Below are 288358 nucleotides of genomic sequence, written 5' to 3'. Positions count from 1 at the left end.
AATGGAAAACACCTTAGACCGTTGTTTTATTGAACATACCTCACCTAAATTGTTCTGTTAGGAATGGATGTGAGACAATAATATTGTGTCAATACTTCTTGCAATTACATCTACATCTACATCCATACCGCACAAACCTCTGTGATGTGTCTGGCAGAGGGTACTTCCCATTGTACCAGTTGTTATGGCCTCTTCCAATTCCATTCACATTTGAAGTGTGGGAAGAATGACTGTGTAAATGCCTCTGTGTGTGTCATAATTACTCTAATCTTGTCTCTCAATCTCAATGACACCAATACATAGGGTGTATAGTATATTTCTAGGGTCATCATTTAAAGCGCTGTCTTGAAAGTTTGAAAGTAGGCTTTCCCAGGTTAGCTTGCATTTATCTTCCAGCATTTGACAGTTTAATGTCTGCAGCATCTCTGTGACACTCTCCAATGGATCAAAAAAATGTGTGACAATTCATGGTGCCCTTCTCAGTATACACTCAATACCCCTGTTAGTCCTATTTGGTATATGTTATACACATTTGAGCAGTATTCTAGAATGGGTCACATGTTTTGTAGTTTGATTTCATTTCCCCAGTATTCTACCAGCAAACCAAAGTCTGCTATCTCCTTTACTCTCACCTGAGCCTATGTGGTCATTCAATTTCATGTCCCTAAAAAGTGTTACACTCAGGTATTTGTATGTGTTGACTGATTACAACTGGGACTAATTGATACTGAAGCCATATGATTTTTCATTTAGTAAAGTGCTCAAATTTGCATTTTTGAACATTGAAACCAAGTAGCCAGTCTCTGCATTACTTTGAAATCTTATAAATAACTGACTGAAAATGTGTGAAGCTTTTCTCAAATAATATTTCATTATAGATAACTGCATCAACAGCGAAACATCTGAGGTTATTATCAATATCGTCAGCAAGATCATTTGTATATAACATGAAAGTAAGGGTTCGAAACACACTCCTCTGGGGACTTCTGAAGTTACTTCTACATCTGTAAATGATTCTCCATCCAAGATAACATTCTGCATCCTCCCTACCAAAATATCTTTGATCCAGTCAAGAAGTTTGGTTGACATCCCATATGATCATATTTTTGGTATTAACCATAAATGTCATACTGAATCAAATGCTTTCTTGAAATCAAGAAATACTGTATCTACTTTACTGCACTGATCCATGGCTTTCAGGATGTTATGTGAATGAGGTAGGTTTCACATAATAGATATTTTTGGAATCCATGCTGGTTGACGTGGAAGGGGTCATTCTGTTCAAGACACCTCATTATGTTTGAGGTCAGTATATGTTATAAGACATTGCAACATAAAAGTAACCAACCTCCATGACTAAATTTAAAATACTTAACTTGTTGATCTTGCCAATCTTAAGAGAGGCACGTAATTCAGCTTTGTTGCATTTATTCCTCCTGGAATGTCTGAACCCACTTAACATTAGGTCAGGTAGTTTGTGTCAAGTTAATCAAGTAAATGACGTGCACAAAACAGTCAGAATACTTTTAAAACTTGCTTATTGTGTCACAAACTGCCGAAGACTGACAAGGGTTTTGTGCCCAAAACATGACATAGGATTGACGGTCCCATGGCTATTGCGACTGCTCTTTATACAGGATGAACATTAATAAAACTGACAAACCTCAGGGACAAATTCCTGACTGAAATAGAGAAATAAAGGTCCTATGGACATGTGTATGGAAACTGACAACATGTCAGTTTCACAGTAGACGATGCTGATGAATGACATTCCCTCTGACCACATGCCAAATATTCCTCATGTGTTGCAGGCCACGTGACTGATGCAGTGTACTGTAAGCAGCATAATGGTCCCACATTCATGTTGGGAATAAGCCAAGACAGTGTTTGAGTATGGCCAAGCAGATGGAAACTGTCGAGAGGCACCATGGCTATACCAAAATAAATACCCTCACAGACACCAACCATATCAAACAACATTTCAAACCCTTTTTGGGCATTTGTGTGATCATGGGTCCTTTCAGACAGATGAACATGCAGGGAGGTGGCAGACAGTGCATACACCAGATTTGAAGGACCGAGTTCTACAGGATATTGAAATAAATCCTGACACAAGCTCCAGCCAAGTGGCCCACCAACATGGTATAAGCCAAAGTACAATTATGTGTATCCTGCATGACAATTACTACTATCCCTATATCTGGAGGCCCCTTTGAACATGTGTCGTGACACTGATGTGACGCAGCTCTGTACTGTGTTCTGGGATAACTTGCATGCACACCATCCATTTCTGGACACACGTTCATGGTACCTTTTTCCTCCATTTCCAGTCAGGAATCCGTCCCTGCAGTTTGTCAGTTTTATTATTGTTTGCCCTGTATAGCTTCCAACAATAAAAAAACTGTACTATACATTGTTTTATTCACACTTATTTGAGTTTAAAATTAATATTTCATGGGTTTTACCAAACTGGTTATGGAATCTTGGGTTTTACAAAACTGGTTGTGAAATCAATCTTCACAAACCATTGCTATGTTTTCAAATTAGTTAGCATATTAAAATATTACAATGTTCCTGACAAAATTATGTGAAATATATGTTCCTATAAATACGTTGATCATTTTCATTGATAGTTTTATAAATACAGATTGGTTTTTGTTTGTAACATAATTCCTGTGTCTTTACAATTAGCTGTATCATAATTACTATCACCGTTCTATGTATGAATTTTGTGAGTGACAAATTGGAATTCTGTTTACATTGACTTTGGTTTCCAGTTAAAGTGGTTTACTGACTTTATACATGAAATAAAAATCATTGCAGATGGCCTCAAAACACCTCAAGTTGACTTAATTTCATCAATACTCTAATTCAACAATATTACAATACAATCTCTTTCACTTAGTTAACTTCATGTAAACTTCACAACCTAGTATTGGATACTTCTTTATCGACAGAATCATAGTTTTCATTAATTTTTGTCCCATACAAACACATCCATGTCAAGAAATTGGATGGTAATTTTTTGTATCATATCTACACCCAAATGCCCTGTATTTTCTTTTTAGTACTGGGCAGAGGTTTATGTTTGAGACATCTACAACTGATTATAAATAAAAGTGCATGTAACTCAATCTCACATTCAGTATACAATCTGATAGAGATTACACCAGTTTCTCAACATCACTGATGCTAACATCTATATCATTCATTTTTTCTGTGGTGTGAGAATTACACTAATGCAATATCCCTGGATTTCATTTATAAAGGAATGTTTAAAAACTGAGTTCATTTCTGCTTTACCTTCTCTCAATTTCATTGCCTGTCTCAACCATGAGTATCTGAATGTTTGACACCTCTAACAGCCTCTACATACAGGGTGCAGCAGAACTGACTAAGCAGTTTTAATGATCAATAAAAAGTAAATCTGAGTGTATAGAGAAAAAATGTTTTTATTTTCTAAATTAGTACAATATACGTCTACATCTACATATATACTCTGCTAGACAACAAGCAGTGTATGGCGGAGGGCACAATTCGCGCCAAGTCAATTCCCCCCCCCCCCCACTCTGTTCCACTCGCGGATCGCAGGAGGGAAAATTGACTGTCTGAGTGCCTCAGTATGAGCTCTTATTTCCCTAATCTTTGAATGATGATCATTACACGATTTGAAAGTTGGTGGTAATAATATATGCTCTACATCCTCAGTCAAGATTGGATTTCGGAATTTAGTGAGCAGCCCCTTCTGTTTAGCACATCGTATATATGCAAGTGTGTCCCACTTCTAACTTTCTATGAGATTTGTAATGCTCTTGCGATGGCTAAATGTACCAGTTACAAATCTTTCTGCTCTTCTTTGGACCTTCTCAATTTCTTCAATCAGACCCAACTGGTAAGGGTCCCATACAAATGAACAGTACTCTAAGACTGGATGAACTAACGTATTGTAAGCTATTTCCTTCTTTGAAGGACTGGATTTTACATTCATTTAGTTTTGATAATAATGTCCTCAATATGGCAGCCGTTAGCATCAACACATTGTTGTAGACAATCCGTGAAGTTTTGAGCAGCTCTTGCATACATATTGCGGGGTACGGCATTCACTTTATCAATAATCCACTCTTATAATTCTGGTAGGGTGTGAAGGTGGCTTTTGAAAACCTTTTCCTTGAGATATTCCCAAAGAAAGTAGTCACAAATGCTGAAATCTGGTGACAGCTCAGGTCACCCGACATCACCCCTCAAGGAGACGAGGCGTCCTGAAAACATTTCTTTGAAAGCATCAAGTGAAATTCGAGCTGTTGGATCCACAAGTACCCCAGTCCATGTTCTTCAACAATCCCATCCATTCAGGGTTGCAGAAAAGTTTGCGGCATTGAAACATAATGTGTGGAAGTCACTGTCATGGTCACTCCTTCCTCCTCAAAAAAGTAAGGGCCTACCAGGTCGAATTGTGATATGGCACACTGCACTGTCACTTCAGGAGAATGTTGTGGTCTCTCATGAATAATTCAGGGGATATTTTCCGCCCAGCAGCAAAAGATTTGCTTATTCAAGCACCCACTAAGTTGAAAATGTGCCTCGTTACTAATGAAGAAAGCTGCATTTGGAGGGATCTGAGCAAGCATTTGCTCAGATTTCGATGGTTGGCGTAGTCTTCTGGGTGTAATTCCTGAGCAATCATTATTTTGAAAGGATGGAACTTCAAATCGCATTGCAGAATCCTTCTCAAACTGCAGTCTGAAATCCCCAACGCAACAGCATGTCGTTGAGCAGAACGTTGCGGCAATTGTTGAACTGCTGTTCTCACCCATTGCACATTTTCTGGCATTCTGATGGATCTGCGTTGACCATGTGTATCTATTCTTAGTGTGCTACCAGTTTCCTCCAACTGCCAAACCCCGGGCCAAAATGTGTTTGCATTAGGAGCAGCACTGTTGCATGGAAAGTTGAACTGTCGCCGAAAAACTCGTTGTGTAGTGATCAGAGATCTATTGTTTTCATAATAATTGTGTATGGCAAAACCACGATGTACACTGGTCCAGACCATGTTGCCTGCTGAAATGGGATCAATGACTGAACAAAGGCAGACCACGTGCAACTGCCTACTCCTACCACAGCCCCAGCAGTAATCGATAGAAAATGCTTAGTCGGTTCTGCCGCACCCTGTACAATCAGAATTTCTTTAGGTTTTCTCAGAGATTCTTCAATAATATTCTGCTATGGTAGTCAGGAAGGCTTCATGCATTGCTGTCTCACCAATCAAATGCTTTTCATTCAACATCTTCCTATCCCTAACATTCAACATCTTCCTATCCCTACATTTATTAATGTGGTAATCTCTGTTCCCTTAGAAGTTTCTTTATAATGAGAGTAAACCACGATAAGTTCCTTCTATCATGGACAGTTCTACTGGGTACATATCTATCAAGTGCTTGGTCAACTACTGTTCTACACCTGAGCTACAGTTCTCCAACATTCTCATCTCCAGAGCTAAATGCTTTGAGTTCCTTACTGTGATATAACACTGTGTCCTTAAAATATGAATAACTTCTCAGGGGCTACAATGTAATCTTTGATACAAACATTGGCTTTTAGTTATTGGCACTGTTCACCCAAAGTGTATAGACTGATTGTGCACACACAGTACTTACACTTTGCTGTGAGCTGATAGGTGTCTCGGGGGCTACAATGTAATCTTTGACACAAACATTGGCTCTCAGTTATTGGCACTGTTCACCCAAAGTGTATAAACTGGTTGTGCACACACTGTACTTACTCTTTGCTATGAGATGATAGGTGTGATACTGTTGAGAATTAATTGTGTTAGAGCTTTGATTAGCTAAAATTAAAAAGACTATATGTGACTTCAAAATTGTCATATGTTAATGCAAGCACAGATAAGAATCCCAATAAAAAGATAAAATACTGATGACCAATTTCATTTCTTTTTAATGAAGTGCATATGTGTAACAAATGAGACACAAGTTGGTCAGTGCTCCAACATGACATTAGCCCAGTTCTAAAAATTAATTAAATGAATTGTTGATTGAAAATATAGCTGTAACATTCTTAAGCCAACATACTAGTAAATAATTTTTCATAACTCGTTTTACCTTACACAATGAAAAAAGTAGCTGCAGACACAGCACATTCCATCACAAAATAAAAGCCTAAAGTCTGAATGCAGTAGCTATGAAACCTAGAATAGTGACTGACATAAAAAAAGCTTGTGAATGCTGAGCCATTGAAGAAAACTGAACCTTGTTGATAATCTATTGAGAACTTATTCGACCTCATGAGAATGTCTTGTCCAGATGTCAGTTTTACAGTTAATTACTTTTGCAGGTTTAGTAACAACCTAGTTGCTGAGTTGATTGCAAATGACGAAACACATTTTCAGCATCTAAAAGGAACTGTTGTGTTGTAGTCTTTAGTCCAGAGACTGGTTTGCTGCAGCCCTCCATGCTTCTCTATCCTGTCCAAGCCTCTTCATCTCCAAATAACTACAGCAACCTACATCCTTCTGAATCTGCTTAGCGGTATTCATTTATTGGTCTCCCTCTACGATTTTTACTGTCCATGGTTCCCTCCAGTACTAAATAGGTGATCCCATGATGCCTCAGAATGTGTCCTACCAACTGATCCCTTCTTCTAGTCAAGTTGTGCCACAAATTCCTCTTCTCCCCAATTCTATTTGGTACCTCCTCATTAGTTACGTAATCTACCCGTCTAATCTTCAGCATTCTTCTATAGCACCACATTCTGAAAGTGTCTATTCTCTTCTTGTCTAAACTGTTTATCATCTGTGTTTTACTTCCATACATGAATACACTTCATACAAATACTTTTAGAAAAGACTTCCTGACACTTAAGTCTACACTCCATGTCAACAAATTTGTCTTCTTCAGAAATGCTTTCCTTGCCATTACCAGTCTACATTTTATATCCTCTCTACTCCAACCATAATCAGTTATTTTGTTCCCCAAATAAAAATCTCATTTACTGCTTTAAGTGACTAATTTCCTTAAAAAAAAAAAGATTCAACAATGCTTGTCTATTATGATTCTGACTATGGGAGTAACAACTAGATGTTCCAACAGTGGGGTTCTCATCACACAAGGAGGGCCCATTGTGTGGTACAACCTAACAAAAAGACTTATGTCAACTAAGACAGGAGAATACTGAGCCACCAACTCTTAATTGAAAATATATATTGGATGTAAGGTGGTGGAGATGAACTTGGAATTTCAGGTTTAAATCAAATAACAGAAGTATTCATTGATAACCTAGCTGTCGTACTTAATGTTGTAGCACTGTAATGGTGAGTTCTTTGGTCTGACCATCTGTCAATCACAGTCATTTTTTACTCCAAGTAAAAGTGAAAAATATGGTCTGTAAATACTGTTCAACAATAATTTATCTTAAAAGCATCAGATACTCACTCTAACATCATGACTTGCCAATGCTTCTACCCTAAAAACAGTTCCATAAATTAGCAAAATCTTTAACAACATGGATTTGGTAAAGGTCTATAGAGCAACAAGATGTCTGATGCTTGCCAAATGCATCAGAAGCACAAATGGGCATTACAAGACTGGAATAAAGCATTGTCTAATATACAAGATACTATCAGTGAGAGAGAGAGAGAGAGAGAGAGAGAGCAGGCAGCATTTAGATGCTGCAAACAATCTTCTGAGTTGCAGAAAAAAAGGGATAATCAGTGAAAGAAAGATACAATGAACTAGGATATTGGTTCTATGGACTAATAAAGAATTATACATTATAGTGATAACTATGGCTGCTTGTTATTCAACTAAAGACTATAAATATAGGTGCTATAGTAAAGCTAAATGCAATGTACATCCAAATGTTATTTGTGAGAGAGCTAGCAGCATTACGTTTATTTGAGAACATCTGGAAGTATTTGCATTGGTCTTACAAAGTTCGCTGAACAGATCAGTGCGTGCTCTATCTCTGTGATTCATCACAAAACTCTTTTTCCTCTTTGCTTTTAAATGACTCCCTTCCAATTTTTACTTGACCTAGCTTTCACTTTCTTATATGAACCATGATGAACCATACAGGTTGCTGAGGTGTGGCGGCTTGTATTCTTCAACAATACAGTCATACCATATGTGCAATGCCAATGGAGGTGCATCTTCTGTGGAGACTGGCAGTAGTCTTTTTAGCACTTTTTTTTGTAGGGACCAAACTGCTGAGGTCATCAGTCCCTACACTTAGACACTACTCAATCTAACTTAAACTATCTCACGCTATGGGCAACACACACACTCATGCCCGATGGAGGACTCGAACTTCCGATGGTGTGAGCTGCACAAACTGTGGCAAAGCATCTCAGACTGCACGGCTACCCCATGCGGGCTTTTAGCAATTGCAGGGGCATCAGTCTGGATGAGTGATCTGGCCCTGTAACATGGCCTTGCTGTAGTTGCACTGTGAATAATTGAAAACAAGGGGAAACTACAGCTCCCCAAGGGCAAGCAGCTCTACTATGTGCCTCAATGATGATGGCCTTCTTTGCTAAAATATACTGGAGCTAAAATAGCCCCCCCCCCCCCCCAAGACAGATCTCAATGAAGAGAATACTCAGCAGGATATTGTTATCAGGAACAAAATAAAACAGGCATTCTACAAGACAGATCCCTCAATCAGGTAGGTATGTTAGAGAATTTAAAAAGAGGAGTGGATAATTGAAGTTAGATATATAAGGGCAGTGGTAAGAAGAATACATCTTTTGGTCAGTTCAGTACAGTATTACCAACACAAAACCAGATAGTGGTAATGTAGGAGTAGGTCTAAAATGCATAAGAAAACAGTCATACAATTAAGCTACTATGAACAGCATAGTGAACACATTATTCTAGCCAAAATAGATACAAAGCCAACACCCACCACAGTAATACAAGTTGATATACCAAATAGCTTCTCAAACAATGGAGAGATTGAAAGTGTGTTTGATGAGATAAAGGAAATGTTACAGATAGTTAAAGAAGATAAAAATTTAATTGTGATGCTGTCTGGAATTCAATAGTATGAAAACTAAGAGAAGAAGAAAAATAATAGGAGAATGTGAACTGCAGAAATAAAATGAAAGAGGTAGCTGTTGAGTAGAATTTTCCTCAAAGCATAATTTAATCATCACTAACACTTGGTTTAAGAATCAAGAAAGAAGATTGTACAAATGGAAGTGATCTGAGGACATTGGAAGGTGTCAGATTGAAACTATTATAACAACACAGAGACTTAAAAATCAGATTAAACTGTAAGATGTTTCCAGGGGCAGATGCGAACGCGTTTCTCTTTACTTTTCTCCAGAAGTTTTCTGTTTCATGAAACTCAGCCACCATTTTTCTAATCCCACAGTGGGCTAAGCTCTTATGTAAATAGTCAATCAATTTGTCTATATGTTATTCATAGAAACACAGTTTCCAGTCTAACTTATCTAATGATTTGTGAGTAATGTAACAATGTATTTCTCCTTGGTATTCATCTGAATTATATTGCTGTTTGATTATTTCAGTTTTGTATCTCCATTTTGCTCTCTTTGCATATACTTACAAATGACACTAATTAATTTCTCATCGTGCAGTCCTTCTAAATAAAGCCACTTGATCGCCACTGTACCTTGACCATCAACATTCCCTTTTCCCACTGGCATTCTAAAAAGATTATCAGGCATAATGCTGTCTTTATTTTTTTGTTTATAGTACCTGGCATCTTATGGTGTACAATGTACAAAGATATAGAACACATTTTACAGTAACTGTATGGTGATTGTCTGTAGCTCGTGGTCTCGTGGTTGCGTTCTTGCTTCCTGAGCATGGAATCCTGGGTTTGATTCCCGGCAGGGTCAGGGATTTTCACCTACCTTGAGACTGGTTGTTTGTGGTATCCTCATCACTTCATCATCATCATTCATGAAAGTGGCAAGACTGGACTAAGCAAATGTTGGGATTTTGTACGGGCGCTGATAACTGCCCAGTTGAGCACCCCTCCAACCAAACTTCACCATCATCATCTGTATGGTGATTGTTTCATTTTTTATGAAAAATAATACAAACAGTATTAAAGTTAAATACTTTCAAATGCATAAGCTTACATTTATGAGGGCATTAAAAATTGGCAATAATACAAACAGAATTAAAGTTAAATAATTTCAAATGTGTAAGCTTACATGTATGATGGCATTAAAATTTGCCAAAAGGCTAAAACACACATAGAAGCACTTGACATGTATGACTGAATTAATTTTTTTTATCTATGTCTACATCCATCGTCTGCAACCACCATGAGGTGCAAAGCAAAGGGTATGTCCCATTGTACCAGTTATTAGGGTTTCTTCCTGTTCCATTCAGGTATGGAGTATGGCAAGAATGACTATTAGAATACCTCTGTGCATGTAGTAATTATTCTAATCTTATCCTCCCAATCCCTATGTGAGCAATATGTAAGAGGTTGTAGTATATCCCTAGAGTAATCATTTGAAGCCCATGCTTGGAACCTTAGAATTTCTCAGGACAGTTTACATTTGTCTTCAAGGGTCTGCCACTTCAGTACCTTCAGTAGCTCTGTGACAGTCTTCCAGGGATTAGACTAACCTGTGACTATTCACGCCATAATTCTCTGAATGTAATCAAACAATGGAAAATCCAGGATGGAATGTAACAATACTAGAGAAGGAAAGTTGCTACTCACCTTATAGCAGACATGCTGAGTCGCGATATGCACAACAAAAATATTCACACAATTGTAGCTTTTGGCCATAAAGGCCTTTGTCAGCAGTAGACACACACACCACACACACACACACACACACACACACACACACACACACTCACACGCAAACACAACTTGCACACATGTCTGCAGTCTCAGAGAGCTGAAACCACACTCAGTTCTCTGAGACTGCAGACGTGTGTGCAAGTTGCATTTGCATGTGTGTGTGTGTGTGTGTGTGTGTGTGTGTGTGTGTGTGTGTGTGTGTGTGTGAGTGTGTGTGTGTGTGTCTACTGCTGACAAAGGCCTTTATGGCCGAAAGCTACAATTGTGTGAATCTTTTTGTTGTGCATATCGCGACTCAGCATATCTGCTATATGGCGAGTAGCAACTTTCCTTCTCCAATATCCCTGTTAGTAGTATCTGGTACAAGTCCCACACACTTGAGCAATATTCTAGAATCAGTTGCACAAGTGATTTGTAAGCAATCTCCTTTGTGGACTGATTGCACTTCCCCAATATTCTACCAATAAACCAAAGTCTACCACCCACTTTACCCATGACTGAACCTATGTGATCATTCCATTTTATATCCCTGCCAAGTCTTACACCCAGCTATTTGTATGGATTGCCCAATTCCAACAGTGACTCACTTTTTCGTTTTGCGAAGTGCAAAATTTTACATATCTGAGCATTTAGAGCAAGTTTCCAATCTCTACACCACATTGAAATCTTATCAAGAACTGACTGACTATTTATGCAGCTTCCTTCAGATAGTACTTCATTAAAGATAACTGCATCATCTGCAAAAAGCCTGATTTTACTATTAATATTGTCTCCAAGGTCATTACCATATAACATGAACAGCAAGGGTCCCAACACACTTCCTTTGGACACCCCCAAAGTTATTTCTACATCTGATGATGACTCTCCATCCAAGATAACATGCTGTGTTCACCCCACCAAAAAGTCCTCAATCAGTCACAAATATCACTTGATATCTCGTATGATCGCACTCTTGACAATAAGCACTGGTGTGGCACTGAGTCGGATGTTTTTCAGAAATCAAGAAACACTGCATCTACCAGGTTGTCTTGATAGCTTTTATCATGTAATGTGAGAAAAATGTGAGTTGGGTTTCACATGATCAATGTTTTCAAAATCTATACTGATCAGCATTGAGGAGGTTATTATGTTCCAGATACCTCACTATGTTTGAGATGAGAATATATTCTAAGATTCTACAACAAACTGATATCAAATATATTGGACTTTGTTGTTTGTGAATCACTTCTACTACCCTTCTTGTACACGTGTGTACCATGTGCCTTTTTCCAAGAGTTGGACATAGTTTTTGTTTGAGGGATCTATGATAGACTATAGTTACCAGTGGGGCTAACTCAGTCACAAATTCAGTACAAAATCTGACAGGGATTCCATCGCGCCATGAAACATTTTTCAATTTTAATGATTTCTGCTGTTTCTCAACACCACTGACACTTATATTTATTTCATTCATCTCTTCAGCGGTATGAGGGTTTGATTGGGGCAATTCTCTTAGGTTTTCCTTTGTAAAGGAACATTTGAAAACAGAGTTAAGCATTTCAGTTTTTGCTTTGGTATTCTCAATTTCAGTTCCTGTCTAATTCTCTAGGGAGTGGACACTAACTTTGGTGCCACTAATGGCCTTTATATATGACCAAAATTTTTTTGGGCTCTGTGAAATATCACTCGACAATATTCTACTATGGTAGTCATTCAAGGCATTGCGCATTGCTCTCTTGACAGCCAAATGTATTTCATTCAGCATCTCTCTATCTGTAACCTTATGCTTTGTTTTACACCTATCATGCAGTATCTTTGGTTACTTGAGAAATTTCTTTACAGTGACTGTATACCATTGATGTTCCCTCCCATTATGAGCTGTTTTACTGGGTACATATCTGTCCAGAGTGTGTGCTCAACTATTATTTTAAACCTGAGCCAGAGTTCCGCTTAATGCCCCTGACCTGCGCTGAAAATTTCAAGTTCCTCACTGAGAAATGACACTACTGATTTTTCACCTAGTTTACTGAAAAAATATTTTCTGCTTGTTTTAGTTGTTCTTGTATTGTATTGTATTGTATGTTAACCAGGGACCTAGAAATGATGGAGAGGCTCCGTCCCCACCGCAACTGCACTGGTCCACAGCCCCACGACGACTACCGCAGTCCACTTCACACCTCCGCCACCCCACACCGAACCCAGGGTTATTGTGCGGTTCGGCCCCCGGTGGACCCCCCAGGGAACGTCTCACACCAGACGAGTGTAACCCCTATGTTTGCATGGTAGAGTAATGGTGGTGTACGCGTATGTGGAGAACTTGTTTGCACAGCAATCGCTGACATAGTGTAATTGAGGCGGAGTAAGGGGAACCACCCCGCATTCGCCAAGGCTGATGGAAAACCGCCTAAAAACCATCCACAGACTGGCCAGTTCAGGACCTCGACACTAATCTGCAGGGCGGATTCGTGCTGGGGACCAGGCACTCCTTCCCACCCAGAAAGCCGTGCGTTAGAGCATACGGCCAACCGGGCGGGCTTAGTCACCCTTTGTACTTTGGTAATCATTGTTACCAAAACTGTGTCATGGCCACTGATAGGTTCAATGTGGGCATCCTCAAAGACATCAGGTCTATTTGTTGCCAATATATTTCCATCATGAGTGGAATTCCTATCTGTTCTAAGTAGTTTTCAGAGAAGGCATTTAGTAATGTTTCACATGATATCTTATCACACCCACCACTAACAAAACCCTAATTTTCCCAATTAACTGTTGACTGATTAAAGTCTCCACTGGTGATTATAGCATGGTTTGGGAACTTATGTACAAGTGAACTGGGGTTTTCTCTAAAGTTTTCAATTACATCGGAGATGAATCTGTTGGGCGATAGAAGGATCCAGTTATCATTTTATACCCACCCCTGATACTGAGTCTTGCCCAAACAGTCTAACTTGCAGCTTCAATTTCTATCTCAGTGGATTTGAGTTTCTTGTCTACTGCAACAAATACCATCTCTATTTCGTATTTGCCTATCCTTTTGATATATACTTAAATTTTGCCCAAAATTCTCAATGTTATCAATGTCAGGTTTCAACCAGCGTTCTGTGCCTAGCATTATGTAAGGTTCACTGCTTTTCACAACCACTTCAAATTCCAACACTTCACTGCAAATTCTTCGGCAGTTTACAATTTGGATTTTAATACTCTCACTTGTAGGAGGCATTGCTTCCAATTTTATACTGATATTCCTGGGTTTTCTACAGCTATCATTATCTGGATTGGCTGGAGAGTCACCTAATCTAAAAAAACTCTTGTATGCACCCCACACACAGTCAGCTACCTGAGTAGAAGCCTCTGATGTGTAGTGCACCCCTGTCCTATTTAGGAAGACCCTATAGTTCTCAGCTCTATGGTGCAAGACCAGGAAGCCAATGCCTAGCTTGTCACAGAACCTTCCAAGTTTCTGGTTCAGTGCTTCCACTTAACTCAGAACCAATGAACCACAAACAGTTCTTGAGACAATGCTGCAAATTATGAGCTTTATTGAAACTCAGCACCCAAGGCTGGTCTCCTCAACCTCCTCTGCCAGTCACTGGAATGGCCCAAGTATGACCTCTGATCCCAGACAGCAGGCATCATTTGTAATGTGCGCCACAATCTGCACTTGGTTGCAACCTGTTCCGTCAGTGGCTGCTGGAATAGCCTCAACATGTTGAAGGCAGACACACTGAGTGCACCTGATGTCCTTTCCTCATCCTTGCTGCCATTTCCCTAAGAGGTACAGTACCACCATTTGCTGTACATTTGAACTGCCAACAATTCATAGACCCCTACCCTTTATCGTTTGCCTCCTTCTGATACTGTGCAAAACAAAGGTGAAATGAGTCCCACTGGCTCAGTTTCAGTTTCGAAAGACAGCACCTCAAACTTGTTGGTTAGAGGGATCGGTACACCACCCTGAGTCCTCCCTGATCCCCATCCACCCTCTGCAGGATGCCTAGATCTGCCATTGACACGCCATTTGCAGTCAAGTGGACAGGTAATCACAGTCTGCAAAGGAGACAGGATGCACAAGAGAGGATAGTACTTGAGGTACCTTTGGTATAGGTATCACAAATACATGACTCTTGGAAGCTGTTCCAACACACTGATTCACAACAGCTGCCAATCATTTGCAGTATTCAGGGAGATCTCCAGCTGCTTGCAAATGTCAACCAATTCAACCTGTGTCTGAGAACAGCATTCGCAATGAGGCTGCATTGTGACTGGTGCAGCATATTACAAGGCAGTGAAGAAATAAATTAAAATTAAAGCTGCTGATTATCTTTTAATCTGTTGAGCTAAGAAGTTGCTAATTTCCCGTACGAATTGAAGCAGATACACAAAACGAGATTTCTCTTAAGGCAAAACAAAAATCTGTGGTAATCATTTTCAGTTTTCTAAAACATTTTGACGTTGAATATAGCTGTTAGCAAACTCACAAACACATTTCATTTATGATAAATGCATATAATATATGAGGCCTCTCCTCTTTAAGGGAAAACTGGATGTAACACAATGTTAGTTAGAAAATCTGCTACAATAACGAAATCACAAATGCCTAATCTGTTACAGATTGCTCATAGATAATGCAAAGGACAATGGTACCTTCCTAAAATTCACTGATATAGAATGAAATTCAGGGGTGATGTATTAAATGCGCAAAGAAAGTTGACACTCGGCGCACTAGCTGATGAGAGCAGTTGTAAATGGGGAAATACTCTGGCTGAACTGTGAACCACGAATGTTGATTTTCTACGAATTAAATTACGAATCCAAAACACTCATACCGCTAACTTACGAAAATATAGTTTTGTAAATGTCCAAAAATTCTCAAACTTATTTCTCACATTATTGGGCAAGAAACTGGGGAAACATTGTTTTGAACGTGGATAGACCTACTGTCCTCAAAAATTAAAAAAACACATACACACTCAATTTAGTTTAAGCCTACAATTGGCGATATCAGTACTAGTTTATCGTGGCTCTCACGAATATTCTGAATAACTGAACGTAAGTATTGAACAGATTTTTCACTTAACTGATTCTGGGCACAATTCTACACTGATTTGTGTTGAGGAAGAATACTGCAGCATAAGTTTACCTCGATCAAAATCGCTAATATGTGCAGCACCAACAAAACACCATCTTCTGCCTGTTGCAGCTAACAATACAAATTTATAAAACGTAATAATAACAGTATTAAAGTTAAAAATTTTCAAAAGCATAAACTGACACGTATGATGGCATTAAAACTTGTCAAAAATATAACACCCATAGGGAACAGTTTACATATACGACACACAGCTAAATGCACATAGGTGGCAACTTACATTTGTATGGGAATGTATAATAGAACATGAAGAAACACTATTTTATGTGGGCTTACAATTCATGATGGATATTAAGAAATCAGAATAAGTACAAACATATGGGCTTATTTCTCTACAGCGTCATTTATTTCAGTATATGAAACAAGATTAAGAACAGATAAAAATAAATTTAGTGTGTTATTTGATGATTAGAGAGCTCGTGTGCTTACTTTTTTGGCAAGGAATTTTGGAGAGCTAGTGTAAATGTAAATTTTAAGTATTCATAGCAGAGTAAAAGGAGTCTATGACAAGTAGTTCTTTTACTTTTTTCTTGACTGATAGCCCTTCACTATTTCTTATGGTCATAGGAAGTTTATTTTACAGCTGAGAATATGTATTACTGACACCAGCTTGACACCTAAACAGTCTCTGATACAACAGATGAATGTTCAGATTTGTTCATGTATTGCAACCAAGTATATCCCTATTTATTGAAGAGGTGCATGTTTTCTTTTTTTTTTTTTAACATATATGACTGTTTCATTATATAAATACAAGGTACTGGCAAAATTTTCAGGTCTTTTAAAACTGGTTTTGCTGATGACATAGGATGTTCTTGTTTCATTATCTTTAACAGCATTTTCTGCATTATTAAGATTTTTTGTGATGCCCCCAGAGGGGATGCCAATTCAATTCAGTTCAATTTATCATCCATTTTATCATATACATGACATAGGAATTGTGATATGGAATGAGAGAGAGCACAATTTATATTTTTAACAATTAAGGGGAATAACATTTTCTTAATTTACGTACACTTTACATATTTTGTCTTCTTTTCACACACAAGACGAAAAAAAACAAAGGATTACACAACAAAGTCAAAAAAAGAGCCCTCTAAGTTAAAGTGTGCAGGGCGGATTTCTTCCACATAGGGTGATGACTGGAAGAGGCATGCAGGTACCTGTCAATACTTGTTGGCTTCCTATATACTCTATGGCTCAGTTTACCATCAGGCTTCCTGCAAACATCCGCGTCGAGGAAAGGCAGCACCCCATTCTTTTCTATCTCCATAGTGAATTGGATTCTGCTGTGCAGCTGGTTGAGGTGTTGGTGAAAATTTCGTAGCTTTTTCTCTCCATGCAGCCAGATAACAAAAGTGTCATCAACATATCGGAGCCAACATTCTGGACATAATGGTGCAGACTGGAGCGCTGTTTCTTCAAATGCTTCCATAAATATGTCTGCCGCAAGAGACGAGAGGAGGGAGCCCATAGGCCATGCGGTTCTAGGTGCTTCAGTCTGGAACCGAACGAGCGCTACGGTCGCAGGTTCAAATCCTGCCTTGGGCATGGATGTGTATGCTGTCCTTAGGTTAGTTAGGTTTAAGTAGTTCTAAGTTCTAGGGGACTGATGACCTCAGATGTTCAGTCCCATAGTGCTCAGAGCCATTTGAGGGAGTCCATAGCTAAACCATCTGTCTGCTCATTAAATTCCCCTTTCCATCTGAAGTAGGTGGCTCACCAGATATAGGAGCTTTGGAGCCAGTTCTTTTGCCAGGTTGTATGTCAGTGAATTAATGGTACTCACAATCAGTCATAAAGGAAAGGCCTCTTTATGGACCTTCAGTACACCATATATTCTTGATGGCTGTGGAACTTGTTGGATGAGACTTCTGGCGGTGTCGGAATTCATTCTAGTTCACTTTAGCAGTGCATGTGTCGATTTGATTATCTTGGCCGTCGGATTGCCCTTAAGTATCATAAATCTCAGAAGATCCTCCATTCGTTTGTTATAATCTTCAGTGTCCAGTGCAACAGTTGCATTTCCCTTGCCTGCTCATGTTATTTACTAAATGAGAGCTGTTCTTCAGTTCTGTGAGAGCATGATTTTTCTCCTTGCTGATATTTTGTTTCAGAGGCTTTGCATGGGTCAGTACCCATACTGTTTCTTGTTTAATCTTCTCTTCCTCAGTTTGTGGTAACTGACAAGTCAAAACCTCAACAGATTTGATGATTTTTTCTTTTGGGACTCGTTATGGTGCGACAGCAAAATTCATCCCTTTAGCCAGAATTTATGTGGCTGCATTGCTTAAGATGTGGATGGAAAGGTTATCCACCATCTGTCAAGTGTCCAGCATCAGTCGTTCCTTGGTGGTTTTCTGCTGCAGTTTCTCAAACTTCCTCATCTGTTGGATGGCAGTACTATCGCTTGAGGTTGTGGCCTGTTGAAAGGTTAACATGTTGATCATCTCCCAGTCATCCTTGCCCAGCTTTCCAGTAAGGAAAAGGTGCAGTTGATAAAGTTTCCTGTTGTTTGTGTCGAAACTTACTCTAATGTGGCGGATCCTTTCCTGTAACAAAGATTTGCTGGCTTGTACACAGATATTCTTTGCCACGTTCCATTTTATATGGGACGTCAGCCGTAAGAATGGCAAGACCATTCAGCAGTTTTCCTCTTCTTAGCCGCAGTGCTTCCAACTGCCTGATGTTCCCATAGACTTCCTACCCATACAGGTTAATTAAATATAAATGTAGACTTCCGCAGCCATTGTCACTTTCAATAAAATTTTGTGGGTTTGTGACCGCATTGTCAATATATATAAAACTACTGACGTTTCAGTTCCTTGTTTCAACATGTTTTGCCATCTTCATTATTGTTCAGCCATACACATAAAATTTTTGTAAAATAAGTTTGTTCTGTTAGACATTTCCCAATCTCTACTCTTATGTTATTTTTTATTTTGTTCCTCATGTACCTAAAATTCTTCCAAGTGGTTGTTTTTTTTTTTCATTTATAATTAAGTAATTGTTGTTGAACCATTCAGCTGCCTCATTCATTGTTGCAGTTACTTTTTCTTTGTTATCAGCTTCACTAACTCCCTTGACAAAAAGGCTCATATCATCTGCAAAAAGTACTGGTTCTGCTCTTGTTAGATGGTTAGGGAAATCATTAATAAAAACTAAGAAAAGCAGAGGGCATAGTAGAGAACCCTGGGATACACCACATATGACTTTCTGGTATGTTGAGTAATGTTTTGTGCCATTATGTATTATTTCAACACTTTGATATCTGTTGATAAGATCGAAACCTGCTGTCCAAGGAGTCCATAGCAGTACAGTTTCTCTAGCAAAATATCATGGTTCATGAGGTCAAATGCCTTGGATAGATTTAAAAAATATTCCACAGTTTAAGTCCTCATTATCCATTGCAGTTAAAACATGTTCCAAGAAGTGATATACAGATGCTTCTGTAGACCTGTTTTTCCTGAACCGATTCTGTGCACTGGTTAGAATTTTGCATTTGTTTAGGAAACTCAACAGTCTCTTGTACATAATCCGCTCAATAACTTTAGCAAAATCTGATAGCTGTGACAATGTTCTATAATTTTGTATGGTATATGGACCATCTTTTTTATATAGCGGCTTTATTATTTATTTTTTAATTGTAGAAGGGAATTCACCAGTTTTCAATGGTATAATCAAATCTCCACTATATGGTGAGTAGCAATCTATCCTTTTCATATTATTGACAGTATAACATGAGTTATTTTCAGGAACAGTTCAGCACTATTGTGAAGAGGCATGGGGAAACTGTAGAAAATTTTGTTGATAGGATGTGGAAATGTAGTGAACACATGTGCAAGATAGGGCATAGAGATTCAGTAAACTCAGTCTTGTTGCAAGAAACTGAGCAAAGGGTTCTCAATACTTTTCTGAATGGATTGCTGTTAGGCATGTCAAGGAGGATATGTAAAGGTGCACCAAAGTATCTGTATTCTGCTGTTAAGTTAGCAGTGGAATGCAAAGAAATTGACATTTTCTGTGAATGTCAAGTGTCACAGATGTGGCCAGAAAGAGCATTTACAGAGACAGTATCACCAGCCACATGGTAGTAGAGGAAGTGGAAGACATCAGCAGCAGAATTTTGGTAATGGAAACAGGGGTGGGTGAGGGGATGGTAATCACCCATTAATCTCAAGAGGGACACCAAAGTTCACCTAAAGATGTTCCTCTTAAAATTAGATGGAACAAATATGTATGCAGAGGTGGAGCATACTGTAAGAGATGACGTAGGTGGTAAAGAGTGTAAGTTTTTGTTGGACACACGGATACTTGCATCAGTGCCAATATAGACTTAGTGGGTCAAAGGCAATAGACCCCACCATGCTATAAGTTACGTGGGGTCAGTGATAATGATATGAGACCATGGGGTTGGTGGAAGCAGATTTTCATATTTGGGCTGTTCGATTTAAGCATGTGAGAGGTACTGCTGCTTCTGAGTAAGAACTGTGGTATGATTTTGGGGTTACACATTGTGTATCAAAATTGTGGTACAATTAAGCTCTGGCAAAGTACAGTAGCACTTAGTGGAAAGACATTCCTGCTAGGGCAAACAGTTGCCATTGTAGAATTGGAGGGGTATCTAGTGTATTGGACTAACCAGCTGAACTGCATACAATTGGACTAAGGCTTGATTCGCATGGCTGCTTGCTATGTGGCACCAGGAAGTTGCTTTGGGTGAATGTGGATCCAGATTCACCTGTGAGTGTGTTATGTGCTGTGAAGCCTCTGAAGGAAGATGATTTACTGGATCCAGTAAGTTGTTTTATTAAGAGAAGTTTTGTACCCATGCAAAAGAGGTATGGTGGAAGAGTGGTAAATATAGATTAATTTTAGCATCACGGTAGTGAAGTTAAGGAAGATGATGTTAATAGTGAGTTTAGACATTGTGGATGAGGGTGAGTGGTACACAAGGAGTGTAAACCACAAGCAATTGCAAGCCACTATTAAGACTGCATTATGTAGGAAAGTGGGGCATCTAAAGGGAACAGAGAGAGAGAGCAGATGAAGAATTAGTACTCAAATTTGTGGATTTATTTTTTCCACAGGGTCTGTTGCTGGCAACACCCGTGATCCAACACTGAATACCCACAGGGAACAAAGCGCTAGTTTATTGGAAACTATACTACATTCCTAGGTATTTAAAGGCAACTACGGGAGATTTTATTAACCAGCAGTTTGATGATGGAATAATAGAAGAGAGTAATAGTCCATGGGTACAGGAACTGTGGTCATACCAAAGAACTCTATGTAGGATGTACACAATATAGACTGTGCTGTGATTACCATCACCTGAACAGCAAGACTGTAACAGATGGATACCCCATCTCACACATTACTGAGACCATAGATGATTGGGGCAATGATGATATTTCGTTAGTTGAAGAGGATGATATATTGATTAAAAATGCATCTGTAATGTTTCAGAGGTTATTGGAAGGTATGTTGAGAGTTTTGAAACTGCATCAGTATCTAGTTTACTTAGATGATATTGTGTATTCAGAAGATAAGAGCAACATAGACAACATCTGAAGGATGTGTTTAAAAAGTTGAGGGCTGCACACCTGATGCTGAGCTCAGAGAAGTGCCATTTTGCATTAGAAGAGGAAGGGTAGTTAGTCAAAGTAATTAGAAAACATTGAGCCAGGACAGACGTGGGGCCAGTAAAAGTTGTACAGGCATTCCCAGTACCTAAGTTGATTAAGCAAGTGCAATCTTTTTTGAGGACCTCAAATTACTATAGAAAATTCGTGAAAGAGTTTGCTGACATAGCACAACTGTTCATGCAGTTGCTAAGGATAGGTGATTGATTCATATGGACAGAGGAGTGCCAGGGCACATTTGAAGAAATGAAAAGAGTTTTGACATCCAGCCCAGTTCTAGTATTTTCAGAGGAAGTTTATTCTTTCATGTGACTCATCTAATCATGGTTAGGGATGAGTTTTTTGCCAAGATATTAATGGTGAAGAGTAACATAACACATTCAGACAGCTGAATGCAGTAGAGAAGAACTATTCAGTGACAGAGAAGGAGATGTTGAACCTCATTTATGGTGTCACGTACCTAAGGTACGTTGTGTCAGTATGTAATTTAAAAGTACACATATGAGGTTGTGTATGGCAAAGAAACATAAAACTGGAGAGTCTGTCTGTGAGTTTTCAAAAACAGTATGAAGCGAGCATCATACCAGGCCATGAGAGCCTAAGGGATGTCTACCAGCCATCCTGCATCATGTGGTTGCAGTATGGAGGCACATATGGCCATCACACTGATCTTCGAGCCATTTTGCACATTTTCCAGACTGTGGAGCCATTCTATCCAGTCAAGTAGCTGCTCAGTCAGCATCATGAAGCTGACCTGTACCAGTCCCCCCACCAAGAAAAAAATCCTTTTCAGTACCAGGGATTGGACTCAGGTCCTTCATGTGGCAGCCATCTACAGTGACCACTCAGCTACAGAGGTGGGAGAGAACTGTGTGAGAGATATGGAAATGAGTAGTGGGGTGAATACAAAGGTGTTATAGAAGCAAGAGGAACCAGGAATGTGGCAAATTTATCGCAGTATGAGGTAGGATGATGGGTGATGTTATCCAGTTGTTAGATGCCAACAGCAAAGATGAAGAAGTTCATCACAAGGTATCAAGGACCTTATCAGGTGATGGAGACTACTTCACCAGTTAATGTGGAGCTCCAATTACCAACAAGAACAATAGTGCATGTTAGATGTCTATGACCCCTTTGAGGTAGTCAGAGATGATTCCAAGAGTGTCAAGGGCAAGTGCTCTATCATCTGAATGAAAGGGAAAGGTCCCAAGTTTGAGTCTCGGTCTGGCACACAATTTTAATCTGCCAGGAAAGGTTTCAAAACAGCGCACACTCCGCTGCAGAGTGAAAATCTTATTCTGGAAACAACCCCCAGGCTGTGGCTAAGCCATGTCTCCGCAATATCCTTTCTTCCAACAGTGCTAGATCTGCTAGGTTTGCAGAAGAGCTTTTGTGAAGTTTGGAAAGTAGGAGATGGCACACAGTTTTAATCTGCCAGGAAAGTTTCATAACAGCACACACTCCACTGCAGAGTGAAAATCTCATTCTGGAAACATCCCCCAGGCTGTGGCTAAGCCATGCCTCCACAATATCCTTTCTTCCAGGAGTGCTAGTTCTGCTAGGTTCACAGAAGAGGTTTTGTGAAATTTGGAAAGTGGGAGGGGGGGGGGGGAGTGAAGCTGTGAGGACAGGGCATGAGTTGTGCTTGAGTAGCTCAGATGGTAGTGCAGTTGCCCGAGAAACGCAAAGGTCCTGAGTTCGAGTCTCGGTCTGGCACACAGTTTTAATCTGCCAGGAAAGTTTCATAAAGCGCACACTCCGCTGCAGAATGACAGAATGAAAATTTCATTCAGGAGTCACATGTGATCACATCTGGAGAATATGGCGCCCATCGAGACCTGTGTCGATGGTCTCTGGGTACCCCAGAGTCAGAACGCAGTCCCTAGACTGCTCCTTCAGTACATAAAACACCCTCCTGCTTCAGTGGGGTCAAGACCCATCATGCAAGAACCACATATTGTTGAAATTGAGGTCACTTTGGATAATGGGGATAAAATCAACTTGCAAAACCTTTACATACTGTTTGGTAGTCACTGTGCCATTAAAGAATATTGCACCAATTGTTCCATGCCTAGACATTGCACACCACACAGTCACCTGTTGAGGGTGAATAGTTTTCTTGATCATGAAATGTGAATTCTCAGTCCCCCAAATGTGCCAATTTTGCTTATTGATGAACTCGTCCAAATGAAAGTGGGCTTCATTGCAAACCAAATTGTACTAATTCTCATCATGCCCTGCAGCCAACCATACAGTGCGAACAACCTAACGTGAACTGTTCAGAATTTATGACAATTTTATTTCATATAGTTCTGTAACTGTCACCCTGTTGACCAGCCATGTACTTTTACCCTACAATCAATTGTGTACCTTGAGATGTAATTCATCATTTTAGAGAATTGGTGGGTTGCGGTCACTGTCTTCGTATACAACAAAAGATGATTGTGGTGTTTAATAACTTCTGTTTATTACTTAAGATTTGGACAGCATATTGTGGGTAAAATGGCATATTAATATGTGCAGGTTATATGAGGTACATGAGGACAGCATATCTACAAGACGGGATGACAAGTTTAGCATCTCCAATGGCTGTGCACTGCTTGTTCCTAGACCTTGCAGTTTGGAGATGTGTTTAAGCCATGGAAAAATGGTGCTCACAATAGTAGTAGTCACATCATAGAAGCAAAACCAAAAGAAATTTTTTAACTGTCATTCTGACATTACTCATTCTTTGGTGTTTCGCTTTGTCAAACAGTATTCACATTATACTGTCTAATGAGACAAGACATTTGCAATTCAGCAGCTGTGATACAGTTGTAATCTGGCAGGAAAGTTTCATAACAGTGCACACTCCGCTGCAGATTGAAAATCTCATTCAGGAGTCACATGTGTTCACATCTGGAGAATATGGTGCCCATCGAGGCCCATGTCAGTGGTCTCTGGATACCCCAGAGTCAGAATGCAGTCCCTAGACTGCTCCTACAGAACATAAAACACCCTCCTGCTTCAATGGTGTCACATTTATAAAATACATTTCTACAATACATATGGCTGTTGGTAAATATTGCATCAAGAAATATTGCATCGCGTAGTACAGTTGTGTTATACATATCTTATGGATGTTATATGTCTATGTAAAAAGAAGCATTAATTTGTTGATAATTGAAAGAAGAAATTTTCTTAGTCAGTACAAAGATTTGACAAGGTTTCCAGCTTTCTTTCAGCCTTTACCACTGAATACACCACAGAGGAAAAGGAGACTGTTAAGAAGATCAGAAGCATGGTTATTTGGTTCTGATCAGCAGGTCTGAATCATAGCAGAGGTGTCCACAGAAACTATTTTATGTACCATCTATTGATCAGCTAAGTAGGCAGGTTAAAATACACTTCAATACACACACACACACACACATTTTTGTATGTTGTTATATGTGTTATTGTTTATATTCCTATTAAATTCTACTGTTAATTTCCATATTATGCTGTTCAAGTATTTACAGGTGAATTACTTTTTGTTAACATTTGAGTTTTGAGTTTTGATTATATTTGGCATTCACTTGCAGGTTCATACACGTACACATACTGGGGAGCGACCATACCAGTGTCCTCGCTGTGGACGACGATTTACACAAAAGGGCGATATGCTTAAGCATGCGAGATCCCATGATCGCCCAGGGGGAGGACGTGCACCAGCTGCTCCTGCTGCAACATGTGGCACGTGTGGGCAGACTTTTGCTCAGCGGAAGCATCTCAAAGCACATCGTTGCCTTCTTGCCACAAAACCCACTGATTCACCTGCAGATATCATTGCCATTGATACTGATGATATTATCACATTTCCAGAAATAACAGTCGTTACTAATGACACTCAAGACTTTGATGTGGGGTATGTGTCATGACCTCCATTGACAGTACACCTTATGATGTGAAAAGTGCATAATTCCTGGTGATTCCACCAAAGGGGTCTGTGTATACTCCTCTAACGGAAATATGTAGGAAATACTACTTCCCACCATTAATTGTGGCCTTGTGAAAAGCAGTGAAAATTACTATTATTTTTAATGTTGTTGAACAATTCTTATTAAGCACCATGAAATGATACAAAAGACTTATGTAATGCACTGCTACATTGTGACTTAAAGGACGTGTAGCCAGTTTCCGGTATATATTAAGAAAGACTTTACATGAAGTGATCCACTATGCTTGACATTTGTTAACAATATTTGTAATTTCCTTACAAAGTATTATAAACTGGATTTCATCAGGCACTTTCCATGTCTTACTTCATGAAGCAAGATGAGCCTCTTGAGTGCATGATGGATGTTGCAGAAACTGAAATCATCATTAAAAAGAATTCTGCTGCAAAACATAATACAACTTCTGTCTTTCATTTGAATGTGTTAATCCACAGAAGCAGAAGCAGATTATTTGTAATATTGCCCTTCTGTTATTCTTAATCTTAAGAAATAACTCCTCTTTGACAGTCACAGTAATTGAAAAAATAAACAAATTTTTTTTAAATATTTTTCAAATACTCAAAAGTGAACAAATACAGTGACCTGCAAGTGAATGGTGGGTGGCACTCAGGCACACTGAAAGACTGTATAACCTCATTAGCTTTCATGCTTCTGTTTTAGTTTTAGTACAAACACACTCACACATGTACTTGTAGATGAAAGATGATGCACTAAGGTACAATGAAAGATAGTATAAAGTAATGAGCTTTTGACCTTCTATACTTGGTGTAGCCACACACACACACACACACACACACACACACACACCTCTACAGCCACAAAGATGAGCACACTTACTGAGAGTGGAAGAATAATGATGGCTTGAACACTAATGAGTTCATGCAATCCTTACATGTACAACCCATCATTCTTCTGCAGATGAGTGGTTGTAAAAATTTATTTTCATATATCATTTAAATTCTGGAATTCCATTGTTATAAATTTTGAAGACATATTATTAGCATAGAGATGACCTAATCTTAGCTGATTCTGTCCGACTTCTTCTCGGCAGGATGTCCCAGAAATGTGACAAACTTCAAGGGACTCTAGAGGGTGTCTTGAGGAACAAATTGAGGAGAGGAACCCCTGTACAGAAATGTTGCCCAATGTTGCTACGGAGTGTCAGAGTTATAGATGCTTCAACAGTAAATTTGGCTTTGTACACCAACAGACTGTAGGTGGAACATCCCACATTATTGTTTAACAATGAAAACAATCAATTATTGACAAAATTAGGTCACAGTGAGGCTGACATGCTAAAATTCCATATTCCTAGAATCTCTTAATACCTTCTCCCAATTAAATTTCACATGGTACTATTCCGAATCCCATGCCACTTTCCTCAATGTTGATCTCGTTCTCACCAAAGGCCAGCTACACACTTCTGTTCACATTAATCCCACCAACAAACACCAGTACTTACACTTTGACAGCTGGTTTCCTTTCCATGTCAAACATTCCCTCCCATACAGCCTTGGCATACAAGGCAAATGTATTTGTTCAGATGCAGTCTTTACAGCAGTACATCACCATTCTCGCCTCAGCCCTCACTGCACATAATTACTCCACCAGCATAGTTAAAAATCAAATTTCCCATGCCATCACATCCAATCCTGGTACTGCTGATCCCTCCCAAAAACAAATTTGGGACACACCACTGCTCACTCAATATTATCCTGCTCTGGAATGTGTTACTCAGCTACTTCAACAGGGCCATGACTTACTAAAATCATGCCCTGAAATGAGTTCCATTCTGTCAGAAATTGTGCCCACCTCACCTAGAACAACTTTCCATCACCCTCCCAATCTCCATAATATTCATGTCAGTTCCTGTGATCCTTCTGCACTCATCTCTCTACCCTATGGCTCCCACCCCAGTGACATCCCCATTGCAAGACTTCTCCTACATGCCCTCCTAACACCACCGACAATAGCGGTGGTCTAGTGGTTCTAGGCGCTCAGTCCGGAGCCGTGCGAGTGCTACGGTCGCAGGTTCGAATCCTGCCTCGGGCATGGATGTGTGTGATGTCCTTAGGTTAGTTAGGTTTAAGTAGTTCTAACTTCTAGGGGACTGATGACCATAGATGTTAAGTCCCATAGTGCTCAGAGCCATTTGAACCATTTGAACCAAGCTGCTGGATAGGACTGCCCACCAGTTGCAGTGGTGGGAATTCTTTCTTAGTAACTATTTTTGTGTCATTTCTTACCACTCCTCCACACAGCATGGAAATGATGATGCACTATTGCAGCTGCTAGTGTTCCAGAGATGCCTGGTCCAGAGATCAGTCACCAGGAGGCCATTGTGCTCACATTGGATGATGCCTTGTAGTAAATCTTGTCAGACTTCCCATTAATCACACATGAAGTCACGACCGCATTGGCCACTGGCCTGCTTTTCTGGAATATTGACGGTCCAGTTGGGTTGTCCAGAGCACAATTCTTTGGTTGTGAATCAGGTGTTGCATAAATTTTTCTCCTATGTGATTGGCTCATTGTTGTCCAGGGGATTTTCATGCTTGCCATAGAGGAACAATACTGTGATTCGGTCATTTATCCAGCCTTGTGTCCTCACATACTCCAGTTGCTGCATGTGCCGCACTGAGGTATGACTCATATCCAGGCATTGGCACCACATCATGTCTACTAGCCAACTATCTATCACGACACTGAACATCTGGTGTGTTCTCATGGGGCTTATGCACAGAACCATGCTCATTCCGTGCCAGTTCTCCCAATGGCCAGTCCCTTAGCACCCTTGGGACAGGGTATATGTCAATTTTGCCAGCCCTTTTTTGGACAACATGTGGTTGTTGGTGGTTCATGCATTGTTCAGTTTCCTGTACATAGCCAACTGTCCTCTACATTGTCAACTGCCATGGTTCGTGCATTGTCAATTATCTTTGCATTGAGGATCACCAGTGATCCAGGTATCCGACAACATTCAGCAATTTGTGTTATGGGAGTTTGAGGACCTTTGCATTCATAACAGTATCCAGCATATGACTACCATGCCATTACACCCAGCTTCTGATTTGGAGGTGGAGCACTTTGTGTGTACATTTATGACCCAAATGAAGAAGTCTGTATCTGCTGCTTCCCATGACGATGTGTAGTCAAGCTTTCTGGCTGTATATTAAGTGACGCCAGTCAGCAGGTGCAGTCCAGCAGAACATTTGCACATGTGTGAGCTGTAGGACCTCTTGGATTTGCTGCACACTGTGTTGCATGTCACAGACCCCCATGGACAATTGTGTTTTAATCCTGGGGCTGGCATTTGGGCTCAGCACTTCAGCCAGTGACAGGGGAAGCTGCCACGTGTTACGATAGGCCAGAAATGTTGGCAGTTGTTTGTGGTGCATGTTGGTAGGGAGCAACTGACCTCCATTCAAATAAGTTACACCCACACCCTGTTGGGACTTCCCTACCACAGTCTTCTGGTTGCCATGCGGTAGTTTGGATCATGATGTTGTTCTAGATGAGGGCTTCCACTTGCAGCAGTGTGCTTTCCCATTGCCACTCCCACTGTGTACTCTGCTTTCCTCCTGACACCTGCAGCAGTGACCCCCAGTGAAGCCCACACCTGCACGTACCAATGTGAACTTACTTGCTTACTTACGCACTGGTCATACCAGACTCGAGAGTCCATTACCGCAGCAACGTATTTTCGCCATCTGTCCCTGTCTTGGGCTATTTCCTTCCATTCACCTTCAATACCTAGGCTCCTCAAATCAGTCTTCATATTGTCCTCCCGTCTATGCCTCAGTCTCCCCACAGGACGTTTTCCCTCTAGGTGCCCTACCAGTACTCTGTGCGCTGCCCTGCCCTCATCCATTCGAGCTGATTCTTGATGAATAGATTTGATAGTAAGAGAAGAAGAAACAGGGATGGTTCATCACGCCATCGCCTGCTCCCCACTGGCTGTCCGTGACTGCCCATGAAAATTGATCTACCCTCCTAGTCCTCCGCTTCTTCCTTCCTTCATCAATGGAGATGGTGTCACCTCCATTACTGCCAGCAGACCACCCATTGCTGCTACCTTTGATCTTCCACCCTTGTGGCAGAGCCAGCAGTATCAATGTTGCCCCCTCCAGTTCTGATCTGGAGGTCACAGCCATAGCCTGGTCATTTTTGGGCCTATGTAGCATTTTCAGTGAGGAACAATTTAATATCCTCACCAGTGGACCTCACAATGGAGGCAGATGAGCTGGCATGGCTAGTGCAGCAGGATACTATGAAGGTCTGCCATAGAGCACCAACACAACACACAGTATGTGCAGACCCACTGACAGAAGTATTTACCTGCAGGCAGCAGTAGGCTGGGTGAGCCAGTGCTGACTCGCAGTGTCAGTGCAGACTTCACCTAGTGTATCACACTGTGTGTTGTGCTGAGTGCATAGCCATTAACCATCCATGCCAGTCATATTCTAAGTTCTTCCTGTGCTAATCTGCACCTGGGTTCAGACTCTCTGCTTTCTGTAGATTGACTTGCATGGTCAGTTCATTTCTCTCTCACGGTGTTCCATTCTCTGCCTATTAATTGAGTCACTGTCTGTCTGTCTGTGAAGTATCTGTAGTAAGCATGTACTGGAGTGGCATTGTCACATATATGTAGTTACCAAAATGTTATTTGTCATGATTTATGTACTGAAAAGAAGACATGGAATAAGTTACAAAAACTGAGTTTAAATTATGAACTGAGAATAACATATTGTGATGACAAAAGGGTTGAAACAGCACCGATGTCAAAAATGAAGGTTAACAATGTCAATGGTGCAAACAAGCTTAATCTGAAGCAGAGACATTAAAAATGCCTCATTAGGAAAGGATGAAGATGTAAAATGCTTTTTGTTTGGAGAAGCAGACCCCTTATCACAACAGTGTAAAACAGTATTGGTTTGTTATATATGTAAGAAATAGGGCCATTGATCAAATGAATGTATTAGCATGGACAAAAGAGAAGACTGTGCCATGTTTTTAGCCAGTGTACCATCAGTGATAAATTTAAGACGTTGAAGTCACAGATGCTTCAGATACTGAGAAAAAGTTTTAATGGTGAGCTGCAGCAATTTTTTTTTTTTTTTTTTTTTTTTTGATGTAAATACACTGGGCTGTGATAAGTGGCACAGGGACAATGTTGCGACACACATAACAGATCAGCGTGATTGGTACACTATGTATGAACCATTTGGAACTCCAAGGGAGGTGGATGATGTCAAGAATGGTGTGCAAATTGAAGCATTTGATGCAGGTTAAATTGATGTATAGGTATTCAATGGACAGAGCAATATTTTGAAGATCTTTGGTTTTGCACTGACAGATACTGTAACTTATTTTCTGTTAAGAAACCTGCACAAAAAGGAATAAACCAAATAATTGAAAATGGTGGCAAATCATGGGTCTTTTTCAAAAACAATATTGCAATTGCCTTTGCTACATCCAGTAATGAGAAATGAGTTTTATCATTTAGATCTGCATCTACATGGATACTCTGCAAATCACAGTTAAGTTCCTCACAGAGGGTTTATTAAACCATCTTCACTGTAATTCTCTATTATTCCACTCTTGAATAGTATGCATAAAAAATTAACACCTATATCTTTCCGTGTGAGCTCTGATGTCCTTTATTTTATTATGAACATCATTTCTCCCTATATAGGACAGCATCAACAAAACATTTTTGCATTCGGAGGGGAAAGTTGGTTATTGAAGTTTTGTTAGAAGATCCTGTTGCAGTGAGAAACACCTCAGTTTTAATGAAGTCCACCCCAACTTCTGTATCATGTTCATGGCACTCTCTCTCCTATTTCTTGATAACACAAAATGCGCTGTTCTTCTATGAACTTTCTTGATGTGCTCCATTAATCCTATCTGGTAAGGATCCCACACCATGCAGCAGTTTTCGATAAGAGGACAGAGAAGCACAGTGTAGGCAGTCTCTTTAGTAGATCTGTTGCATCTTCTAAACGTTCTGCCAATAAATTGCAGCCTTTGGTTTGCCTTCCCCACAACATTCTCTTCTTTCCAATTTACATTGTTTGTAATTATAATTCCTAGGTATTTAGGTGAATTTACAGCCTTTAGATTTGACTGATTTATCATATAACCAAAGTTTAACGGATTCCTTTTAGCACTTATGTGGATGCCTTCACACTTATCATCATTTAGCTTTGAAGATTGTTCGTCAAGAAAAGTCTTGTGTTATTGCTGAAACTGATGATATTTTACAGAGATGGCCTGAAAAATTGGACATCAAAATAAACATTATGTGCAGCAGTTTTTGAAGGATCATAGTAAAGAGACAGAGATTGATTCTAGGTTTTGTGAGGGATGTGTCAATGGTATTTGCTGAAAGAGTACTGAAACCCACTAAACCTGGAGGATTAGTTTATGCAGATGTTTGAGGATCAATGGAAGAAAAGTGTTTGCAGGATCATCAATACTTTGTTGTTTTTGAGGATGATTTTTCCAGTTTTAAAGTAACTACATTTTGCAATTTTGATGAAGTCAAAGAAAATTACCACTGTTTATTAAAATGACAAAGACTCAAGCTGATGTTACTGTGAAAGAATTATGTGTAGATGGTGGAAAGGTGTTCCATAATAAACATTCAATTTCTGCACCATAAATTCCTCAGCGGAATAGAGTTGCTAAACAGTAAAATAGAATCCCTTGTGTGATGGCACATTATTGGCTCTGCTTTGCTGAATACCTGCTAAAAGCATTGTGGGTTGAGGTGGTTTTAGCTACCACACACATGTTTCATTAGTCTCATCCTCCAAAAATTGAAGATGAAACTCCAACTGAAATATTTTTGAAGAAAAAAGGTCATTTTAATAATTTGGTGGTATTTGGAGTGGAATGCTTTGCTTCAATTTCTACACAAAACCAGCAGAAGTTTGATGCTAAATCTGCAAAAAGACATGTTGGTTATGATGACAAACTGAACATGAAACAGTTGCAAACAGTCTTGTCCTCCATGCTCTGCCCTCGCTGGTGATACACCGTGTCTTGTACTCGTCCACCACGGCTCTCAGGGTCACCGCACAGTGTGTAAGTGTTCTGGTGTTTATTATATATTTCTTTACTCAGATAGTCATTCGTAGTATTTCCTAGTGTCACTTTGCCATTGACTTTGGTTTTACAGTACCTAGCCCAACCATTGGTTTACTTCTTTTCTACTTTTTTATGTGTACTACTGAATTCAAAAACTGTTATTAGCTCCAGTCTCTTGTTTATTTTCAGTATAACATCTGATGATGGGCATATAATAGCCAAAAATCAGTCACATTTCAAATGTAAAGGATCATATAACTGAAGTATTTTAAACCTCTGATGAAGCAGTTGAGTCTGAAAAGGATAGTCAATGGAATTGATTGTATGAACCAATTTCTAGCAATAAGTGACAAAAGGGCTAGCAGTCATTTATATGACACTGAGGAACAATTTGACAGCAACTTGGCAACGTGATATGAAGACAAAGGAGACCACAATTTACATAAATAGTGAAATTTGAAGAAATTTTTATGTTACTGTGAAGATTCAGCCCATCAACCAGGAATGATGTTACTTTGCAGGACACTAAGGCACTATAAAGAAGCAGTGCAGTCAGGAAGTTCTGAAGAATGCAAGAAAGCAATAGAGGAAGGAATGAATGCTCTGGAAAAAAATAAAATGTGGAAGCTAGTTTACAAAATGAAAACAAATGAGTAATTGAAAGTTGATGGGTCTTTTGGTTTTTGTCTTTTGTATCTTCCATGCACATAGTGGAATTTGTGCATAGTTCCCTGTGCGTTCTTTTTAATTGCAAGCTTGGAATGATTGTACAAGCCATATATTTACCACCGTCTCCAGTGGCTGCGGTCAATAAGCTGCTGTTAATTGTTAGAAGGAGTGTTTGTTTAGTCTGGTTCCATCATATTAATTACATGCAGGTTCTAATGGTCAAATGACAATCTGCACAACTTGTACTGACAAAATGGTGACTCTGAAGTGATTTAACTGCATAGTATAATTGAATTAATGAGCACTCACAGAAGAGATTTGCAAGTGACTGGCATAAATCCCATTGTGTCATGACTGCCTGTATGACTACCACCTTTCTGTCCACACAATCCAGCTTTGTGGTTTGTGCAGATGGAGATCAGTTTTTTCTATTCTGGAATTTCAGTGGATACTACCAAGCATGCACTTGTAGGAGTAATTTTGCTACATAAAGGAAAATGCTTGTGTTGATTTTATACTGTGAGTGACCACTTTTATTGTACTGCACAAACACAATACATACACACGTTAACGTGGGAAATGAACACTGGTTGTTTCCTCCAAAGAACCTCACTCACCAAGAGAATGTTTCAGTGTCCTGTCAACTATCGACTTGTCACTCGCACACAGCCCCCCCCCCCCCCTTCCCCCCTGAAGTGCGGAGCACCCGGTATGATGGGGTACTTAAACTTCACCTCTCGGCCTGCCCGAGTGCAGATAGTGCGGGTGTGGGTGCTGCTTGATGATTCCGCTGCTGCATTAGATCCCCTGTCTGGCTCTGCGGAAGGTGTGGGTTCATTGCGAGTTGTGTCTGAAGTTGTCTGTGAGACTGCAGTCGGTGCTGTCATTGTCCAAGCGGATTTTACCTGCTCAATGGAAACCTTGGTCGACTTTCCCTGGAGGAGGATATCCATTGTGTGTGTGTCCTGTCCTAGCACTTAGTATGATCCACTGTACGGTAGCTGTAACGAATGATGTACCAGGTCTGTGCGGAACATGATGTGTGAACAAGTATCGAGGGACTTGTGTATTAACACTGGATGCGTGCCATGTTGAGATGTCGGGGGTGCATGCAGCATCTCTGCCTGCTTCCTCATTTGTTGCAAGAGCTGTTGTAGTAGTGTGTCATCTGGGAGAGGAACTGGTGCAAGGAATTCTGCTGGAACTCTGCTGAGGAACAACTGATGTCTGTTTTTACTGCAGTCCGTAACCCCAGCAAAACCAATGGCAACGCTTGAGTCCATGAGTCCTCGTGGCACATCAGGGCAGCCTTTAAAGTCCGGTGCCGCCTTTCCACCAAACCATTGCTGGCCGGGTGGTAGCTAGTTGTCCAGTTTCGTTGGAAGCCGCAGAGTTTCTACAGTTGTTGGAACAGTGCAGTAGTCTCTGCAGAAATGTCCCTGATTGGTGTAGCCTCTGCCCACCGCGTGCAACGATCCACTGCCATAAACAAGTACCTGTAACCTTCTGAAGGGAGGAGAGGTCCAACCAAGTCAATGTGTACATGCTCAAAGCGTGCTGTTAGGGTTGGGAATTGTCCTACTGGAGCGTGAACATGGCGTCCCACTTTGCTACGTTGACACTGATAGCAGCTGCGGGCCCACTCTCGTGTATCTTTCTTGATTTAAGGCCACACAAAACGGTCTGTCACTAACTTCACTGAGGCATTGGTTCCCAGATGTGCCAGGTTGTGAATGCTGTCAAATACCTTTTGTCGGAACTGGGGGGGGGGGGGGGGGGGGGTGATTTATGGGCATGGTCTAACCATGGAGGTGTCGCACCATACCTTAAATGTGCTGCAGGCAGCGTCCCACAAGTTGTTAACATAGGCCGGTGGGCGGGTCCACCAACAAGGACTGCAGCTGTGCGTCTGAAGCCTGTGCCCTTGCCAATTCAGAATAATCCAACATTGGACTTATCCCATTAATATGTGAGAAATAATCTGCCACAATGTTGTTGGCACCATGGATGTGATGCACGTCTGTCGAAAACTGGCATATAAACTCTATATGGCGGGCCTGGCGGGGGAACATGAATCACTGATTTTGTAGAGAGGTTTATGGTCGGTGTATATGGTGAATTGCCTGCCCTCAACAAAAGGGCGGAAGTGCCTGACACTTTCATACATTGCGAGGAGTTCCCTGTCGTATGCACTCCAACGAGTTTGACTCATCTGTAGCTTTTGTGAGAAAAACTTAGTGGCTGCCAATGACCCTTCACACTCTGGTGCAGTGCTGCACCAATTGCAGCTTGGCTTGCGTCCATTACTAGGGCTAGCTGAGCTGCTGGTGCAGGGTGTGCAAGTCCCACTACGTTGTGAAGGCTGTTTTGCAGTGCCTTGGAAGCAGAGTCCATCTCAGGCGTCCATGGGAGTGCGCGCTTGCCAATTTTGTTGTGTCCAGCCAAGGCATTGTTCAGTGGCGTCTGGATTGCTGCTGTTCTGGGGAGGTGGCGATGATAGAAATTTATCATCCCTAGTAATCGTCGGAGATCTTGGTAGTTTTGAGGCCGTGGTAGGGTACGCAACAACTCCAGCTTCTCTGGCAGTGGGAAAATGCCCTGAGCTGACACTTTATAACCCAGGAAGGTTACCACGGGTTCCCCAAACATGCACTTGTCCTTGTTGTGTTATTCCATGAGCACTAAGCCTGCTTTGCACCTCATTTACGTGTTTCTGATGGTCAGAAACGTTCCCCGAAAACACCTGAATATCGTCTAAATAGGCGAAACAATATGGAAACCCTCTTAGCACGCTGTCTAGAAACTGTTGCCATGTTTGGGCAGCATTTTTCAGCCCGAATTGCATCACCAAAAATTCAAATAGCCCGAATGGGGTTGTCACTGCAGTCTTTGGTATGTCCTGCTCTGCCATTGGGATCTGATTATAAGCCTTACGGCAATCCAAAACACTGAATATGGTTGCCCCGGCCAGTGAATGGGTGAAATACTGTATATGTGGCACAGGGTATCTGTCTGGAACAGTTCGGGCATTCAAAGCTCGATAATCGCCGCACAGGCGCCATGACTCATTCCTTTTACAGGCGAGGTGCAGAGGAGAGGACCACAGACTGTTGGATGGCTGTATAGTTCCTACTTCCTTCCTGTAGCATCTCGTTGGTTTCCCGCAAGCGATCAGGTGCAAGCCTGCGAACGAGTGAGGAGACTGGTGGGCCTGGAGTTGTATGGATGTGGTGCACCATCTCATGCTTTGCCATGCTCTTTCTTGTTCCATGTTGTGGCTTGGGTGTTGCCTTTGCGGTTGAAACAGCAGGAGCCTGTTGTTGTGTCGTTAACTGTTTTGATGTCGTTTGAGCCATCTGCACATCAGATTCCTTTGTCGCTATGGTGTCCTCCCAGGTGGGTGCACTGAGGTTATCTACCCTTTGGCATGCATGAGAGGTTGGTCGTCCTTGTATTCCCGGAATAACCCATCCATTGGCAGAATGGACGAGCTGTGACTTGCATAAATCTACAGACAATGCATGTTTTGCCAGGAAATCAGCACCTAGTATAGGTTGGTCGATATCAGTCATAACGAAGGTCCAGTTGCATTTTTCTGGTAGCCCAATGTCCACTGCCAGTGTTTTCTGTCCATATGTGTGGATGACTGAATCGTTGACTGCTTTCAAAGTAGTCTCTTCAGCACATTTGTCTGACGGGAAGAAATTTACAGGCAGAGTGCTGACATCTGAGCTGGTGTCAACCAAGAACATCCATCCTGTAGAGTGATCAGGAATGAAAAGTCTTTGTGAACCTGCGTACCTTACAGCTGTGGGAGAAGTCGATCCACATAACATAGGCTCATGCTGAAATGGGGGTGTTCTCCTTCCATGCATCTGTGAGTTTAGGCGCAGTTGCTTGTTGTCACGATCGGCTGTGCCTAAAGCAGGCCATGGGATGCATTTGGGTGCTAGCACGGTGCCTTACACTTTGTAGCTTGTGTGCCAAAATGTTGGTGGAACCAGCAATAACCGGTGCTGTTGTTTGTGTGATGTGGCAGGCGTGTTGGCTGGCAATGATGCGTGTGTGTGTCAGCCGCCGCAATGTCGCATGGCTCTAGCCGCTGCAGCTGGGCGGTCAGCTGATCGGTGGCAGCGCGGAGAGATCGGAAATCTTCGATCGCGTCTGGCACTCGTTGTGTGGTCGTGGCAGGACACGCTGGAGGCGCCGCGTCAATCGGCTCCAGGTGTGCTCGGCTGGTGTCATTGGCAGAGGTGGTTGCAGCGGCGGCCACTGTGGTGCGCGAGTCGAGCAGGGAGTGCGCTCTATCGGCCACTTGCAGCAACTCGCTTAATGGCCGGCCCTCGTAAGCAATTAAGGTTAAGCACATCTGTGGAGGTAACTGCTGTTGCCGTATGTGCACAAGTAATGTGTCTGAGAACACAGAATGGTCCACCATAGCATGTAATTGCCAGTAAAAGTCTGAAGGCGACCTATCACCTCATTTCTTGTGGTACAGGAGCTGTGTTATCCACTGGTCCACAGGTTTTGTACAACGTGAAATTAAAGTCATCTTGAGGGTGGTGTAGGCTTGTTGTGGTGGGGGTTGCATAATTATATCCGATACCACTGACGACGCACGTTGGTCCAGGTTGCACATCACTAGCGTGAACTGTTCAAAATCATTGACTATTTGTTGCTGCATGAAAATGTTCTCCATAATAGTGAACCAAATTTCCAGACATTTGGGAACAAAAGGTGGGGGCCGAATTTGTAACCACAACGTGGGTGGGTCATGATAACCGGCGAACGGAAAGTGTGAAACTCGTGGGAGCGGCACCGATGCAGGTGATGAAAACACGAGCACATTTGAGCTGACACCGGCGTGTTCTGCGGGCTGGTTGTGCAAGGCAATATCCTGTGGTGGCGCACAGGACCCGCCAGCACACTCGGCGTGGTTGGAAACGTAACGTCGTGGACAAAGTTAGTTTGAGATGTAGGAATCCGTGGCACTGTGAACTGAGGGGTTTGCTGCATTGTGTCAAACTCCTTCTTGATATTCTGGATGACGCCGTCGATGTCACGGAAGAGGTTCTGTGCAGATGACATGTCAATACGAGACATCGCAGAAAATATCTAAAGAAACTTGTCTAGTGTCACACTGCTTAGTTACGGGGTCACCACTTATGTAGGAGTAATTTCACTACATAAAGGAAAATGCTTGTGTGGATTTTATACTGTGAACGACCACTTTTATTGTACTGTGCAAACACAATACATACATACGTTAACATGGCAAACGAACACTGGTTGTTTCCTCCAAAGAATCTCGCTCGCCAAGAGAATGTTTCAGTGTCCTGTCGACTATCAACTTGTCTTTCCCACACACTAATAGTGAGCCAGTTGGATCACCAATATGCCATGGAAGTGCAAGATATAATTACCTCACCACCAGAGGCTAACCTAGTAGTAATTTCTTCATTAGTTGGTAATATATTTACCTGTAAAACATCTACTTCTTTACGGTTGCTTCATTTTGTACCTATATATTTTTCTAATTATTAGACTTGTTACTGAGCCCTAACACACATGACCAGCTTAAAGCAGAACTGATCTGGAGAACATCGGCATCACAGGAACAGCAGATCTGTCGAGTTGTCACTCAGGATGATATTGGAGATGGAAGGCTTTGCAGTACTTTTAGCACCTAAAAAGCAAAGTATATGTGAGGACCTTTCCAGACAGCTTACTGTACACAATATGGAGCAGTCAATTGCCACTGCCTGTCAAAGCAATTATAGCCTCACATTCTGACATACCCTTGGACGTAGTACAAATAGTAGAGTTTGCAGATAAAATCCAGCACGCGATGATGTAGCAGTTCGGTGAACTGTTACTTCAATGCGAGCCGAGCAATGACAGATGTGGCAATTGATATCACCAATACTCGTGCAGCAGATCATTGAAGACCTGTTCTATAACTGAGCCTGAGTGGCAAGGTATCTGCTCGTATCACCAGAAATTCAGGGAGCAAGTGTGCAGATGCACAACCTCATGCACTTAACCAAATGGATGCACTTAACCAAATGGCTATAGTGACTGGAAGTAGGTGCCATCTCTGATTCTTGATAAGTGTCCCTGAGCCTGTTTGTTAGTGATCAGTGGTCCAGCTCGAGATATTTAATGGAATCTCATTTGTCCATTTACCCACAGACTATGATGCACAGGAAGCGACTACCCAGATTATTCTGTCTGACAGCTGCAAACAACTCAGTACGAGGGGGGACCCAAAAGTAACCGGAATCGTAATGCTGCAAATCGTGTACTTGTAGTAGCAGGTTGTGACAGCAGAGGGTTGTAGTAGGAGCTCTGCTTGAGTCATTCTGCCATGCAGCGTCCCCCGACTGTAAGAAGTGTGTTTTCTTTGGCAGTTCTTTGAGTGTGCGTACAGTGCAGACATGACACGAGGAACTGGCTAGTTCTTACAAACAATGTGCGGCAGTGAAGTTTTGTTTCTTGCTTGGCAAGAATGCAGCAGAAACTGTTGCGATGATTCAGACAGCCTACAAAGTCCATGCTCTTAGTACAACGCAAGTGTACAAATGGTTTTCTCAGTTTAAAAAGGGAGAAATTGTGGTTGAAGATCAGTACTGTTCCGGTCAACCTTTAACTGCTTGAAGTGAAGACAACATCGACAAAATCCATGATCTCATCAGTGAAGATTGACGTAGGACTATCGAGCAACTCAATACCTTGTCTGGATTGTCCTGGAGCTCAATTCATCGCATCTTGACCATCGATTTGGGGATGCGATGAGTGGCAGCAAAATTCATGCTGAAGCTTCTTACCGGAGATCAAAGTGATCGTCACGTTTAAGCCTGTCTCGAAATGAAAGACGCGTTCAAAGATGATCCACATTTTTTCAACAAAATCATTACAGGTGATGAGTCATGGCGCTATGGGTACGATCCAGAAAGTAAACAACAGTCATCACAATGGAGGTCACCTTGCTCACCTCGTCCAAGAAAAGCTCAACAAGTGAAATCGAATGTGAAAACGATGTTGATCTGTTTTTTTGACATCAAAGGGATCGTACACTCTGAATTTGTCCCTGAAAACCAGACAGTAAACCAACAATTCTATTTGGAGGTTGTGAAACAGCTTCGTAGAAGTTTGTCGCGAAAACATCCCGCTTTGTGGGATTCTGGCATGTAGTTCCTGCATCACAACAATGCTCCTGCGCACACGGCTCTCAGCGTTCACCAGTTTTTGGCCTCAACGAAGATGACTGCCTTGACCCACGTACCCTATTTGCCAGATTTAGCACCCTCGGGCTCCTTCCTGTTCCTGAGGATGAAAAGAGACTTGAGAGGGAAACGTTTTTCAGATGTGGAAGACGTAAAACGCAATGTCATGAAAGTGCTAACAGGTATCAAAGAGGATGAATTTAAATGGTGCTTCAAACACTGGAATGAATGTTTGGAGCAGGAGATTAAGGTTGTATTTGAAAACAATAAAGTATATGCTTTCTAGAAAGAAATTCCGGTTATTTTTGGGTCCCCCCTCGTACAGTGCTGCGCACTTGAAACTAGACCTGGGTTTACGATGAGGCTTCACATGGGATTTTACTGTTGCAGACATCACCAAACATATCACTGGAGCAGACTTCCTTGCTCATTTCAATCTACTGCTAGACATGATGTACTCAGATCTTGTTGACAACATCACAGGCTTAACAGAATCCAAATTTCAATGGGATGCTGGCATTCATACTACCAAAATAATACAGATGGCAGACAATGAATATGCGGAGCTGCTGCATGGATTTCTGGCTAAAAGACCCCCTGGAGCCCCTAAGGAGGTAAGGCACACTGACCCCTACATACAGGGTGTTACAAAAGTGTATGGCCAAACTTTCAGGAAAGATTCCTCACACACAAAGAAAGAAAATATGTTATGTGGACATGTGTCCGGAAATGCTTACTTTCCATGTTAGAGCTCATTTTATTACTTCTCTTCAAATCACATTAATCATGGAATGGAAACACACAGCAACAGAACGTACCAGCGTGACTTCAAACACTTTGTTACAGGAAATGTTCAAAATGTCCTCCATTAGCGAGGATACATGCATCCACCCTCCGTCGCATGGAATCCCTGATGCGCTGATGCAGCCCTGCAGAATGGCGTATTGTACCACAGCCGTTGTAACGGAACATATTAAAGGCTTTACTTTACCGAAGTATGCGATACCCTCCAAATTCAACCAGTTTAAAGAGTATTTATGATTATAGAAAAGTTATTGTGTATGTTAACAATGATTGCATAACATGTCTCCATAAACAGTCAACCCATTAAATTATACTGAATAACTGACCCATACAAAAGTTAATATCACTTGATCACTGATACAGCAAATGTCATCATGTAAAAACACTAAGTTCATCTTAAATAATTAATATGAAGTATGAAAAATAGTGGCCAACTTAGGTATTTTGGATCTCCTTAAATAAAAATCACCCAGTGAAACCTATTTGTTCACTAGGAGCGTTTTCACTCAGTATTCATGTAATCAATCCTATTTTAGACGAAAACCAATGTAATTCTTAATAATTCATGTTATTTACTTATTTATGCAAATTAGAGAAGTCAATTGACAAACTTCTAAAAAACGGCCTTTTTGTAACAAAGAATTATTCTGTCAAGTCAACAAATCTGTCTGTCATTTTAATAACATGTTAAATTATGTCACTCGACGCAAATTAATAACTTTTCTGCACAAATTATGATAACAGATGTACATGTGACTTATAAACTATATCTCTTTTTAGTAGTTCTTTGACAATGTTATAAATACCAGCAGCAAGAAGGGACGGGGGCGCAGTCGGAATGTCACTTTGGTAAAATGTGTTTGTGTGTTATTGTTTGAGGTGGATAAACAATGCAAAGAACATGTAAAGGAAGTACTACTTTGTGTTGTGTCATGGTCTTTGGTGGACAGTGGAATTAAGATGGCCACCAAAGTAATAAATATTTGAAGTTTACATATTTGTTGGTTTCACTCGTTCTTTATCATCAAAAACACATAAAAAACATGGGACCTCATGTTTTTAACCATAGACAACCAGATTTAGAGCCAGCATCAGCATCGAGACACAGCAGCAACCCAGCAAGCAGCAGCGATTACCACAATGCATTTTAATGGTGCCAACCTAACATCAAGCGCTAACAAGCTCTGTAAATGGGAGTGAAATAGTGCGATTATAGCAATTAGGAATATCTATGACTAGGCGACCATTACACCGTCCACAATACGAGCACGAAGAGTCTCTACATTTGCTACCGGGGTTGCGTAGACAAGAGCTTTCAAATGCCCCCATAAATGAAAGTCAAGAGGGTTGAGGTCAGGAGAGCGTGGAGGCCATGGAATTGGTCCACCTCTACCAATCCATCGGTCACCGAATCTGTTGTTGAGAAGCGTAAGAACACTTCGACTGAAATGTGCAGGAGCTCCATCGTGCATGAACCACATGTTGTGTCATACTTGTAAAGGCACATGTTCTAGCAGCACAGGTAGAGTATCCCGTATGAAATCATGATAACGTGCTCCATTGAGCATAGGTGGAAGAACATGGGGCCCAATCAAGACATCACCAACAATATCTGCTCAAACTTTCACAGAAAATCTGTGTTGATGACGTGATTCCACAATTGCATGCAGATTCTCGTCAGCCCACACATGTTGATAGTGGAAATTTACAATTTGATCATGTTGGAATGAAGCCTCATCCGTAAAGAGAACATTCGCACTGAAATGAGGATTGACACATTGTTGGATGAACCATTCACAGAAGTGTACCTGTGGAGGCCAATCAGCTGCTGATAGTGCCTGCACATGCTGTACATGGTACGGAAACAACTGGTTCTCCTGTAGCACTCTCCATACAGTACCGTGGTCAACGTTACCTTGTACAGCAGCAACTTCTCTGACGCTGACATAAGAGTTATCGTCAACTGCACGAAGAATTGCCTTGTCCATTGCAGGTGTCCTCGTTGTTCTAGGTCTTCCCCAGTTGCGAGCCATAGGCTGGAATGTTCCGTGCTCCCTAAGACGCCGATCAATTGCTTTGAACGTCTTCCTGTCGGGACACCTTCGTTCTGGAAATCTGTCTCGATATGGACATACCGTGCCACGGCTATTGCCCCGTGCTAATCCATACATCAAATGGGCATCTGCCAACTCCGCATTTGTAAACATTGCACTGACTGCAAAACCACGTTCGTGATGAACACTAACCTGTTGATGCTACATACTGATGTGCTTGATGCTAGTACTGTAGAGCAATGAGTCACATGTCAACACAAGCACCGAAGTCAACATTACCTTCCTTCAATTGGGCCAACTGGCGGTGAATCGAGGAAGTACAGTACATACTGACGAAACTAAAATGAGCTCTAAAGTGTTTCCGGACACATGTCCACATAACATCTTTTCTTTATTTGTGAGTGAGGAATGTTTCCTGAAAGTTTGGCCGTACCTTTTTGTAGCACCCTGTAGAGACGAACAACGGTCCTCTCACATCTTCCAGACCATGACGTTTTGTTCCAGATCATCTTAATATTATGAAAGCAGGGTTTAACAGTATGATTCATGATGGTGTAATGCAGCTCCCAACAGTTTGTGGTCCTCACCGCTTCATTTGGCCCAAGGAAAAGGTGGTACATGACAGCCTCAAATGCTAACACAATTGCTACTACTGCCAGGGAAAGTGAGAGCCATCTTATGGATTTTGCCCCCAAATGCAGTCAAGAACTTGTGTCAATTCCTTGGTATGTTAAATTTTTATTGCCTTCACTTGCCACTCTCTGCCGAGTTATAGGAGCCATTAATTGCAGTGCTCACCAGCCTAAAGAACAAGGGTATCTTGCCTATAACATGGACTGATAGCATGTGTGTGGCATTTGAAGTGTCCAAAGAAAGCATCGCAAATCCTGCACTACAGCCATACCATGAGGCTACTGCACCTATGGTGCTAATAGTTGACACTATCCAGAAGGCAACCTGCACAGTGTTGCAACAATGATGTAGTGACACATGGCAACCATACACGTTTTTCTCGCATAAACTAGCAGTCTCTCTAAAGCTGTGGAGCGACTGTAACAGAGAACTGCTGGCTGGTTATGAGTCTGTCAAATACTTCAGGCCTCGCCTGGAAGCTAGAGACTTTATTATCTATGCCAACCACAAACCACTAAGTTACATCTTTTGCCAGAAAAATATGAACTGTTTTCCTAGGCAACACAGTCAGCTAACGTTCATCTCGCAGTTCAGCCTGGACGTCCGCCACATCTTCGGCATCATCAATGTGGTGGTAGATTCTTTGTCTTGGGTTGAAAGCATTACTAGTGTGATCATTTTTGCCAAACCTGCTGCCATGCAACAATCAGGTAAAGAACTTCAGGGATTTTTATTAGCAGGAACATTGGCATTGGATCTCCAGGTTATCCATATTCCTGGAGGTGACATCAAGCTGTATTGTGGCATGATCACGTCAAAACCACAACTGTTCCTACCTATTACTTTCAGAAGGGATGTCTTCAATTTGCTACATTACTTGTGTCACCCCAGTGTTTGATTGACAACCCACACAGTGACAAATCGTTACATGTGGACAGGAATACAGAAAGATTGCATGAATGGGTGAAGTATTGTCTTAAATGCCAATGCAGGAAGGTGCAAGCCACATGCAAGCACCAATAGGGGCTTTCCAGTCAAGATGGCCCATTTCAATTACATCCACAATGATGTCATTGGTCCATTGCCAGCATCCGATAGCCAGCATCGCAATCTTACGATGATAGATAATAGCAGCTGCTGGCCATAACCTGCATTAGTGGTCAATGTTACAGCAGAAACTATGGCTTTTGCTTTTGTGTCATATTAGGTGTCATGAACATCATGCTTTGGCTGTCTGTTACACATTACAACAGACAGAGGATGACAATTTGAATCTGACCTGTTCAGATAACTCACGAAGTTTTGTGGCACAGCTTACCACAAAACAATGAGCTATCAAATGGGCAGTAATGGGATGATCGAGAAATGACACCACTCAATTAAGGCAGCACTAATGGTCCAAGACACTGAGTGGACCAAGATCCTTCCCATGATACTAATCAGCCTCAGAAACACTTTCAAACCAGATTTATATGCTTGTTTGGCAGATCTGGTGTATGAAAAGATTTTGGGTCTTGGAAGAGAATTAGTGGAAACAAATGCCCTGTCACAACCAAGGGATAATCAACCAGAATTCCTATGCCAACTGTGAGAGCACATGGCACGAACAGACAGAGTATAGCTACCACCTTCTTGCATCAAGACAAGTAAAGTTGTTCAACCAGAATTCCTATGCCAACTGTGAGAGCACATGGCACAAATCCACCCACATAAGCCTCACAGACAGAGTATAGCTACCACCTTCTTGCATCAAGACAAGTAAAGCTGTTCACACATCATGTTACACATGCTACAAGGGGAGACAAGACAATTGACACAGTTAATGGAAAGGCAACCCCTGTTTAAAAACTGCTTATGTCTTCCAAGAAGCAATGGTGTTAGATATTCCAACACTATGGCCTCACCAACAATCACCTCATTACTGCCTTCACAGCCACTGGTGCAGATTAGAACATCTGTGTACCTGCCAACACATACGTCAAGATCTGGTCACGGTGTCCATTTTCCAGCCTGCTATTTGGTATAAAGCTCTGCTTCCACCATGGGGGCTGATGTGACAACATCACACAGTTATATAGTGTTGTATCGTGCATGTCATATGCATGTGTTTACAAGCACCACGCTGTCAAACACTTTGTGCCAGACACCAGAAACACAGTGTTTTATATGCATGTGTTTTGGTTTCATTATTCTTTGATTATAATTTCCATATTTTGTATCTTCCATGTGTATATTAGAATCCGTGCATAGTTACAAGATAACTCTGATGTTTGTTCCCAGCATGTTAAGTTATTTTTAATTGCAAGCTCAGAATGATCGAGCAAGACATGTATTTATTACTATCTCCTATGGCTGTGATCAAAAAGCTAATGTTACTTGTTTGAGGAAGTGTCTGTCTGTGTAGTCTAGTTCCATCATATGAAGTACACGCAGATTCTAATAGTCAAACGACAGTCTGCACAGCTTGTACTGACAGTTGTTGCAAAAATGTAATGGAATTAAAGACGTAAGCAGCTTGTATCTTACCAGTAGTCTAGTTACCAGTAACTTTTACTGCACACAGTCCACAAAAAATACACAGCATTCTCATTTAATGGAAAGAGCTACCAGTTTGTACAGATTCTATTCATCTGAAATGTGCCTTCAGCAGTTCTATAAGAGCCCTAAATCAAGTGATGGGCCCTGAATTGCTTAAATTTGTCACTGTCTACATGAACGACATATTAATTGTGCCAAACCTTGGGAGAAGCACCTAGATATATTGTGGCACATGCTAAATGCATAGTACTAAATAAAACTTAATTTTCTAAGGACAAATCAAGTTCATTTGACATCTGATGATACCAAGAAGTATAGAACCCAACAAAGCCTAGCTGAAAACTACTGAAAAGTTTTTGGTTCTGACTTGAAGGAAGCAACTTAAGGCCTGTCTAAGGTTTGCTGGGTTTTCCTGATGGCTCTTTAATGAGCATAGTCTATCATCACCATATTTACTGAAATTAATGAAGAAAGATTCTTTCTAGACATAGGGAGATGAACGGCAACAAGCATTTCACAAGATCTGCTTGAGTTATTAGTGGAACTAATTCTACATACGACATAAACCAAAGTGTTATATCTTGGGATGGGCACCAGCAACATATGCTAATGATCTTGAAGCTGTTTCAGATTTGGCAAACTGATGGCCAAACAGAACATTATACCATCACCATTACCAGTAAAGCTCTGGCCATATGGGAGAGAAAATACATGCAGATAGAAACAGAGGTATTAGCTATCATTTTGGACTTTAACAAGATTTTTTTCTTTCTGTTTATTGACAGACCCACTGCCATATGAGCAGATCACAAAATTTGTGGAGTTCCTTATAAAATGCAAACTGACAATAAATTAATCTCATAACATGATGGGTGCTAGTGCTTCGACAACGTCATTCTGGAAGCATTGTCACATCTATTGGAAAATATTTCCAGCAGTAACATTGCATAGCCTGTCGTTAAAGAAGAACATCTTTAATTACATGAAAGGAGTAGGAGGAGAGATGGGAATAAAGTTAGAAGAGAATATGGACACCTGCTCAGCTAACCCTACATGTTAAAGTATCTCTTCTGGATGTGTGGTGCACTGGATCTAGACTGAATCAGCCCAGAAGATCAATGACAAGGGTTGGTGAGCTGGGCAGCCTGGATGTGGTTCTTAACTGGTTTCACACATTCCGATAGGTGAGTACCAGACAAGTTCTGCATCAGTTGCATTATTTGCAAAAATTTGGAAAATTTTTGTTCACTTTCAAATTAATAACACTATGTGTAGATAGATGGGGTACACATGTACCATTCTGGGAGAGACAGTGAGGGATGGAGATAGGAAACTAACCATGCCAAATCTGTTCATAACCATGTTAATCCTGTATCTATGCAGGATAAAGGCACAAGAAAAGTAAGAAGAAGAGCAGCAGCAGTTTCAGATGTATGGATACAATGTTATGGTGATTAAAGAAAAACACAAAGCTCCATCAACAGTGAAAGTAAAAAAATTCCATTGCAAATATCAAGGTGTTTTGTATCAAAGAACTGACATAAACTCCCACCACTGGAAATTGTGGATACCAGGGCATGCAATTGACAAACTGATTAAGTATATCCACCTTAACTATGTGCATTTTGGACCTAAAAAGTGTATTCTAAAATTGCAGTAACATGTTATGTTTGATAATATGGCAAGAAGAGTGCATGTGACTTTTGCCAGAAAACTAAAAACGCTGTTATGCAGCATAAAAGGCTTCATGTGTCAGTTATGCCAGTTAAAGCAGGTCAATTAGTACCTCAGGAGCTTCTGGACCCATTATCAAGGCCAAAAGGTAATTTTTCTCAAGTACCAGTTGTGCTGGAGGGTTTCTCAAAGTGTGTTAGATTCTACCCTTTGCGGAAGCACTATGAAAATTATCATCAAGCAACTACAAGACAATCATCTTGTGAACATAGTGAAGTCCATCAGTATCATGTCAGATAATGGATCTCAGTTTAAGTGACCAGTGCCGCTCTATTTTGTCATTTCTGTTTAATGGTGTAAAAAAGGAACTTTGTGTCACTTCTTTCAGATGATCATCCAACAATTAATTGGGAAAATTGAAGTTTTGTTAGTGGTGGGTGTGATAAAGACATCCTGTGAAACTTTACTAAATTCCTTCTCTGGAACTACCTAGAAGAGGTTGTCAGGAACCCCACTCATGATGGAAATACAGTATATTGGATCTAATGGCAACAAACAGACCTGACGTCTTTGTGGATGTCCACATCAAAACTGGTATCAGTGACCATGACGTGGTTGTGGCAACAATGATTACCTAAGCATAAAAGACAGCTAAAACAAGCAGAAAGATATATATGTTCAGTAAAGTAGACAAAAAATCTGTAGTTCATTATGTTAGTGAACCTCCATGGTATACAGTCACTGTAAAGGAACTTCTAAAGAAACACAGAGATTACTGAATAATATGTGTAAAACAAAGCATAGGGCTATAGATAGAGAGATGCTGAATGAAACACATTTAGCTGTTAAGACAGCTATGCATCATGCCTTCAATGACTGCTGTAGCAGAATATTTTCAAATGATATTTCACAAAATACAAAGACCGTTAGTGACACCAAAGTTAGTGTTCAGTCCCTAGTGAATAAGACAGGCACTGAAATTGAGGATACCAAATCAAAAGCTGAAATGCTTAACTCTGTTTCCAAATTTTCCTTTACAAAGGAAAACCCAGGAGAGTTGCCACAATTTAATCCTTGTACCACTGAAAAGATGAATGAAATAATATTAGTATCACTGAAGTCGAGAAGTTATCCACAAAACTACCACCAACATTCTTGACATTAATTTGTTGTCGAATCTTAGAACACAGTCTGAGCTCAAACATAATGATGTATCCTGAACAGAATGAACTCTTGATTACCAAACAGCATGGATTTCATAAACATCGATCACGTAAAACCCAACTCACATTTTCTCACATGACATACTGGAAGTTTTGGACCAGGCAACCAGCCAGATGGAGTGTTTCCTGATTTGACTCAGTTCCGCACCTATGCTAATTGTCAAAAGTACAGCCATATGGGATATCAAGTGAAATTTTTGACTGTATTGAGGACTTTTTGGTGGGGAGGTCACAGCATTTTAGCTTGGATGGAGAGTCATTGTCAGATGTAGAAGTAACTTCAGGTGTGTCCCAGGTAAGTGTGTTGGTACCCGTGCTGTTCATGTATACTAATTACCTTGCAGACAATATTAATTGTAAACATCAGGGGTGTTTTTTTTCTGATGATGCAGTTATCTATAATGAAGTACATTCTGAGAGAAAATGCATAAATATTCTGTCAGATCTAGATAAGATTTCAACATGTTGCAGAGATTGGCAGCTTGCTCTAAATGTTCAGAAATGTAAAATTTTGCACTTCACAAAATGGAAGAACATAGCGTCCTATGACTATAATATCAATGAGTCACTGTCGGAATCGGCCAAATCATACAAATATCAGGATGTAACACTTTGCAGGGATATGAAATATAATGACAACATAGGTTCCATCATGGGTAATGCAGGTGGTAGACTTTGGTTTATTGGTAGAATACTGAGAAACTACAATCAGTTCACAAAAGAGATTGCTTGCAAATCACTTGTGCAATCCATCCTACAATACTGTTCAAGTGTGTGGGACCCTACCAAATAGGATTTTCACAGGAGGTATTGAATGTATACAGAGAATTATGGCATGAATGTCACAGGTTAGTCTAATCCATGGGAGAGTGTCTCAGGTATACTGAAGGAACTGAACTGGCAGACCCTTGAAGACAGATGTTAACTGTCCTGAGAAAGTCTATTAACAAGGTTTCAAGAACCAGCTTTAAATAATAATAATTACAGGGGTATAATACAACCCCTATGTATCGCTCACATAGGGATTGCAAGGATAAAATTAGAATAGTTAGTACATGCACAGAGGCATGTCATCATTCTTCCCACGGTCAATATGTGAATGGTATGTACCCTCTGGCATGCATCTCACAATGGTTGCAGAGTATAGATGTAAATTTAGATGTAGAATGCATCTGCTAAGATAGGTAGGGTTTTGTAGAAATATGATATCAGATGTGTGTTCGATCGGCCAGCTAAGATTAGAGCACTTCTTGACTCTGTTAAGATTGATTTAGGTTTGAGGAAGCCTGGCATTTACAAAATACCATGTGAGTGCAGTCAATGACAGATGTGTTGAACATCATTGCCATATACAGTAGAGTGTCGATTATCCAAAGTAATTGGGGGACATGGGTGTTCGGAAAACTGGTTTGTTTGTATAATCGAACTGTCCATGTTTATTTGCCAAAAAGAAGTACTGTGCAGTAAATTTATTCATAAAAACAGGCATCTCTTTTAGTATTACAAAGTAACATACAAAGGTAACTGCAGTAGGAATATGTAGTATGTGGCACAGTTTATTAAACAAAAATATATACATATTACATACGCACTTTGCATGAACAATACACACAGTATATAAAATTAACGTTTAAAAAAGTCCTTTATTTTGGTCTGTCTAAGCAAGCCTACACACTTACGAGCAGATAAGTCACGTACTTTTCTCGTTACAGATATCTGAAACTGGTCACTTTCAGAAGGTGACTGTTTGCACCATGAGAAGCTCTTCTTGGGGCTACACAATCCTTCAAACAGTGCGGAGCAGCACGCCTCAACTCTAAGTTGGCGCAGCTATTGCTGTGAACAGCTTTGATACTGCCGCTACTTCTGCTGCCAGTGCCAAGCCAACAGAAGTGTGCTGATTGTTGAAACACAGCGACTGGCGGCTTGGCCTGTCAGCAGTGCCTTGTGAAGGCCCCATTGGAAGCAATGTTCTGCCAGCGGTGGCCCAGTGCGATGACTACTGGGGGAAACTTGGTTTGGGAGTGAGGGGAATGATGGACGGTAGGGTGGGAGAGTAACAGGTGCGAGCAAGTACACAGTTTGGTTAAGCAGTCGTTCAGTTGACTGACGTTCGGATAATCGACACTCTACTGTACAATAATTACAACCTGACAAATCTGCAGTGACTGAGCACTGTCTTACAGAGGGATATAAGATGCTATACAACGAGACACAAGTGGCTGCAAATCCCTCGCATTACTGGGACTGTGTTTTAAAAGAATCTGTTGAAATCAGACTAATAGATAATATCATTAACCATTATAATGGATACCCAATAAGTAAAACTTAGAATTCTGTTTTATCGGATATGATGAAGAAACAATGGCATCCGAACCAGCTGACTATGAGCATTAATTTTTAATGGTATATCATTTTATGGCAGTATTCATCACTGTAACTCTTCTTGCGCCAGTGGCAGCAGCAATTTTGAGTGCTTGTGCATTACCTCAGTGGATGCACTTTTGTATTTTCACTGTGTATAAGGGTTCCGTTGTTCACAATTTGAATCAGTTATTGGCGAGAGTGGCTTAGCTTTCCTCACCTGCTGATGGAGGACAGGTGGACCATGGAAATATTGTACGTAGAAGACAGTTTGATCCAGCTGAAAACCCAACTAGAATTTAATCATTTACTACTTTGGTTGCCAACAACAAAAATATATTTCAACTCAGCTGTGATTTGTGCAAAGTCTTTTTGAGGATCTTACAATTCTTACACTTCTGCAGACAGTTACTACTATCCTTGCCAACAACAAAAATCTGTTTCAATTCAACTGTAATTTATGGAATCAATACCAGAAATGAAAAATAATTTTTGTGTAGATTTTCCCTACTTGTCTAAATTCCAGGTAGTTATGTGCACCCCATGTCATATATCCATCTAACACAAAGCTAGAAATTTGAAACTCCTATCAATTCAAAAGAAATTAAAAACATATCTCATTAAATTCTCTTGTTACAAATTATCTGAATATCTACAGTCAAGGATTGAAATGTTGTTTTAGCTACGTGGTGAGTAGCTGTACTCATCTCTTCGTATCATCACATGTCAAATGAACTTGATTTGTCATTGGAAAATTAAGTTTTATTTAGTACTATGCATTTAGCACTTGATACAACATATCTAGTTGCTTCTCCCAATTTTTGGCTCAATTAATATGATGTTCATGTACACAATGACAAATTTAAGCAGTTCAGAACCCAATACTTGATTTAAGGCTCTTATAGAACTGCTGAAGGTGCATTTCAGATTAATAGAATCTGTACAAACTGGTAGCTCTTTCCATTATATGAGAATGCTGTGTGTTTTCTGTGAACTGCGTGCAGGGAAAGTTACTAGTAACTAGACTACTGGTAAAGTCCAAGCTGCTTACATCTTTAATTTCATTATATCTTTGCAACAACTGTCGGTACAAGCTGTGCAGACTGTCGTTTGACTATTAGAATCTCCATGTACTTCATACAATGGAACTAGGCTACACAGACACTTCCTCAAACAAGTAACATTATCCATAGGAGATAGTAATAAAAACATGGCATGCTCGATCGTTCCGAGCTTGCAATTCAAAATAACTTAACATGCAGGGCACAAACATCAGAGTTATCTCGTAACTATGCACGAACTCTACTGTACATGTGGAAGATACGAAATATAGAAAGCATAATCAAAGAATAATGAAACCAAAAAGCATGTATATAAAACACAGTGTGGCCTGAAATGTTTGACAGCGTGGTGTTCATAAACACACCATATGGCATGTTTGATACAACATTACGTAACTGTGTGATGTCATCACATCAGCCCCATTGTGGAAGCAGAGCTTTATACCAAATAGTAGGTGGAAAATGGGCAGAGTGACCGGATCTTGAGGTATGTGTTTGCAGGTCCACTGGGGTTGTAATCTGCACTAATGGCTGTGAAGCGGTGATGAGGTGCTTGTGGGTGAGGCCATAGTCTTGGAAGCTGTAGCATTGTTGCTTCTTGGATGAAATAAGCCAGTTTTTAAACAGTGGTTGCCTTTCCATTAATTTAAATACCAATTGTCTCCCCTTGCAACAACATGGTAGGGTCCTAAATATGGCGGCTGCAACAACAAGTTGATGCCTTCCATGTGAACAGGTTTTCGTGTCTTGATGCACTTTGTCTGTGAGGCTGATGCGGGTGGATTTGTGCCATGTACTCTCACAGTTGGCATAGGAATTCTGGTTAATTATCCCTTGGCTGTAACAGGGCATTTGTTTCCACTAATTCTCTTCCAAGATTCAAAATCTTTCCATACACCAGATCTGCCATACAAGCATATAAATCTGATTTGAAAGTGTTTCTGAGGCTGATTAGTATCATGGGAAGGGTCTTGGTCCACTCAGTGGCTTGAACCATTAGTGCTGCCTTCATTGAGCAGTGCCACCTCTCGATCATCCCATTACTGCCCATGTGATAGCTCGTTGTTTTCTGGTAAGCTGTGCCGCAAAAGTTGTCTGAACACGTTGCCTTCTGGCTATTGTCAACTATTAGTGCCAGAGGTGCAGTAGGCTCAGGGTATGCCTGTAGTGCAGGATTAGCAATGCTATTTTTTGGCTGCTTCAAGTGCCACACATATGGTATCAGTCCATGCTATAGGCGAGATACCCTTGTTCTTTGGGCTGTTGAACACTGCAATTAACAGCTCCTGTAACTCAGCAGAGAATGCCAAGTGATGGCAATAAAAATTAAACATACTGAGGAAGTGACACAATTCGTTGGCTGTATTTGGGCGCAAAATCCGTGAGATAGCTTTCACCTTCTCTGGCAGTAGTAGCGTTCCATCTGCTGTTATCCTTTGTCCTAGGAAATCCACTTGGCCCTGACCAAAGACACCTTTAGTGGTGTTTAGGATGACGCTGTGGTGTTCTAGCCACTTGGAACACTTCCATTAAATGCTGCCAGTGTTGCTCTGCTGGTAGCCCGAAGACTGAAATTTTGTCCAGATAAGCAAAAGAAAAAGTTAGGCCCTGCAGCTCTAAGTCATGAAGCGTTGTTCCTGAGTCCAATAGTCATAAATTTGCTTTCAAAGAGCCCCAAAGGAGTGATGATCTCTGTCTTGGGAATGACTCACTCAGCTAGATGGATCTGTGTGTACGCTTTTGTGCAGTCCAGGATGCTAAAAATGACTGCACTGCTCAACGTATAATTATAGTCACGTAACTACAGCAGTGGATTTCTGTCAGGCATTGTTCCAGCATTCAAGACTCTGTAGTCACCATGAGGCTGTCATGTACCGCCCTTTCTTGGGACCAAATGCAGTGCATTACACCTTCATTAATCATACTGTTAAACCCTGCTTTGGTAGTTTTAAGATGATGTGGAGCGAAATGTCATGGTCTGGAAGACAGTGAGAGGACCATTTGTTGTCTCTATGTAGTGGGCAGTATCATGCCTCACCTCCTTAGCTGCCCCAGGGGATTGTCTCAGAGCCAGAAACCCATGTAGCAATGCTTGCATCTCGCTGAAATTTGGACACTGTTAAGCCTTTGATGTCAACAAGACCTGAGTACATCATGTCCAGTAGTAGATTGAAATTAGCGAGGGAGTCTGCTCCAATGATGGGTTTGATGACATCTGCAACTGCAAAATCCCACACAAAGACTCGTCATAAATCCAGGTCAAGTTCCAAGGGCAGAGTGCTGTACATTGTTATTACTAAGTTTTTTGCAGCTATCAGACATAATAATGTGGGTGGTCGTTCCCTGTGCAACATAGTCTGTGGGTAAATGGACAAATCATATTCAGTGTCTATTAGATATCTCCAGTTCGACCACTGATCACTAACAAATGCACACAGGGACACTGATCAGGAATCGGTGGAGGCACCTACTTTCAACCACTATTGCTATTTGGGTAGGTGCATGGGGTTGTGCATCTGCACGCTTTCTCCCTGAATTTCTGGTGATACCAGCAGATACCTTGTTAATCAGAGCTCTTCAATGATCTGCTGCACGAGTATTGGTGGTATCAATTCCCACTTGTCATTGCTCGGGTCACGTTGAGGTAACAGTTCACCGAACTACTACGTCAATAGATCCACCTCGGCCATGAAGACATAATAATCTGCATGCAAAACAGCTGGCATCACACTAGCACACTGTGCAGTGATAGCGCTGACAGGAGCTGATGTCATCATGTCCTGGGATTTATCTACCTACTGTACTACTATGTCCAAGGGTATGTCAGACTGTGATGCTATACTTGCTTTGACAGGCAGTGGCAATTGACTGCTCCATATTGTATGCAGTAAGCTGTCTGGAATGGTTCTCACATATACTTTGCTTCTTAGATGCTACAAGTACCGCAAAGCCTTCCATCTCCAATATCTTCCCAAGTGAGAACTTGATAAATTTGCTCTTCCTGCGATGCCAATACTCTCCGGATCAATTCTGCTTTAAGCCAGTCGTATGTGTTAGCCTCTGGTGGTGAGGTAATTATATCTTGCACTTCCATGGCACATTGGTTGAAATGTTGAAATGTGTGTGAAATATTATGGGACTTAACTGCTAAGGTCATCAGTTCCTAAGCTTACACACTACTTAACCTAAATTATCCTAAGGACAAATACACACACCCATGCCCGAGGGAGGACTCGAACCTCCACCGGGGGCAGCCACACGGTCCATGACTGCAGCACCTCAGACCGCCGGCTAATCCCACGCGGCGGCACAGTGGTGGTCCAGTTTGCTTACTATCAGTGCATGCTTTCTAGTATCCACCAAAATTCCAGAATAGATGAAACTGATCTCCGTCTGCACAAACGACAAAGTTGGATTGTAAGGATACAAAGGTTGTAGCCTTACAGGCAGTCATGATACAATGGGATTTACATCAGTCAGTTTGAAAATCTCTTCTGTGAGCACTAATTAATTCGATGATACTATGCACGTAATTCACATAAGGGTCAGCATTTTGTCATACAAGTTGCGCAGACTGTCATTTGACCATTAGAACCTGAGTGTACTTAATATGATGGAACCAGACAACATAAACACTACCTCAAACAATTAATGGTAGCTTATTGGTTGTAGCCACAAGAGACAGTGGTAAAAAGACAACTTGTTCAATCGTTTCAAGCTTGCAATTCAAAATAACTTAAAACGCAGGGAACAAACATCACTATTCAAAATTCTACTTTATGCATGGAAGATACAAAATATGCAAAGCATAAAAAAAGAACAACAAAACCAAAACACTTATAAGTAAAACACAGTGAAATGTCAAATGTGTTTTATTCATCTCATAACATACACAATTTCCAAACACATGTCTGATGTACAGGAGACATATCAAGGTTACAATTTGCTTATTTAAAATTTTGTCACACTTACAATAATACTTTGTGGAGAGTTTACTTACTTGCAATTTGTCAAACTTACAGTATTTACATCTACTAGAACTATCATACATTTTATTCCATTTTTAGGGATCCAGCTCAAAGTATCACTTCGTCCTTCAAGAAATCTGCCACAGAGTAGGAGCATCTGTTGCTTCTGGTGTCTGGCGTGCCACACCACACATTAACATATGGTAGATTAACATGTTTATCTATGTGAATGTGAGGATTTTCAGGAGGCCAGTACATGCATTTATGGTGGTTTACAGTATAGTTCAGTTTGAATTGTGCCTCGTCAGACCACATACCCATCCCTACAAAACATTTATCCTTGCAAAGCATGTCTTCAAACCAATCGCAGTACTCCATCCTTCGATCCAGGTCATCCATGTTCACAGCATGCAGTGATCTTAGAATGTACACTTTCCACTTTGCAGCCTTCAGAATCTGTTGTGCCCTACATCACCTTACCCTGCTTTCACGCACACACTGCTTCATAGATTTTTGAGGTGACCTAGTAAAATGTTTCAAAACAGAAGTGCTGGAAGCTGGACTTCTTGATGTTTTGGCTTAGCCAGAACATTCTTCGTGCAGGTCCTAAACAGTACTGTTGATTTCAAAATGATCCAAAATACAATAAATTGCTGTATATGTTGGTGACTGAGTTCCATATACATTATGCCATCGCTGTTGTACATTCATCATGTTTTTGTACCTCCAGTACAACTTCAATATGACCTTGCATTGCTCAAATGACAATCTTACTTTGTTTATTGCTGCACTGGCATCTGCTGGAAAACACGAACCAATATCTGTTGAGAAAACAATGGACTACACTACCACCAAAATTGCAACACTATGTCATTGTGTTCCAAAGATATTAACTGTCAAAGAGTGTCTGCTTTTTTCTGGGCCCCTCTGTAGATGCACTTCCCATCACCAGCTATTATTTCACCACCTACTGCTATTCTGATTCCAAAATTTATTTGGAAAAGCCATCTAAAACTCTTAACAAGTTTCAATATTGTCAGCTACTATAATGCCCCAAGTATATACACTCTCCTTCAGGTAGCTAACACACATAATGATTATCTGCTTATTAGGGTGCAATGGTGAAAATCTATGCTTAACTGTCACATGAATGTAGCTGGATGCCCTCCCTGGTCTGGCTTGAACTTATGAAATTTTCTCACACCACTGCTATGTTGGCATGGAGGCTGAACAGCCTCCATGCCAACATAACATTTACCATGGAAGTAGAAAAGGACAAGAAACTGCCATTTCTAGATGTGCTGGTCACAAGGGATGCGAAAACCTGGGACACAGCGTGTATCGAAAACCGACACACACGGACCGATACCTGCACAAACTGTCAAACCACCACCCGAGCCAGAAAAGAGGCATGATTAGTACGCTCGTAACGAGAGCAGGACGAATATGTGAGCCTCAACACCTCAAACGAGAAATGCAACACCTGGAAACTGTTCTGAGGAGCAATGGGTACTCCACAAATTACATTAGAAGTGTAACAGAGCCAAACACTCGGCGAAGTAAGGAACCAGAAAAAGAAATGTCGGGTACGGCCTTTCTGCCATACATTCCCAGAGTGACGGACAGAATCGGCCATATATTGCGCAAACACGGCGTAAAGACGATTTTCAAACCGACAAGGAAGATCAAAGAGTGTCTTAGATTGGCGAAGGAGAAAAGAGACCCACTTGCAATGTCGGGAATATACCGTATACCTTGCACATGCGGAAAAGTTTATGTCGGAATGACTGGACGATCCATTAACACCAGGATCAAAGAGCATAAGCGACATTGCAGGTTGGGGCAGGTGGAGAAATCGGCCGTGGCAGAGCACGCACTGAATGAGACCGACCATGTAATAAAATTCGCCGACACGGAAGTTCTGTCTGTACAGAAGCACTATCACACGCACTTGTTCAGAGAAGCTGTAGAAATCCAAAAACACGCGAACAGTTTCAACAAGAAAGAGGAAAGCCTTAAGGTAAACGGATCCTGGCTTCCCGTACTGCAGCGAATGACCGTCGCAGGTAGCAAGAGGAGAAATGCACCGGAAATGACCGCAGAGAAGCCCTCGGACGTTGGCGCGCCAGGTACATATAGCCTGCGGCCGCGAGGTCGCCTCCAGTTCACCACCGGCAATATATATATATCATCATCAAATTTTAATCCTCTTTAGTAATTGCAACTCCCATCAATAACAGATAATTCCTTGGTTTTAGGTGGAGGTCACCTAAAACCAAGGAATTATCTGTTATTGATGGGAGTTGCAATTACTAAAGAGGATTAAAATTTGATGATTTTGATAGTTATAATGAAACCCAAGAAAGACATGCAGGAAAAAAATTTGATGTAAATGTTTTTTCTAATAAAACACTACATGAAGAAATGCATTTTCATTTATTATTTAAGTGCATAAAAAGAGGTATGTACAATAAATCTCTATCTACTTGTAAAGAGTAGATTTATTATATGTATAGTACAACATTTATACAACTAACAACAAAAAGCCTACACATCCTCTGCAATTTGTAAACTTTTGCAACCATTTCATTCATACTTTTAGAAACATTCTACACAAATGGGATAAGATTCTATTAAGTTCAAGTAACAATAGAGAGTTCTCACATTTTGGTCAGATAGCGACTGTGATAACAAACTACGCATATAAAAATAACTTAAAACTACAGATAACAACAGATATATTCATGTTAAAATATGTTACAAAATTTTTGTTGCCATTACGCACTGACATCCTTAACACAACTGTTAAATACTGCGACATACAATGTTCAATAGCTATATGATGTTTTTACACCACTGACATTTATAAACATATTATACAATAAAATTTTGAAAACTTAATGCCTCATATAATTACTTAAAAGTTATTACATTGTATTGTTAAATACAATAAAAGTAAGGCCAACTGTAACAATCAATCATGTTTCATTCACATGCATGTTAGCTCAGCCTAATAAATATTTCATTAAAATAAAATAAAGCAGAAGTCCTAACACGTGAAGTTATAATTTACCAACACAGTATTTTTGTGCCTATTGGAAAAGAGCTCCATGTTTCTCATTTGTGGATTAAAGTCTCTGCCATGAAGGGAGCAGTTTTTAAGCAGGTACATGTCTGGACAAAGGAAGACATCATGTCATGGTGCAAAGCAGTTTGCTGATAGAAGCAATACATTATGGGCGAGTGACAGAAGGGAGTAAAAAAAAAGAAAAAGAGAGATACTCATCTTTTACCACCAATTTGCCCAAGACACGTTTGCTCCTCTCACACCATGTCACACCAACACAAGGAAGACAAATATTCAAATAAATATGTCAAGTATTTTATATTACTGAAAACAGCTTTCAGAAATGTCATGCTAAGACTGACTAAGATTCTCACTTAAATGTTCCTGGTAGGAACAGTGTTAAATGCTACCCTTGTAAAACTGTGTGATCATAGTATGAGCCCTAAATGCAATTTTATCAAAAAGCACTATTACAGTACACAGCTTCAAATTCACATATGATATCATCAGTTATCTAGGTACTGACATCTTTGTGCTGCTTTTGTTACTGAATAAGATAATGTTTCAGATGAATATACTGCATTCAATGTATTAGAAATCTGTTGAGTTATATTGCATATAGAAGTGGAACAGTGGAATACGTAGGTCACATTCAATATAAAAAAAGAGGAAGAAAGGAGGATTAAGAGTTCAACGTTCTGTCACCACTGATGTCATTAGAGATGAAGCACTACCTTGGACAAGGAAGAAACTTATCTGTATCCTTATCAAATGATATATCCTGAGATTTGCCTTAAATATTTTATGAAAACTGTGGAAAACCTAAATCCAGAAGGCTGGTTATGGACTGAACGGCCTTCCTACCAAACGCAAGTCCAGTGTCTGTCTTACTCAACAGCAAGGAAGAGAGCAAAATTAATGGGGTGGGGTTTGTTGAAAGAAGAGAAAAGCTGTAGCAAGGAAGAAACAATCCAACACTGAATTATTATGAATAAAAAGAAAAGTTAATCTTTGTTTACAATAGTACTGATCAGTGTCACATACCTTCAGTCAGGAGATACTCAATGAAGCTCTGAGCGATTCAAGTTTGTTAGCAGATGTTTTAGGGACAATTTTCAAGCAGCTAAACATTACCATATTGTTGCTGTATAATCTTAAGCTGCAGCAAAATGTGTAGAGTACAGAGAGACTAAGTTATGGCACTGACCCATGTGAGGGGAAACAACCTGACACAGTTAGCATCTCTTATCCAGGTATTTTCAGAACGTGACTAACAACAATGACAAAGATAGAATTGACATAAAAAGGATTTGGCAACAAAACAACAGGAATCTCAGCAGGAGGTGATACCACTTGTACCATAAATGGTAAGAAAAGACAGCTGACAGATAGGGCTGTATTCAGCTTTCAACTGCAAAATGCAAAAGGTTGTCACAAATATTACTGAAAACCGTAGCTGCAAAGAACTGTGACAACACTGCGGAATTGCCATGAAAATGTACACAAAATAAGTTGATTTATTATGCCAAACATAGGAAGTGACTGGACTGCATCCTATTTGTTGTCACAGATTTTTTATGGCAGAACTACAGTTAAGAAATATTTTTAAACACAAGTGAGTGTGAAGAAATATTTAACTAATTAGATTTTTATAACATCTATACTCATTTTCAAATTAATGACAATAAGGCAAATTATTCTACATGAAAACTACAGGACTAACAATCAGGACTAAGCTGCTAAATGATTGTCTTTATTTTTTCCCAAAAATAAAGACTGGAAACAAAGACAGTACAAATGTTCAACAAAAGTCAAAAGACAACGAGGGCATTAAAGTTCATGTTCTGCAACAGCAACTTCTTTGCAAAGGATACAGGAAAAGGCAAAGCAGAAGTCAATTGGGAGAATAGGCCACTACAACCATAACTTCAAAGCAGATTGGAGATAAGGATTTTAAGCTGATTATGTATGAATGAGTCAAAATGGGGCAACTAAAAACAGTCAAGGATTTAGTATCCCAATGGCAGCAAGATCATTAGTTGTAAAGCATAACTTTGTGGTCTGACGCAAAATTCTTTCATGACTTCATTCTTTTAAAACTGCTTATTCAATCGACAAAATCACATACTCATTACACTGTATTACGAAATCTAGTTGATAGAGCAATCATCCTCATATCGTTTTACAGCACAGCAGGCTAGAAATTATTGTTAATTTAAATACAAATGAGATCACAACAAACAGTTCAGTGTATTTCCAAGGAAAAAAGTGGAACTTGTCATGCTTTGTGGCAATAAGTCACTCTACCAACAGCATTTTAGAACGAAGAAAAGCAATATATTTCATAAATAAGAATTCAGAATTCTTTACTTGAGACTATTTTATTGGCTTCCTGCTGCCATCTAGGACACTGGAAATCCATTTCACAATGTATTGACTGATGATATGGGTTCTCCTAATCCAGATGACTTCAAGAATATGAGTGAAGTCCCTCCCCCTTTCAATTCTTCTTGGAATCTGCCGTACACAGTTTTTATTCATTTATTGAGCAGATAACCATAATTCTACAGAAGTTTTTTGTGTCATCTATAAAATTTAGTTCTTGTAGCATGACATGTCTCAAAACTAATCAAGTTACTTACATTTAAAAAATTTATATTCCTCCACCCCCCCAAACACAAATTTCTGGGGCCACCCATGTTTGCTATACAGGAACTGTTGAATATAAGACACACTACTCGTGATATACCCCCGCATGGGACATGGAAAACTGGACTTTATTTCACTTTTTCATTAAAACAGCTCAGAAATTCCTCCAGGAATTGACATAAGTCATTCTTTGGGATTCTTTGTGTGACACTTGGTGCATATTGATACAATGCTGCAGAACATGAGAACTAATGGTGAGAGCTTTTTGAATGAAAATGATAAGTCATCAGCCTTAATAAATACAAGAGCGAACGTCTGTGAGTAACACACAAGCACTATCACTGTACAAATTGTTAATCATTATATACAAAACACATTTGCATGTCTATGAATATACATAACTCCATGTGGCAAGAATGAAGCTTCCACTTGTGTGATCAGTTCCCACTACAAGTAGCTTATGACTAAAATAGTCCCCAAAATTAACTTTACAATAAATACACCAAGACTAACAGCTTTGCCTTGACTAGTACAGTAAACTAGGATTATCTCATAATAAGAAAGCCTCTTATCCTCTACAAATTTTTAAAAGAACTACATTTATTCGAATAAACTTTTAATACAAAAAACAAAGAGTACTGGAACAAACTATTTACACAATGTACCAACACTTTTAAAACAATTAACTACAACCTCCCAATCAGTTTCCAACCGTGAATTTATTGCAACTGTTATTCAGTTTTTTAAAGTTGGAATATCACCTACCTACTAAGGATGAAAACATTACAATGATTTGTGTCAACTGTCCAATGGTTTCAACTAACATCATTAAGTTTTTCTTTACTCAAGAGTTCATAGATATAATAGTATCTGGCATAAAAAATCTTACCCTCAAGCTTAAATATCATCCACTGTTTGATGAAAGTGAGGCTGTGATTGTAATCTAACAATTTAAGAGAGTAATTTGGCTCAACCATCAACGTTGTTGAGTAAAATTTTCTCTTGAACGTGTTCAAGCTTTTGAGCTTTGTCTAATGGAACATAGTTGAACAATAATTACTGGACCACTCAATTTTGCCATATCACTGCTTTGGTGGTAATGCATAAGTAATTTATCACTTTCAAACAAAATTTAGTCTATCAAATAGTCACATTCAGTAATGATGGAGTTAGTTATACCATAGTATGAATCAAAAACTGACAGGGTACCTCATAAAGAGGAAGACTATGTAAATGGTGGTGCGTCCATGTGACTGAACAGCCCCATATAAATAAATAACAAAAAAATTGTAATAGGCATGCTTTTTTACAAATTTTAACTGTAGATCTCTTCCACCATGAAATAGAGCAAAAGGAAATTAGAAAGGACTTCCAGGAAGGCAAACCCAAAAGATTTTTTTTTCTTTTTTTACGCCTCCCATTTTAGGAACGGTCTAGATATACTAAGGAGAACAAAGATAAAGCGAAGAAAATGCCAGAAGAAACTTGATTATCAATTGTACAATGACCTCTCAAGCACTTTTGTTTGGCAGTCGTTATTCCATGTCTGAGGTATTGTTTGCACTATATTGCTATAATTTTTATGGTACAAACAATATTATTAAGGACATATGCCAAAAATACTGAATGATGACATCTAGGTAATTTTAGTATCATCTACTAACACATACAGAAAATGTTTCTCACATTTTTTTCAACCATTTTCCACTTTCAGTTACCCTCTGGACACACAAAATTTTGTTAATCTTTTTGTTTGGAAACACGAACATCAATTGACACTTTTAGACAAAGGCTTCATACTTTTTATAACCTTCAGAAATAGGTATACCAGTAAATCTATTTCTTTATTATCAACACATAGTTCGTTCTACCACAGCAAATAAAGGCCCTTATACTGCATATACAGTGTCATTTTACTTTAAATATATGCAGTTTCCTGAATCATTAATAAACAAACTACTGAATGCATAAATGCTTCAGTTTGTGTTGGAATGAACATCAATTATAGAGTTACTGGCACACCAAAATAAAAAGAATTATTTTCATTTGGACCTGTAACTCACACAAGATGACATCTCTACTGAACAACAGTATTCTGTACACGGTGAAATAGAAAGTAAAATACATCACAGCATACTTTCAGTAAGGCCTAGTTTTGTAAAAAAAAATTATCTCACAACTAAGTACAATTAGTCAATGGATCAAGTTTACTATTTATCTTTAGGATACAAAAAACAGTGACTTTCTTTTGGAAGATACTACAAAAAATATGGGCTCATATTTTACAAAAATCTGCAAATGGTTATCCTTGATTTCCTCCTCTTATTTCTTGTTCTATTCTTTAAAAAAATAGAAAAAATAATATTAAGGTCTGAAGAAAACATTTTTAAAAGAAGTCAAGGTGATCGATAATTGCAACAATATGTTTCATTCAATTTAATTATATTGGAACTGAACATTATTTAGTCATATATGGTACATTGCTAAAAGCACATTTCAAAAAGAAGTCACATGTAAAAAGTAAACTAGAAGTACAATTTAAAAAAGAAAGCACACTGTGGTATACACTTGAAGACCTCATAGAACTGACATATTTACTATTATATCAGTTGTGGACAGTTGGATGTGAATATAACGTCAATGATTTAATAAAGGTTATTGACTCTACTTTGTTGGTATTGGGCACTGGAAGTGAGAAAGTGATGCATATCCATTAGCAGGTGAGGACACTTTGCGGTAACAGCAGACTTGATTCCTCCAAATTTATTGGTGTCAAGAGTAAAAGTTGTTCATTGTGACTGAACTCATTTCCGTTGAATGCATATTCCAATTACACCAAATTTCATTTTATCAGTTAACATAAAACAGGCTTGTACCATGACTCACAAAATAACTGAAGGGCAGAAAGTGAGTTACGGTACAACTATCATCTTACCATTGAAGAAATAAAAGGGTAGATCAGAAGCTCCATTAAATATGAATCAAAGTAACTCTACCACAAATGATAATGAATTTTGTGGTTACCAAAGGAACAATAGCTTGTTGTTATTGTCAAAAGATCAGAGGATGTGGTTTCTTAAAGTGTAGAATCCATTAAATCAGCAAGCACAGCTGAAACATACAGTTTCATGAGAGTGTGCCTGCTGACAAACTGACACTTAAACTCTTCTGGTATTGTAACAGTTGAATACTGGGCATATACAATAATTTGTAACTGAGTGTAAATTGTAATGACTTATGATTTGCTTCAGAAATAAAGTGAAACTTCATTAAATTCAAACTAGAAAAATTTGCATGTGTATTTTGCAGTCATATATTGGAAATTCTTGGTGCCTAATTGTTTTGAGTCACTTTGGATAAGAGTTGGGAGTTATTACAAAAGTGTTGAAGGGATCTGACACAACAGACAGCCAGACGACCACCAATCCACTGACAGCCTCTCCTGAGCAAGCAAAGTGGGCTGTTGTTTGTACATTACAAGCACCACATACCGATTAATCTCCTCCTGAGAGAAATGTCTGTATGTGGGCATGTTGATAAACTTTTGCTTTAACTCTGGATGAAATGAGGTATGATGCAGCTGGATGGTTGGCTAGCTTCAGCTTGTTTTCCTTCACCTGTCTCCCATCTGACACAACTCTATTCTCGTCCAGAAAGTCAGTACATGCAATGGGAAAGGAGGCACAGTGCACACATCATAAGGATTCTGTTGGTGCATCTACCAAATCACCGATCTGATATTGAGTAATAGTTAGGCATTTAAGCAAGACTGACAAAACAGCTGAGCTTTTGGATGAATCCTCCTTCACAGCTAAGCTCTGCAGTGTGTGTATTTCCGTTCTGTTAGCTCTTCAAGAAGATTTGTCCAAAAGCTCAGCAACATTCTCAATCTTGTTTATGTGTTTAATGATAACTCAATGCCTCGACTACACATTCCACTGACTTTCCATTGTCAAATAATTTTCTAGTGTGACACTGTCAAAGAAATGTGAGCAATACATGGGTGTTCTAAAGAATGTAAGTTCAAAAAGTGAACTTCAATATTTAATATCTAATTTACAGGGCTCTATGTTCCTAACCACTTGCTCTGTATAGTGAGTGAGAAATACTAACTACGAATATGTGTGTAATGTACAACAAGAAGTGAGCAATTTAAACTAGCTCTTTGTAGATACAACTGCCATATCTTTTAAAACAACTGCTGATTTATGTACATGTTACTGCTATTTTGAGTTTAGTTCACTTGACACAGCGACAGATTGAAAAGTAATTTGAGCTTACGAGAGGGGGGGGGTGGGGGTGGAGGAGAGACAAGAATTATAGGAACCAAACTTGTGTTATTGTGATTTCAAAATATTATGACTCAACAATTAATATGACAATTAGCTTCTGATAATACTGTTCTCTTCAAGCATCATATTACAAGAGCTTTCATTTGTTTATTTTGAAAAAATAATAATAATAATACTGTAGTATGAGTCCAAAGCAATATCAGCACTGGACATCCTCTCAATGATAGGTTTGATGGAGACTGAGATAAGCTCTGATTAGACAACAAATAGGCAGGAAAACAATGAATGGGCAGGATATTACGTAGGGGCTTTTCAAGGGCACCATTATAAGACAAAAATACATCCCATTAACATCAGATCTTAAATACTTACAGGTCTACATAACACCAAATGGTCACCCAAAGAAGAACATCAAACTACAAGACAGGAGACAACTCAGAGAACTCGTCATAAGGAGAGTGAGAGGAAGCAGAACCATCACTACCCCCCTTCCCCCAATAATCAGATTTTTAAATAAGTCGTTTAGTTATTGGTAAAACAACTGAAAGCATTACTTGTTTCCAAAATACAACACGGAGAATACATTAGCATTAGAGGAATTTTGATATGATGGAGTGACACAATTTATCCATGCTTCCATAAAACTAAAGATTATTGCCAATGGCAGTAATTTCTCCTACTAGAGAATAGTTTCAGAAAATTGCAGAGAGATAGTGGGTCTCTCTAGTCTGACAGAGCCACAAATTACTTAGTTTGACTTAAAAGCATAACTGTGATAAGAGTGGTGCTGTAATCTTTGTCAATTAAATGCCATGAAGAACATGTGATGACCCAACAACATAACTGTTTGTGCAAGTAGGAGACACCATAGTTTCACTTGCTCAGAAAAACACCAAATGTCCACTCACTCAAATATATACACAGCACAAATACAAAGTGTTTCAGATAGTTCTGAAAAATGATGATGCATTGGTTATTAAATATTGTAATTCATACTGACAGTACACATATGAATTACTTTCTAAATTTATCTAGGCAGGAGGATTTTGATTCAAGAATAAACAATATCTGTCCTGTGTAACTGATTTTGATTCAAGTATAAACAATATCTGTCCTGTGTAACAATTTTGTTAGCACTTGTAACCCTGCTGTGAGGCAAATAAACCAATTTCTGGCAAAACCTATCTGAATTTTGATTTGCTCTTTTACTTGTCCTCGTGATATTTTTTCCCTTTCATAGATAAGCACACTGTCTTCTATCTGAGTGATTCGGTATTTCTTTGTTACAACCATAACTTTGTTGTTATGCTTCCATTCCAGACTATTTCCTGTCTAATTATATTCTTTTATTATTTTATTCATTTGGTTTCTTCCTTCACTGAAATTAGCTTATCTTTCGGTCAGTCTAGAGTCTTTCACTCTCTTCATGTACTTTATGTATTGTATATTTTATTCATCAATACTTCATATACTTTCTTCATTCTGCACTCTCTGAACAAACATAATACGCTCATCTTTCACTCTCCATTCTGACACTGAAAATTTGAGATTAGCATTAAATGCAAAAAGGCTCATTAAATTGAACATACAACTAGTGATAAGTCAATACAGGCAGCAGACTACTCAAATATATGAGAGTCTTCATTGCAAGTGACTTCCTGTGGGCTGGCCTCAAATATAATGATTGCTAGAGATGATACACTGAGTGTCATTAGAATATTCTTAGAAATTAAAACCCATCTACAAATGAGGTTATGTATGTGTATAAGACTTTGACTTAATCAAATCTTGAATATTAATAGTCAGTCTCTGATAATAACAAAACAGCAGCACAAGACTGCAAGTACAATGAACGCACTTACATACACTTAACAATCACAATGAAACTGTTACAGGTACATTACAAGAAATAGTTGAAAATAACTGAAACCTACATGTTGGCAATATCTATGCATTTTCCATACAAGTCTATCAACTGATTAAGTTTTTTTCTTAAACAAAAGGCTTTTTCTATTGTATTATCTGACATTTAGTCTACATTTCTGGACATCATTTCAGACAAAAAGCATTATAACTATAATTTTCTGTAAAGAATATGAAGAATACTACATTGTTAGAGAATAATGTACTGGTGAACTAACCTAAATGTGGTTTAGCTTTAAAAGATCTCTTTTTCCAGGATAAAGTAATATTACTTTTGTACAATCTGTTACATATAATACTGTGAGCAGTCAGAGTTCTCTTTATGCTACTTTCCTTCATGTTATAAAGAACAGTCTGCACTGCTGCACACATATGTACTACAGTGCTACACAGGACATCTAAAATCATGTAAAATTTGGATGCTGCAAATAAAGAAACAGCTCTGTCACGAAAAGTGAATGAGTGATGGATTATACATTCCCTTTTACGTTAGACATGAGCATATGTTGTGATTAAAATCAGTACCAGTTCCAGGCACACATCACCTGTCCAAAAGCCGTCTCTAATGACCTCATTGTTGATGGGACGTTAAACACTAATCTCCTTCTCCTCCTCACCTGTCCAAAAAGTTCTGAGATTGATTTTATTCTTGGCATTATAGTGACATCAGCAAGTACCTATGACAGTAGCTTGAACTGACAACTGTAAATAACAGATGTGATTTGTCCTGTCAGTTGTTAGTCGACAGTCTTAACTGGAAAAATTACAGTTTTGTTAGCAGTGGGCTCAACAAAGACCTCCTGTGAAACGTTACTAAATGCATTCTTTGAAAACTATCTATAACAGATAATTCAGAACCCCATATAATGGAAATATATTGGATCTAAAGCCAATAAAAAGACCTGACATCTTTAAGGATGTTCACATCAAAACTGGTATCAGTGATCATGGCACGGTTGTGGCAACAATCACTACCAAAGTACAACTCAACAAGTAGAAAGACATATACGTTCAGTAAACTAGATACAAAAATCAGTAGTGTCATATCTCAATGAGGAACTAGAAACTTGCAGCAGAGGGCAAGGGCATGTTGAGGAACTATGGCTCAAGTTCAAAAGGGTAGTCGACCATGGACTGGATAGATATGTAATCAGTGGAACAGTTCATAAAGGGTGGGACCCTCGATGGTATACAATCACAGTAAAGAAACTCCTAAAGAAACAGAGACTAATACATAACAGGTGTAAAAGACAGCTTAGGACTGTAGATAGTGAGGTGCTGAATAAAACATGTTTGGCTGTCAAGATAGCAATGCATGATGCCATCAATGACTACCATAGCAGAATAATGTCAAATGATCTTTCACGAAATCCAAAGAAATTCTGCTCGTATGTAAAGGCTGTTAGTGGCACCCAAGATAGTGTCCAATCCCTAGCGTATTAGATAGTAACTGACACTGAGAATATTAAAGCAAAAGCTGAAATGCTTAACACTGTTTCAAATGTTCCTTCCAAAGGAAAACCCGAGAGAATTCCCCAGTTTAATCCTCATACCACTGAAGAGATGAGTGACATCAGTATTATTGTCAGTGGTGTAGAGAAACAGCTGAAATCAAAACCATTGAAAAGTGTATGAAATATGTATTAGTGTCAGTGGTGTTGAGAAATAGCTGAAATCATTAATACTGAACAAAGCTCCAGGGCCCAATGCAATCCCTATGAGATTGAATACTGAATTTTTGGGTTAGTTAGCCCCTCTTCTAACTAAAGTCTATCATGGATTGCTTGAACAAAAAAAGTGCACACTAGTTTGAAGAAAGCACATGTAACACCAGTCTACAAGGAGGATAAGAGAAGTGATCCAGGAAACTACCATCCAATATTCTTGATATTGATTTCTTGTAGAATCTTAGAACACATTTGGAGACCAAACGTAATGGGATATCTTGAACAGAATGAGCTCCTCCATGCCAACCAGAATGGATTCAGAAAACATCGATCATGTGAAACCCAACTCACAATTTTCTCACAGCATACTGAAAGCTTTGGATAAAGGCAGTCAGGTAGGTGCAGTATTTCTTGATTTCTAAAAAGTGTTTGACTCAGTACCACAACTATGCTTATTGTCAAAAGTTCAATCATATAGGGTATCAAGCGAAATTTGTGACTTCATTCAGGACTTTTTGGTAGGGAGGATGCATCATGTTATCTTGGGAATAATCATTAGACGTAGAGGTAACTTCAGGTGTCCCCCATGGAAGTGTGTCGGGACCCGTGCTGTTCATGATGTGTATTGGTGACCTTGCAGAAAACATTAATAGTAACCTCAGTCTTTTTGCAGATGAAGCAGTTACCTATAATGAAGTACAGTCTGAAAGAAGCTAGATAAATATTCAGCTAGATCTTGATAAGATCTTAAAGTGGTACTAAGATTGGCAACTTGCTGCAAATGTTCAAAAATGTAAAATTTTGCACTTCACAAAACAAAACAAAACAAAATTTTTCATACGACTATAATATCAGTGAGTAACAGTTGGAATTAGCCTATTCATACAAGTATCTGGGTGTAACACTTTGTAGGGATATGAAATGGAACAATCACAAAGGCTCGGTTGTGGATAAATCAGGTCTAGGACTAGGGAAGTGCAATCAGTCTACAAATCTCTCGTGAGACCCATTCTAGAATATTGCTCAAGTGTGTCGGATCTGTATCAAAGAGGACTAACAAGGCATACTGAAAGTATACACAGAACGACAATGTGAATGGTGATAGGTTTGTTTGATCCATAGGAGAGTGTTACAGTGAGGCTGAAGAAACTGAACTGCCAGACTCTTGAAGTTACACATAAACTATCCCGAGAAAGTCTATTAACAAAGTTTCAAGAACCAGCTTTAAATTATGACTCATGGAATATACTACAATCCTCTAAGTATCACTCACATAGAGATCATGAGGACAAGATTAGAATAAATACACCATGCACAAAGGCATACAAACAATCATTCTCCCCATACTCCATTTGTGAATCAAACAGCAAGAAATCCTAAACTGGTACATTGGGACACAGAGTTTGCAATGCACATCACAGTGGTTTGCAGAGTATGGGTGTAGGTTAGATGTAGGAGTAATGGACATGAGGCTGTAGTTTGTCAATGCTGTTGTGTCACAAATTGCAATGGAGCAACATCACTAAATCAAGTGTTCAACATGTTCTTCAGAACACTCTGAACAAGAGAAAGTTGTGTGCAAAGTTGTCCCACACACTTTTACCCCTGAACAAAAACACTGATGTGTGGACACCTGCCATGACTCTTGACTGAATGCAAAAGACAGACAATCCCCCCCCCCCCAAAAAAAAAAAAAAAAAAAAAAAAAAAAAAAAAAAAAAAAAAAAAAACAGCACTGGCGACAAAACATGATTTACCATTACAAACTTACAATAAAATTACAAAGTGCAGAAATTCATGTGAAGAGTCAATGTTCTGACGACATAACTGATATTCAAGCCAATGCATCAACAAAAATCATCAATTTTTGAAAATACAATAAACTGTATTAACAAAAAAAAATCTACTCACCAAATGATAGCAGGAGAGAAAACATATAAAAGTTATGGAAATGTGCAAGCTTTTGGAACCAGTGCCGCCTCCTTCTGGCAGAAGGTTTCAAGGGGAAGAAAGAGGAATGAAGGAAAAGGACTGGCATGGTTTAGGACATGGGGAGAGTTGCAAAAAAGTAACGCAGAGCCCCAAAGGCAGGGGAGACTTTCTGAACAGGACGAGAAGAAAAGACTAAATGGGACCACACCAGATGAGATTTGAAAGCCTCAATCTCAAATCTCGTACAGTGCAGTCCACAATAAACAGTTTTTCCTTCTCATTCTGTATGGTGAGTCTCCTCCGAGCCGGTGTTCTGGGCAACTTTTTCGTAGCTCTCCTCATTCCTAAACCACCCCAATCATTTTCCTTCAACTCTCTTCCTTCTGCTTTAATGCTTCTGCCAGAAGGATGAGTCACTAGTTTCAAAACTTGCATGTTTCCTCGACATTCATATGTGTTTTCTCATGCTATGGCTTCATGAGTAGTTTTTTTTTTATCCATACAATTACTCAAGCCAAGCCAATGTGATGCACAAGTAGAACAACATCCCACAGAAGGACTTCCTTGACAGTTTTACATGGTTGTATCAATGTTGGGGAGGGGGAGGGTGTGGGGGACTATTCAGAACATCTGAATCATTACAACCAACATCTTAACTTTTCTCTAGTTTTTATTAGTCTAGCCTGAAAACATTTTGGACGGACAGGATATGTTGGTAACCTTCAGAATATGGATTCTGAAGACGGCCAATGTATGGATGAAACTGGTCAAGACTGTAACCACATTTCATGAATGCGTTTAAAATTAAATGAGTTGTATATTACCAACGGTTCATATAAATTCAGAATTTCCAAAAGGATAGTACTACTTACCTAATTATTGATGTATCAGTGAAATCAATGTAATCATTCAGGTTTTTGTAAGATATTAAATGCCAGTAAATCAAAATAATAGCTCATTTCTCTGTGCAGGATAAGCAACCCATGACTTTTCTCTTATGAAAATAAAAATCATTCATGAAGAAAGGTCAACTCATAAGGCATAAATAAAAAAAAATATATAATATGGTTTCAAAAACAAAATACATATCACAATGGTCATGGACAAAATGTCTTTAAAAGTATTTTAACCTGTCAAACATAAACAATTTTTTTGTTTGTTTGTTCATAAGAAAGCTTGTGTGTTTCACTATAAAAAATCAAAATCCCTCCCACTGCAGAGTTAATATGTAACTGCTCAATATGCAGCATTTTTTGTGTGAAACATGGAATGAATTTAAATTCCACAATAATTTTTTTAACATAAAAATGGTTCCTGAAACCAAGCATTCAAACTGAAAAGAAATGACAATGCTAAAATAACATACAATCAAGAAATGAAAAACATTTAAAATGTCGATGAAGTAACAAACTTTTTGATGTACTGATTAAATCCCACATATCCACAAGCTTATCTTTTACATTTTGTTAAAGATGTATATTCACAAGTATCAGAAATATCTACACTTTATGAGAGAGAACCTATCCCATTTTATAAATTTAATCAAAACTATGCACACTTTGTACATTTGTATATCAGTATCAAACAATGTTTATGCTTAAAGATAGTACTTTTTCTTCATAACTGGTCTTACAATAGCAACAACTGCACATACACACAAATTTAGTACATTTATAGTCACTGAACTGAGATTCTTGACCACCTAGTTAAACAAAATAGCACTCAGGCGAGTCATTGGAAATAATGGCATTTCTTCAATGACAATATTAGGTAGGAGTCATAAAATAAGTTAAAACCAGTCAAGAGACTTCTCTGAAATTCATATCCCTGGAGAACAGCTCGACTGACGATCAGCAATGGCCATCCTATTTACATGTTAGGTAACACCTGTAACAAAAATAGAAGTAAATTAGTTAAATAATATGTGTGTCAGCTTCACTTTGAGTTTAATTTTCATTCACTGTTATCAGTTCCAAAAGCATGTTAGTGAACAAGTACACCGTACATCTAGATTCCTTCTTCCTGTGCATCCCCCACCCCCCACCTCCCTATATCACTACTTTCAGGGACTGATGGACAGAAGTGAAATAAGTGTTTAGATAGATTGGAATATTTCATTTGAGCAGTGTTTTGATAACTGATGCACTGTTGACGATATGGTTTTGATACTCATACTCCCATTTCTTTGATGAACAGACAATTACTTTGCATAGTGTTTTATTTTGTTGGCTCTCCCTTTGAAGGCCTGTAGTCAGTTTGACAAAAAATGCTGATATGATGCAAGACACTTTCAATTCAGATTTATAAGATACTTTGTTGTGGGGTAACAGATTAACGTTTTACCTTGGCTTAAAGTTACAGTACCAGTATGACAAATATGGCATTTAAAAAAAAAAAAAAAAAAAAAAGCAAACAACCCTCACACTGTGATAAATAAACAGGAAAAATAAATCTGAACTATGATCAAGTAAAGATAAACAATATTATTACATAGTGGATGTACCTATTTTTGTCTACTGTTGCATGAAAGTAACAGCTTTATCTGTTTGATTTCAGTTTCATTTTGGAGATACTGTTCTTTAAAATAATGCATATAAACAACACATGTTTTTCTGAAATTAAAATATGATTTTCATTTTGAAATTGACATAAATACCTTTACAATGCCGAAGTGTAAAATTCTCAATACAGCAATGGAATGCACAATCAACGGTGCCTAATGTCTTTCATATATTTTCTGATTTCAGGTGGAAAGCTCCAAGCCTCTAGTCTGTTGTTTGCTTTACTTGATGCTATGACCTGAAATTATGTTTATAACATTTTAGTTTCTCATAGTTAACTGTTAGGTAAATATTCACACATCAGATTTTCTTTCAAATTTTTCCTATGTGCATCTACCCAGATGCAAGAGGACTGGTCTAACATTATGATATAGTAGTTAAATGAACATTTTTTTACATTGTATAAATCTGTCCATATGGTTAACATGAGCACCTAATACATACTGCATGAGAGTGCAGGTAAAACAGTGAATTTATTTCACACACACACACACACACACACACACACACACACACACGTCACCTGTAACACAACATTAATTATACCAACTAAACAATTTTACAGTAGTGCAACAGAGGATTATGAAATGTGCACAATGTGAATCTACATACTGCATGAGAGTGCAAGTAAAACAGTGAATTTACACTCCTGGAAATGGAAAAAAGAACACATTGACACCGGTGTGTCAGACCCACCATACTTGCTCCGGACACTGCGAGAGGGCTGTACAAGCAATGATCACACGCACGGCACAGCGGACACACCAGGAACCGCGGTGTTGGCCGTCGAATGGCGCTAGCTGCGCAGCATTTGTGCACCGCCGCCGTCAGTGTCAGCCAGTTTGCCGTGGCATACGGAGCTCCATCGCAGTCTTTAACACTGGTAGCATGCCGCGACAGCGTGGACGTGAACCGTATGTGCAGATGACGGACTTTGAGCGAGGGCGTATAGTGGGCATGCGGGAGGCCGGGTGGACGTACCGCCGAATTGCTCAACACGTGGGGCGTGAGGTCTCCATAGTACATCGATGTTGTCGCCAGTGGTCGGCGGAAGGTGCACGTGCCCGTCGACCTGGGACCGGACCGCAGCGACGCACGGATGCACGCCAAGACCGTAGGATCCTACGCAGTGCCGTAGGGGACCGCACCGCCACTTCCCAGCAAATTAGGGACACTGTTGCTCCTGGGGTATCGGCGAGGACCATTCGCAACCGTCTCCATGAAGCTGGGCTACGGTCCCGCACACCGTTAGGCCGTCTTCCGCTCACGCCCCAACATCGTGCAGCCCGTGTCCAGTGGTGTCGCGACAGGCGTGAATGGAGGGACGAATGGAGACGTGTCGTCTTCAGCGATGAGAGTCGCTTCTGCCTTGGTGCCAATGATGGTCGTATGCGTGTTTGGCGCCGTGCAGGTGAGCGCCACAATCAGGACTGCATACGACCGAGGCACACAGGGCCAACACCCGGCATCATGGTGTGGGGAGCGATCTCCTACACTGGCCGTACACCACTGGTGATCGTCGAGGGGACACTGAATAGTGCACGGTACATCCAAACCGTCATCGAACCCATCGTTCTACCATTCCTAGACCGGCAAGGGAACTTGCTGTTCCAACAGGACAATGCACGTCCGCATGTATCCCGTGCCACCCAACGTGCTCTAGAAGGTGTAAGTCAACTACCCTGGCCAGCAAGATCTCCGGATCTGTCCCCCATTGAGCATGTTTGGGACGGGATGAAGCGTCGTCTCATGCGGTCTGCACGTCCAGCACGAATGCTGGTCCAACTGAGGCGCCAGGTGGAAATGGCATGGCAAGCCGTTCCACAGGACTACATCCAGCATCTCTACGATCGTCTCCATGGGAGAATAGCAGCCTGCATTGCTGCGAAAGGTGGATATACACTGTACTAGTGCCGACATTGTGCATGCTCTGTTGCCTGTGTCTATGTGCCTGTGGTTCTGTCAGTGTGATCATGTGATGTATCTGACCCCAGGAATGTGTCAATAAAGTTTCCCCTTCCTGGGACAATGAATTCACGGTGTTCTTATTTCAATTTCCAGGAGTGTATTTCACACACACACACACACACATTCACATACACGTCACCTGTAACACAACATTAATTATACCAACTAAACAATTTTACAGTAGTGTAACAGAGGATTATGAAATGTAAACTATGCAAATCCTATGAGAGAGTGGACCAAAAGTTGTAAAACAATAACGAGACCTATGTGACCAGTTAGGTCAGTGCTGCTGAGAGACTTTAAACGCTAAGCATATAAAAAATATAAATACTATTTGAAATACTGTGTTGAGACAAAATTGGATTCTTCATTCTTACTAGTCTCATTTTGTATAGACTTTTGTCTAAGTACAAATATGAATACGTTAATATCTTCTTCTGTGAGTTTTTGTGAGGACTGTTGTTGACCACCACCATTCAGCTTTCTAAGTCACATAACAACACAATTCTCTATCAGCTTCCTTCACCATCATATATTTGAGGAATATCCACAAATATAGAATTATCTGTTCTTTGTACCCAAAGTTAATTGTGGCTGCTCATTTTCTATTACCTGTACGTAACTCAATCATCTTTACTCAGTGGCAGATAAAAAATACAGTTTAATAAAATTTTCTCGGGCTTCCAGCCACGTCAGGTGGTTAAATCCCTTGAGCTTCGACCGAGCTCTCCTCAGACATTGTCAAGTGGTAAGAATGACTGCTGTGTTGTCGTTGCCGCGTCGTTATATAGTCGCACTGCTGGCTGTGACATTACTGTGGTGTTCACAATGGGATGAAGAGGAAGAGGAGAATCCATTGGGCACCCACTTACAGATTGGCAAAACACCTGGCCAGCCTCCTTGCGCTGCATGTGTGTCATCGTGTGCATCGCATCAAGAACACCGACGACTTTATCAACAGAATTAAACAACTGCATCATAGTCAAGGAGATATAATGGTTAGTTTGGATGAGGTCTCTCTGTTTACACGTGTTCCAGTCAAAGACTGCATAGATCTTCTCTCCCAATTATTTGATGCACAATTGTGGGGCTGTTTAAGCACACATTGACATTGTCGTATTTCCTACATAGTATTTCGACCAGTTGGACGGCATGGCTATGGGAAGCCCATTAGCTCCATCCATGGCCAGCCTTTTTACGAAAAGATTTGAAGACCTCACCTCGGACACGGCTCCAGCTAAGCCAAGTTGCTTTTATCGTTACGTCGATGACACTTTTATCATCTGGCCCAATGGTCGTGAAAAACTGGGAGAATTCTTAGAACAATTGAACAGTATTCACTGCAACATCAAGTTAACGATAAAAGTCGAAGCAGATGGTGCATTGCCCTTCCTTGACGTCCTTGCTCGATGGCAAACCAATCAATCGGCACCTCAGCCAAGGTGTCTAAAGGAAACCGACACACACAGATCGGTATCTGCACGCTCCCATTTGGCACAAAAACTTGGCGTTCTAAATACCCTCGTCCATCATGCTAAAGCCATCTCAGACACTGAAAGTCTGCCACTAGAACTGAGCCACCTCCGAAAAGTCTTCCAGGAAAATGGGTACAGCCACGGACAGGTGTCACAGGCTACATCTGGTGTGACACGCAAGAAACACACCAACAGAGTAGAGAACACCACTGAAGAAGCAAGCAAGGAACTTGTGTTTTTGCCATTCTGTGGTACAGTGTTGGGTAAAGTTAGCCAGCTCCCGAAGAGAGATAACATTTCATCCGTGTTCAGGCCCCCAGCAAAAACTCGACAGCTGATGAGGCTTGTGAAGGACGATCTAGGGCTTAGAACGCCTGGAGTGTACAAGATACCATGTCAGTGTGTCAGTGTGGCTGTTACTACGTCGACCAAACAGTACGCACTGTGGAGCAACATGGGAAGGAACACGAGAGGTGCTTATGCCTACGCTATCCAGAAAAATCAGCCGTGGCAGAACACCCCTTAGAAAACGGACATCGAATTCTATTCGACAAAACATCTGTCGTTATGAGGATGAAGGGATTTTCGGATAGTGTCGTAAAAGAAGCTACTGAAATAAAAAAAAACCTCTGAAAACACCATCAACAAGGACAGCGGTTTGCAGCTCAGCACAGCCTGGGACCTGGTCATTGCGAGGTTAAAGACAGGCGCGACGGACGCGGGACGAAAACATATACGGCGAGGAAGAGAGCACTAGTGAAGTCACAGCCAGCAGTGCGGCTATATAACGACACGGCCATGGCAACACAGCAGTCATTCTTACCACTTGACAATGAATAAGGAGAGCTTGGTCGAAAGCTCGTGGAATTTTAACCACCTGATGCGGCTGGAAGCCTGAGAAAGAAAAAATTTTAATAATTCATATTGCCGCAAAACCATGCATTCATACAAAAAATATGGTGTAAATTCCCTTATCATCCTTAAAATTTAATAGAGTATAATTTCTTGTGTGAAAATCAATTCCACAGATGTATATCCCATTGCATAACTTTACATGAACTATAAATACATGTCAAAGTATTAGAAGTCTGTATGAGGCACTTGGGGCTATCACCAGTTGATGGCAGTATTATTCTTGTGATAATTAATGACATTCAAGAACAGACAACCAATATTTACATAAGCGAAACAGCAGCTGCAATATAACTGCCTCTCCACGTAGGTTTACAGCCCTGGAGTATGGCACTGTTGCACAATTTTTGTTTGCTAATGGGATTGGAATCTAATGAATTTTTATGAAGAAATACTCCTCATCTATAGTGAAATGGGTCACTCACATTTACATGCTTACAATAACTGTTAATTCTTCAGTGAACTTGTGTGCTTGATTAATGGACACAAATTCGCTGAAGGCTGGATGTTTGTGATTGATATATTTGGGATTAAGCACGGAAACGACTTTAATACAAAAGTGAATGTGTAATGACTGAAGACTACAGATATTACCCTTCTATTAATTGGCCATTCATGAAGCATAACACAAAGCACCACTAATTATGTTATTCCAAAATCTACACGTAGTGGATGCAATGAACATGGATTCCGTAACACAAAAAGCAAAATATGCTAACATAACAGCACCACTAATTATGTTACTCCAAAATCTACACGTAGTGGATGCAACGAACACGGATTCCATAACACAAAAAGCAAAATATGCTAACATAACAGCCCTGTCTACAACGAGGTCATGAGACGTGGAAAACGAGTTCAGAATGGGGGACAGATATGGAGCAAAACTGACCATGTCCTTTCTGTTTGTCTTAAATGATTTAGTGGGGGAAAAAAAGAGAATGGGTGGATGGGAATTTGAAATGCCATTGTCCTGAATGCAAGTGCAATGTGATACTCACTGCACCACCTTTGCAGCTCACATTAAACTAATTAAAAAATGTTTAAACACAGGGGATTAACTGAAATCTTACTAACAAAAAGTATTTAGAGAAATATATACACGTCACATTAAAATTTACCCTGTTCTTCACAACTTCCATGCAGAAGATCATCCTCCCTGGTCCAGGAATTCTTGACAGAAGTGCCTTGTCCTGGAAAACCAAGGGGAAGCATTATAATCAAGAATTTTTGTTACAAGCATTCAGCTGAAAAATTGAATTATTGTAATTTACAACAAAACAAATGGATGAATCAATTTTTCTATGCAAATACCATATGCTGCACCAAGATAAATTAATTGTGTTTAATACATACAGGAAGGACATAAACAGAGATTAGGAATAAAGCCATTTTCACACTGTGTTCCAAATATGGTTTCTAACTGTGTTTCATATCATGATTTCCGCTACTACTTAGCGGCTAATGTTTGCAACATGTTTTGAAACACGGAAACAGCTAACAATAGCAGCGTCAATGCACATCAAAGGAAACAATGTTACTAGCCACCTACCGAACACCACCGCTGCATGGCACAAGCATATATTTATATTTTGTGGTGTGTTTTCATGTGCAACTATTGAGTTCGTTTTGCAAATAATGGAGTGGAGAAGACAACAGACACTGGAGTTGGTATTGCTGTACCACGCACAAGAGTGCCCGTGGAATGTTCAATGTAAGAGGTATAAGAACAGTAATAAAAAATATCTCTCTACAGAAAACTGCTACTGTTCTTGACAACAGCTTCAAGAAGAAAATCCAATCACTTTTCATGCAATACTCATGGGAGGGCATAAAAGTAGAAAATACTGTAGCAAAAAAATTGGCCAATGGCACAGACACTGTATACAAATCTAAATGATTCAGTTATCTCCTACTGCAGTTTCTCAATGATGTTCAAAGGGTAAAAATACAGACACCATCGACAAAGAGATATAAAAAATTATGATTGCTTATCTTCAATTTGTATTTTATACACTACGGTATCATCCATCCACAGTTATTTTGCCATGGTACACTTCCTTATAGACTTAAAAATTAATCTGTAAACTAGTCAGAGATTTGTTTATATGAGTTAAAAGTTTTGAGTATTATGTTTTGGAGTGCAGGAAAAACCAATACAGTATCATCTCATCTCTGTGTGCCTGGGATCATATCATCTTTCCTTAAATCATATGAATAATAGCTTCCTTGTGAAGTATGTTGGTTCCTCACTGCAGCATTTTTCCTTAAGAAATTATAGACACACACATAGCTGTAAGGGTGAAAATTTGTGCCTTCTCAGGTTGCAACAACATAGGTTTTTGGAAGATGCAGAAACTGAAACCATAATACCAAATGTGTTCTCTCCAACTGTTCTAGCCCTAGACAATCAGAAATTAACAGTTCTTTCTTTTGAACCTTGAACATGCCTCCCAAGATAAGGTTTCATAATGTTTTCCTGTAATGGAAAATGTTGTCACAGCTGTCAATGACAGCAAGTAGCACAATGATAAATGACCCCTTGTAACTGTAGAACTCATTCTCATAAGGCAACAGGGCACTGTGACAATATGTGTTTTCCATCAACTGCTCTCACACAACGGGAAAGTGAAGTACCTATGAGAATACACACACTTTTTCATGCCAGTTGTTTTCAGTCACCGGCATCTGAAAGAAATTAATTTTATTACAAGTTTTGGAAGACTTGATATTGAGAGTAGGTGCTGGCTCTTCTGTAACATCATTATCTCCACAGAAAAAATTAAAATGAATGGTTAGAAAGCAAGGCGGCTGCAATGCCCCTTCTCAATCGCTTACCAAATTATTCAAATGCAGGACAATAAAGATAATGATGAAGCCTATGCCAGTGATCAGCATGTGACATGCATGCTGAAGAAACTGTCATAAATACAGGAGGCACTGGTGAAACAATATGTGAATGTGCTCTTGCTTCAAAAACTTGTGTCGATTTCCCTGTCACATTCATAAGCAACATAGATACCAAGGAACACAGTCATGTATTTTGGGAATATAAATTCAGTTTTTAAAAGAAAATTTGATAAAATACATATTTAACAATGTAAGGAAAGACAGATAGCTATTTACCATAAAGGTGACATGTTAAGTTGCAGACAGACACAATTAAAAGATATTTATAGATTAGGTTTCAGTCGCTGTCTTGTTCATAAAAAGAAACACATACATGTTCATTCAACCAAGCAAGCAAGCACAACTCACACACATGAATGTCATCTCTGGCAGTTCAGACCAGAGTTTCCATTGTTTGATATTTAACAATGTTTTTCATTTAACTGTCATTACATAACGCCTCAGAACTTCCATCAGGTATCCACAAGCTATTTCAGATACAACTGGCTTTGAAATAAGAAACAAATAAACAAGACTCTGAAATGAATCTCTCATTGTCAAAAACACAAAGTAGAAAAACAAATTCTCTGGTTGACTGGAATAGTTGTTTTCAAATCTTGTGTGTGTGTGTGTGTGTGTGTGTGTGTGTGTGTGTGTGTGTCGGCACGCGTGCAAGAGAGAGAGAGAGAGAGAGAGAGAGAGAGAGAGAGAGAGAGATTATTTATATTTATTACAAATGATGTTACCTTATTTGCCACGATTTCAGAATCAGTGGACAACACTGAAGTTAAGTTTCAGAACACAGAGCCATCTCCATGTTCAGCTCCAGTACCAAGCCATTCTGCCAGCTTTTCTATAGATTGTTTTTGTCCACCATTGACAACATCGCCTTTCTTTTCGTTTGTTTGAATAGTTGAGTGTTAATAGTGCGCCACTACATACCAAATCAGTTTCCTCATCACTAGACATAATGTAGCACATAATACAAATAACAATGGAAAATGGCATTGCAGATGATGTGAATACACTATGAGAAATGTTTGCTACCAATGTGAAAAGTGACCTTAACAAGAAACAAAGTTGCGAATATGTTGCAAATCGGTGTAGGAAACATGTTTCCAACAGAAAATTGTTTCCTGTGACAGTATGTATGCAGCTTAATATGCCTATAGAACAACTCTTCTTCCTTGACTGTTGCTGCAATTCTTTGCAAGTTTGTGGGCCATATAAAACAATGGATTATATACTACACATTAAAAGACACCTATATTAAGAATCTCAATGAAAAGTATTATTTTATTATTATTATTATTATTGTTGTTGTTGTTGTTGTTGTTGTTGTTATAATTATTATTAAAGAAGAAATTTTTTTTTTGAATACATTATGGGAGTGACAGTGATAAATATGTTACAAATATTTACTACTAAAAACAGTCTTGATCACAATTTATTTAGTACGGTGACCGGTTTCGACCACTACTGTGGTCATCTTCAGAGTGATTCTCTAGCAGAAGGAGGTTCTTACTCATTGGTCTGAAGATGACCACAGTAGTGGTCGAAACCAGTCACCGTACTAAATAAATTGTGATCAAGACTGTTTTTAATAGTAAAGAAGAAATTGCCTTTTTTATATGTATACATGAATGGAAAACTTGGTGTGTGTATTCTCTCTTTCTCCAACTCAGTGCCTCTTCTAAATGGTGAATGGTGATTTATAATCATATATGTTTATACACAAATGTTTTAAAAATTCAGATCATATAAAAAGTCAAATTTTAACAAGCTTTTTTTACACAAAATTAAAAAAAAACTACAGATTCTGATTATACACTCCACAGTAAAATATATCACAAACCTGTAAATTATATATATAGATGAAACCATCATAACAGCCAGCAAAGAGCAGGTTCCTAAAGAGTCGTAAACAGACTACTACGCCAACACCTGCAGTCAATCGATAAACTTCTGCGCCACTCTGCAAACACAGAAACATTAGACATTCATAGTCCGAATGTGTGTGTGTGTGTGTGTGATAACAACAAGTAGAACTATAAAATGCAAAAATGAAAATAACAGTAGCAATTAATCAGTACATGTTATGTGATTACCAGTCTAGTGTATGCCTTTCAATGTGACATCACTTTGGCAGCTTGCTTATTTATTGAAGCAGATTTTTTTACTTGGCAATGGGGAGCTATGAGACCATTGCCCACAAAAGTAAAGATTCTGGGTTCGAGTCCTAATGTATAACATAGTTTTAATCTACCATTAAGTTTTAAAAAAAGTGCACATTCCATAGCAGAATGAAAGGTTCACTCTGGAAACAATCCCCCACACCATTTGTTCCCAGTACCTTTTCTTCCGGGAGCACTAATCCAACAAGATGTGAATGAGATCTTCTTCAAATTCTGAAAAGTAATGGAGAAGTTGTGGCAGAAATAAAGCTGGGATGCCAGGTCATGAGTTATGCTGGGTATCCCAGTCAGTAAGAGTACTGCCTGGGCAATGCCAGATTTGCGGTTTGAGTTTTAATCTGCTACAAGGTTTCAAAACAATGTTAACTCCATTGCGGAGTGGGAAAGATTCATTCTGGAAGTAGTTTATGGTGGTGTCTTAACATGAATACTGCTACTATGTTGTCAATGTGCACTGCGATGCTAGTGAAATTAATGTCACGTATGCTTCTGATGATTTGATTTTGCATTAAAATATTTTTTATGCCTGAACTAAATATTAACACATATGGGGTTGAAGATAATAATTACACAAAATAAAAAGTTCAGTGTACAGTCAGTCCCGGTTATTGAGAATTTTCCAAACAAAAGTAGTAGCCTTCAATTTCTGCAAGACGGAGTGAATATGCATCTTTTGTGACAGCTTACCCCCTGTCCTTAATATCAGATGTATAGTGTTTTCTGCTTTGCTCACAGTGTTACCACTCCAGAAAAACAGTGCAAACAGAACTGTGATATGGGCACTTTATGAGAATGAATTTTCCGACGATGTTACTCAATCTTCAGAATGTGGGAAACTTCTTGTTATTAAAGTTACACTAACGCAATATGTGAATGAAATCTTAAGAATACATCAAGTTTTCATGTACTTCAAACCAGAAGTCTGTCACAGTTTTTCTAACACAAGATATTTCCGTTAAAATATGACACACTATGGTCTGCTTGCGCATCAAGTACCAAGCAGTCACTTGTATGGTTTTGTTATGGGAACTGGGTTGCTAGGTTTATCATTAACCCGTTATGAATTTTTCTTATCTGCCTATTTATTTCTAACATGACAAAATATAAGATTTGTGTGTGTTCATTGCAGCGAGAAAACGTATATTATATACGTGAGGTAGCATTAAGAAATAGAGAAAAGGCAATACAAACAATATTATTTCAGTAATACAGTAATTATACTGTAAATACACTTAGTAATTATTTTGTGTGATACAGACTAAATTCCTGCAGTGAAATTCATTTGAAGTGTGTTGCTGATAAGGTCTCCTGCTGCAGTAAAAAGAAGAAGAAGAAGAAGAAGAAGAAGACATCAAACAAAACCACACAGTGCAAGCACGAAGTGTTGTGGCGGTGGCACCAAGGTCTGCAAACTTTGAGTGTCTGCTGCACTTACAGGTATTGTGGGATTGGAGGAATGCGGTCCGTACCTCCTACATGGGCTGCAACTGCCCACTCCCCCTGCCCCCCCTCCCCCTCCCCCCCAATACTTCCTACCGTAGCTGTCAAACCAAAAGTAATTTTGAACAGACTATAGTATGAGACCTAGGAGGAGTGTAAGTTCAGTTCTTGTTAGACTATTGTGTGATATTATTTTATATTTAAATATCAATTAACATGACAATGCTTTACAATTAATTCCAAATGTTGTTTTATTTATTTGTTTGAGTAGCCCTTTTGGAGGGTGTGATAAATCAACTTTGGTTTTGCATCTTCGTATTTAATTTTTGTTGCTCCCGGACTTATTTTATTCTTTGAGAGTGTCATTCATTTTCTTGCTGGGTCCACTTTCTTCCTTTTGCAGGCATCCTTCTTTCCTGAAATCCTGCCTTTTGTGTTGTTTCTCTGAAAAGTATTCTGTTATCAATTATGCCCATTCTAATTCCTGTGTTTTTCATATCTTTTTAAATTTCAATTAACCATGTGGGTTTGGATTTGTAGCTCTTTAGTATATAGAAGAAACTGTAATCTTCTTTCCCTCAGTACATCGGTTAGCTTTCTTACAGAACTCTCTGTTTGAGCTTAACTTGTATTTCAATTTAGTATTACTTTTAATTCCATTTGCTTTAATCTATATGTAGGTCTACACAATCAAATGCCTGTGTTAACTGACACACAAGACACATCTAATGGCCTCATTTTTTTAATTGCAATTCTGCCATTTAAACAGTCAATACTCTACCAGTCATAAACAGCATATTCAGCGGAAAAGTTGTCTCAAAATTTCAAGCTATGAATGACTCAGAACATTGTATTTTCGGACGTGTGTCCTCTGTACAAAGGCCATACTCTTACGCTCCTTAATGTACTTCTTAACATCCAATATCATTTTTTGTAATGAGCCACTGGAGATGGATTTTGATTATGCTGTAAGATCTGATGTCTGCCGCCATAGTTGAGTGATCAGTGTAGACGGCTGCCATGCGGAGTGCCCACACTCAATTCCTAATACTGGGAGGACTAGTACCGGCTGCATTTAGCCTCACAATGCTAACTGGGGAGCTACTTGGCTGAGTAGCAGCACTTCCAAGATCTGGAAAGTCTGTAAAATGGCCAGGAGAGCAGTGTGCTGACCACATACACCTCCATAGAGCCTCTGTATGACGCCTCAAGGCAGAGGATGATATGGTGGCTGGTAAACATCCCTTGGGCCTTTACGGCCTGGATGGGGAGCTCATTTTCGTAAGATCTGAAGTAATTTCCACATCCAATTACTTGAGATTCTTTCGTTACCTATACTGACAAACTGTTACTACTGTGTTTACATTATATTTATCAACCTTACCATGTATACACCTTCTTTCATTAATAGCCCTCTAAGAAATAACTAAATGATTCTACAACGTGTGATTAATGCTTTTATATTTCATGCATACCTATCTACTATGTTATCTCTTTCTTAAAACCTACAAAAATTAAGATCAGTAATGCGTTTTCTAATAACCTATTACTAAGCACTTAAATGGTTATAAACACAAAGTCAGCAGGAGTAGGTTTAATAATGAATAAAAAAAAATAGGACTGCAGATAAGCTATAGGTTCACGGATAAGCTACTATGAACAGCATAGTGAATGCATTACTGTAGCCAATATAGACACAAAGCCCACACTTACCACAGTAGTACAAGCTTATATGCAAAATAGCTTCGCATATGATGAAGAGACTGAGGAAATATAACATAAGATAAAACAAATTATTCAGATAGTTAAGGGAGATGAAAATTTAATAGTCCTGCGGGATTGGAATTCAATAGCAGGAAAAGGAAGAGAAGGAAAAGTAGTAGGTGAATATGGACTGGGAGTAAGGAATGAAAGAGAAAGCTGCCTGGTATAATTTTGCACACAGCATAACTTAATTACAGATAACACTTGGTTTAAGAATCATGAAAAGGGGTTGTATACATGGAAGAGCCCTGGAGACACAAGAAGGTTCCAGTTTGAGTATATAATGGTAAGGCAGAGATTTAGGAACCAGGTTTTAAATTGTCAGACATTTCCAGGGGCAGATGAGGACTCTGACCACAATTTACTGGTCATGAACTGTAGATAAAAACTGAAGAAACTGCAAAAAGGTAGGAATTTTAGGAGATGTGACCTTGATAAAGTGAAGGAACCAGAGGTTGTAGATAGTTTCAGAGGAAGCATTATGGAACGACTGACAATAACACGGGAAAGAAATACAGTGGAAGAAGAATGGGTAGCATTAAGAGATGAAAGAGTGAAGGCAGCAGAGGATCAAGTAGGTAAAAAGACGAGAACTAGTAGACAAGAGGTATTTGACTTAACTGATGAAAGGAGAATATATAAAAATGCAGTAAATGAAGCCAGGCAAAAAGGAATACAAATGTCTCAAAAATGAGATTGACAGGAAGTGGAAAATGGATATGAGGGTATGGCTAGGGCACAAATGTATGGATGTAGAGGACAAATGCATGGATGTAGAAGCATTTGTCATTAGGGATAAGACAGATGCCACATACAGAAAAATTAAAGAGACCTTTGGAGAAAAGAGAACCACGGGTATTAATATCAAGAGCTCACATGGAAAACCAGTCCCAAGCAAAGAAGGGAAAGCAGAAAGATGGAAGGATTATATAGAGGGTCTATATAAGGGTGATGTACTTGAGGGCAATACTATGGAAATTTAAGAGGACGTAGATGTAGATGAGATGGGAGATATGACACTGTGCAAAGAATTTGACAGAGCACTGAAAGACTTAAGTCAAAACAAGGCCCCAGGAGTAGACAACATTCTGTTAGAACTACTGGTAGCCTTGGGAGAGGCAGCTGTGACAATTCTTCCATTTGGTGAGCAACATGTATGAGACAGGCAAAATACCCTCAGACTTCATGAAAAACCTATACTAATTCCAATTCCAAAGAAAGCAGGTGCTGACAGATGTGAAAATTACCAAACTATCAGTTTAATAAGTCACAGTTGCAAAATACTAACACAAATTCTTTACAGGCGAATGGAAAAACTGGGAGAAGCTGACCTCAGGGAAGATCTGTTTGGATTCTGTAGAAATGTAGGAACACGTGAGGCAATACTGCTGTAGAACTTATCTTAGAAGACGGGTTAAGAAAAGGCAAACCTACATGTATAGCATTAGTAGACTTAGACAAAGACTTTGACAATGTTGACTGGAATACTCTCTTTCAGATTCTGAAGGTGGCAGGGGTCAAATATAGGGAGCAAAAGGGTATTTACAATTTGTACAGAAGCCAGATGGCACCTATAAGAGTATGGACTTGAAAGGGAAGCAGTGGTTGGGAAGGGAATGAGATAGGGTTGTAGCCTGTCCCCGATGTTATTCAATCTGTATACTGAGCAAGGAGTAAAGGAAACAAAAGTAAAATCTGGAACAGGAATTAAAATCCAGGGAGAAAAAATAAAAACCTTGATGCTTTGTCAGAAACAGTGAAGGTATTGGAAGAACAGTTGAACGGAATGTACAGTGTCTAGAAAGGAGGTTATAAGATGAACATCAATAAAAGCAATACAAGGATAATGGAATGTAGGTGAATTAAATCAAGTGATGTTGAGGTAATCAGGAAGTGGGAAACTTAAAGTAGTAGATGAGTTTTGCTATTTGAGCAGCAAAATAACTGATGAGGGTCGAAATAGAGAGGATATTAAATATAGACTAGCGATGACAAGAAAAGTGTTTCTGAAGAAGAGAAATTTATTAATATCAAGTATAGATCTAAGTGTCGGGAAGTCTTTTCTGAAAGTATTTGTATGGTGTGTAGCCATGTACGGAAGTGAAACATGGGGCGATACATAGTTTAGACAAGAAGAGAATAGAAGCTTTTGAAATGTGGTGCTACAGAAGAATGCTGAATATCAGATGGGTAGATCAAGTAACTAATGAAGAGGTACTGAACAGAATTGGGGAGAAGAGGAATGTGTGGCACATCTTGAATAGAAGAAGGAATCGGTTGGTAGGGCACATTCTGGGGCAACAAGAGATCATCAATTCAGTACTGGAGGAAAGCGTGGGGGGTAAAAATCGTAGATGGATACCAAGAGATGAATACACTACTCAGAAGGACTTAGGTTACACCAGTTACCCGGAGATGATGAGGCTCGCACAGGAGAGAGTAGCCTGGAAAGCTGCATCAAACCAGTCTTTGGACTAAAGACCACCACCACAACAACAAGCGCTTACCAATGAATACATTAAGCTGCAGTTTCTTGTATCCTTTCTGTGAAAAGATGTGTGTTGCTGAGAATATGTGCCACTAATCTTTAATAATTGAAATAATTTGAAACGATTTCTGTGAAATACATAAAATCAAATAAGACACTTAAAACACTAGAAAAAAAAGTCAATCACTTTTTTTTCTGGATTCCATCCCATACTGATAGTGGTTTCCTTTTTTTTTTTTGTTATCCTATTTCTTCTGGTCAGCTCCTGATAACAGGCAAACGAAACTCTGATTGAAAAACAATAGTGTTTATATCCAAATATGTTCATTTCCAGGATGAGAATCTTCATATTGTTTGAGTGTTGTAACATTGCTTTTACACTACTGTTGTGTAAATTGCAACACACAGAAGGAATGACCTGAATCACTTCAAAATGGAGAATGTGTAAAACAGTGGACTGATAATAAGTGATTAACACTGCATAGAGATGACAAGCACGGAAGTCAACAGTGCCTTCTTTTGTGTGGCTGGATAGGTCAGTGCTATGCCACATTCAACCACTGTAGAGCATGCGTGGAACCACTAGATGGAAGACACTCACACAAAACAATGGGTGGATACCAGAATACTCTATTTGACCACAGTTCTGGATGACAGCCACCTTGCTTGCAAGGTTTATCTGACAGAACAGTGTCATCCACACCCTTAGCTCAACAATGGTGCACTGCAACTGGTGCAGATATATTTCCATTGACAATTTGGCAGCTGTATGCCCGAAGAGTGAACTGGTGGCTCGTATGCTAGCGTGTAGAATCCCATTAACCAGAAATCACCGACACCTCAGACTGCAATGAGCATGTGAACACTGTCACAGGTGTGCTGAGTAGAGAAACTTATTTTCTTCAGATGAGTCTCACATCAACTTGTCCTACAGTGGTGGCCGTGTGCATATAATCTTGCCTACTACATACTGTAGGCAGTCTGAGCAGCAACCATTACATCAAGGAGATATTACGAGCCAGAAACACTGCCCCTCTTGCAGGCAGTTCCACAAGCACAAGCACATTTCGGCAGTGCAATGCCCAGCCTCTTTATAACACTGTTCCAAATACTGGAAATGTTGGCAACTACCACAGTTTCGTCAAATTTCATACCATCTCCCTCATTTAAGCAGTGGTTGGCGGATAATTTAATTAACAGAGACAACAGATTTCCTCTTAGCAGGACGTGGAATCCTGTACCATCCCGCATCGAAATTGAACGTTCTTCGGCGCAGCCCTGAATGTGATATATCACTGCTGCCAGTGTTCTACTAAGGGCGGCACCACTTCCCAGTCCTGGAAGGCAACAACCGTGATGGGCGGCGCATGCGCCGTGTACTGAACGGTGACCTATATAGGACATCGATTTGCAGCCTGGCGTCAGTTCTCAGTGGGACTCATCAGCATCTCCTGAAGATAGCGACCAGTTGGATTGCCAAAATATCAAGTCAAGTTGATTTTAGGATCCGGCAGCAAACCCGAAGAGACTTTCAAGACTTATTACAGCAGGAAAGCCTACAAAGTAAAACAAAAAACTTGCCTTGTGATAAATATGTGCTCTACATTTGATCAAAGTGACAAAGAGATAAGCATATTTCTCTTTCTGTGGCCTAAATAATATGTACATAGTCTTAAGTTTTATAAGTTACGTAATTACAAAAAATTATTGGAACAAGTGACAAGAAAGAACAAAACTGACTGAATAGATCGATGTAGGAATGAGGAACAAAGGAGCTAGACTGAGATAGGAATGAGTCTGAATGAAGTGAACTGTGAATGTTCTGAGGAATGAGACTGACTCGCAACTGCGGTGAACTGTGAACAACAATTTCTGGGAACAAGATCAATCACGACCAAAGTGATTGGAGAACGACTGATTCTTACAAGTCGTTGCTCAGTTTTTTCATTCACTTGGTGAACCCTTCTTGTGGACACAATGGATCACCTCTAGAACTGCTACTGGAGTCAGGTGTGTTTATAGACTTAATATTGTCAACCTTAAAATATTATACACACCTATATATGACTACTGAAGGTGGCTTTCTTACATTTTCCAATGACCAGCGTCACAATGATTTGCTGTCTTATGGTGCTGCTTTTTATACAGTTGTCAAAATCACTTCTGTTATCCAACACAAGCTGGAGGAATTACTCAGCAGTTTTTAGCATTAGTGACAAGTTGGGCAGCGCACAACAATACACTACACAACTGTCCAATACGATTTGGCATTAAGAGTGGAATTCTTCTGTCAGCTAGAATTTCCACGACTTTACACCACTGCAAACACACAACACTAATTTTGGGTTGTTCATCACTATTTGTGCCTAACTGCTTTGCATAGAGGATCCCAGGTATCATAAATGTTCTTATTTCTCTAGAATGATACTGCTTACTGCAATCAAACCAGTGGTTTACTTGGTTTCCAAGTATTTGGTTTTGTGGGCATTTACATGAAAGCCACATTGCTGGAATCATTCATGTCAATTTTCAGTTCACTGTTGCAGGTGCTCATTGCTGTGGCAGCAAGCCTGACATCATTGTGCAGTATATCCCATGGGACTACTTCTGTAGACCGTGTGTGATAATATTCATAAAAAGAGTAACGGCAGGTGTGATAAGGCAGATCTCTGAGATACACCCTATATAATGGCATAGCTTTCTGATTATCATGATGGGCATTTCACTTGGTTGTTGATGTCTTTGTATAACATTTTCACTCCATCACAAAAATCTCTGTAGCCCCCATGATCATGGAGGGCTACCATTAACAGCTGGTAGTGAGTTACATAATTGCAGGATTTTTTACGTCTTCTCTTTTTTCTGGGTTTTACATGAGCTTGACTGGAGAAATTGCATCTGTGGTGCAATACCTGTTGATACAGCCACACTGATTGACAATTCAATGATGCCTCAGAGTAAGTGTTCAACAAAGCATTTGAAAACCTGCATCGTATAAAATAGCAGTACGGTAGGACTGGAATGTTCTGTTGGATCACCTCCATTTTTCAATATGAATACTGAGATACCGTATCGACCAGTTTGCTGAGATCTTAGTGGTATTTAAGTATTCTGTTTGCCACACGTCTACTTCCAGCTAAAGTTCTTTTACTATCCACATTACAATAGACAGTCCATCAAGCTGTGGTGCCTTTGACTTCTCCATGCTATTTATGACAGCACATTTTCAGTAGTGAAGCATGCCAACGGCCCAGAGCACACAGACAAAAAGCTGATCAGCACGAATCCTGGTGAGGCATGTTTCTCTATAGAATTGTTAGAAACACTCAGACATGTAACAATGCGGGCCTAGGCAAGAGGACTCGACATAGTAAAGAGGACCACTTGCAGCATTACAGTGGCAAAGCATTACGCCAAGTCATCCCTTGGGCACTGCCACCTGCTTGATGGTCAAGCCTGACTGATTACCAAAACCAGGGACATTTCAGCATGCGACATACATAAAATATGCATTAGCAACACTACAGCAAACCTGCTGCTTTAGTGCATATACATACTGGGTCCCAAGCTGGGCTGGTTAAGTGGCTGAATTGGCGAGCCACTGAGTCTGTGTCCGAAAGCGTCGGTTTCTGCTGTGAAGACACTCAGCTCCATCATCATCTTGACAGTACCAGTTGCCACCAACAAGCTGTCTCCCACTCAATGCGTTGTTTCATCCTGTTGCATCAACCCTGAAGTAGCTCCACCTCCAGCTGAGGATTCTGACTACACAAGGTCACGCCATGCTTGGGCCTTGCTGAGCATGCCAGCTGTCAATGATCAACAACGCTTTGACGCTTGGGTTGAGGTCCACCTTCCAGCCTCGCCAGATGTGGGCTGCAGCTTTTAATAGGAACTGCTAGAGTAGTAAAGGCATTGTACTGCTGCCGAACAACTTCTGACTCATCCCAAGCCACCATTCTACAGTCATTGGCAATGTAAGTAGCAACATGAGAATTATATAACCACTCATGGGGGCACTTGTATCTGTGTACGTCCTCTTTCTGCTACCATGTTTCATCATGTCTGGTATAATTTGCTTGTGGTACTTAGTTAGAACCTATGGGATGAACCAATGAAATAGTTGCATGTACACAATGTAATGTACTATGTCATGTGTCTCCATGTAACAAATCACATGACATGGTATGTTGTGTATGCCAGCAAAGATACAATTACAATGGACAGTGTAAGAACAACACTTGTTTAAGATTTAGAAGGTCATGAGTACCATGGATGTTTACGAGAATGTAGATAGTAGGCAACTGTCAGCATAATTTGTTGCAAATTGTGCTGTTATATGAATTAACGGTTTACTCAGTCCTCTAGGAATTCAGAGTAGTAGATATGTGGTTTGTTGAGAGTGTCTGACAAATGGGTCAATCCATACCAAGTGGTCCAAGAAAAAAATAACTGGTTGCTTGACCATCTCAGAAAAATTTTATATTTGATGGGTGAATTCCCCTATGTTTAGTAGTCACAAAAATATTTTTTTTAAAAATTTATTGTTTATTATTTTGAAATGGCAGCCATATTTGTACCAGGCTGCATGCGTTTTTTCGTATTTGTCAGCATCTACATTTTTTATAACTATTCAGTAGTGAATTGTCCTAAGCCTTTCAGATAAAATGCATTTAGTTCAACACACTCTAGGCTACAAATTAACATCATTATCACTTAGCTGAATGTATTCTTTAATATATTTTTAATAGTTCGAAGTTATCAGCCACAAATTAAAAAAACTCAATTTTTGAACAGTAGTTTTCCAAAAAAAAGATTAATTTCTTAGCTTTAATATTTTTTCTGCTATTACACTACTTTTTATAGAGTATCAATGGTAAGCAGCTTACACTTAAGAAAATACACTATTTAAAAAATGGATTGTTTTTAATTTTTCCATTTTGTGGCCTGCTATATCTTTGTTGGGGGACCAGATAAAAATCTGAAAATTTCACAGTTAATAGACCTTTATGATATCAAACTTGAGTATAAATTTCAACACTGAAATTCAATTGGAAGTTATGGAAAAAATATGACAAAGATGAGTCAAAAATATGTTTTTTAACATCTGCGATATTTGGGCTTAATGAATAAAATATATCAGTTACAGTATATAATTTAATCATATCTATGATTATTTACTTTTTTAATTGAAAATAATCCTATTAATTACATTATGTTGTTCTCTTGTTATTTGTTTTTAGTACGTCGCTCATTCAACATTTGAGAAATTTGTTCACTCAGTTTGGATGTTAGATTATAATTTCGCCCAGTCACAGTTGTAAATTCCATGGGAGACAGCTTCCTTAGTACATTTTTAAGTGGCATCCAAACTTGATGCCTCTCAATTTTTTTTCAAAAGATGTCCTCGGTCCTGGAGGGTGATAAAATACAACATGTACATCTTGGTTTCACCAATACACTACTGTTCATTGTAAACACAAACCATTATGTCTTTATTTTGAAGAACCAGTTGTGCAAGTTTTCCGGACTGATGAAGTTCACTATAAGGCGAAGTTGATGCGATCTTACACTTCAGTAAGTTGTGTGAACGAGGTACAAAATAATGAAAAGATCGAGTGCCTTTAATCTTCTGACAAGTGCTGTACCTTTCCTTCAAGACACTGTCATAGACTTCTTGTATTTCCTCACATTGTACAAAAACACAGGTAATCCCTTTGCTATGTTTTTTACAGAATTCAAACATTTTTTGAGGTTTTATGATTGTCATCGGTCTGCTGCAGACGTGCTTTTGTGACAGCTCGCTTTGTTGTACCCCCGACACCATCACAAGCATTCTTCCCATGGCATGAAGTGAAAATGTGCCATTCTACATCAAACCCAAAATCTTCTTTATGAAAGGAGATGTTAAGAAATTTTTTATATTGACTTGCTGCCCCATCCGAAAAGTAAATAAGTTTTTTTTATGAGGGGTGGTGCTGTTTAATGTAGTTTGTTAATTTTAGTTGAAAAATGTGCACTGTTGTAGTATTGTGTTCAAGGTAGTCACTTATGAGACAAAACCTGTGGCTCATTAGTTTATCTTCATCAGGGTGTATACGCGGACAAGGAAAAAAAATTCCCGGATTTTTCTCAAATATCCCAGTTAAAAATACACTTTCTCCCACGTGAAAACACACTTCTTCCATGTTAAGTGGCAGTATATTTTCCCTCGGAACTGCAAAACTTATCAATCCTTTGAATGGTTACGGTTTTATACAAGGGCGTAGAATTTCCCGGCACTTTAGAAAACAAAATTCAGGGAAAAAGACATGTTTTGGAAATATCTTTGATGTGCAGCAACATGTACTCCGCATATTTTCGTATCACGAAAGTATACATTGGAATTCCACCAAACACCACATGTTACTTTCCAAATAATTGAAATCAAGTTTGCGATGCACGTTTGTAAGCCAGTCATAGCTCATGTCACGTGATCTCGCAAGCTGATGACAGCCGATATTTAGAGCATAGGACATATAATGTCGTCAGCCAACAGCAACATCACTGTTAAGTAGCATGAACACACAAACAGGGAAAGTTAATAGTTTAAATTAATATACATAGTGTTGCTACAAGAAAAGAAAAGCTTTCACATACAACATTGGTCTCTAAGGTTAATAAGCGGCACGAGAAGCTAAGCTTTCGCATATAATGTTGATCTTTTTTGCGCATGTTACACTTTAAGATATATCACACAAATGTGCCAGTAAAATTTTTAATAATGACATAAATGTCTGATCTTCAGGGTTCGAAATGCTTCTAAATGGCTCATCATCAAAGAGTTGATTTTTAAATGAGAGTCATACGCTCTGTGATTTAAGAAATTCATCGTACATTCTCGTACATAGTTTAACTTATGTAAAAGGATATTTACTTTGAAAGTAACGCTTTTCAAACCACCATTCGCAATATTTTCCCGCTACCTGTTAGAAATAGGTTCGTTTCAGCAGTTGCCAGAGAGCGCAGATAAAAGGTGACACCGCGCTTGCGCAGCTACCATGACGTAGGAAGCCTGTATGTACATACGTATAAACATTGAAAGATCATACATTATGTCATAAAAGAAACAAGACATAGAGGATACTCCAAGAGTATCGGAATTTCGTGAACCATACTAAAAGTGCCTACTTGAAGTGCCCATTCATATGTCCAGATTCCCAATGAAGTAGACCTCGAACTGATATTAAGCTTTTCAATGTGGTTTTTGGGATGTAAATTTTCTTGGAGCACAGTACTGTATTATATCATGTTTGGTTCTTTAATACGCCGTAATGCCATACATGCTATAAGATGAAAACGTGCACTTGAAATGCAGCAAACAGTTGAAAGTAGCCTGTACTATGGAGTTAAACATTTCGTTTCAAATACATTGATTGCCTCTGCGGAAAAAGTTAATAAAAATCAAATTTCTTTAGCAAACAGACAAAAATAACTTCATTCGTCTGCAAGGTGATTAACGCTTGACTGTCAGAAATATGGAAATAAAATAAAATCTGAAACTAATAACATATTTTAGACTTCCGTAATTATGTGAATGTATTTTAATTCACTTGATAGCTCCTGGTCACAGATATCCATTTTGTTATCATTTGACGTAAGAGTAAACGAAGAGGAAACAGCAAAATCACTAAATGTAAACACAGGTCACGCGGAGACTACCCACTATAACGCAGACCTCTCTGCGCATCAGCCCCAGATCTATGATGTCTTCTAACCGGGTCAATATTAAAAAAATATGTTCATCTTGTAGCGCACATCTTTCTGAAAAGTCTGAAACCTAAAACATATGTGTTCGAGGAAATGTAAGACATGTTATTTGGTCTTAAGTGTGCCAAAGTGCAGTGCCACGCCTCTTCATATGGCATTCTTCTATCGCACGTCACTGTATTTTGCTCTGTGGAATAGAAACAGTGGAAATTGAAATGTCCTGTGATGCCTCTCCTGCTCCTAGTTGGCCGGATGGACAGCCTGCCCCTCTTAAAAAAAAATTTCGCTATTAATAGCGGGACTATTCGTAATCGGGATAACAAGAACTCTTCAGAAAATTTGCACTCTTTATTGCCTATTAGCTAATAACTTGCTGCTTTGTGTGACATAAAATTAAATACAGGATACATAAAATGAATAAAGACAAGAGACAAACAAGAAACCTCCTAGCATTTTTTTCTCTCTAATCTTGCTACAGCTTTACATGGCGTGCTTTCCTTTCTGCAGAAGAATCTATCACGATTATGTCACAGTTGGTGAAAGAATCTATTACCTCATCAAATCCAGCGTCCGGCCATCCTGATTTAGGTTTTCCGTGATTTCCCTAAATCGCTCCAGGAAAATGCCGGGGATGGTTCCTTTGAAAGGGCATGGCCGACTTCCTGCCCCGTCCTTCTCTAATCCAATGAGACCAGTGACCTCGCTGTCTGGTCTCCTCCCCCAAGCAACCCAACCCAACCCCCAACCTCATCAAAGTTTGTCAAATGTTTTGCTACATGAAAAATCAAAATGTCGTTATCTAATACTGAAAAAACTGTTAATACAAATAATACAACAGACTGGTGTTGTTTCTCGATCTGATTACGTCTATTTTGTCACTGTCTGCTAGATAAAACAAAATATGCCTTTCTCATATTGCGGCAATTTTGTAACACACCCCAAATAAATGAGACTGTTTTGGCACAAAGGGTCATTGTTATAACACGACAGAATATAATTAACGAAGTACCAATATCAAATGCCTATGAGGCCTACTACAAGCAAAAAGCATTATGTTAGGAAATACTCGTAGTTTCACATTTTGTTCATATGTACCAGATTCTCAAGCATGAGATCGAAAAGTAATATTATGAAATTTTAATATACATTTGGAATCGTCTTAATCTTCCATAATTTGTGTGATGTGCCCGTTTCTTCTCCTTCCTCGATCTACAAAACAATCTTGTCATCACCAATTCTGTAATTTGTCAAAATTTGTTCACCGGTTAACTTCACTAACCTTGCCAGAATCACAGGTTTAGTTATCCCGGGATTATTCTCCGGTTAGGCATTGTTACATGTTCGTAGAACACGTTTTCTGCATTACTTCCAGAATATAACTTAAGCGGCTGCTAGCCAGGGACTGTACAACTGGTCCTTACTAGAGTACCCATCTGACCAAAAAATTTCTGTCAAAATTTCATTTTCTTGGATACACCGAGAAGATAATACATAATCTTTCTAACCTGTTATTCCTGTTAGTCGTTTATTTCCATTCTGGTCATCTGAATCTATGGATTTTGCTAGTAATCATAACAAGTCTGATCATTTGCAAGCACAATCAACCACATAACCAGACAGCGATTGGCATTCATCTGTTCGGCTTTACTCCGCTCAGCTCGTATAGCCCCGCCCCCTTTTGTCTGTGGAAAGTTTATTTCTAGATGCGACAAAGACTCTCCTGACAGAGACATCACATACACTATGCACACATTCAAAAATCAATTTATGATTCATTCAGACATCAACTTAAAGTGTGTGCTGGGCGCTTTGTGAAACAAGTTTTATTTCCTGAAGAGTATGAATTTGGTGCCCCCTTTTCTTGGTAGCATCTAGCTGCTTGCTGAGACTGCTTGCACAGCCAACAGCCACATTCCTGTAGCCAGAAGCAAGAGAATCTACTACTCAAACACGACTCAAATGCACATGCGCATGAGCCCGCTCGTAACTGCTAAAACGAATCTAATGTAAACAGTTGTGACTTCACACTCATCGGAGGCAATTTGTTGTTATGAAGCATTGCATAGTCTTCCTAATGCCTTTGGCACATTTTGCACTTGGCAGACGCTAGCAAGAGCACTGTGTGTCGTTGTATATAGCGAATTTCCTTTGCAATTTAAGTCATTTTCCTTTTTTTGTCTCGTTTATGTTTTATTGTTGAAGTATTATTCTGCAGTAGCGGGATACAGTAATATCCTTCATCAGAGTATCGGTTCTTACCAGTCAAAATTAGAAAAATTTAACAGAAAATTAAAAAATGAACAATCCCAGAAATTCTATAAAATTTCCGGGTTTTTCCCGGTTTTCTCCCAGATGAAAAAATTTCCGGGTTTTTCCCAGATGAAAAAATTCCTGGGTTTTTCCCAGATCTCCCAGGTCGTATACACCCTGCTTCATCTTTGTAATAGAATACAAATGTGTTATATCCTAGCCAGTAATGCCAACCGAGCCCGCTGCCAAAAGGTTGGCAGCATCAAAGTCCGGACGCCGTCTGCATAAGCAGCGCCAGCGATACAGGAAATCGCCGCAAGTCTGCGCGCGCCACCGCTGGCTTCTGGCTTCTTAAGCGCTGGAGTCGTGAGCACTAGGACAGTTCTGTATTCGCCGCTCAGTTGTATACTCGCCACCGATTTGTGTACTTGCTAGTCAGATGTGTGCTCATCGCAGCAGAGTTGTTGTTTGTCGTCAGCCGACGCTGACCTAGCCGCTCCGACTCGAACTAGACAGATTTCTGTAGACACGGAGTTCACTACTGTGTTTCTGTATCTTCGTTAATAAAGATAAGTACTGACTTCTATTTAATCAGAGTGTTTGGGTTTTCATCTTTCTGTTCACTGTTCCAGCAGACCGGTCGGCCCGCTATTAAAAGTGTGGCGGTGATTTCGTAAGCCGTTTCTACAGCAAAGTGTTTGTCGCTACGAACGCCGCCACAAAAAAATGGATGAACCGTGGCCTGTTTGTTTACCCAGTGGTGCCCTTGTACTTCATCTAGAACAACAAAGGAATAATTTTCCGAAAAGTCAGGTAGAACTAAGCATTCATCAGCTGCCAAGGTTTGCTTTTTGTCTTTCAAAAATTTACTTTGAGCTTTTCCAATAAAATGATGCATTTTCAGATTTTCAAGGTTAGCCACCAACACTTCAAAAAACTCTTCTCGTGATTTTATGACTGTCACCAGTTCAGTTCTGTCTTGTGTCACTCATTGTTTGCATTTTATATTGTCAGGCATCAAATCGTCTTCTTCGGATTATTCAAACATGTCAAGTTAAGGCTTGTTTGCCTGGACAATCTTCACATTTTCTCTTGATCATACAATCATAACTGTCAATATTGCATACCATAACTTCCAAAAGGTCTTTATAGTCAACTCTAATATTGGCCCTATCTATCAACTTTACGTTCTGATGATACAAACAAACACAAACATTATGGGAGCCAGATGCCGTTGCGCCAATACACCATCTTGGTCTCAACTCGCAAAACATTGATCTTCCAATTTTAATGTCAGGATTTTCTTTTTTAAATTCAGTGAATAGTTAATTTAAATTACACAACATTTACCTTTTTTGTCTTTGAATCTTAGAACCGTTTCTTTCACAGAAACACAGTCTTTTTAGTCAGACATCAAACGGCTGTTATTGTCATCGTCATAACACTTAATAATTTTACTGATTGTGTTTTCATCTACTTTTCTTTTGTGATGCTGGTAAAATTCGCTGTTATTTTACTAATTGCCTTGTTAACTTAACAAGACGTTCTGACTCATTAAATTCATCACTAAATTTTGTTCGACTCCAAGAATTCGACATTAAACTGATAATCTTAATTTTATCCTCTTTTTTTGAAGTACTGCATTTAGTTTTTCTATCAAATCATCATATTCAGTTGGTGAAGTTTTAGAGCTTCCATCTGTTTTGGTACAAATTGGATTTTGAAATGAAACTTCCAAATTCTTTTTGACTGTAGCTGCCACTTTCTCAATTTTTGTATTCAAGGCACTTGGCCTTTTATCTTGACTTAGTTTTGTAATTTTACTAGCAGGCGATATACCCAGGATTTCACAAGCTGTATCTACTTTTTTAATGGTTGCTGATGTTGTTGTTGTTGTGGTCTTCAGTCCTGAGACTGGTTTGATGCAGCTCTCCATGCTACTCTATCCTGTGCAAGCTTCTTCATCTCCCAGTATCTACTGCAACCTACATCCTTCTGAATCTGCTTAGTGTAGTCATCTCTTGGTCTCCCTCTACGATTTTTACCCTCCACACTGCCCTCCAATGCTAAATTTGTGATCCCTTGATGCCTCAAAACATGTCCTACCAACCGATCCCTTCTTCTGATAAGTCACAAAATTCTTTATTTGAGGTATCACTATAATTTCTCTTGTGAATTACAAATATCTTAGAATAACATGTTGGACACAATGATTTTCCTGGTATGAGATTGACAAAAGGGCTTTCATTTTTAGAATAATGATCAAATGTTATTTCTCGCAGACCTTTTGTTACAGTTTTCCTCCGCCACATACCGTTGGGTGGCTTTCGGAGTATAAATGTAGATGTAGATGTAGATGTAGATGTTTCTCAAAAATGTCCATGCAAGACTAACCAAAAAGGTGATGAAATTTTTTTAAGTATTTCATTTCATGGTACTTGCACGCTGATTTGACCTCTGGGCTGACACGTAAGTAAAACAACACTTTTTCATCGTCACTGTAACTTTTGATTAAAGTAATGCCTTTAGGATACACTCCATACACATTTTTATGACACAACAGAACAATGAGACACCATTTTTCAACTACACACTCCAAGAACTTCTAGCTAAATACGTGTGAGTAGACAATTGTTGGTGTAAGGGGGAAGACAACAATCAGACTTGTATAGGCTTGGAGATACAATTGTTAGCCTGCTGAAAAATTACCACAGCACTGTTTTGACAAATAATCATTAGCTAGCGTAATGTGGTATGTTACATTATGCATTTGGTATAATTTATTTGATTAACCTACCAGATATCACAGACGTTAAAAAATGTATTTTTGTCTCGTGTTTGTAATCTATTTTCCATAACTTGTTATTGAATCTCAAAGTTGAAATTTATACTCTAGTTTGATATCATAAAGGTCTATTAACTGTGAAATTTTCAGATTTTTATCTGGTCCCCCAACAAAGATATTGCAGGCCACAAAATGGAAAAATTAAAAACAATCCTTTTTTTTTCAATAGTGTATTTTTTTAAGTGTAAGCTGCTTACCATTGATACTCTATAAAAAGTAACTATACTATACAGTGTAATAGCAGAAAAAATATTAAAGCTAAGAAATTAATCTTTCTTTGGAAAACTACTGTACAAAAATTGAGTTTTTTTAATTTGTGGCTGATAACTTTGAACTATTAAAATATATTAAAGAATACATTCAGCTAAGTGATAATGATGTTAATTTGTAGCCCAGAGTGTGTTGAACTAAATGCATTTTATCTGAAAGGCTTAGGACAATCCACTACTGAATAATTATTAAAAATTTAGATGCTGGCAAATACGAAAAAACGTATACAGCCTGGTACAAATATGGCCGCCATTTAAAAATAATAAACAATAAATTTAAAAAAAAATATTTTTGTGACTACTAAACATTGGGGAATTCACTCAGCAAATATAAAATTTTTCTGAGATGGTCAAGCAACCAGTGCTGGACCACTTTGTATGGATTGACCCACATCTGTGAAGATTTTCTCTTACTTTCCATTTCTGTGCCATGCTCCTTTTGCTTATTCTATTCTCTAGTGAGCTAGTTATAAACTGTGTAACAATACTAATGAAGTAAATCATATATCAGTATCACAACTTTATCCTATGGTTTGCGTCTTTTGTCTTTCCATCATGTGATGCTGCCTCAAAGTAGAGTAGGACAGCACTGAGATACCACAGATGCAAGATACATCATTTGCCATGACCAAGTCTGCTATACCACTCCTTGTCTGTCAAAATTCAGCCAGCATAATAGAAGAGGATTTACCGAAGATAACTGTCAGAATCAGTGTAAGGCATACTGCTTGAACATACTGGGTATTAGGCAATTGTGATGGGGGGAAAGTATTAAGGTGTATTATACAGTTGAATTAAGGGACCCAGGTTGTAGCTGGTACGGCGGCTGTGGTTAAATAAATATGACAGTAGTATTGTAGATCTCACATAGCACAATATGCTGGACAGGTCTCTTGGCGATGAGAGGTGAAGTTTAGAGTTTAAGCGATGGTTCTACAGATATTGTGATCAGAAATGCAACTGTACTGACTTTAATGTGGGTTTCTTTCTGTAACAGTTCATGTTGAGTTGTTCTTTGCAAACTTGAGTGCTTGTTTCAAGCTGTAGTAATAAGGCATCACAGGCTACCACTATCATGTCTCCACCTTGGGCATGGGATAATCACATTTGTGAGGATGAGTGGAACATTGTTGAGCTAGGCTTCAAGTCAAGGACAATATTACTGGAAAAGAGTGGGTACATGGTTTTGATAGAGAGTGTACCAATGTAGGATACCTCCCGGATTCCCATAAACCCCTACTCCGACAAGACAGTTTGACAGACACTCCGCAGGGGCAAGTAGACATATACTGTAAGTGTGTTGCACACTCCTCAGTGAGACAGCACGGAGAATGTAGTGGGAAGCAGTAGGGAAAATACATAGAAGTGGACTTAAGCATGTATAATATGAACAAAAGTAAAAAAGTGATAACACGTGTCAGCTAACCCAGTAACTGTTAGAACATTTAGTGCTAGTTTCAAGGGACAGCTAGAGACTGAAACCTTATACAATGTGAAAATATTTTAAGTGTATCTGGTTATCTATTTCAGCTACTGATGTATTACAAAAGAATTCTTAAGGATGTTGTGAGCCAAAGACTAACAGAATGCATCCAAAATGAACTATAAAGAATCAATTAGTTCCAGGTATAGTACCAAAGAGAATGCGGAGGCACAAATTCTTTGACGTGGGGAGGGCTGCAATGGTGCAGGCCTAAGCGAGAGGGCTCGATGCCATAAAGAAAGCCACTTGCAGCAATACAGTGGCACATCACTGTGCCACAGCAGCCACTGGGCAATGCCACCTGCCTGACAGTCAGTGCCTGGCTAATTACTGAAACTATGGACACTTTGGCACACAGCATACTTAACATCTGCAGCATCGATACCACAAAAACCTGCTATGGTGCTTATAAATAGTGGCTGTTTGGCCTGGCAGGTTGTCGATTGAACCAGCAAGTCATCGAGTCTGCATTCATCAGTGTCAGCTTCCATTGTGAGGTCGTTCTACTTCATCCTCTCGACAGGACCACTGCCAGCAGCCCGATGCACCAAAGGTTGAACTGAAGCCTTCTGGGCCTCTGAGCAACTGGGCCACCTGTCAGTGGATCACCGCTAACCAGGTGGCTCATACTTAGCAAGCCGTGTCAGCATGCTGCGTCAGCCCTAATGTAGCTTGGTCACCAGCCAGGGATGTTGACTACATGAGGTAACATCGTGCCTGAGCAAAGCTGAGTGTTGTACTTGCCAGTGACCGACAACAACGCTTCGCTGCTGGGTCAACGGATCGAGGCCCACCTTGTAATGCTGCCAGATGTCACCTTTAGCTTTTAAACCAACTACTGGGGTAATAAAGTGAATGCACTTTCTTCGTCTGGCTCGCCTCGACTTACTGTCCCCCAGCAGAACACATCCAACACTCTACAGAAAGAAAACAATATTCCTAACTTTCAGGACTATTCATCTGTTCCTCATGAAAGGTTGTTAGGGATGACAGGTCATAAAACCAAAGGTTAAGAAGTGCATACCTACTGCATAGCAGAAGGGAGGCACAGATGAATGAAAAAGTGTTGGAGAGATTAGGAGACAAAATACAGTAAATTAGTAAACATTGTACATAAACCAACACTGTCTGAATCACAACTTCTTTTATTACTGACTACAGTTTTAATCTGCACTGCATATCAATTCAGGTCTGGCACTATAAAGTACACTTTGTCAGTGGCAGTACAGACTGAAACCGAAACTCAGTAATAAAGGAGCTGTGATCCAGATAGTGATTGTTTAGTTATTATAACAAAGAGGTCAAAGTTTGTAGATACAACATCAATTATATATATAGTAAGCAGCATGCCAGTTTCGGATCAAAGGTGACAGAAGGGATAGTGTAAGAAGTGAAGTAAGCATAAAAGCAGAAGACAAAATGAAAAGCAGAAATAACAATGCTATCAAGAAACAAAAGAAAAGGGTAAAGGAGAGAAACAGAAAACTGAAAATAAATTCATAACGAAGAAATCAATAGTGATAACCATATCACAATGGGGTGTGGGGATGGCTAATGGAGATTCAAGTCCAATAGCTGTAGGATGACAGGGTAAGAAGATATGTTGGAAAGCAGGTTCATGGGAACTCGTGTTAGACAAAAGAATGGTCCATGTGCTTTAGCAGGCACACAGGTCTTTTATGTCAAATCATAAAGAATGTCCAGTAAATGGATTGTGCATAACCCCAAGACAGAACGACCTTCTGCATTTATGTATGTATCCGATCAGTTGTTTGAACACTGCTTCTTACCACCCTATGATAATTTTACACTTTGAACTGATTTAGAACTTTTACATCCTCATTTATTCATGCCTGTACCCCTTTTGCCACCTGGTCACTTGCACACAAGCACGTGAGCACACCTGTGCTGGCTAGATGCACAATGCCAGGATTCCTCTTCAGCAGGTGGACAGAGGTGGGGTGGGTATAGGAAGGGAGAGATGGGTGGTAGGAAGAGGAGTTGGAGTGAGTAGTTAGTGGCTTGGAGGGAGGCTGCCGGATTGCTAGCTGGGAAAGCAGGTGGGAGGGTGGCAAGTGAACAGCCTAGCCATGTGATGCACGTGTGTCAGAGCCAGTTCGCAGCAGTTCCTGGTGATGGTGACGTGGAAGCATGAAATGGGAGGGGATGATAGGACAGATAAAGGGGAAACAGTTGGGTGGACACTGGGTTACCTGAGACTGAGATCACCAGGGTTACAGAAGCAAAGGATGTTTTGTAAGGATAATTCCCACCTCCATAGTTCAGAGAAGCTGGTGGTGGAGGGAAGCATCCAGATGGCTATGTTTGTGGTAGCCATTGAAATTGAGCACACTGAGCTCAGCTGTACGTTGCCCCTCCATGTGGTCAACTCTGTTCTTGGCGACAGTTTGGTGGTGGCCATTCATTCTAATGGACAACTGGTTTTTTGCCATACTGATATGACAAGTTAAGTCCCATAGTTCTCAGAGCCATTTGATATGAAAAGTTGTGCAGTGACTGCAGCATAGATGGTATTTGACACAGCTGCTTTCACATGTGGGCCCCTACCTCTGATGAGGTAGGATAAGCCTGTGACAGGACTGGAGGAGGAAGTGCTGGATGGTTGGATTGGTCAGGTCTTGCACCTGGGTCTTCCACAGAGACGTGTTCCCTGTGGCAAGGGATTGGGAGTGAGAGTGGTGTAGGGATGGACTAGGGTGTTGTGCAGGTTGAGTGGGCGACAGAACACCCCTTTAGGAGAGGTGGGAATATCTTGTGTAGGATGGCTCTCATTTCAGAGCTTTCCTACAAGAATTTCATTTTTAGATGCATTTAGTCCCTGCAAAGTTTATTTTTTATTTGCTTCTTCTGGAGGAATCTGTTTAGGGCATAATCTTGTTGTTCTCAAAAGATTCTACTAATATATGACCTCTATCATTCAGCCTACTTGCATTACAGTCCCAGAATAATGTGAGATTTGGTGACATCGATCAGTTTCCACAATCCTTTATGGAGGTCTTTTATCTCACCTCAGAAAGTGAGCATCTTGGTGTACTTGAATGATTTCCATTTACTTCTTATTCCGTTTTAATTATTTTTTAGGTTACCAACAATTGCAAGATGTAAATGCCTGAATTGGATATCAGGATCTATAATGAGTTCTTAATCCTGACCAAAATGTAATTCAGTGATCTCCACCAGTTACTTACATGGGTCAACTTATGCAGTACACACAAGGCATAAATGGTAACTGTTCATAACCTACCGCAGTAGTGTACGGCAAATCAAAAGAACAATCTGATATATGATATTGGTGGTCTATTAAGCCAGCTAAGGCATGCATTCACAAATTGTAAAACTGACTTTTGTGTAAATGTTACTTTACAATTTTGTGAATTTTAAAGGTGTAAAATTTTAAACAATTTCATCATTTTGTTTCTTTGGCCTTTTCATGACAAGATGAGTGTGTTTCTAAGGGTTAAGTTTTGATCAAACTGGAAATGTAATTAGTTTTTGAATAGCATGTTCAAAAGTTTTTTTTCATTTCATTATCCACACAGGAAATGTTAACTTATTAATGCTGGCCAACGCTAGTGGCACAAGAGACTAAGAGGATATCAAAAATCTATCACTGCGCACGTGCATTCTAGCTTCAGTGGCTTTGTAGGGCAATTTGAGGTTGTTTCTCACCTTGATAAACCACAAGTTTTATATCAAATTGTTCATTTCAACTTCCACAATGCACTATCACGCGTTGTAGTCAGTTATCATTTACATCCTATATGTGATAGATTATTATGACAAACTAAATGTTACAATATGGGGTAACAGTGTAGAGATATGGATCCAGCACAGTGAAAGCCTCTTAAGAATCATGCTGTATGTGAAACAAACAAAATAACATGAATACATTAGTAAAGCCAAGAGCTACTTGAAGAATGTGGAGCAGAAAACAGAGGCAAATATGCAGCACTAGCAAACAATAATAAATGTTTCCAGAATAAAATTTTCATTCTGCAGCAGAGTACACACTGATATGAAACTACCCGGCAGATTAAAACTGCGTGCAAAACCGAGACTCGAACTTGGGACCTTTGCCTTTTGCAGGCAGGTGCTCTACCGACTGAGCTACCCAAGCATGACTCACGATCCATCCTCACAGTTTTACTCTGCCAGCAAGTTACAACAATATATGCATCATGTTCACAATAAATGGACAGCACTAATTTGCTATGAGAAAAACATAATGTAGACAGTCCATGGATATGTAAATTACACAGAATGCAATACTCCAAATTTAATAAACAAACTGTAGACATACCGTGAACTCGTATACACATATTTTTCCATTACTTGTGCCACAGTAAATAAAGGATGAGTCTAGAAGTGTACAGTACACTGATCCACTCATATTGAGACTCACAGTTCTCATTAAGAGACCTGAAATAAAATTGAAACATATCACTTATGCTGTAGTGTGTAAAATATTTTAATAGAAGGGACGAGTTTGTCTACAATGTGAGAAAAGATAGACTGGACTTACTGTAAAGAAGACACGTTAAGTTGGTGACAGACACAACTCAAAGGCATTTACACAAAGCTTTCTGCCACAGCATTTATCAGCAAAAGAGAAACAGAGAAACAACCCACCATTCATACACACAAACAAGAACACCTCATGCACATATGACCACCATCTCCAACAGCTAAAGTCAGACTCTATAAGTGTCTTTTAATGTGCCTGTATGCAGCTTAATGTGTCTTCTTTACGGTAAATAGCCAAACTATCTTTTCCCACATTGTTGACATTCCTCCATTGATATTCCACTGTTTGGAGGGGTTTGTCTGTCATACATAAGGGATTTTGAACACCATCTGGTAGACATATCTGCATAAAACAGAAGTCAATATTTAAACTTATCTAACTGCTAAATTTTTTTTAGAAAAGCAATGAAATCTCTATATTCTCAAATTTATGTGTAGAAATTAAACCTTAAGTTGTTGTTTAATTTATTATTTGTTGTGCTGCTGGTTTCAGTCGAAGGGAATTATCCAACACAAACTTTTGCTGACAGCAAGAGTTACATCAAAAAACACAATGTCAAAAATATAATACTGAAAAATAATGCAACAACAAAGAAAACAAACATCAACCCACTACGTAAAAAGGGAGACAAACAAAAGTCAACAATTACGGAGGAGCATCACATCTACCAGTGACATACAAAATACTGTCGCAGAAGAAGCTGAGTAGCACCGTGATGTAGTGGTTATGATACTAAACTGTTGCATGGAGGGTCGTGAGTTCAAAACTCCCCTGGACTATACAATTTTAATTTCTATATTCAGTTTGAGTACATTCTAGAAGTATCTACAAATGTCAAGAATCATTGTACTGGAATGTTCTGTAGCTGTATATATACTGTATGTGTTCTGGCCCAAGGCAGTTCTCTACGCACTCTTGTATGTGCAAGTGCTGAATAAAGTGAAGTTAGTGTTCGTCATTCATCTAATTACACCTTCTTCTATGTGACATTATTCTGGTGGAGACACTCGGTATTGGAACTTGTGATTGCGCACATTATTGACGACACAGTTGCTCCCATCAGGCCATGACAGAGCTGCCATTTACGTGGCAAGAAACCTGAGTTCAAGCCATATTCAACAGATTGCAATCTACCAAAGACAGAAGAAGAAGACGACGTTACGATGACAGCAACTGTGGGCCACCACATGAGACATCCTTCTGGGTTCTCTGGTGACAATGGCCAAGATCCAAACGAGTGGCAGAAGGTATATGAGCATATAGCCAAATTTAACAAATGGGATGACACCCAGTGTTTGGCTAACACATTTTTCTACTTGGAGGGCACTGCCAAGCAATGGTATGAGAACAATGAGGAGAAGTTCACAAGCTGGGAAGTATTCCATGCGGAACTTCACAAGTATTTCGGCAACACACGGCGACAGAAGTGCAAGGCTGAAGATAAATTAAAGTGCAGGGATCAGCGTCCAGGAGAAACTACAGCATCCTACATTCAAGACATCTTGGAGCTGTGTGGATCCTAGAATGAAGGAGGAAGATAAGGTTGCACATCTCATGAAGGGTGTTGCCGAGGACATGTATCAAGCCCTACTCCTGATGGAGGTTTCGACAGCAGACGACTTCATAAAATGGTGCCAGTATATCAAGACAATGCATTAAAAAAGAATTACACACAAGAAGTTTGAATGGCTTCCAAACGTCGTATCGATGTCTGTGATGCAGGATGCAACTGATTTCACAAGTGTTCTTCACCAGATAGTGAGAGACGAAGTTCAGAAGGCACTTAGATTGCACAGCGAGCAAAAAACCGAGACACTCCAAGAGGTCACAAGGGAGGACTTGGAACAGACATTGAACCCAATCTGTTGGCCTTCATTTCCCTTTAAAACAGTGAAAAAGTTGAGATCCAGGTGGCTTTACATTCCTACAAAGCCACATGAGGAACATGTCTGGGAACCAAGGAAGACTGACGTCTGGAGAACCCAGGGTAACCAATCAGTATGCTTCCACTGTGGACGACCGCGACATGTGGTGCGCTATTGTCAAGAAAGGTGTCGGATAAATGATGACGCCTGCACCAGAAGACAGCAGACCGATCTTAGCAGACGCCAACTCTGGGACGACGAAGATGAATGAGAAGATGTGGGTGCAGGACGACGTAGGTCACCATCACCGCAAGCTAGCCGCTGGAGAGGATGCTCCCCAACACACCAATAAAGGTCTCCATCGCTGTTTAGAAGCTCCAGCCGATCACCTAGCCACTGCAACCTGGAAAATGAAAGGGTGCGACCTTTCTTGGAGGTGAGGCCGCTGAAGCGAAAAATCCTCTGCCATCAATCACTACGAAAATGATAGGAAAGTACGTCGATATCCTAATGGATGGCCGACCAACCCAAGCTCCTGTAGACTCTGGAGCATCATATTCAGTCGTTTCAGAGAAGTACCGTTACCAATTACAGAAAACCGTAATCATTGGGGGGGGGTCTCTGCTGAAGGTGGCTAATGGGAAATATGTAAAACCTACAGGAAGATGTACCATTCGTGTGGGTATAAGTGGCCATACACAGCCCTTAGAATTTATCATCTTACAAGAGTGTAGTAATGACGTCATTCTCAGATGGGACTTTTTGTAAGCTTCTCAGTCTATTATAGATTGTGGTCACTCGAAGATTATGCTAGACAAGACGAGATACTGTGGACAGGAAGATGCGCATCCGAGTGTGTGGAGACTGTGTGCGGGATGAAATGATCATTCCTGCAGTCAACGCTAGAGAGGTCATGCCATACATCAACCCATGGAACTTGTAGTGGAATGAAAGATAAGCATACCACAGAAGAATAACTTGGTCATCCCAGCCTCTGTCGTCTCATTTTAAGAATGGATTCAGTGAATTGCAGATAGTTAACTGTCGCCAAGAACCGCAGATCGTTCCAAGACGCATGTGCGTAGCAAACGCTGAGCTGTTAATTGAAGAACAGCTGACCGTCATAGAAACCTCCCATGCCGAGTCTGTGGGCGAAATTACCACTATCACTATGAGACAAGATCTTCTAGCTTGACTATCACCAGATCTCACTAAGGAACAACAGAAGAAGCTACTTGCCATTCTTCAAGAGTTCTCAGAAAGCTTCAATCCACAGGTGAAGACCAAATTAGACAAATCGACAGTGAAGCACTGAATTAACACTGGAGAACATCAACCAATAAGCCAGAGAGCATACCATGTGTCAGAAACGGAATGTCGAATAATTCACGACAAGGTAGAGAAAATGATGAAGAATGACATCATTCAGCTTTCACAGAGCCCATTGTCGTCACCAGTGGTCCTCGTCAGGAAGAAGGAACGCAGTTGGTGCTTTTGTGTTGATAACAGGAAGCTTAATAAGATAGCTAAAAAGGACGTTTACCCTCTTCCACGAATTGGCAATAGACAGCATTGTCTGAAGGGGAGCTAAGTTTTTCTCAACCATGGACATGTACTCGGGATACTGGCAAATCGAAGTAGATGAGGCTGATCGTGAGAAAGCTGCATTCATCACCCCTGTGGGCCTGTGTGAGTTTAAGGTAATGCCGTTTGGTTTGTGTAATGCACCACCAGCAACTTTAGAACGGATGATGGATAATCTTCTACATCAGCTGAAGTGGACGATGTGTCTTTGTTATTCAGATGACATTATAGTGTTATCGCAGACATATAAAAAGACTGAGGGTCGTTCTTAAGTGTCGCCAACAAGGCGGACTGAAACTTGATCAAAGAAAGTGTCTCTTTGGAGCAAAAGAAATCAAAATACTTGGATACCTTGTGTCAAACGAAGGTGTGCGGCCAGACCCAGAAAAGGTGAGATCTGTAACGGAATTTCCTATTCCTAAAAGTATTAGAGATGTGAGAAGCTTCCTCGGATTATGTTCTTATTACCGTTGTTTTATCAAAGACTTTTGTATCAAAGCCAGGCCACTCAAAGAGTTGTTAAAAGCTGATGCTAAATTTATCTGGGGTGGTGCTCAACAAGATTTTTCGATGTGCTGCATAAAGCTCTGACAGCTGACCCTGTACTTGGTCTGTATGATGAGAGATCACCTACAGAACTACACACAGATGCCAGTGGTCATGGGATTGATACTGTTCTGGTGCAAATTTCGAATGGAAAAGAGAAAGTTATAGTCTATGCCTCTAGGACACTTACAAAAGCCGAGAGAAACTACTCAACTACAGAAAGAGAATGTCTTGCTGTGATCTGGCCATGTGCTAACTTTGACATTATCTCTAGGAAAGGCCATTCACAGTTGTTACAGACCATCAATCACCTTGTTGGCTGACAGGTTTTAAAGATCCAACAGGACGACTCGCAAGGTGGGCACTATGTCTTCAAGAGTACGACATTGCCATAGTGTACAAAACTGGAAGAAAACACCAAGATGCCGACTGTCTCTCAAAAAGCCCTGTGCAAGACCACCCAGGCTTTGATGAAGACAGTGACTGTCTCGCTACACTCCAGGAGTGCTGAGCAGGAGAAGGATGCCAAGATATCTCAAATTATGCTTGCCTTAAATGGGTCAGAGGATGTGAAAGGACAATTTAAGGTAGTTAATGGATTACTTTGCACGAAAAACTTTGATCCGTAAGGAAAGAAGTGGCTACCAGTGATTCCTAAGCACATGCACTTAGATATTCTACAGAAATTCCACGACACACCTGACGCCGGACATTTAGGATTTATTAAGACCTATGATAGAATCCACAGGAGATTTTTCTGGCCAGGTTTATTTAGGAGTGTCCGTCACTATGTATCACACTGTAGAGAGTGCCAGGGGAGAAAGGCAGTTCCTCAGAAACCACCTGGCTGACTCATACCAATTCCACCAGCCGATATGTCTTTCCAGCATGTTGGGATTGACCTCCTCGGACGATTTCCAATATCTGCCAGTGGCAATAGATGGATTATTGTTTGCACTGATTATTTGACATGCTACGCCATTATAAAAGCCATGAAAAAACCTGAAGCATACAAGGTAGTCAAATTCATCATGAAAGACATTGTATTAAAACACGGTGCCCCAAGGTCGTTAATTACAGATCAAGGGAAAGTTTTTCAATTGAATCTTGTGACAGAGATAAACTGTCGGTGCAACATCACTCATCACATGACGACTGCCTACCATCCGCGAACTAACGGGCTTACTGAACGCCTTAATAACACCTTGGCCAACATGCTATCAATGTTCGTCAATGTTAAGCAGAGCAACTGGGATGAGATGCTACCTTTCGTGAAATTTGCCTGCAACACCGCCAAACAAGACAGCACAGGATTTACGCCACTTTTCCTGGTGCATGGGTGTGAGGCAACTACGACGATGGACACTGTGTTTCCGTTACATCCTGATGATGTGGACGATGACTACACTGGCCAGGTGTTAACCAGAGCTGAGGAACCTCAGCAGTTTGACTCCACATGCTGCAGGCTCAAGAAAATGATCGCTGAAGGTATGACATGAGCCACCGCCCTGTTGTCTACCAACCTGGTGACCTCGTCTGGATCTTCACTCCTGTTCGGAAGGTTGGTGTCTCTGAGAAGCTCGTCATGTGCTACTTTGGATCTTATAAGGTTGTAAGACAGTTGTCTGATGTTACTTATGAAGTTGAAGATTTCGACCCCAACAACGAAAGATCAGAGATACGGTCCATGCCCTTCGAATGAAGCCCTACAAGGATCCTGCCAGGGTAAACTCGAAGCTCCAGCGGCAGGCAACAAGCAGAAAGGTGACAAAGAGCGTAGCGGCAAAATAAGTTCTAAGAAGATCACCGCCAGTGCGAGCATCAGTTATTGGGAGTCAGAGTATGCAGGACCGATGACTTGTTCCCGGACTAGGAGGACGTAACAACGAGACGCTGTTCTCCTAAGGAGGGAGCAATGTCGCAGAAGAAGCTGAGTAGCACCATGGTGTAGTGGTTATGATACTAAACTGTTGCATGGAGTGCCATGAGTTCAAAATTCACCTGGACTGTACAATTTTAATTTCTATATTCGGTTCGAGTACATTCTAGAAGTATCCACAAATGTCAAGAATCATTGTACTGGAATGTTCTGTAGCTGTATATATACTGTATGTGTTCTGACCAGAGGCAGTTCGCTCCGCACTCTTGTATGTACAAGTGCTGAAGAAACCTTCGTTAAGTGAAGATAAGTGATGGTCATTCATCTAATTACACATTCTTCTATGTGACATTATTATTGGAAATTCTCCTGCAAAGAATGGTAGCAACTTTAGACAAACAATTGGGAGAATATCAAGGAGGTTTTCAAAAGGGAAAATCTGCACAGAACAGACTTTAAACCTAAAATCGATAATTCACTACAGAATGCTAACCAGAAACCTATAACAGAATCATTTATTAATTTCAAAAAACCATTTGATTAAGTTGACAGAGAGAAGACAATAGAAAAAATCATTAAAAAATTTAGTGTTACAGCAAAATTAGCAAACATTATTAATGAAACTCTGGAGTTAAATTTATGAGAGAATTATCCCAGCCATTTAAAATAAAAACTGGTGTTAGACAAGGGGAGAGTTCATCAACTTTGCTGTTTAACTGTGTTATAGAAAACATTGTAAGGATCTGGAATTTGGAGCTCAAAGATCACAAAATTGAAACAATAATTCTAGGATGGAAATAAATGGAATTAAGGTAAACTGCCTGGCTCTTGAAGAAGATTTTGCAATACTTTCAGAAAATCTGACAGATGCAGTTATTCGAATAAATCTTCTCAAAGAAAAAGCAAATAGAACTGGTCTCAAAATTTCAGCTGAAAAAACAAAATTCATGACAAACATAAGATATATACTAAAATTTATGGAAACACAAATACATAAAATAGTGAGTAAGTAAATTCAAATATCTTGGATAAGCTATACAACAGAATGGACGAGAAAAATCTGCAGTAAATGTAAGGCTTAACAAAATGGAAAGAGCATATGGTTTACAAAGAATATTTAGAACAATTAATGCATATCTAGAAAAACTAAACTAAAACACTTTACTGTAGATATACAATCACAATGTTTATATGGATGTGAATGTCTAACAATGAACTATAAGCTGCAGAGAATAGAGGCACTTGAAAGATGGATAGTTAGACCAATTATGGGTGCAATGCAAACTACAGGTGGCTGTAAAATGAGAGGTAATGAGGAGATCTACAGAACTACAGAGAAAATACCAGAAGTAAAAGATTAATCTTTTTTTGGACACCTCTACCGAATGAATGAGAATAGGCTCACAAACAAATATTCCTGTATTTCTGGAAGAAGAAATCGAGAACAGCATGGATTAGAGAAACAAGGAAAGATATAGAAAGAAACAACATCAAAGAATAGGAAATGGCACACAGGAATCTTTTGAAAAATAAAATATTAAATTTAGAAGAAATGAGAAATCAGGAACAACATGGACAGAAGAAAGAAAAAGAACATGGGGAGAAATGAAAGAGTTCTAGAAAAACAGAAAACAATGAGGAAAGAAGCAGAACTGAAGGTATTACGTGTTCCTTATTGGTCAATACGAGGGGGAAAAGAAGTCACGCAGAGTACGGTGTTACATGAAGTTATTTCTAAAATTAATAAAAACTGTAGAACACAATAAAACAAAACACATTTAAATTCCACTAATTAATTATTCAAAATCACACAGGGAAGTTTGATAAATTGCACAAATGAACCTTCAGAGGTCATGTTTCAGATATGATTGACACCAACAGATAAAATATGAGACTGAAAGCCTCAAAAAGCCCTGAAGTTTCAAGTGAGGGATTAAAAAAATTACATGAAAGAAAAGATAAATGATGGTGATCATTCCTGAAGAAAAACTTCAGTCAGTCTCTGACTTACCTGTGAGTACTGTGGACAATATATGAATACTGTAGTGCTGTCCCAGGATGTTCTAGTGGCAGCAAAGAAAAGACTAATATGCATCAGTGACCACGGCTTTGACAGTTGATAACAAAAGAGCTAAATGAAGGTGAATGAAATGGATGGATGTGGAACCACAACGATTGGAACAAAGAATATGCCATTTGTAGCAGTCAATGGTGCAAAGTATTGGACTGGCCACTGTAATTTCACTTCTAAAAACTGGAATATTGATATTTGGCAAAGGTAAATGAAAATAAACATGTGGGAGAAAGAGCTGAAAGCTAATCTCAAATTCTTTTCCTTCTCACTTTTTTTAACACTTAGTTTTTCCATGATCATTTCCTTTCTCTGTTTCTTCTTTATTGGCCCAGACTTTTTTTATGAATGACAGTTGATTTCTATCTGTTGATATTCCACGTCCAGTACAATTTCCTACTCCCCCAACACACTAACTACTAAACTAATAAACTGTTGATATTCCACGTCCACTGATGGTGAAATGGAGGGGTTGTAAGATGCCAAATGTCACTCTTGTAACAGAAATCTTCCAAATTCTGATACACAAATTACAGGCCTAGGTCCTCACAAGCACATACAGTAGTCCTTCCATGGAGAACAGAGATTTGAGAAACCCGAGAGCTTGAAGGTGGAAGACAGGATAATATGCAAGACAGAGATTACTACTAAAACATCTTGTATGAGTTAATAAGAGTGAAAAGCTAAATAAAGACAGAAGTGAGAGGATGACGGTGAAAAATAGACAAGTCAGGAAATAAAAGATGTAGAAAGCTGAAAAGGAGTGAAGAAATGAGTAGCTAATGTGAATAAATGCTGATACAGATGGAATTAATGTAAATTAAGGCCAGGTGGGTGGCAAGAACCATGGACATGTTATAGTGCTAGTTCCCAATTGCGGAATTCTGAGAAACTGGTGTCTGGGGTAAGAATCCAGATGGCGAGTGTGGTGAAACAGGCACCGAAGTCATGACTATCATGTTGTACAACATGCTCTGCAACGAGATATTGTGTGTTGCTTGTATACACCCTCTGCCTATGCCCATTCATCCTGATTGATAACTGGATGGTAGTCATCCCGATGTAAAATGCTGAACAAAATTTACTTAACAGCTGGTATATGACGTGATGCTTCACAGGTGCCTCTGCCTTTGATAGTATATGTTTTGTCAGTTAGCAGGCTGGAATAGGTAGTGGTAGGAGGGCGCACAGGGCAAGTCTTACACTGGGGACAGTCACGGGTAGGTAGGGAGATGGGTAGGTAGCCATATGGTAGGGAGATGGGTGCAAAAGGAGCACAGGGTCTGAAAAGAATATTGCAGAGATTGGAAGAAACGAATAACATTCTATGTGTGGTGGGCAAAATCTGACACAGAATGGATCTCATTTCAGGGCATGATTTTAGGAAGTCATGATCTTGTCAAAGTAGCTGATTGATACATTCAAGACCAGGATAATACTGGGTGACAAGTGGTGTGCTCTGAAGTTGTTTTTTGGATGGATCAGCAGTACCAGGATTGGATGTGATGGCCCAGGAAATCTGCTTTTGAACTATGCTGTTGGGATAATTATGTCCAGTGAAGGCTGAAGTGAGAGTGGTGGTGTACTGCCGTAAAGAGTCTGCATCCAAACAAATACGTTTGCCTCACATGCCAAGGTTGCATGGGAAGGAACGTTTGACATGGAAAGGATGGCAACTGTCAAAATGTAAGCACTGTTGTTTGTTGGTAGGTTTAATGTGGACGGAAGTGTGTAGCTGGCCTTCAGTGAGGACAAGATCAACATCAAGGAAAGTGACATGGGATTCGGAATAGGACCATGTGAAATTTAATTGGAAGCAGATATTTATAGATTTACTGTCAGGCCATGACTTCCAAAAATTGTGTCCTGAAGTGAGATCCATTCTGTCTGAGCTCTTGCCCACCAAACTAAAAGGAGCTTTCCGTTGCCCTCCCAATTTCCGCAATATATTCTTGATAAACCCTACGCTCCTTCTGCACCCATTTCCCTATGCTATGACTCCTACCCTGTGGCCATCCCCGCTGCAAGACTTGCCCTGTGCACCCTTCTACCACGACCTGTACCAGCCCTTAACTGGCAAAACATATACTATCAGAAGGAGAGCCAGCTGTGAAACCAGCTGTTATGTAAACACTGTTCGGCCTTTTACACTGGCATCACCACCACCAAATTATCAATTAGGATAAATAGGCATAGGCAGAGGGTGTATACTGGCAACACACAATATCCTATTGCAGACCATGCTCTACAACACGACAAGCATAACCTCGGTGCCTATTTCATGACACGCACCATCTGGATTCTTCCCCCAGACACCAGTTTCTCAGAACTCCGCAGGTGGGAACTAGCACAACAACATGCCATTGGTTCTCACCACCCATCTGGCCTTAATTTATGTCAATTTCGTCTGTCTCAGCATTTCTTTACGGTAATTACTCTTTTCTTCACTCCGTTTTAGTTTCCTACATCTTTCACTGTCTAAACTGTCTATTTCTCACTGCCCCCTCCCTCCCACCTCTTGTCACATACAGTGCACTTAGCTTTTCACTCTAACCCGTGTACAATGTTTAAGCAGTAATCTCTGTCTTGCATATCACCCTGTCTTCCACCTTTAATCTCTTAGGTTTTCAAATCTCATCCGGTGCAGTCCCCGACAATCGGTCTTTCCTTCTCATCTCTCTTGGTAAGTCTCCCCTGACCTGAGTTTCTGGGTGACTTCTAAACTGTACCCCTTTCCTTAAATCTCTTCAGTCCTTTTCCTTCGCCCGTCTTCCTTCCCCTTCAACTCTTCCACCAGAAGAAGAAGCCACCAGCTCCAAAACCTTGTGAAAGTTAAATCCCTTTGTGTGTCTGCTCCCCTGCCTCCGCTTGTGAGTAGATATTTTTATCTGTCCATTTACATTATATTACCAATAATTGATAATCTTCACTTTCTGCTACACACAATCAGAAGTTGTCCCAAATTCATCTCTGTCATTAACTAAAATAAGATATTCTTTTATTATATTCCTCAGCCTTCATTATTACACAAGGTCTCTGTGTACCCCTTAGGCAATATGCCTAATCTGTATTAAATGAGATACGATAGTTTATTAGCATCAGGATACCACGTTCCCCTCTACCAAGCCAAAAAAAAGAAATAATGAAGAAATACAAAATTTCTCTCTCAGTCAGTCATGGGAAAAGTACTATGCGATATACACAGATTGAATTCTCATATTATAAAACAATTATGATAAATACTACTTCATTTACCTGTTTTTGCATCCCTTATAGTGAGAGGCTGATTACGACAGGATACTAAAAGAACCTGTCTGGGACCCTCCTTGGCAGTCTTCAATGAAAGGATGGCTTCATCAGTACATGATAGCCTCGGATTCAAAAGCTGACGTGTCTACAAAAAATTGTAGTGGTCAACAAAGTATTAAATGTAAAATTATAAGTACGAATATACAAAAATATCACATAATTCAAAGTTTTTGCAAGCTGAAATGTAACATTCAGCTGAGCACCAATCTCTATAAATCTATAAATATTTACCATCTACATCTACTTTCAAAAATCTAGTGTGGCAATGGTTGTGCATCAAAAGCCTTCTACAAATCTCCTTTGAACAGGGGAAATAACAAAACAACTATGTACATTAAGACTCACAGACAACTGATTTATGTATTTGTTTTTCCTATCCATTTCTCACAAGAGGAAAAAACTTAAAAGTGAACAGACTGCTGGAATGAGAGTGCTGATTTTTGTTTCTTTCTGTACTGCTGAACATCCCTTGATCTATGACCGTAGATAATCTTTTGTCCCAAACTTTGAATAGTCCTCCTCTCCTCCAATCCTTACCCTCATAATTATTCTATATGTGTGGTACCAATCACAGACAAATCTAAAAGTAAGGGCACAAAAATTATGAAAACAATGTTGAGAAAAAGATGGAGAAGTGATTGAAATAATGGAGAATCCAATTGTGAGATAAATGCAAAAACTGTGTGAAGTATCCCTATAAGAAATAGTGGTGAGGTTTCAGAATCTTATGTATCGCCACACTACCTGTGTACAAAAGAAATAACATTTAAAAATTGACTCTTGCAATAAGAATACGTAGTAACACAACTGCAGAAACTTTCAATATTCTTTATAATCCATAAGAAGTGATGCCATAAAAGATGCACATCCACACCACAGAGGAAATCAGTTTTGCATAATCAGAGCTTTTATCAGTATATCTAAGGTATGTCATAAGCCATATTCAATATTTGTGATGACGATATCACTAGTCACAGTGAGCAAAAACTAAACAATCAATATCTGATCTATTCTGAACAGTTGTTGAATTTCACATTATTAATTTAAATCTGCCCAAACCTCTATTTATGTTACATTAGTATTCCAAGGACAATTTTCAGTGCATAGGAATTAACCTGAGTTCAGTAAGATTACTATTCTCTAGTTGGCCGTGGTGTAGTCCAATATAAATGTATTAAATCAGGTGACTAATCCGTCCATTTTGAAACACATTTTACAATCATTGCTCTTTATTTTGACCTGCAATTAAAGCTGTAGAGTGGACTAGTGTTTAATGACATTAGGGGAAAAAGTCACTTCTGTAAACTGCTAATGTGTTCTTTGACTACTGTCCCACAGTTCCCACAGAAAGGTACCATGCCACTACCCTAGGAGTGGAATTCCTGAATGATGAGGGTCTTCCATACAATGCATGGGGATGGCAGTGTTTGAAGTGCTCAAGTGACTCTAAAATGAAGACAAATCAAGCAATGGAAAAACCATGATGGAATAATATTATGAAAAGGATAGATTACTACTCACCATACGTCTTACCCTCTCTCCACCTCATCCCTGTATGTTCCCACAAGCAGCACTTTACCATCCTCCACTCCTACCCTGATATTCCTCCCCCTCCCTACCCCAGCCTCCTCCTTACCCCCGCCACCCAGACTGCTTCTACTATCATGTGCTGCTGCTCGCAGCCCGGCCTCAGCAGGCAGAGACTGTGGTCATGTGTGTGTGAATTGCGTTTGTGTGTGTGTGTGTGTGTGTGTGTGTGTGTGTGTGTGTGTGTGTCCAATGGCGTTTTTGGCCAAAAGCTAACTTCTTTGACAGTCTTTCTGTTGTGCCTATCTGCGACTCAGCATCTTCGGTAAAAATGAAGACATTCCTACAACATGAAAGAAGCTGAGGAAATTATACACAAGGCGTATTAGAGCTCAAGTACGTTGATCCCTAATCTTTCTTTGCCAATTGGAATTTCTAACCACACTGCTTCCACCAACCACCAATAATAATTGCATTTCAGCAGTAGCCACCCTATTCTCATCAGACAGACTTCCTCTATAGATATGGTATCTATGGACACTGCATATGCAAGGATAGTAATATCTTTCTATCTGAGTTTGTTGAAACTCTTGTGAAGCCTTCAGTTAGAGGAACCTCCCCCCCCCCCCCCCCCCCCCCCGCCACACACACACACACTATCATATCATTCCCCTAGACATATTGCCCCACGTTTCAGACACCTACTGAACAGTCACCAACTCTTCTTTCTACACAGTACAATCCTGGAACTAAACTGCAGAACTTTGCGCTCTGCCTAGCTTTGATTTTCTTTCACTGTAACCTGAAATGATGCCCTTTCTCAGAACTATACACACTCAAGGTGGCATTCCAGCTTTGCTATCTGGTCGAATCTTTAGCCACCCCATGTCTGACAAGAGATACACCTGTCAATCACACAAGTACTCAGACCGCACCCCCTCCTTTCACTCCAATGTGACAGGCATTTCTTAACCAAACTGATACATAAAGATGCTGCTCCATCAACTTCGTTACATATTTATGTACGAACTATCCCAATTATTTGTAAGTGATAGCACGGGCACAGCTCAGCAGTTACATGTGCATGGACAGCTATGACAGCCCTTTGATAAGTCAAAGCCTTATGATGTAAACTGTCACACCTTCAACTACGCCACATGCTGGTGCCATTGATGGAATGTAACCTACGAGGTAACAGTATCACTTAATGTTGTGACCATGGTAGACCCTAAGTACACCTGAATTATTTTAGAAGGTGTATTTCACGTAGGCTAGCCTCTGAAACTTCCCAGCTGATTAAAAATACATCAGACAAAGACTCAAACCCAGACCTTTATCAGTCACAAGACAAATAAGCCAGACAAATGATCTGCCTTTACCTCTCTTCTACCTCTGAAACTTCAAAGACATTCTCCTGCATACATTACGGTACTAGCTCTCCTGGAGGAAAGAATTTTGTAGCACAATGGTCTATCCACAATCTAGGGGAGTGTTTTCAGAATGAATCTTTCAGTAACAATGAAGTTTGGAAAATGGGAAAGAGGGAGAGGCGGAAGGGAAGCTGTGCGGGCAAGTTATGAGTAATCCCCAGTTTTAATTTGCCACTAAGTTTCATACCAGTGCACACTAAGTTGCAGAGGAATCACTGATTAGGCATACAGATTAAGGGAACACATTAACCATCATACAATAAAACTCTTTTATTGAAGCAATTTTGTATCATGAACATTTTTAATTTTATGTTTACAATTTAAAAATTACCAGCTTTGTACCATCATTTAGTTAACTGTAGCCTTCAGTCAGAGGGCAGATATGTTCACACTATGAGGCTCTATCTTCTCTTGTTGAGTTGATGAGTTACTATATAACATATTCAATAGTGAGCAGCTGCGTATAGATGTTTGAGCAGTAAATTAGTTTAATAGTATTTGACACTTGTCTTTTTCTTTATTTTTAAACACAATGTCTGATGACAGCTTACTAAGAAATCAAAACAGGATGTGATGCTATTTTTGTAGCTCATGGCTGAGAAAGTCTATAAGTGACTCATTTTCGATTAGCATCTGTGATTCAAGTTTCAACTGGAGATCACTCTTCCTGAGGAGTTCCAAAAGTTCATAAGCTACTCTTATCATGTTACTACTCTTATTTATATGCCTACCTGGCATTCAGCATCTGTGTTATACAGTGAGTATTTTTATGCATCCCATTGTTTATTTTTTCAGTCACATACACAATAAATACACAGCATTTAATTCTACTTACTTCAATATTGAATACTGCAATTGTTCCATCCCTGTTTCCCATGTAAACATTACCCCAATTTTGGTCTATGCACTGTATTGGAGCACCAACATCCATTGCCTCGAAGATATGGGTTCCAGACTGAAAATTAAAAGTTCATTTTAAACACTGTATGAAAGTTCCTGAACAATGTAAATACTTGTGGACTAAGGGAGAACACTCAACAAAAAGCAGAAGTGTTGAGCTGACATAGGCCTACGTGAATGAAAGAACACTTGCTAGCTTTCAGAGTCATCATTTGACGAGCTAGATTGTGGTGGGATAAATAAAATGAGAGGGAAGCAGAAGGCAGGGACAGGGACTGGGGGTTGGGTGGCTATTGTCTCAGAAGGAGGCAGCCAATTTGCCAGCTAGGAATGTAGAAGGGAGGGGAGGCAGGTATATGGGCTGCCACAGTTATAGCAGATGGTAGGAAGCGGCACATTGAAGATAACATGGGGACATAAATTGGGAGGTAGTGGCAGGATGGAGGAAGGGGAAACAGTTGGGTGGAGAGTGCAGGCATAGTAGGCTACCTGATACTGAGGCCAGGATGGAGGCAGGTGAAACTGTTGGATAGAGAGTACAGGTGCAACAAGGTGCAGTGGATTACCTGAAATTGAGGCCAGATGATGGAGTGGAGAACAATGTAAGAACAACTGCCATCTGCATATTTCAGAGAAGCTGGTGCTGGAGGGGGGGGGGGGGGGGGGGGGGGGGGGGGGGGGGGTTCCAGGTCGGCTTGGGTTGTGAAGCTGCCACTGAGATTACGCATTTTGTGCTCAGTTGTAGATTGTGCCACCGGGTGGCCCACTCTGTTCTTGGCAACTGTTTGGCGGTGGCCATTCATCCTAGTGGACAACTGGGTAGTAGTCAAACTGACATAAAAAGTTGTGCAGCGTTCGTAACAGAGTTGGTATATGACATGTCTGCTTCTAAAGGTAGCCCAGCCTCTGATGGGGTAGGATAAATCTATTACAGGACTGTAATAAGAAGTGCTGGATGAGTGGACAGGGCAGGTTTTGTACCTGGGGCACAGGGATATAATTCAAGGGGTTGGTAATGGGACTGCGGAGTGGGGAGTGGGGGGTGGAGGTTGTGGGAGTGGGAGTGGGTGTGGCATAGGGACGAACTGGTATGTTGTGTAGGTTCGATGGGCAACGGAACGGGATGGGACAGATCTTAGGTAGGATGTTCCTCTTTCTGGACAAGATGAGTGATAATCAGAGCTCTGGAGAAGAAGATGCTTTTGGTGTTCCAGTACAGGATGATACTGGGTGACAAGGGTGACACACTCCTTTGTAACTGATTCTTTGGCATGGTGAAGGACTGGAGGTGTTTGAGGATATGATAGAGGAAATCTGTTTGTGGACTAGGTTTGGAGGTATCGCCTTCAAGAGGTCTTCAGCATAGCAGGCAAGGGAGTTATTGTCATTGCAGATAGCGTCGTCCACAAGTGGCTAGGCTGCATGGGAGGCATCTTTTGGTGTGGAAGAGGTAGTAGCTGTGGATATGCAGGTACTGTTGGTGGTTAGAGGGTTCAATGTGGGCAGGTGTGTGAATGGAGCCATCAAAGAGGTGGCGGTCGAAGTCCATGAAGGTTGTGCGTTGGGTAGAGGAGGACGAGGTGAAGCGGATGGAAGAGTAGGTGTTGAGGTTGTGAAGGAATGCACATAGGGTGTCTTGGTCCTGGGTCCAGTTCAAATGGTACAAATGGCTCTGAGCACTATGGGGCTTAACTTCTGAGGTCGTCAGTCCCCTAGAACTTAGAACTACTTAAACCTAACTAACCTAAGGACATCACACACATCCATGCCCGAGGAAGGATTCTAACCTGCGACCGTAACGGTCGCGCCTAGAACCGCTCAGCCATCCAGGCCGGCCTGGGCCCAGTTCACGAAGATATCAATGAACCTGAACCCAACTAGGTGTTGGGAGTTTTGGGAGGCAAGGAAGGTTTCCTCTGGATGGCCTGTAAAAAGGTCGGCATAGAAGAGTGCCACACATGTTCCTGTGGCTGTTCCATAGATTCGTCTGTAAACCTTTCCTTCAAAGCCAAAGTAGCTGTTTGTCAGGACAGGGTTGGTAATGTGTGTAAGGAATGAGGTTGTGAGTTTGGAGCCTGGATGACCATTGGGAGAGGTAGCGCTCGATAGTGGCAAGGCAATGGCATTGGTGTACAGGGAGACGGCATCAACATCGGCTGGAGGTGTTGGTCAACAAGAACAGAATTTTTTTCACTGGCAGCACAATAGTCAGCTACAATGGAGCAAATAGGATGGTTGGGTTTGTGGATTTTTGGGGGCCATGTAGAAGGTGGATGTGTGGGGTGTCATAGGAGGGAGGAGGGAGATGGATTCAGGAGAGATGTTCTGGGAAGGGCCTATAGATTTCAGTACAAATTGGAGGTTATGTAGGGACTTACAGCATGGGATCCGTCTAGCTGAGCCTGTACGTGGAGGAGAAGAAAGCGTCACCCTCCAGTGGAACTGCGGCGGTTTTTTCTCTCACCTGGCTGAGTTACGTCAACTTTAAAGAGTTACACCTTCTTTTTGCATTGTCCTTCAGGAAACCTGGTTTCCTGCAATGCGGAGCCCCACCCTTCATGGCTATCAGGGGTACTACAAAAACTGTCCTGCCTGTGACAGACCATCAGGTGTAGTTCGCATCTTTGTCCTTACCTCTGTCTGTTGCGAACCTGTGCCCCTTCAAACACCTTTAGGAGCTGTGGCTGTCAGGGTGAAGACTATGCAGGAAATTACCATCTGTAACGTCTACCTCCCTCGAGATGATGACGCACCATCCCATGTATTGGTTGCACTCATTTCGCAACTCTCTCCACCTGTTCCCCTTCTGTGTGATTCTAACACTCATAATCCTTTGTGAGATGGAGCCAAGATTAGTGGCTGTGGCAAAATGCTGACAACCTAGTAACTCAACTCGACCTTTACCTCCTAAATACAGGTGCCCCCACACATTTCAGTGTGGTACATGGCACATATTCGGCCACTGATCTCTTGGTTTGCAGTCATGGCCTTCTCCCACCTATCCACAGGAGAGCACATGAAGACTTGTGTGGTAGTGACCACTTTCCACTCTTCCTGACCCTACTCCAGTGTCCCTCATCTCAATGCTTGCCCAGGTGGGCTCTTCCCAAGGCTAATTGGGACACTTTCATAATCACTAGCACTGTTGAATCTCCATTGCATGCCACCATTGATGAGGTGATTTATGCCATCACTAATACCATTATTGTTGCAGCTGAATTGGCAATTCCTTGTTACTCCTGTTGTCCCCAGTGGAAATGAGTGCCTTGGTGGTTGCCGGAAATTGCTGTGGCCATTAGAGACTGCAGACGGGCCCTCTAACGTCTTAAGCACCACCCATCCCTGGAGAATGTCATTGCCTTCAAACGGCCCTGTGCCCAGTTTCGCCTCCTTGTCAAAGAAAGAAAGTAGGAGTGTTGGGAACGCTATGTCTCCACCACTGGAACACGATCCTCCCCCTCCCAGATATGGACCAAGTTTCGTTGACTTTACGGCTATCACACACCTGTAAGTGTTCCTGGAATTTCCACAAATGAAGCTGTATCGGCCGATCCAGACGTAATTGCAGAGCGTCTTGCTGAGCATTATGTCCGGATCTCTGCATCTGAAGATTACCACCCTATCTTTCATCTCCTCAAACTGAGGATGGAACGACAACACCTCTCTTTTGCTCCACACCACCCTGAGACATATAATGCTGTCTTCAGTGCACGGGAATTTCTCAGTGCCCTTGCCGACTGTCCTGACACATCCCTGGCCCAGACCGCATGCATTTGCAAATGCTGAAACATCTTTCAGCGGATCCCCAGTGCCACATCTTTGCCATCTTCAACCACATCTGGAGCGCTGACGAATTCCCGTCGCACTGGCGGGAAAGTATCGTCATCCCAGTGCTAAAGCCTGGTAAGAACCCACTGGATGTTCATAGCTATCAGCCTATCAGCCTCACCAACATTCTGTGCAAGCTACTCGAATGTATGGTGAGACGGCGGTTGTGTTGGCTCCTTAAGTCTCGGGGCCTTCTGGCTCTGTCCCAAGCCTGATTTTGCCAAAGATGCTCCACCATCAACAACTTGATGCACCTGGAGTCTGCCATTTGTTTGGCCTTTGCCCAACGACAACACCTTGTTGCCATCTTTTTCCACCTGACAAAGGTCTATAATGCCACTTGGCGACACCACATCCTTGCTACTCTGTATGAGTGGGGTCTCCGTGGCCCACTCCCAATTTTTATAAAGCTTCCTGTCGCTCCGCACTTTCAGAGTTCATACTGGTGCATCCCACAGTGCACCCCATATACAAGAGAATGGGGTCCCACAGGGCTCTGTCCTGAGTGTCCCACTTTTTTTAATTGTCTTCAATGGTCTCACATTAGCAGTAGGATCATCAGTATTTCCTCTCCTATATGCTGACGATTTTTGCTGTTCCTCTTCTATTGTTCTGGCTGAACGCCGGCTGCAAGGAGCTATACAGAAAGCGCAGACATGGGCCCTCACTCATGGCTAAGATTTGTCATACCCTTCTGTTGTCATCGTACTGTCCATCCCCATACAGAACTTTACCTCGATGACCAACTAATAGATGTAGTGGAGACTTACCACTTTTAGGGACTGGCATAGAATGCACACTTAATTCAGCATCCCCATATTCGTCAGCTTAAGGACAAGTGCTGGCGGCCCCTCAATATTATTCGATGCCTGAGCCACACCGACTGGGGTGCTGATTGTCTTACACTGCTTCAGCTGTACAAAGCCCTCATACAATCCTGTATTGACTATGGGAGCCTGGTGTATGGTTCAGCATCGCCCTCTGCACAGCGTCTGCTGGACCCTGTCCACCACTGCGGAGTTCAGCTCTCAACAGGAACTTTCCGAATGAGCCATGTGAACAGCCTCCTTGTGGAAGCAGGCATTCCTCTATTGAGGATCTGGTGGCAACTATTGCTTGCAAATTATACCGCCCACATTCATTCAGAGTTTGCCTCACCATCAAAATTACCATCTCCTTTTTCCTAACACGACAATCCATCTGACGCAACAGTGACCCAGCACTGGGAATCCACTCGCCATCTGTGTCCGGTCGCTTCTTAATGAACTCAACGCTTTCCCCCTACCACGTTTCCTGTGGGTCCACTTCCGTACACCTCCATGGTCCGTATCTCGGCTTCGGCCACGGCTTCGGCTGGATCTACCACAAAGCTCAAAAGACTCTGTTCCATCTGAGGCCCTCCACCGGCAATTTCTCTCTCATCTCGGCGAGTACCAGGGCTCAGAAATAGTCTACACCGACGGGTCAATGGTCGACAGCCTTGTTGGCTTCGCTTACGCTCACACTGGACATACTGAACAGCATTCCTTGCCAGATGGCTTAAGTATTTTCAGTGCAGAGTTGTAAGCCATTTATTGCACCCTTGAGCATATCCACTTCTGAGCTGGTGAGTCCTCTGTCATCTGTAGTGACTTGTTAAGCAGCTTACAAGCTCTCTACCACTGCTTCCCTCAACATCCTTTGGTAATGACTATCCATGGGTGTCTTTATGCCCTCGAGAACAGTGAACATTCAGTGACCTTCATTTGGACCCCAGGACATATTGGGATACCAGGCAATGAACTTAATGACCACCTGGCCAAAAAGGCTACCAGTAAACCAACTCTGGAGATTGGCCTGCCGGACACCGATTTGTGATCGGTCTTCCACCACAAAGTTTTCGCAGTCTGGGATATTGTATGGCGCACCCTCAGTACATCAAATAAACTCCCTGTTATCAAGGACACAACAAATGTGTGGCAGTCACCCATGCAAGCCACTTGCAGGGAATCTATTGTCCTTTGCCACTCCGCATCAGCCATGCTTGGCTAACACATGGTCAACTCAATGTCCCTGTGGCTCCCCTATGACTGTCGTCCACAATCTTGTTGGACAGCCCAATTTTGCTGCTCTGCGGCGGACTTTTAACATTCTCAGCACTCTAACTACAGTGTTGGGTGACAATGCCTCAACAGCAGATTTAGTTTTATGTTTTATTCAAGAGGGAAGTTTTTATTGTACCATCTAAGGGTGGGTGTCTGACCTACTCTCCGAGGCATCCATCCTCCCTCTGATTTATCTCTCTGTCATCCTTTCTTTGCATTTAGTTTCCCTTGTTGTTCATCTCGCATTGTATTTTTAGGCTGGAGATTTTAGTGTGTTGAAGAGTGGCTGCCTCACCCTCTTTTATTCTTGTGGTCAGCTAGCCCAGACCATCTGCTTTATGGTTTTAATATTTCCTCTACTTTTCCTTATGGTGTACATTTTCCCCCTATTTTGTTCGTCTCTTTCACTTACTCTTTCGGTGTGGTTCCCCATTCCTTTTACTCTCTCTTACTTTTCCAAACTAAATTTGGGTGTTGTTTCACCTTGAGCCTGTGTTTGCATTAGGAAAAAGGGACTGATAAACCTGTAGTTCGGTACCTTTGCATCCCAAACCAACCAACTAGTGGGTGATTAGGTGGGAGCTTCATGATTGGACGGTGACATGAACTGGGAGAGACAAGGTCAATGTTGGGATTACGTTGGCTTTTGTTGGAGGGATTGCTGACAAAGTGTTTTCGACTGCAGGGATCAGGAGAAGGAAGTAGGGTTGAAGGTTAGGCCTTTGGACAGGAGTGATAGTTCACACGACTGAGGTTTCTACTGGAGAGATTAACAGCAGTGTTTTGGATTTCATTGAATTCTGGGTTTTGCACAAATTGAAGAGGTCAGCTATGCAGGGTCTGGGTGCTTTGAGGGGTTGATAAGTGCTTTGAGGGGTTGATAAGTGGATTCACTGTGAGTAGAATGGCTGTTGATGGATACTGCTGACCCAAGGCAGGAGTAGGATGTGAACAGGTTGGATAGTTTATGGAGGTGGTGTCTGGAATCCTCCTCCAGGTGATGGAGTGCAACCATTTCTATTTTTGGAGATTGTGTTTGTATGTGTGTGTGTGTGTGTGTGTGTGTGTGTGTGTGTGTGTGGGTGGGTGGGGAGAGAGAGAGAGAGAGAGAGAGAGAGAGAGAGAGAGAACTGCACAGTAACAGTGTCTTACAGAGGGAGTAGAGCTGTTTCTGGGTTGCCTGTGGCATGGAGAGGTGTTTTTGTAGTACCAGTTCCATGGGCGATAGGGCCTGGTGGAATCCAAAAAGCTGAAGGAGGAATGGGATCCAGAGAAGGTGATTTTTATGATTCTAGGCTGGGGGGGATATTCCGTGGTTTAGACAGCATTTAACGAACAAGATGTGGGATTGGGTTTTACTCAGAGGAATGGCTACTTTTCTGAACTGCTGTAGAAAGATGGATCAGCAATCCAGTGGAATATGGATGATGTTACAGGGTGTGTATGTGGACAAGAAAAAGAATTTCCATATTTTTTCTGGATTTCCTGGTCAAAAATACATTTTTCTCAGGTGAATATATACTTTCTCCTGGGTGAAAATACACTATACCCCAGGTGATGGTGCATTTTTCCATGTTAAGTGACAATATACTTTCCCCTGGAGCTGTAAAACTTATAAGTTCCTTGAATGGTAAAGGTTTTACACCCCAGCATTTTAGGAATCAAAACCCAGCACGACATAAATGACTGGTCTCCTGGGCCCAAAACTTTTCTAAGTGGCTGGTCCTAAAAATGTTTAAGTTTTGAATGAGCATAAAATGCTCCATGATTTTCTAATTCATCACACATTCGTGTTGCGTAAAAGGAAAATTACTTTGAAAAGCAATGCTCCTTGAACCATCAAGCACAGTATTTTCCTGTAACCCGTTAGAAATGTAAACAGTTGTGATGTCATGCTCATCAAAAGCAGTTTGCTGTTACAAATTGCATAGACTTCATCCTTAAGCCTTTACTATGTTGTTTTTACTCTCAACAAACAACTGTGTGTTGCTATTGTAAATGGTATATTTTCTTTATAAATAAAGTTTTATTTTGGTGTTATTCTATCGTTTTACTGTTACTCTGTAGTAGCAGGCTAAAAGAAATTTATCTGGCAGAGTATTAGTTCTTACCAGTCAAAGTTACAAAAAATTCAACTAAAAACCAAAACAATGAAAAATTTCCAGAATTCTAAAAATTTTCTGAGTTGTTCCAGGACAAAAAGATTGCCTTTTTTCCCAGATTTCCCTGTTCTTGTGGGGCATAAACACCCTGTGTTAGGAAATGGGAAATGAGGCAGGAAATGGGCAAGTGAAAGCATTTGGTGATTATAAGGAGAAATGGATAATTTAGCGTCAGTTCATGGGGTGAACAGGATGGAGCAAAGTGTGTTGGGTTGGTTGGTTGGTTGGTTGGGGAAGGAGACCAGACAGCGTGGTCATCGGTCTCATCGGATTAGGGAAGGAAGTCGGCCGTGCCCTTTCAGAGGAACCATACCGGCATTTGCCTGGAGTGATTTAGGGAAATCACGGAAAACCTAAATCAGGATGGCCGGACCCGGGATTGAACCGTCGTCCTCCCGAATGCGAGTCCAGTGAAAGTGTGTTGGGAGCTCCTGTTTTTTGGTGAGTGGTCTCCTTAAAATAAAAAATTTTATCTTAATTATCTAATCACACAAAAATGTTTCTGTACATCAAACAAAAATGTGAATCCACATCATTTTATGTCGACTGTTTTTGTACTCTTTTGGGGCTAGTCATGATATGCTCACTTCATAATTTTACAAGGAGATACTTACCTTTACCAATCAGTGGGTCCCTCTCATCCTGTGGTCCGCAGCAACGTGACACACTTTCGTAACGTTCTCCAACCTTACCCTCTTTTCTCACTGAGGGTGGAACCAATAGTTACAAATTCGGGTACAGTTTTTTGTATTCCCATGTATGTCTATCAACAGTATTTGAAATTTTACATTCTGAAGGTGAGGGATGACCAGTCATTCTGTCTCCTAGTAAATTTATAATTTTCTCAAACTTAATTTTTCATTGGATACAATTCACTTCATAGCTTGATACTTTTCAGGGAGAACTCTACTGTTTTAACAAAGACAATTCTAACTGATAAAAATGCAGTGGAAACTGGATATACAGGGCAAGCTTCTTATGTTGAGAAAATAAAAAATCTAAAAAAGCTACAAATTGGATTAAAAAAGGAAAAAAATAGTTGTTCTATATTTTAAAAAATGCTATCCTGCGATACCAAAGTTGACTTCCTTGTATCATCCCCAAGGGGTTGGGTAGGGCAGGGTGCAACTTCTTAAATAAGAACATCCCATTTTTATTGTAGATTCAGATTCTACAAAAAAACGATACATAGCTTTTGTATGTAACAAGTTATTATGGGATAAGATGGCAATGTAATCAACAAATAACACAAATGAGTTACAAAATGCTATTATTTTGAGAAGAATGCACTGGATTAAAAAATGAATAGCAGTAATTATGAAAAAATTGTGAAAGGTGTGTGCTCTCACCTCTCACCAATGGTGTACTTGTTTGAGGTGTGTTCTTATACCTCTCTCCAACAGGGTATGATTCGACATAACTGAGAAGTGTTCCTGATGTAATCTACTGGCATGCATTGGTGATACGCTGAATTATGTTATTGCGCATTGTTGGCCCTTTCTTCGTCAAGAAACCCCACAAACAAAAGTCATGCGAAGTAAGATCTGGCTATCTTGCAGTTCGAGACAATCGACCTCCGCTTCTGATCCACTGACAACTGTACACACATCTAATATTTCCCGTACTTATACAGAATATGCGCTGGACAACCATCATGCTGAAACCACACTTTTTGCCGCACACCCAAGGAATATTGGCACATCGTGCTCCAAGAATGTTTGATGTTTATCACCATTTAAGATGCCTTGGATAGAGAAGGGACCAATGGGTTAGTCAGCATTTATTCTACACCACAAATTCACGTTTCCATGAACACCAATGTTCAACTTGTAGTAACCAATGTGAGTTTTCCAAACTCCAGTAATGTATGTTAAGTCAATTAATTGTACCAAGTTTTGTGAAAGTCAACACACCAGAGAACAATACTCAAGCAAAAAAATTGGGGTCTCTGTATTTGCTGAAGCGACCACAGGCCAATGTTACTCAGTTTCTGTGAATCATTGTCATACAGCTCCTGATGGAGGGAAATGTCAAACAGATGACATTTTCTACATTTCAAATTCAGAAAACAGCAGTCTGACTAATCCCCCTTCCTAACTTAATTGCCGAGTGCTAATGTGGGGATTATGATTCAGTGAGTCTACTACTGACATTTCATTATTCTCTCTAAGAAATGTTCTTTGCTGGTTATGTGGAGACCCGTCACATAACCCAACAAGTAGCAGCACACGATTGCAAACTATATGGAAAATGTTGACCATAAATCATTACAGTATTATTGGCATTCCTGTCACTTTTTCCATAAATGTAAACCCTTCTATTGTAATAGTCTGCATTCTAACTACAGTGAAATCCCGTTCTTACACTTTCAAGGGACTTGAAAAAGAATGGTGTTAAATGCAAGAAAACGTAAAATGTGGGAAATAATGTTTTAAGCTGTAAAGGTAAAGTATAGAACAACCACTTGCATTTTCCCACTTTATGTATGATATACGTATATAATACGCATCAAAATACTTGTCAGAGACTTGTTTATTATCTAATTGTTATAACTTCAAGTTGAACAAATATATTTCAAGGAAGACGCAATACATGAAAGTCACAGATCACGTGAACAGAGTAAGACGTGTGTACACTTTAACAGTCAAATCATAACTGAGTCCAAGTCTAGCGGCCACTGGCTGGCTGGCCGCTTAGGTGGCGCTGCTGCTGCATGGCTGGCAGACAGCGCCGCATGTAGAGGACGCGCGTAACTGCGCGGCAGCACTTTGAAAGATCGGTGAGTCACAACACTTTTCCCCCCTTTGAAGTTTTTGCACAGGTCTTGATGGAAGTGGCCTGTAGATTGCTAACGTCCATAGGTGTTGTTGACTGGCCATAAAGTCTCATGGAGGAGGCTTCCCGTACGGACAGAAGTGTCCCCGATGATAACGGTTCGAGATGACAGGGGACGTGGGAGTCGAATCTGCTGGAGCCCTGTGCACCAATCTGCCCGTTGCGGCAAGACTGGTTGTTATAACAGGAGACATGGGTGGTGTGTCCGTGTCCGTAGTACAAGGAGGCGAGTAGAGTTGCTCCGACAGATGATGGTCATCTGGTTCCTGCATGGGCACGTCTCCAGGTGGCGTAAGTTCTCATGCTGGCACCGATATGGTGGTGAGAGGACTGCGTTGTGAGTAATGAGAGATTTCAGTATCCCGAGCGTTAGGTAGATCCGAAGGTGGTGTAGTGGCATCCGGAACAGGCATTGCCGGCACACGAGGCCGAAGCTGATCTGAATGAAGCACTGCAACACCCGTGTCTGTCTGGATTTCATACAGGCGTTGGCCACGGTGTCGTAAGATGCTGCCAGGACTCCATTTTGGCCGCCTGCCATATCCCCGTACCCATACAAGGTCGTCGGTGGTGAAACGGCCAAGCGAAGGCACCTGCGCCCATGAGGTGGAAGGCCGCAGAAGATGAAGTAGCATGCAGGGCTGCCGTGTAAGAGTTCAGCCCAGCTGTGGTCGCCCATGGGGGTGAAACAGTAAGAAGCCAGAAATTGGAGAAGCACATCATCAGCAGAAGAAGTCAGGAGTTTCCTCACCTGAGCCTTAAATGTGCGGACCAGTCGTTCAGCCTCACCATTTGACTGTGGATGGAACGGAGGGGCCGTAACATGCATGACGCCGTGACGGGCACAAAAATCCGCAAAATCAGAAGAGGCAAATTGCGGACCATTATCAGTAACAAGAATCGAGGGAAAGCCTTCCAAAGAGAAAATGCGAGCTAAAGCGTTGGTGGTTGCTGCGGTGGTAGGCGACGTGCAATGGACAATTAAAGGAAAGTTAGAGTAGGCGTCAATAACGAGAAGCCAGTAAGTACCTAAGAAAGGTCCCGCAAAGTCAGCATGAATACGCTCCCAGGGCTTCTCAGGCGAAGGCCACGGTGACAAAGATGACTTCGGGGCGGCGGCCTGTGACACACAAGGGCCGCAGGCAGTGACCATGTGTACGATTTCAGTGTCGATGCCGGGCCAGTACACATGAAAGCGCACCAGAGATTTTGTGCGAGAGACACCCCAGTGCGCTTGGGGAAGGAGGTGCAAGACCGAAGCATGCAAAGACACAGGTACCACAACATGCGGCGAAGCATTTTCGGTGGAAAGGAGGGTAACACCATCCCTAGCCGTGAGGCGGTAACGCAAAGCGTAGTAGTTCCGCAACGGATCAGAAGTCTTAGCAGACGGACAATCTGGCCAACCCTTCTGAATACAGCGTAAAACCCGGGAGAGGGTAGGGTCAGAACCCGTAGCAGCTGCCAGCCGGTCCCCGGTGATGGGGAACCCGTCCACAACCCGCTGCTCGGCAACATCCAGGTGGAAACACAAAAGTTCGTCCCTATTGAATGCCAGATCAGGACCCATGGGAAGGCGAGACAGTGCTCAGCATTCGCATGTTGAGCCATCGGCCGGAAATGAATCTCATAATTGAAACGAGACAAGTAAAGAGCCCAATGCTGGAGGCGGTATGCTGCCTTGTCGGAAAGTGACGTTGATGGATGAAACAAGGAAACAAGTGGTTTGTGATCCATAACAAGATGAAATTTGGATCCATAGAGAAAAACACCAAACTTATGAAGAGCATAAATAACGACCAAAGCTTCTTTTTCAATTTGAGAATACTTTTGTTGGGCATCCGTGAGCGTTTTGGAGGCATAAGCAATGGGTTGTTCAGAACCGTCAGAAAAACGGTGTGCAAGGACTGCACCGACCCCGTATTGAGAGGCGTCTGTGGCAAGAACAAGATGTTGGCCAGGTCAATAAGTAGCCAGGCACGGGTCCTGTTTCAGCATAGTCTTCAATTTCTGGAAAGCCGCATCGCATGACGCGGACCAGTGAAAAGGCACGTTTTTATGCAACAGGCGATGCAATGGCTGAGCCACCGAAGCAGCAGACGGCAAAAACTTGTGATAGTATGCTATTTCCCCCAAAAAGGCCTGCAGTTCCTTAACAGATGTGGGGCGAGCGAGGGCATCAATCGCAGCGACAGTTTGCTGAAGTGGACGAATACCATCCCGAGAGAGTTGAAACCCCAAGTACGTGATAGAAGCCTGAAAAAATTTTGATTTCTGAAGATTACACTTAAGACCGGCAGTCTGTAAGACATGAAAAAGTGTGCGGAGATTTTGAAGATGTTCAGCCAGAGCCAGTGACAACAATGTCGTCCTGGTAATTGATACACCCAGGGACAGTGAGCAATGACTGTTCCAAGAATCGCTGAAAGAGAGCAGGGGTGCTGGCAACCCCGAATGGCAATCGTATTGACAGAGGCCAAAAGACGTGTTAAGGACCAGAAACTGCCGGGAAGCAGCGTCGAGAGGAAGTTGATGATAAGTTCTGACAGGTCAAGTTTAGAAAAATACTGGCCTCCAGCAAGTTTAGTGAACAATTCTTCATGTCGAGGCATAGGGTAAGTGTTGATAAGGCATTGAGCATTTACAGTGGCTTTGAAATCACCACAGAGACAAATATCACCATTTGGCCTAGCAACGACAATGAAAGGAGAGGACAACTCACTGGAAGTGACAGGAAGCAAGATCCCTGAAGCAGTGAGACGATCCAGCTCCCATTTGACCTGATCACGAAGGGCCACAGGAATAGGCCGAGCCCGAAAAAACTTAGGCCAAGCAGTGGGTTTCAGAGTGATATGAGCTTCAAAGTTGTTTGCACGGCCTAACCCAGGAGAAAAAAGGCATGAAAATGTCGTCCACAAGGAATCTAATTGAGCATAAGAAATAGCATCAGAGACGATATTGACAGAGTCATTTATGGAGAACCCAAAAACGCGAAAGGCATCGAAACCAAAAAGATTCTCCACATTACTATGGTTGACCACAAATATGGAAACAGTGCAAACGACAGATTTGTAAGATACCTCAGCATCAAATTGTCCCAAGAGAGAAATCTTCTGTTTATTGTAAGTCCGTAATTGCCTAGTGACAGGTGACAGAATTGGAGAACCCAACTGAAGATACGTCTGAGAATTGATGATAGTGGCAGCAGAACCAGTATCCACCTGCATGCGAACATCTCGACCAAGTATTTGGACATTGAGGAATAAAAGCTGTGGACAATCTTCTCGTCAATATTTCGTAGAACACCGCGGACATGAAGGAAGTTGCCGTGGGTTTTGCTGCAGTTTCTTAGAGGTTTGTTTACGGTTAGGCCGAGGCTGCGCTTGGGAGCGTACTGCGGCCACGTCGGCCGGCGGGGACACGCCACACGCTTCGACAACATCGCACAGCAGTTGTATTTCCCTGACGTCGCCCCATTTGCGCTCCAGCGGCACGAGAAATTTCAAAAGACTGAGCAGTGGATAAGACTTCATCTAGAGATTTGCCAACTGAAGGGCACATTGCCTAACTTCTTTGCGGGCGCCGATTGGATAATAGCATCCAGTACCATGGAATCGGCGTAGCATTCTTTGTGAACTTCAGTAACAAATTGACACTTAATCACTACCTCGTCGCCAAATGTTATAACTTCAAGTTGAACAAATATATTTCAAGGAAGACGCAATACATGAAAGTCACAGATCAAGTAAACAGAGTAAGATGTGTGTGTACACTTTAACAGTCAAATCATAACTGAGTCCAAGTCTAGCAGCCGCTGGCTGGCTGGCCGCTTAGGTGGTGCTGCTGCTGCATGGCTGGCAGACAGCGTCGCATGTAGAGGGCGCGCGTAACTGCACAGCGGCACTATGAAAGATCAGTAAGTCACAACACTAATAAAGACTTATTATCTGATAGAAACCACTGATGTAACTGCAACTGATAACTGCCTAGGAAGCAGAAACATTTGAGTCTATGTCATATATCATAATTGATGTTTTTGGAAAGCCTGCAGCTATCATTCATTATTTAAATAATGGAACACTGCACTAGTTATGTATTTTTTCATGCTAAGCACGATGCGTTTTGAGAATCTTTTCTCATTATCAAACGCGAATATGTACATAAATAAGGATTTTGTGTGGTGTCTGCATATGTGTTGTTCTGCGTCACTTGCATTGTAGTCGTCTTTTTGAGGTTATTAGATACTGGGCTTCCTCATTTATGTAGAAAACCCTGCACATACAAACTATCACTCACACTGTTTGAGTGAAATACATTCGTAAATAGTGCTCTTGAAAATGAGCATAAATTCTCGAAACACGTTTTGCTGAGCATGAAAAATACGTAATTGGCATTGTGCTTAAACCAAAAAGATTTGAGCAACACTAAGTGAGTAATGGTGTCAAGTAGCTCTACGAGTGGCCAAATGACAAAACAAGCTAAATATGGTTTGACAAAGGTGTCACGATGATTACAACTATCACGAAACTGCATATGCGCAGCAGAGACAGTGTGGAAATGGTTGCGATTGGTCATTAAATCTTTATTTAACGAACCTAGTTACCCCCAGCAGCCACCACTCCTAGTGGAGCCTGGCAGCGGCAGGAGATGCGGCACGAATTGTTCCAATTTTTACATGTTTACTGGTTCAAGTCTGATAACTGGAGCAGCCTGGTGACAAGCAATTATCCATTTAACAGTTGTTGATGGCCAACATCTTTCCAGCATCATTTGCAGTCGGTTTTTTTCTCCAGGAACAATTTTTGTAAAGCATAAATCACGGGAAAATTACAGATATGTTTGCCGGCTGGAGTGGCTGAGCGATTCTAGGCGCTACAGTCTGGAACCGCGCGACCGCTACAGTCGCAGGTTCGATTCCTGCCTCGGGCATGGATGTCTGTGATGTCCTTAGGTTAGTTAGATTTAAGTAGTTCTAAGTTCTAGGGGACTGATGACCTCAGAAGTTAAGTCCCATAGTGCTCAGAGCCATTTGAACCAACAGATATGTTTACATAAAATCGGGTGTGAATTAACATTGTGGACATAGCAAATTTGATGGGAGTGATAAAAAATGTCATAAAAGGTGGGAAAACATTAATTCCAGGAAAGTAAAAGTGAGGTTATACTGTAATAATGCAGCCAGGTTATGAACGAATGTGTTTAAGAAATCAGGGACAACATGCACACAACGAGATCAAGTCAAATAATGAATGAATGTATGTATGTTTCAAAACAGCTACACCGAGAAAACTGCAGAACACTCAGTCATTTGAAACAGGTCTGTTTTTATGGTTTGGATCCAATGCATTTTTCTCAGGATAATACTGCTTTTGAACTCAACTGTGTTATCTGTCAATTTCAGCACCATCTTTTGAAGACTGGTACATATGAAGAAACTGTCACAAGCTGAATACAACCAGTCAGATTATTCTAATACAACTATCTACTTACAAACAATAATGGCAGACATCTTTCTCACAAAAGATAAGTCTGTACCTACACATTCTAAATACACTGTTAAGCCAAAAATTTATGACCATCGTCCACCACAAAATTGAATGTCACCTGGTGATGTTGTGGGTATGTGACACAGTAAGGGACACACGTGAGTGAAAAAGAAACAAAAAGGGAATCATTTTTGCGATGATATAAGCCACAAGTGAGAAAATCCACTGACATATGCGACTTTGACAAAGGGAATATTTTTAAGCCCCGGTGTCTAGGAGAGAGCATCACAAAAATGGTGAAGTTGCTTGACTGTTCACTTGCATCTACAGAAAATGGTCTTAGGAAGGGGAAACCACAAGTAGGAGACAAGGTGCTGGAATCCATGTTTCATCACTCTAAAGCACGATAGGCAGCAATCTATGGAAGATCTGATGACAAAATAACAATGATTGTGCAGGCCCAAATGTTGAGGAACACCCTGTTCTGTACACGAAACATGGGGCTACACAGCACACAACTTCTATATATTCCTCTGATGACACAACAGTATCATCAAACATGGGGCTACACAGCACACAACTTCTATATATTCCTCTGATGACACAACAGTATCATCAACTGCAATTGCAATGGGCAGAGGCTCTTCTACCTTGGACCACAGATCACTGGAACTATGTCACCTGGTCAAGTGAATCAAATTTCTTGTTACACAAGGTCAATGGTCATTTCTAGTCACACCATCATCCAGATAAACGGCTGCTAGAAATGTGTATAGCTCCACAGATGCCAGCCACTGTGGACAGTGTTATGCTACAGGGGACATCCACTTGCACTTCCACAAAACATGAGGTAGTAACCAAAGCCACCATGACAGCTGATGACTGTGTGAAATTTTTGTGGACTACCTGCCTCTCTTGGTGTTGGATGTCTTCCACAACAGCGATGGCATCTTATAGCAGGAACTGTCTGTGTCACAGAGCTAGAATCATGCTACAATGGTTTAAAGAGTGAACTTAAGGAGTAATTTGATGTGGTGTCCACCAACAGGCGGATTCAATATTTTCAAATTTCCATCCAGCATCTGACACAGTTCCACATGACAGACTGTTAACAAAGGTACAAGTATTCAGAATAGCTTCCCAGATACGTGAGTGGCTCAAAGACTTCTTAAGTAACAGCACCCAGTATGTTGTCCTCGATGGCAATTATTCATCAGAGACAGGAGTATCATCAGGAGTGCCCCAGGGAAGTGTTATACGACAGCTGATATTTTAGATTAGATTAGATTAGATTTACTTTCATTCCAATTGATCCATAGTGAGGAGGTCCTCCAGGATGTGGAACATGTCAGAAAAACAATAATACATGACAAATATTTACAACTGAAACAAATAAGCTAGAGCTGTTGGTTTGAAAAAGTGATAATTTTTAAAATTTCATTAAGGAATAAATGTATTGGGAAGCAGTAGTTAGTATCCCTAGTTCCCTAAACACGCTTCTGCAGGATGTTCTTGAGTTGACACCATATATAACTCTTACTGCATGTTTTTGTGCCTGGAAAACTTTAGCTTGGCTTGATGAATTACACCAAAAAATAATCCCATATGATATTATGGAATGAAAGTAAGCATAGTACGCCAGCTTTTTTATTTTTATATCCTCTATGTCTGACACAATTCGCATTGCAAATATAGATTTGTTAAGACGCTTCAGCAGTTCTGTGGTGTGCTCCTCCCAGTTGAATTTATTGTCAAGCTGTAATTCCAAGAATTTAACACTGTCCACTTCTTCTATCTGCTTGTCATCGTATGTTAGGCATATACGCGTGGGACACCCCTTACAAGTTCTGAACTGCACGTAGTGTGTTTTTTCAAAGTTTGCGACAAAGAATTGGCTAGGAACCAGTGATTAATGTCCACAAATATTTTATTAGCCTATCTTTCTAAGACTGCACTTGATTTGCTATTTATTGCAATGTTTGTAGCATCAGCAAATAAAATGAACTTGGCATCTGATAACGTTACTGATGAAAAGTCATTGATATACACAAGGAAAAGTAAGGGCCCTAAAATGGAACCTTGTGGGACCCCGCATGTAATTAGTTTACAGTTGGATGATGCTGATAGCTTAATATATGTCTCTTTCCTAATAACACCCATTGTTTCCTGTCAGAGATATGATCTGAACCATTTTGCAGCATTTCCTGTTACATCATAATATTCTAATTTACTTACAGTCAAATGCCTTTGACAGATCACAAAATATACCAGCTGCCTGCAGTCTTTTGTCTAACGAATTAAGCACATTTTCACTGTAAGTGTAGAGAGTCTTCTCAATATCAGAACCTTTTAGAAATCCGAACTGCGACTTTGACAGTATGTTATTTGAGATAATGTGGTTATATAGCCGACTGTACATTACTTTTTCTAAAATTTTTGAGAATGCTGGCAAAAGTGAAATTGGACGGAAATTTGATGCTATTTCTTTATCTCCCGCCTTAAACAGTGGCTTAACTTCAGCATATTTCAACCATTCAGGAAATAGTCCACTGATAAATGACTGGTTACACAGATAGCTTAATATGTTACTTAACTCAGAATCACATTCTTTAATTAACTTTGTTGTTATTTCATCATACCCACTAGATGTTTTTGATTTTAAAGATTTTATGATGGACATTATTTCTGCTAGGGTAGTGAGGGTCAAATTCATATTAAGGAAGTTACTTGAAATGTCTGGTCTGAGGTATTCCATAGTAGCATCTACAGAACCTGACAACCTCATCTTTTCAGTAACAGTTATAAAATGTTTGTTGAAAAGTTCTGCAACACTATACACATCTGTCACCAATGTATCATTTACTCTTAATGCTATTTGTCCCTCTTCATGTCTGGTTCTACCGGTCTCCTCCTTCGCTATATCCCATATCGTCTTTATTTTGCTACATGATATGACTATCTTTTCCTTGTAATATATTTGCTTTCTATATACATAAATGATCTGGCAGACAGGGTCATCAGCAGTCTGTAGCTGTTTGCTGATAATGTTGTGGTGTATGGGAAAGTGTATCATTGAGTGACTGTATGAGGATACAAGATGGCTTGAACAAATTTTCTAGTTGGTGTGATGAATGGCACTACCTCTAAATGTAGAAAAATGTAAGTTAATGTAGGTGAGTAGGGAAAACTAACATGTACAGTTCGAGTACAGCATTAGTAGTGTGATGTCTGACAGAATCATGTCGATCAAATATCAAGGCATAGCTTTGCAAAGCAATAATAAACAGAATGAGCATGTAAGGATTGTAGTACGGAAGACAAATGGTCGATATCAGTTTATTGAGAGGGGTTTTAGGAAAGTGTCGTTCATTTGTAAAGGAGATCACACATAGGGCACTAGTGCAAGCCACTGTTGAGTACAGTTTGAGTGTTTGGGATCCATACCACGTCAGATTAATGGAAGACACTGAAGCGATTCAGAGACGGGCTGTTACATTTGTTACCAGTAGGTTCTATCAATGTGCAAGCATTAAGCAGATGCTGTGGGTACTTAAATGGGAATCACTAGAGGGAAGGCAATGTTCTTTTCATGGAGCACTACTGCGAAAATTTATAGAGAACCGGCATTTGAGGTTGACTTCAGAACTATTCTACTGCATACAGACCACAAAGATAAGATCAGAAGATGAGGACACATATGACGGCAAATAGACAGCTGTTTTTTCCTTGCTCAGTTTGTGAGTGGAACAAGACAGGATCCACCATGCACCACACAGTGGCTTGTGGAGTATGTGTGTAGGTGTAGAGGTAGATTTAGATGTAGAAAGCTGATCTGAACCCAATGGAACACATCTGGGACACCACTAGGTGTGCTCACAATTCACTGGTCTGTAATTTACAGGCATTGCATGACCTATACGTAGACATCTGGTACTATATACCTCTGGAAGCCTAACAACAACCTGTTAAAACCATACCATGCAGAGTTTCTGCTGCATTGTGTATCAAAGGTGTATCAACAAGCTATTAAGCAGGTGGTCACAATGTTTTGGCTCATCAGTTAATTCATTAATGCCAGATATATAAAAAATAAATAAAAACATAACAACAAAATATACTGCTGCCAGCCAATGAGGTGTCATTTCCCATGTGGTGCTCGGTACCAGATTTTTGCATCTATTGCAGGTTGGTGATGACAGAAAATTGTGATCCAGGGGAAACCATACCTATCATCGATCAGGTGTATACATACAATGTGTATCTAAGGAGGGGGCTGGTAGCTCCAAAATCGACTATATAATAAAGAAATTTAAGACTATTCCTGTAGTCAGAGGCTAATTAGTCCATAATTTCAATTTATAACTTGACCACCCTCCTGCCTTCCATCACAATGGGAAGTTTAAATCTGGTAAGATTAGCTATATTAGAAATTTTGCTAACAATATTTTCTTGAAACAATTTTTTTTTTTTTTTATTTTCTTCTTTCTCACAATTTAATTTCTCACATGCTTTATAACAGACAATATCTACCAAGGTTAAATTCTTTGGTAACCTAGCAGACAGTTGTGCATTTTCATTAAAGCAGACATACAGCCTTTGTTAGTCAGTGAGTCATTTGAGTTAGTTGAAGGCAGTCAGAAAATTAAGTCAGTCAGAGCTAAGACGGAACAGCACTACATGGTACAATGGACAACATAAAATAGAAGATTATGAATTATTTAGGAATAAAGGAGATGACTCACAGAAAGGCAGAAGTGCTGTGTTGTTGATAGGTACACAAACAAAAGGTACAGAGCTATTGTAGCTTTCAGAATGAACTTCCTTTATCAAGCTCATAGGAAATACATGTACACACACACACACACACACACACTCACTCACATGCACATTCCTGTCTCCCTACATTGAACTACTGGGTGGGGGGGTGGGGGGTGGGGGGACAGCAAGTTACCTTAGGTTCAGGCCAGGGAGATTACAGGAGCGAAGGATGTGCTGTAAGGATAGCCCCCATCTGTGCAGCTCAGAAAAGCTGGTGGTGTTGGAGAGGATCCAAATGATACGGGTTGTGAAGCAGCCATTGAAATCTCGCATGTTGTGTTCTGCTGCATGTTGTGCTACCAGATGGTCCACACTGTTTTTGGCAACAGTTTGGCAGTGGCCTTTCATTCTAGTTGACAGACGGTTGGTCATCATACCAACGTAAAACAATGCGCAAAGGCTGCTTTTACAGGTGGTCCGGCTTCTGATGGGATAGGATAAGCCTGTGACAGGACTGGAGTAGGTGGTGCTGGGTGGATGGATTGGGCAAGTCTTGCATCTGGGTCTTCCTGCCCCTCTACCTGCACCCCTAGCTAGCCCACAGATGACTTCCCATTCTCCCATGAGCCGCTAGACATTTCCTCCCAACCTACTTCCTGCCTCCTGCATTTGTCCATCCCTAACCCATCCACCCCCCCTCTTCCTCCTCCTCCTCCTCCACCCCGTACCTCCACCTCACCCAAGTACACTCACCAAGAACCCGGAAAGAACTGGCAGTCAACCGAGCACAATGTAGGGAGATAGGCAAGTGCATGTGAATGAATGTATGCGTTTTTGTGTGCATCTTTTTCCTACAAGCTTAAAAAAGGAAGTTCATTCTGAAAGCTGGCATACTCTGTACCTTCTGTTTGTGTACCCATCGACAATGCAACACTGTTGCCTTTCGGTGAATCGTCTCTTTTATTTCTAAATAATTCATAATTCTCAACCAGAACTTTCTACATTAAAATAGAAGATTACCACAAGACAGTGCATAACAAGGGGGAAAGTGATGACAGAAAGGATATTAATTGGTAATCTGGATGAAGAACTGTGTTTCAGAGTTACTAAAAAAGTCATCATGTAATTGAAAGCTGCTTAAGAGGTTAGAGCTACCAATTGCATGAAAATAATTTGAAACAGTAACTGTCATACATAATGATACAGCTGAATTTTTGTGGTTTTCAAGAGGAACGATCCAGACTGACACTAAGGATAGCGAAAATGTTACTGTAACAGTAATGATAAGTGCAAATGCAAACTGAAACTATTATTCTTGAAATGCCTGTCAGTTTGAATTGCCATATTGTAATATACAATTCCTATATTACTGAGTACACAAAATATAAATTAATAATGATCAACCTGATTTAAATAAAAATGGGGACGTGGGATAGGTACTAAGCACACAGTCACTGCTCTTAACTTCCCCGTGTTTATCTGTAACTTTTAACTATAAATCAAATAAACTGTGATTGCCTTTATTAAATTTGTGGCAGATAAAATCACTGCAATTTAGAAAAATGGATTGGTGGTCAAAGCTTCTGTTCCAATTGATTTCCATACACTGGGAAAAAGATACACAACTTATCAACATGTTTCAATAACAGTTGTTGTAAGTTGCAGGGGAGACAGGAAGGGAATGAAGTGGTTAACTCACAATAATTTGAGACAAGAGACTCCTTCTGAAATTAATACACAGCATATGCCCATCCCCTCAAGTGCTCTGCATGCTTCCCTTTCAACTTGGATTCTGGGGAGGGAAGTCCAGGGTTTATGTTTCAGACTACAAACACATTTTGGGACTTTATCTGTACTGTTGTTACACATTTTTTCACCTTGCAGAGGTCTTATCTATTAAAATTTGATAGTCTGAACTTTCATTTCATATCAATATTTAGCATCACAATGGTATTTATGGACAGGCAAACGGTACAATGGAACATAACACCATCTTACCTGGAAAGATTCATTCTTGTTGCACTCAATTTTTTTTCTGTCCATGAAAACAGATACAAAATTGTTTAAGTGAAATATATTTTCAGAGCAGACAAACCTTGAAGGTAAAGCATCGCATGTGCCCATCTAGGCTGCCTGCAAAGATAAGCTGACCTTCTTCTGTCTCTACAACACAGAGGCACGTAACAGGCTGACTTCCACAGGAGACCACTCTTTTCAATCGTCCTGTCTTCAAAGAGTAGCAGTATACAAAACCATCCTCAGAGGCTGCAACTGCTTGCCGACCAACGGTCTGCAAAAGACCTGTCTTGTAAAAATCTTACAGTGCGATAGACAAAGGCATTTAATAAATCTTAAACATTTTGTCCCATTACCTGCTGCTGCTTAGACGAACCATCAAACAGAAAAATAATAACAATACTACTAATATTATTAACAATGATAATAATAATAAGAAGAAGAAGACAGTATAAATGCATGCACATGTTCTCACCACAAGCTCTAGGATGGCACCTGAGTGCCCAACCAAAATTAAGTGCATCCTTCGAATCTCATTGACTGCATCAGCATCATGAGCTGGAGTGCCACCACCTGACATATCTGATTGTGATCCGTCTTCCTCATCCAGGCTGAAAATTAAGTAACAAAACTGTCTGTAAATGAAACAAACACAAAAGGAAACTAGAGTATCATTACGTAACTAATAATTTTTTCATATAAGCCATAGTCTACTTTCCACTGCAACAAATAATAGAAAATCCAGGATGAATAATGACAATATTATATTGTAGCGGAGAAGTTGAGTCGCAGATAGGCACAACAATGGACTACAAAACACGTACACTTTTGGCCAGAAGGCCTTCTTCTGAAATAGACAAAAAACACACAAACGCAGGTCATATGCATGTGATCGCTGTCTCTGGCTGCCAGCAACAGACTGAGAGCAAATGCACGTGATGAGAGAAGCAATCTCTCTCTCTCTCTCTCTCTCTCTCTCTCTCTCTCTCTCTCTGTGTGTGTGTGTGTGTGTGTGTGTGTGTGTGTGTGTGTGTGTTGGGGTGAGGGGGGGGGGGGGGGGGGGGGGAGGAGGAGTCTGGGGTGGGGAGGGAGAGTGATAGTAGGGGGTATGACTTCTAATGGGTTGAGAATATCAGCCTCTCTTCTTTCATATCTTAAACCAATTTTTACTTTTCATTTCCTCAAATCAGCTGTCTCTCTTTCTTCTCATTCATACACTCATTTCAAAAAGCTATACTGAGAAACTGATCACAAAATGTGTTAAATTTAGAAACAACATTTAACTTTAAGCAAACTTCACCAAATTCAATATTTTGAAGCTTCCCAGAAAGTTTGCATAGACCTGATTAGTCAGCCTCTTTCCCCCCCCCCCCCCCCCCCCCCCCCCCCAAGAGTTTTTGGGGGGTCAAAGCAGCAGCTGTGTCACACGATGTGACCAGCAAGGGAAAGTAACAGCCAGTGAAGAAGGCGAGAAACTAAAATACACAGTAAAAAAAAGAAAATCAGTATGCAAGGAAAGGTGTGTACAGCACTGTAAGTGTAAATCTTCATGTTAAAGTATTCTCTGTGAAAGTGAACATCCTGAGCAGTTAGTAGGTGTAAATCAGTAAGTTACATAATTTGAAAATCTTTAGTACATACTGCAGGAAGATACATAAAAGTGATGGAGTGGGCACCTACGTTACAAGTAACATTCAGTGCAAAAATGTTGGTTCGGTTGCTGAATGCAGTGTGAAGATGGCCTTCGAATTAGCATCAGAAAAAAAACACAGCCTAATAATTGTTGGCCTCTGTAGATCTAGATCTACATACATACTCCACAAGCCGCCATATGGTGTGTGTGTGCCGTAAACCACTACTAGGTATTTCCTTTCCTGTTCACTCGCAGATATAGTTAGGTAAAACAATTGTCTGTAAGCCTCCTTATAAGCCCCAGTTTCATGCATCTTATCTTTGTGGTCCTTATGCTAAATTTATGTTGGTAGCAGCAGGTTCATTCTGCAATCAGCTTATTTTCTCAATAATGTTTCTCAAAAAGAACATCAACTTTCCTCTCGGGATTCTGGTTCGAGTTTCTGAAGCATCTCCATAGCACTTGTGTGTTGTTCAAACCTGCCAGTAACAAATCTAGCAGCCCGCCTCTGAATTTATCCAATGTCTTTCTTTCATCTGACCTGTTGCCGATCCACAACACTCAGGCAGGACTCAATAACAGGATGCACCAGCAGATGCTGGTCTCCTTTAAATCCAACCACATTCCCCACATGCTCGTTCCATTTCAAATTGCTATGCAATGTTACGCCCTGATATTTAAATGACATGAGTGTCTTAATCAGGGAACTACTAGCGCTGTATCCGAATCTTATAGGTTTGTTTTTCTGCTAATCTGCATCAACTTACATTTTTCTACATTTGGAGTGAGCTGCTATTCATCACACCAACCAGAAATTTTGTCTAAGTCATCTGTACCGTAATACAGTCATTCATCTTCCACATCCTTCCTGTACACCACAGTATCATCAGCAAATAACTGTATATTGTTGCCCACCCTGTCCACCAGACCATTTATGTAGAGTATAATGGTGCCCCAATCGCACATCCCTGGGGAACTCCTGACTCCTCATGAACACTCATGCTGAGGACAACATACTATGTTCTTTTACTAAGAAGTCTTAAGCCAATCATATATCTAGGGGGAACCTATTCCATATGCTTGTACTTTCAATAACAAATGCAGTGCAATGCTGTGTCAAATGATTTTCAAAAATCTAGAAATATGGAATCCACCTCTTGCCCTCCGTACATAGTTCCCAGTGAATCATGTGAGAAAAGGGCAAGCAGAATTTTGTATATACAATGCTTTCTAAAACTGTGCTGATTCGTGGACATAAGATTTTCGATCTCTAGGAAATTTATTATACTCAAACTCAGAAAATGTTCTAGAACTCTGCAATAAACAAATATTCCCCAAGAATGCTTATTATTATGTCATCGATATAGGGCTCTGTGCGATGTCAAAGGATGGTAAGTTTGTATGAGTCTCCAGTGTGAATGATTTCTTACATGCAGAATTCAAAAGTTTGGCTTTTGGTTTGATATTTTCAACTGGCAACCTGGCTAGTCAACAAGTGACTGGATGCAAGTCTTAGACCTGCTCAGCAATTTTACATAGGACCAGAATTTTGTCAGGTTCTTGGCCAAATCTTTCGCTACAGTATGATGGTGGTAGTTGTATGCTTCGCACATAGATCTTTTCATAGATGCATGAATCTCTACTAACTCTGCATGTTGTCATCTGTGGTTTCTATTTTAAACGAAGAGTTCAACAACTTTTGTTCCCTCAGCATTTTCCAAATTTTGTAGCTAAACGATGGTGAAACTTTTCCATCCTTAATCCACTTACTAAGCACATACGTGGACAGAGCACATTTCTTTACACTTCGCTCACGATTCTCTATGCCCATCACATACTGGAACTAAATGATTGCAAATTATTGTATAGGGGAGGTGTTAACAACTGCTAATTGCTCTTTCTGACAGAAACACTCTCCCAGCCTTCTTGACTGATTTATTAATTTCTGTAACAATAGTCGCTACGATCACTAATACCCACCTCTATACTGATGCCATCAATGAGGTCCAGCCTGACTGTAGCTACAAGTTCTAAGAAATTTCCATTACGTATGGGCTGCTAAACTAGCTGCTAAAAACAGTTCTCAGAAAACGTGCTCAAAAGTACTTCGCCAGACTGTCCGTCTGCACGACCTATAATGAATCCATAGGCGTCCAAGTCTATAATCAATAGGTTAATGTCGTCTCCAACTAGTACTGCGTGATCTGTATATTTACGCGCTACTGACCATAGAGTTTGTTTGAATAACTCTAGAATTGTCACATCAGGATCATGTGGCTGTCAAAAAATCCAACAATTAACTTGGTTTCACCTAGACCTGTTATTAGTGGTCAGACAACTTCACTGTCACAATCAATTGCAAGCTCAATAAAGACAATATTTTTAACAACCTCAATACAGACAATATTTTTGACAACTGCAATTACACTCCCCCTCCTATGGCATCTAATCTGTGCCACCAAAAAATGTTCCATGATCAATAAACGGTGATGTAGATGAATTCTTCTGCTGTTTAGAAGAACTTCTGGACAAACTATCAACACTGGTCATAATAATAGGATATGTGAACATAGCTCTTTAAGCTATATTGTAAATTATCTTAGGTATTTTCATTTGTTACATTGCTACAACCATGCCCATGTAAATTTATCAACAAGAATAACACTTGACTCACAATGCTGCATTGTCCATATTGTTACATATTTAAATAGAAAAGAATTAGTGGTAAGAACTATTGAAAACTGTCTCTCACAGCATTTCAGACCACAAAGCTCAATCCATAAACATTAATACAGAACACAAAACAGTTCTGCATAGTGATGTATTTACTTACTTATAAAAGAAAAATTGACCATAATAAATTTAAGGAGAACCTTGGACATAGAGACTGTAGGACGATACACAAATCGGATGACATTAATGGAAAGTGGGGTCATTTCTATGAAATATTTAAGCATAGTTTTAATCAGACTTGTCCAATAGCGAAAAAACTAAGAATATCAAAATACATGAAGAATCTTTAAAAAAGTACATAAGCACCAGAAAAATATACAGGTAATCCATAAAGAATCTAAATGCATACTATTATGCCGAGTAGATAAGCGATTCTAGTGATGTTAGTAAAACAGCAGTAACATGACTATAATGAGAATTCAACTTGCAGTAATATAGCACAAGAAGAAAATGGGAAGTTGGTGAACGATCCAAAGGCAGTATGTGAGGTCTTTGTATGCATTTTAGCAAGATATGCAAATAAGAAATTAAACCAATGCTACAAGTAAACTCAGCAGCAATGACTAATTCATCGTTTCCTTAGAAGTGTAAGAGAATATGAGGTAATGAAAATAATCTCAAAACTCAAAATAAAAACATTTAATGACTGGGATGGCATATCATCTACACTGCTTATGGAATGGAAAAATGAATAAATAACACATTTAATAAACAGTTCAACTGGCAAGGGGAACTTCCTCGAACTTTTAAAAATTACTGAGATGTGACCAGTATACAAAAAGGGGATAACCACTGACATAAATAATTACTGGTCAATTTTATTGAGTTCAACTCTTGCCAAGTTCCCTGAAAGAGTATTCTGGACCAACTGAAATCTCTGTTCTGTAAATGCAACCTATTAAACAACTCACACCATGAGTTCCGTAATAGGCAACTTCTTCCATGAACTGCTAAACAGGCTGGATAAATGTAATAAAGTCACTGGGACTTTTCTAGATTTGTCTAAGGCATTCAAAATTCTGTGAATCACATAGAATTACAATCCAAATTAGATACTTTAAGCATAAAAGGAGTAGCACCAATTTTTTAAAGTTCATACCTCTGAAATAGAAGACAGTGCATTAAACTGTGTTACAAGAATGAAAGTAAAATCCTAACAGTAAAATAGCATAGAAAACTTTCAACTGTGGAGTCCCCACTGAGTTGGAGGAAAATGGAACAGAGAACACATTTTTTCCTTGCACAATAATAACTTTTTGGAGACAGAAACTCTGCCTTATAAGAGTCAACATGGATTCTTTAAACAAGCATCCTGGGAAACTCAGATTGCTCTATCCGTAGGTAGGATCAAGAACACAGAAAAGAAAGGTGTCTAGGTGCCATCTTTCTCGATTCCCACAATGCATCTGACACAGTTCTGCACTGTCACCTAGTGAACAGAATATCAGAGCGCTTTGTGACTGGATCAGTGTGCTCCCTGCCGCCGTTGGATAAGCAGCTGCAGCAGCAAGTCGTATACTCCTAGCTCACTCATTTGTTACATAGTTTAATTCTTAATTTCTTTGCGTGTTTTTGGTACTTGCATTGTTAAATTCATAAATTTCGGGCGTATTATAGTATTTGAGAGTTGTAGCATCGCGTTTTAGTACCTGAATAGTGTAAATTCGCGTAGTCGTCTGTCTTCTGTTTTTGTTTTGAACGGCCAGTGTCGGTTGGTCACAGTCAGTGTGCTCCCTGCCGCCGTTGGATAAGCAGCTGCAGCAGCAAGTCGTATACTCTTAGCTCACTCATTTGTTACATAGTTTAATTCTTAATTTCTTTGCGTGTTTTGGTACTTGCATTGTTAAATTCATAAATTTCGGGCGTATTATAGTATTTGAGAGTTGTAGCATCGCGTTTTAGTACCTGAATAGTGTAAATTCGCGTAGTCGTCTGTCTTCTGTTTTTGTTTTGAACGGCCAGTGTCGGTTGGTCACAGTCAGTGTGCTCCCTGCCGCCGTTGGATAAGCAGCTGCAGCAGCAAGTCGTATACTCCTAGCTCACTCATTTGTTACATAGTTTAATTCTTAATTTCTTTGCGTGTTTTTGGTACTTGCATTGTTAAATTCATAAATTTCGGGCGTATTATAGTATTTGAGAGTTGTAGCATCGCGTTTTAGTACCTGAATAGTGTAAATTCGCGTAGTCTCCTTCCGCCGCCGAGCAGTGTGTCAGCAGTGCACAAGTTAGTGCATTTACTAGGCAATCTCGTATTTTAATAACCGTTTAAATTTTGTGTCGATTTGTTTGCGCTCTCTGTAGATTAGTTCAGACGTTCTTTGCACAACAGTTTTTAGCATGGATAGGGACTGCAACTGCTGTGTTCGGATGCAGGCTGAGTTGGCATCCCTTCACTCCCAGCTTCAGGCAGTGTTGGCTTCAGTCACACAGCTTGAGGCTGTTGCCAATGGGCATCACTGTGGGGGTCCGGATGGGGGTTTGTCGGGGACGGCCAGCTCGTCCCACGCATCCCCCGATCGGGCTACGACTGTGGTTGCCCGGGATACTGCCCGCATTGAGGCTGATCCCTCACCTGTGGTAGAGTGGGAGGTCGTCTCAAGGTGTGGCAGGGGGCGAAAGACATTCCGGAGGGCTGAACGGAAGGCCTCTCCAGTTTGTCTGACGAACCGGTTTCAGGCTCTGTCTCAGGCTGATACTGATCTTCGGCCTGACATGGCTGCCTGTCCTGTTCCAGAGGTTGCCCCTCAGTCTGCAAGATCCGGGTGGTCGCAGAGGGTGGGCTTACTGGTAGTTGGGAGCTCCAACGTCAGGCGCGTAATGGGGCCCCTTAGGGATATGGCAGCAAGGGAGGGGAAGAAGACCAAAGTGCACTCCGTGTGCATACCGGGGGGAGTCATTCCAGATGTGGAAAGGGTCCTTCCGGATGCCATGAAGGGTACAGGGTGCACCCATCTGCAGGTGGTCGCTCATGTCGGCACCAATGATGTGTGTCGCTATGGATCGGAGGAAATCCTCTCTGGCTTCCGGCGGCTATCTGATTTGGTGAAGACTGCCAGTCTCCCTAGCGGGATGAAAGCAGAGCTCACCATCTGCAGCATCGTCGACAGGACTGACTGCGGACCTTTGGTACAGAGCCGAGTGGAGGGTCTGAATCAGAGGCTGAGACGGTTCTGCGACCTTGTGGGCTGCAGATTCCTTGACTTGCGCCATAGGGTGGTGGGGTTTCGGGTTCCGCTGGATAGGTCAGGAGTCCACTACACGCAACAAGCGGCTACACGGGTAGCAGGGGTTGTGTGGCGTGGGCTGGGCGGTTTTTTAGGTTAGATGGCCTCGGGCAAGTACAGAAAGGGCAACAGCCTCAACGGGTGCGGGGCAAAGTCAGAACATGCGGGGACCAAGCAGCAATCGGTATTGTAATTGTAAACTGTCGAAGCTGCGTTGGTAAAGTACCGGAACTTCAAGCGCTGATAGAAAGCACTGAAGCTGAAATCGTTATAGGTACAGAAAGCTGGCTGAAGCCAGAGATAAATTCTGCCGAAATTTTTACAAAGGTACAGACAGTGTTTAGAAAGGATAGATTGCATGCAACCGGTGGTGGAGTGTTCGTCGCTGTTAGTAGTAGTTTATCCTGTAGTGAAGTAGAAGTGGATAGTTCCTGTGAATTATTATGAGTGGAGGTTATACTCAACAACCGAGCTAGGTTAATAATTGGCTCCTTTTACCAACCCCCCGACTCAGCAGCATTAGTGGCAGAACAACTGAGAGAAAATTTGGAATACATTTCACATAAATTTTCTCAGCATGTTATAGTCTTAGGTGGAGATTTCAATTTACCAGATATAGACTGGGACACTCAAATGTTTAGGACGGGTGGTAGGGACAGAGCATCGAGTGACATTATACTGAGTGCACTATCCGAAAATTATCTCAAGCAATTAAACAGAGAACCGACTCGTGGAGATAACATCTTGGACCTACTGGTAACAAACAGACCCGAACTTTTCGACTCTGTAAGTGCAGAACAGGGAATCAGTGATCATAAGGCCGTTGCAGCATCCCTGAATTTGGAAGTTAATAGGAATATAAAAAAAGGGCGGAAGGTTTATCTGTTTAGCAAGAGTAATAGAAGGCAGATTTCAGACTACCTAACAGAAGAAAACGAAAATTTCTGTTCCGACACTGACGATGTTGAGTGTTTATGGAAAAAGTTCAAGGCAATCGTAAAATGCGTTTTAGACAGGTACGTGCCGAGTAAAACTGTGAGGGACGGGAAAAACCCACCGTGGTACAACAACAAAGTTAGGAAACTACTGCGAAAGCAAAGAGAGCTTCACTGCAAGTTTAAACGCAGCCAAAACCTCTCAGACAAACAGAAGCTAAACGATGTCAAAGTTAGCGTAAGGAGGGCTATGCGTGAAGCGTTCAGTGAATTCGAAAGTAAAATTCTATGTACCGACTTGACAGAAAATCCTAGGAAGTTCTGGTCTTACGTTAAATCAGTAAGTGGCTCGAAACAGCATATCCAGACACTCCGGGATGATGATGGCATTGAAACAGAGGATGACAAGCGTAAAGCTGAAATACTAAACACCTTTTTCCAAAGCTGTTTCACAGAGGAAGACCGCACTGCAGTTCCTTCTCTAAATCCTCGCACAAACGAAAAAATGGCTGACATCGAAATAAGTGTCCAAGGAATAGAAAAGCAACTGGAATCGCTCAACAGAGGAAAGTCCACTGGACCTGACGGGATACGATGCGCAAAACTATAGACCTATATCTCTGACGTCGATCTGTTGTAGAATTTTAGAACATGTTTTTTGCTCGAATATCATGTCGTTTTTGGAAACTCAGAATCTACTATGTAGGAATCAACATGGATTCCGGAAACAGTGATCTTGTGAGACCCAACTCGCTTTATTTGTTCATGAGACCCAGAAAATATTAGATACAGGCTCCCAGGTAGATGCTATTTTTCTTGACTTCCGGAAGGCGTTCGATACAGTTCCGCACTGTCGCCTGATAAACAAAGTAAGAGCCTACGGAATATCAGACCAACTGTGTGGCTGGATTGAAGAGTTTTTAGCAAACAGAACACAGCATGTTGTTATCAACGGAGAGACGTCTACAGACGTTAAAGTAACCTCTGGTGTGCCACAGGGGAGTGTTATGGGACCATTGCTTTTCACAATATATATAAATGACCTAGTAGATAGTGTCGGAAGTTCCATGCGGCTTTTCGCGGATGATGCTGTAGTATACAGAGAAGTTGCAGCATTCGAAAATTGTAGCGAAATGCAGGAAGATCTGCAGCGGAGAGGCACTTGGTGCAGGGAGTGGCAACTGACCCTTAACATAGACAAATGTAATGTATTGCGAATACATAGAAAGAAGGATCCTTTATTGAATGATTATATGATAGCGGAACAAAGACTGGTAGCAGTTACTTCCGTAAAATATCTGGGAGTATGCGTGCGGAACGATTTGAAGTGGAATGATCATATAAAATTAATTGTTGGTAAGGCGGGTACCAGGTTGAGATTCATTGGGAGAGTCCTTAGAAAATGTAGTCCATCAACAAAGGAGGTGGCTTACAAAACACTCGTTCGACCTATACTTGAGTATTGCTCATCAGTGTGGGATCCGTACCAGATCGGGTTGACGGAGGAGATAGAGAAGATTCAAAGAAGAGCGGCGCGTTTCGTCACAGGGTTATTTGGTAACCGTGATAGCGTTACGGAGATGTTTAACAAACTCAAGTGGCGGACTCTGCAAGAGAGGCGCTCTGCTTCGCGGTGTAGCTCGCTCGCCAGGTTTCGAGAGGGTGCGTTTTTGGATGAGGTATCGAATATATTGCTTCCCCCTACTTATACCTCCCGAGGAGATCACGAATGTAAAATTAGAGAGATTAGAGCGCGCACAGAGGCTTTCAGACAGTCGTTCTTCCCGCGAACCATATGCGACTGGAACAGGAAAGGGAGGTAATGACAGTGGCACGTAAAGTGCCCTCCGCCACACACCGTTGGGTGGCTTGCGGAGTATAAATGTAGATGTAGATGTAGATCCAACACTTCTTAGCAGATACAAATCACCATGTTCTTAATGGAACAAAGCTGTCAGTTTCAACTGAGAAACTTTGGACATACCTCAACGATATATATTGGGTCTTACAAAAGTGTCCTATACCCTTATAGAAGACAGTACTGGTTAAAACTAGGAAAATCTTAATAAAAGAAGTCCACAAATAAATACTAGATGAAATATGGGCCATTTAACTTATGTCAGGAATAGTTAGTACTCAGTGGTGTACATTATCTTCCCGTTGACATTCAATATTTGGTTTTTATTGGTTGTGTTTGTCTGTGTTCTTAATCCTCTGACGGTGACGCTATTGTCAGACATTGCACATACAACTGTCTCCCTAGTGAACCATTCTGTATTTATTGTTCTGACATTTTTCTGGTATCATAAAAAGTTACTGATTCTGTGGAGTGTGAACAATGAAAGGAGTGAAATGAACTCCTATTATCCATGGGAATCGATAAAATGATATTCTGCTGTTGTTTACCTAACAGCCTCAATCAACAGGCAGGTGTCATGTAAGCCAAATGACATGAAAAAAATGTTCACTAGGTGGTTCCTGCAACTTACAAGCATGCAATCATTTGTGACATGGACATACGATCACAATAGACCTCACACAGTTCACATACTGGATTTGGAGGAGCAAGTGTTACGACAAATAGAAGACGACCCTGAAACAAGTGTGTAAACAATTCGAACTGCCGATGGAATAAGCCACATGCTTGGGTTGTCAATTACGCATCTGAAGCATGTGCAAGTGATCAGGTAACAAGACCATCGTGCCTAATCACAGCTCTGCTAATGAATTATCAGACAACACACTAAAGATCCATAATTCTCAGCTTGCATTTTATTAACAAACGTGGTGGGATTCACAGAGCTGCATTATAAATAACCACAACAACCACTTACGGGCAGGTGTTGATCACTGAGAGATTGTGGAAGTGAGGAATCATGTTTGCTTTAGTAACAATATGTTTGCAGGAACTGCGGGCGACAGACTCATAGGGCTGTACACTTTACTGGAGAAATGAACAAGTTATATTTATGCATAACAAATTACTCATTCTAACGAAGAAAATTACCTTTGGAAAAACAAAACAGATTAGGTTAATACACCAAAGAGCACCACCCCATTTTCTTTGCCTTCTACAATAGTACTTAACACAATCATTTAATCTGTTGAAGGGTTCTAGTAGGACAGACACCCCATTTATCTGTTCTTAACTCTTTAGCTGCTACAGAGCTGCTCTCTGCACTCCGTGCTGAGTGCAGCTTTGTTGTTGCTGTACTGCTTGTCAAATATTGCACCCATGCTAAGACACAGTGTTTTGCCATTATGAAATACCAATCATCTGATTAAAAAACGGGTCTGAAAATTTGATTTTTGTACATCTTACAGTCTGACATCTTTGCTCGATATATGGCTGAATTTATTTTCATTATTCATCACAGTTACTGCGCTGCATCAAATTAAGTAAAAATTGCACAAAATATTACAGAGTTTACAAAGGTAAAAATGCATCAAGTAAACTTTGCGTATGGTTGACTTCAGCTCATACTTTGCTGTGTGTGAAATGCAGATAAGATATTGAAATTTTATTTAAAATTGAGAGCAGAGCAATACCTCATTTCGTTTTTGAATTATTTGTTTCTATACCCACCAGATGATCGTTTGTGACAAGCCCATTTCCGTCCCTGAGCATGAAGAATCATGGAGTCATGGCACTCGTTATTTTCCACAAACGATACAAGATATCGAAATGAGGTTCTTTGCAAATGATATCACGCAAAGAGGCACATATGCCGTATATTAAATACTTGAAACTTTTTTATTCACCGAGATATGGAAGTAACTCAACTGCATCAGTGAGAAGTCAGCAGAATGGGACACTTAAACACATCAATACCGCTTAAAGGGTAACCCAGGGGACATGTTTTAACATAGCCCAGCATCTGGAGAGTAGAAGAGTATAATGAGTTAACCCGTCCACAGCAGTCAAAGGGTTAATCCCTTGGATTTCTCTCTATGGGAACACTTAAGGGCATTGGTGTAAACTATGTCCAGTGACAACATGCTCACAGTACAAGAACATGTGTTATCATGTGTATGACCACATCCTCGAGCAATTACCGTATTTACTCGAATCTAAGCCGCACTCGAATCTAAGCCGCACCTGAAATATGAGACTCGAAATAAGGGAAAAAAAAATTCCCAAATCTAAGCCGCACCTGAAATTTGAGACTCGAAATTCAAGGGGAGAGAAAAGTTTTAGGCCGCACCTCCAAATCGAAACAAAGTTGGTCCATTGTAATATGAGACACAATTTAGGTCGAATGAATGACGATACAGCTACAGTAGTTTGGTTCGAGTCGAAAGCTTAGCAGTTAAGCTTTACCAGGTAGCCATTGCTATGCGTCAGGCGCTCCGTTCGTATTTATACGGATACCCTTCCTTTTTCACGTGCTTCGTCTGGTTTGAATCGATTGCTTATTTTGCTTTGATCTGATAAGTGCCGTTTTCAATGTTATAGGTGTTGACGTCAGTCACTCTAAGCTGAAAATGCATTACTATACTGTGTCATGCATTGTTTGTCGCATTCTGATAGTGCGTGTTTACGGCCTGTCGCTGCTCGCGGCATGGCTTGCTTTTGTGCGCGCTACCGCCGCCTACAATTAAAAAAAGAGAGGAATCGTCACATTAGCGAAACAATGGCAAGAGACTGCTATTTGTTGTTACTTACACTGCTGCTTTCTTTGATAATGATCAACAGGAACCAAATAATAGACTGCGTATGATATAACATGTTCTGAACGAGGGTTTGGCGAAAATTTTTCTCCGCTTGAAAATCTTTGCGGCCGCTTCTTTAGTACATCAAATTCTGCACAGAAATTAGTCATCTTAGATTTAAAAATCTAGTCAGTTGCCGTGCTTCATTTCTGACTGTATCACTATTAGGCATAAGAGTAATACGAATATAAACATGACACGATACGTATATTCTTCCGCGTTTGCTGTTGTCTCACTCTAGTTTCGTAGTTTATTTGGCAGACAGGATTTAAATGAGATAGAAGCAAACACGAAAGAATACATGGCAAAATGTTTATATTCGTATTATTCTTGTGGTGAAGAGAATACTGCATGTGATTCACATTTCATCAGGTTCCTATTAGCAACCATCTCTTCTCACAGGTAGGAAAAAATTCAGAACGTAGAGTTGGCCATATTGACAAAAATCCCAGTATTACCAGTCGGATTTTCGTAGTACATTGAAATTCGAAGATGAACAATACGGAATTTGTATTTACTTCGTTGGATAATGTATGAAAATGCAGTGGTCGAAACTCGGGCGGAGAAAAATGCTAGTCTTCCAATTTTTTTTTTTTTTTTTTTATTTTATTTACTGACGCAGAGGTTTTGGCGCCAGTATTTATCTTTGTGCCTACAAAGGATGCCTGTGCAGCACTACATATATTCGACGGCAGAAGTTAGTTGTGGCGGCACCTATCAACATTTTTCAGAACTTCCGCTTGCTTTGCACTCGATTCTAAGCCGCAGGCGGTTTTTTGGATTACAAAAACCGGAAAAAAAGTGCGGCTTAGATTCGAGTAAATACGGTAGATGTATTCGCATGACTTCATGGTTCTTGGAGAAGGAGGGCTGAAGAATGTGTAAAAACTACGGGTAGCTATCATAGAAAAGACACACCTCAACAAGTATTTATTTCCATACATAAATTTATGGGTTAAGTACATAGGACACTTACAAAAAGAAGAGGACCCTCTTTATATAAATGATCTGGAGATCAGCAGCTGTGTCAGGCTGTTCAGATTATGGCGTCATATACAGGGAAACAACAGCAACACCATACAATTGAAGAAAAATATGAGAAGACCTGTTAACAATCAGAGCTTGATGCAGCATCTGGTAGTTGACACTGGACGTAAACAAATGGTATGTATTGTGCATAAAATGACAGAAAGATCCTTCACTGTTCAATTACACATTTGGCAAATAACATCTGAAAACAGCAGAAACTGTAAAATATCTAGGAGTATGCATTCAGAGCAACCTAAAGTGGAATGACATAAACTAGGTTACAGGGAAGGCAGAAACTACACTGAGATTCATGAGAAGAATTCTAAGAAAATATAGCTCATCCACAATTGATGTAGCTTAGAAACACTAATTCCAGCGATTCCTGAGTACTGCTCATCAGTTTAGGTACCTTACCTAGATAAGATTATTAAAGGAGATAGTGAAGATTTGAAGAGCAGCAGTATGGTCTGTCTTAGGTTCGTTTAAGAGTACTCTTACAAGGTTAAATTGAGCCAAAAGTTATGAACGTTTTCTCATGAGTTATTGGGGTATACCCTCAATTTTTTCTTAGAACATGGACATATGTTCTGCTTTGCTAGTAAATAAATCATTTTCGAAAAATGAAGTTTAGTTTTTGAGATATATTATTTTTCCTAAATCTTAAAAAAGTCATACATTTTAACAGATATTTTAAAACACAAATCCCTTAATACAAAATAATTTCACAAATCTTTTAATTCAGAAGACCTTAAGGAACAACTCCAGAAAATTTCAACTTTCTACTATAAATAAGATCTCGAGAAAAGTGCCTTATATAATTAAATAAATAAATAAAACCTTAAAGTTTCAGGAAGTGAGTTTCAAAGTTTTTACTTCATTGCATGATATATCTGGAGCTAGTATCACCAGAAGTGTCCAACAGCTTCTTTCCGATGGCTCTCCTACACTGACGACCCATCTTTGAATAGATTTTTGCTGCACTATCTGGAGACATGACCCATCCCTTGTCTAACCAAAACACTGCCGCTGCAGTTTGTAATCCTATGCAAAGCCCCATTTTCTGCAAAGCTTTGCATTTCATTATACTGCACTGACTGGATGAGAAAGCAGGATCATAAACATAAATGTGAATAGTGTTTATACTTACAAACACATTTTTAGTTACTCTGTTCCATATCACATAGTTTGCACACGCATTTGGATTATGAATCCAGCCATGAAGACACTACTTTAGTATGCAAACATCTGTGAGGTATGGAAACATTTGTTTTATTTAGTCCGTTATGGCAGGTAATGATGAGGGTGGTAGTTTGTTGTTTAGTTATCTTGAATCTATTGTACTCACAACCAAGTGTTAGCTATGATTAAGTTGTGCTCTGTGCAAAATTCTACCAGGCGGCTTCCTCTTTCATTTCTCAGCCCCAATCCATATTCACCTACTATGTTTCCTTCTCTCCCTTTTCCTACTCTCGCATTCCAGTCACCCATGACTATTAAATTTTCGTCTCCCTTCACTACCTGAATAATTTCTTTTATCTCAACATACATTTCATCAATTTCTTCGTCATCTGCAGAGCTAGTTGGCATATAAACTTGTACTACTGTAGTAGAAGTGGGCTTCGTGTCTATCTTGGCCAAAATAATGTGTTCACTATGCTGTTTGTAGTAGCTTACCCGTACTCCTATTTTTTTATTCATTATTAAACCTACTCCTGAATTGCCCCTATTTGATTTTGTATTTATAACCCTGTATTCACCTGATCAAAAGTCTTGTTCTTCCTGCCACCGAACTTCACTAATTCCCACTATATCTAACTTTAACCTATCCATTTCCCTTTTTAAATTTTCTAACCTACCTGCCCGATTAAGGGATCTGACATTCCACACTCCGATCCGTAGAACGCCAGTTTTCTTTCTCCTGATAACGACGTCCTCTTGAGTAGTCCCCGCCCGGAGATCCGAATGGGGGACTATTTTACCTCCGGAATATTTTACCCAAGAGGACACCATCATCATTTAATCATACAGTAAAGCTGCATGCCCTTGGGAAAAATTACGGCTGTAGTTTCCCCTTGCTTTCAGCCATTCGCAGTACCAGTTACAAGGCCAGATCAGTCAATCATCCAGACTGTTGCCCCTGCAACTACTGAAAAGGCTGCTGCCCCTCTTCAGGAACCACACGTTTGTCTGGCCTCTCAACAGATACCCCTCCGTTGTGGTTGCACCTACGGTACGGCTATCTGTATCGTTGAGGCACGCAAGCCTCCCCACAAACGGCAAGGTCCATGGTTCATTGGGGGGGGGGGGGGGGGGTTACAAATGTCTGCTTGTGACTGTGTATGTGCAGATGGATATACGTGTGTGTGCGAGTGTATACCTGTCCTTTTTTCCCCCTAAGGTAAGTCTTTCCGCTCTCGGGATTGGAATGACTCCTTACCCTCTCCCTTAAAACCCACATCCTTTCGTCTTTCCCTCTCCTTCCCTCTTTCCTGATGAAGCAACCGTTGGTTGCAAAAGCTTGAATTTTATGTGTATGTTTGTGTTTGTTTGTGTGTCTATCAACCTGCAAGCGCTTTCGTTTGGTAAGTCACATCATCTTTGTTTTTAGATATATTTTTCCCACGTGGAATGTTTCCTCTATGATATATATCTCTATGCTTCTTATCTCAATATTTTGTACACAACTGAAAAACTCATCCCGAACAATGCTTATTAAGTGTACAAGCATCACAGATGTGTCCACCAGGCTTCAAAGGCGGACACTTTATGTACCACATTGAAATTTATCGTTAAAATTCAGAGAACATACATTGAAAGAGAAATCAAGTGACATATTACTTCGTGCCACTTACAGCCCATAACATAACAATGACAAGAAAAATCAGAGAAATTTGATTTCATATGGAGGCTTACATACATTCATTCTTCATTTGCAACGTTCATCAATTTAGCACAAAAGCAAGGAAATCAGATTGGTACCTGAAGTACCCTGTGTCACATACTGGAAGGTTGCTTGAAGAATATAACTGTAAATGTACATGTCCTTCCATAAACTTGAAAGAAACTGATGGCTGCATACCAATCCTCCTATTGTGTTTTGTAGTCCGACAACTGTTCAGAAAAGAAGATTAGGTTAAAACATGACATACATCTTTCTGCAGTCTTTGGGACTCAACAACAGAAGAGGAAGCACCAAATTAATTATGTAGAAGGATATAGACACACAATTAATTCTGGCATGAATATTTCAGGCTGCAGCCATTTCCCTTCTTTCAATGGCAAAAGTCTTGTGACTGTTTTTCACATACGAACATCGTCCAGAAATAGAGGAGCAACCATGACGTCGATAATGCACACTTATTGTAGCCATTTAAAACAAAGTGTATGAAATACATCTTGAAGTTAATTTTACAGTAATAGATAACAGAAGAAAGGCAACCTGTGTCAGTTTTCTGAGGGACAAAATGAAGCATCTGAATCAGTAAATGTTGAACTATTCATTCCTGCCATTTCATGCATTACTATGGTCTAGTAGTTTCATCTCTATTTTCCTTGCAGAAAATTGATGTACGAGTCATTCTACACAGGAAAAAACACAAGTTCTGGATGCCACAGGTAACTGCAAACGCCTCCTCCAGCATGCGGAAATAAATTTCTTATGCCGTGGTGAGCATCTTGGAGGCAAGCCGTGGTGAGCGTCTTGGAGACAAACATGACAAGCCATTATGAACATGGTACTTAAGCAACAGAACAGCTCCTACACCATAAGGTGGTGTGTCTGCGGCCGACACCAGAGGTAAATGATACTGATACCAGGTCAGGCAACGAGAATTTTAAAGACATCTCTCCAGCTTTACAAATGCTTGACGACACCTCTTCTTTGTAATCAGTTCAACCGTTGGGCAATCAGTGCAATTTTTTGGAATAAATGGAGCAAAATATGTAACATTGCCCATAAAACCTGCTGGCCTTTATGTTATATGTTACTGGAATATGGAAAATGGCTGCCACATTCTCTGACATCAGTTTAAGGCCCTTCCAGCTAAGGATATGTCCTGAATTCCTAACAGAAAGCTGAGAGGAGGAGCATTTTGACAAGCTGCAATTTAACCCAGTTTTCGAAAATATGGTCCTCCTGAGTTCATCCTGTCACAACTACAACATCCAGATAATCGATGCACTGTGGAATGTTGGCAACAGTTTGTTCCATAAATTTCTGAAAGACTGCTGGTGGATTAGTAATGCCAAAAGGTAACCTGTTATATTGATGAAGGGCAAAAGAAGTATTTACTACCAGAACAGTTCTGGAAGGCTCATCCAAAGGAAGTCAAAAATATGTTTCTGAAAGATTGATCTTAGAGAAGTACTGACTGCCAACCAATTCTGAAAATAATTCATCAGGACATGGAAGGCAGTATGAGTCCACAACCAATTGAATGTTAGCCTATTTTTAAGTCCTCACAGAGACATAATGCACCATCTGGTTTGTGGACAATAAATAAAGTTGATGTATATCTGCTATAAGGAATCAAGGACAGAACTTAGCTTCTCTACGTGATCTAGTTGTACTTTACTCTCATCTCTCAAGATTACAAGTATTGGATGGGCTTCGTAAATTTTCAGTACTGCCAACTCTGTTCATGTAATGAGGGTGGAGAATTTAGAAGCCATTCTCAGGCATGGAGAAAATGAGAGAACATACTGGAGACACAAAGACTCCACTTCTGCATATGGAACAGTGTTCTTGATTACTTGGATCAAGTGTCGGATCAAAAATCAAAAAGCCTGAGGGCTCCACAACTATAAGGAAGGGTTCTGGATACTTGCTTATATGTTGATTTCAGAAGTACCTGGCCTAGTAGTGGAATTTTATGATAAGTTCATAGCTTAGCTCCTACTAATTTCAAGGGTGAAGACCCTACTTAGAGACATGTAGGCTGATTAAGCTGATTAATAATTAAGACTGAGGCCCCAGTATCAGAAAGGAACAAAATGGGCATACCCTGAACTGTTAACACCAGTGTAAAACAGTGTGGTGCAACTTTTATCTCTGTGATTTAGCATATTTGCGTGGATGTCCTCACTGTTGCTTTTTAGATCTGTTGCAGCCATCCAGGACAGGCTCTGCCTCTGGATCTGCCACACCTGCTAGAACAGCTGGCCTTGTCCCAATGACCAACAGCAGACGTGTGGCCTGGTTCTGGGACAACCTCGCAGGTGGATGATGCCTGTTGTATTCAATTCTCCAGCTGTTGCCCACCACCCTAAAGATGTGAAAGCAGATAACACACAGGTGCCCTCCCCCCAATCTGCACTGGATTTGATGTCCACATGCCAGCACAGTTCCAGTCTTGCAAGCAGATGTGAGAAAGATAGGGATCTTGTAATCCCACAGTGGTACTGATGTATTAATTGCTTTAAATATGCATATGTCTGGTGAGGTCGATCGGTGTGGCATGGAAGGATACACACACAAGTGCCCCGTCATGTGGTGAAACTCCCACAATAAATTTAACTGCTGCCACAGACTACCACGATTTCACTTACCAATTAGCTGATGTTCACAGCAAGCTTTGCAATGTATCTGTTGACAACTATCCTTCTCTACATGGTTTCCTCTTGGGCTGTGATTTGTACATCATTGTTACCTGCCAATGATGTTTCACTAGTGTAAGGATTTGCCTGTCTTCCTAATGTAGAGCTGTCTTTGCTCATCATTCAACTGACCAGTGTGTTTTCAGTGAATAAACTGATGGCATATAGGTGCACCAACAGCATGGTTCAAATGGCTCTAAGCACTATGGGACTTAACACCTGAGGTCTAGACTTAGAACTACTTAAACCTAAGGACATCACACACATCCATGCCCAAGGCAGGATTCGAACCTGAGACCGTAGCAGCAGCACGGTTCCGGACAGAAGTGCCTAGAACCGCTCAGCCACAACAGCCCAACGGCATGGTCAGTCCAATCTACAAACAGTGTTCTCCAGCACTGAAGTGTGAGTCATTTAAAAAACACTCCGGGTATTGTTATTAAATATGAGGTACCCGCCTTTAAAAGTCTTCTGTTTGTGAATTTCCAGAACAGTCTGGAACTATTACTTTTGTAATTTAATTGCACACAAATCTAAAAAAATGTGTTGTTTAAGTGTTAGACTTTCAACAACAACAATACTGTGGTTTGAAGAAAACCTGTGCAGATACACAATATATTAAAGGAGCGACTTAAGTGACTGCAGAAGAACTTACAAGAAAATAATTGAAATTTCAACGTCTCTTCTCAACCACAATTAGAAAATATGGCATGGAAATTTGACATGTTTAACTGAACATAAAGTGATGTTTGTCATACTCTCATAAACGAGCAAATAACACGACTGAGATTCAGTACTGTTGCGTACCAGATAAGAGGTACACAAGAAATACCACAAGCGTCTGCCATCACACAGGTACAACCACTCAACCACTCACCTGGCGCATCTCAAGTTTGTGCACCACTTCCTCCAGTGTGTTGCATACATCTGTTGACCTGACAGCCACCGTAGGGAGCACTGTCAACTGCAGACAATATTGCTTCTATCTCGTATTGGCAGGCAGGAAAAATCTTCCGCAACAGGCACAATGGACAGTGTTTAGCGCGCGCGCACACACACACACACACACACACACACACACACACACACAGTTCCACACCACAAATCAAATAATTCAGTTCAGTGCCTGCAGTGAGCTCAGTACAGCACACTGAAAACTACCTTCTGGCTTAGCAGTTCCTATTTATGAAGAAGTAAGGCCATTAACACTTATAGACTGTCAAGAGACAGCAAAGTTATACTTGTCACTCTTTTAGATTCAGAGCATTACGTGCTACATACCAAATTAAGTACTGTTTTGTAATATACTCACACTTCTGTCATAGTGCGTCCTATGAGACAACTGCTTAATAATCATAGTGTGCAATGGCTACCTTTAAGGAACTATAGAAAGGAAACTATTTTCTGCTAATATGGACATTTGGGCTGAATTAATAGTAATATTCAGTTACTACATTCACAACATTTTGGCAATCAGGAAAAACTTTCATAATTGAAAACAATTTTCACCAATCAATATTGTGGCAACGAGGAAAAAGTTTAAAGACTTGACAATTTTCTGCCAACACTCAACATTTGGTAACGAGAAAGAACAGGAAATTGTTAATCAGTGCAAAACCACAGCATTCTCGCCAACACTAGATGACTAGTAAAACGAAACAATACTGGACCACAAACAAAAATAATGAGCACAAATTTCAATTTACTTGATTTAGAATGCATGATTATTTTCGCTGATTTTTAAGGCAACACTAGTCAGATTAAAATATTCTGTGATTATTACATTCTAGAACTGCTAATACGTTTTTTCACCGTTTTTGTGACAACACTATAGTTCAATTCTTTTATCTTGGCGGCTCGCGCATGCCCGCCCAGACGCGGGAGATTGCTGCATTGCCAGTTGCACACGACGCACGCGCCAAGAGAAGCAGTGCCATAGTATAGAATAGTTCACAAGCTTACGTTTAGGGGGGAGCGCGCAGTTCATGAAGTAAAGCCGCCACGGCCGCATTAACCCTTTCGCTGCTACAAAGACGTGCTCCCTGCATTCCGCGCTGTGCGCGATTTTGTCACTGGACTGCTCACCTGTGCAGACAAATGGTGTTCTGACTGCTTTGACACTCTTATCATTACATTCCACAAAAACTATTTGGCCCAAAAATTAGATTTTTACACATCTTCTTGACTGATACCCCCTCCCCATAAATGACTTAATTTTGTTTCGATGTTCAACGCAGTTATTATGCAGCATTAAATATAGTAAACCATTGCAGGAAATTTTGAAGAGTTTGCAGAGGTAAAAGTCCACAGAGCATACTTTCCGTATGGCCGGTTTCAGTTGCCACAATGTTGAGAATGAAATGTGGACAATATACCTAAATTTCATATAAAATTTACTGTATAACAATATCTCATTTAATTTAAGTACCACATAGGTGTCGTATGTAACACTGAGAAATATTCCATCTTTCGCGACTGTAACGAATGTTTTATTTACATTGGGCACGTTTGGCTTTATGTTTATTACAGTCACAAAAGACGGAATATTTCTCAATATTACATACGACACCTATGTGGTACTTAAATTAAATGAGATATTGTTATACAGTAAATTTTATATGAAATTTAGGTATCTTGTCCACATTTCATTCTCAACATTGTGGCAACTAAAATCGACCATACGAAAAGTATACGCTATGAACTTTTACCTCTGCAAACTCTTCAAAATTTCGTGCAATGGTTTACTACATTTAATGCTGCATAATAACTGCGTTGAACATCAAAACAAAATTAAGTCATTTATGGGGGGAAGGTATCAGTCAAGAAGACGTGTAAAAATCAAATTTTTGGGCCAAATAGTTTTTGTGAAATCGATAGATAAGTGTGTCAAAGCAGTGGGAAGACCATGTGTCTGCACAGGCGAGCAGTGCAGTGATGACAAAATCGCGCACAGCGCGGAATGCGGGAAGCACGTGTCTGCAGCAGCAAAAGGGTTAATGCACTAGAAATTTCAAAAAATTACATTCAAACGAATATCATTCGTGATGTAGTTTTTAAATAATGAAAATATTAAGCACCGCACAAGGTTTGAACTCATAACCTTACGAGTAGAAGCCCAACACATTAACCGTTACGCTAACGCAGCTCGTCTGACTACAGAACGCCAAGAGGACTCTTAACATGTCACGCAAAATACTGACAAACGCTGTTGGTATGACTATGAATTACTCACGCTTCGTCGAAGTACAATAGGTAATAAACAATTAACGCTGTTCTTTATTGCGAAAAAGCGGTTCATGAGATTGATACAAACACCTTTCCCTGCTATCGCCTGAATTAGGAGTCTTATTGCTTGTTTGATTTAATTAATTAATAGTATATGAAGCAACTGGTATAAGGAATGCTTTTTCCAAACTTTCTATAAAAGAAAGTCTGCTATCAAGACATTGCTTTTGTTCTATTACTTTATTTATGACTGAAGGTTTCTAAAACTGAAGACACTCATCCATGCTCTGCAATGCAGTCAAGATGTGACAACGTCATTCTCTGTTCATTGGCTGACTGTGTTTTGTGACGTCAGATGCGCAGAACGAACCTAAACTCGGCCACCAACATAAATGACGCGCACTATAGTTGGATTAAAATATTCTGTGATTATTACATTCTACGACAGCTAATCTGTATCCTTTCCAGGAACATCTTCGTGAAGTTTGTAAGCTGTTCTGAGCACATTTTTCATACATAGCCCAACCGGAAATCAGTCTTCAACCAGTGCCACACTTATTGCAAAAGCTTTCAGGAGCCCAGGTGTTCTTGGTGATGCATGTAGTCTGACTTGAAGAATACAGCCAACAATAACAACAACAACAACAACAACAACCACTGCAATTAACGGTGCTGCGGCCACCCTTTCCAGCAATCAATCGAAAAGTGTAATCTTGGAATGAATAACTATATATTGCAGCTAGAGCAACACTAGACTGTGCGCCACATATCATGTGATGTGGAATGAAAATCATTTTTATTAGCATATGCAGGGATCATTGTGCTTCAGCTCCTTCAGAAACTGTCTCCTACATGTGAATCAGTGACTCTCCCATATTTGAACTTTAAAGAAATAGTTGATAAGCATTCTGACTCACAAGTTCATGTTGCAGCCGCCGGACACAGAGTTTTTCAATGTTCCAAGAAGTCAAGTCAAAGCTATGAAGAGTGTATTACTCAGTTACAGTGCCTGACAAGGGAATGTAAACTTCATTGTGAAAAGGACCACTGTAATAATCTTATGCAAGATTTAGTAATGCACTGACATGCTTATCACACATTCCACTGACAATAAATGAAAGAAGGGCCTGCTTTGTCTAACAATCCTGTCTTTACAAGAATGTTTGCAACTTATTTGGGCATGCAAACAAATGCACAAATATTATGAATTACAGTATTGTTCATGCTGTTGTTTCTACAGCAATGGACATTCTACATAGTGAGGGAAAAAAAGTTGGACAAAGGGTTGAAGTGTGCAAAACGAAGAAAAACCAACAAAAACAGCAGACACTCAATTATACGGCAATGGTTGAACATAATAATAAAAAGTAAAGAACTTTTCACAACAAGCACATGCAAACACAAAAATTTCCACAGACAAAATGCCACTTGAATACCACTTTGCTGGCAATAATAAGTCATTATCTGTAATGCTTTGAGGTAACAAAATGCTGATCAATTTTCAAACTGACACAGAGTTGTCAGTTTCAATTGTTAAGCTGCAGATGTACTGAAAATTAGGAATACCAAAGCTCACTTTCCAAGTTCACTGTTCAGTTACAGCAATCAGGAGATTCCAGTGAAAGGACAATTTTCAACAGATGTTATGCATAAACAATTTATGAAACAGCTACAATTGTAGTTTTAAATTCAAATAAAGTAACAAATTTATTAGGACTGAATCACTTCAATGCTTTGGGCTGCACCACTTATGAGAGAGCAAATCAAATTCAACCAGACATTTCAAAAGCAAAGTTAAATCAGCAGATGCAAAAATATTTATTGCAATTCCTATCTCGGTATGGAGACATGCAATGCACAATTTCCAGAGGAGAGACTCCTTGGAAGACAGCATTGGACACCCACATGACGGACTTCAATGAGACGAAAAAAAAAATTTTTTTAACTGAATGATTCAGAACACATTTCAGCGTACAAGCACAGGGAAAAGATATGGGAACCGGGCATACGCATAGAGTAGCTCATCAATACAATGTTTAAGATTAAATTTTCAGATGGAATCACAATGAAACATAAAGATCAAACCAGGTAGCGCTGTGCTTACATGCATATAGGCAGAGCCCCAAGGCTGTTTTCTTCTACAGAATGAGGAGATCTATGAGGTGTGGCTAAAAATAATGAGACTACTGCTGTAAATAATTTTATTTCAAAAATATAAATATTTAGTTATGGCTACCCTCAATGTACTCCTCTCCTCTACCCCTACAATGCTCCATGAGAATTTTCCATTCTCATGGAGCGTTGTAGGAATAGATGAAGTCTTCCTGTGTGAGCTCCTTGATGACAGCACGCTGCTTTTTCTTTCACTGCTTCAGTGGACTGAAATTTTGTTCCTTTCAATGCAGATTTGACCTTGAGGAATAGATAAAAGTCATTCAATGCTACGTCACATGAACAAGGTGAGTGGTCTAACACTGGGTTGCTGTACTACTTCACTAGAAAGCTCTCAACAGACAACACAATATGTGCCAGTGCATTGTCTCGATGCAGAACACACGACTTGCTCTTCCACAATTTGGGACACTATTTTCTTATTTTTTCATGGAGTTGAGGAAGAACCACAACGTAGTAGTGCTGATTACCAGTTTGTCCATCAGGAGCACAGTGAAAATTCCTCAAGTATTGCGGTGAAAAAACATTGCTTTGAATTTTGATTCGCTCATTTGAGCTTTTTCATTCTCCGTGAAGATGTGCCCTTCCAATGCGTGGATTTGTACTTAGTTTCAGAATTATAACCAAAAAACCAAGATTCTCACATGTTATCACTGTTTCCAAGAAATTAGGATTGTTTTCGATGGTATTCAAAATGACAGTACAAATATTTCCATGAGCTGCATTTTGTTTGATCCTGAGAATTTTCACTGTCAGTTTCACATCCACTTTTCTCATGTTACATTGGTTATGTATTATTTGCCTTATGTGTTCATTGTCATCTACATTTTCCACAACTGGTAAAATACTCAACCAATGGTCAAATCAAATTAGATTACCTACTTTTATATTTTCATCCTCTTTTATGTTGAAGGGTGTCATATGCATGAATTGTGTTCAACATCATCTTGGCCATCTTGGAAAAACATGATCCACTCAAAAACTTGCAACAGACACTATAGATGCAGTGCATGTGCATTTATGTTGCAATAGCATCAATCCCATTATTTTATAGCCACATCTTGTATCTGCAGCCAGGTATGTCGGACATCTTCCTATGCAGGCAGAGGCCACCAAAGCCACCCCCTCTAACAGCCAGCCCCAGCAGCATCCTGCGATGAGCAGATGAATGTAAATGTCATGCCTCCCATCTTGGACCAGCCTACCAACGCTAATATGATGAACACTAGTCCAGCCGTGTGCTCACTGTGATTTTCAAATATGCAGGGGTCTCATTAAGGGCTTCACAGACCAAAATTATCCTCTCAACCCTGTACAGAAACAGATCTTCTGTGAAACCATCACCTTCCACAGTCCCACCGTCTGGACACAAAGGAGCATTACCCTCAAAAAACAAGTCCCTGAGTGGAGCAACTGGATCACATTCTCCGCCAGGGTTTCAACTACCTCTTACCATATCCTGAAAAGAGGAATATCCTACCCACTACCCTTCCCACCCATCCCAAAATGGTAACCCACTGCTCACCAAACCTAAACAATATCTTCATCCATACATACTCCACCCGTGCTCCCAACCTCTAGCCTCATGGTTCACATCCCAGTAACAGATCTAGATGCATGACTGTTGCATACATCCCCCCCACCACCATCTACTCCAGGCCGATCACAAGCATCAGTTATCCCATGAAGGGAGGGCTACCTGTGAAAGCAGTCGTGTGTGTGTGTGTGTGTGTGTGTGTGTGTGTGTGTGTGTGAGAGAGAGAGAGAGAGAGAGAGAGAGAGAGAGAGAGAGAGAGAGAGAGAGTGCTTGCTGGAAAGCATGTTTGTTGTCTACTGTAGAAGAAGGTGTTTGGCCAAAACCTCATATGTTTAGCACTCTTATTTGTTATTTCTTATTGTGTTGTCACATTTCTGTCATAGTGCTTCCTGTGAGACAAGTATTTAATAATGATAGTGGGCAAGGCTACCTTTAAGGAATTTTGGCAGTGAAACCCTTTCCTGCTATCGTGGATGTTTGGCTGAATTAATAGTAGCATTCAGTTAGGGTATTCACAATAGTAATCAAGTCATTCTTACAAGGTACATAAATAGCATTACTGGTGAGGAAATCCCATCTGGGGTTGTTCAGCTATCTAGTGCAAGTCTTTTTATTTGACCCTCTTTGGCAACTTGTACGATAAAAATTATGATGAAGACAACACGACACCAAAGTCCCTTACTGGATAAATTCTGTGACCTACGTAGATGATTACAGCAAAGAAGACTAAGGCAAATGGTCTCCATGTGAAGTTCCTTCATGACGAAGGAGAGATTAATAACACTTTTACTGAATTTAAAAAAAATCAGACATATAATTAAACCTTTAGGGTAGACAATAATTCGTTTTACTCCAAAGAGAACAGCAAGCATACAGCACTGTTTAACGGATCACAACACAACAAAATAGTGTTACAAAATGACAAACTGTACCTTGGTCATTGTGGATCACTTGCATGTCACTCGAGTTGGAGCTGACGCCATCATTTTGGGTTTAAGACACCAACATGGAAAAGTATATCCGAGTCACGAACTCTCTGATGACACTTCACAGAAACACGTGAAAAAAATCTAAAACTCCTCACCTTCATACCTAAGGCTGGTAGGTCATCACACTGCACAAGTCACCGAACAACGAGAAGTTTGGTTCTAAAGGTAAACAAATGACTTTTATAGATACTTCCAAATACTTCAAAGCTCGTGGGCACCAAAAGATCACAGGATCTAGCTATCCAGAGATGTGAATTTCCTTGAAAATATCAGTTTTGATTCTGGGCATACATTAATGGATACATCAGAACATAGGATGGGCTGATGTTATGAATGTTGTAACTAAGTGTTACTACTAATTCCGCCCTTATCATCCATGGAAGCAGAGAAGTGGTTTTACTGTTATAGTTCTTTAACAATGGCTGATTGCACACTTACTGATAGAGCAAAGTGAGGCACTAAAACAGGAATGTGAGAACACACTAAGTAATAACCAACAACATTTATTAACAGTCATGATATGATAAGCGTACTTAACTTTGTTACAGAGTGATGTGTGCCACTTTATGTTCTAATACAACATTTAAATAACTTTTCTGACTCTTGGTAATTAATGATGTAGTCAATATAACTCATAGTAATGAAGCAGACACTCTCGGTTGTCCTATTGCTCCATAAAAAGCGACTGCTCAGTCCGAATGTAGTCTTGCAGGAACTTTACTGAGCTGGCTGCAAGCACTGAACTGAACTGTCTAACTGCTGATTTCGAATGTCACAGGGTCTGCTGCACGCCATATTTAACTGTCAGTAGCAGAATCTCCATGTTTGCCCGTACAATGCAGAAGCAATGTGGTTCACAATTCACAGTCCACCCTCTTCAGCAGATGTCCACATTATTAGATGGCATATGCAACACATTGAAGGATGCGGCATGGAAAAAGAAAGAGATTTGGGTTTGTGATGCCATCTGGAGGCTGCTGAACAGAACTAATTGCTGTGGTTATGCCTGAGTGGTGGCAGCCTCACTTGGTATTTATTTCGAAAGTTAGTGCACACAAGCAGAAGAAGGTATCTTATCAACTTTCACAGACCGGCAACTACTGTGCAAATAAGGAATCTATCTCTAACAATGATTTATCAGGTAATGAGAACATTAACTCTTGTCTTCTTGTATATGACTGTGAATATTACAGAACTCAGCAGGAATGATGCATTAAAGGAATCAGATTGACAAGAGTATTTCAAGCTCATATACAATGACTGAGATTAAGTCATTGTTCAAAAACAATACCACGACATTTCCAACAGACTAATAAATGAAAAACAATTGATTGCAATATCATTTTTAGAAATACGTAATGTTGCCATGGATCACTATTTTGAAACAAAAAAATGTTTGAGAACTCAGCCCATAATCTCAGACTGACTTTATGGAAGGACTGTTTGGGTCATTTAAACTCTTCATTACATTACTATTTTCTTAGCACACATGCTGGCACTAAAATGTTTAAGAAATAGCTCTACTCAATGGTCTAAACTTTACAAAGTATATTAAAAATCAGGACAATCACATATCAACAAGTAAAACAACACGCTCCAAATGTTGAAATCTGAGGACAATGTCTGTAAACTCAAAAATGCCATTTGGAGATTCTGTCAGGCAGGTCAACATTGGTACATCACATAAAACGTAACCTTGAAATAAACTGGATTGAAATCAACAACTCTGATTGTGTCTGTCTACGTAATAAAGTCCACTGTTCCTTTACATGGGTAGCATTATAATTATCCTTTTCTTTTTCTTGTTCCTTTGACCCACATTGGTATATAATCAGCATGGTTATGAATGGATTTGGCATGGTTAGTTTAGGTGTAGCCAGATGCCCTTCCTGTCACCAGCCCGTTACTCCCTGGGACAGAATGTGTGTACCCCAACTGTCCATGTGCAGTGTTATTCATATGAAAGTGGGTGAAAGTTTTCTAAATGTTTACAAATCATGTGACTGAGGTGGGACTCAGGTTGGCTGGCACACAGGCAGTTGTCATTTATCTGCCAGGCGGAATCGATGTGGGGTCTGTGCACCTCCCAATCCCGCAGATGTCACTTTAACACGCACTCCTATCCAGACAGGTACGGTTAGCTGCAGTTGTAAAACTGTAAAGGACAAAAAAATTAAGACTGAACAATCTGTCAGGTCTGACAATGACACTGGAGTTGGGAATTGTAACGTATCATCTTGATGACCATCACTCTGACAGTGATAACACCAAAGAACTTTCATATCAATTGCCGATGGTCAGCAAACCCTCATCTGTCAACAGGAGGCAAATTGGGCTACTTAGCCACCACTGAGAAGACAAAATTCATTATCAATTCAGGTAAATAGAGTTCTGATGTATGTATCACTGGTATTTGACCAAACATATGCCATGCATTCAACATGTTACGGCAGGACAATAATAATAATGATAATATTGTTCACTGGCAGGCAAGTGGACAAATAGTTTCAACTCTAGACACTGAAATTATTATTAAAGCTCTTCAATTACCCACTTTTGAGTGTATTTGTTGTGTTGATGTTTACATTTTATGCACAAAATTAAACAATAACTGTGCAGAACACCCGGAAACACATCATTAATCAACCACACCATGGAAATCTGTGAGATCATATTTTGATCTTCATTTAGACCAGGCTCTAAACTGTAGGAGCATAGTAAAATTTAAATGACACTGCCACACATTACCAGTAATTGTCACAGATGTTGCTACACCCTACTAGTTAAATTTTGTGTTTTCAGTTTGCTTTCACTTCTATTTACTCTTGTTAATTATCACACGACTTTCTCACAATTTTGTAATCTTACTAACAGACTTTTATTATTAAGATTAATCAAGAAACAAGGTAAGTAGCAAGTGTAAAAGGAACTAACACAATTAGCACAATAATGTAGCACATTATAATAAGGGCTGTTTTAGATATTCTGCACTCCTGCATCCATAAAGCTTCTGAACCCCTGCTTCCCACCCTCCATTGATGTCAAAAATTTTACATTAATTGTCTTTAACACACAAAATACTATATATTTAGGAATAAAAGAGATGACTCACCGAAAGGCAGATGCCCTGCGTCATCGATAGGCAAGCAAACAAAAGGTACAGCGCTTGTCTAGCTTTCGGAATGCACTTCCTTTTTCTAGCTATAGGAAGGACATGAGCATGCACACGCAAACACACACACACACACACACACACACACACACACACACAATCTGTCTCTCTACACTGTGCTCAGTCGACTGAGTGCTTTTGCCTTTCGGTGAGTCATCTTCTTTACTCCTACATAATTCATAATTTTCAACCAAAACTCTGTACATTATTAAAACACTAAATATTACAATTCTCATATTGACAATTATTTTGCAAGCCTATAATAAAATGCAATTCTACTAGGTTAAAAGATTTAATTTTTGGTTTCATGTTTGCAAAGAAACTAATCACATTTTTAAAAACATCTGTCTTACTTATTAAGTTCTTTCACACTGTTCGAACAACCACGTTGTTCAAATTCTCCTGAATATGAAGCATACATGTAACAATTACTCCTGGGCATGAGGCTTATGTGAAACAAAGATTAATTACTTCCATAAGAGGAAAGGCTTTTACAACAGACTTTTTTCTTCAAAAATCTGCAGCCAATAGTAATTTGGCGCCTTGAACCCAGGCTATATTGTATATTAAAGAGCACATATGAGCTACATGCACCCACAAACATGAAGAATCAGTTAGATCCAAAAGTTAAGATTATAGAAGCTGTTACTTTATAGATTGAAGCCAAATACGAATACTGATTACTACAATAATGGTATAGTTTTGAGAAGTATGGTCCAGACACTCTGCAGTCACACACTAGTTGCCAATAGAGATTTTAGAAGAAAAATATACCACAATGCACCTGACGCAGTTACAGAACACCGAAGCAGAAACTTGCTAACACAAAAATAATGAATTTATATTCTCAGTTCATCCCCTCTCAGAGATCTCCACTTCCATGAAAATCAGTTTGGGGCACTGAATAAATCACTACAACTAAATTAAAGTAATGAGAAGTACACAAGAAACTTACACAATGGGTGAAAGAATAGTCGCAGATCTTGGTGAAGCCTCCTGATAGATGATGACTTCTGCTTCTGAATCCACTTCACTTTCATCACTTGCAGTGCCATAAAAGTTGCAGCTGACTTCAAGTTTTGGTCTCTCAGTAGCTGCAAGCACTTCTGCCTCTGTAAGCCTCTGTAACCTTACCTCACACTGTCGAATTTGAGCCACTGCTCGCATTCTCCAGCTTTTGGAATTGATAGGAAGCTGATTTCTCTCCATATCTGCTGCCTCTTCCTGAATGAAAATTGTGCTTTTAGTTAGAATGAAGTGGAACATTTATTTCTAAGAATGGTGAATCCACTACTCACTCATACAAACATTGTGTTCAACCATTGTGTTTGCTACCACAGATCAGACTCTCTGAGGGTGTGGAACAAGTCAAAGGACATATTACTAAAGAGAACAAGCTACAGTCATTTGTTTGAATGGCATTATTTTCCACTTATGATTGCAGTAGTAGTTGGTCATTGTTCTTTTACAATAATCTTCATTCTGATATTGGTAGACTTCATCTTTGTTGGAATATTATTAGTCACTAATTCATCAACATGTTACACTGTTTAGTCATTAACAAAACATTCAGTATTTAACTCTGGTTTGACTGCTATGCAGATACACATGAGGTTAGCCTCCCAGCTAGAGATTTCTATGCAGATACACATGAGATTAGCCTCCCAGCTAGAGATTAGCTACCCAGTACTGACTTTATGCCTGTGTTTTAAAATTTCAGATGGGTCAAGAAGTTTGTTCCCAATTATCAGGTCTAAATTTGTATCATCTCAAGAAAAGTGTAAGTATGGTATTTGTTTGAATTTTAACTTCATCAGCCTTAACAGTACCTGCGGTGAGACGTTTTTCCCAAATCCTGTCAAGATCACATCTGTATTCAGCAATCTACTGGTGGAAGTAAAGCTGCAAGGACGGGGCGTGAGTCGTGCTTGGGTAGCTCAGATGGTAGAGCACTTGCCCGCGAAAGGCAAAGGTCCCAAGTTCGAGTCTCGGTTCGGCACACAGTTTTAATCTGCCAGGAAGTTTCATATCAGCGCACACTCCGCTGCAGAATGAAAATCTCATTCTATCCACTGTTAGTAAACATCTTGTCATGATCAGTCATGTTGATTTGGACACAGCTACACAGATGGAAACTATGAAATATACAGCTGCTAATGCTCTTTTTGTAAATATTTATATTGATTACTGCCATTTGATTTGACACTTTTTCTTCACGTTTTCAGGTGAGATATGACCAAACTCATTGCAACTGAAGGGTCTCCTGCTGTTGGTCTTGTGGATCAATCCACTGGCACCACTACTGAAACGCTTCTTATTTAGAACCCAAGCTCCACTGTTGGTGCTTGTTTTAGTTGAGCCTTTAGCATCTTTGTTCCTGGTGTTTCTGAAATTTTAAATTACTGTAAGTTTTATGATTTCTTGTTAGCAATAACTTAACAGCACTTTACTAATGCCTCATTTCCTTGAACTGTATCACATTTTATGCATCCCTCTTAATTTTTGTGCCTGAATTGTCAATTACCCCATCAGTCACATACCAGAGGACCGAACTGTTATTAATTATCACCACAGCTGTAAATCTCTTTTTTTACAAGAAAACTCTCTTGAAGAGAGACGTATGGTGTTTTCTTTAGTGGAAACGGTAGTCTGTGCACTTCCATAGCAGTGGTCTCAATGCTGAATTCTTCTTGCAAAGCTGCTTTTAGTACAGCCCACACATGTAATACCCCGAATAAAAAACTGATCTGAGTTTTTTCCCCCATCCTTTCTCTGTGCAAATAATAGAATCGTAACAAATTCCAACCATTTAAAATGCAGTCTCTTTGAAGTCTAAGATCTGTTTTTTAAGTGTGTCTGTCATTGCAACTAAATAATTAAAGAGTTTCATCAACATCACAGAATGATATTAAAAATATGTACTGAACATGTGGATGTGGAGAGAACTGTGCTTCACTTTTATTGGTTGTTTCTATTTTTCTATGTTTGATAAATAACAACAAATTTCAGTAGTCATTTCTTTTTTTGTCCTACAATCTACATCTACACACAATAATTGCAGACTGCTTCCACTTTCGACTTTAAAAATGACTTCTTGACTTTACGTTTTCCGGCTTTTCATTTCAAGGCAAACCCAGAAAATTCTCTGAAATTTTGCCTATTTTTCTTTCTTTCATTTGGAAATATACCACACAATAACTTATGTAAAGATTTAATGGCTTTAACTAGTGCAGAGATTATATATTTATTGAATCTTTAGATTCCATTTAATGTTGCTTTTTTGTTGTTTTTTCTATGTATTTTATTGACTCACTCACATCAGTAATACTATTCACTTTTTACGTTCTAAATATTGGAATCAAATGTTTTATGACATCTCAAAAGTAATGGGAAATTAAATCCATCGTTGCAAGTTCTTGGTGTTCCACGTTCAAACTTGTTTCATCTAATACAATTTTTTTTTCTTTTAATCAGTTATTCCGTCTTCTTTCAAAAGATATGGATTGCCATCTCCTTGTGTTGTTTTGCTACTGCTAATCACTATCAAAATGTGAATCCTCATCACAGATCTAAAACCCACACCATTACCTGTCGCTGCAGACAAAACGGCAGTCACGAAAATTTCTTGTGAACTTTAGAGGGCTAAAAACTGCTTCATAAAATTGTTCAGTTGAACATGACAGAGACCCAAAAAGGGTTCCAAATTTCATACAAATTATTTATTTGTTACCAAGGCTACAACATATACACGCCTGGAAATGGAAAAAAGAACACATTGACACCGGTGTGTCAGACCCACCATACTTGCTCCGGACACTGCGAGAGGGCTGTACAAGCAATGATCACACGCACGGCACAGCGGACACACCAGGAACCGCGGTGTTGGCCGTCGAATGGCGCTAGCTGCGCAGCATTTGTGCACCGCCGCCGTCAGTGTCAGCCAGTTTGCCGTGGCATACGGAGACTTTGAGCGAGGGCGTATAGTGGGCATGCGGGAGGCCGGGTGGACGTACCGCTGAATTGCTCAACACGTGGGGCGTGAGGTCTCCACAGTACGTCGATGTTGTCGCCAGTGGTCGGCGGAAGGTGCACGTGCCCGTCGACCTGGGACCGGACCGCAGCGACGCACGGATGCATGCCAAGACCGTAGGATCCTACGCAGTGCCGTAGGGGACCGCACCGCCACTTCCCAGCAAATTAGGGACACTGTTGCTCCTGGGGTATCGGCGAGGACCATTCGCAACCGTCTCCATGAAGCTGGGCTACGATCCCGCACACCGTTAGGCCGTCTTCCGCTCACGCCCCAACATCGTGCAGCCCGCCTCCAGTGGTGTCGCGACAGGCGTGAATGGAGGGACGAATGGAGACGTGTCGTCTTCAGCGATGAGAGTCGCTTCTGCCTTGGTGCCAATGATGGTCGTATGCGTGTTTGGCGCCGTGCAGGTGAGCGCCACAATCAGGACTGCATACGACCGAGGCACACAGGGCCAACACCCGGCATCATGGAGTGGGGAGCGATCTCCTACACTGGCCGTACACCACTGGTGATCGTCGAGGGGACACTGAATAGTGCACGGTACATCCAAACCGTCATCGAACCCATCGTTCTACCATTCCTAGACCGGTAAGGGAACTTGCTGTTCCAACAGGACAATGCACGTCCGCATGTATCCCGTGCCACCCAACGTGCTCTAGAAGGTGTAAGTCAACTACCCTGGCCAGCAAGATCTCCGGATCTGTCCCCCATTGAGCATGTTTGGGACTGGATGAAGCGTCATCTCACGCGGTCTGCACGTCCAGCACGAACGCTGGTCCAACTGAGGCGCCAGGTGGAAATGGCATGGCAAGCCGTTCCACAGGACTACATCCAGCATCTGTACGATCGTCTCCATGGGAGAATAGCAGCCTGCATTGCTGCGAAAGGTGGATATACACTGTACTAGTGCCGACATTGTGCATGCTCTGTTGCCTGTGTCTATGTGCCTGTGGTTCTGTCAGTGTGATCATGTGATGTATCTGACCCCAGGAATGTGTCAATAAAGTTTCCCCTTCCTGGGACAATGAATTCACGGTGTTCTTATTTCAATTTCCAGGAGTGTATTCATAAAATGAAGCCAACAAACAACAGAACACTGGAAACTGTGAGTGGAGAAACATACAAAAATTAACATCTCTTGGTTACACTAAATGTGTCCCATGGGGAAATGAATAAACATTTCCATGTCACAAGATGAGGGCATAAGAAGTAAATTATGATTTTGATAATAAATGACCTGTACAATGACAGCTGAGTATGAAATTAATAACATCCCTGGTTGGTATACTTACCAAAGCCACACCCATTGAAAAACATTTTTGAGATACATATATATATCTCGCAATAAAATATCTCAATAAACTTCACCAAAAAAGTTAAAATTTAACACAAACAACACATGTTCCAAAAGTCCAGGCACCCCACAGTTCAAGCAGTGAAATGGTCCACAACTGTCAATTTTAACTTTATCAAAAGAATGACCAAATAAATGTATTTTATAATGTTTTATGATCAATGTTTCATGTTAAACATATACATAAATTAAAACCTTCTATTCATATTTGGAAGTGCATTAGCTGTATTTACATGTACCTATACATCACTGGGATCACCATGTCTGCATACAGGATAGCATACAAATGATGCTGATTAAATATAATGAAAGACAGTCTTAACTAATACAGGTTAGACTCAATGTTGAAAATTCAGAACATGGAATACAGTATAAGTAATGGAGTGACACACATTTCCTTTGAGCATTGTGCAGGTGATGCATACATGATGAAGGAATTAGTACCAGATTCTTAAATTTGATGAATGTCAGATACCTCCATGGCAATGAATGACAGAAGAAGCAGTCTAAACGAGAAATATTCTTCCCCAATAGAACTAATTCATTTGTTAACTCTTTGACTGCTATGGAAGTATGCTGTATGTTTTCCTTTGTATTGTGGATGTCTAAATGTGTGCTGCTCTGTGGATGTCTAAATGCGTGTACTCTCCCTTACCCACAGCTTGCAGTTAGCTCAACCACTAAGTTACACAAATGCTTACACGCACGGTTCTATTCAGGAAGCTGTGACCTGTGAACATCTCAAAATTATTGTTATTTATGGATTCTTCCGTCACTTCTTGATAGAACAATTCCATATTGAGGGTTGAATAGCACTTAGGTCGTTTTTGGTTCTACTGATTTTTATTTGTATGAACTAGTTTTCGGCTTATTAGGCCATCTTCAGATAACTACTGACTATTGTTTACAAGGGGCCTGTGTTCTTACGAAACAAACATTCTGGACTAAGATACAACGCACTTACATACGATCTTTAGTTGTGGTATTGTCTTTGGAATTGCCACACAGGTCTTTTGACTTTTTTTCTGTAAAACTGTTCTTTAACATAATAAATCGCATTTTATGGAATGTCAGTTCCATGTATGACAACAATTAGAATTATTTAGAATACACATTATTACAATATTGCAATTTTTTGGTATTTGTTGTGAACAGTTGCACTGGACACTAATTGTTGGTTGTACAACAGCAATGTTTTCTTTGGGCTTGTTATTAGAAAAACTGTGCATTAATATATACCAAATATTACATTGTTACAGTTTGGTTACAGTTAAGAATGTAAACACATAAGGGATATTAAATTATATTGGGGTGTGAATTTGTTTACTATTGGGACACTTTATGGTTATTAGCAGGTTTACTTTACTGTGTAAAGTTTAAGAGTGGTGATGTGCTCAGTTGCAATTGGTCATTTAGAACCAGCTGGGGATTTAGGGCTAAGTGTTTGTTAGTTTCAAGTGCTTCTAGTAGGCTGAATTTTCTGCCTTTGTTAGCTATATGTAGCACTTCTGTGTGTGTTAGATATTTGTGTCCTCCTTTGAGCTGTGATCACGTTCAGTCAGCCTTGTTGATATGGCCCAGCCTGTTTGACCAATGTACAGTTTATTGCAGCCAGTGCAGGTTATTTTGTAGACCCCACTGTTGCTTGTTTATCTGTTTTGTCCTTGCTGTTAAATAGGAGATTAGCTGTAGTGCCTCTTACATAAAAAGATGGTTTTTAATTGGGAAAACTGTGTTGCATTTAAGCACTATATCTTCAACATTTGGTTTGCTTGGTAGTGACAATTGTTGATGTTTGCCTTTGGTGTCTCCAGATTGTACTTCTGACTTCTCTTCATGTTTCTGGCAAACTTTCCATATTGGCATTCTCTTTGTTGTCCTGTTCAACTTAAATGGAGGACATTCCAGTTTTCTAAGAAAATGACATGTACCTACACTGTGGGAGATATCCTAGAGATATCAAGAATGAAAATGACACTGATTTTCTGTTATCAAAAATTGTAATGATTTTTCTACAGGTCATGAAGTAACAGTTCTGAACCATGTACCACACAAGGTGTAATATATCATTCCATTTTCCCTCGAACAGATGTAGTTAACCTGAAGAGCAGTCGAATAGTTAGATTCTGGAAAATATGAAAGAGCTGGTGAAACTCTAGGTTACAAATATACTTCAGCATCACGTTTAACCGAGAAAAAGAAAAAGTGATTTTTGTCCATTTGCAGAAGCGTTTGATGATTTGGCTTCAGTACACAATGGCAATGAAATAATGGTCATCTTTCATGAAGTTTCTAATATGATACCTGATGAAATGTACAGCAAATGATACCAGTCAATTCTATTTATTCACAAAGGCAATTATGAAAGAATCAGTGAATTCTCGGATGTTAAAGTACAAAGATAAGGGATTTGACAAACTTTATTGCTTCATCTCATTGAGTAGAAGGAATTATACTTCAAAGTAATGATACATCCAATCCAATCAAAAGCAAAAAGTTGTTATGACCAGTAAATGTATTGTTGTTGAGCAGATACAAGATTCTCTTGAGTGACCTCTCATACAATTTCTCTACTCTCACCTACAGTTGCAAAATGAATTCGAGATAATAGGCAAAGATGTCTACAGTCAAATGTATTTAACTCTATCAGAAGGAAAATTCATTCAAGGAAACTACACAACTGCAAGCCAGTACTTACTGCTCAGGAAATAAAATTTAACAACCATAGATAGGCACATGTAAAAAGACACAACACTATCTTAGCCTTCGGAACTAATAATTCCTTCCTCGAGGAGAAGATTGGGATATACTGAGGAAGGGTAGGTCACGATGACAGGACCCACCTATTATCCTCACTACAATAGTGTCTCACATTTTTTATTTGTTCCTACTGGGAGTACTAAAATTTAACAACCTGAACAGTAACTATTGGCTAGAAATTCTGTCATGCAGTTTTATCGTTATTAACATCAAGTAAGACTGTTCTATCTGTCATTATGTTTTGCCTCTTTGTGTGTCGTATTTCCTGAAGCAGAGATTGATGATAAGTGTGGCATTTGTCTAACCAAGTGATGGAAATGGTCTAAAAACCACACTCAGGCTTGTCAGCACAACAGACAAAGAGTCATTAATCTGGCCAGAAAGTTCGATCCAGGTCTGGCTCATCTCCCCATCTTGTAGGCCAACATACTGTGCATTAAGCTACACAGACATGCCTGTATTTCTTTGTAGACTATGATTGGCGTTTCCCTGTTCCATTTTTATAGTAGCTTATCTGTTATACAATTTAATAATGTTGGAAGAGAGAGATTGCTGCTTACTATAAAGATGAAAAGTTAAGTTGCAAACAGGCACAATTAAAAGACACTTACACATAAGCTTTCAGCCACAGCCTTCGTCAGACAAAGAGAAACGCACATCATTCATTCACACAAGCAAGCACACCTCACACAGACATGCACACAGGCATTCTGGCCCGAGCTGCCTGATTTGGCAGTCATGTGTGTGTAAAGTGCACTTGCTTGTGTGAATGAATAGTACAAGTTTCTCTTTTTCTGATGAAGACTGTCGCCGAAAGCTTAAGTGTAACTGTTTTCAATTGTGCTCATCTGCAACTTAACATGTCATCTTTACAGTAAATAGCACTCTATTTTCAATTAATACATAATTTTTGTAAGATTCTTCACTTTTGCTATGTATTATGATTTTTCATTTGTTCCATTATGTAGAGGAGGTTGTGTATACAGGGTCAAACAGAAAAGACTATTCCTCCGACGTGTTTTCACTTATGATCCTCACGGTCAAGTAATCACCAAAAACTGCATCCACTTGTCTTCACTGGCAGTTCAAAAATAAAACAGGATTCGACAGACACAAACAGCACAACTTCAAAAGAAATTTTGCTATTCAATTATAATATTTTTTAAATATTATGGGTTCTAGAAATCACTGTCTGCCAACAACACACTTCTCAGTCATATGGCGGTAATCTGTGCACCGTCAAAGCTCAATATAGCAATATTAAACCCTTTGTCTGTTACCAACAATTAAGGAGAAAACACCTGATACAGAAAATCTAAAGTAGAAAATACAAACACAGTTGAAAGGGCAAAGTCTAAGCTTATTTATTGATATTTTAGATGTAAATATCAAGTTACCAACCTTCTCTTTCTGTACAGTGCCCACAGACGACACATCAGCTGCAACTGCACCTGCTGTCATTTGATCGGGTCCTTTATTATGTGGACTAGAAGTCTCTGGTTGTACTGCAACCTTCTCATCATCTTGTGAGATGAGTACTACTAAATCCGGTACAAATGCTGTACGAAAGCTCACTTTTTTCCGACCTTTTCTTCTGTTAAATGTCACAGGCCGCTTCCTTGCAATTTGATTACTATTGCTGGGAAGTGAGACTGTATCAGTTTCAAAAGACAATTCAGCCGAACTTTCTCTCTCTGTTTTAAGTGATGCTAAATTTTTTTCAGTATCAGAATTGTGCTGTTTAGTCTCTGAATTTGTGGACCTCCCTCTAGATTTTAATTGTGCCTCTGCTTTCTTTGCTGAAGATACATTTTTAGGCAAAGGTAGTTTTCTTTTGGTTTCTGGAAGATCATCATAGTTTTCATTATCATCACTGCTAGGTCTAAATTCAACAGGATTAGACATTTCAGTTTTGTCAGTTGGTGTTGAATATTTATCAGTATCAGGATTCTGCTGTTTAGACTCTGACTCTGTGGATCTCACTCTAGATTTTAAGTGTGCCTCTGCTTTCTTTGCTGAAGATATATTTTTAGGTGAAGGTAATTTTCTTTTGGATTCTTGGGGAACATCACACTTTACATTATCACCAATGCTAGTTGCTAGGTCAACACAGTTTGACCTCTCAGCTGTGACTGTTAATGGTGAACTTTTTTCAGTATCAGGTTTCTGTTGCATATCCTCTGAATCTGTGGATTTTGCTGTAGATTTTAAGTGTATCTCTGTGTTCTTTGTAGAAGATACATTTTTAGGTGAAGAAAATTTTCTTTTGACTTCTTGGAGATCATCATCACATTTTTCATTATCACCACTACTGGTTCCAAATTCAACAGAATTAGACCTCTCAGCTGTGACTGTTAGTGTAGATTTTTTTTCAGCTACAGGTTTATGAAATTTATTCTCCAAATCTGTAGATCTCGCTCTGGATTTTGTGTGTGTCTCTGTCTTTTTTGTGGAAGATACATTTTTAGGCATAGGTTGTTTTCTTCTGGTTTCTTGGAGAACATCACGCACTTCACTGTCAACAATACTATTCCCTTCACTAACTTCTCTAGCTGCAACTGCTGATACAAACCCAGAATCATTTTCTATATTCTCTGCATTTACATCATAATTGCAGTGTTGTGATAATCGGTGGACTCCTTTAGATTTTCTATTCTCCTTTGTCTTGCCAGATTCTGACGCATCTGACTCTTCTTGTTTAGCAGAAACAGCAGTTGGCACAGTAGTAGAACTTCTGCCTCTCCGCCTCTTACTGCCCACAAGTGTTGGGATGTCATCTGTGTTGGCCACAGCAGAATCTTCAGAAGACTCTTGACTCACTGATTCACTAAACAGACGCTTTCTTCTTGTACTCCTGTAGTTAGAAAACGTGTTTTCTGGCACATTTATTGCCAACTGACGTTTATTAGTCGTAGCTATGTTACTGTTGGCAGATTCTTGTTCATCTGTGTGCTTAAATGGCTGACCCTCATAACTTTTTTGTTCTGGGCTATCAACATTAGGGGGATCTGTCAAGGCTCCCTTCCCTGCCTCATTTGTATTACCTACACACATATCAACATTAGTCTTTACTGCTGTCTTTAACTTCTTCGCATTTGAAGATTTGGAAGAAATCACTGATTTTGTTCTCCCTCTCTTATTTACACATGGAGGAGTGACTGACCTTCCTACCTCCCCTGTCTTGTCAACTGATTCATCATTTTCTGATAATAATGTTCCTTGTGTATCTCCACCAACTTTGTTTTCTTTGGCCGTTCGAACTGATTCCCAGGCAGTGTCCTGTTTCAGTGCATTGTCTAAGATTGATTTCCTTCTTGTTTTCATGCTAACCTCTGATACATCAACAAGTTTCACAACGGGTTCACGAGACAATGATTTCTCTTTTGTGCCTATAAGTTTATCATCATTTTGAAAGCCTGTGGCAGTTTCGTCCATAGACTCCTGGGATGAGATATGGCCTTTTTGTCTCTTTGATTTAGCCGTTCTACTTCTTTTAGGAACTGCAGATTCACACAGTATATCATTATCAACTTCCTTTGTAGCAACAGTATTTTCACAAACAGTTTCAAGAGATGCTTGATTGTTTGGTACATCCAGAGATGCTTCATGGTTTGGTGCATCCAAGCAGTTTGGAGTACCAGTTATTTTGTTGTCAGTTTCCGTACATGAGCTTACATCCAGTGTATCTTCTTTTGACTGCACTGTATTCTTTTCTGCATGATTGGCAAAGGAATTAACTTCATCCTCTACAGAAGGCTTTGACTGAATAATGTTTTCTGAGGCAACTACTTCATAACTTTGTAGATTGGAGAGTGTCGCAGCTGATAACTGATGATCACCACTTTTATTTATGACTGGTGTATCTAAATGTATCTCAAGCCTTTCAACACCATTAACAGTGTTGTAATTTTTTTCTGTACAGTTCTCATTTGAATTCTGTTCTGTTCTCATTATTACTGTTTCCTCCCTATGAAGTACTGGTATGGTCTGTGAACCCAGAACGTCCTGTACATTTGGAACATCCATAACAGCACTTTCTAAAACAGGCATTGGGTTTGTATTATCTTCTGAAATTACATTCCTGGCTGCCAAAGCATTAGCAGCAAAGTGGGCTCGATATTTCTTCATTAGACGTTGACGTTTCTTCCTGGCCTTCTTTGATACCATACCACAATTTCCATTGATTTTTAAGAAGCTGTTGTCATCAGTTGCTGGTAAATTGTTTGACAGCTGTGACCGAGAGGTAACAGAAACTCCCTGTAGGAGCTTATACAACTCTAATTTCCGTTGCATGAGTCGAGTTACTTCACTGTCTATCTCAAACATTTGTTGAAATATATTGTCTGATACAGAAGTGTTAAACTGTGCTGTGTTGCTAGTGCTAGGGTTTTCAATATGGCTGCTCATACTAACTGGAAAGTCAGCATTAGTCTGCAAACCAGTTGTGATCTTATTTACACATGCCAATGTACTAACTTGTTCCCTTGTTTGTGGCACAACTGTCTGTGTCATGGAATTATTTTCCTCCCATACAGACTGACTGGGCACTGCATCTAAATTTCCATTAGCATCAATGTTTGAATGAAACTGTGAACAATGTGGTTGCATTGATTTATTGCAGTGCGCTTTAGGATTTGTTGCAGGTGATTTGGATCCAAATTGTAAATCTCTCAGATTTCTTAGAGAAGGGTTTCGCATTTGAATTTTTCTTTTGTGGAAGGGTTTTGGTTTATCAGATGGATAAGAAATTTTGCTATGAGACTGAAGCACATTACTACTGGTATGTGGCAACACTTGATCATTTTGCCTTCCAGTATTTCCTTCAGGTTCCACATTGGTTCCATCAGAACGAACAGCAGCATGTGAATTAGAGCCCATACCAAAACTGCGAGATTCTCCTAACACTGCCTGTTCCCTCTGCTCTGAAGGCAAGTGTGAAAGTCCAGTGTCAATAGAGTTTTGATTGGTCACAGTGTTCTCAGTTAAACTACCTAATACACTCTGTTGTAAGTCACAGCTACTATAACCTACAATGCTATCAGTGTGAATATTATCTGAAGTCTTTGGCTGTGGCTTACAACTACTATTACCTGAACTACTTGAATGGGTAAGATAAGTTCTCACAGTTTTAATCACATCAGTAGGAACATTGAACTTATTCTGCAACATTTGGAGTAATGTGTGAGGTTCCACTGTTTCAGAATCCTCAGTCTGAGTTCCTGAGTCTACAGGAGATTCATTACTTTTATATTCCTTTCTTGCTGCAAGAGTGCGGATACGACACATTCGATCGGCAGAGTTATTAGTACTAAGTTGATTTTCCACGCTGGAGACAGTGTCACCACTGTCTTTGCCTACAACACTGTCACTGGTAACACTCGTTACAAAATTTGGTGCATCTATCTGCTTACTCAGCATAGCATCGCATGGTTCTTTTTCAGTAATACCTGTCATGCCATCACATAATGTAACATTCAAATTTTCTCCAGTCAGCAATACTTCTTCAGTACTCGTATCATTTGTTGGTATTCGGACCATTTGCACATCCTCTGGAGAATCCTTTACAGCTGAGTCTGTACCACTGTCGACTACTGTAGATGCAGCATCATTCGTCAAATCTCTGGTCATCGTATGAGGTGTTTCCTGCAAATGTTCGGATGCTTGTAGAGCTGAAACATGTGAAAGAAATGATCAGACAATGACTGACAATACAAATATTCTTCAGGGTTACTCTAAAAATAAGTAATAGAAAAACCAGTAGAACAGAAATACAAACAACTGCAACACATCAGAAAATTCTGATAGAAATTGACAACTATACAAATTAATTAAAATACACTCTAAATGGAGGACTATAACTATTACACCACTACACCACAGTTAGAGAAGTCAAAAAGCTCAATGATGTTAATCTATATCTCAATTTACACACATAAGACTCGTAACATCAACTGTGAGGTGCTTGGCAGAGGGTACGTCCCACTGTACCATTTAGTAGGGTTTCTTCCCATTCTCTTCAGATATGATGCACGGGAAGAATGACTGTTTGAAAGTTTTGTGTGTGTAGTAATTATTCTAATGTTATTCTCAAGATCCCTATGTGAGCGATACATAGGTGATTGTAGTATATTCCTAGATTCATCATTTGAAGCCAGTTCTTGAAACTTTGTTAACAGACTTTCTAAGGATAGTTTACACCTATCTTCATCAGTCTTCCCGTTCAGTTCCTTCAGTATTTCTGTGACACTCTCCCATGGATCAAACAAACCTGTGACCACCACTGCCCTTCCTGTATACGTTCAATATCCCCTGTTAGCTCGGTCTGGTATGGGTCCCACACATTTGAGCAATATTCTGCAACTGACTGCATTGCATGAGTGATCTGTAGGCAGTGTCCTTTGTCGACTGACAGTCCTTGCCCTGCACACTGAGTGAATGGCAGCAGATGTCTATTTCATCTACAGACACAGCATGGCAAAAATAACTCCCTTTGTCTTTCCATAAAAGCAATAATTTCCTAATTTTATAATGTGTGACACCTATCATAAACTATAAGCTAAGTCCTCTTAACAATACAAGTGCCTTAATCTGTCTCACTTTTGAGCATGCTGACTAGGCGTGTGACACTACCACTGTCTGATCCGCCACACCTGTTACAAATCATGTAAGTCCTCTCCAAAATTACTGAACTTCTTCTGACAGTCAGATGCTAGTCTCCAAAGAATGTGTTGCGCAAGTGTCATGTCAGCAATATTATTGTATATGTAAGTTTTATTTTTTCACTGCAACCTGATGTTTTGACTTTTCTTGTTGTGTGATTCAAACGAGCATTATATCTAAATTGCTTCAACAAATATCCCAAGAAAACAGAGTTATGAAGTGGAGTAAAGCAATATCTAAGTTTTCAATCACATATTTACAGATTATCATATCTTGCTGTCATGAGACAACTGCTGCAACCTTCCCATCAGTCCAATTAAGGATACTGTGAATAGCACCAGCTCTATCATACATTACGATCATTGCTGATAATGTTATCTTGTCTTTAATGCAGCCATTATTGCATGCAAATAACCAGTATACAACACACAAGGAAATTGATTAAAACACTTAAGCTTCATAGTGGTGTTTATTCATGAATTAGCATCACTGCATCATGATAATGCAGGATTTGAGATTGTACATGAAATACCATTCGCAAACAGAGTGTTTCTGTACTGAATGTGTTTCCAAGATTCAATTTCGATCCACCATATGAAAGAATAAAATGTAAAATGATCAGAGAATTAAGAATGTCATTTTAAATAAAATTTAGGTTCACACAGTGTTTTCATTAAGGGGAGCCGGAGGTGGTCAAATCCAAAAAATTACATTTCCCCCCCCCCCCCCCCCCCCCCTACCGAAAATTATTTGGAACATTCCTTTTTAATGTAAACTTTGAATTATTGTTCTACTCGCCCTAGAAGTGGAGTTATTACCATTTTCCCCCACGCCTGCAGAGGAAATGGGTGGCCGCTGAATGCATCTAACACCCTCTCATGACTTCCTGGCGAACTGCTTGGGATTTTCTCGGCCTGTTACGCATACAGCACCTTATGTTACGCATACAGCGAGTGTGCAAGGGTTGGCTACATTGTTTTCTGTGACAAATGAAGCGCTAAGAGCGCGGAACATCGTCTCTTTGCTGTTTACCGTTTCGAATTAGTTCAGTGTTGCGCCTGTTGTTGGTAGTATTATACTTCTTGTGTAAACCGTTGTTCTGGTTACGATGCCCGTGTATATAAGAAGAGGAAGAACGTAGGGAAAAGAAAATTAACACTAATACCAAGTTGCGATACTACAATTACTGAAACAGTGCGTTCTTCTGCTAAGCAACACATGGCCAGCCATAGCTCTGTGACATCTTCTAGCAAGAAGCTGACTGGTGGAAGTGACAGATTTCATGAATATGTTAGTGACAGTGATGATGTTAACGAAGTACTGAATATTGGATTATTATCTTCTGTGCTGAAAGAAAGAGTTCTGTGCAAAATGTGTTCAAGTATAGGAGTGGGACTAGAGATAACAAAGCACTTTGGTTTAGCTTGTGAGATGAAGATAATCTGTGCATGTTGCAAGTATCAAGTGACTTTCTACAATTCACATGCCAGTCTCTTTGGTGAAAATGGACAATCTAGAGTGTTTGATGTGAATGTTCGACTTGTGTATGGTCTTCGATCCATTGGAAAAGGGTCTGCTGCTGGTAAACTGTTTTGTGGTATTATGAACTTGCCATCACCTCCAAGCAAATTTGGGTACTACTGTGAACTGGTAGGATCCTCTGTTGAAGATGTGGCTTTGAAACCATGAAGGAAGCAGTGGAGGAATCTGTAGAAATGAACAGTGGTTCTAGGGATTTGGTAGTGGCATTAGACGGTTCCTGGCAAAAGAGGGGTCATAAATCCCTGAATGGGATTGTAACTGATACTTGTGGCGATAGTGCAAAAGTGATAGATGTTGCAATATTATCAAAACATTGTAGGTGCAAAAATAAAATCAAAAGAGAGCACAGTGGAACCTGTGAGGCAAATTTTAGTGGATCAAGTGGAGCAATGGAAGTGGATGGAGTGAAACAAATTTTTGAACGTTCAGTTCCCAGATACAACGTTAGGTACAAATACTACCTTGGGGATGGTGACTCCAAAGGTTTCAAGACTATAGAGGAACTGAAACCATATGGAAATGAATTTGTAGTTGAAAAGTTGGAATGCATTGGGCATGTGCAAAAGCGTATGGGTGCACGGCTTCGAAGGCTCAAACTAACTTTGGGTTCAAGTAAGTTCAGTGATGGAAAGACAATAGGAGGGAGAGGCAGGCTTACTGATGAGGTGATTGAACATCTACAGAGATACTATGGGTATGCTATAAGGCAAAATACTAGTAATGTTAGTGACATGCGAAAAGCAGTGTGGGCATTGTTCCTTCATACTGCCTCTTCCAATGAATACCCTCAACACAGCCTGTGCCCAAAAGATTCCTGGTGCAAATATAATGGAAAAAAGGACTATGATCACAAACATGGTTTGCCAGCAGCTGTAATAAATGCAATAAAACCAATTTTTCATGACTTAGCATAGCCAGAATTGTTACACAAATGTCTACACGGAAAGACGCAGAATCCTAATGAGAGCGTAAACAATTTGATTTGGAAAGTGATTCCTAAAAGGGTGTTTGTAAACATAAAAACACTGTACTTTGGCATTTATGATGCAATAGCAACCTACAACCAAGGGAACAGTGTGAAGTTCTGAAGGCATTAGGATTTACTGCTGGGGTGAACACTGTACGAGCACTACGAAATATTGACAGAGAAAGGATAAGAGGAGCAGAAAGAAGAAAAAGACATATGAAGTATGATGGAACAACAGGCCAGAAAAGAAGACAGAAGAGGAAGCTTTTGGATAATGAAGAAGAAGACCCTGATAATCCATCCTATAGTGCAGGAATGTATTGAGAAACTTTGATAGCGATTTCCCGAAAATTAGAATTTTTCGTATATAAGGAACATTTTCTCAAAATCCACTCAAGCTAGAGAGATGAAATTTTTATACAGCACTCCTAGTGGTCAAACTTACATTGTAACACAGCCATTTGGCAATATGTTCAGTAGTTTCATTTCAGTTTAATTATAAAGCAACTATTTGTAAAAAAATTTGGGTCATTAATTAAAAAAAAATAATTGGAAGGAAACTAGAAAAGATACTCCAAAATCCCTCTGTCATAACTGCAATACTAAACCACTCTATATGTAAAAAAAATCAAATTTTTCTATTTGGTAGTTTATTCATAAATGTTCCTCAAACTTAGTGATTTTAACATGGGCAGCATAGGCACCTCCGGCTCCCCTTAAGAGGAGTTGACAGGTGAGCCCTATACCACTTCTTCTGTAACAACAACTCTTTACTGACAAGTAAGAGTTCTGAGTAGCCACTGCCAGCTGTGGCTCATCCAGGAACATGCCAACAGAGACCGAGGAGGGAATGATGTTTTTCAAGAGGTTGTGAATCTCAACTGTATATTGTATTGATTTCAGAGTTCACTCAATGTAGTCTCATTTTTAAGTCTCAAGATTGATGGATATTTGAGACAGAATTTATTGAAACTGACATTCGTTTTGGAAAGATAGTTTAGTATCCCCACCAGCAGATATTGAAATGTATGTATGTGAGCTGGCATTGGGTATCACACAGGAATAGCGCAAAATGCTCTCTTGTAACTGGGCACTTGTGAGTTCTTTCTCTTTGCTATAGGTGTTGTCTTTCACATTTACAGAGACCTGAAACTCATTACACCACCTGGAAACTTCGTCCAATTTCCCTTCCATACTAGACCCTCACATCATCCATCATTTGTTACTTATTATTTTACTGTACAATGCCTATGTTTAAAATTCGCATTATATAGTGTTACTTCAACATGCATGCACCACTTATGAAACACACACTGCTGATAAACTACAGCTGCTCTTTAAGTATTATGAACTTTTATTTGCAAATTGTGGATCCAAATTACCTTTGGCTGCACTATTTAGTAGTGACACATGAAAATTTTTGCTGGACTGGGACTCATATACTGATTTTCAACTTACTGCGAGCTATCGCTTCAACAACTTTGGCTCCCTGTGTATGCCTCCCGGACCAACTCAAACCTCCATATGCCACACTTTTAGATGTCCCCTAATGCTCACACACACATTATGTGATTCCTGCAACATTCACTGTGATAATCATTTTACCTCTTCAAAGCATATCACATACATATTACTTTATTGTACAGCATCTTGTGTTTTCATTCACAATTTGTGGATAAAATTTTGTAATGTTTAAAGAGCAGCTGTGAGTAGTCAGCTGTGTTGGTATTATAAACACAGATGTTGTCCAATAAAATAATAAGTATTACAAGCTTATGAGTTAAAAATAACCATGACAAAAATTTTTTTCCCTGTTATAGAATCACATAATGTGTGTAAGAGCATCAGGAGGTGTAAACAAGTGTGGCATATGGAAGATTGAGTCAGTAAAGGAGGCATACATGGATAGGTGAAGCGGTTAAGGCGGCCCACTTATGATAAGCAGAAAATCTGGATTTAAATCCTGGTGCAGCACAAATTTCCATGTGTCACTACTAACTGTACAGCTGAAATCCATTTGAATTTGCAATTTGCAGATAAAATTTCATAATATTATTTGTTACTGTCCTGTAGGTCGCTTCCGTCCTAAGCCTTGTGTTATCCATCTTTTTTTACTGTCTTGTCCTAGCGTCTCACCTAACAAAACCTCCACCCCAGTCCACGTGCCAAAATGCAATACAGACATTGTGTGTCCATCAGACACTATGTAAGTGCACAAGTGTGTGTGTGTGTGTGTGTGTGTGTGTGTGTGTGTGTGTGTGTGTGTGTCTGTTGTTGTTGTTGTTTTTTTTTTTTTTTTAAACGTGACCTTCACTCCTAAATAATTTATTATCTTTTTGAATTTGCTTATGGTAGTCGAACAATAGCACCACCAGCAAACAATCTTGTAGTAGTGCTCATCTACATCTACACTCATCAAAACACTTTACAGTGTCTAGCACAGAGTATTTCAGGTATCACTATCACTCTCTCCCTTCCCTGTTCCATTTTCAAAAGGTACATGGTAAGAACGACGGCAGCAAATCTTTGTATGAGTTCTAATTTCTCTGTTTTCTTGTCATGTCCCTTTAATACGTAATATGTTGTAGTCTCTTCTTTGAACTTATGCCCTCAGCATTCCAACAGCAAATCTCTTCATTATGTGCAACATCTCTCTTGAAGCAGCTGCCAAGCAATTCATTGAGCATATCTGTTATGGTCTCACACTTACTAAATGATCCCACGATCTGCCTTTCATTGGATCTTATTTATCTCTCCTTTTGATCCAACCTAAAGGACCATACTGATGAGCAACACTCAAGAATCAGTGTTACCAGTGTTTTGTAAGCCATTTCTTTCATGGACATATTACATTTCCTTAAGGTCCTACCAACAAATCTCGCCCACAATTAGTTTTAAGCGGTTATTCTACTTTATGTCACTCCAGGCGGTTACTCTTGGCTGTTTAGAGTTGTAACTGTTTCCAGGGATTTATCACCAACAGCATAATTAAACAGTAACATACCTCCTCATCTATTTACAAGCAATATGTTACATTCATTTATGTCCTAGGACAACTGCCAGTCCCTGCACTAAACATCAATCCTCCACAGGTTTTCCTGCAATTTGCTCGTTTGTAGACAACACCTTTGTCTGCAAACAGCCTAGTGGAGCTTCCAATGCTATCCACTAGATTACTTACAATGTCCACAGTAAAGAGATAAGAACACTCCCATGTGGTACTTCCAAATATCCTTTACGTCTGTTAGTTTCATCCTGTGAAGAACAATTTGTTAATATATATGCGGCAAAACCAAGTTTTTGTATGTCCATCCTTTTGATAAGAGGTCTTGGGGATGATGGCCATTTCCTATTGTAAGAAAATTGAATGCCTTCAGCCATCCTCATGATTTTATTTATTTTGTATCTACCAGTTTCGGCACTTCAATGGGCCATCTTCAGGCTGTAGCTGAAGCTGATGGGGTTGACACCATCACTATATATACCGCATCACCGGCCAACATAACTGGTTTCACAGACTATCTGAACACTTTGGTGTTAGCGCTCCAATCACCAACTGACAACTGAGTTGGTCATTGATGGTTGGAGTGCTGAGACCAAAGTTTTCAGATAGTCCTTGAAACCAGTTATGTTGGCCACTGATGTCAACAATTGAGTTGGCAGCTGATGGTTGGAGTGCTGACACCAAAGTGTTCAGATAGTCTGCGAAACCAGCTATGTTGGCTGCTGTTGTGGTATATATAAGGATCGTGTCAACCCCTTCAGCTTCAACTACAACCTGAAGATGGCACACTGAAGTGCCGAAACTGGTAGCTAAAAAACAAATAAAATTATAAGAATGGCTGTAGACATTTCATTTTCTCACAATATCTGGCAAAAAGTCCAGTCACACACCTGGTTTATCACTCTGTAAGTTCATACATTGCCCACTAAATGACAGTTACAAATTGTACCAAATGGTTTCAGTAAGCTGGGAGCCACTTGTCAGTCTAGGCACTTGTGTCCATGGTGCTCTGAATTTCATGGACAAACACAGCAAGCTGAGTTTTACAAATTTTTTGTTTATGGAATGCACACTAACTTTTACAGAGATGATTTCTGTTCTCCAAAAATATCATAATGTGTGAGGATAAAACATGTTTAATAATTGTACAACACATTGACGTAAGTGACAAAAGATTATAATTAGGAGCATATGCCAAAAACACATCTTAAATATTTAAACACTCGGCATTTTTTTTTCCCCCACAGTTTTGTTGCTTGTGAATTGTGACTTATAATAAAGTGGTGCTAGAAGGGGAACAAGGTGTTCCACATAATCTCTTTCAGAGCCTTTAAGTAATTTTGAGTCACTTATTTCAATATCCTACATTTCAGGATTGATACAATGTTTGAAAGGAGGAAGCATATTATTTTCCACATGGAAACAATTTTGAAGAACTGAATTAAGTATTTTTGTCTTCTCTCCATTATCTGCCATTTTAGTACCAGTAGCCTACGGTCACTGAGTGACTGAATTGACAATTTATATCTGCTTACTGGCTTAACATAATATCAAAACTAATTAATTTTAGTTAGACTGGTTGGACTGGTTGGCAACATTTTACTTTTGACTTGATTATATGCTTTTCACATTGCTCTCTTAAAGCTCACTCTGGCTTCAATCAAGTTTTGCTTGTCACCTGGACTTTGACTTTGTTGTGATGAAGCTCTCTCTGTTTTCACAGCAACTTTTTCCCCACTGGACTGTGATGGGACTTTCCCACTCCTCACATCCTTGCTTGTCACACATTGTTCTACAATGCTTTCAAATTGTATCCATCTGTAATTCTCATTTTTGTCCTCAGACCTCAATATTTCACACCGATTACACAAACAACCTACAATCTGCTTTCTCTCACTCTTGCAGACCATTTTTCTTAACATTCCTTATAAAATCTGCAGTCAATTTTGGTGTAATAGCCTTGAGATTACTGATGCCCTCCTCTACATTAATAGACTCCAAAAGTTTGGATCTGTCAGTTACTATGAGGTCTAAGACATTGCCCACACAAATTGCTTCTCTAAATATATGCTTGATCTAAATTTCTGACATGACATTCAGAACAACGGCACACAAATTCCTGCCTTTGACAACAGTTTTAACAGTTTCGCAATGGGCCCAAGTCACATTCAGGAACTGGGCCACAGCCACAGACGTATTTCCTAAACTGTGCGTTGTACAATGATATAATTTTGCAGACACATTCATTCTGCACAATTTAGTGCGAATAGTGGTAGTAGTAAAGACATAATAAATTACATCACAACTTGAGGCTCGTACTCCATATTGAAAATGTTAATAGCACGACTCTCTCATTCTGTAACTGACAAATCAAATTAACAGCTTGATCTGGAAACTTACCTGTGATAGTCTCTGAAGCACTTTGCCATTATGACAGGCAGTCTACAAAAACATCTGATTAACACATATGACCCACATTTGATGCTTACCCTCACCCAGATTATTTCACATTCTGATTCTGTAAGAACCTCACAAGACATTATAGAGTTCAACATGTTGGCACTACTGGTGCCTAGCCCATCTTTGAGATAGACAAGAATATGGTGAAACATAATGCCTCTGAATATTTTACGTGAATACTTTTAAAGCTTTTTAAATAAAACAAACTTTACTAGTGTTCTATAGCTTTAGTCTTCACATCTACAAATTTATTTCTCAACATAGTCACCCTGGCGATGAACACATTTCTCCCAACAAGAGACCAGATTGTTGATGCCATCAATGTTGAATGTTTGACTTTGTTGATGGAGCCACTTCATCTCTGCTTGCATAACTATTAAAGTGAAGGCTTCGAAGTTTTTCGCTACACTTCGGAAAGAGATGAAAAACGGATGGGACCAAGTCGGTACTATAAGGAGAATAATCGATGACAGAAAATAGGAGGTGTTGAAATGCTGCAGACGTCGCTAGACTCAAGTGTGGTTTAACAGTGTCATGATGCAGGAGAGAATGCTCCATGTGCGGGCAAGCTCTTCGGATTCGAATTTCAATTACAGCGCACTGTTTCTCACACACTGACATAGTTGTGTTACACACCACCCTGCTATTCATTACTCATTTTAAATCAGCTTTCTGTTCATAATACCTTTAATAAATGGAGTCTGCCCCTGTTAGCTGGGGGGTCAACGCCACGGAATGCCACGCCAAGGGGCCCGGGTTCGATTCCCACCTGGGGCAGGAGATTTTCTCTGATCAAGGACTGGGTATTGAGTTGTCCTCATCATCATTTCATCCCCATCTTCCACCCGCAAGTCGCCCAATGTGACATCGAATGCAATAAGTACTTGCCCTCGGCGGCCGAACTTCCCCGAATGGGGGACTCCTGGCCCACAATGCCGTACGTCCATTTCCAGTTTTTAAATAAATGGACTAATTCTGAGATATTACCATGAATGCTCCTGCATGTGCATGCCCCACCTACTCAGCTACCCAAGTAGCCACTTCCTTTGCATACTGCATGCTTGACGTATTAAGGGCCACCTTATAATTCTCCATCCAACAGGTATCTGGTGTATCTTATCTGCTAAATAATTTATGTATATTGAGAACATTAGAGGTCCTGTTACACTTCCTTGGGATTCACCTGACATTACTTTTGTTTCTAGAGAACATTTGTTATCTAGTATAACACACAGCAGTCTATAAGTCAAATTTTATATTCCTGTGAAGATACCTTGGTTAATAGTAAATGATGTGGTGTTGAGCACCTCTTGGAAATCTATAACAATGGAATCTCCATGTTCGCCTGCATTTATTGTTTGCAACTCATCTCAACCTTTAATTTTTGAAGTACTATACAGTAAATGCTTTTGTACCTGAAGCTTGTTTCGTTTATACCAATATGTTAGAAACTTCCTAAGATAATTGGAGATACTGACTTCTCTAACTGCATAATTTTTTCAGTAATAATCTGAGTGGATTGATCATTTTTATGTCACAATTTGTGCAAATTGCTGTATTCAGATATAAATACAGAGCTACTACAAAAGGTTCTTTAATTTTCAGAGTTCTATAGTTTCTGAAGTATTACATGTACAAATATGACAGATGCATGAAGAGAGCCATAAACTCACCGAGTTTGCACTGTACCCACCCGTTAGCATTACAAATGCATGTAATATTGTGGAAAATAGAGAATTTTGAAAATGAATAAATCATTTATAGTAGCCCTTATTATGTGCATATTTTTTTTTTGTAACCAGTAACAAAACATAATTTAACAATCAAAGTTTGTAAATGCCAATGCAACACTTTTACTCTGTCTGAAGACACATATATTGTACACATATGAATTCATCATCATAACAGATTAATCAAATAATTACATGTCCTCATAAAAGAAACTTTTGTGAAAGAAATGAGGAGTAATATACATTTCACAAAGGGTTAATGACAGCTGTGCAAACTTCACTGACAACTCATAACATGTAAGCTTTCACAGTCGGCGTCTTCATTAATTAAAACTTTCGGGTTGAATTGCCGTGGTCCATATATAAAACTACTTCTCCTTCCTGACGTTTCGTTGCCTACTGTGGGCAACGAAACGTCAGGAAGGAGAAGAAGTTTTATATATGGACCATGGCAATTCAGTCCGGAAGTTTTAATTAATGTTCACTGACAATTGTTGATATACTTTGCTAGGATGGTTCGCATCCAGCTCAAAAATGTACCTCCAGAGGCCAAAAAGTGACAAAATATTCTGAGCACATCTTTGCAAGATATAACATTCCTATAATTTGTGTCCTTCAATACTGCAGGTTTGTCAGAGTCAAAAGATAGTCAAAGTTCTCCAATCACAATCAACAACATTTCTTAAATTGACCATTTTTACCTGTAAGCAGTTCACTTAAAAGGCTGATTCTCTCAAACATTTCTTCATTTTTTAATACTGGAGTTACCCATGGTCATGGTTTTTCCTTATCGTTTTTAAATGATGGTACAGCACAGTAACAATTTTGGCTTGCTCTGTCTTTGACCATGCTCCTGTGCCAACTGGACCAGCTGCACATCAATGAACATCTTACTCTACTTTGCAAAACAGTGTGCCGCTCTGTGCAGTTCTGCACAGGCAATGCATTTGATATGTACGCATTTTTTATATTTAATGCAAACTGTCCCAATCCTATAATAATTTGTTGCGAGAGGCTAGAAGCTACTTTCAATCTATCAATTCCCTCTTTTGAGAAGAAATACGGTGTTCCATTCACTAGAAAGGATTAAATCCAGTCACAAACCTGATCTGCTATTCCATAGGATGAGATTTTGTACAATGCAGAATAATACCAAATTCCATCTGGAAGACAACAAAACATGTTGTCAACATAGGTAAGACCATCTACTGCCTTTTTGATTTCACGGATAAGCAGAATAAGCATGCCATAGCTAGTGGAGCACATGTTGATTATTGCTGAGGAGATCTACAATCTCAAAAAGGGTCATAACACACAAGAATAAAATATATCTCATAACAAAATCTACATGACTACTCTACAGTTCTCAGTTTGAGGGGTCATAGAACTACCATCACACTATTCTTGATTTTTCCACTTTCGAAAAGCACAAGGGCAAAATGAGCATCTAATTATTTCTGTGCTAGTTATGATCTCTCTTATTTTATTAAAATGGTAACTTCTTGTTATGTAGGAGGAATTCAACAAAATATTTTCGCAACCTTGTATCTGTGACACTCTTTCCACTATTTCATTGTAATACAAGACAAGCTGCCAGCCTTTGAAATGTTGCAGTGTCCTCCATCAATGTGATGTCCTCTATCAAGCCTATCTGGTAAAGATCCCATACTGCACATCTGCACTTCAGAAGTGCACATACAAGCATATTGTAGGCAGTCACCTTAGTAGATTAGCTACAACTTCTAAATGTTCTGGCAATTATATGCACCCTTTGGTTCATTTTCCACACAACATTTTCAACCTAATACTTACGACTTTTCAGTAATTGTAATCCCCAGTGTTTACTTGAAATGCCAATCTTTATATTTGTGTGATTATCATGAAATCAAAATTTAACCGATACATTTTAGTATTTCTGTGGTGGACCTCCTACTTTCAACTGTTTAGGCTCAAATGCTACTTTTCATTCCACGCAGATAATGTGTATAAATAATTTTGCAATTAATTTTGATCTGCTGATGAATTTACTAGATGGTAAACAACAGCATCATCTGTAAACAATCTCAGAGGACTGCTCACATTATTTCAAAAATTGTTTACACAGATTAGATCAGCAGAGGACACACACACACACACACACACACACACACACACACACACATGTATGATTGACATGATATTCTAACCTGTAGTAAGACTGTCAGTCAATGGCATTGGCAGTGAACAATTGGAGGCACGGTCAAGGTCACTGCTGAAATCTGGAAAGTCACAGAACAGACTGCCAAATTCTGTTACTGGTGGATCAGATGAATTAGGTTCTGTTGCTGTCATATCTGTAACTCTCATTTCTTCGAGACCAGTAGAAGCATCAAATCTGTCAATTTCTTCCTCAAGCTCTTCTTTAACAACTCCAGTCTCTAAAATAACAAAGAATGCATTTTTAAATTAATTTTTTTTAACTGCTGCTGTTATAGTTTATACAGAGTGAAAACTACACTGAATTTAAATAAGTCCTGCAATCTACAATTACTAAAGGTGGCAATATACGTAGATGCCTCTTTCATGCACACATTGATGTCCCAAGCCAACAGCACCATCTCACAAATAATTACAATTAACTGCAAAAATAAAAATGTCAGCTAATGTCAATGGCAAAATTGTTTGTTTGTCAATTTATGTAATTTTTACACGAATTGGGGTTAGTCTGTTGTGAATAATAAATGTGGACACTTTCCTAAAGTATTTCTACAGGTCGTTATCAACCAGATGGAAAATGTTTCTTATCATATTTGCGGAATGATAAAATGTGTGGGAGTACAAGTATCAAAGACTGTCAGTGTGTTTGGTGCACCGTGGATGACTATGCTTTATGATAAACCAGACACAAACTGTCCCGTGTGGAGTTGCTATAGTTCAATTCTTCTATCTTGGCAGTTCGCGCACGCCCGCCCAGACGCGGGAGATTGCTGCGGTGCCAGTTTACGCACCAAGACAAGCAGCGCAATAGTATAGTTCGCAAACTTACGTTTAGGGTGGAGTGCGCAGTTTATGAAGTAAAGCCACCACGGCCGCATTAACCCTTTCGCTGCTACAGAGGCGTGCTCCCCACATTCCGCGATGTGCGTGATTTTGTCATCATTGCACTGCTCGCCTGTGCAGACACATGGTGTTTCAACTGCTTTGACACACTTTATCATTCGATTTCACAAAAACTATTTGGCCCAAAAATGTGGTTTTACACATCTTCTTGAGTGATACCTTCCCCCCATAAATAACTTAATTTTGTTTCGATGTTCAACGCAGTTATTGTGCAGCATTAGATGTAGTAAACCATTGCATGAAATTTTGAAGAGTTTGCAGAGGTAAAAGTCCATAGCATATACTTTCCGTATGGCCAATTTTAGTTGCCACTAGAAATTTCAAAAAATCACATTCAAACGAATAAAATTCATGAAGTAAAGACACTTCAATATTGCTTTTAAAATAAAGAAAACATTAACCACCGATCAGGTTTGAACTCAGAACCTTTCGCTTAGCAGCCACACACTTTAACCATTACGCTAATGCAGCTCATCATTCAAAACATCTCCTGGAGGACTTTAAAATATGACACAAAATACCGACAAACACTGTTGGTATGATTATGAATTACTCACGTTTCGTCGAAGTACAATAGGAAATAAACAATTACCGCTGTTCTTTATTGCGAAAAAGCGGTTAGTGAGAATGATACAAACACCTTTCCTTGCTATCGCCTGAATTAGGAGGCTTATTGCTTGTTTGGTTTAATTAATTAATAGAATATGAAGGAATTGGTATAAAGAATTCTTTTTCCAAACTTTCTATAAAAGAAAGTCTGCTTTCAAGACATTGCTTTTGTTCAATTACTTTATTTATGACTGAACGTTTCTAAAACTGAAGACACTCGTCCGTGCTCTGCACTGCAGTCGAGCTCTGGCAACGTCATTCTCTGTTCATTGGCTGATTGTGTTTTGTGACGTCAGATGTGGAGAACGAACCTAACTCAGCCGCCATCATAAATGACGAGCACTTTAGTCTCCCATCGGGCGCCTCCCCAGGTGTTGGATCTACATCTACATCTGCAGTTATACTCCGCAAGCCACAACGGTGTGTGGCAGAGGGCACTTTACGTGCCACTGTCATAACCTCCCTTTCCTGCTCAAGTCGCGTATGGTTCGCGGGAAGAACGACTGCCGGAAAGCCTCTGTGCACGCTCGAATCTCTCTAATTTTACACTCGTGATCTCCTCGGGAGGTATAAGTAGGGGGAAGCAATATATTCGATACCTCATCCGGAAATGCACCCTCTCGAAACCTGGACAGCAAGCTACACCGCGATGCAGAGCGCCTCTCTTGCAGAGTCTGCCACTTGAGTTTGCTAAACATCTCTGTAATGCTATCATGCTTACCAAATACTCTGTGACAAAACGTGCCGTTCTTCTTTGGATCTTCTCTATCTCCTCTGTCAACCCGACCTGGTACGGATCCCACACTGATGAGCAATACTCAAGTATAGGTCGAATGAGTGCTTTGTAAGCCACCTCCTTTGTTGATGGACTACATTTTCTAAGGACTCTCCCAATGAATCTCAACCTGGCACCCGCCTTACCAACAATTAATTTTATATGATCATTCCACTTCAAACCATTCCATACGCATACTCCCAGATATTTTACAGAAGTAACTGCTACCAGTCTTTGTTCCGCTATCATATAATCATACAATAAAGGATACTTCTTTCTATGTATTCGCAATACATTACATTTGTCTATGTTAAGTGTCAGTTACCACTCCCTGTACCAAGTGCCTATCCGCTGCAGATCTTCCCGCATTTCGCTGCAATTTTCTAATGCTGTAACTTCTCTGTATACTAAAGCATCATCCACGAAAAGCCGCATAGAACTTCCGACACTATTTACTAGGTCATTTATATATATTGTGAAAAGTAATGGTCCCATAACACTCCCCTGTGGCACACCAGACGTCTCTCCATTGAGAACAACATGCTGTGTTCTGTTTGCTAAAAACTCTTCAATCCAGCCACACAGCTGGTCTGATATTCCGTAGGCTCTTACTTTGTTTATCAGGTGACAGTGAGGAACTGTATCGAACGCCTTCCAGAAGTCAAGGAAAATGGCATTTACCTGGGAGCCTGTATCTAATATTTTCTGGGCCTCATGAACAAATAAAGCGAGTTGGGTCTCACACGATCGAATCCATGTTGATTCCTGCAGAGTAGATTCTGGGTTTCCAGAAATGACATGATACGCGAGCAAAAAACATGTTCTAAAATTCTACAACAGATCGATGTCAGAGATATAGGCCTATAGTTCTGTGCATCTGCTCGATGATCCTTCTTGAAAACTGGAACTACCTGTGCTCTTTTCCAATCATTTGGAACCTTCCGTTCCTCTAGAGACTTGTGGTACACGGCTGTTAGAAGGGAGGCAAGTTCTTTTGCATACTCTGTGTAGAATCGAATTGGTATCCCGTCAGGTCCAATGGACTTTCCTCTGTTGAGTGATTTCAGTTGCTTTTCTATTCCTTGGACACTTATTTCGATGTCAACCACTTTTTCGTTCATGCGAGGATTTAGAGAAGGAACTGCAGTGCGGTCTTCCTCTGTGAAACAGCTTTGGAAGAAGGTGTTTAGTATTTCAGCTTTACACGTGTCATCCTCAGTTTCAATGCCATTATCATCCCAGAGTGTCTGGATATGCTGTTTCGATCCACTTACTGATTTAACGTATAACGAGAACTTCCTAGGTTTTTCTGTCAAGTCGGTACATAGAATTTTACTTTCGAATTCACTGAACGCTTCACGCATAGCCCTCCTTACGCTAACTTTGACATTGTTTAGCTTCTGTTTGTCTGAGAGGTTTTGGCTGCGTTTAAATCTGCAGTGAAGCTCTCTTTGCTTTCGCAGCAGTTTCCTAACTTTGTTGTTGAACCACGGTGGGTTTTTCCCGTCCCTCACAGTTTTACTCGGGACATACCTGTCTAAAACGCATTTTACAATTGCCTTTAACTTTTTCCATTGGTGGATTGGGTAATGTTCACTAAATATGGTCACTGGGGAAATAAAATACTTAGAGCAGACCAAAACTAGTAAAACAACAACTGCTGCCTTGCAGTTGGGAGTTAGGTCTCCAAAGGCTAAGGGAAGAAAACACTGATTAAAAATCACCCGTCCCCCAGTAGGGGTTGGACGCAGGGTCGACAGCCCACTCTGTAAAAAACAATTGTTTCAAAACTTCTACAAAGTAAAGGTGGACGGATGAAGGACAAAGAGGGTGGAATACAAGTAAATGAAGGCGGGAAAAGAAGGAGGAAGAGAAATATAAGGCGTAGATCCGATCTATATATTGGTACTTGGAATGTGAGATCCCTATATCGACCAGGAGCACTGAACGTAATGCTGGATCAAATAATGAATCTGAAGCAAAGTATAATAGCCCTACAAGAAATTAGATGGACAGGGAGTGGAGTTTTAGAAAAGAAAGAGGCAAATATATTCTATAGCGGCAGCGAAAGAAATCATGAGTTGGGGACAGGATTTGTTATATACCATCAATTAAAGCATTTGGTAATAGGGTTTACACCCATTAGTCCAAGATAATCAACACTCAGGATAAAGGGGATATTCTCTAACTGCTCCATAATTAATGCCCATGAACCAACAGAAGAATCCGAAGAAGAAGAGAAAGAAGTATTCTATGAATCTTTGGAAAGAGTATATGATGAGTGCCCAGTGCATGATATTAAAATAATAGCCAGAGGCCTAAACGCTCAGGTGCAACGCTCAGGTGGAGAAAGAACAGATTTATAGATTGATAATTGGCCCCCACAGCAAACACGCGACAAGTAATGAGAACGGAACAAGACTTATACTGTTCGCAGCACCTAGAAATATGGTAATAGGATCAACACTGTTCCCACATAAAGAAATACATACGGGAACATGGAACTCACCGGATGTAAACACAGTAAACCAGATCGACCATGTGTTGATAGATTTGAAACACAAATCGGACCTATTGGACATGAGGAGTCTCAGAGGCCCAAACATAGATACAGATCATTTTCTGGTATGGGCATGGGTGAGGGCAAGGATATCTAATGCAGCGAAAGGAGACCGACCCAGGGCACAGAAATATAATGTAACAACTTTAGAATCAGTGGAAGTTAGAGAACAGTGTCAGGAGAAGATAACTCAGATTCTGGAAAACGCTGGAGAATATAATAATATTGAAGATCAGTGGGAAGCGATAAAAAAGACGGTGGAGACATCGGCAAGAGAGATACTTGGAATTGGGACAAGACAAGTAAGGCCATCATGATTTGATACTGAATGCGAAATAGTAACTGAAGAAAAGAACAAAGCATATAGAAAGACACTGTGATCACACTGTACGAGGAGAATAGTAGAAGAATACAAAAATAAACAGAGGATTGAAAAGAGGACTCACCAAAGAAAAAAAGAGAGAATGGATGAAAGCAAGTGTCAAAAAAATGGAGCTCATGAGAAGCAAAAATGAAATAAGAAAATTCTATAGAGAGATGAATACAGTACAGAAGCCTTTTGGTAGTAAAACAAGCTTAATAAAAGATGAGACAGGGAATATACTAAGTGAAGAGAAGGGAATATGCGAAAGATGGTGCAGGTATTTTGATAGTCTTCTCAACCCTAGAATATCTATCTATACCAGAGAATCCAACAGACACGAAAGGGGAAGAGGACCCAGACAACAACACTACCCCACCAAATATAGAAGAAGTGAAAACTGCCATGAAGAAATTGAAAAACAACAAGGTGGCAGGGACAGATGGTATTCCAGCAGAACTGTTTAAACAAGGAGGCAGAGAGCTGGAACAAAGCCTTCTGAAAATGGTCTCCAGAATACGGGAAGAGGAGAAAATGCCCCAACTATGGAAAGAGGGTATCTTATGTCCCATATATAAGAAAGGAGATAAGATGGAGTGTGGCAATTACAGAGGGATCACACTACTTAATTTGGGATATAAAATATTCTCTAATACACTAATCGACAGAATACTCTCTATCATACAAAGGGAGACGGGGCCGTACCAATGTGGATTCCTTCCCGGGAAGTCAACTATAACACAGGGTTGGCACGCATCACCTCTTTATAGATTTCAAAGCGGCTTATGATAGCATAAATAGAGAGCAGTTATATCAAGCTCTAGATGAACTGGGAATCTTGAGAAAGTTGGTAAGGTTGGTGGGAATGGCAATGATCGAAACACAAGGTAGTGTAAGAATAGGAGGAATGATGCCCAATACACTGAATATTAAAAACGGAATGCGACAAGGGGATGCATTGGCATGTCTTCTCTTTAATGCCGCCCTGGAGAAGGTGATGAGAAACACAAACCTTCTGAATAGGGGAACGATCTTCTATAAATTAGTGCAGATACTGGCCTATGCAGATGATACATATATAATAGCAAGGACCCAAAAAGCAATGGAAGAGACATTTACAGCTCTTGAACAGGCTAGTAAGAACATGGGGTTAATTATTAATGAACAAAAAACAAAATATATGGCAGCTGGAAAAGCACATAGAGAAAATATGCCAAATGCAATAACAATGGGCAATTATATGCTTGAGAGAGTTGAACATTACAAGTACCTGGGCTCAATAGTTACGCATCTAAATAATACCTCCTATGAAATTAAGCAGAGATTAATACTAGCCAACAGAGCCCATTTTGCCCTAACAAGACTTCTGTCCTTGAGGCTCCTGACTCATACCACAAAATTAACTATGTATAAATCACTTATAGGACCAGTGCTTACATATGCCCCTGAATCCTGAAAATTAACAACTAAAGATATTAAAACACTGGATGCATTTGAAAGAAAGGTACTTAAACAAATTATCGGCCCAATGTGAAAGAGGAAGATGGAGGAGGAGATACAACCACGAGTTGTATATCATATACAAAGACCAACCCATCAGAAGGATAGTGAAATCATCCAGACTGAGGTGGGCGAGACGTGTGGCTCGCATGAATAATGCAGAAGTACCAAAAAGAATATTACAAGAAAAGCCAGGAGGGCAGAGAGAATGTGGTCGACCAAGAGCCAGATGGGAAGATGGAGTAATCGAAGATCTTAGGAAGATGGGCTATAAAAACTGGAGAGTATTGGCAAAGGATGAGAGAAATTGAAGGAAATTGTAGAAGAGCTCATCATGAGCTGTAGAGCCAAGAAAGAAGAAGAAGAAGATACACAAATTGTGTGTAGTATTGGGTAAAATCGAGACAAAATACCAGAAGATGTGAAAATTCAACATTTTGTCACAAAGAATTAAATGATTACTGAGGCAGAATTGATGTCAGAACTCAATCACCAGCTAGAACACAGTGTTTCTGCAACTGCAGTCTCACACGATGTGCACACAGTGAACACCTGTTATGGGTAGCAATTAGCATAATGGATGCAAAAAACCGTATAACATACACCACAAATAATTGGAAGAGAGGAATGTAATAGCCTTGTGAACAAATGTTCAGGTTCATACATTGTGGAAACTCGCAAACCATTATGCCTGCTTCCTGCAGCTAAAAATGGCTATGCAATGGTGTGTACTGCATGAAATTTCTCCATGTTCTACAGATCTTGCTGTTACTGTTCAAGGAGAATTTGCAGCCAATGCTTATGTAAACAATTTATGTATTCCACTGAGTAGATAGTGTTCCCAATATGGATACTGTCTTTAAAAAGAAAAAGGATTCTCTAATTTCATACTTGTAAGTTCTATTCAGGTATACTAAGCCAAACAAGTAAATTAACTTCAGTACCTACTCTGGACAACCCATCTACCTGCCTTAAACCCTGCAAGCACGTGAATTGAATTGCCTTTTGTGTTTTTTTGTATAATATCAGAGTGCGCAATCCAATTCTCCAATTGTTTGTTAGTCTGTAGCGTAGTAACTGGGCATACTCTGACTTAAGAACACCATAAAACAACATGCAATAACTGTTCAGTATCTCCATGAAAATGTTATAACTAATTCTGACACACAAATGTGTCAAATTTACCTAACTATACAACTTATGAAAAAGATGAAGCAATTTTAGAATGAAAATTGAGACAACAAAAAAGCATACCTTGTTTCATTTCAGGAAGAAGATCTGACAAATCTTTTTCAGGTACGCATTCCAGATTAGCCTGTCTACACAAAGCCTCTTGAAGTTCCTGCAGTTCTTCAAGGCCATCATCACTAATCTCACGATCCATGCCTTCTGTACTTGCTCCGAGTCCATCAAGCTGTAGCAGATCACCAAGTCTTTCAATCAGCTCAGAAGGCAAACTTGCAAGATCCACAGCAGCATCAGCATCTGCTTCCAAATCTGGTGGTGCAGTGGGTTCCATGGACTGCACTGTACTACTGCAGTCACGCCTGAACCGTGCCTCTGCCAACCGCCGCATGTGCCGTGTCCATGCCGTACGATGCTCATTTACGAGATGGCATAAAGCATGCTGTACACGGCGTGATTGTGTCGGATTGTCGACTATATCTCGCACACTGGCAGCACCCATACTTAAGAGTTTTCGCATGACATTTCGTTTTAAAGTATCAACAGAGTCACTTTGGACACGAGGCTCTGTTGTTGTAGGAAACGGTGGTGGAGACTGAAGGGAAGCTGAACGTGTACGAGGATGTGCAGGCATTGTTGAGCAAGATTCTGAAGAATGTCTGGTACGTTCCATTGGTGTAGTATTTTGAGCTTTTCGAATGGCAGAATCTTCCAAATTAGTAATTGTACTGTCAGTTGCCTCTGAATTCTCTGTATTTAAAAACACTGACTGTGACACTGCTTTTTTGGGCTCACAGACATTTTTACTCATCTCTTTGTCTGTCCCTGTTTCACAATATCCAGAAGGTTCTTTATCATGCAAAATGTCCTTTATTGGCTCTACATGATCCACAGACTTCAACCCTACTTTATTATCCAGTGTGATAGAATTATTTGCTTGTTTCTGACATACACCTACAGCCACAGCATCCACATTCACATTCAAAACATTTGTTTGATCTTCTGGTTGCAATTCATTACTAGTATTGTCCTCCAAATTTGTGTGGGATTCACAATCTTCACCTGTTGTACGGTCTATGCCTGGCTCAGGTTTACATATTGCACTCGTATTTTCTTTCTTTTCCTCCTTACTGTCTGAAGAACCAACAGTTTTTCCAGTGTGTGATTCATCATCAGAAGAATCTTCTATAGCAACCTGTAAAAAGGCCAAAGAAACTTATGGCACTCAAAATACAACATCAATTGGCAGTAACTCTTTTCCTTGGGGAAGCACTAATATAAACACAACAGAACTTATCACCAAAAATAATTATAACTTTTGACTTGACAATATTAGGGAAAGGACAGATTGCTACTCACAGTAAATTTGACACACTGTGTTGGACACAAGCACAATGTAAAGACTGTTACATATTTAGCTTTCGGCCAAATGATTCTTTAGAAAAGAAAACACACAGGCATTCACACAAACAAGCACATTCACACACGCATGACTGCCATCTCCAACAGCTTGAACCGGAATTTGAAACAGCAATCTGGATTTGGGCAGGGATGCAGGAGGGATAGCAGGAGACAGGTGGGAGGGGAGAGCAGAGCACTGTTTGGCTAAGTGTGCAGGGACTACATGGAGGCCAGACGAGACTGACAGGCACAGCACAGCTTGAGAAGGGAGGTGGGGGGGGGGGGGGGGAGGGGTGGCTGGAAAAGGAGAAAAACTAGGAAAGATGGGCGAATACATTGGCAGAAGGCAGAAAACAATGACAGTGAGGGAACGTGGATATGGAGGAAATGATAGGACAGAGGGGGCAGAAACTGTTGAGTGGAGGGTGTGGGATAGTAGGTTTCTTTTGGTTGAGGCTGGAACAATTTCGGAAGTGGAGAATGTGTTGTAAGGATACCTCCAATCTATACAATTCAGAAAAGTTGTGGTGAAGGGACGATCTAGATGGCCCAAGTGCATTTTTTGCCACAGGATGGTCTACCATGCACCTGGTCACAGTTTGGCAGTGGTCACTCATCATGATGGACAGTTGGATGGCAGCCATGCCAATATAGAAAGCTGTGCAATGACTGCAGTGGAGTTGGTACATGACATGCCTGCTTTCACTGGTGGCCTGGCCTCTGATGAGGTTGGGCAGACCTGTGACAACTGGAACAGGAAGAGCTCGGTGAGTGGATTGGGCAGGTCTTGCACTTTGGTCTCCCACTGGGATATGATCCCTGTGGCAAGGGGCTGGGATTGGGAGTAGCATACAGACAGACTAGGATGTTGTGGAGGTTGGGTGGATGACAGAATGCCAAATTAGGAGGGATGGGAAGGATCTTGGGTAGGATATGCCTCATTTCAGGGCATGATGAAAGGTAATCAAAGACTTGGCAAAGGATGTCATTCAATTGTTCCAGTCCTTGGTGATACTGGGTGATGAAAGGGGCACACTCTAGTAGTTAGTTTTTGGAAGTGATGGGAGGATTGGGGTATTGGGGAAATGACATGGGAGACCTGTTTCCAGACCGGGTCTGGGGGATAGTGCCTGTTTTTTAAGACCTTGCTGAGATATTCAGCCTACAGGGAATTTCTATCACTGCAGATCAGCCACCCTCTGGTGGTCAGGATGTATGGGAGGGATTTTTTGGAGAGGACAGGACGCCAGCTGTCAAAATGCACGTACTGTTGGTGGTTGGTGGAATTAACATGGACAGAGCTGTGGATAGAGTCATGAGAGAGGAGGACGTCAATTTCCAGGAAAGTGGCACACTGGGTTGAGGACAAAGTGAAGCAGATAGTAGAGAAGGTGTTGAGGTTATGAAGGAATGAGGATAGAATGTCTTGGCCCAAAGTCCAGATCATGAAGATATCATTAATGAACAAGAACCAGAGCAAGGGTTTGGAGTTTTGGGAGGCTAGGAAGGTTCCCTCTTGATGATCCATAAACAAGTTGGCATAAAAGAGTGCTACGGGGTCACAGGTTTGTTTGTATATCTTCCCTTCTAATGAGAAGCAGTTGTGAGTTAGAATTAAGTTAGTAAAAGGTATATGGGGTCTGGAGTGTGAACAACATTGGGAAAGGTAGTGTTCAGTAGCAACAAGACCATGGTCACTAGGGATGCTGGTGCACGAGGAAGTGGTGTCAAAAGTGACAACTAGCAATACAAGAGGTAAAGGGATGGGGTTGAGGAGAGTCAGTGAAGGAGTCAGTGAAGGAACTCATCTTTGAGATGAGAGGCTAGATTTTGGGCAACTGGACGGAGGTGTTGGTCAATGAGGGCTGAAATTTTTTTGGTGGGGACACAATAACCAATCCTTCCAACCAAAGAAAACCTAGCTTATAACAACACTGTGACAAGACTCTTAGACATCAAAATTAGGATATAGTAACAGTTTTCTGTCCTCAGCTGAGGTAAGATAAGCACTTGAAAATGGTTTTGGCAGTGGAAATTGATTGTGGTGTTAGAAAATAATATTGCAAGTGGTACTGTAATTTGTTTCCAATTAATTACTTCTGTTGTGGCTACTCTGAAGCATCACATTTAATATGCTGAAAAAATGTGTTACTAAATTTATAAAATAATTTTTCTGCCATAGTCACTTTTATTTACCAATATTTATTGGCATGGTGCATTTTGGCAACATGCTGCCATCATCAGATGCTTTATGGTTACTTTAACTTTTAATTATTGATTCTTCACAGTGTAATTAGGTCTATTTGCTAGTGTGCCAGTGAGATTATGTACCAAATCAGTCCATTTTTGCTGAATATGTGCTAGACTGGTGCACAAAGCATCATGCAAGCTCTACTGATGTACAAAATAAACAGGACCAAAAAAATTTCCTTCCTCAAAAGTAATATCTATCAAAGTGGCAGTATAAACTGTTATGTCTCTCAGAAAAAACCACACTATAACTGCTTTGTGAGGACAAGAAAAGCAATGACACTTCTTTTGGGGCAGGGAAGAGGAGGGGAAGTGAGAAGAAAATGGAGATATATGTACTTTAAAAAAATCAAGGACAAGAAAGCACAATTTAAACAAACTACAAGGAGGTATGATATTTCCATTCTGAACTGCATAAACATTACAATTAACAAAGCAATAAGGAATGTGTGTCTTGTACTTTTGTAATCAGATATGATCTGAATTTGCAAACAAGAAAAATGTGCCTATTCTTAAGGGAGTGTCAAAAAAGAAAACAATTTAAAAATGGGGTTTGCTATGTCCAAATGGAACAACGAATGAGCCTGAAATTACAAATGAACCTGACCAGATTGTATCAAACTATCAATATGGAGTACATTTCAAGTGATGTCCAGTATTCACTTTTGAACTGACAGATGTCATAGACTCATTAGATGCAGAACAGAAACAGATACAAGGCTACACAGAAATAGATTCCACAAGTGTAGGATCTGAGAATGTAGGTGTCTCGAAGAAATGGGAGTTGTACTAGATTAAATTAAGCAACACTTTAAGCGCCTTCGAAAATGACGATGATACAAGCATAAACAACGGGGGCAGTTATTTAGCAAATGGTAACTAGCAAAATATGTTTCAGGTAAGAAGGACGTACAAGAAAATGAAAAATAATTTCAAATGGGACATGGTGGCTATTACTGATAAAGTGAGAGTTACAATTAATATTAACAGAACATGGTGAATTGAACAAAATTATTCAGAAACATCTTCGAAAAAGATGCTGGAGAATAGTGGTTGAAAACAATAAGAGTATGAAGGAAACTTATGTTAAGTGGATATAACATTTTACCAGTTAAGAAGGCAGACAGCACAGCAACAAACAACACAGAGAAAATAGTACAAGCATTCCCAGATTTCTTTACATGTTTGTCTAAGTCAAGAGATAAATCAGAAACACAGATAGTTACTAATAAAAATAATGAAATTCTGGAAGTAATGCCAGGTGAGGTCTCTTGAGCCATTTGTAGCACGAAGAAAGGAAAGGTGTCTGACGATGACAGTGTTTCATTAAAACTGGTTACCACTTGGGGAAAATAAATATGTAACTTTCAAAGTAGCTTGTTCCCTAAAACTGGAACTATGCTGCAACATTTGTACTTCTTAAGAAAGAAGACAAACAAGACATTGAAAAACTATACAACTATCACAGAATTCTCATTATGATGTACAAACATTTGCAACTATCACCAACCATATACAACAATCACTGGATTTCAATCAAGCAAATGACCAAGCTGGATCTACAAATAAATACAGCACAATGAATCATTTGCAAGTTTTAATTAAATATCATTTTATTTGTAGCTGGTATTTTCTTAGCAACTACAGTAAATATTTCAGAATAAAATTCAGTTGTCAACTGCACAATTATTTTTACTTCGCTCTTATGGTTTCAACAGATTAATCTGTCATCTTCAGAAGCCTAAGAAATATGGGATATTATAAATAATTAGAACTTGGCCAGACAGTTTACGAAGTATAAGAAGTGTATGTATGGCAAAGTACTAATGATTTATAATATCCCAAATTTTATAGGCTTCTGAAGACGAAAGATTAATCTGTTGAAACCAGAAAAGTGAAATAAAAATAATTGTGGAAGAGGTGACTGAGTTTTATTTTGAAATGTTAGGAAATTATAGAGGAAACAATGGGTATGAATTACCATTTTGCCTGGAATTAAAAGATTTTAAAAAGGCTACGCTCAGGTTTTGTCACCAAAGTGTTAAGGGTATGAAAAAAGGAAAGTGGGCTGAAGATGGAGCGGCGACCCTCAATGCCAATAAATTAACGTATTGCACAAAAACCCGAAAGACCCATTATGGTTTGATTACACTATTCAAGATAAATCATCACACAAAGTAATATAAAGGAAATAACCACATAAAAATAGCTGTAGAAAAAGCAGATACTTGGCTGAGATGTATGGGAAGAATCTTAAGAAGTGCAATTCATCCACAAAAACAGTGATCTACAAAATGTCTTGTCAAGTGATTTTAAGCACTTCTTATCAGTCTGGGAACCTTGCTAAGTAGGATTAATTCAAAAAAGAGAAAAGATGCAAAGAGCAATTGCATATTTTGTCATGGATGTGTCTAATAAGTGCAAGACGGTTACAGAAATGCTCATTGACCTACAATGGCAGGGCTACATGAGAAGCATTGTACATAATGGAGAAGTTAATTGATAAATTTCAAGATCATAAATTTCAAAAACACAGTCAATACATTAAATCCTACAGCAAACATCCCACGAAATAGTCACAATGAGAAAATTGGAGAAATTAAGAGCTCATACGGAGACTTAGTGAAGGCTTTTCTTCCCAACTATCATTCATAACTGGAACAGGAAATGGGGAAATAGATAATCATACCAGAAGTACCTTCCACCACACATTGTCATGTGGCATGCAGTGTATAGGCATAGATGTAATGGTAGAACCACCCTTGACGAACAAGGCACTGATTCACCCTACATTAGTGTATAGAAGAATGTCAGTGCTACAGCTTCTATTAGACTTCATCATAATAGTGGAAAAAGGAGTACAAAAAGGTAGCACCAGAACAATTCTTAGCAAAGCAAGTAGTAGTGTCCATATTCCTAAACTGAGAAAGTGAAGATGGAACAAATGTAAATAAAACATTCCTGAATGAATCTAAACTTTTGACACCTCTGAAAAGGAAGACATATGTTGAAAATTACTATGAAACCAAACAATGGAAAATCCAGGATGCAATGTAACTCTTTGGAAGCCAGCAAACATCTTCCTTCAGCTGAGAACCATTCATTCATCTGTCTTCATGTCCTGCCGACCTCCATTTAATTATCATCAATCTTATGAGTATGTCTCCCACTACTGTCTGCTGCCTGATCTGTTGGTTTGTTTTTGTATCTTTCATAATAATTTAATGAAAGGGAAAGTTGCTACTCACCATACAGCAAAGATGCTGAGTCGCAGATAGGCACAACAAAAAGATAATCACAAATAAAGCTTGCAGCCAGTAAGAACTTCTTCAAAAACTGACAACAGACACATACAGAAATACTCACGCAAACGTAATTCACACACACACGACTGCATTTTCAGCAAACTGAAACCACACTGCGATCAGCACCAGTGCATGATGGGAGTAGCGGCTGGGTGGGGGTAAGGAGGAGGCTGGGGTGGGGAGTAGGAGGGATAGTAGGGTAGGGATGGTGCACAGTGAAGTGCTGCAGATTAGACAGTGGGCAGGGGAGAGGGGGGTTAGCGGAAAAGGAGAGAAGTTAGAAAATTGGGTACGATGGGTATTGAGGGCTGTATAGTGCTGAAAAGGGAACAGGGAAGGGGCTGGGTTGGTGAGAACAGTGACTAATGAAAGTTGAGGCCAGGATGGTTACGGGATTGTAGGATGTCTTGCAGGGAAAGTTCTCGTGGCCGTCACATCTACAGTGATGAGCGGTCCCTCTCAAATTATACAGAGTGTCTCACTGAAGCCTTCACAGACCGTAATTATCCTCCCAACCTTGTACAAAAACAAATCTCCCATACCTTATCTTTCCAGTCTCCCACCACCTCCCAGTGTCCCACTGTCCGTCCACAGAGGAGCATTCCCCTCATAACTCAGTACTAGCCAGGACTGGAACAACAGAATTACATTCTCCGTTATGGTTTCGACTACCTCTCGTCATGCCCTGAAATGAGAAATGTCCTGCCCACTGTCCTTCCTACCACCACTCCCACAGTGGTATTCCACCGTCCATCGAACCTACACAACATACTCGTCCATCCGTACACAACCCCTGCTTCCAACCCCTTACCTCATAGCTCATATCCCTGTAACAGACCTGGATGCAAGACCTGTTCCATAAATCCTCCCACCACCACCTACTCCAGTCCGGTCACAGGCGTCATCCACCCCATTAAAGGCTGGGCTACCTGTGAAATCAGTCAAGTGATCTACAAGCTAAGCTGCAACCACTGTACTGCATTCTATGTGGGCACAACAACCGACAAGCTGCCTGTCTGCATGAATGGCCACTGACAAACTGTGGCCAAGAAACAAGTGGACCACCTTGTTGCTGAGAATGCTGCCAAACATGACAGTCTTCATTTCAATGACTGCTTCACAGACTGTGCCATATGAATCCTTCCCACCAACACAAGCTTTTCTGAAATGTGCAGGAGGGAACTTTCCCTGCAAGACATCCTACAATCCCCTAATCCTCCTGGCCTCAACTTTCATTAGTCACTGTCCTCATCAACCCAACCCCTTCCCTGTTCCCTTTTCAGCACGATACCGCCCTCAATACCCATTGCACCCAATCTTCTAACTTCTCTCCTTTTCTGCTAACCCCTCTCTCCCCTGCCCACTGTCTAATCTGCAGCACTTCACTGTTCACTATCCCTACCCTACTATCCCTCCTCCTCCTCCTCCCCACTCCAGCCTCCTCCTTACCCCCACTCAGTCGCTACTCCCATCATGCATTGGTGCTGCTCACAGTGTGGTTTCAGTTTGCTGAAAGTGCAGTTGTGTGTGTGTGTGTGTGTGTGAACTGCGTTTGCTTGAGTGTTTCTGTGTGTGTCTGTCGTCCATTTCTGAAGTAGTCCTTACTGGCCAGAAGATTTATTTATTACAGTCTTTTTGTTGTGCCTACTTGCGACTCAGCATCTTCGCTATATGGTGAGTAGCAACTTCCCTTTTCATAAAATTACACTACTGGCCATTAAAATTGCTACACCACGTAGATGACGTGCTACAGACATGAAATTTAACCGACAGGGAGAAGATGCTGTAATATGCAAATGATTAGCTTTTCAGAACATTCATACAAGGTTGGCACCAGTGGCGACACCTACAACGTGCTGACATGAGGAAAGTTTCCAACCAATTTCTCATACACAAATAGCAGTTGACCGGTGTTGCCTGGTGAAACGTTGTTGTGATGCCTCGTGTAAGGAGGAGAAATGGATACCATCACGTTTCCGACTTTGATAAAGGTAGGATTGTAGCCTATCGCGATTACGGTTTATTGTATCGCGACATTGCTGCTCGCGTTGGTCGAGATCCAATGACTGGTAGCAGAATATGGAATCGGTAGGTTTAGGTGGGTAATACGGAACGCCATACTGGACCCCAACGGCCTCGTATCCCTAGCTGTCGAGATGACAGGCATCTTATGCGCATGGCTGTAACTGATCGTGCAGCCACGTCTCGATCCCTGAGTCAACAGATGGGGACATTTGCCAGACAACAACCATCCAAGCGAACAGTTCGACAACATATGCAGCAACATGGACTATCAGCTCGGAGACCATGGCTGCGGTTACCCTTGACACTGCATCACAGACAGGAGCGCCTACGATGGTGTACTCGTTTACAGCATCATGATGGTCGCATCCGTGTTTGGCAACATCGCAGTGAACACACATTGGAAGTGTGTATTCGTCATCGCCATACTGGCATATCACCCGGCATGGTGGTATGGGGTGCCATTGGTTATGCTTCTCGATCACCTCTTGTTTGCATTGACAGCATTTTGAACAGTGGACATTACATTTCAGATGTGTTACGACCCGTGGCTCTACCCTTCATTCGATCCCTACAAAACCCTACATTTCAGCAGGATAATGCACGACCGCATGTTGCAGGTCCTATACGGGCCTTTCTGGGTACAGAAAATGTTCGACTGCTGCCCTGGCTAGAACATTCTCCAGATCTCTCACCAATTTAAAACATCTCGTCAGTGGTGGCCGAGCAACTGGCTCATCACAATACGCCAGTCACTACTCTTGATGAACTGTGGCATTGTGTTGAAGCTGCATGGGCAGCTGCACCTGTACATGCCATCCAAGCTCTGTTTTGACTCAATGCCCAGGCGTATCAAGGTCGTTATTACGGCCAGAGGTGGTTGTTCTGGGTACTGATTTTTCAGGATCTATGCACCCAAATTGCATGAAAATGTAATCATGTCAGTTCTAGTATAATATATTTGTCCAATGAATACCAGTTTATCATCTGCATTTCATCGTGGTATAGCAATCTTAATGGCCGGTAATGTACTATGAAAGATACAAAAACAAACCAACAGATCAGGCAGCAGACAGCAGTGGGAGACATACTCGTGAGATTGACGAAAATTAAATGGAGGTCGGCAGAACATGAAGACAGATGAATGAATGTTTCCCAGCTGAAGGAAGATGTTTGCTGGCTTACAAAGAGATACAAAAATATTATGAGTTTGATCCAATGGGAGATGGGCAAACGACATAAGAAAACATGCAAAACAACATGAGTATGACTGAAGATCATAATGCAGAGAGAAGTATAGATGTGCCGAATGTCTGGAAAAGGATAATGATAGTGATGATAATGATGGAATACTCAGAAACACAAGCTATAAACAGAAAAATATACCATGTTGCTATTATAATTTGCTTTTATGGCCTCATTGGACCACTTAAATCGATCATTTCTTGATCCTCTTCTTCAGTAAGCACATATTTCATTCTTTCTTAACTGCCCAGTACCCTTTCATTCGTTCTGATCTTTCCTGCCTTTCCTCATCTGTAAATACTCTTTTCATTGTGTGTCGTTTGTCTAATTTGGGTTTAAATCTTATTTTCCTGTCTTTCAGTTTCTTGAGATTTTCTGTCTTGTTTTGCAGATCACCCAAGGTTATATCTAGTTCTTCTCTATGCAATTTCCTTGATCCATCCTACTTATTGCTTCAGATTCCACAGTTTCTGCATAATTTTTCTTGTTAATCTGATTCCTGGTGTCCCCATTATGTTGCCAAAAAAAAAAAAAAAAAAATCCTCTTTTTACGTTTAGTATTTGTGATGGGCTCCAGTTCCCTGTACACTTCTTCACTCGACACTATCTGCCACTGTCCTTCCTTCTGGTATTTTTTATTTATGCATGTTCTAGCTATTCTTCTCTCTACTTTTAGTGTTTTGTCGACTCTGTTTCTCTGAGTGACTTTAAAAACAGTCTCGCTTGTGTATGTTACCTTTGGCTGAACCACCGTCTTGTAGTGTTTTAATTTTGTTTCAACTGATAGACATTTCTTATTGTATTTAGACCATGTTAGTTTTTGAGCTTTTATCGTTTTATTGGTTCTTTCTTACCAAGCAGGTTTTCGATCCAAGTTGTGTGTTATAATCTCACCAAAATATTTAGATTGCCTCATTATTTTAATTTTTCTGTTGTCTACTGTTACGCGGTCTGCTACTAGCGGGTCTGTTACCATCATCTCAGCCTTTTTGAAAGATATCTGGAGTCCTACTTTTTGCACTACATTTTGCAGGCTCACTATTTGATTTCTAGCTTCTTGTACATTATTAGATAGTAATGCCAAGTCAACTACAAATCCTAAACAATTTAGGTTTATATCATATATGTTTCTATCATATTTCTTGGTTCCAACTGTTATGTTTTTAGGATTCTCTTTATACCATTCTCTCATCAAGTATTCAAGAGCACAGTTGAAAAGCAGTGGTGATAGACCATCTCGTCTTACTCTTTTTTTAATTGTAAATGGCTCAGATAGTTCTCCTCAATATTTTACTTTGGACTTGGTGTTCGTAAGGGTTAATTTTATCGTTTTTATTAATTTGGGATGATGTCCAAAATTTTTTAATATGTCCAGCATAGAAGATCTGTGGATGCAATAATAAGCTTTTTTGAAGTCTACAAAAGTTATGACTAGTTGCTTCTGTCTCCTTTTGTAGGCATCCATTATTAATTTTATGTGATGATCTGTTCTGGACAGCTTATCCAGGGTCTAAATCCTCCTTGATATTCTCCTAGCTCCTTTTCAAGTTGATCTTTACAGCAATTGTAGGGAATGTTTTTTGAGTCATGTTTCTTTGTTTTGTTCCAAGTAACATTCTTCTGTTTTTGACTCTGATACCTTAACTAGACGTGGTGTCTATCTCCCACAGTTTTATCACATTCGTCATTCCACCACTGGTGTTTTTTCCTAGGATTTATTGGGGCTACTTGTTCAGCTATTTGTTTCAATTGGGGAATTACTTCATCCAGATCATCTGTTATTTTTATATTCCTAGTTTGTTCTTCATATTCCTTGTTATTTATCAATTTATGAGGGTCATGGGTTCTCTTTCTTTTTGGGTGGGATTTTTTTCTTTCTCAGTGGGGTGAGCTTAATTTTTATTTTTATCAAGTAATGATCTGCTCTGGTGTCAGTTCCTCTCAGGACTTTCACATTGTAGATTTTCTTGTGGTAGTTCTTATCCATGCAAACATGATCCAACTGCCATTCTCCTTTTGTCCAGTCTGGGTGTTTCCAGGTTTTAAGTTTATTTGGGCTTCTCATGAAGTATGTTGATTTTGAGATCATGTCATGGTTTCTACAGAATTCCACCAGTCTCATGCCATTCTGGTTCGTTCTTCATTGTGCTGGCCATTTGCCTATTACATCTCTGTACTTCTTTTCCCTTCCTAATTTGGCATTAAAGTCCCCAATTATAATTTTGGTGTGATTTTTGTTGGTGTTTATTGCTGTCTGATCCAAAAGCTCCCAAAATCCATCCACATCTTCTCTGTGGTCTTTTCTATTGTTTTTGTCATTAGTTGGGGCATCTTGTGTATGTTCTATTTGCTGCTTTTATAGTTAATGTTGAGAGCCCACGAGATTGTGCTTTGAATTCTATTATGGAATCTATCACTTTGAGGTTGACCATGAATCCTGTTCCAAATTGCAGGCATTGCTTCATTGCTCTTTCCATTGGTATTCCGTTGTAAATTCTATATCCTTGTGATTCCATTGGTTCTTTATCCGTGTTTCTCATTTTTTAAAGTCCGGTTATCAGAATCCCCTGCCGATCCATTTTGTCTGTCAAAATTTTGAGTTTACCTGGCTGAATGAGAGAATTTATATTGTGCGTCGCTATGTTACTTATCTGTCCTGTCTTGAGTCAAAGTTTCGGTCTGCTGTCAGTCTTGGGTAATTTCAGATGCTCGGGCTCATCTAAGTTATCTTTTAAATGACTGCCCACCATATCCGAATGCAGTCTTTCCTGGCTGTTGCCAAGCGGTGGAGATTTCCTTCCAAGGTTGACTGTCAAAAGGGGTTAAACCTTTTGTGGAGCAAGCTCCGAGTTACAGCTACGGTTGTGAACCGTAGAGGGGCCCAGTTGTTTATGGTTGAAGGATACACATTTCCTCTACACCCTATAAATGCTATGGTTTTCCGCCAATACTCAGGTGGCTGACTGCAGTGGTTTCCCACTGGGCGATGGGATCGCCACAACCCTACGCCATAAATATACCATGTATTGTAATGTTTTTGACAATGATTCAAAGAACAATTCTTAACACTAAAATGACAAGCAGGATGCCACTGAATCCAAAGAAATTCTAATGATGAAGTGTCAAAGGGTGCATCTGTAACACGAACTAGGTGCACTAGTTAAGACAATTCTTGAGTGCAAATTGAAGTTTTGCAACAGAAAATGACACCAGCAAAGATTCAAATGAGGTAAATTTAGCGAAAAAACACAATGAATCTCCCTCCCTCCCTCCCTCCCACCCTCTCTCTTTCTCTCTCTCTCTCTCTCTCTCTCTCTCTCTCTCTCTCTCTCTCTCTCTCTCTCCCCCTCCCCCTCTCTCTCTCCCCCTCCCCCTCTCTCTCTCCCTCCCTCTGTGTGTGTGTGTGTGTGTGTGTGTGTGTGTGTGTGTGTGTGTGTGTGTTGAGAGACAGAGAGAAAGAGAAAGATCAGCAAAGAAATTGTCTGTTAAAGGCCATCCAACATACATGGTATTTCATTTATAAGACTCAGTTTAGCCAGTGATGTGGGAGATACAAACCATCTCAGGTGGAGGGGCATTAACAAACACCACATCATCTTCTTCTACCGTAGCAGGAGTCTTCTGCGAGGACAATGCAATACGACGCCAGTCTGCAGGGGATAGCCGGATCTCTGGCTCTGGTGGTGCTGCTGGAAGCATGGGTCCAATGCCTTCACTGTGGCCCCCCTCTTGTGTCACTACCTTGGCAATGCCTGCTGCGCTAGCTGCTTCATCAAGCAGTGTTTCTAGCACCTATGTGGCAGAATTGAAGCCAATTATTTGGAGATCACAATTACATTATGTGTAAGGATTTACAACATCAATTACTGCATTAACATATTCTCAAAAAACTAATAAATGCTAACACGAGCAATTTAAATTTCTTTATTAACATGATGTCATTGTCTTTCTTAGCAAGCTGAACTACAATAAAGATCTCCGGTCGAGTGAGTTCGTCAAAATTATGTGGCTTTTCTGTGAGTGTCACTCCCATATTCTTCTGGCACAGTAACAAGATAGTCTCTCAGTTGGTTTATGTAGGTGCTGCAGCTACAAATCAAGTTCTACTCGGGATCCAATACTGGCTACAAAACACTGCGAGTACTCCCCGCCAAGAGCCAACCGAAAGGCATGCGAGGTGCAGCCTGACTCTCTGTGCCAGAAGTTGAATGCAGTTCCATTCCCACCTGCCCTTGGGCAAGGGGAAGTGTTGGCTCACACCTGGCAACAGCTGTATACGGGTAATCAAAACACTGCCATGACATTTTGCCATTTTGCTGAACTCACTCACCTGGAAATTCAAATGCCTTATATTAGTTCTTTATTGAAGAACTTGTATTCTCCTTCAAAGCAGACAAACACACTTTGTTACATTACCTAGTACTGTGGCCTCACTGAAGCTAAATTTTTGAATTGGGTGGAGCAGGGGAGAGAATAAGGAAACAAGAGGCAAGGGAAAGATACAGGTCAAGTGCACATAAGGACCAAATGTTAGGAGAGGGAGGACAAGTAAAGGAAGAGCATACTAATACTGAACCGTGAGGCTCCTGCTGGTGAACATGTGGCCTTTCGTCAGGGGTTTAGAATCAGAACAACGTACCTACAAAATTGTTTTGAGATGAAGGCAAAAGAAATTTTGCAACACTAGAAATGCTATTACTACACCACCAAATTCATATTGATGATAAATGTGATATCTCATAGTTCTTAGTGTGTGTTTACATTCATTCAATAATCCCCAGTTTTAACGTTAAGACAGTGGTGAAGCAGATAAGTCAAAATGGCAAATTTTGTTGATACATCATTATGACTCTAAACCCTCGTAGTGTGTTGCACACTATCATATATGAGGCTGGGGTTGGAGTGAATGACACAATATAACAGAACATGAGATCACTGAGAGAATAGTGTGGATGAGGACTGACATACAATATGTAATCAAATGTATCCGGACACCCCCAAAAACATACATTTTTCATATTAGGTGCATTGTGCTGCCACCTACCACCAAATACTCCATCTCAGCTACCTCAGTAATCATTAGATACTGTGAGAGAGCAGAATGGGGTGCTCCGCAGAATTCACGGACTTTAAACATGGTAAGGTGATAGGGTGTCACCTCTGTCATACGTCTGTACACAAGACTTCCACACTCTTAAACCTTCCCTAGGTCCACTGTTTACGATAGTGAAATGGAAATGCGAAGGGACACGTAGAGCACAAAAGCATACAGGCTGACCTCGTCTCCTGACTGACAGAGACCACCGGCAGTTGAAGATGGTCGTAATGTGTAATAGGTAGACATATATCCAGACCTTCACGCAGGAATTCCAAACTGAATCAGGATCGACTCCAAGTATTATGACAGTTAGTTGGGAGGTGAGAAAACTTGGATTTCATGGTTGAGCAGTTGCTCATAAGCCACACACACACTGCTAAATAGCAAACGACGCCTCGCTTGGTGTAAGAAGCATAAACATTGGATGATTGAACAGTGGAAAAACGTTGTGTGGAGTGATGAATCACAGTACACAGTGTGGCGATCCGATGGCGGGGTGTGAGTATGTCGAATGCACAGTGATTGTCATCTGCCAGCGTGTGTAGCGCCCACAGTAAAATTCGGAGGTGATGGTGGTGTTATGGTGTGGTTGTGTTTTTCATGGAGGGGGATTGCACCCCTTGTTGTTTTGCGTGGCACTATCACAGTACCGGCCTACATTGATGTTTTAAGCACCTTCTTGCTTCCCACTGTTGAAGAGCAATTCGGGTATGGTGATTGCATCTTTCAACATGATCAAACACCTGTTCATAATGCACAGCCTGTGGCTGAGTGGTTACACAACAATAACATCCCTGTAATGGACTGGTGTACACAGCATCCTGACCTGAATCCTATAGAACACCTTTGGGATGTTTTGGAATGCCGACCTCGTGCCAGGCCTAACTGACCAACATCGCTACCTCTCCTCAGCATTCCGTGAAAAATGGGTTGCCATTCCCCAAGAAACGTTCCAGCACCTGATTGAACATATGCCTGCGAGTGTGGAAGCTGTCATCAAGACTAAAGGTGGGCCAACATCATATTGAATTCCAGCATTACTGATGGAGGACCCCACGAACTTATAAGTTATTTTCCGCTAGGTGTCCGGATACTTTTGATCACATAGTTTATCTACAGATCTACTAAATACTAAACTAATGACAGGGAGCCAGGGAGTAGTGAAATTTAAGAAGTTGATTTTGCAGGAGAGAGGTGTGAGTTACTAGATGTGTATAGCACATGTACAGAGTCCAATGGAAATCATGATCAAAATAACAAAAATAAGTGCCCATTTCTTTCCAATATTTGTGATGTGTAAAATATATCAAAAAGGAAAGGATTGCCACTTTACATTAGTTATTGGTGATTTTAACACTAAGACAGGAACACACAAACAAGGTGAAATGGTAGCTGGATCAACAAGAGAAATAAGAGAAGACAGCGATTAGTCCAATTTGCAGAATTTATTAAAATACCTTTAATGAACATCTTTTTCAGAAAAGTATCCTAGATAGAAATGGACATAGAGAAGTCTCAACTTCAATGTTAAAAGAGATAAACTTTATACTATTGAATTCTCCTTATATAGTTTATGGCGTCTTTGTTTTAAAAAATTCAACACCAGCAGTGACCAACAACTAGTAAGAGCAAGGACTGACATAAATGCATGAGAAGAAAGGTATAAATTTCTGGGAACCTAACAAAAGTTAAACGAAACAAAGAAAAGCCTCTAGCAAGTCCTCTTAAGGTAAAATTTCAAGACTCGCCAGAAGATCTGGCAAAAACAATTGTTTTAAGTACACAAGAAGTTGATGGCTCAAGTAAGAATAAGGATAAAACTGAGAAGGGAAGTTAAAATTCAATCTGTTCGTGACGTGAAAAAAGTGTTCTCAACTGTGTAAAACCCTGAGAAAAGAAAAAGCCGATTTAAGGAAAAACAAAGAATTCATTTGCAGTTTCCATCTGAAAAACAAAACACAAATAATTCTAAATAATAGCTTATTGTTGGCCAGAAGTAAATTACTGCAATAGATGGAGACAATGTAGGCTTGCCTATACCAGCCCAGATAGCCATGAGTGTTAAAGTGCAACTTTTGGGATGGGAAGTGTGCTGGCCCTGGATCAAATCTGCCCAGTGGATTAACAACGAGCATCAGTTTGTCAGCCAACCCAGAGGGGATTTTTAGGTGGTTTTCTGTATCCCACCAGGTGAATACCAAGGTGGTACCCAAGTCTCATCTCAGTTACATGTTTTGTAAACATTTAGAAAACTTCTGTTCATTTTCGCATGAATAACGGTACTCGCTGATAGCTAGGTTACACATATTCCACCCCAGAGGGTAATGGGGTGGTGATATATGTGCATCCGGCCAATCCTTAAATTAACCATGCCAAATCCATTTAGTAATCATCCTGACCTTAGGCCAATGTGGGACAAAGGCATAAGAAAAAGAAGAAGAAAGAGAATGGTAGGCTTACCAGTGAAGAGGAAATTTTAAATATCATCATTAATTTTTTCAGTCACCTGTATATATGCTGTTTACAATGGACAGTAAATGACATCAAACATCTAAGAGGGTGACTCAGATTGTCTCCTAAATCGTTTATATATATGAGGATCAGCAGAAGGCCTATAACATATCCTTGAATAACATCAGATATCACTCAATTACTACAAACTTTGAAACATGAATCCAGTCACACAATGGAGACGATACTCCATAGGCACGCAGTTTTATAATAAATCACTTGTAAGGAACCCTGTCAAAAGCGTTCTGAAAATCAAGAAATTGGAATTAATGTAAGATCCATTGCAAATAGCACTTATTATTTGGAGTGAATAAACAACTAGTTATGTTTCACAATAATTATATTCTCTAAATGCTTGGGACTGTGTGTCAATAAATCATTTTCTTTGAGGTAATTCATAATTTTCAAATGCAGTATATGCTCCAAAGTTCTACTCAAAACTGACACCAGTGATATGGGTCTGTAATTCAGCAGATTACTTCTATTTCCATTCTTAACTACTCGTGCAACCTGTGAAACTTTCCATTCTTTAGGTACACATATTTCATTGAGTACGTGGCCATTACATCAGCATACTCTGAATGGATTCTAATTGGTATACAATATGGACAGGAACACCTGTTGTGACAGTGCCACGAGATTTAAAAGTGCCGCTACGTCAGTACGCAAACACGGCGATAGAGGCGCTCCGCAGCTCGGCTGAGCGCGGGAGCGCCACCTGGCTATGAACGGCGCCGGCCGGATGTCACGGCACGGCAGTGTAGTGACAGCTACGGAGTTGGTAGCAAGAAACCCACTATTGTTTCTATGTTTGTGTATCCACGCAGTTTATTAGTGCATTAAAGGTTATAACACTTTTTGGCGACGAGGTCGGATATTTTTTTCCAGCGTTGGAGTATTACGCGTTCGTGTCCGGGCAGACATGGAACAGCTTATGCAAGCGCTCATTGAACAACAAACACAGCTGACGGCTGCTATTCAGGCACAACAAACACAGCTGACGGCTGCTATTCAGGCGTTGTCGACGTCGCTTACTCATCGTCTGTCGTCCTCTTCTCCGCCTCCGTTCCCTCCTTACGACGAGGCCGCTGAAGACTGGGAGGATTATGAGAAGCGTTTGCGGCAACACTTCTTGGCTTTCGGCGTTGTCGACGCCCCGATGTGTAAGTCGTTATTTCTATCTTGGATTTCCCCACGGATCTATCAGCTGCTATCTCAGTTGGCCCCTCTGCGGGAACCTGCCTCTCTGTCCTTCCAAGAAATGTGTGACTTATTGTCTAACTATTACCGAAAAAACACCCACGTCGTTGCCGCCCGCGTGGCGTTCTACCGGTGTCGTAAACAGCCCCATCAATCTTACCAGGCTTGGGCGGCGGAACTACACGGTCTGAGTAGGAAATGTCAGTTCGTCACGGACACTCATCATGAGTCTTATGCTGATTCAATGGTTAGGGATGCTATCCTACGGCTTGCTCCTGATAAAGAGGTTCGGCAACGTGCCCTACAACTGCCAAACCCGTCGTTGTCGGAAGTTCTAAGCATCGCTCAATCCTTTGAAGTGTCTCACGCTGCTGGCGCGCAAATAGACGCGTGGTGTGATGTGGGCGCTGTACAGTCAACTTTCGACACGGACAATTTGCCTGTTTCCCAGGAGGACGATGATGTGGCGGCGGTTCACTCGCGTAAACAACGTCGCGTTGGGCCGCAACGCTCGCAGCGAAAACAGCACCCACAGAAACAGGTTCGTACCGCCCTTCCTTCTTGTCCACGCTGTTTCGTACAGCATGACAGGGCCGCGTGCCCAAAACGTTGGGCCTTATACTTGTCTCGTTTCCACTATGAGATTCACTATCGCCCCACGGCCCAGCACGCCAACGCTGACGCATTGTCGCGTTTGCCGATGGGCCCCGACCCGGTTTTCGATCGAGATGAACTGCTCTGTTTCCACATTGATGAGGAAGAACGTCGTGCGGTTGAGGGTTTTCCGCTTACAGGTTCGCAGGTCGCGTCGGCTACTGCGCGGGACCCGGTCCTGCGTCGGGTGATCGGTTTTGTTCAACAGGGTTGGCCGGACAGGACCAAGGGCCGGGCATCGGATCCCCTTCGCAACTACCATCCCTTGCGCCTTCGTCTGTCTGTTCGTGAGGGTGTTGTTCTTCTGGCCACGGATGGCGCATCTCCACGGGTCGTGGTGCCAGCTTCTCTTCGCAAAGATGTTCTCAAACTATTGCATGAAGGCCATTGGGGGATTTCTCGGACTAAGTCCTTGGCCCGCCGGCATGTTTATTGGCCCGGTATCGATTCGGACATCTCCCATATGGTCGCTGCGTGTGGTCAGTGTGCTCAACAACTGGCTGCACCCCGTACAATGCCCTCTCCGTGGCCTGATCCGGCGCAGCCATGGGAACGGGTGCACGCTGACTTTGCCGGCCCCTTCCTAGGCACTTATTGGCTCCTGTTAATTGACGCCTTCTCGAAGTTTCCGTTTGTGGTTCGATGTCCGTCGCCCACCACTGCGGCGACGACGCTGGCTTTGTCCAAAATATTTGCGCTAGAAGGTCTTCCCTCCACGATCGTCACGGACAACGGACCTCAGTTCTCTTCGCAGGCCTTCCGTGATTTTTGTACTGGACAAGGGATTCATCATGTTACAGCACCGCCTTTCCATCCCCAATCGAATAGGGAGGTCGAGCGCCTTGTCCGCACTTTCAAAAGCCAGATGAAAAAATTCCTTACTGATTTTTCTACCGATGACGCTCTGTTGCAATTTCTGAGTTCTTATCGCTTCACGCCTATGGGTGATCGCAGCCCTGCTGAACTCTTGCATGGCCGCCAACCGCGCACTCTACTGCACCTGCTTCACCCTATCAGGCCTAGTCCTGTGTCCCCTAGTGCGGGAAAATACTCGGTAGGCGCCGACGTGTGGGCACGAGGGTATGGATCTCGCCCTAAATGGATTCCAGGGGTGGTCAAGGCTCTTCGCGGCCGCCGGCTTTGTGAAATACGTACGGACGACGGCACGGTTGTTCGTCATTACGACCAGATGTGCCCACGAGTGGTGGCCACGCCGGTGCCACCGCCCCTTCTTTCGCCTCCACCAGCCCGAGACGCCAGTCCTGTCGCTGCTGCCGGTCTCCCGTGCGTGTCGCTGCAGCCAACGTCGCCGCCGCTTCTGAGTACGCCGGAACCGGCCCCAGTCGCGACGCCGCCTTCTCCGGGTCCCACCTCGCTGGAGCACACCCCCAGGTCCACGACACCTATGGATGCTGCTCCGGAGTTTTCGCCCATCATCTCGTCCAGGAGGCACGTTCCACGCACAAGCTTCCGTCCTGGACATTTTCGACCATATTCTCGTGTTTCTCCGCGGGATCTTCTCGGGGTCTCCCAAGAGGCCATGGATGTCTCCGCACTGTCCGTGTCTCCAAGGAAGTGAGTGTTTTTTTTTTTTTTTCCAGGGGGGAAAAGTGTTGTGACAGTGCCACGAGATTTAAAAGTGCCGCTACGTCAGTACGCAAACACGGCGATAGAGGCGCTCTGCAGCTCGGCTGAGCGCGGGAGCGCCACCTGGCTATGAACGGCGCCGGCCGGATGTCACGGCACGGCAGTGTAGTGACAGCTACGGAGTTGGTAGCAAGAAACCCACTATTGTTTCTATGTTTGTGTATCCATGCAGTTTATTAGTGCATTAAAGGTTATAACAACACCTACCTTTATTAATTGGTATACAATATGGACAGGAATGCTTGCCTTTATTAAGTGATGTAAGCTGCTTCACCACACATAGGGTATCTACTTCTAAGTTAGTCATGTTATCAGCTGTTCCTGATTTGAATTCTTGAATATTGACTTCATCTTCTTTGGTACAGATATTTTAGAAAATGTACTTAGTAACTCTGCTTCAGGTGGCACTGTCATCAGTAATGTTACCATTGGTATCACACAGAGAATGTATTGACTGTGTCTTGCCAATGACAAGGCACCTCGAGATAGTGCTGCTAATAAGGCGAGTACACTGTTTGTTTGCTACATATTTTTACGAGCTTTAAACAGGAGCGACTTATTTTTGGGTTACCTGTGTAGCTAACAGTTTATTTTTGTTATTTCCTGCATGTTTGAGTGCTTACTAGACACAGCCTTTTATTTTAATTACAGTGTAACATACAGTACCACTGTTGTTATCAACCCTTGTATTGACCCTCGTGTCATACAGGCTTTTGTTTGTTTTGGTTAGAACAGCTCAGTTTAGGTTAGACCGTCAGTGACAGAGCACCTTGAGTTCCTGCTGCTAATAAGGTGAGTACACCATTCATTTACTACATATTTTTATGAGCTTCAAACAGGAGCAACTTCAGTAATTGATAGGAACTGTGGTTGCTGTGTACAGATGCAAGCTGAGTTTATGACCCTTCACTCTCAGCTGAAGGTGGTGTTGGTTTCCGTCACACAGTTTGGGGCTGCTGCCAAGGGACATTACTGTGGGGGGGGTCAGATGCAGGGATGCAAGGGACATTGAGCACGTACCATGTTTCCCTTCATCGGTCCACTGCTGTGGCTGCCCCAGGTACTGTCGGCACTCAGCTTGACCCCACCCCTGAGTGGGAGATCATTCCAAAGTCTGGCAGGCAGCAAAAGCCTTTCTGAGGGGCCGATCGTAGGGCCTCCCCAGTTGGTCTGACGAACAGGTTTTGAGTGTTATCTGTGGCTGACAAGGTCCCTAAGACAGATGCAGTTGTCCGCACTGTTCCAGAGGAAGCTTCTCAGCCCACAAAGTCTGGGCATTCACAGAGGGTGGGTTTGCTGCTAATTGGGAGCTTCGACAGTAGGCATGTAATGGGGCCCCTTAGGAACATGGCTGCCAAGGAGGGGGAGAAAGCCAGTGTGCACTCCATGTGCATAACAGGGGCAGCCATTCCAGATGTGAAAAGGGTGATTCCGGATGCCATGAAGAGTACAGGGTGCAGCCAACTGCAGGTGATGGCTCATGTCGGTATCAATGATGTGTGTTGTTTTGGATTAGAGGAGATTCTCTCCGGTTTTGGGCAGTTAGTGGAAATTGTAAAGACTGCCAGTGTTGCTTGCAAGATTAAGGCAGAGCTCACCATCTGCAGTATCGTCGGTAAAACCAACTGTGGTCCTTTGGTGCAGAGCCAAGTGGAGGGGCTTAATCAGAGGCTCAGGTGGTTTTGTGACAGTGTAGGCTGCAGGTTCCTTGATTTGCACCATCAGGTCGTGGGTTTCCGGGTTCCTCTTAATAGATCAAGAGTCCACTACGCACAGGAAGCAGCTACATGGGTAGCAGGAGATGTGTGGAAGGGACTGGGCAGTTTTTTAGGCTAGAAGGTCTCAGGAAACCACAGAAAAGGTGTCCATCTAAAAAGGGGCAGGTAGAACAATGAAGTAGTTGCAGTATTGTAGTTGTAAACTGTCACAGCTGTGTTGGGAAAGAATCAGAGCTCCAAGCCCTAATAGAAAGCACCAAAACTCAAATAGTTGTAGGTACAAAAATCTGGCTACAACCAGAAATAAGTTCAGCTGAAAGTTTTTCAAACTACTTAACAGTGTTCAGAAAGGATAGATTAAATACAGTTGGTGGAGGAGTACTTATTGCTGTCAGAAGTAGTTTACCTTGCAGTGAAATTGAAGTATATAGTTCCTGCGAAATAGTATGGGTAGAGGTTATACTTGGCAATGGGACTAAACTATTAATTGGATCAACCAATGCATTCAACAGCTCATATTCTGCATTACACAATCTCTACCAAGGTACTTAATCAGCCATGCTTACAAAAAATTAGCCATTACATCTCTATTTGTTACTGCTGACAAACTTTTTCTTTGTTCATCGAGGTTTACGACAGACACTAATTTCTTTTGCAGTAAACATGTCTTCAAGTCATTGACCATATCCCCTGCATAAATAATTATCCAGAACACAGTGTGCTTTAGTTATACCAATAGCAAAATCCCATTTCATATTCACTGTTCACTGGAACACATACCATTCTTCCGACAATATGTGAACAGAAACAGTTACTGAATGTTTGGGAATGAAACTGATAATACAGACAATATTTAGTTAATTTTGCGGTACTTCAGTAACTATAACAATAACAAAAAGATAGCCAATGCGTTATCAAGGTGTGATGTCAGACTATAAGGTGCAAAAGAACCAAATTTTTTTTTAATCAAATAGAATTCTCAAAATCATAAGAGAAAGATGCATAGTGGAGATCATGTGAGAATTAAAAAACAGTCGACTGAATTTTTTAATGTGAAAAGTAAACATTTTACTGAGAAACTAACTACAGAAATATATGTACGCTTCACTTCATTTACATAACACATTAAGTTGACTACAGCCAGAGCACCTTCATCATAAAAGAAAAACATAACATGGTGCCACACTACTTCTATTGGCACTGAGTCACATGCACACTATGTGACTGCCATGTATCTGTTATGCCACATGAGTTGGTGCCCTGCCTTAGGGTCATGGAAAGATCATAACTCTTTATCTGCTAAAGATACAATGTGATGCTGTACTACATTTGATGGAATTGGATCCACTGAGATGGCTCGCTTATTTCCTCTTTCCAATCACTGTGTGTGTGTACGTGTGAGAGTGAGTGAGAGAGAGAGAGAGGGGGGGGGGAGCTGGGGAGGGGGAGGGAGAGGGAGAGAGGGGGTGGGGAGGGGGAGGGAGAGGGAGGGAGGGGGAAGGGGAGGGGGAGGGAGAGGGAGAGAGGGGGGGGAGAGAGATTTGGGGGGGGGGGAGATGTGTTTGCGTGCACAATTTCTGGTGTTGTTATAGTTGTGCATTGTTAGTATAAGTGGTAGATTAAAATCTTATTTACTTTTGTCTTTTTGTGGCCATATGACTTAATTCAAAACATAATTTAGCCAGAATCTATGAAGAACGGATATTCGTACACCGAAATAAAACGTGCGTTGAGGCAGCCACGCAGAAATCATAGTGACATACAGTCTACTGCAAAATCTAAGGTTTTCCTGTCGTTTGTTAAAAATGTAACGGAAAGAATAGGGAGGATCTTGACGAAGCGGAATATTACCGTAATTTACAAGCCCACCAGGAAGATACAGGAATACCTTAAGCCTGCCAAGGACGCTCGCAAACCATTGGAAAAAGCTGGAATGTATAGGATCCCATGCAGCTGTGGATATGTTTATGTAGGTACCACTAAAAGAACTGTTTCTAAACGTTTGGAAGACACAGGGGCAATTGTAGAAGAGGAGAAACAGAACGATCAGCTGTTGCGGAGCATGCTTTACAGCCAGGGAACCACAATATTCGTTTCGAGGAGACGCAAGTAGTAGTGGCCACAAGCGGATATTTCGAAAGGCTCTACAGGGAGGCAATCGAAATTGCTAAACACCCCAATAATTTCAATCGAAAGGAGGAGCTACGAACCCCCTTGAAGATGTCTCCCGCAGTCGGAGACGAAACGTTGGGAATTGACACAGAAATCATCAACCGACCACGGCATAACAGCCCGGATAATTATAATGCACATAATCTATGGTAAGTGCTTCAAGTTTGTAAAAGAGATTTCAAACCACACTTCTTTTCTTCATGGATTTAAGTAATCTATGAAATTGAAGATATTGTAGCGATGTGTCTTTTCAAAACAACAAAAACTGCTCTTCCCACGAGTGAAACTAGCAATTGGCTATCCTTAACCAAAAAGTTTACTTTCTTTAAAAGAGATCAGAGGTAAGTCTCTCTGGTGGGTAGGCCTGCCATGCAAATCAGTCACAAGAGACACATCTGGTCTTTTCACACTGTAGTACATTGTTGGAGTTGTTTGAATAGCAATCCTGCCCTTTATTTCAGTGTACATGCTAGATTACTTCAAAAGTAGTGGTTAAAACTCCAAGATTCATTTCGATACCACAATGGTTTACTAACATGGAGGAGGCATTGAATTGCAGAGAAGTACAATCAAAATACTACTAAACATGCTACACATATAAGCTTTCAACCAAAGGCATTCTTCAGAAACAGAAAGCACACACACATTTACACAAGCACAACTCACACACACATGGTCAATGTCACCAGCCCCTGTGGCCAGACTGTGGGCTACAACTTCATCTGATGTTAGCAGCAATCCGAAGCGGATGGCATGGATAAAGAGGAAGCCTGAGGTAGGGAGGGGTAGGGATAGCAGGGTAGACGTAAGGGAAGGTGGTGTGCTGCCTCAGAGGGTGCAAAGATAACTTGAGGTCAGGCGGATTACGGGAACGTAGGACATGTTGCACAGAGTGTTCCCACCTGCATAATTGAAAAAAGCTAGTTCTGGTAGGAAGGATCCGGATGGTGGACGCTGTGATTCGGTCTTTTAAGTGAAGCACAGCATGCTGGGTAGCTTGTTCAGCAACAGAGTGGTCCAGCTGTTCCTTGGCCATAGTTTGGCAGAGGCCATTCAGGCTGACAGATAGCTTGTTAGTTCCATGCTCATGTAAAAAGCAGCACAGTAATTGAAGCTTAGTTTACAGATCACATGGCTGCTTTCACAGGTATCCCTGCCTCTGATAGGGTTGGAGATGCCTCAGATAGGACTGGGGTAGGTGTCAGTGGGAGGAGGTATGTGACGTATCTTACATCTATATCTACTGCAGGGATACAAACCATGAGAGGTGGTGTTGGGAGCAGGTGTTGGATAAAGATAGACAAAGATATTGTGCAAGTTTGTTGGGCAGTGAAATAGCACTGTGGGAATGGAAGGGAAGGGAGTATAATGGGCAGGATATTCCCCATTTCAGGGCACGATGAGAGATGGTCAAAACCCTGGCAGTGAATGGGATTCAGTTATCCAGTCATCGGTGCTATGAGAGGAGTGCTCCTTTGTGGCTGGAAAGCGGTCATGTGGGAGGTGGTAGGCAACTGGAGGCGAGGCATGTGAGATCTGTTTTGGACATGGTTGGGAAGGTAATTTTGGTCTGTGAAGACCTCAGTGAGAACCTTGACATATTTGGAGAGGAACTGCTCATCACTACAAGTGCTACAATCACGGGTGGCTAAGCTGTTTGGATGGGGCTTCTTGGTGTACAATTGGTGGCAGCTGTCAAAGTGGAGGTGTTGTTGGTGGTTGGTAGGTCTGATGTGGACGGAGGTACTGATGTAGCCATCCTTGAGGTGGAGGTCAACATTGAGGATGGTGGCTTGGTGGTTAGTGGAGGTGCAGGTGAAGCTGCCCCCTCCCCCCTACTATGCTATCCCTTCACCTCCTTGTGCCATTCCTCATACTCTCCTCCACCACACACTTCAGATTGTTGCTCAAGTCAGACGAAGGTGCAGCCTCCTGTCTGGCCACAGGGGCCAGATATAGTGGCCATGTATGTGGGTTGTGAATGTGTGTGAACCTCCTGTTTCCAAAGAATGTCTTTTTGCTGAAATCTTAAATGTTTAGTACTCATTTTGATTGTGTCTGTCTGCAACTCAATGCCTTCTCTATGTGATGAATACATTATAAACGGAAATCTGACAAAAAAAAAAAAAAGGTATCTGAAAGAGCACAGCTAAAGGAAGCTACACTTAGAATATTGCCTGTCCAAGTACCAACATTTTAGTTATGCGCAATTTGAAGCAACTGTTGCCTAAAGAAACACAGAAAAGTATGTATTATATGTCATGCAGAAATCCTAAATTAGTCAAAGTTATCCAAGAAGAATATTAATAGGCAAGTGTTACACAGAATGATGTATAATCCAAACTGCAAGAGAGTAAAATGAACTGTTAGGAAATGCATCACAGATCTCTAGCAAAATTCATTAATTAAAAACCAAGAAACCATTTCATTGCATATGCTTCATGATATTTGTTTTTGTTTTATCTCGACTAAATGACTTGAGTCTGTTTAAGGTCTACAAGAATGAGATATATGTCTTATGCTAAAGTCTAAAGTATACTTTTAAATCCTTTTGGAGTAAATTAATGTAATGACAAAAAAGAATGCATTAACTCACAGTGCAAAGTTAAAAATGATTTTATTTGTTCAACTTCTAAATTTGAACAGTTAACTATGATATCTGTTCATGATGCTATTTATTTTCATTCAAAGAGAAAGCATTTTGGGTTTTATTTTCAGCACCAATTTCCCTGTTCTTGTCAAAATCAAATTTCCTTTTGTGGAGGTAAATTTTAATGGCTTCAAAGTGGTAAATTATCTTATATTGTTTATAGTTCTCAATGCATATGATAGGCCTGTAGTTTTCTCTGCTCTTCTACCGAAAATGTGATTGCTTTGGGTGACAACCACATTTTTTTTCCTAGATTATTTTGGCCAGCACCAAGCTTCTCTCTGACTGTGTTTTGTATTTCAATTTGTAAATGTAGATGCAACTTTGACAAACCCGATATACCTATGTTCAGAGTGTAGCTAGTATGCACACGTCATACATTTTTGTTTCTGTGATGCAACTGGTTTGTCACAGATATTTATAACACGTAATTGTCTAACTAAGCCACTGGATCACACAGTTATTCATCAAAAAGAAAGACAGTAAAACAGTGCTAAAGCTACATAATCATATTCAGTTCAATATAAGGTAATCTAGATGCTTATTAGTTGTGCAAATTTTATAAGCTAAGTATTTATTTAGTTAATATCACTGTACAATGGGCTTCACATGAAATGAGTAATAAGCAATCATATGAGATTTCAAACATCAGTACTCAGTAGTACAACAGGAAAGCATTTTCATTTCCACTGTTTGCTCTTTTTGTTTAAAATAATCACCTCATTTTGAAAAAGCTTCCCTTTGCACTCTGTGCCAGATAATGAAAAAAAGCACACACAAATGCTTTGACTTGTTAAGCACTCCTCTTCTCTCCTACCACTTCCTCATCTCAGCCTCCTCCTATAATCTTCCATTTGCAAGGTGAGATGTACAAATAAGCATTAAAACAATTTATCGAGGAGAAATAAAGAAGAGAAAGCTACAGAAGGTGAAAGATAATACTAGCAACTCAACTGATACTAGAAAACATTACTGATATTGGATGACAAACCTCAGTGCGCTCCTGCCCCATGCTACTTAAGCAACGTTTGAGCTTATCAGTTGTGGATTCAAGGGCCTTTCGCCTAGCCTCTTCTGATCCAGGAGGTGGATTTGGTTTTTGTCGGCTTTCAATTTTTTGTAACTGATTCCCTCCTGCTTTCTTTTCAACATTTGCTTTCGTTTGCTGCTGTTGCTGTTTTTGCTGCTGCTGTTGTTGTTGCTGCTGCTGCTGTAGTTCTTGTTGTTGCTGCTTCTTTTGCTGTTGCTTTTGTTGCTGTTGCTTTTGTTGCTGTTGCTTTTGCTGCTGTTGCTGCTGCTGCTGCTGTTGGTTGTGGTGGTGGTGAAGGTTCTGCTGTTGCTTATTGTGCTTTTGACTTTTAGATTGCTTCTGTTGCTTTTGACGATTCAACTGTTGTTGTTTCTGTTGCTCAGTGTGTGTCTTTGGTGGCAGTTTTGAAAAATTAGCACCACCAGGCACAAATCCTGTGGCTTGGGGTACTTGTTGCCACCCCCATGATTCCTGCTGTAACCATGGCATAAGCGAATTTGGTGTCCATGTTGGCTGTTGTTCAAAGCTCATATATCTGAAGACACAACAAACAGAACACAAATGAACTACACAGAAGTTATAGTTGAATACTGTGATAACAAGTGGTTTGATTGGGTCATTAAAAACAATAAATCATACTTCATCAGCTTAAAGAATACTCAAAAGGAAGAAAGAACATTCATATAAATAGATTTGACCATAAACATTAAATACAAACTGTTCAATTAATATGATCCTGGGAAGTCATGGGTGGAATACAAACAATGGAAGGACTCGTACAGCTGAGGCATCAAAGTAGTTGGCAGGAACACACATACAAATCATTGCCTCAGATGAAAAAATATATATCAATAAAATAAAATATAATAAATAAACTCCTAAACTAAAAACAGTAATCCTACGTTTAGCTGTAGTGGAAGTTTTAGAGTCCGGAGAAAAAGGGGGGGGGGGGGGGGTGATCAGTATTCTGGATCAATTAAACATGAGTAACCTGTGCAGGGGAACCTTCATTGTCTGTGATCTCTGGTCTTTCCTGACCACTTCCTAATGAGCTTCTTTTCCTTCTCTTTGTTAGTCTTATTTTTTAATGCATGATCTAGTTAGGCTGAACTGGAATGTTTTACTCTTTTGTTGCTACTTGAGATACTAGAACGAGTAGACTGTGAGGGAAAATGCAGCTCTCAAGAACATCATAGGCTTGGTTCACAATATTACATACTTTCACATCACTTTCATCTGTCCGCCTGTCTAGAAACTCTCTTGTATCTAAATGGATTATATCACTACAAATAACATCTTTCTATAATTAAGAATGTGATACACTTTAGCAACAATGGACTAATTCTTTAGTTCTTTTCCCTGGTGAGGTTGAAAGCCTTCTTTAGTGTCATTATGTTAACTAATAATAATCCATACCACAATTTCTTCACAAATTTCAGTAACGAAGTTAGTCTCCCAAGTGTAGTATGTAGACAATTTTTCAAAACTTCATTCTCTTCTCATTACAGAAGTAAACCAATAATGCATACACTGGGTGTTCTCTATTACAAAAGATGACCAGGAGGTCACTGGTTAGCCGTTGTTAGTGCCAAATTATACACCTGAACTACTCTCGACACCCAAGTGTCCTACTAGTCCCCTAGAGGGTCCTTGCCTTCAGGTATTTAGTCCCAGTGCCTTCACATTCCCTTAGCATGCAGCTGACATAGAAGTAGAGGACTTTTACAAAAAGTTCTGCCATCTCTGAAATTTAGCTATGATCATCATTCTCTGTAATGTATAACATATCACCATCACAACTAATGGCAGCTTCTTTAACAATCACAGACTTTACAGTAATCAAGGAATGATGCTGATAGCAAAAACCAGCTCTAGAACTTGAGTTTCACCAAATACAAACCCTGTTACTGCTGGCTGAGCTCCCTCAGGTGCTTACAATTAGCACCACCAAAACAACATGTACGGCGTGTGGAATGTTACAAAGGCTATGAGAGTAACCTCTTCCACATTAAAGCACTGAAACTGGTTGGAAATTAGGCCATCCTCAAGCACCTTTACATGAAAGGTGTTTTTAATGATATATTTTATTTCTTTGGAAAAATGATTTGGTCTAGTCCTTAACAGAAGAAAATAACAGCTGTCCCCTATGAAATGTACCAAAATACGTCCAGTTTCATACCAGTTGTCCTTGTGGTACATTTTATTGGCATGCAGAAAAACAATTTAGAGAAACTTAACTGCCACATGAAGTTACAAAGGAGCTGCACAGTCCTGATGAAAATTATGTGCACTCTGCAAAATGCAGAATAGGTCGCTGAGGAAAAAGTCATTGACTGGAAGCAAGATGACTTATTATTCCAATATTATGTGTTTTGGGCTTTGTCATGATCAGCAGTGTCTGCTTATGTTTATAACTACTACAACATGTAATGTAAGTATCTGTGTGCAACATCATTTTCCAGCCTATTTGACGATGACTACGTCCAAAACATGTAATGTTGGAATAATGAAGTCAACTTGCTTCCAGTCAATGATTTCTACCCCAGTGACCTATTCGGATTTTTGCAGGCTGCACATACATAACTTTTACAGATGCTGATCACTGATAAGAGTAGATCAAAACAAATTACTGCAGATAAAAATCCAAAGGTTGAAAATATTAGGTTCTTTCATATTCCTGAAGTTATTGGTGCCCAAAAGATATTCCTTGTGGTTCAATGAGGAGCACTTACTTTGTTCACATTTACTGCATTTTTGGCTAAGAGCATCAGCGAGCATGCTACTTTTACTACAAAGTTGATTTTTGCCAATATTCTCAACATTATTTAGTGGCTATAATGATTTTGACTTTCTAGTCATTACCAACCGCCCATAAATACTGCTTGCCCAATGGCTAAGACAAAAAGTCCAAGCAATATTATGGGCTTCTGATAATAACTAAACCATTGAAACAGGTATAGCCACAAAATAATGTTGTGAGTATTGACTAAAATGAACTTTATAGAACAGTTACTTATCAAAATTTAGTCCAGCCGTTCTTTTATATTCACCCCTCAATTATTGTGCAGGACAGCAGCACATTGGCCTTTGGTCATTACCACTGGCAAAATGGAACAGTTTCTCAGCACAAAATGGTGAACAAGTAACTTGCCTAAGATTCTGCATGAGACAATTCACAGCAAGCCAAGAGAATTTACTAGGGATGTTTCCAGAAAGCCTCATTTCCAGCCATACAACATACGTCATTATAGACAACTACAAGAAGCTGTGCTTTCCATTGCAATCAGTAACAGCGGATAAATATGGATAGTATGTACCAGATAATTCAATGAAGTTCCCCACTTCTTTGAACATCGCCTCACACTCTCATCTCAATGCTGACGAAGGAATTATTTTGAACATTTTGCAAGAGAACCTGTTACATCCATACGCCTTCCAGCTACTGTGTCACCTGTCGTTGTAAAATATTTCTTATTAACAAAAATTGGTTCAATAGGTACCGGAAAAATGTCAAGAGTGTTTCTGACCCCTACTTTCTTATCCAGTTTGTTTCGGTGAACTATGAAGGCAATATCAGACTAATAACAGCACACACACAAAGGCATTTATGTGGTCATTATTCTTACAGTCCATATACGAGTGGAATGGGAAGAAACCCTTATATAAGGTACATAGGGAAATACCCTCCAAGAGCCACTTCACAATGGCTTGCCGACTATATACGTAGACGTAGAACACAGAAAGTCAAGTGTTACATGAAACTGAGTAAGCTATACAACATTTGACATAAAGAGTAAAAAAAAAGGTGTTTGTGTGTTTGTGTGTGTGTGTGTGTGTGTGTGTGTGTGTGTGAGAGAGAGAGAGAGAGAGAGAGAGAGAGAGAGAGAATGGATAGCATGATAGGAGAAAAGGAAGATGGTTCTCTTTGGCATGCAAAATAATGTTGAGAGAGAGAATGGATAGCATTACAGAAGAAAAGAAATATGGCGCTCACTGGTAAGCAAAATGTGGATTGATTCTACAGGGTGAAGCGAAATTCGCACACTCTGGCTTCACAGCATGACATGCCAGCGATAAAAAAATGTCCCTCACAAAATTTCATCCAGAAAGTACATCTGACCGAAAAAGGACATTGAGTAGTGGCAATCTGGCAACACTGTAACCACATGTATGTTAACTACCTCTGTCAGCAAATATTAGTCGTGCTGACAGTCGGTGCTGTGGATAGAGTTTTGGGTTAGCATGCAGGAGGTCAATGGTTCAATCCTGGGTAGAGGCATACGTTTTTTATTTGGTAAATGCAATCCAGGTGGTACGGTATCTGGCATCTTAATCATCAACAGCGATTGCAGCGGGTCCTCTAGAAAAAAATTGCACTTACATACTACAATCACGGAAATGGAAGATTGGTCAGCTTCGTAAGAAGCCCTTTCCATGTTGTGGGCATGAATTTATTCGCACCACTTCATCTACTATATGCGAAACCTGCTTTCTCTGTACCCTCCTCCAATAGTCCCATAAATTAGATCCAACTATTATTCTCGCCTCATTCAGGTCCATTACATTTCGTTAGGGCCTTACATTACCAGTAGAACTATCATGCTTCATGCATAATGTCCAAACTCAGTTACTATTTGTATGTGTTATCACCATGGTCCCGCTAATTGTGCCTTTCAACATTGAGTCTAGTTTAGTACATATCTCAATGCATTATTATTATTCGAAACCCAACATTTCACAATTGGAGGTGTTGGGATGAATCAGGCAGAACAATATCTGTCAGAGGGGTTATGCACATTAGGTGGAACAGCACGCAGGACTGTTGGCATGTTTATACTGTAAGTGCTGTCCGCCAGACAGGGACTAGTTGCGAGCAGAGTAACGCATCCGTGACAGGCTCCAATGTACAAACATACACCTACTGAATTTTCTCATTGTGAACTTCTAACTTAGTGTGGCATACATATGGCACACACAAACGATGAATATGTGGATATGCTTCTGGTCCTTGGTGCATCTGATAACTGAGCTGGTGTTGCCACTAGTGAATATGCTGCTAGATATCCACATACAGACGACATACAGATAAAAATGTGTTTCGTCGTCTGGAGCTGTGCCTTCAGGAGTCAGGTTCTCTCCTTCCACCATCGCATCACAGAGGTCGTCCACGGACTCGCTGTACTCCAGCGGCTGAGAAAGCTATTCTGGAGGTCACACACCAAGAACCTCATCAAAGTACATGTAACATAGCAAGGCAACTGTGTTTCTTGCAATGCACGGTCATTTATGTGCTGCATGAGCATGGACTGCACCCCTATCATTATGCTTTCACACAGCACCTGCATCCTGCACAAAGCCACAAGCGGATGCAGTTCTGTGAATGGTTCCAACAACAACAGGAAGCCAACGATGACTTCATGAACACCATAATATGGTCAGATGAAGCAGCATTTACTCGCAAGGGTGTCTTCAATGTGCACAATGCCCATCACTGGTGGAGGTTATCCCGCACGTCATCCCCGACCGTGGCTATCAATTTCGCTCTGTTACCAACGTCTCGGCCAGAATATTGGGCAACAGGTGTTTGGGTCCCTATATGTTGCCTGACTGGCGGACTCCACAAATGTATCATGCATTCCTCTCAAACTACCTGCCTGATGTGCTGGAAGTTGTTCCACTACATGTTTGGTAGAGGATATGGTTCCAACATGATGGTGCACCTCCACACTCTGGAATTAATGTGTGACAGTATCTGGACAGCATATTTCCAGGGCAATGACTCAGACATGGAGGTCCAGTTGCATGGCCATCGCGTTCACTTGACCTAAATCTCCTGGATTTCTTCCTGTGGAGACATCTGAAGGAGCACATGTACTCTACACCGCCAACGTATGTGGAAGAATTGGTAGTGCGTGTTCATGCTGCACTTGTTACTGTGGATGCAGCTTTGCTGTGAAGGGTGCACAGTTGCACGTCCAATAGGCTGCGCAATGTTTGGACGTGCAGGGAGGTTGGTTTGAGAACCTGTTGTTCCTAGGACAAGGTATTCTGTTGTGAAGGTCATGCAGTCATAAACATGGACATTATTATTGTCACTGGTTGCTAATTTGTGACACCTGAACACTCATATTACATGTAGTATAAATGACATATAGATGTTGTATAATTGTACTGTGCTATCATCTTTAGCATCTCAAAATTGATATTGTTTTTGTAGTTGTTCTGTCCTATGACACATCATTTGTTTCAACTGTCTATTTCTTATTTGTCTAACCACGTATTTGCTATGTTAAGCATTACACAATGTTGTAAATTTAGGATACATGTGACCTAAGAAACAGTGTATATTACGATATGAAATGTCAGAATGAAATTCGCAAATTAAAAAAATGCACACCAAGCCAGGATCGAACCCTCGATCTCCTGCATGCTAACCCAACACTCTATTCACTGCACCAACTGTACAGCAAGACTAGTATGTGCTGACAGAGGTAGTTACCATACATGTGGTTACGGTGTTGCCCGATTGCCACTCTCTAACGTCCTTTTTCTGCCAGATGTACTCGCCGGACGAAATTTTGTGACAGATATTTTTTTATCAGTGGCATGTGAGGAGTCGTGCTGCAAAACCTGAGCGTGCGAATTTCCTTTCACCCTGTATGAGGTGCAGTAAAATGAAAACGAGACACATAGGAAAAAAGCAAGTATTGTTTATTATTTCAATAGCAATCACTGTAATCATTTATACATTTGTCCCACTGTGAGGCAAGACAGTCAGAATGTTTTCCATTGCCTACAGAACTGTGATTCTACCCAGGCACACATCTCTTTATCCAAAGCAAGTCAATAGCCAGAGATGTCTTTCTTCAAGGCTCCAAAAATCCAAAAATTGTGTGGGGAGGGACTGCAGCAGTAAGGAGGGTATGTAAGGACTTCTCTATGAAACTTCTGCAGCATACTCTAAAAATGTGGGCAGGCCCACATGTTGCCAGGCCCACATGTTGCCAGGGTCATTTCGAGTATGCTGTATATGTTTCACTAGGAAGCCCTAACACATCCTCCACGCAATTTCCATATTTTTGGAACCGTGGAGATACACATTTGTGTCTGCCAATTTTTTTGGGGCAAAGAGGTGCACGCATGGGTACAATCATGGTTCCATAGGCAACTGCACACATTTTTCCATGGAGGCACTGACCATCCTGTCTCACAATGGAAAAATGTGTTAACAGTTTTGGTGATCACTTTTGAAATAATAAACAGTTTATCTACTTTTTCCCATGTGTTTTCTTTTCATCTGACTGCTCCTTATAGTAATAACAACAAAACAGGGGTTGGAGGATGGGAGGGGCTGGGGTTGGGGGTAGTGCAATGTCACGGAAACAGAGATTTGGTATGAAAAATCACAGGAGAGAAATTGATGGTAACTGAGTTGGAAAGATACGGGCAAGGAAGGGGGGAAAGTAAAAGTTTTAGGCAAAATGTCTGAGGGAACTGTGGGTGCGCAGTGCAGAGGAACTGGACCTGAGAAGAAGGGCATTCAAATGTGTCACAAATAATACGTATGTGTTGTTCATTAAGTAAATACCGTTAAACCAACTTGCAATTGACTCTAAAGTTGTGCATAGAACATCAATCTTAACGTTTTGCAATGACTGTTCAACAAACTGATAAAGATTTTGTGATGCACAACAGCAAAGTTCTGCAAATTCATCCAAAGAATAGATAAATTGAGGATACAAAAGTCCCAATAACACTTCATTCATGTGGATTGGCAGAGATGAACACACTCAGATTGATTGGAAAGTATAACTTACGCACAACTGAAAAATTTAAAGGTAAGCATGCAACAACTTCTTGGCAATACATTACTGGCCACTAAAATTGCTACACCAAGAAGAAATACAGATGATAAACGGGTAATCATAGGACAAATATATTATACTAGAACTGACATGTGATTACATTTTCACACAATTTGGATGCATAGATCTTGAGAAATCAGTACCCAGAACAACCACCTCTGGCCGTAATAACGGCCTTGATAGGCCTGGGCATTTAGTCAAACAGAGCTTGGATGGCGTGTACAGGTACAGCTGCCGATGCAGCTTCAACACAATACCACAGTTCATCAAGAGTAGTGACTGGCATATTGTGACGAGCCAGTTGCTCGGCCACCACTGACCAGATGTTTTCAATTGGTGAGAGATCTGGAGAATGTTCTAGCCAGGGCAGCAGTCGAACATCTTCTGTATCCAGAAAGGTCCGTACAGGACCTGCAACATGCAGTCGTGCATTATCCTGCTGAAATGTAGGGTTTCGTAGGGATCGAATGAAGGGTAGAGCCACGGGTCGTAACACATCTGATATGTAACATACACTGTTCAAAGTGCTGTCAATGTGAACAAGAGGTGAGCGAGACGTGTAACCAATGGCACCCCATACCATCACACCAGATGATACGCCAGTATAGCGATGACAAATACACACTTCCAATGTGCGTTCACCATGATGTCGCCAAACACAGATGCGACTATCATAAGGCTGTAAACAGAACCTGGATTCATCCAAAAAAATGACGTTTTGCCATTCGTGAACCCAGGTTCATTGTTGAGTAAACCATCACAGGCACTCCTGTCTGTGACACAGCGTTAAGGGTAACCGCAACCATCGTCTCCGAGCTGACAGTCCACGCTGCTGCAAACGTCGTCGAACTGTTCGTGCAGATGGTTGTTGCCTTGGAAACATCCGCATCTGTTGACTCAGGGATCGAGACATGGCTGTACGATCCGTTACAGCCATGCGGATAAGATGCCTGTCATCTTGACTGCTAGTGAGACAAGGCCGTTGGGATCCAGCACGGCGTTCCGTATTACCCTCCTGAACCCACCGATTCCACATTCTGCTAACAGTAATTGGATCTCTACCAACGTGAGCAGCAATGTCGCGATAAGATAAACCGCAATCACAATAGGCTACAATCCGACCTTTATCAAAGTCGGAAGCGTGATGGTACGTATTTCTCCTCCTTATACGAGGCATCACAACAACGTTTCACCACACAACGCCGGTCAACTGCTGTTTGTGTATGAGAAATTGGTTAGAAACTTTCCTCATGTCAGCACGTTGTAGCTGTCACTACCGGCACCAACCTTGTGTGAATGCTCTGAAAAGCTAATCATTTGCATATCACAGCGTCTTCTTTCTGTCAGTTAAATTCGTGTATGTAGCACATCATCTTTCGTGGTGTAACAATTTTAATGGCCAATAGTGTATTTTGGTACAACAATGATGCAACTCCTATGCACACAGCTAACTGGCATTACACAATTTTGGTAGACTTCATTGCATGTCACATTTATGTATACAGTTTTTATATCTTCTATGTTTAATTGCCATTCTGACAACATTCATATAATGTAAATTGTATGTAGAAGAATATATCAAAATAATCAGTAAGACTTACGGATCAGGCAACAAAGAAAACTTATGATTGGGATATCCTTGATTCCCAGGTCCACCTGGAGGCCAGTGATGTCCACTGTGACCTGCTGCATCGTTATTTCTCCCTCCAGACCCACGTCTCCAGCGGAATGAATCACCTGAATACCTGCTCATGGTTGAGATGTAAGTTCATGCCATTTGGTGTGATACCTGAAACAGATTTTGTATAAAACAGTGAGTAAAAACATTTACAGTGACTGAGAGGATAAGCTACTGTTCCCATACGAGAGTGGATGTTGCATGGTACACACAGGATGACTACTTACCACTATATACATTATTCACAAAACTTAGGGGCGACACAGACAAAGCAACACAACATATTGACAACTTTGTGGAAATGACTGAAATACAGAAGCATGTTGCCAGAAGTCTCCAAGTCATGCACAGAAAGCTAGATGTCACATGGCGTGAGGTCAGCATGGCTATAGCACTAAATGGGGCTAGCCACGCAACAGCAGGCAGTTGAAGGAATGGTATAACACTGCATGTCTCAATCAGGCAGCAGTTACAGTGCACTGTGGTGTTCTTCATTACAGTATGGGCCGGAGAACATTTGGACTAGAACATGCATTGCCATCCATGGTGATGACATCCAATGTTAAGAAACCACATCCCACCTTTTGCAATTGTTACGGCATAAAGTCAAGCGCCGGCACAATGCCAATCAGAAATGGTAGAGCAGAGAGGGCTGTGACAAGACATTAGCCAATTGTACGCTGACCAACCCATCTCTAGAATGACAACGAGACAGCAGCGGCCTCTATGTGAAGGGGACATAAGCGCCACACCCGACTGGTTGTGGCCCAGTCTAAGAGAGGCATCAAGACTAGCAACTTGGATAGAAGCGTCAAAGCTAATTGCTTTGTTTGTATTAGAATTTTTATGCTGAAGAAGCTTGTTTATTTTCGATGTCGCCCTTTGCTAATTCTCAAAGTTAAGTATTGTCATTTACTTTTCATAATAAAACTCATTAATACATTTTGTTTGAATTGTCGTCTAGCAATCCGAGAAAGCAGGTTTCCTAGACACACCACAACTGACAACTAGGCAAGATCCAACATTTGGCCACGAGTTATAAGAACCCAGTGCCTGGCAGCCACTGGTTTTCTTTTGTGTTTTGCTGGCACATTAATTCTACATTGTCTTTTCTTTGCTGGGGTGTGTTTACTTGTTTTAGTAGTGTCTCTTATAGTGTTTTTGCCAATCAGTGTTTTCAGGTGGGTGTTGCAGGAATTTTCTTTGCTTGTGTGCTTATTTTCATTGTTTGCCTTGTCTGTTTATGGCAATGAGCAACGCACTTCACTGCTATGCCAGACCAACAAAATTTTTGTTCATTTGTACATTAGTGCAAAAAGTGTGAAATTTCAGTTGGACACTGGTGCCTCTGTTACATTTCTGAATCATAACACATATGAATTGTTAGGTTCCCCATGCCTGTCTAAAACTAGCACGCACCTGTCGGCTTATAACAGACAACACATTCCCATTCTTGAAAAAGTACTTTGCCTGCCATGAATTGCTTGCATATGCGAACTGTGACTTTTATTGTGCTACAATCACGCGATTGTGAGAACACATTTGGCCTTGATTTGTTTGACTTTAAAATTCAGGACAATGTGTTGTCAGCGACTGAATTCAATGCCAAAGACAGTGTAGCTAGCTTACTGAAAGAATTTCCTGAACTCTTTTCTGAAGGTTTAGGCAAGGCTAAAAATTTTGTTGCACCTATTAGTATGAAAGACAAAGCTCAGCCGAATTTTTGCTGGGCCAGAACTGTTCCTATTGCATTACGGGACAAAGTCGCTGCTGAACTTAAGGAATTTCAAGATCATGGAGCTACTGCGCCCATACAAGCTAGTCAATAGGCAAGTCCATTGACTACTGCTCCCCAAACCTTCAGGTCGCATTCACTTCTATGTTGACTGTAAGTCTACACTCGCCCTTTGCTTGCGACACATCTACATAATTCTCTAAGTTAAGTATTGTCATTTACTTTTCATAATAAAACTCATTAATATGATTTGTCTGAATTGTTGTCCAGTGATCAGAGAAATATTTCCTAGACACCCCACAATTGATGACTAGGCACAATTTAACAGCAATGTCAAGCTGACCATCGAAAATTGTGGTAACTTCAGTTACTTCCTGAACTATATTGTAACAGTTCTTTCTACGTTTGGTCCATGTTACATGGAGCTGAGTTGCTTGGAAGGTAGTTTCATCCTTAATTTTTGCAAACCAGTGAGTGGAGAGAGAGGGGAGGGAGGGAGGGGGAGGGGGCAGCAAATGTTGCCAACAAACACTAAGAGGTTAGTGCTTGGATGCTCCACAGTGAAGTTTCACTGGAGTCATTCCAAGTCAAAACAATACAAAAAAGTACAATTTCCAGCTTGGGCATTTGCAACTTTCGTCAAATTTGACGCATTTATAGCATATGATGAAAAATTGCAAATTTCGCAACTGGAACAAAATTACAACAAAAGTAATAGCAGAAAACTCAACAAACACTGCAGACGAAAATGGCTGTAGCTTTTGTTCTAGTAAGGACAGAACTATGAACAGGTAATTTCGGAAAGGTCCGGGAACATGCCTTCAAATGATATGTAATGTGCCCACACTCAAACAATGCACACAGTTAGGGCCAGTAACATTGATCTCTGACCTCGAATGTCTCAAACACATCATTTCATTTCAAAATTTATGAAAACAATATATTTGCTTCTTCATGTTACGCTATACAATATAGTAAAAACTCAAGCTGGCCTGACATTTGGATTAGGAGATATAATATAATATGTACAGCTGTGTGATAGAATTAAGCAATGCAAACTGCAACAAAAATGACATAGAGACTGAAAAACATATTAAGCATTAGAAAGGTTGGAAGCACTCGTTCCACATAAGGAATGACTACTTTCGATAATTATATGATGACTGTGTACCCAGCCCTCATCAAAATTCTGTTAAAACATTGGTGTAATAGCAATGCACAGTAAGGTGGCAATGTGAACATGCCAATAGGAAGCATTCTTCTTTTTAGCAATCACAGATATGAAATGATAATTAAATGGGCACCCTAGCTGCAAACAGGCATTGATGTACTTCATTGGGGACATGTTGAAAATGTGTGCCCCGACCGGGACTCGAACCTGGGATCTCCTGCTTACATGGCAGACACTCTATCCATCTGAGCCACCGTGGGCACAGAGGATAGTGCATCTGCAAGGACTTATCCCTTGCACGCTCCCCGTGAGATCCACATTCCCAACATGTCCACACCACTACATTCATAGTGCGCCTAATAGATGTTTGCCTATCATACTCATTACTCGTGGCAGATTAATCTACCAAGCCCCGTACGAGTTCGGGCATAGCGTGTGCATTAGCACAAGAAGGTCAATGGCCGGGAAGCCATATTTTAACTATATATGACGGTAGTATCTGTTCCCGAAAGAACAGTTACTGTGGATGACCATGCAGCTTCGCTAGAAATGAAATGATAATTAAATGGACACCCTAGCTGCAAACAGGCGTTCATGTACTTCATTGGGGACATGTTGTAAATGTGTGCCCCGACCGGGACTCAAACCCGGGATCTCCTGCTTACATGGCAGACGCTCTATCCATCTGAGCCACCGTGTACATCAACGCCTGTTTGCAGCTAGGGTGTCCATTTAATTATCATTTCATTTCTATCGAAGCTGCATGGTCATCCACGGTAACCGTTCTTTTGGGAACTTGCATGAGAGTTTTGGCACTTAGCTGACACTTCAGGTCAGAAAACTTTTCAGTGAACTATGGACTTTTCTATGCTGAACAGCCACCATGGCTGAACCATCTCTTGCTGCTGTTATGCAACAGCTGATGACTCACCAAGTGGAAAGTCAAAAGCATAAGGAGGAACTCCTGGCCAGAGTACTGCACCAGCCGACTGTCAATCCTTCGTTATTCCCACTGTACGAAGAAAAATAAGACATCTGGGACTGATATGAAAAATGTCTGTGACACCACTACCGCGTGTAAGGCAAAAGACGAGGACAACGCCAAATCCTTTTTTTTAGCATGAATTTGGCGACAAAGTTATCAGTAGTTGCGCGAGCTGGCCTCCATAATGAAATTCGGTAAACTTACCTTCAACAAATTTGTTCTGTGTTAAGTGCTCATATCAAAGACATTGACTCACGATTTCTGCTCGCCTCGAGTTTTACCACTGTCGCAAGCAACTTGTTTGATCCTATAGTTTGAGTGGCTGAACTCCATGAGCTTAGTCACCAATGCAAGTTTTTTACACGTACAACCAAAGAATCTAATACAGAAGACATGATCACAGTTGCGATTATCTGCGCAGCACATAATAAAGAGTTCTGGTTAAAGGGTGTACAGCTTGATGATCCTTCATTAGATAAGGTGTTGCATATATACACACACCAGCAAGCATGTCCCTCCACATGAAAACAGTGATTTTCATGCCACACAGGTTGCAACAGCAATACCAGTCCTCTCCGGACTGTTTTCAGAATGATGCTATAGACAACTGTCTGTTCCAGTGATTGGATTGCATTAAATGCGCATGACAAGATCACCTCGTAACTGTTTGTCAGGCAACCATTCCTGTCTCACAATCACAGGATTAAATGGACGTTAACCTTAAATGTTGTGCACTCGTCACTGAGGGAGGGTCCTCCAACAAACTGCTCACATCACTGCAGATGGCTGGCAAGACAGTCAGCTTTCAGCTTCTAAGTCAGTACAGGTGCCCCCACCAGTCTCATCAATTTGCAAACATATTTACAACTAGAGGCACCTGTACTACCTCCAACAGATTGATGGTTGGTCGGTTATACCACGCAACACACTATGTTGAAAGTTCAATTTACCACAAAAGCCAGCCGGCTGGAGTGGCCGTGCGGTTCTAGGTGCTACAGTCTGGAGCCAAGCGACCACTACGGTCGCACGTTCGAATCCTGCCTCGGGCATGGATGTGTGTGATGTCCTTAGGTTAGTTAGGTTTAATTAGTTCTAAGTTCTAGGTGACTGATGACCTCAAAAGTTAAGTCACATACTGCTCAGAGCCATTTGAACCACACAAGCCATTTACAAAAACTTAACTGAGGAGTAACTTTCTAAATCATAAGCAATGCTGATACTGAGAATCTTTTCAGCCTGAAATCATTTATGTCTTTTGGATTTTCCATCAACCACACAGTAAATCTGGTCTCCAAGAATGTTACACCTACCACCAAAGAATCTTATACAGAAGGCATGATCACAGTTGAAGGAATGCAGTGGGGAAGCCAGTGGGCATTCTAGCGACATCTTCTCCTGAGAATGCAGAGTAGTGTGTTTACATTTTGCGGTGTCTGGTTGCAGCTTAGTGATTATAAGGCTACTAAGTACTGACAAAGTTATTTGTGCACTGTTATATAGTGTTTTCAGTGGTGTTTCATGCTGTTTGTGGCGAAATAACGATTTAATAAACTTTTGGAAGCATTCACTCACAGTGTTTTTCAGAGTTTTCTGTGCGTTGAAGTCATTTAGTAAATTTCATGCTGTAGTTTTCAGCTGACATTCCTTATTATTTCTAGTGAAATATTTCAGTAAAATTTTCATTCACTGTTTTAACTTCATGGAGTGTTCCAATGGCCCCTTGAATTTTTGGTTTTAGCTAATAATTTTGTGAAGTTTTGTTGGTATTGGTATTAGCTGTGGTTTAGTTGTTTTAATAAAAGTAGTCGCTTTCTTAGTAGAGAGAGAATTTCGAGACCGCTATTGTTAGTTCTATTGGTGTAACTGAACTTAGGTAACATAGACGTATAGTTGTTTTCAGTAACTGTAAAATTTTACCATAAGTGAGAAGTGTGGGCTCTGTCGTAGGTTTGTGAGTAGTGGGTTACAGTGTGAGATTTGTTCAAAGTATTTTCATTGGGGGGAATGCAGTGGGGAAGCCAATGGGCATTCTAGCAGATCCTCTCCTGGTAATGCAGAATCTTTAGTAGAAATAAGTTGATAGAAGAGCAGGAGCATAAGATCTGTGCCCTTCAGGTGCAGTTACAACACGCAAAGGAGGAACTAGATAGGTTGAGGAGGATGAAGGGTGCTGGGGAATGGGAACTGGCAGTTAGTAAGAAGGCAGCTAGGAAGAGGAGGTATTCAGACAGTTACACTTTGTGTATATGCAATAGATTTGACCAACTGTTGGAGTTGAGTGGAGAGGAGCCTCTTGTAGCTGTAGGTGCAGGGAACATGCAGCAGTCCTCAGCAGTTAGGAGACCTAGGTCAGTTTCAACGTCTAACAAAAACAAGAAGGTTCTGCTGCTAGGTACTTTGCACAGTAAAGGTGTGAGCCAGAAGTTGCGGGAAGTGTTGAGGACTGAGTACCAGGTCACCAGCATTGTCAAGCCTAGTGGAGGGTTGGCTCAGGTGACTGACAGCATAGGGAAGTTATGTAGGAAGTTTACAAAGGAGGATCGGGTAGTGATAGTGAGAGGAGCAGGGAAGTCTTAACAAGGATGGGGAATATGATGTAGGTGGTGACCTGGTAAAGATAGCTACTCCGACTGGTGGCACTAATGTGCATTTCGTGCAGCTGTTTCAGCATCATAATCGGCTTCATCTTTATGCGACTGTTAGGCGCATTAGCATGGGGCTGGAGAAGGCACTGATGGCAGAGGGCATGGGTCACATAGCAGTGGTGCCAGTTGAGTTGGTCAATAGGTTGGATTTCACTATGCATGGCCTGCACCTCAATAGGTATGGGAAGGGGAGGCTGGCAAAGCTTATAGGTGACAGTGTAGTGGGTAGTAGTGGGATCACTCATGGAAAAATTCCTGTAGCAGTTGCGTGTTTGAGCTGTACCATTTTTAGATTAAAGTCAGCTGATAGTGTACCTGCTTAAAGGAAGTCCGTCTACTACTGGCTCACCTTCAGAGGACGTCATGTTCCCAAGTAGAGAAGAAATTAGCATATTTCATCAAAATATAAGAGGTATTAGTGATCAAGTTAGTGAACTGCTTATAGATGAGAAAGCAGGGTGCACTCAGCCCCTGTGAAGCAAACTATGGAGCTGCTTGATTGAGAAGTGGCAGCTCCGGTCTCGTAAACTGACATACGGCCGGGGAGAGCGGGGTGCTTACCACATGCACCTCCATGTCCGCATCCAGCGATGCTTGTGGGCTGAGGATACTACGGTGCCCAATCGGTACCATTGGGCTTTCCAAAGCCTGTTGGGACAGAGGAGTTTATTCAAAACGTACCATTACTGGCTTCAAATCATTACAATTCATCATCAGATGGCTTTCATGTTTTCATTAGAACATGTGATGCACTTTTTATTGATTGGTTGTTCTAAAATGTAAATAATACGTAAGTATAAGCACGTCACACAGATGGTTGTGTTACAGATTTGCATTGGGACGTGACTTACGTGAAATGTTGGTCTGGAGTATTTGTTTTCATAGTTTTCATCCAACAAATAACGTTCGTAGTTTTTGTCACATTCTTATTGTTGCACACACAAATTTGTATCATTGAGCACTTTAGGTTTGTCACAGAATACATTTCCACCACATTCTTATTGTTGCACACATAAATTTGTATCAGTGAGCACTTCAGATTTGTCACAAAACACATTTCTAACACGCATCACATGTTTTGATAGATACAAAGTGTTTAGAAATATGTGAGTGTCAAATATGCTATGATATATTGTAACATCATAAATATGTCCCATGTCTGGAATAGGTTCATATATTCACTTATGCAACTGAAACGCATTTTATACTAGTACAGAAATACATTGATTTTGTGAATTTTAGAGCGAATACTGTTACATTATAAAGATCTTCCGTGCCAAAGATTTATTTTTTTATAAGGATAAGACAGTATATTATTTATTTACATTTAACATTATTAGATTTGTAGTAACATATAAATTTGCTACTTGATCTGCAAATGGGTGTAGGAATATTATTTGCTTTGGAGGACAGAAAATAATTTTTGTAAATTTTTCAGGAAAGGGGTGTTAGCTAACTCAGTTTGTTCATTAAGGATATAGTCTGGGGTGCTGTTTTGGTGTGTGTGTACTTCTATTTCTGCTAATATATTCATATTGGCTCCTATTTCTTCTAGATGTAAAATTTTTAAGTTGTTCTCAATGCAGATTTGTTCAAGTTGCCAAGCCTTAAAACATCAATGTGTTCTCTGTATCTAACTTCAAAACTTCTGCCTGTATGCCCAATGTAGAATTTTGAGCATGTATCACATTTGAGCTTGTATAGTCCTGATTTACTGTAGGGACTCTTGGAGGTATTTACATCATGGATTAATTTTTGCTGCAATTTACTATTTGTGGAAAAGCTGATTGTGATATTTTTCTTTTTAAATAAGTTTGCTATTTGGTATGATAGTGGGCCTATGTATGGGAGAGCAACATATTTGTGTTAGGCTTCTGTGAAACACTGATTTGTTTTGGAGTGCATGTTGTGTGGATTGCTGTTAAGTGGATCCGTGGTTTTTGTTTGCATTTTGTTGTGGAGTTTTTCTATTATTATGGGTTTATATCCATTATTATCAGCAACTGTTTTAATAATATTGATTTCATTTTGTTGGTCTGTGTCACTCATTGGTACTTTTTTTAATTCGGTGTACCATGGCTCTGAAATACCCCATTTTTTGTTGGCAGGGGTAGCAAGATGAGTTGTCAATACTGACATCTGTGGTGGTAGGTTTTCTGTAAATACTAAGTTGATGTTTAATGGTTCCTATTACAAATCTTCAGGTCAAGAAAGTTAATGCTTTTATTAGTTTCATGTTCAACTGTCAATTTAATATTCTTGTGCATTGTCCTCAAGATTTGTAACAGTAACTACAAACATCAATTTGTAAGGTTGTGCCACAAATTTCTTTTCTCCCCAATTATGTTTAGTATCTCGTTATTAGCCATGTGATTTACTGTCTAATCTTAAGTATTGCTCTGTAGTGCCACATTTCAAAATCCTCTATTCTCTTCTTGTCTAAACTGTTTCACTTCCATACAAGGCTCCACACCATACTTCCTGACACACTTACACCTGTATTCTATATTAACAAACTTCACTTCTCCGGAAACGTTTTTCTAACCACTGCCAGTTAACATTTTGTATCTTCTCTACTTCGGATATAACCAGTTATTCTGCTGCCCATATAGCAAAACTCATCTATTATTTTTAAGTGTACCATTTCCTAATCTAATTTGCTCAGCATCATCTGATTTAATTAGACTACATTCCATCATCCTTGTTTTGCTTCTGTTGATAATCATCTTACATCCTCCTTTCAAGGCCGATCCATTCCATTCAACTGCTCTTCAAGTCCTTTATATCTCTGAGAGAATTACGTCGTCTTCAACTAACCTCAAAGTTTTTTGTCTTCTCCCTGGACTTTAATTCCTATCCCAAATTTTCTTTGGTTTCCTTTGCTGCTTGCTCAATGTACAGACTGAATAACATCGACGATAGGCTACACCCCTGTCTCACTCCCTTCTCAACCAGTGCTTCCCTTTCTTGTCCCTCAACTCTTACAAATGCAGTCTGGTTTCTGTAGAAGTTTTAAATAGCCTTTCGCTCCCAGTATTTTATGCCTGCTACCTTCATAATTTCAAAGAGAGTATTATAGTCAACATTGTCAAAAACTTTCTGTAAGTCTACAAATGTTATAAATGTATGTTTGCCTTTCCTTGACCTATCTTCTAAAAGAAGTTGTAAGGTCGGTATTGCCTTGCTTGTTTCTACATTTCTCTTGAATCAAAACTGATCTTACCAAGATCAGCTCCTAATAGATTTTCCATTGTTGTGTAAAGAATTCATGTTAGTACTTTGCAACCATAAGTTATTAAACTGATTGCTTGGTAATATTCATATCTGTCACAGCACCTGCTTTCTCTCAAATAGGAATTATTATATTATTCTTGAAATCTGAAGGTATTTCGCCTGTCTCATATATCTTGCACACCAGTTGCAAGAGTTTTGTTATGACTGGCTCTCCCAAGGCTATCAGTAGTTCTGACAGAACTACTCCTGAGGCCTTGTTTCAACTTAGGTCTTTCAGTGCTCTGTCAAATTCTTCTCAAAATATCATATATCCCATCTCAACTTCATCTATGTCCGTTTCTATTTCTATAATACTGCCCTCAAGTACGCCTACCTTGTTTAGACCCTCTATATACTCCTTCCACCTTTCAACCTGCCCTGCTTTGCTTAGGACTGGATTTCCATCTAAGTTCTTGATATTCAGACAGCTGTTATTCTTTGCTCCAAGTCTCTAATTGTCATGTTGATTGTATCCATCTTTGCCCTAATGATATATGTTTCTAAATTCTTACATTTGTCCTCTAGGAATTCCAGCTTAGCCACTTTGCACTTCCTGTCAATCTTATTTTTTAGATGTTTGTATTCCCTTCCACCTGCCTCATTTACTGCATTCTTATATCTTCTGCTTTTATCAATTAAATTCAATACCTCCTGTGTTATCCAAGGATTTCCACTAAGACTTGTCTTCTTACCTACTTGATTCTCTGCTGCCTTCATTATTTCATTTCGCAAAGCTACGCGTTCATCTTCTACGGTATTCCTTTCTCCCGTTCTTGTCAATTGTTGCCTAAAGCTCCCTTTGAAACTCTCAACAACCTCTGGTTCTTTCAACTTATACAGGTTCTATCTCCTTAATTTCCTACCTTTCTGTGATTTCTTCAGTTTTAATCTACAGTTCATAACTAATATAGTCAGAGTCCACATCTGTCCTTGAAAATGCCTTAAAATTTAAAATATCGTTCCAAAATCCATCTTACCATTATATAATCAATCTGGAATCTTCTGTCTCCAGGTCTCTTCCGCCTGTATAACTTTCTTTCATGATTCTTAAACCAAATGCTAGCAATGATTAAATTATGCTCTGTGCAAAACTCTACCAGTGGCTTCCTCTTCCATACCTTTTCCACAGTCCATACTCGTCTACTTTTTTCCTTCTCTCCCTTTTCCTTTAATCAAATTCCAGTCCCCCATCATTATTACATTTTTGTCTCCCTTAACTATCAATAATTTCTTTCATGTCGTCATACATTTCTTCACTCTCTTCATCATTTGTTGAGCTACTTGACTATGACCTTGTACTGTGTGATGGGTATGGGCTTCGTGTCTACCTTGACTACAATAATGTGTTCACTATGCTGTTCTTAGTAGCTTATCCACATTCCTATTTTCTTATTCATTAATAACCCTATGCTTGAATTATCCCTATTTGATTTTGTTTTCATACCACTGTATCTGCCTACCTGAAGTCCTGTTCCTTCTGCCACTGAACTTCAGTAATTCCCATTATATCTAACTTTAATGGTTCCATTTCCATTTGTAAATTTTCTAATGTACCTGCCCGATTAAGGGATCTAACATTCCATGCTCTGATTCATAGAACACCAGTTTTGTTTCTCCTGATCACAACATCCTCCTGAGTAGTCCCTGTCTGGGGATCCAAATGAGGGACTATTTTACTTTCGGAATATTTTACCCCAGAAGATTCCACCATCATTTCACCATAAAGTAGAACTTTATTCCCATAGGAGAAATTATGGTTGTAGTTTCCTCATGCTGTTTCAGCTGTTCGTAGTACCAACACAGCAACGCTGTTTCAGATGATATTACAAGGCCAGATCAGTCAATCATCAGGACATGCAACTAATGAAAAGGCTGCTGCTCATCTTCAGGAACCATACATTTGTCTGGCCTCCAAACAGGTACACCTCCATTGTGGTTGCACCTACAGTGAAGGTATTTGTATCACTGAGGCAGCAAGCCTTCTCACCAATGACCAGGTCCATGGTTCATGATGGGTTACACTGTACTACACTATATTATTCCCGCTGGTCATAACAACACCTGAACAAAAGTATTCTCCAATTCACCACACATCAGAAATTAATCTCTAATGCAAATCCAACACGACTTACATCTCTGTGATATCAAAGGATTTGTTGCAAGCTTGTATGGTCACTCATGACATTGTTTTGAATGATAATGGAGATACCAGCAGGTTTACAAGAAGATTCCTATATCACATGGTCCTTCACCTTCACCCCAAAAAAACCTGACATCTTTACAGTGGGCAAGAATGATGTTCCTGCAAAAGTATATGTGAGAACAGCAACAAGTCAACAGGCCCTTCCCCAAAAGACACACAAATAATGTTACATAGTGCTACACAGTATTGAGGCATGATAAGACCTGACAATACATGTCATTGTGTTTGTTTGTTAAATTTGAACCTATTTGCCCTGCCTTCCACACATGTATTTAAGCAGGATAGTTATATCATGTTCTGCATCACTGAAGGCCAGAGGTCATAACTATTACCTTGCATATTACAAATGTTTTCTACTGATCTGTTCACATTGCTACCACACTATGCTTTGTCATCACACAACCTTTTTAACAGAATTTTGATGATGACTGTGTCCAAAGCCTTAAAGCAGAAATTGAAAGCACCCATTCTGTATGCAGAATGACTATGTTCAGCCATTTTAACTGTTAATGTTTTTCAATACTTTAAATCTTTTGTTGAGGTTTACATACACAATTTGTACTTCTGGTAAAAGTTATGTAGTGGATCCTCATTTCCATTTTCCATAGACTTGTACACAATGTGACACAGGTTTTCTGAATTTATCTCACAGCTTTAGTTTTTAGGATGAAAGGTGTGTTAAATATGGTACAGAGTGTTAAATACAGTGTGAATGTAAACGTTAGGCTGTGCCAAAGCTCAATCTCTTACCACATCCATTCCCTGGCATTCACGTTCACTGACTTTGCCAATTCGCAACCAATTAAGCACCTAATAACCTAATCTAAAGTTTAGGCTTAGTAACAGATCAGTCTGTCACAGCGACAAAGATTTCAGAGGGGGAGCATTGGGGTCCAAAACCACACACCAGCCACATAGCTTCCTTGCATAACACAGCTGTTATTAAGTTGTATCTCCTAATCCAAACCGAGCGAGGTGGCGCAGTGGTTAGCACACTGGACTCGCATTCGGGAGGACGACGGTTCAATCCCGCATCCGGCCATCCTGATTTAGGTTTTCTGTGATTTCCCTAAATCGCTCCAGGCAAATGCCGGGATGGTTCCTTTGAAAGGGCACGGCCGACTTCCTTCCCTGTCCTTCCCTAATCCGATGAGACCAATGACCTCGCTGTTTGGTCTCTTCCCCCAAACAATCCAATCCAATCCTAATCCTAAATTGATCTGCATGAAGAAGCAAACATATTTTTTCATCAATTTTGAAGGAGACATGTTTAGAGTTATTCAAGGTCAAAGACGCTGACCTTAATTCTGTTTCACAATTCTAGTTCTGTTAGAACAAGAAGATACAACTGCTTTTGCCTTCAGTGTCTGTTGAATTTTCCTCAGTTTTATAGCTTTGGGCAACCTTTACTTTTGTAGTACTTCTGTTACATTTCTGTTATTAGGCATTATTCTTTCATCATGTGCAATGAACACACCAAATTTGAAGAAAATCTTAGATGGTCAGACTCGCACCTGTGTTGATTCAACATGGAATTACTCACCAGTCTTTACATTGTTGTACACCACAAGCATTGCCTCTAACTCCAACTTGTTCACAAACAAGCAGTTAGGGGTTTCTTTTTTTTCTCTAGAGCTTCACCACAACAGGCTAGTGGACCTCACAAATACAACTCTTCCCTGATTTCCTGCTACACGTGTCCCAGTAATGCATGGCACTACACTTGATTAGCAATGTCTCTGCATGTAGTGGGCTGCAATAGATTGCACTGGGATATCCTAGGCTGCTGTACCTGTCCCAAATTACTCAATGCTCTGATACCTAGCAGAGCTTAAGCTCCTTGTTCAATCTGACTAGTTTCCATCCTGTATACAACCACTTGAAGGCTTAAAGTGCACTTAGGGAGTTGGGGAAATAAGTGTGGCCAACTTTATCCCCCCCATAAACAGATCTGGATGATACTGAAGCCTTGTAAAACTAAAGCAGACATTCCCTGTCTGTGGCTCATGCAATCCCAGAATTAAGAGCCTTAAAAAGACTTTGTTTTCATGTCCCTTGAGTGTTGCAGCTAAGTAAGGCACCTGTCAAATATGAAGTCCACAAATCTCATTAATGCTTTCATGCTCTCAGTTGCACCCCTCAGTCATTACCAACACAGACAGAAGTCAATAGACATCACAGTCTTCACTGAGAACTTGAAGCTTGTATGTAGCATCCACTCTTCCAACTACTTGAACGTCAATTACAACTGGCAGATTGCTGTTACTCGGTTAAAGGAGGACTGGATTACAGCAAACTGGTCTACATATGAGGCATCATGAACATCATATTACTTCAGTCCTCTTCAGGGGATGGTGTTTTCCTGTTCAAAGTGCTTTGGCAGGATTTCTCCATATCAGAATTTTTCTAATAGTGTCAAACAGACAACTACAAGGTGCTGATTGCATAAGAAAGTATGTTTTATTGCTGCTTCTTAGGGGACCTGGCAATGGAATATCTTCTGAATTCAACTAGGAACACTAACACAGTAGCTGCCTGTATTCAAGAACCCAGTGAATAAAGCAGATCACTTACAGGCCTAAAATATTTTCTACACAGCTTATGATGGCGACAATGTCGAAACCATATGCGCACATATGGTCCTCCCAATGCGTCAAACGAGAAATCAACATAATCTCTCTCAACAATTAAGGGGATTGTAGACTCAGACAAATGTGTCAAGAAAGTTTTATTTTTCTGCTCTTGTGTAGTGTCAAATACACTGTAATGCAGCTTATCCTGACAAGATGCCATATCATATCTAAAGCTGCAGATAGATCTGAATCCAACTCCCATATGTAAAAGGGGAAGCTAAAAGAGTCTCTGTTGTTGTAATTATACTCCCAAACACTGCCTCTCTTGGTGATAGCTCTCTGTTGCTAGAAGGCATCCTGGCTGCTGGTAGTATGGATACTTCAGCAAAATTTTCTGCCATTGTCTTTCTTTGTGATCAAGAGATTGACATGTTGCTTTACACAAGTATCCTCATTTCCAAATAACTGAAATCTGTCTTGTAAACCATATTTCTCCAAAAATATCAGGTGGAAATTCTTTCAATTGATGTCTGAAATGCTGAAACCATCTGCAGTACTACTAGTCCACCTAACAGATAAACGAAGTGAGACGTCTCAGCAACAGTTTGAGATGAAATAATAGCTGAATCAGAGAAGCTGAATTTTGACTGGCAGTAACAACAGTTACATATTTAGTCAAAATTTGGGCACTGTCCTTTGCTGTGTTTAGAAGGCACTCCTGTCTCCATACATATAAATCCTCCCAAATGTTGCTTACAGATTTGTGGAAATGGTTTGTTCTGTTAACCAGAATTCAAAAACACTTATTAAGTATCCTATGTTTCCTCTTTAACAATGTGCCAACATTTTCCCCCATAATATGGAGGAGCACACAGTGTGCTTGTGAACTCCTCCAGCACCACTGGCCTACCACAAACTGCAACCTGACATCTTTGTTCTACCAAGGAACATGCTGCCTCCGTAACTGAAACATTCTATGTAGAACTGCCTCCTATGGATTCAGAATATTACTGATGCTATCATGCTGCAAGCCATATCAAATTCAAATACATCCATAAGCGAATATGAAATCCAAATGAAAACTTCATGTTGTTGTTGTTGTGGTCTTCAGTCCTGAGACTGGTTTGATGCGGCTCTCCATGCTACTCTATCCTGTGCAAGCTTCTTCATCTCCCAGTACCTATTGCAACCTACATCCTTCAGAATCTGCTTAGTGTATTCATCTCCTGGCCTCCCCCTACGATTTTTACCCTCCACGCTGCCCTCCAATACTAAATTGGTGATCCCTTGATGCCTCAGAACATGTCCTACCAACCGATCCCTTCTTCTGGTCAAGTTGTGCCACAAATTTCTCTTCTCCCCAATCCTATTCAATACTTCCTCATTAGTTCTGTGATCTACCCATCTAATCTTCAGCATTCTTCTGTAGCACCACATTTCAAAAGCTTCTATTCTCTTGTTGTCCAAACTATTTACCGTCCATGTTTCACTTCCATACATGACTACACTCCATACAAATACTTTCAGAAATGACTTCCTGATACTTAAATCTATAGTCAATGTTAACAAATTTCTCTTCTTCAGAAACGCTTTCCTTGCCATTGCCAGTCTACATTTTATATCCTCTCTACTTCGACCATCATCAGTTATTTTGCTCCCCAAATAGCAAAACTCGTTTACTACTTTAAGTGTCTCATTTCCTAATCTAATTCCCTCAGCATCACCCGACTTAATTCGACTACATTCCATTATCCTCGTTTTGCTTTTGTTGATGTTCATCTTATATTCTCCCTTCAAGATACCATCCATTCCGTTCAACTGCTCTTCCAAGTCCTTTGCTGTCTCTGACAGAATTACAATGTCATCGGCGAACCTCAAAGTTTTTATTTCTTCTCCATGGATTTTAATACCTACTCCGAATTTTTCCTTTGTTTCCTTTACTGCTTGCTCAATATACAGATTGAATAACATCGGGGAGAGGCTACAACCCTGTCTTACTCCCTTCCCAACCGCTGCTTCCCTTTCATGTCCCTCGACTCTTATAACTGCCATCTGGTTTCTGTACAAATTGTAAATAGACTTTTGCTCCCTGTATTTTACCCCTGCCACCTTTAGAATTTGAAAGAGAGTATTCCAGTCAACATTGTCAAAAGCTTTCTCTAAGTCTACAAATGCTAGAAACGTAGGTTTGCCTTTCCTTAATCTTTCTTCTAAGATAAGTCGTAAGGTCAGTATTGCCTCACGTGTTCCTTTATTTCTACGAAATCCAAACTGATCTTCCCCGAGGTTGGCTTCTACTAGTTTTTCCATTCGTCTGTAAAGAATTCGTGTTAGTATTTTGCAGCTGCGGCTTATTAAACTGATTGTTCGGTAATTTTCACATCTGTCAGCACCTGCTTTCTTTGGAATTGGAATTATTATATTCTTCTTGGAGTCTGAGGGTATTTCACCTGTTTCATACATCTTGCTCACCAGATGGTAGAGTTTTGTCAGGACTGGCTCTCCCAAGGCTGTCAGTAGTTCCAATGGAATGTTGTCTACTCCGGGGACCTTGTTTCGACTCAGGTCTTTCAGTGCTCTGTCAAACTCTTCACGCAGTATCGTATCTCCCGTTTCATCTTCATCTGCATCCTCTTCCATTTCCATAATACTGTCCTCAAGTACATCGCCCTTGTATAGACCCTCTATATACTCCTTCCACCTTTCTGCTTTCCCTTCTTTGCTTAGAACTGGGTTTCCATCTGAGCTCTTGATGTTCATACAAGTGGTTCTCTTATCTCCAAAGGTCTCTTTAATTTTCCTGTAGGCAGTATCTATCTTACCCCTAGTGAGATAAGCCTCTACATCCTTACATTTGTCCTCTAGCCATCCCTGCTTAGCCATTTTGCACTTCCTGTCGATCTCATTTTTGAGACGTTTGTATTCCTTTTTGCCTGCTTCATTTACTGCATTTTTATATTTTCTCCTTTCATCAATTAAATTCAATATTTCTTCTGTTGCCCAAGGATTTCTACTAGCCCTCTTTTTACCTACTTGATCCTCTGCTGCCTTCACTACTTCATCCCTCAAAGCTACCCATTCCTCTTCTACTGTATTTCTTTCCCCCATTCCTGTCAATTGTTCCCTTATGCTCTCCCTGAAACTCTGTACAACCTCTGGTTCTTTCAGTTTATCCAGGTCCCATCTCCTTAACTTCCCACCTTTTTGCAGTTTCTTCAGTTTTAATCTACAGGTCATAACCAATAGATTGTGGTCAGAGTCCACATCTGCCCCTGGAAATGTCTTACAATTTAAAACCTGGTTCCTAAATCTCTGTCTTACCATTATATAATCTATCTGATACCTTATAGTATCTCCAGGGTTCTTCCATGTATACAACCTTCTATCATGATTCTTAAACCAAGTGTTAGCTATGATTAAGTTGTGCTCTGTGCAAAATTCTACCAGGCGGCTTCCTCTTTCATTTCTTAGCCCCAATCCATATTCACCTACTACGTTTCCGTCTCTCCCTTTTTCTACACTCAAATTCCAGTCACCCATGAGTATTAAATTTTCGTCTCCCTTCACTATCTGAATAATTTCTTTTATTTCATCATACATTTCTTCAATTTCTTCGTCATCTGCAGAGCTAGTTGGCATATAAACTTGTACTACTGTAGTAGGTGTGGGATTCGTATCTATCTTGGCCACAATAATGCGTTCACTATGCTGTTTATAGTAGCTTACCCGCACTCCTATTTTCCTATCATTATTAAACCTACTCCTGCATTACCCCTATTTGACTTTGTGTTTATAACCCTGTAGTCATCTGACCAGAAGTCTTGTTCCTCCTGCCACCGAACTTCACTAATTCCCACTATATCTAACTTTAACCTATCCATTTCCCTTTTTAAATTTTCTAACCTACCTGCCCGATTAAGGGATCTGACATTCCACGCTCCGATCCGTAGAACGCCAGTTTTCTTTCTCCTGATAACGACATCCTCTTGAGTAGTCCCCGCCCGGAGATCCGAATGGGGGACTATTTTACCCAAGAGGACGCCATCATCATTTAATCATACAGTAAAGCTGCATGCCCTCGGGAAAAGTTACGGCTGTAGTTTCCCCTTGCTTTCAGCCGTTCGCAGTACCAGCACAGCAAGGCCGTTTTGGTTATTGTTACAAGGCCAGATCAGTCAATCATCCAGACTGTTGCCCTTGCAACTACTGAAAAGGCTGCTGCCCCTCTTCAGGATCCACACGTTTGTCTGGCCTCTCAACAGATACCCCTCCGTTGTGGTTGTACCTACGGTACGGCTATCTGTATCGCTGAGGCACGCAAGCCTCCCCACCAACGGCAAGGTCCATGGTTCATGGGGGGGGGGGGGGGGGGGGGGGGGGGGGGGGGGGGGGGGGGGGGGGGGGGGGGGGACTTCATAGTTGCATCATAAAGAAGGGAGAAGAGAGAATAACTAAGGCAGTGGAACTTACTGCGGATAAACAAAACTGTTAGTCTTGTTGTGTTGCTACTGGAGATTTTTGCTGGGTCCTCCCATGATGTGGAACACAACCTAACACAGAGAGGGTGCCACACAACAAGGTCAGCCTCAGAGAGGAACAACATAGTTACGGGCAGACGCCATAGAGGGTACACACAACACAGACCACAGACGCTTCCTCCATATGTCACACCAATAGTCCCCATGTGACCATCCATCTGCCAAACACAGATATAAACAGATGCACAGCTCACCTCAGACAGTGTGTGTATCAACAATTAATTCAACAGTGCCAACACCTTACTGCAAGACAGCACCAGGATCTGTCTACAGTCGCCGCCCAGAAGGGCCTAACTGGATGGTCTATCAGTTATGTTCATCATTGTTCACTGGATACAGGACCAGACCAGTGTTCAAAGTTAGAGCAGTACAAGTGAACTTTTAACAACATTGCAACACATCATCCACATTTCACTTCTGTACAAAGCTATACTCCACAGAAGAATCTTCAGAAAATATTTCCTGACACTTACATTTATTTTAGATAATAACAAATTTCTTACTTGCAGAAACTCTGTTCTTGCCTATCTGGATTTTATATCCTCTCTACTTTCGCCATCATCTGTTACTTTGCTGCCCAAATACCAAAATTAATTTGTTGCTTTCGGTGTATCATTTCCTAATGTACTTCACTCAGCTTTGCCTCATCCAATGGAGCTACATTCATTACCCTTGCTTTAATTTTGTTTGTGTTCACCTCAAGACCTCTTTTCAAGACACTTCCATTTCTGTTCAACTCTTCTTCCATGCCCAAAGCTGTCTCTGACTGAATTACAATGCCATCAGTAAAACTTAAAGTATCTGTTCTTCTCCCTGAACTTTAGATTCCCTTTCAAAATTTCTCCTTTTTCCTTTAGTTCTAGCTCAATATACAAATTCAATAACACCAAGGCTCAATCCCTCCATGTCTTTCATCAACTCTTACAACTGACATCTGATTTTTGTACAAATTATCAATAACATTTCACTCCTGTATTTTAACCCCACTAAGCTCAGAATTTCAAAGAGTTTATTCCTGTCAACATTGTCAACAGCCTTCTATAAGTCTACAAACACTACAAATGCAGGTTTTCCTTTCTTCTGTCTTTCTTCTAAGGAAAGCTGTAGGGTCAGCACTGCCACATGTGTTTCTATATTTCTATGGAAACCACACTGATTATGCCCGAGGTCAGCTTCCACCATCTTATCCATTTTTCTGTAAATAATTCATGTCAGTATGTTGCAACCTTTACTTGTTAAACTTATGATTTGGTAATATTTACATTTGTCAGCAACTGCTCTCTTTGAAATTATGGTACTACATTCTTCCTGAAGTCTGAGGCTATTTCCCCCTTCGAAACGCAAACGGAATTCAGGGTAACCATATTTGGCCCACAATAGCAAACCAGTACCTGGGAAAATCCCTGCTGAACAGGTGGGTGCATAAACTTTGTATGCCAATCTAATACAATAGTTCTGTGAAATGGGAGATTCCAAACATATTGTAATGAACAGTCATAGCTTTTACCTTTGATGTTTATGTGGTTAACTATACTTTCATTACGACGTGATCCCTTTATAGATTGCTACCTGCAAATGTAGATACCAGTGTAAAACACTAAAAATGGAGGACAACAGAGAGCTGCTTCAAGAATTCTACGCTTTAGACTATAATGCACAAACCAGACATTTGGCTTCGTCGTGCATTGAAATAGTAGCCATCAAACGTAGGGAAACTGAGGAGACCATTTCGCCCAGACACTGCACGTTCAAGAACTTTTTAAGAAGAGGAGCAGAAAAAATTTGGATATGTCAAAAAACGTTGTGCATGGTAGCTATATAGGATTACAGCTAGACGTGTACAAATGCTCCAAGGGAAGATGAAATGTGGTGTGCTGTTAGAAGACAGAAGAGGTAAGCATGTGAATCGTCCAAATAAGCTGCAGGACAGCTTGAAGGACATGATAAGAAACGACATTGAGAAGCTACCAAAACAAGAAAGTCATTACTCAAGACATAAGAATGAAAAGCTCTGCCTGAGATCCGATTTGAATATTTCTAAATTTTGCAGACCTTTAAAGAACATAATTCGACAGTACAGTGCAGTGAAAGAGCTTACAGAGATATTTTCAGGGGACAATATAATGTTCGCTTTGGAGTACCACGTTCTGATTCATGTGGCTATTGTGACAAGACTGTTCCTACAGTTAGTTAACAGTAAAAATGAAACAGAGAGAAAGAAAATCGACAAAGAAAGCAAACTGCACCATTTACATGCGGAAGCACCATATTCAATGCTAGAGAAGGATACAGCAAAAGCTAAAGCAAATGAGACCTATGTTGTGATATGCACAGACCTCCAACTGGTGCTATATTGTCCTACCCTTACCCATTCTGCGGTTTTCTATCAACATAAGCTGTCAACCTAAAATCAGGCAATACATAACGTTGGTGACAATAAGGTGTGGATGTGTATATGGCCTGAAACTATTGTTAAGCGGGGATCAGCACAAATTACTTCGTGCCTTCTGAACTACGTAACATCTACATTTTCAGTACTAAACCCGTTTGAAGAAAGAACTTTAATGGTGAAGTTAGAACGATGTACAGGACAGAACAATAACTGGAAAACTATTGTTTTGTATCAATATCTTCTGAACATGAAGTAGTTCACCTCTGTGGAGCAAAATTTTCTTATCACAGGACACAGCTTTTTGCCTTGTGATAGCGATTTCGCATTAATTGAGAGAAATAACAAGAACTACTCTGTATTTGAATTTGTTCAGGTAATAGCTACTGCATGACCAAACAATTAGTTTCTGGTTTGTTACATGGAGCAGGACGATTTTATTGATTTAAGTGGTATTGAAAAGCATGTCCGCAGAGATCCAAAATGCAAAATAACAGGTTATGTTAGGATCAAGATATCTTCAGACACCCCAACAGTACTTCAATGCAGCAAGAGCCATAACTACTTGCAGCCTTGGTACACAACAAACTCAACAAAACGCTCCAGGGATAAAAATAGTGTTACAGTTCCGCCGGTGGTGTTTAACTTGAATGACCTACCTAGACTTTATGGTCAGCCATTGCCTGTCTCTGTGGAAAAGAAAGCTAATCTGCCAGACATGTGTAGATATATTTCTGAAACATACTGAGAGTTTTATGAGAACATAAAGATAAAGTAAAGTGACGGTGTCATGGTCGGTCACGCGAAACGTACGTTTGCAACAACACGTCTTGTGTGCCGTGAATAATTGTGTTACACAGTGGGAAGTATTAATAATGTTTCATTCAAACTGCGTGTGCAGTATCGATTCTGTTTTGTTATATTCTTGTGAAATGAAAATGTGAAAGTTTATCACTGCAAACCCTTCTTTTGTAACAATATTTCCACCTTCAGTCAAACACCCAGAAGTTCTGACATTGTATAATGCAAATTGTATTTACATCTAATCAGAATAAAACCAATAAATAGTATCAGAGGTAAAAAAAATCAGTGATATAAACATTGTAACCCATAAAAGTGTGCTACTCTCGTTAGAATTACAACGTTTTTGCATGGATGCCGAACGCAAATCTGTAATATCTTGCTTTTCAGGTCACGTACTGCCACAATTTGTACACATTAATCAGTAATGGACTCATTTCAAGTGATTGTGAATGCTATTTCTGTCGTTTGTAAACCTGTTGCATAGGTAATGGTTTTTCGCGCCTCCTGTACAATTTGTATTTTGAGGGTTACAACATTTTTGCTGGCAGGTATTCAAATGTCCTCTGCTCCAGGAGCCTTGCTTCAATTTATGTCTTTCTTTCAGTACTCTGTCAAATTCTTCTCACATTATCATACCCGCAAACTCATGTTTGTCTGCTTCCTCTTCTTTTGCTTTGTCTTCTTGTGGACTTCCCTGGAATAGCTCTTCTATATATGCCTTAGACCTCTCAGTTTTCCCCGCTTAGCATCAGTTTGATGTGAGAGTTCTTGATAGCCATACAGCTGCTTCTCTTTTCTCCAAAGGCCTCTTTAATTTTCCTATAGGTGATGTATCCTTCCCCTGATTATGTAGCCTAAAATTTGCCCTACAACCATTCCTGCTTGGCCATTTCTCACTATCAGTCTCATTTTTTATGCCTGTATTCCCTTACACCTGCTTCATTTGTTGCACTTTCATATTTTCTCATTTTGTCAGTTAAATTCATTATCCCTGTGTTATGCAAGAATTTCTACTAGGCCTTGTCTTTTTGTATACATGATCTTCTGCTGCCTGTCCTACTTCATCTCTAAAAGCTATTTGTTTGTCTTTACTTGTAATTCCCCCTCCCCCCCCCCCCTCCCTGCCTTATTTCAGTCAATTTCTTCCTAATGTCCCCTTTGAGACTCTCGACAACTTCTTGTCCTTTCACTTTATCCAGGCTCCATCACTTTAATTTCCCAACTTCCTTCAATTTTGATCTGCAGTTTATAAACAATAAATTATCGTTGGAGTCCACACCTGTCCCTGGGAATGTTCTACAGTTTACAATCAGGTTTCAAAATCTGTCTTACAATTATATAACCTATTTGAAACCTTGTGGTATCTCCATGTCTTTATCATGTACGCAACTTTCTTTCATGATTGCCAGTGATTAAATTACACTCTTTGCAAAACTTTCCCTTTCATTCGCTTTCCCCAGTATATTCTCCTACAATTTCTCCTCCTCTTCTTTTGCCTAATATTGAATTTCAGTCTCCATTGTACTTAAAACTTTCATTCCTGAAACTATCTAAATAATCTGAGTCACTGATAAGCACACACAAAAGGAGAACTTGCTAGCTTTTGGATTTATCCTTTGACAAGCTAGAGTACACACACACAACTACAAGTGTACACATGCTTACACATGCCCATGCCCCTATATGGTGCTGGGCGGTTCACTGGCAAGGAACACAGGAGGGAGGAGTGGTACGAACAGTTGTAGTGGTCAGTGGGAAACAGCACATACTGGAGGTTAAATGGGGACCCAAATTGGGAGGTGACAGGGTGGAGGAAGGGGAAACTGTTGGATGGAGGGTGCTGGGAAAGTGAGTTACCTGAGATTGAGACCAGGATTATTAAGGGAGCAGAGGATGTATTGTAAGGATAACTCCCATATGTGTAGCCCAGTGAAGTTGGTAGTGGAGGGGAATGGCTCGAATTGTAATGCAGTCATTGAAACTGAGCATGTTGTGCCACCAGCTGGTCAAACTTTGTTCTTGACAACATCTGGGCAATGGCCATTCATCCTAGTGGACAGCTGGTTGGTAGCCATTTCAACATAAAAGGCTGCGCAGTGTTTGCAGCAGAGTTGGACATGGCTGCTTTGACAGGTGGCCAGGCCTCTGTGGGGTAGGATAAGCCTGTGACATGACTAGAGCAGGAAATGCTGGGTGGGTGGATTGGGCAGGTCTTGCACTTCGGTCTGCCATGGGGGAAAGCACTGGGGTAGGATGACCTTCATTTCATAGCAGGATGGGAGATAATCAAAGCCCTGACAAAGAATATGTTTAAGCTTTTCCAGTCCAAGGTGATAATGGTGATGAAGGGGCACTCCTTTGTAGATGATTCATCCCTACAGATACAATACCCATGGGTGGCTAGGCAGTATGGGTGGGATTTTTTTGTGCGGAAGGAAAGGCAGCTGTCAAAATGCAGGTAATTATCCTTACAGCACATACTTTGCTCCTGTAATCATCCTGGTCTCAATCTCAGGTAAACCATTGTCCCCACACCCTCGACACAACAGTTTCCCCTTCTCCATCCTTTCACTCCCTCCCAGTTCACATCCCCACATACCCTTCAGCGTGTGCTGCTTCTCACTGACAACTAAAACTGTACCTGCCATGCCTTCCTCCCTTATTCCAGCTGATAAACTGGCTTCTCTCTGAGCCGCTAGCCACCCACTTCCAGTCTCTTTCTAGCCAGCACCACATACAGGGACATAAGTGTGTGTGTGTGTGTGTGTGTGTGTGTGTGTGTGTGTGTGAGTGAGTGAGAGAGAGAGAGAGAGAGAGAGAGAGAGAGAGAGAGAGAGATCTCATCAAAGGATAATTCCAAAAGCTAGCAAGTTTTCCTTCTTTTGCGTGCACTTACTGACTCTTCTGCTTTCCAGTAAGTGGTCTCCTTTAATCCTTAAGTATTTACACTCTACAAGAACTTTCCTACAATATTTATCTGAACAATTATTTCTTTTACCTTATCACACATTCTTTCAATTTCTTCATAATTTCCAGAGCTAGTAGACATATAAACTTGTAATTCTGTGGAGGATGGCTTTGTGTCTGCCTTGGTTACTATAATGTATTCACTTTGCTGTTCATAGTAGCTTACTCGTACTCAGATTTTCTCACTCATATTCTGATTTTCTTATTGATTATTACATCTACTCCCACATTAACCCTATTTCATTTTATATTTATAACATTGTACTTACTTGACCACAGGTCCTGTTCCTCACGTCAATGCACTTCATTAATGCCCCCTGTATCTAACTACAACCAATTACTATCTTTCTTTAAATTCACTAATCTACTTACCCAATTGCTGGATCCAAAATTCCATGCTCTTATCCATAGAACACTAATGTTTTTTCCTTGATGACATCATCTCCCTACGTAGTCCAGAGAACTGAATTGAGGCTTGTTTTACCTCCAGAATATTTTAGCCATGGGGATTCTACCAGTAGAGCTGCATGTTGTTAGAGAAAATAATAGCTGCACTTTCCCCTCGTTTCCAGCAATTTGCAGTACCACCAAAGTAAGGTCAAGGTGGCTAATACACGACTATATCAGTCAATCATCCCGACTGCTGTCATTGCAGCTACTGAAAAGACTGTTGCCCTTCTTCCAGAACAACAGATCAGCTTTGTATCTCTACAGATACCCCTCCACTGTGACTGCACCTATAGTAAGACCATCTGTATCAGTAGGGCATGCGAGCTACCCCACCTTGGCTAGGTCCATGGACCATGGGAGAAGGGAGTAAGAATGTATGTATATACAAAATCAACAATATCAAATAATCACTCCCAAGTTACAGGTAACTATAAAGATCAAGGCAGAATGTTACCTGCATAGTAAAACAATGTCACCAAATCAGATCCACAAAGGCATTTCCATTACAGTTGGGATACATACTTCGCCATCAGATACAGCTGCATTCAAACTGCATAAAGCACATTAAAGACTCTGATCTATAAAAATTATGTACTGCAAAAGCAAGCAGATGCGTAACACTGGCACAACACTATTATGGGCCAGAAGTACAGCAAATGTCTAACACACCTCAAAACTGAGTTCAGTGAAAGATTTCTAATTGATAGTGAACAAAAAGCCTCACAGTAGATGTCCAGACAGTTATTAGTTGAATAAAAACATCACAGAGCACGATTATCAAATTAGTAAGGCATTGTTTGCACTAGATGTGAATGATTTTTGTAAATGAATCCTCATTAGGGATGAAAATTAGGTTCAACAGTATCAATTCTAATTCCTTGCAGTGGACCACCACTGCCGTCACCACTACCAGCTCCTCCCCCCCCCCCCCCCCTCCCGACACACACACTCTTCCCTCCCTGACCCACCATCAAATGGCAAAATTCAATCTACATTCAATATTAAACATATTTTAGAGATCAAGATATGCTGTTGATTTAAGTGTCTACAAAGGAAGAAAATTTTTAATGAAATGCACGTATTCTCTAATAATGCCATCAAACATACTGGACTGGGTATGCTGAAGGAATCTGCTCAGTTTCAGGTCAATGTAGCAACCACGTCCAGGCTGGAAAATTATCAGTTGAGTTTTGTTCTCAATTTGTAATCCCCCCAAGCAGAAGAAATTCTCTAAGAAGTCATTTGAAAATGCTAATGCTCTCAAAGTCAAAAGCCAAACCACACAATCCCACACCATTATTTTCAGGAGTATGGCATCAACCTGGGAGCCGGTATCTAGAGCCTGTTGTACATCATGCACAAAGAGGGCCAGCTATGTCTCACATGACCACTGTTTTCCTAAAACTGTGATGGTTTCTGCAGATGAGCTGTTCAGAGCCAAGAAAGGTCATTATGTCTGAACACAAAATATGTTCCATGATTCTACAACAAATTGATGTCAACGAAATTGGCCAGTAATTATGTGCATCCGACTTTCAACCCTTTTTACATATTGCTATGACCTGGGCCTTCTTCCAGTCCCGTGGAACTTTCCACTGTTCCAATGATCTCCGATAGATGATGGATAAGAATGGTGCTATATTTGTAGCATAGTCAACATAAAGTCTTATGGGGATACCGTCTGGGCCAGATGCCTTCCTGACATCTAAGGATCTTAACTGTTTTACAATCACAGATACACTAAATACTATGTCAGCCATCCTTGCGTTGGTTCGATAATTGAAAGGGAGAATGGTGCTGCAGACCTCTACCGTAAATGAGTTTTTCAAAGCTAGGATTAGAATTTCAGCCTTCTATTCATCATCATCCGTTACATTACCTGTACTGTCAGCAAGAGAAGGTATTGAATTATTTGTAGCGTTTATAGATTTTATGTACGATCAAAATTTTTTAGGGTTATTTTTAGAATCTGCAGATAAAATATTGCTTTCAAGTTCGTTAAAAGAATCTCTCATTGATCTTTTGACAGCTGCTTTCATTTCACATAATTTCTGTTTGTCAGTGGGGAAGTGACTATGTTTAAAACGACTCTGCAAAGTTCTCTGCTTTTTCAGCAACTTCCTAATATGTTTGTTGAACCAAGGCGGATCCTTTCCCTCCCCTGTATTTTTGCTGGGCACATATTTCTCTAGTGCGTGGTGGACAATACTTTTAAATTTCAACCAAAGATACTCAATATCTTTGTGGCCCGTGGTGAATGCTTGGAGCTGACTATGAAGATATTCATTAACTGCTTTACCAAACAAGAAAACTCTAAGCCATTTCTTCGGTTCTTTTGCAAGTTCCACTGACATAGAAACAATGACATTATGGTCACTAATATCTCCTTCTATATTAACTTCCTCAAAAAGATCAGGTCTGTTTGTCACCAAGATATCTTATGTGTTCCAGTCTCGTGTTGGTTTTCTAACCAATTGTTCAAGGTTGTATGATGAGAGCACTCCTAGAATAACTTCACATGTGTCTTTGCTTCTGCCCCCTGTGATAAACATGTAATTTTCCAGGCAATGGGTGCCAGATTAAAGTCTCCACCTATAACTAATGGATAATTTGGGTATTTATTTCCTATGTACTCAAGACTGTCCCTGAAACGTTCTGTGACATTTGTTGCAGATGCTGGTGGTCTATAAAAACATCCTAATACAATGGTCACTCCTTGTCTGATTGACAGCTTTATCCAGACTATTTCACAATCCGACGAAATATTGATCTTAAATGCATTTAAAGAGCTTTTAACTGCAATGAACACACCACCTCATATAGCATCAGTCCTATCAGAGTTCAAAATTTCACTGCTATTTATGTCTGATTTCAAACAGCTTTCGGTACCTAATACAATATTGGCATTACCACTGTTTATTTCGGAGAGTAACTCAGGAATCTTGTTCCAGGCACTTCGACAATTTACTAACATGAGATTTAGCACACTTAAATCCTTTGGAATGACCGGTTTAGGCAAACTTACCATTTTTACAGTTGGCACACCCATGTCAGTGTCATGAACTGGTAATTCTTCAGGCCAACAGTTTGTTTGCTGTGGGGAGGAACCTAACCTAAAAAAAACCATGTACATGCCACAAGTACTGTACTACCCATCTATCGAGGGGCGTCCTGCAACCTTCCACCCCATAGCATAGGTCGAGGAATCTACAACCATTTTTGCCACATTTGACGTAGCCTCTGGTTGAGATTCTCCACTCAACTCCAAACCAGAGGACCCCAATCCACCCTGGGTATGATGCTGCAAATCATCAGCTTCACTTCCACTCCTCGAGAGATGGAGGCCGCCTTCGCCAATTTAGCCAGCCATTGAAAGGACCCAAGGATTTCCTCGGAGCCCTAACAACTGGCATCGTTAGTGCCGACATTTGCAACAATCTGCAGCTGGCTGCACCCCACACACTCGACAGCCGCAAGAAGAGCCTCTTCCACATCCCGGACAAGGCCCCCCGGCAAGCACACCGAGTGAACATTGGATCCCTCCCCGCCCTGGCCGCTATGTTCCTGAGGTGCTCCATGATCCTCCTAACATTGGAGCTCCCAATAACTAACAAACCCCTATCCCCATTTGCATGCCAGGACCTTCTGAAGGAACGGCCACTATCCTGGCAGACGGTGCATTCTGATCCAGCTCAGCCTCCCTCCCAGCATCAGATAGCACACTGAATCTATTAGCAAAGAGCATGGGATTTGGCTGGAGCCTCATCCCCCATGCAGCCTTCGCCTTGAGGCTCCAGACATCGACACAAGTCCGCCACCCACACTGAGATGAGAAGGGGCCTGCCAGCTCAGTCACACCTGAGGTCGGCTCAGTGACAGAGAGCTGTGCATCCCTCCCTGCACATCTAGTACAGCAGAGACTGCCCCAGGCACCCTATCCCCACTGCACCTCAAAGTGGCACTCTGGAGCCTGTTGACTGTGGCCAACAAAGCTTCCAGCTGTCTTTGGAATGTGGCCAACTCCTACTGCATCCCCCCACAACAGACGCAGTCCCTATCCATGTAGCTAATATGTGATTTACTATAAGAAACTTAAGGAAAGTTTATATTAACAATAAGGGTTTATGATTGCAGAGATCTGATGTATGCATACACCAACAGTTCCCTTCCTTTCATACCTAGAAATGTCTGCATCACACAACTGAAGAACATTCAAAGTAAGTGCAAACAAGAAAGCACATCCCAATAAGCATGTGAGTGAGTCTCAATGTGATAGAATGATAAATATCGAGAAAACGAGAGCGTCATACTGTTACATTTTACTTTGCATTGGGCACCCCTTGTTACCATGGCATACACAGAGTTGGGTCAATGCTAAAGCACTGTTATACACGTACAACTGCCTGTGCTGACTGTTCAACACCACCTGAACAACAGTATAAATCTGCATGCTCAGACGCCACTACATGAGTCTTGCATATTACCGGTACAGAAGTATCTGAGACAAAATTCTGTCCACTGCATATTTTTGGTAGAAAATTGGTATCAAAGGAACTTAGTTTGGCAACACTGTAATCAAGTGTATGACAAGTATCTTGATTCAATTCTGTGTTAAGTACACTGAGCGATTAGTGCGATACATGGAGTTTTATATTAGAATACTCAAGCTCAGTTCCAAGTCTAAGTGTACTTTCTTCCATTTTATAATTTTAGGCTGTGCAATATGGTATCTTGCTTCTTAATTATTATAAAGTAATTTCATCAGGTCTTGTACAAAACATGTGCAATTATTTAATACCATTACAGAACTGAGAGTACAACTGTTTTTAAAGAGGTATCTTTCTTTTAAACGTTAATTCTGTTGTCTTCCATGAATTACATCCCTCCACATTTTCAAGAAAATTGTCAGCATTGCTTCCACTTTCATGAGTTCTACCCCGTCCCACAAAGAAGAAGAAAAACATATGAACTCCACTGCCCTCCTCCTTGGTCTGTCCCTGTTTCTTTTATTCTATAAATATGTTCCTAAGTTTCAGATGTTCACCCGATCAAATATTTTGTTATTCCAGATAGTTCTTTAACAACCATATAAATCACAAAGGAACATGGTCTATGTGTAATGTGTCATATACTTCATTAATTGCATTTGAACGCAGTGTCCAGTATATCCTCCAATCATTGGTTCTACTGTTTAGTTCCACCCGCCGTGCACACCACTTTCATGTCCACTAAATTTCATTACAGCATTACATCACCAGTTTGTCTAGCAACCCACTCCACAGGTTATTACCAATTCTGTTACACATTCCATTTCACCAGTAAATGTGGTAGAAGTGACACCACACTTCCAAGCTGCTCTTACAGCTGTGGATGCAGCTACTCTACAAAAAGTTCAGAGAACGATGATCCAGCAAGTCACTAAATGTTTGGAGATGCCGGGAGATTTCTTTTAGTATCTATTCTGAAGATTATGTATGTTTTATGAGAGATATGCTGTCACTAGCAGTATGTTTAAAATATAACAACTGGCCATTCTGAATGTAGGATGTACATTGGTAGGTTTTGTAGTTAATTCTCTCCTATAAAAGGTAATTTTTTTGTAACTGATAATTACTCTTCAATAATATTTCTGCGCCTTTTGATAAATAATTATTATCTTCAATGTTTAGCTGTAATATACCTATCATTTAAGAAACAGTGTGCACTTAGACCCAGGATGGAACTCGACTATTCTAACTAAAACTCTATACACTAATTGGGCAGCAGTTAGCCGTGAATCAAGTTACTCATTGTAAATGTGTCAATAGCGTTGTCAAACTGCCTTTCCTTGACACCTATTTTCGGGTTTAGCGAAGCAGGGGATACAACCAGTCAGCTTTGACCAATGACATCATACATTACTCATAGATAATAATGTGTTCACTTTCAGTCACAGATAATGAAACAGTTCTGTGTTCCGGATAAGTGCTATCATTGTACATTAAAATAATTGACTGTGATTTTAAAAGAGATCACTACATATTGCTCAAAATATTCATTGTATGCATTTATTTAAGTAATTGGTTGTTTGCAATTCATTTGGTACTTAATTTCATTTTGGTACTTAATATCACTAAGTGATATTGAGGTAATTTGGACTATTAGTTTCTTATTTTAGGACAATTTTTAGCATCCCATTTTCGTTTGTAGGTATGGATTTGTCTGTTCCGATGAACCTGGATGATTTGAGAGAGGCTATGGGTGTAGACATGTTGGCCACAATTTGTTTTTTACAAATGTGTGGTCTCGTTGTCGAGTATGTTCGATGTCGTGAGTGCAGCGAACATATGCGCCACACAAGGGTATCTCGTCACCGTACTCACGACTTATTCATATGCCACTGCAGAAAAGATTGGTTGTGGTGGTCCATTAGACGAGGCACATGGTTCGAAAAATCTAAGCTCGCCTTGAGAGACATTATGAAAATCACGTACTGTTGGTGTTTGAGATATCCTGTGTGGCTGTGGGTCCATGAATGTCATGTGAGTCAGCATACAGTTGTCGATTGGTACTCTCTTTTTGTAGGGAAGTCTGTGAGGAATACATAAAATATAGGGGGCCATTGGGAGAGGGGGGGGGGGGGGGGTGTTATGGTTGTAATTGATGATTCGCATTTTGGCAAAAGGAAGTACAACAGGGGGGCACCTCCAGTGGGATTATAGGTTTTGGGGGGCTATAGTTTCAGGTCAAGAGTGTGACAATGTAGTGTTTACAATAGTACCCAATCGAAGGAAGTAAGTTTTGATCAGCTTAATTGAAGATCACGTTGCAGAGGGTTCCACTGTAATTTCAGATGGTTTTTCTTCATATAGGGATTTAGGGGAAAGGGGTTATCAGCATCTTGTAGCTAATCGTAATATTGAGTTCAGATCATTATCCACAGGGGCTTGCACAAATAGCATAGAGGGTTATTGGTCAGCTGCGAAATCTCTTGTAGGGCCGGGGAAACACCGGATTTCCACACTTCTAAGTCACTTAGACGAATATTCATAGAAGCGTAGTATTCCCCAAACATACTGCCCATATAAATGTTTTGTTAAATGTGTTGGGCAAATTTACTGTCTGAAATATGTTAGCTAATTTAACATTAGGATTTGGGGGTGGGGATGGGGGGGGTGTGGGGGGAAGGGAGGGTAAGGCGAGCTTCGGTTCTTTTAAGAAGTTCTTGTGTGGTAAGTTCTGTTTTCCCTTTTTTTTATCTTACTGCACTTGACTATTTTGACGTATTTCATTGTTGTACTGCACCATTATGTATGTTTTCGTGTACTCCAGTACGTAGTAGAAATTTTGCAGCCGTCGTTCTTCTTTCGTTTCCCAGCACTAGTATCAATATGATTTTTTCGAATCTGTACTAGCAATATTAAAGGCGAAACGCCCGACACAACTAAAATTTGTATCCCATCCTTCAGTTGACCTTTACACTGACATTACCTATTCGAAAAGAATGACATATGTAACATTGATGAGATTTACCTAGCCTATATATGTCAACTGGAAAGCAGGATACAAATGTTGTGTCTAGCTATATAGCTCAACTAAAGAACGGGATACTATTGTCACTGTTGTGATCAAAACTATAACTTTCAGTCGATACTATTAGAATCGAAAGCAAAAAAAAAAAAAAAAAAAAAACTGTACCCCATAGTGAAGTATGGGATACAAATTGTATATGTGTCGCCTTACTGCCTCTTCGCGTAGTTCGACTGAGATACAGGTTGCAAATGTAACGTATGTCCATTTCCACATTTTTGTTAGCATGTCCATATATATATATATGGGATATAAATATTATGTTTGCAGCTCCTTCTGCCATCAGTAGTACTACTATCTACGTAAGAAGAGACTTAGTGGTAGCAGAGGCGAAAGAAAAAACACATGTAAAATTTGTATCCCGTGCTTCAGTTGACCTATATATGAACAACAGGATATTAATGCTAACAAAAATGAAGAAATCGACATACCCTAAACTTGTATCCCGTACTGCAGTTAACCAATACAGTTCGAATGAGGTTCGAGATACAACCCATATATATATGTGCCATGAGGTATTCTATGCTACCAATATTTCCATCCATTTTTTCCCCTACATTTTCCACATAAATAATACGATATAAACACGCGATACCCTTAACATGAAAATAGATCTTGCCTTGATATATGTCAACTATATTTTACATCTCTCGTATTCCTTTGTTTCTGAACAGTATTGTCGGCTCTTTCATTTGTGTAATAAATACTGTCTGGCCAATTCTGACGTCATTGGTCAAAGCCGACGGGTTGTATCCCCTGCTTCACTATACCCCCATTTTCTACTAAAAATATGCACAGCATTAAACTTTTTTAAAGGCCTACAAACATTTTTATAATGTTAGTATGTAAGGAATCTAACAAGCACTGTAAGACCGTGCACAGAATAAGTCAGTTCGTAGTTTACAGAATACCCATTAGAAAATTTATAAACAAAAGAATTAAAGAATTACTAAGACACCACAAAAACTGAGAAAGAGTATACAAATAAAAAATAAATAATGTACACACAGAAAACTTCTCCAACTGATCATGGAGAGGAGATCCTTTGGGATATTGCACACGTTGAAAACAGGACTGCACAATGCTTATTTACAAAATAAGAACAGAAACACTAATGTACCTGCCACAGATCCCAAATCATATTGTCCTTGCGGGTGTGGAATCCTTAAGCATATTTACATTTAAAAGAATCTAAAACTTGTCATCAAATATTGAACATTCAATACACTTAGGTGCATATGATAATTCTTAGGCTATTGTAGCCATGCATCATCAAATAAAGAATTAAATTTTTAAAAAATTTACAACACTTATTTATAATGATCACATTACCGCACAAAATTTGTGCACAAGTCAAACTGGATGCAATATGCACGTCATCTCATATTATTAATAACATACACATATCAATTGGTTCTGCTAAGAAATTCATCAATGGTGTAAACGGAGTTGACCTGCAACAAATCCTTTAGACTCTTCTCAAACTGATGTGTATTATTAGTTAAACTTTATATGACTGCACGTGACTAAAAATGTGTACTGCTGAAAAGTGGACACCTTTCCAAATGAAAGTAAGTGGATTAAAATCTTTACGAAAAAGAAAAGTTACTCTCATTTCTAGTGTTGATTCCATAAAATGAGCTGTTGGCTAATATATTCAACAACAAATTTCATTGGGGAATAAATATATTGGGAAGCTGCAGTTAGTATACCCAGTTCTTCAAAGAGCCCTCTGCAGGACGTTCTTGGATGCACACCACAGATAATTCGTATTGCACGTTCTTAGGCTTGAAAAACTTTAGCTTGGCTTGATTAGCTACCCCATTAAATTACCTTGTATTACATTATGGAATGAAAGTAAGCATAGTACACCAGCTTTTTTAAATTTTCATAGCACATATGTCTGACAACATTTGCATAGCAAATAGAGGTTTGATTAGGTACCTCAGCAGTTCTTTGGTTTGCTCCTCCCAGTTAAGACACAAAACATAGGCTAAGAGAATGTGTGTAGTGCTTGCATGGCATCAATGGCTGTATTATGCGAAAGGATAGCAATGGATATGGCTACAAATAAAAAAAAATGTTGAAATTTTACTTTTGTTACAATAGAATTTTTATGTCAAGTTACTTTCGTTTTCTATGGAGTGGTCGACAGTAGTTTTTTAAACTAACCTAAGAGTTACACCACTAACACAATCGCAGAAATACAAATTATTAATAATGAAACACAAGAAAATAGCAAAAATAATGTTAATTAACCCGGTGAGATACTTATGAAATGCTCTTTGCATGATCGCTAATTATAATACGAAACGGTGGACACTGTTTATTTGCGGTCGTGTAGTACGCAGACAACATAGTTGTGTTAACTACCTGATAGTGAATAGGTAAAAATACAGTCGATAAGTGTGACAAACAAATGTTTGACTACAATTGTAATGTTCTTACCCGCAGTATAAAGTGGCAATAGGGTCCTGTGTGCTTCCTCGGGGAATAGGTAGCGAATGAAAGCGACAGTAGCAATGAAAGTTTCCCACGATGGTAACTACTGCAACATTTCACAAACAGCTGTGGCACTATTTGCGTATGTGATGAGGATATACGTACTCATTATTAACATCACACACGAGGTTCACTGCTAGATCTGTTTCACAAGCTCCACAATCAGGGATGTTCATCTCCGTCTACAGTACACAAATAACAACACGCCAACTGCAAATGCAATCAATATTTTTCTTTTCACGTACTTTATTAGCTCCAATAATATATGAACAATTATATAGTCACGCCGCACATACAAACTACTTCCAAAAATAAAGTGAATGACTTAATTCTCACTCAATCAACAGCATCAACTTTCAACACAAAACACTGTTACCATAAACAACCATAGCCAACATCCCAACAATCAAAACAGGTCACGATATTAAATTCGATCATAGGTCGAACATAGCACGCCAAAGGTAATATCACAGACTAATACCTGTGGTGACATTTTTTAATAAATACATTATACCGTCTAATTTATCTTACTGCTTTTAAAAAAGTCTAGAAATAACTGAAGCATGAACTCGTAACTTTGCAATATGTAGTTGTAGCAAGAAACAAAAGACGTCGAAAATTTCGTCTTGTTTTCTGCTGCTCCGCACGGAATCATTACAACTTCACGTAAAAGCGTATTGCTTTGCATTCATGTCAGATTTAATGCAGAAATTACTTCAGCGTTCGAAGGTCTACGGCTCTAAGATATAGAAGATGATTGTTATATTCCGTATTTCACCCTTTGTTCCTATACTTTTGCAGGAAATACAGAAGCGTCCGATCTTACCCGTCGGCTTTGACCCATGACGTCACAAATACCGCGGAAACGACTATAAACAATTCCAATATGGCGGATATAAAAACATCGCATACGTATTGTAAACACTGAAATACACAAGTTTCACAAAAAGCCTAATGACTGTAACGGGACAAGCGTGGGAAATTAGGGGTTTTTGGGTGCGGAGAAACTAAATATACAGAAATGTAGCCACCGACCGCCATTC

At 40.3% G+C, this 288358-nt stretch overlaps 2 protein-coding genes across 2 annotated transcripts; both read right to left on the bottom strand.

The window, feature by feature from the left end:
- Positions 1-73467: 73467 nt before the first annotated feature.
- On the bottom strand, positions 73468-226987 carry LOC126164190 (uncharacterized). Its single transcript, XM_049920223.1, has 14 exons — positions 226847-226987; positions 213135-214260; positions 205163-205393; positions 188015-192282; positions 179419-179687; positions 147982-148117; positions 147586-147780; positions 124273-124392; positions 120427-120565; positions 109002-109120; positions 84053-84172; positions 80430-80501; positions 75049-75191; positions 73468-74279 (listed from the first exon to the last, which is right to left on the bottom strand). Exons 1-13 carry the CDS (start codon positions 226985-226987, stop codon positions 75099-75101), a joined length of 7029 nt encoding a protein of 2342 aa, XP_049776180.1. The 3' UTR covers positions 73468-74279; positions 75049-75098.
- A 14312-nt stretch (positions 226988-241299) lies between these two features.
- On the bottom strand, positions 241300-287655 carry LOC126156127 (ras-interacting protein RIP3-like). Its single transcript, XM_049916281.1, has 3 exons — positions 287262-287655; positions 251435-251622; positions 241300-242503 (listed from the first exon to the last, which is right to left on the bottom strand). The coding sequence occupies exons 2-3, from the start codon at positions 251584-251586 to the stop codon at positions 241888-241890; spliced, it is 768 nt and encodes a 255-aa protein (XP_049772238.1). The 5' UTR covers positions 251587-251622; positions 287262-287655; the 3' UTR covers positions 241300-241887.
- Positions 287656-288358: the final 703 nt, after the last annotated feature.

The sequence above is a fragment of the Schistocerca cancellata genome, chromosome 1, assembly GCF_023864275.1.
Source record: "Schistocerca cancellata isolate TAMUIC-IGC-003103 chromosome 1, iqSchCanc2.1, whole genome shotgun sequence".
NCBI classification, from domain to species: domain Eukaryota; kingdom Metazoa; phylum Arthropoda; class Insecta; order Orthoptera; family Acrididae; genus Schistocerca; species Schistocerca cancellata.
Note: the sequence above shows the minus strand (reverse complement) of the source record. Positions and strands in the feature narration are given on the sequence as shown.

Bases quoted from the DNA above. Each gene is read 5' to 3' on its own strand.
- LOC126164190 (XM_049920223.1), bottom strand. From the start codon at position 226,987: ATGCTTCCAGCAGCACCACCAGAGCCAGAGATCCGGCTATCCCCTGCA. The intron at 80,502-84,052 runs GTTTGTGATATA...TTGGTTTTCCAG, and splicing joins TCTATATATATAATTTACAG to GACAAGGCACTTCTGTCAAG. The intron at 75,192-80,429 runs GTAAATTTTAAT...ACATAATTTCAG, and splicing joins TGGAAGTTGTGAAGAACAGG to GTCATAGCATCAAGTAAAGC.
- LOC126156127 (XM_049916281.1), bottom strand. From the start codon at position 251,586: ATGAGCAGGTATTCAGGTGATTCATTCCGCTGGAGACGTGGGTCTGGA. The intron at 242,504-251,434 runs GTAAGTCTTACT...TTGTGTCTTCAG, and splicing joins TTTTCTTTGTTGCCTGATCC to ATATATGAGCTTTGAACAAC.